Genomic DNA, 288,358 nt, shown 5'->3' with positions numbered 1-288,358 from the left:
CCAGGCCCATCCCCCCCACCTGTTACACTTTTGGTGGTAAATGTGAGCCCTTCAAAACCCACCAGAAATCCACTGTACCCACATGTTGGTGCCCCCTTCACCCCTTAGGGCTATGGTAGTGGTGTACAGTTGTGGGGGGGGGGGGTGAGTTTTGTGGGGCTCAGCACACAAGGTAAGGGAGCTATGCACCTGGGAGCAATTTCTGAAGTCCACTGCAGTGCCCCCTAGGGTGCCCGGTTGGTGTCTTGGCATGTCAGGGGGACCAGTGCACTACAAATGCTGGCTCCTCCCATGACCAAATGGCTTGGATTTGGTCATTTCTGAGATGAGCATTCTCAGTTTACATTATCGCCGAAAATCGGGGATGACCATCTCTAAGGATGGCCAACTCTAAGGTCGACCTAAATTTCGTGATTTGGGCGGCCCTGACCGCATTATCGAAACGAAAGATGGACGCCCATCTTGTTTCGATAATACGAGTTTCCCCGCCCCTTTGCCGGGACGTCCTGCGAGGACGTCCTCAGGAAAACTTGGGCGCCCCTTTCGGTTATGGCCCTCCACGCCCTACTTTGTATTGTTATTTGAATATTTTTACTGCTGTAATTGCCTATTGCTCATGTTTGATCTATTCTTACTGTACAGCACCTTGAGTGAATTCCTTCAAAAAGGCGGTAAATAAATCCTAATACAATAAATAAACCAGGTGAAAATTGAATTTTGGGAAGGAAGTTAGAACTGTTATTTTTGCATATACCACATTCACTAAAATTTGATGCAAACCAATAATAAAGGGTTTTTTTTTTGGGGGGGGGGGGGAGCTAGCAGCTCCAGCTCCTTTGAAACCAGCTTCTCTTAGGCTACCGTGCCCTCAGTTATCCAGGGAATTTCTCCCTATTTTATAACTCATTTAAGCCCAGCTGTCACAGGGAGAGTCCGTGACTGAAAGTCACACACCTGGGACTCTTACCGCTATCATGAGCCCTCATTTCAGCACAAAATAATATTTTAATGTAAACTAAATGTCACTCTCCTAAGTGATCTCCTATCTCCATCTTTTTAAGTGAGTCACTGATGACAGCTAGCAAGCAATTAAGTAATTAAGATGATGTGAGAGAGAAAGATGCAACAGTAGGATTCAGACATCCAGGGACTGTTTCAACCAGCCAGCCAGCAGAGACATCCCAAAACAACAGCTGAGACTGGGTTTGCCAACAGATATGAAGGCCGTGTTCACAGTCGAAATGCAGAGAGACTGGATAATACAGAGAAGGGTGATGAAAATGATAAAGGGGATGGGACGACTTCCCTATGAGGAAAGGCTAAAGCGGCTAGGGCTCTTCAGCTTGGAGAAAAGGAGGCTGAGGGGAGATATGATAAAGGTCTATAAAATAATGAGTGGAGTTGAACGGGTAGATGTGAAGCGTCTGTTTACGCTTTCCAAAAATACTAGGACTAGGGGGCATGTGATGAAGCTACAATGTAGTAAATTTAAAACGAATCTGAGAAACATTTTCTTCACTCAACATGTAATTAAACTCTGGAATTTGTTGCCAGAGAATGTGGTAAAGGTGGTTAGCTTAGCGGAGTTTAAAAAAAAGGTTTGGCCGGCTTCCTAAAGGAAAAGTCCATAGACCGTTATTAAATGGACTTGGGGAAAATCTACTATTTCTGGGATAAGCAGTATAAAATGTTTTGTACTTTTTTGGGATCTTGCCAGGTATTTGTGATCTGGATTGGCCACTGTTGGAAACAGGACACTGGGCTTGATGGACCTTTGGTCTTTCCCAGTCTGGCAATACTTATGTACTTATGACTGCATGTAGATAGCAGTGAGTGGTGAATTAACTCCATGTGGTAGTACTGCAAAAGCAAAAGAAAACAACCCCCCCTCCCCCCAAAAAGACTATCAGTACAATTCATCCTCATCAAACTCTTTTTTTTTTTTTTTTGCTATCATGTTATTATACCTTGGTACTAGTTGGGCTGCCACATAAGTTTATTTTGCCTCCTTGATTCTACAAGGTCATTCCGATCTCTAGATTCTCATCGTCTTGTTCTGCCTAGACCTAGACTGGCTTATTACGAATGAAATGGTTAATGGTAAGGTATAGGAAAAAAATTTTTACATAACACTTTTTTCATTGAATAAATTTAAAGTATACATTGATAATCAATTAAATATAAAAATATATATAATTTTGAAAAGTGCTTAGTTCACACGTCATTATTATGAATGAACCCAACAATCCACTTTCTTTTTCCTGGCCCAATGGCTCTGGAAAGATCTCTCCCAGGACATCCGTGGGGATCAATCATTCACAAAGTTTAACACAGCCTTAAAACTGTATTTTTTCCACAAGGCGTCTGGGGTTGTGCCAGTGCTCCTAACTAGATAGTTTGTCTGCCTGTACATGCACTCAACTGATTTGTTATTCTTTGTAGTGAAGTCTTTCTTATCATTTTATGGATTTCCTTTCAAATTTTATGCATTGTGATTTTATTGCAAACCTGCTCGTCAGACTTTGCAGTATATCAAATCATAAATAAACTGTAAACTGCAAATTATAATGCTTCCATTTAGCCTCTGTAAAGAAGGTGCTAACATTTCAGAACAAATACCCACATAAATGCCTAGAATACTAGCATTTACGTAAGCATATGTACACAGATGTTTATAAATGCCAAAACCCCAGCTACGCACTGTTCTGTAACCACAGATATATCTTTGAGAGCTGGTATCTATGCTCATATTAGCCCTCTCCTCAAGCCACTTCATTGGCTCCCTATCTGCTTCCGCATACAGTTCAAACTCCTCTTATTGACTTACAAGTGCATTCACTCTGCAGCTCCTCAGTACCTCTCCACTCTTATCTCTCCCTACACTCCTCCCCAGGAACTCTGTTCATTGGGTAAATCTCTCTTACCTGCACCCTTCTCCTCCACCACTAACTCCAGACTCCGCTCCTTTTATCTTGCTGCATCATATGCCTGGAATAGACTTCCTGAGCCGGTACATCAAGCACTATCTCTGGCCGTCTTCAAATCTAGGCTAAGAGCCCACTTTTTGATGCTGCTTTCAACTCCTAACCCTTATTCACTTGTTCAGTACTCATGTTTTATCATTCCCACCTTAGTAATTCACTTATCCCTTATTTGTCCTGTTTGTCCTAAATAGATTGTAAGCTCTGTTGAGCAGGGACTGTCTCTTCATGTCCAGTGTCCAGTGCTGTATATGTCTTGTAGCGCTATAGAAATGATAAGTAGTAGTAGTAATAGAGGTCTTTGGGATTCTGGAATCTTGCTACTCTTTGGGATTCCGGAATTTTGCTACTTTAGGATTCTGCACAGAATTTTGCTACTCTTTGTCCTTATCCCTTATTTGTCCTGTTTGTCTGTACTGATTAGACTGTAAGCTCTGTTGAGCAGGAACTGTCTCTTCATGTCCAGTGTACTGCACCGTGTAAGGTCTAGTAGCACTATAGACATGATAAGTAGTAGTAGTAGTAGCTGGGCATAGGCATGGGCCAAGTCTGAGCAGGGGTCACACTCACACAATAGTCAATAAAGATGGCTGACATCCTCACTTGTCTTATCAGGCAGTTTCGTTGTGGAATTCTCCAAACCATCCAACTTCTCTGTCACACTCCCTAACTGCCCAAGATTCATTTCTTGTCCATCTTACTTGCTCATCAATATGGGACACTTTTAGCTTCTGTTCCCCAAATTTCTAAAGTACTTCCTAGTATGCACCTCACAACCTGTTCCCTAGACCCCATTCTAGATCAATGGTTCACCTACCCTACCCACGGTCTACTTCCACTCTGTTTTCAAATGATTATACAAAGCCTTTCCACCTTTATTGAGATCTGAGGTTTTTTTCCCCAAAATGTAAACAATTACTGAAGACTCATTTTTTTCAATTGGCCTTTGGGTTCTTAGCCTCCTCTAGTTGAGCGGTTTAACCTGTCTGTTGCAGACTTAGGCATACTGAATCCTACATTTTACCATTATGATCCTCCTTTTGGATGAATGTTTACTATCTTATTATAATGTTTACTATCTTATCTTCCCTTCATTTTCTTTCTGTGGGTTTACATATTATTTTAAGTTACTTTGGGGCTCACTTTCAAAAGAGAAAAATGTCCAAACATTGGCACAAATCTGCATTTGGACGCTTTTCTCACAAACATGCCCAAATTAGTATGTTTAATTCTCTTTATTAAATTTTTCATTTTACATTCATATAATCAATAAATCAGAGAGATCCCAGAAGCTATGCAGACACTGAACATCAGCCATATTCACATAACTTCTGGGTATCGCTACTGACCTGAATATTCAATGCCAATGCCTTGACAAGGCCGGAATTGATTATTTGGCTCACTGCTGCTGGCTGAATTATCGACCGGTCTAAGGACTGGGGGAAAGAGGGCTTGTAAGGGGATCAGCTTATACAATTTCAAGAATAGTAACTTAAAGTAATTTTCTGGCTAGTTAGTACATAAGTACATAAGTATTGCCATACTGGGACAGACCAAAGAGTAGCAAGATTTCATTCAGAATACCAAGTACATAAGTACATAAGTGTTGCCATACTGGGAAAGACCAAAGGTCCATCAAGCCCAGTGTCCTGTTTCCAACAGTGGCCAATCCAGGTCACAAATACCTGGCAGAAAAACAAAGAGTAGCAACATTCCATGTAGAACCCCAAAGAGTAGCAAGATTCCATTCAGAATCCCAAGTACATAAGTACATAAGTATTGCCATACTGGGACAGACTGAAGGTCCATCAAGCCCAGTGTCCTGTTTCCAACAGTGGCCAATCCAGGTCACAAATACCTGGCAGAAACCCAAAGAGTGGCAACATTCCATGTAGAACCCCAAAGAGTAGCAAGATTCTAGAATTCTAAAGAATAACAAGATTCCATGCAGAATTTCAAAGTGTAGCAACATTCCATGTAGAACCCCAAAGAGTAGTAAGATTCCATTCACAATCCCAAGTACATAAGTATTGCCATACTGGGAAAGACCAAAGGTCCATCAAGCCCAGCATCCTGTCTCCAACAGTGGCCAGTCCAGGTCACAAATACCTGGCAAGATCCCAAAAAAGTACAAAACATTTTATGCTGCTTATCCCAGTGCAATAGTGGATTTATGCAGCACCTGGCATGTGTGACTTTCTTTTGATTCTATGTTTTGAAAGGTGGTCTACCAAGCACAAACTAAACTAAATGTATCCAGATGTAGGTAGCCTACATCTGGATACATTGAAACATTTGAGTCAAGATAGAAAGGCACAATAATGGCATTCTCCTAGGACCAGCACAGAACTGGATGATGTGATGTCTAGCAGTGTTGACATGGCTAACTCTTAAGGTAAGAAAAATCCAGTGTCTCCTTGCTAATCTTCCATCATTTTTTCTCCACGCTCACGAATGAAAGTGGATCAAGCTTTCAAAAATAACTCTTGTTGCCATGTTTACCAGTTTAGATGACTCCCACATCCTGTTAAAAGGACCAAAATATGTATTTACTCGTACTTCACGTGAATATATTAGGACTAGGGGGCATGCGAGGAAGCTATAAAGTAGTAAATTTAATACGATTCTGAGAAAATCTTTCTTCACTCAACGTGTAATTAAACTATGGAATTCATTGCCAGAGAATGTGGTAAAGGCGGTTAGCTTAGCGGGGTTTAAGGATGGCTTCATAAAGGAAAAGTCCATAGACCATTATTAAAATGACTTGGGGGAAAATCCACTGTTTATTTCTGGGATAAGCAGCATAAAATGTATTGAACTTTTTTGGGGGGATCTTGCCAGGTATTTGTGACCTGGATTGGCCACTGTTGGAAATAGGATGCTGGGCTTGATGGACCTTTGGGCTGTCCCAGTGTGGCAATACTTATGTACGTATGTAAACTAAGGGGGTCTTTTACTAAGCCACGGTAGCATTTTTAGCTCGCAGCAAAAATCAGCTGGCGGTAAACGCTGAGATGCCCATTATATTCCTATGGGCGTCTCAGCGTTTACCGCCAGTTGATTTCCACTGCGAGCTACAAACGCTACCATGGCTTAGTAAAAGACCCCCCCTAAACTTTTAAAGATGATGGAAACTTTGCAGCTTTCACAAGCCATGTGAACACAACCTTGCTTATCCTGGTTGAATTCCTTCTGCGCTGTCTCCCTTTCCTTGGAGAGCTGAGCTCTGGTCTGCTTTTCTGTCCTGCTTGGATTTCATCTCTCCATTAACATCAAAAAGGCTCCATGTGATCCATCAGCCAGTGAGCTTTCCTGCCCCCTTGAGAGTACTCTGTGCACAGAAATAGTATCATTGCTACCACTTGGTACAAGGGCACAAATGGGAAATACATTTTTTATGCAACACACTGCTAGAAATAAATACACATATAAAGACTGCATTACTTGATGGCTCATAAGTTGCAGCTGCTCTGAGCCTGCAATGAATTATGTTCTCATCTGCTCACTGGAAATCTTCAGCTCTTTGTTCCCCCCTGTAACTCACATATGCGCTACAGATTTTTAAAAGCACTGGTCTATATTTGCTCCAGAGCCAACCCCACCCCCAACCATACAGCTGACCAGAAGGTTTTGGAGAAGGCACAGTGTGCTCTTCACTCTATAACACAAACATCAGCACCTTTTTTTTTTCTTTTTTTGTGACAGAGGAGTTCTAGGATAAAAGACATCTGTGTGTCCTGTCACCACTCCACGAGTCTTCGTGACTTTCAAAAGAAGCCGAATCTCGAAAGAAGCACACAAGATATTTTTCTATTCATTAAAGTCCAAAAGTAGTTTCTGCTTTGTATTCAACGGAAAAAGAAGGAAAAAAGAGACACAAGGGATAGAGGGAAAATTCTCAGAAAAAAAGAAAGCGAGACAGGGAAAGAATCTGGGCAAGTCACTTAACCCTCCATTGCCCCATGTAAGCCGCATTGAGCCTGCCATGAGTGGGAAAGCGCAGGGTACAAATGTAACAAAAATAAAATAGATACTAATGGAGATTCTACATGGAATGTTGCTACTATTGGAGATTCTACATGGAATGTTGCTATTCCACTAGCAACATTCCATGTAGAAGGCTGCGCAGGCTTCTGTTTCTGCGAGTCTGACGTTCTGCATGTACGTGCAGGACGTCAGACTCACAGAAGCAGAAGCCTGCGCAGCCACATTGGTGATCTGCAAGGGCTGACTTCTACATGGAATGTTGCTAGTGGAATGTCAACATTCCATGTAGAACCTCAAATAGCAGCAACAGTGGAGGAGTAGCCTAGTGGTTAGGGTGGTGGACTTTGGTCCTCAGGAACTGAGTTCAATTCCCACTTCAGGCACAGGCAGCTCCTTGTGACTCTGGGCAAGTCACTTAACCCTCCATTGCCCCATGTAAACTGCATTGAGCCTGCAATGAGTGGGAAAGCACAGGGTACAAATGTAACAAAAAAAAAAAAGAAATCTGTGAGACCTAGAGGGAGACCCTTATACCAGGTATCCAAATATTTTGTGACATATCTTATTGTAACCCATCTTAAGCACTCAGCTGTTCAGTAGGAAATTAATGGGAAAAAACCCTTATGATATCTAATCCTGCATTTATACAGAATTAGGATTTACCTCACACCTTTACTACTACTACTTATCATTCCTATAGCGCTTCAAGACGTGCGCAGCGCTGTACACTTGAACAGAAAGAGACAGTCCCTGCTTGCCAGAGCTTACAAGCTAATTATTTTATTTATTTATTTATTTATTTATTTATTGCATTGGTATCCCACCTATTTGTAGGCTCAAAGTGGCTTACAGAGCTTGGTTATGACATAATCAATTCTAGGTGAGTTACTTTCAGGTACACTGGGTATTTCCCTGTCCCTTTATGTGTAGGAATGAGAGAAATGCAGATGAATTTCTAAAAGGTTTAGTTCTGAGGTTGCTGAATCGTGTGTCCCCTGAAGTATTCAGTATTTTTGACATCAGACAATGGAAACATGGCTTTGGTGGCAGGACATGGTGCTTGAATACTTCTCTCTGGCAGAACACATGCCCTCGCTGAATAACAATGTTTGTTTCCCAGGAGCATTCAGCTGTCTCCCTTGCTTGATAGAGCAGAGTAGAGACTTTCCTAGATCATGATCCTAATCTCCAATAAGGGGTAATTCCACACAGGATTCCACATGGTGTCCAGAAAAAATGGAATCCCGTACACAGTTTCAAAACACTGCAATTGTTTAAACATTTACCCCCCCCCCCCCATTTACAAAGCCACACTAGGGGCTGCCATGTTAATGCCACACAGCCCATTCACTTTGAATAAAAGGATTTTCAAGCAACACCTCCCGAGTTGGCTCATCATTTGGTCAACCTCTACTTCACCCTGTTTTGGCTTTCTTCTCTGCAGAGGTTCCCTTCCTGTTTGCTGGTCTACCTTCCATTAAGGCCCGTTTTCAGCCATTTGTACTTATATGGACACCTACTTTTCTGTATAAAATGGGTTTAAAATAGGTACCTTAAACAGCACGTTAATAGACACCCTGTTATGAAATTACCTTCCTAAGGTCTGTATAGCTTTTCCTAGTGGAGGAGTAGCCTAGTGGTTAGTGTGTTGGGCTGTGATCCTGGGGAACTGCGTTCAATTCCCACTGCAACTCCTTGTGACTTTGGGCAAGTGACTTAACCCTCCATTGTGCCTGGTACAAAATAAGTACCTGAATATATGTAAACCGCTTTGAATGTAGTGGCAAAAAAACTTCAGAAAAGCAGTATATCAAGTCCCATTTCCTTTTCCCTATTTGAGATTCTACATGGAATGTTGCTGTTGCTACTATTTGAGATTCTGTTGCTACTATTTGAGATTCTACATGGACTGTTGCTATTCCACTAGCAACATTCCATGTAGAAGCCTGCCCTTGCAGATCAGCAATACAATCGCGCAGGCTTCTGCTTCTGTGAGTCTGACGTCCTGCACGTATAAATAATTTTAATTTTTACCACGGAGGGGGCATGTCCAGGAAGGGTGTGTGTGTGAAGAATAGGTGTGTCTGCAGTAATGTGTTAGCACAGCTACATTGCCGCAAGATTACTACTACTACTTATCATTTCAATAGGGCTACTAGACGTACGCAGCGCTGTACACTTGAACCTGAAGAGACAGTCCCTGCTCGACAGAGCTTACAATCTAATCAGAACAGACAAACAGGACAAATAAGAGATAAAGACAAAGAGTAGCAAGATTCCGGAATCCCAAAGAGTAGCAAGATTCTGTGCGGAATCCCAAAGAGTAGCAAGATTCCAGAATCTCAAAGACTACTACTACTACTACTTATCATTTCTATAGTGCTGCTAGATGTACGCAGCGCTGTACACTTGAACCTGAAGAGACAGTCCCTGCTTGACAGAGCTTACAATCTAATTAGAACAGACAAACAGGACAAATAAGAGAGAACTGATTAGCACATGAATTAATGGCCACACGCTAATGGCAACCTTAGGCTAAGGTTGCCATTAGCGCATGGCCATTAATACAAAAATTCAAAAATCGACCATTTTACCACTGTGTTAAAAATGGCTTTAGTGCACGGGAAAGACCCATTGTGCTAAGGTCACTTTTTAGTGTTGCTTTGTAAAAGGGTCCCTTAGTCAGCTACATTTTCAGGATTACTGCAATGAATACTGTGACAAGGCAAGCCCCAGAGATTCCCCAGTGAAGCAGTTGAGCCCAGAACTACGGGTCCCAGAAGTCCTTGCAAGAATGAGTGAGGAGAGTAGTCCTAAAAAGATGGAATGGATTTCCAGTCCCAGCAGGGGGAGCAATGGCTCAAGGCAGGGTGAGCCTGTTACTCCCTTCCCCACTAGAGGGTGAGGGAAGGATGAAGCTCAGTTTCCCTGGCTTCGCCATCAGTATATAATTCCCCCCAGCTGTGAGAAGGGGAGAGCAGATTTCCTGGAGGCTCTCAGTAACCAGGGGAGAGGAGAGATGAATGGAGAGAGAGATTCCATGAAGTATGTGGAGGAAGGCCCTGCCCAGCACTTGAAGGCAGTGGAAGAGGCCACACCGGGTGTGGTGCTGAGATGTGGGAGAAACTGCCAACCCTGCTCCTTACAGGGTTCCCTCTGTGCTGTGAAAAGGCAGGTGATTTGTGATATTGGTTTGATGTGCAAAGACTGTCCATGAAGATTTGTTCTGAACTGTTGTGTTATATTGGAAGTGTGCTGAACTATTACTAAACCCTTCTGAAGGAGGGGGAGGGGAAATCTAATGCCCTAATAGAAGACCTGAGCGTTTGCTGAGGGATTTTGGGACCTGGACTGTACCTTTTTTTCTTTTGAAGACTATATTAAGAGGGCTGTATCTTTTGTTTTGAAGAATATATTATGATTTTTGGTATGAAATTGCCTTGATAATAAAATACTTTGGCCCTGAGTCCCAGTATCAGCAGCATTCTGTCCTGGAACCCTGGGAGCCCACAGGCTTGCTGGCTCCACCCAAGAGGAGGAAGCAGACCCCCCCCTTTACAATACACATGAGATCAATTTGCATAAAATACATCACTAATATTTGAAAATGTATCTCATGCATATTCATTGTAGTAATCCAAACAATCTGACTGGCTAGGTGTGCGTGCAGGATAGCTTTATACATTGTTAATGTTTGTTGTGCATTTCGGAAAGACTAGTCACAATTCTGAAGATACAGACTGTAACCAGACTACAGAATGATATATGCATTGACTTCGTGATACCGTGAAGAATGCTAACATGCATATATTAATTATTCATGCTGTAATTGTATCATTCTGATCTGGTATCAATTATTTAACCAAGATGTTTACTGCAATAAGAGCTGTAATGGGCACCATTATAAAACTGAACCCACCATTGAATCTGTGAGAATCTGCTGAACCGGGGAATGGGTCTACGAAACCAACTTGATGCCTTCCTACTCAAAGTCTACAATCTCAAGGTGCTTCAAAAGTCCAACAAGATTTGCACACAGACCCTTTTAGTTTTTCTACAACATATGTCTTGGTCTCTCTGTAGATACGATCCAAGGTATCATATGGTGGGGAGGGATTAATGAAGACCCAAAACTGTTTGAACAACTGCCAAACTGGGAGTAAAACAACAACAACAACAAAACCCTACTCTTTCTGAGATAGAAGTGTGTTTTCACTGTAACGTTTTGTGCATCATGATGGTCTATGAACTAGATAAAATTAATGTGTTGTTGTGTTAGGCCACTTTAAAGGCAACAAATAGAAATAAAACAAAAAAGAAATAAGAAAATTACTAGTTATCATGTCTATAGCGCTACTAGACGTACACAGCACTGTACACATTATAGGCAGGTACATTCTCTGCTCTTAGAGGGCTCACAATCTAAGTTTTTGTACCTGGGGCAATGGAGGGTTAAGTGACTTGACCAAGGTCACAAGTAGCTGCAGTGGGAATTGAACCCAGGGTGCCAGACGCAAAGCCCACTGTACCACCCATTAGACTAGACTTTGAAGACTGGGGAAATGTGTAGTTGTGTGTATGTGTAGGGGGGGGATACAAGGAGAGAAGGACGGGTGATCGGATAATGACAAAGAGCACAATTTTATGGTTTAAATTGTGATAGGAAACTCAGATTTCTGTTGACTTGTCTTGTTGGTGTCAAAATATTTCATCATCTTAGCTCCAAAGGTCTCGCCCCCCCCCCTGTTTACAAAGCCATGCTAGCGGCTGCCACGTGGCAATGCTGACACAGCCCGTTCAAAGTGAATGGGCTGTGTCGGCATTACCGCACCGCAGGGGCGTAGCCAGACATCAGATTTTGGGTGGGCCTAAGGAAGAACTGGGTGGGCACCAATTGTTCTCCCCCCCCCCCCAACCACCATCCAAAAAATATCTCAGCTGGTGGGAAAACGCTTCTTTCCACCTTGGCAGTCTGCAGCAGGTATGCGCTGAAAACTGAACATACGCAGGTGCAGGTATCGTGGAGAGTAGCGTTTTCGTTACCATCAGGAGAAAGTCTTCAGCTGGCTGAGCTTGGGATCCCACCAGCTACCACTAAACGTGTGCTACTGCTGGGTGGGCCTGAGCCCTAAGTGGGTGGGCCCCGGCCCACCCAGGCCCACCTGTGGCTAAGCCACTGCCGCACCGGCAGCCACTAGAGCGGCTTTATAAACATGAGCCTTGGATTGTTGCAGCTTTGTGTACTGCAGGGATGTGTACTATTATCTGCTTTTTGAGCTTCTTTGGGGAAATTGCTTTTTACTTTTTTTTTTTTTTTTTACTTTAGGTTTGGTAGTTGCTGGAAGGCCAGCCTTGGTGGCGTTGGCTGTAGGTCTTTTATGATTTTTCTACATTTTTCCCAGCTCTGAATTATGTTTAAATGATTTTTATTAACTTTTCACTTAGCACAACATACTTATAATGCATAATGTCCAGGCATTATATTCCGCTAATACAGTCACTTCTATATTTTTATCAGTGTCTGGACTTTCTTTACAACTTGATTTCATAACACCCACTCCCTCAGTTAAACATCCCTCCCCCCCCAGGGTCTACTACCCATCCCCCCTCCCTTATCCCCCCCCCCCCCCTAGAGGCAGGTCCCATTGTCCTTTTATAGACGTCCATTTTTGTTTGGTTTATTTACATATTCAATAAATGTCCTCTGGCCGCAGGTGACACCAGCTCTGAATTATAAATCACGACAAGGGGGACTCTCTCTCTCTCTGAGGTTTTCTTTTCTTTGCACAGCACTAGGTTTCTTCTGGATGTTTTATGGGAAGAGAAAATCTTCTGGAGATTATTGTGGGGTTGCAGCCTTTCGGTTTGTAGGATTCAGTCAGGATTTTGAGGTGTGCATTTCTGTCTCTTGGGAGGTATATGAAATCAACTGGCAGATTCTTGGCAACGTTGCCATCATTGAATTTTCCTTTTCCACCAAGCCATTTATGTATTCTTCAAAGGAATTTGTGCTTGTCAAAAGATAGAAAACCTGTACAGAACATACTGTAGGACTCTATACTGTAGAATTTCCCAACTGCTGTGCCCCAATTTTTACTCTGAGTAGAACCACTGGGCGGGAGAAATGTTGGGGCAGGTTCTGGGTCACAGACGTACCAGGCATAAGTACATAAGCACCGCCATACTGGGAAAAGACCAAGGGTCCATCAAGCCCAGTATCCTGTCTCCGACAGCGGCCAATCCAGGCTTCAAGAACCCGGCAACCTCCCTCCCAAATTAATAATGTTCAATGGACTTTTCCCTCAGGAATCTGTCCAAACCCCCTTTAAATTCCGTAAGGCCAGCTGCTGTCACTACATTCTCCAGCAATGAGTTCCACAGTCTAACTACACGCTGAGTAAAGAAAAACTTTCTCCGATTTGTTTTAAATCTACCATACTCTAGCTTCATCTTGTGTCTCCTGGTTTTGTTGTTGTTGTTTGAAAGTGTAAACAAACGCTTCACATCTGTCCGCTCTACTCCGCTCATTATCTTGTAGACTTCTATCATATCACCCCTCAGCCGCCTTTTCTCCAAGCTGAAGAGCCCTAACCGTCTTAGCCTTTCCTCATAGGGAAGTCGTTCCATTCCCTTTATCATTTTTGTCGCCCTTCTCTGCACCTTTTCTAATTCCTTTATATCTTTTTTTGAGATGCGGCGACCAGAATTGGACACAATACTCAAGGTGCGGTCGCATCATGGAGCGATACAACGGCATTGCAAAATTTCACTTCTCCCCGTCTCCTGTCCCCTGCACTCCATTTGGCAGAGAGAAACAGCAAACAACTCGTATCTGCAGCTGCTACTTGCACCTCTGCCAGCTTTCTCCTCCACTCAGAGCAGTTTGGAATCTCATACCCCTGCAAGCAAAGAGGAGATGCTGGACAAGTGGAGGGAGGGTAGAGTTGGAGCCATCCCTGGGGCAAGGGAGAAGGATCCCAGGGGGGGGGCGGGGGGACAGGACCTTGAACCTCCGGGGAGGGTACATACATGACTGAAGGTTCGCCTCGACCCTACTTTCAACATTATTATATATTTTTCCTCTTTTACATTGTAATACCTAGATGATTAGAAAATCATTTTGAACTATTTATTTTTCTGAAATTTGGCCTACAAACCCAATTTCGTTGCTTAATTTTGCATTGTACTAGCTAATTAACCATCATTACCTTCTGAAGCTTGGAGGGCTGGGGCATGGGTTTGCATATTGAGCCCTCTTAATGGAAACCAGTGTTCTACTGTCCCTGCACTGGATTACATTACAAGTGCCACTGCTACCCTTGGGGGGGGGGGGGGGGGCTGTGGATGATGGAGCATGCACTAATAATGAGCAAAGTTCTGGACTCTACCCATGGAGGGATGAGCTGAGACCACTTTAGCACCCCCAATCCTGTTGCAAAGTGGGCTCCGATGGATTCACTATACAAATAAATGCCCCTAGGAGATGGCAGCTGCCGGCCGCCCTTCGATCTGAGCGGCGACCGGTCCTCCGGTGCAACAGGAGACAGCGGCGGCCGCATCAGCAGCAGCGTGCGGGCACGGGAGAGGCAGCGGACAGGTGCACGTCCGATCGAGCACGAGCGCGCCCCCCACCCCCCTCCTCCTCCTGCTCGAGCCGCAGCGTTCCAGACAAGGTTTGAGAGGTGGGCGCGTGCGCGGGGCCAAGGGAGGCGAGCGGCGGCGGCGGCGCACTCCAGTTCCAGTTCTGCGGGCGCTAATCGTGCCAGGGCGCGGGCTCTGGGCATCATGGACCCCCGCTGCGCTCCCTGCCTGCCGGCGCTCTGCCTCCTCCTTGTCCTTCTTCTGCAGCTCCGGGCGGCAGGTAAGGCGCTGGGCGAGGGCCTGGGCTCGGTGGCGTTTGCAGAAAGCCGAGGGAGGGGACGGGGGGGGGGGGGGGTCCCTCTCCTGCTGCCCCCGGTTGCGCTTCGTGCAAGTAAATCTCTCCCGCAGCAGGAGGCGGGGTGCGTGTGAGCGGCCCAACGGGGTGAGGAAGGTCCTTCTGGCTTTCAGCACCACGGACAGCTCCAGCGCTGATCAGCCTGGGAGCCAACAAGCACAGCCTGCCGGTGTATATTGACAGCACCGTCTCTAGACACTGCTCTTGAGAGCTACCGAGATATCCTTTTCTTTCTTGTGATCATTTGTAAAGAATATCTTTTGTGAACTTTGCAAATCTCCTTGTGAGCATTTGTGTATTTGCTGTTTATTTGGGGAGAACTCTTGTGAGCCTTGACGCTTCAGTTTCTTCTCCCTCTTTCCAAAGAGCTGTACATTTTCCATTATTTATGTCTCAGTTTGCCCATTAAAGTGACCATGCTTTGTAAAGGTTATTTGTTCAGCTGGCCAGATTTATTTATTTATTTGTTGTATTTGTACCCCCACATTTCCCCACCTCTTTGCAGGCTCAATGTGGGCTTAGCCACCTCCGGCGATGGAACAAATACAGAGTGATGTTGTTACAGAACAGAGAATCAAGAGAAAAAGAGTGATATATTGTTCATTGCAGGTTATGGTTTCGTTGTGTTGCTGAGTTCAGTTACTTAAGTTGGATCAGTAGTGTATGCCTTTTCGAACAGATCGGTCTTTATGATTCATATGCTAGGTCAGCCCAGGGGGAAAAAAAATGAAAACTTTCTTAGATTATTGTTTAAATTTTAATATTGTATTAGACTGTAGTTTTTAATTTGCATTGTTGGAAGGTTTGTTTCCATTCTCTTGTCTCTGTAAACCGCAGTGGACTTCTTATGAGGAATTTCGTGGTATACAAATATTGAATGTTATATTCTGTTCTGTCCAGAACTGGGGAAATTATGCTCAAGACCCAGCCCTCTCCCCAACTACTATCCTTCAGAGGTGGAAAGGCTTTCCAGCTTCAGCTATCAGGTCCAGAAATCACTGAGTTTCTGTGCAAGTGGCAGAGGTCCTACATCCTTTTGGAACCTGCTTTTGCCATGATTGTCTTCCATATCTGTCTTCTAGCAGTACTACTACTACTACTTAACATTTCTAGAGCGCTACTAGGGTTACGCAGCGCTGTACAATTTAACAAAGAGAGACAGTCCCTGCTCAAAGAGCTTACAATCTAATAGACAAGTGAACGGTCAGTCCGATAGGGGCAGTCAAATTGGGGCAGTCTGGATTCACCGAACGGTAAGGGTTAGGTGCCGAACGCAGCATTGAAGAGGTGGGCTTTAAGCAAAGACTTGAAGACGGGCAGGGAGGGGGTTTGGCGTAAGGGTTCAGGAAGGTTGTTCCAAGCATAGGGTGAGGCAGTAGAAAATCAACTAATTCTGGTTGTTACTTCTACTTCTGGGCAAGGTTAACTGTGAGGCAGACTAAAGGACAGAGAGGGGGTTGTCGGCAAACAGCACTTGCATTCAAGTTAAAACAATAGATCCCGGCAGCCATTAGCATTTCCATTCACCTGGGTAAATGCTTTCTGAAATTGCCCTGTTTTATAAAGGCTGCGTCCCCCTAATTCTATATATGGCACTCAAAATTGCACATGCAAATTTGGGCATGTGACCAATTTGCTTTACCAAATGAGCCAATTAGCACTAATAATTGTTCACTGATAAACGATTTACATTAATTTAAATTTGCCTGCACATCTTTAGGTGCTAGAATCCACTCGTAAAGAGGCTGCAGCCATGGGAGGGGTTGATCAGAAGCATTCCTGGAATTTGCGTGCAGTGTTACAGAATAAAGGAGATTTGTGTGCAATTTAGGTACGAGAATTTACACCAGGTTTCAGTTGGTGTATACCCTCACACCCAAAATAGGGTGCAAATCCTGGTGCCAAGTGCTATTCTGTAAATGGCGCCCAACGCTGAGTGCCATTTATAGAAGAGTACTTAGCACTCATGTTTATTTAATGTATTTAATGTATTTATTTATTTATTAACTGACATAGTTTCAATGTATCTTACAAATAAGATGAAGTGGTTACATTTGAAGACTGATCTGTGTTAGTGGCCAGAAAGAAGGCGTTTAGGAGTAAAAGGAGTAAAGAATGTAGGAGTACATATTAGTAGCAATAGTCGAACTGACAAGTATTTATCTAATTGATGTTTCTAGTTTGTTGTCCCTCTGTTTCTTCATAGAAAAACTTCTTGAAGAAGAATGTTTTAAGCTGTTTTTGTTTAAGGATTTCGGTAGTGCATTCCAATTTTTAGTGCATAGGTACGTGAAACTCAATGAGTAAACTGACATGTATCACAGTCCCTTACTGTTGGGGAAGTGGAGTGTGAGACAGTTTCTCGATTCTGTGCTTATGTTGCTTATTGGTAGGGTTATTGGGTCTGCCATGTAGCTTGGGACTAGACCAAATATGATTTTGTATGCTAGTGTGCATAGTTTGAAGGCTATTCTTGCCTTGACGGGGAGCCAGTGTAGGGCCTTATTGGTGTGGCTCTGTCAAAGCATGATTTTCCATGAATCAACCTTGCTGTGGTGTTTTGTGTCATTTGTAATTGTTTTAGGACTTTACCTTTGCACCATGTATATATCCCATTACAGTAGTCTATGAGGCTTATTTTCAAAGCACTTAGCCTTCCAAAGTTCCATAGAAACCTATGAAACTTTGGAAGGCTAAGTGCTTTGAAAATATGCCTATATGTGTGCTAAGGTTAGTGTTTGCACTAGTATGCGGAAGACTTTTCTTGGAAAGTATCCTCTTATTCACCTTAGTTTCCACATTGTTTGGAACATTTTTGTTGCAACTTTTGTTGCTCAAGTGACAGGTTTCTGTCTAATGTAATCCCCAGAACATTTAGGTATAACTTGTCTGGAATGTTTTTACGTTTGGGGAGCGTGCCAGGTGCCCTTGACCTGGATTGGCCACTGTCGGTGACAGGATGCTGGGCTAGATGGACCTTTGGTCTTTCCCAGTATGGCACTACTTATGTACTTATGTACTGTCTGTTGTTGGGTAGGTGTGTCTAATTAGAGTGATGCTGGGGAATGTGTTTTTGCAGTAGGTGGCTGTGAGTATTAAGAAGTGTGTTTTCTCTTGGTTGAGCTTTAATTTGAATGCATTTGCCCAAGATTCTAGGATATTTATTCCTTGGGTTATCTTAGTTGCAATTTCTGTCATGTCTTTGTTGAATGGTATGTAAATTGATACATCATCCGCGTAGATGAATGGGTTGAATCCATATTTTGCTAGTAAGTTGGCCAGTGGGACCATAATTATGTTGAAAAGTATTGGTAATCCTTGTGGGACTCCACATTTTGCCGTCCACTTGGGTGATAGTATGTTACCCATCTTCACTTGGTAGGATCTGGATGTTTGAAATCCCTTGAATTAATCTCGTACTTGTCCACCGATGTCGATTTTGTCCATTATTCTTATCAGGATCTGGTGATTAACCATGTCAAAAGTGCTTGATGTCAAAGTGTAAGAGTAGAATTTTCTTGCCTTTGCTGATTTCCCTTTTGAAGTTGGCCAATAGTGTTACTTGTACTGTTTCTATGCTGTATTGTGGCCTGAATCCCGATTGTGAGTCATGTAGTATGGAGAAGTTGTTAAGGTATTCCATGAGCTGTGGCTACCAGGTCTTCCATGACCTTGGTCATGAGAGGTGTGGCGGCCACTGGTTTGTAGTTGGAGATTTTGCTTATGCTCTTTTGTATGTTCTTTGGGATAATTGTTAGGACTATTCTGCCCCAGTGCCATATACAGAATTTAGTCCCATATATACCTCTGCATCTTTATAAAATAGTTCACCAGGAGCATCCTGCACCGAGTTATAGCTGTGCTGTGATAGGTGTAATTTTGTGCATGTATGTGAGTTTTAGATTTATTACTCACCTTTTATAAATCCAAGCTCAAGGTGGATAGAAAACAGAGGGTAAGGTTAAATGGAAAATTCTCTCAGTGGAGGAGAATGAATAGTGGAGTGCCCTAGGGATGTGTACAGGGACCAGTGCTATTTAACATTTTATTAATGATCTGGAAATGGTAATGACGAGTGAGGTGATTAAACTTGCAGATGACACAAAGTTATTCAAAGTTGTAAAGACGCATGTGAATTGTGGAAAAAATCCAGCAAGACCCTAGGAAGTTGGAAGATTGGGCATCCAAATGGCAGATGAGATTAATGTGGACAAGTGCAAGTGATGCACATTGGAAAGAATAATCCAAATCATAGTTATTTGATGCTAGGTTCCATCCTTGGAGTCAGCACCCAAGGCAAATATCTAGGTGTCATCATGGACAATATGCTGAAATCTTCTGCCCAGTATGTGGTGGCAGCCAAAAAAGCAAACAGAATGCTAGGAATTATTAGGAAAGGGATAGAAAATAAGACAAAGAACATTATAATGCCTGATTATAATGTGCCTAATTCATAATTCACGCACATTCTTGAACCTCCATTACCCCAACTGCAAAGGACTCAAATATAAATCAATATAGGCATCCAGCTTCCCCTACATCTGCACGCAACTATGGAATGCATTACCAAGTACCATAAAAGCAACACACGATTTGGCAGCCTTCTGGAAACTATTAAACCTGTTCAAAGAGACTTATCATTCGGACCCGTCTTAAATGAACTGTTATCACAACTTTACCAGAACAAGTCAACATTGTACTTTTTTTATTTGTTTACTTTAATCTCATTGACATTATTGAATGTTATACATTATCCTTGTTCTCAAATACCTAAAATGAATTGTATATCTATTCATATCTAATTTCTGCTATATTTTCTGTACCTTAAATGCAATATTACTCTGTATTTCTCATTCCGATAATGGCGATCGCCATTGTGGCATAATGTAAGCCACATTGAGCCTGCAAAGAGGTGGGAAAATGTGGGATACAAATAAATAAATAATTATAGTACCTAATTATGCTACTATTCTAGAAAGGAAAGTAGGCTCCTATTCTCTTTTACAGAATAGGCTCCGAATAGGCAATAACCCTTTATGGAATTGCCCTCTATCTGAATAGTGCTGGGGTAGTCTGTAAGAATTTTCAGCTGCACAGTCTGTATAATGTCACTGAAAATAGATAGATAGGGGGGTTTATACATTTATGGGGGAATTCTCTAATATAGATACTAAGACTTGCATATATGTTACACATGTAAATATTTAGAATGTTAGCATATTAATGTGTAGATGCCAACATGCTGCCTAAGCACTATTCTGCAAACACCCACCTAACATACATAGTGCATGTTTGCCTGGGGGATGTACACAGGGGTGGGACCCATACTTACGTACATAACTTATAGAATACTGTAAGTCATGCATGCATCTACAGCATTTAGGAGCTAATGTAGACCATTTAAGTGCGCTCACCTAAATGTTAGGCCATTAATACTTGGTGAGTCTAGTATTCTGTAAAGGAAAGCAGGTGTCTACATTATTTTATAAAATAGGCTTCTATGAGGTGCCCAGTTATAGTACTGCCCTGTAGTTGCCACTGCAAGACATATAGACCCTTCTGGATATCTGGCCTTTGATGTTCAGTTCTCTGTTTTTTAGGAATTTTCCAAGAAAGTTAGTGTTATAATGATTGAGGGGCCCTTTTACTAAGCTGCATAAGCCCGACATGCGTGCCTGGTTTTTTTTTTCAGATGCGCATATCGGACACACGTCAGTTGCCTTGTGAGTCTTTACCGCTAGGTCATTGGCTGGCGGTAAGGTCTCAGACCCAAAATGGACACGTGGCAATTTTCATTTTGCCGCATGTCCATTTTCGGCAAACATAAAAAAGGCATTTTTTTTTACAGGCGTGCTGAAAAACGGATTGGCGCACGCCCGAAACCCACGCCTACACTACCGCAAGCAATTTGTCAGCACACCTTTGTAAAAGGACCCCTGAACTCGTTAAGTTTACTGCTGCTGCTGCTACTAACTACAGTTATAAACCGTCTAGAACAGGGATAGACAACCTGTGTCCCACCATTGAATTTTATGTGACCCTCCCCTCCCCCCCCCACCAGGGGAAGTATACACAGAAAACAATATTAACGAGAGCTCTGGCAATTTTAAATACTGTATTTCACAAATATTTTTAGAATACCCACTCTAGCAGTTTGTAGCCATCACTTTTAGATCATTTTTTAGCTCATGCCTAAAGTCAGGTGCAAAACTGTGGACTTACGCTAATATTTCTATAATGGGAATTGTGCCATTATAGAATTCTCACTTCCTGCACATCATCCTGGTACCTAAATTTAGACAGCCTGTAGAGGACCACCCCTCTGTGACATGCCATTCCCTGTTGTGCTGGTTGGATAGCCCATTCATCTCTAGGTCACTGGTAAGCCTCAACCCCTTGAAAGCTTCAGGATCCTTCAGGCTGTGTGACCACTTCCTTCTTTAATTATGTGTTAATAGATTTAACACAATTATTTAATTATGTTAATAGAGGTATCATCTACACAGCTAATGTGTTGTTTTGATCTAATTTATGGCAAGTAACTGCTTTTGGGTTTCTGGGGATCAAAAGTGTTATGCTGCCTTGAGATCTAATTGTGTCGTAACCATCATCTGCCTGGGTCTGCTGAGCTATTTCTTGAACCTCTAACCTACAGCACAATACTATTTTTTACAGCAATTCAAATCATAAATCACATTATATATAGATATTCATTTCATTGATTTACAGTTTGAGGAAGGGAATATAGATTTGCATCATTAATCAGTGACTACAATGAAGACTCTTCTGTGTCTTTCAATAGAACTTTACATGTTCTGGAGATAGTTACATTGTTCCCTCTAAGCTGAGCGGGACTCCTCCAACTGCATTCCTGCCAGTGGGTGGCGGTGCTTCAATAGTGTGTTTTCAGTTGCTAGGGACAGGCAGGTTCCCTGGAGTTCTGCAGAGCTTGTCTGTCCTTCACTATAGAAACGGTGATAGTGAAACAGCACACCCCTACTGGCAGGACTGTAGGTGGAGGACTCCCACTCAGCTTAGAGGGAACAGTGATGATAGATGGTTAACCTTCTGCAAAGTTAGGAAAGTATAAGTAAATAGTATTATTTAGGGAGTTTGGATTTTAGCTTCTGCCTTCTTCTGTAGTAGCTCAAGGTGAGTTGCTTTCATATAGAGTAGATATCTCTGTCATAGAATAGTAATGTAAATCCACTTTGGTGCACTGAAACTTAGGCATAACAGCTTACGGAAGGTCAACGGCAGGCATATGCTGGCACGCTTAAGTTTGCCTTGCAATGCATACATCTGACACTATTTTGTAAGGTGTACATGTTGCTAGGCAGAACGCCTATGACACATCCATGCTCTGCTCACTGGTACAGCCCATTTGTTGTTATGTGCCATGCAACGAGCTTGGCAATTGTGTAGAATAGCACCTCACAAAACAAAAGAGGGCAAACCAACCTTACATAAACAAGGGATGGATGAATAGTCTTCCAGTAAAATTCAGAGGACACACTTGAAAGTAGATGAAATAATATCTTTATTGGTGGTATTAGCTCATCTACTTTCAAGTGTGTCCTTTCGATTTTACTGGAAGATCTTTTGTCCATCCTTACTTTTTGGATAGAATAACACCGAGCACATACATTTGTAATTTCTACTACTACTAGTAATCATTTATATAGTGTTACTAGATGTATGCAGCACTGTATGTATTATATGCAGGTACTTTTTCTGTCCCTAGAGGTGAGCCCTCTAGGGACAGAGAAAGTACCTGGGGCAATGGAGGGCTAAGTGACTTGCCCAGGGTCACAAGGAGCTGCAGTGGGAATTGAGCCCAGGTTGCCAGGATCAAAGCCCGCTGCACTAACCATTAGGTTACTCCTCCACTCCAGTTAAGGGCACCAATGCCATGCATATCTGCTTGTATTTCTATAGACATTAGCAAGTAATTAGTACCTACCTAACTGTAGGTGCTAAGTCTAGAATTGCCTTTTAAATTAGTATCTGAGGCAATAGAGGGTTAAGGGCCCCTTTTACTAAGCCTCGTGAGCATCTACGCGTGTCCAATGCACGCCAAAATGGACTTCCTGCCCGACTACCATGTGGCTCTTGCGGTAATTTAATTTTTGTGCGTGTCCGATACGCTCATTTGAAAAATATTATTTTAACTTTTAGACGCGCGTAACGGACGCACGCCAAGTGGCATTTGATGCATGTAGGTCATTACCGCCCGGATTCTTTACCGCTAGGTCAATTGGTGGCAGTAAGGTCTCAGACCCAAAATGGACACGCGGCAATTTTGATTTTGCCGCACGTCCATTTTTGGCAAAGAAAAAAAAAAGAGGCCCTTTTTACAGGCACGCTGAAAAATAGATTGGTGCGTGCCCAAACCCCGCGCCTACACTACTGCAAACCATTTTTCAGCTCACCTTAGTAAAAGGACCACCTAGTGATTTGCCCAAGATCACAAGGGTTATCTGTGGGATTTGACCCTGGGTTCCCTGGCTCTCAGCCCGCTGCTTTAAACATTAGGTTACTCCTATTTTGTTTGCATTTTACTGTTATTTATGTGAAGGGGTTTGGGGGAGAGAGCATATAAATCTAATTGTTTATTCATGTATGTGTATTTATGATACCGCATTAGTTTATCATTGGGGTTGTAGTCGGTCTTCAGTGTGCATAAGAGGTGGGTCATCCTGTATTTGGACTTGTTTTAAAATTATGCTGTAATTTTAATAAATGTTGCAAAGCATCTAGAGTCTCATTATGATAAAAAGACAGTATAGAATTTGGAAATGTAATTACTTATGAGTCTACATGTACAATAACATTTATTCATTATCCCTAACAGGATGCTTTTCGGGAGAAAATGACCAAAATTCGGCAATTCATCAGGAAAAAAGCGGGAATCCTTTTTTTATCTATCGTCATGTGCAGAGTATTGAAAAAAGCTTGGATACAGGGGGTCAACAGAAACATGAACATTCCCCCCATCACCTAAGAAGGAACAAATTCCACCCCGCCATTATCCTCAAATCAACGTTTCCAAGACCTGCATATGACCCCTCTGCAAATCTGATGGCTGTGAGCAACCAGGATTTAGAAATAGAAAATCTTCCCATTTCCGGAGCTAATACAATTGCTGTGGTAAGTCCCTTCTGTATTTTCCTGGTGCAGTATTCCAACGACTCCGTGTGCTGCACTACAGTGTTCCTAGTCTTCCGAAAGGATAATAATAATACCGCTTTCAGGGTATTAGTATGTGACTCTGGGCAAGTCACTTAACCCTCCTTTGCCCACCGCATAGAGCCTGCCATGAGTGGGAAAGTGCGGGGTACAAATGTAACAAAAAATAAAAATAATACCCTGAAAGCGGATGAGCTTACGTGGCTGGAAAAGCTGATTGATCTTTATTGATTTCTTTTTTCCCTTCCTCCTCTGCTGTGTTACTTCAGGCATTCCAGCTGCATTGTAATTCCTTATTCTTTTCATGACATTTTTCTCTATCCTATTCGTTTATTGGAATTCCTTTCTCACTATTTTGATCTTCTGTTTTGTTTGCAAACCGCTTTGATGCGCATGCTAATTGCGGTATATCTAAGGATAATAAACCAAAAGCATATTGTACAGCGGCGTTGCCCAGTTCCATCACATGCTCTCAAGAAATGTGGGGTCTTTTGCCAAAATTTTAATAAAAAAAAGCGCTCCATTAGACTGCCAGCAGAAAAACTACTTAATGAAAAAAAAAAAATGACGTCTTAAAACATTTATCAGCTTAATGAAAAGATTTTTGGCCCAAGGATTTGTTGGCTTTCTTTTAAGCACAGAACTGCTATTTCTAGCTGTTTCAAACTCGCTGTGTACTGAATTATCAGATGTAATTACTATGATTTAAAGCTTGACTCTTGATTAGTTGGCTGTTATGTCTTGTCCGTTTTCAATCACACTATACGTGATAATTAACGTGCCAATTTTTCCATTTTATGCTCTTGGCATCGGCTTATTATTTAGACAAAGCCTTTTTTGTCACATCAACGCGTTGCTGTTCTTATATACTAGCACTTGCCAACACTATGGGACCCTTGTACTAAGCCGCGTAAGCGTTTATGCGTGCCCTACGTGTGCCAAAATGGAGTTACTGCCCGGCTACCACGTGGCTCTTGCGGTAATTTCATTTTTGGCATGCGTCCGATACGCGCATCTGAAAAATAATTTTTATTTTTGGACACGTGCGTGTCGGAGGCGTGCCAAGTGGCATTTAACGTGCGTAGGTCATTACCTCCCGGTTACCGCGTGAGACTTTACTGCTAGGTCATTTTTGTCGCACGTCCATTTTCAGCAATAATTTTAAAAAGAAATTTTTTACAAGTGTGCTGAAAAATAATTCTGTGCGCACCCAAAACAGGCGTCTACACTACCGCAGGCTATTTTTCAGTGTGCCTTTGTAAAAGGGCCCCGTGGCGATAAAATAGATTTCTAAAAGAATACAGTAACCTTCTAATTCTATAAAGTCGCCTGTGTAATTTGACATAGGGTAATCTGGTGTTTTTTTAGACTGACAGTGTTGTTCTATGCTGATTACGTTCTCGGAGCAATTGAGACTCTATTCCATATCAAAGGTGCTACACTGTGACAGTACCACCTACAATTTTTGATCAGGATTAGCTGACCCCTGAGGCAGGCGCCAGTGCGCCGAAACACAGCCCGTGTCGGGTCTATCCGTCAATTAATAAACAAGAGACTTTGATCATCTCAATCCTGAAGGCCCAGTGCTGCTTTTTGGTTTCTCTAATTTGACATAGGGTCAGATTCTGTAAATGGCGTCTAAATAAATAGGTGCGTCCAAAAATAGCATGTAGCGCTGTTCTGTAAACTACGCCAAAAGTTATGCATGCTTTATAGAATAGCGCATAGGGCTGGGGAATGCACCTACATTTAGGTTTGGCCATGTACACCACTGAAAACCTGCACCTAAATTAAGCACGGTTCCCCTGAATCTATAATCATGCACGTAAATTTGAGGAACGCCCCTGACCTGCCCACACTCCTCCCATGGTCATGCCCCCTTTTTAGTTACACATGTTAAAATTTGCGCTTGCCTAAAAAGATGTCATGAAACTGCAATTATTGCTAATTAGTGCTGATAATTGGTTGTTATTGGCCAATTATCAGTGCTGATTGGCTCGTTACTCAATTAAGTTTGGCACGTAAATTGAGGATGTGCCCAATTTAACACACACAACTCACTATGCTTTATATAGAAATTCTTGGTTATTTTACTATTGTTATGCTGATAGCAAAATTGTAAGCCTTATGTTAAACTCTACCTGCTGTGCACTGTCTTCGGTGAATCTCTTCATAAAGGCGTTTAATATTGCTCACAAAGGATAGATAAAGACTGATCCCTTTGGCACACCACTGGTAACATCCTTTTTTATTTATTTATTTGTTGCATTTGTATCCCACATTTTCCCACCTATTTGCAGGCTCAATTTGGCTTACAATGTTCCGTTATGGCATTCGCCATTCCAGAGTAAAAGATATAGTTGGTGTTTCATAGAGAATAGGATGGCATAATAGAATTAAGCAAACAGGCATAGAAAGAACCAGTCAGAATGTAAGGTGAGTGGTGATGTGTTACAATTACAATTATTGATCGTTGTGGTATGTCTTGTTGAAGAGAGAGGTCTTCAGGGATTTACGAAAGTTAATTAGTTCGTAAATTGTTTTTAAGTTACGTGGCCATGCATTCCACAACTGCGTGCTCATGTAGGAAAAGCTGGACGCATGTGTTAGTCTGTATTTTAGTCCTTTGCCGCTGGGGAAGTGTAGATTAAGGAATGTGTGGGTTGATCTTTTAGCATTCCTGGTTGGCAAGTCAATAAGGTCTAACATGTAGGCTGGATAGTGGTCATTTTCTCCGCATTGACCACTATCACTTGTCATCTTCCAGTCAACCAGTTTCTAAACCTGCCCATACAGAGGGCACTCAATTTAGTTATAATTCTCCTATGCAAAGGCTTTGCTAACATCTAAGTATATCGCATCCACAGCTGTCCCTCAAATCCAACTATCTGGCCACCAAGTCAAAGAAGTTAATCAGATTTGTCAGACATGAAGTATCTGTAGTAAAACTAGTCAGTCTTAGGTCTTGAAATCCATTGTATTGCAGGAACCTCTGCTTTAGAAGTGTTACGAATTTACTTACCACAGAGGTAAGACTAAAAGGCCTGTAGTTACCAACCTTTTGTGGAGAAGGACCACATCCACCCTTCATCTGTCCTCTGGGACCACTCCTGACTCAGTTATTATTTTATTATTTGTTACATTTGTATCCCACATTTCCCCACCTTTTGCAGGCTCAATGTGGCTTACATATAACCGTTAACGGCGTTTGCCGATTACGGTCTGAACAAATACATGGTATGAATGAATACAAAGTGATGTTACTACTACTACTACTATTTAGCATTTCTATAGCGCTACAAGGCATACGCAGCGCTGCACAAACATAGAAGAAAGACAGTCCCTGCTCAAAGAGCTTACAATCTAATAGACAAAAAATAAATAAAGTAAGCAAATCAAATCAATTCATGTGAACGGGAAGGAAGAGAGGAGGGTAGGTGGAGGCGAGTGGTTACAAGTGGTTACGAGTCAAAAGCAATGTTAAAGAGGTGGGCTTTCAGTCTAGATTTAAAGGAGGCCAAGGATGGGGCAAGACGTAGGTGCTCAGGAAGTTTATTCCAGGCGTAGGGTGCAGCGAGACAGAAGGCGCGAAGTCTGGAGTTGGCAGTAGTGGAGAAGGGAACAGATAAGAAGGATTTATCCATGGAGCGGAGTGCACGGGAAGGGGTGTAGGGAAGGACGAGTGTGGAGAGATACTGGGGAGCAGCAGAGTGAATACATTTATAGGTTAGTAGAAGAAGTTTGAACAGGATGCGAAAACGGATAGGGAGCCAGTGAAGGGTCTTGAGGAGAGGGGTAGTATGAGTAAAGCGACCCTGGCGGAAGATGAGACGGGCAGCAGAGTTTTGAACCGACTGGAGAGGGGAGAGGTGACTAAGTGGGAGGCCAGCAAGAAGCAGATTGCAGTAGTCTAAACGAGAGGTGACAAGGGTGTGGACGAGAGTTTTGGTAGAGTGCTCGGAAAGAAAGGGGCGGATTTTACGGATGTTGTAAAGAAAGAAACGACAGGTCTTTGCGGTCTGCTGGATATGAGCAGAGAAGGAGAGAGAATGAGGTACATGTAAGGTAGGTACAGTTGGGGGGAACTTAGAGAGGAAAAGGGGGAAGAAGAGACAGGTAATATTCGTTACGGTCTTTGGTTACATTGTGTCGCAAGTGTCTAGGTATTTTTATGTTGGGTCGGTGGGGTATGCTCTTCTAAGCAGGTCTGTCTTTGGTGCTTTCTGAAAATTTAGGTGGTCGGGACCTGGCCTGGTTGCAGGTGGTACTGATTGGCTGAGTCCCTACACGACCTTTTTGTGCTGTTTATCAGTTGAGTCCATCAATCCAAGATAGAATAATAGAGGGCGATTGGCTGATGGGAAGTTGTCCTCAAGAACTGAGCTCCGCATCAGCAACAGCTAGCTCAGAATACAGAAATCCCATTGCAGCTCCTTGTAAGTCTGGACAAGTCACTTAACCCTCCAGTGTCCCAGGTACAAAATAAGGCCCTGTATAGAATATGCAAACTGCTTTCATTGTAACCACAGAAAGGCGGTATATCAAGTCCCATCCCTTTTCCTTTTCCCTTTCTAATAAGCATTGAAAAGGTCAGACAGCACAGCTGCTAGAACTTCTCTAAGGGGCCCTTTTACTAAGGTACGCCGAAAACTGGCCTGCGCTGGTATAGATGCGTGTATTGGACCCTCGCAGGTCCATGTTTCAGTGCACCTGCAAAAAAGGCCTTTTTTTTTTGTTTGGCCGAAAATGGACGTGCGGCAAAATGATAACGAGCGCACGTCCGTTTTGGGCCTGAGACGTTACTGCTGCCCATTGACTTAGCGGTAAGGTCTCACCCGTTAAGTGGGCGGTAATCGCCAGCGCACGTACACTGCCAATTAACGCCCGGTTAGCGCCACGCGGTAGAAAATAAAAAATTATTTCCTGCTGCGCGTTTTGGACGTGCGTCAAAATTAGAATTAACGCCCGGGGCATGTGGTATCCTGGCGGTAGTTCTAATTTGATGTGCGTTGTACGCACGTAGGCGCCTACACGACTTAGTAAAAGGGCTCCTTAAGTTCCTTTATTTCCCTTGAATGTATCCCATCTGGCCCTGTTGCGTTGTCTACCATTAAGTTTAGAAAGCTCCTCATCAACAGTCTTCAAGGTCTATCTCTTTTCCATTCCTATTTGTGTTTGTCTTTTGCAGTCCCAGCCCTTCATGATTTAGCGTGATTGGGCAGGATTGAGTTTTAATTATACCAACAAAACACCCTGGACCCTGTTTACTAAGCTGTGCTGATGGCGCGCTAGCTTTTTTATTGCGAGCTAAATGCTAAAGACACCTATATAAGTGTCTTTAGCGTTTGGCGCCAGGGCTGCCGAGAGGTGGGGGAGCAAAATTTCCCAGGCCTGACCTCCAAGGGGGGCCTGGTGCCGAGGTCTCTCTCTCCTGCTCCTGACGGGACCCAGATGATTGTGTCCTGACAGGAGCAGGAGGGAGAAAATTCTGGCGTTGGGCCCGCCTTGGAGGCTGGGGAGGAGACACAGCAGGGCTTTGGGCCAGGGTCTCTGGTTTGGCTGGTGGGGGTCCCCTTCCAGAAGAAGTCTTCCTCCAGCGCTGCAATGCTCTTCGCTCTCTGCCACATTGTCTGCCAACGATGTGAGAGAAAAAGCAGCCGCAGGGTCAGGAAAGGCAATGAGGTGGCAGAGTGAAGACCACTGCAGCGCGGGATCCTTGTCAGCCAAGGTATTTGGAGTTGCGGCGGTGATCCTGGGGGGCGGCAGCAGCAGCAGCAGCCACGATCCTGGGGGAGCAACTGTCTCAGGCCCGGCTCGGTCTCTCAGTGGCCCTGTTTAACGTGCTAAAGTATAAAGTATCACATACCGTGTAAATGAGTTTATCTTGTTGGGCAGACTGGATGGACCATTCAGGTCTTTATCTGCCATCATTTACTATGTTACTCTTTGGGGTTCTACATGGAATGTTGCTACTAATTGGGATTCCGGAATCTTGTAACTCTTTAGGATTCCAGAATCTTCAGAACTTTTAGTACGAGAACAGTGCTGGACAGACTCCTACGGTCTGTGCCCTGAGAATGGCAGGGAAAAATCAAACTCGGGTATACATATCAAGTATCACATACCATGTAATTTAGATTATCTTGTTGGGCAGACTGGATTTATATGCCATCATTTATTATGTTACTATATGTTACCATCAGGCTTATTTTCGAAAGAGAAGGGCACCCATCTTTCGACACAAATCGGAAGATGCGTGTCCTTCTCACAGGGTCACCCAAATCGGCATAATCGAAAGCTGATTTTGGGCGTCCTCAACTGCTTTCCGTCGCGGGGACGACCAAAGTTCACGGGGGTGTTTCGGAAGCATAGCAAAGGCGGGACTGGGGCATGCCTAACACATGGGCGCCCTCGACCAATAATGGAAAAAAGAAGGGCGTCCCTCATGAGCACTTGGGCGACTTTACTTGGTCCATTTTTTATATGACCACGCCTCAAAAAGGTGCCCGAACTGACCAGATGATCACCGGAGGGAATCGGGGATGACCTCCCCTTACTCCCCCAGTGGTCACTAACCCCCTCCCACCCTAAAAAAACCTTTTAAAATATTTTTTGCCAGCCTCAAATGTCATACCGAGCTCCTTGACAGCAGTATGCAAGTCCCTGGAGCAGTTTTAGTGGGTGCAGTGCACTTCAGGCAGGCGGACCTAGGCCCATCCCCCCCTACCTGTTATACTTGTGGTGGTAAATGTGAGCCCTTCAAAACCCACCAGAAACCCACTATACCCACATGTAGGTGCCCCCCCTTCACCCCATTAGGGCTATGGTAGTGGTGTACAGTTGTGGGGAGTGGGTTTGGGGGGCACAGCACCCAAGGTAAGGAAGCTATGCACCTGGGAGCAATTTGTGAAGTCCACTGCAGTGCCCCCTAGGGTGCCCGGTTGGTGTCCTGGCATGTGAGGGGGACCAGTGCACTATGAATGCTGGCTCCTCCCATGACCAAGTGGCTTGGATTTGGTCATTTCTGAGATGGGCGTCCTCGGTTTCCATTATCGCTGAAAACCGGAGACGACCATCTCTAAGGACGACCATCTCTAAGGTCGACCTAAATGTTGAGATTTGGGCGTCCTTGACCATATTATCGAAACAAAAGATGGACGCCCATCTTGTTTTGATATAATACAGGTTTCCCCGCCCCTTCGTGGGGACGTCCTGCAAGGACGTCCTCAGGAAAACTTGGGCACCCCATTCGATTATGCCCCTCCATGTTACTCTTTGGGGTTCTACATGGAATGTTGCTACTAATTGGGATTCCGGAATCTTGTAACTCTTTAGGATTCCAGAATCTTCAGAACTTTTAGTACGAGAACAGTGCTGGGCAGGTCTACGGTCTGTGCCCTGAGAAAGGCAAGGAGAGTCCCAGAGTATTGTATCTATCTTGTCCTTATGGTATTCCTCCCCTTGCGTTGGTTTGCTTTGAAATCCATTTGTTATTGGTGACACAACCTGACATTTTTGACAGGAAGATAATGTATGCGCTGTAACTTCGTCATGCTAATTCCTTTAAGATACATCAGATCAATATTTAAACCTTGTGGTCAGCATTTAAATCGTTCACATATATGCAGTGCTGCAATAAAGGCCCATTTTAGATAGCATAAGTACATAAGTAATGCCATACTAGGAAAAGACCAAAGGTCCATCGAGCCCAGAATCCTGTCCCCGACAGCGGCCAATCCAGGTCAAGGGCACCTGGCAGCTTCCCAAACGTACAAACATTCTATACATGTTATTCCCAAAATTGGAACTGATACCTACAGGTCAGAATGTGTACTGTTCTGGTAGTATGTTAGATAAAGTTATTTGCCAGTGTTGTGGCTTTTCAAAAACACATTCAGGCATGTGCAGTGGGGGCATCCATTTAAAAATGATAAATGTGGATAACATTAGCAGAGGAAACACAGCAAATCGTATGGGGCCCTTTTATTAAGCTGCGTAGGTACCTATGTGCAACCAGCGCGTGCCAATTTGGAATTACCACCCAGCTACCACGTGGCCCGGGCGGTAATTTCATTTTTTACACGTGTCCACTACGTGTGCCAAAAAATAATTTTTATTTTCTGGAGTGCGATGCTATCGGGCGGTCAAAGACATCTGACGCGCATTGACCATCACCACCCGGTTAGCGCGTGAGACCTTTCCGCTAAGTCAGTGGCGAGTGAGACCTTTCCGCTAAGTCAGTGGGTGGCGGTAAAGTCTCAGACCCAAAATGGACACACGCTGATTTTCATTTTGCCGCACTTCCATTTTCGGTCAAAATTTTTTAAAAAGGCGTTTTTACAGCTGCGCTGAAAAATGGATCTGCACACATCCAAAACATGTACCTACACTTCCGCAGGCCATTTGTGTTACATGATATTCTAGAACTTGCACACGTATGTCTGCCATCTTGGTAACCTACACATATGTGATTAACTAACATAAGAACTAAACATTAAAATACTGGGACAGACCAAAGATCCACCAAGCTCAGTACCCTGTTTCCAACAGTGGCCAAGCCAAGTATTTTATTTATTTATTTATTTACTTATTTGATAACTCAAAATTCCATTGTTGGCTTGCCACAAAACATTCATAATAAAACTCATAACATATCATTACAAAAACAATGTTTAAAAACACATATCAAAAATATTTTCGATCAGTCAGCCATTGTTCAATAACATAGTTTCATTGGGGCAGATATTCAGACCACAGGAGAGAGCCTGGCTATCTCCCACAGTCAGCCTGGATATTTAATGCCAGCCCATTTCTCCGGTTTATTTTTGACTGGTTTAAACTTAACTAGCTAAGTTGATATTTGGAGATAGACGGTTAAGTTTAAACTGGCCAAAGGTATTCCAGCTATTTAAATGGCCTGATGTGGCCGCTTACAAGAGCTGGCTTTGCGGTGAATATTCGTGGATAGCCAGTTATATCGACTGATATAGCTGGTTATCTCTTAGCCCCTAACCAGCAATATTCAGTGGGTGATAGCCGTCTTATCTTCTGCTCAATATCGCTGGATAGCCGGTTAAGTGCCATTTAACCAACTAGATGCTGTTACTGGCTGGTTGAATGGTTTTTGAATATCAGGGAGATTGTCCTTAATGCCCAGATTCTATATAGTGTGCCTAGAGATCTGTGCTGAAATTGGCGTGGATTCTTTAACAATGCTCGTAATTTAACAAGCTAATGAGCGCGGAGAACAGCAGTTAACAAGCAATAGTGAACATTAATTGGCACTGATTAGAATTTAGGGGCACAACTTGCTAAGCATATTCTGTAATGATGTGCGCCAGGGGTGTAGGCAGATTTTGGCGGGAGGAGGGTCCAGAGCCCGAGGTGAGGGAGGCACATTTTAGCCCCCCCCAGCGCCGCTGACCCCCCCACCATTACTGACCCCCCCCCTCTGCCACCACCACCAACAACAACTTTGACCCCCCCTGCCAATGACCCTCTCGATCCCCCCCTCCCGCCACCAACCCTCCCCCGCCGTCGCCTACCTTTGCTGGCGGGGTACCCCAACCCCCGCCAGCCGAGGTCCTCTTCTTCCTTCGATCTGTTTCTGAGTCTGACATCCTGCACGTTGTATGTGCAGGACGTCAGACTCAGAAACAGAACGAAGAAAGAAGAGGAACTCGGCTGGTGGGGGTTGGGGTCCCCCACCAGCAAAGGTATGCGACGGCGGGTTGGCGGCGGGAGGGGGGTCGAGAAAGTCATCGGCAGGGGGGGGGTTCAGGGCCAAATCTATGGAGGCCCAGGCCCCCGTGGCCCCACATAGCTATGCCCCTGATGTGCGCTGAGCTTCTAACGCACCCAGGCAAAAAGGGGGGTAGTTATGGGCGGGGAAATGGGCATTTCATGAACGTTCCAAAATTTACACACCTAGTTATAGACTATGGCCTAGTGTGCCTAAATCTACTTGCAGGGATTTACACTACGTTTTCGTTGGTGTAAATGGACGCGCATAGATTTAGACGCTGAAATATCAACTAAGCTTATTCTATAATTAGCGCTTAAATCTAGGAGAACCTAAAGTTAAGCTTCAGTTGTTGACCTTAAAGCTCTCGATGGTTGATAAATTCTAAAAGAAGTCACAATCATTGGAGAAACGGATTTATTCAAAACCTTAAATACTAACAGCAAAATCTCAAGTTTAATTCTTTGCTCTAAGGGGAGCCAACGAAGCTGTTTCAACACTGGAAAAACGTGGGTATAACGAGATTACTCTACCAGCTCTCTAGCTGCAGCGTATTGTGCTAGTTGTAAAGCTTGAAGAGCATTCCTAGATGATCCAGTTAAAAGACCATTGCAGTAATCAAAACATGGAGTAATTATACTCTGTATCACAGTTCTAAAATTAGCAGGGGTAGGTCTCTCAGTCTTCTAGGGGATATTTCAGTGGCGTCGCGAGGGCAGCTGACACCCGGGGCGGGTCGCTGCTGCGCACCTCCCCCCCGGGTGCAGCGCGATGCACCCTCCCCCCCCTCCGTAGCGCAACACCCCCTCACCCCGCCCGCGAGAACATACCTGGAAGGCGGTGAGGGGCGGGTGGGAGGTCCAATCCGCCGAGAGCACGCCGCTGGGGGGGTGTCGGCGCCTCGCTGGTTCCTTGCTCTCTCTGCCCCGGAACAGGAAGTAACCTGTTCTGGGGCAGAGAGAGCAAGGAACCAGCGAGGCGCCGACACCCCCCAGCGGCGTGCACCCGGGGCGGACCGCCCCACCGCCCCCCCTTCCTACGCCACTGGGATATTTTATATAGATGTGGTGGCATTTTTAGAGCTCGTTAAAAATACACACTCTAAACACTAAAGGCGCCAATAAATTCCTTTGGGCATCTTTACCGTTGAGCAGGTGCCTGTTTTTAACACATACTAAAAACGCCAGCGTGCCTATGCAAATGACCCCCTTAATTTTTTTTCACTTTACCAAAAACCATTTGAATAATCTTCTATACCTGAAATTTCATACTCGACAAAGAGTCTAAGAAAACTCTTAAATTTCTGATTTTATTCACTATGGGGTCCTTTTACTAAGCCACGGTAAAAAGTGGCTTGTGGTAGTGCAAGCGTGTCTAGGAAAAAGGGCCTTTTTTTTTTTAAAGGGGCTGGAAAATGGATGTGCACGCAAAATGAAACCGGCACGCATCCATTTTTGGCCTGAGACCTTACCGCCACCCATTGACCTAGCGATAAAGTCTCACATGCTACACACGCAGTGACCGGTCGGCGTGCACCAACTGCTGATTAACGCCAGAAACGCCGCAAGCGGTAGGAAATAAAACAAATAATTTGTCCTGGCATTATGGGCACGCGCCAAATCCAAAATGACCACCAGGGGGTGCCCTGCGGTAGTTTCAAAGTCGGCGCATGTTGTTTCCCATGGTAGAAAATAATTTTCTATTTTTTTACCACAGGGGGTGTTCCCGGCGGTAATCGGCAGCGAGGTCACATTGGTATGTGCTGCCTGATTCCCGCACAAGTACAGTGTGAGCCCTTACTGCTAAGTCAGTGGGTAAGGGCTCAGGCAGTATATAGCCGCGTGGTACTTTTACCGCACGGTCATTTACTACCCCCATTTAAAAAGCCCGTTATCCCAGCTGTGGTAAAAAATGGCCCAGCGCATGCTAATTTCACGTGTCCACACCAGGGGCGTAGCCAGACCTCGGCGAGAGGGGGGGCTAGAGCCCGAGGTGGCGGGTACTGTTTAGCTGCCGACCCCCCCCCTGCTGCCGCAACTGCAACCTCCCCCCACCGCCGCCCGCCCCCTGCCCCACTGCCACATCAGGTACCTTGTTTGCTGGCGGGGGGTCCCCAATCCCCGCCAGCCGAAGAGTCTTCTTCAGCGCCAGTCGACTCCGGCGCCTTCGTTTTGTGATTATCTGTTTCAGACGCCTTACATCCTGCATGGGGCTACATGCAAGGCGCAGGACGTAAGGCGTCTGAAACAGATGATCACAAAACGAAGGCGCCGGAGTCAACTGGCGCTGAAGAAGACTCTTCGGCTGGCGGGGATTGGGGACCCCCGCCAGCAAACAAGGTACCTGATGATGCGGTGGCAGGGGGGGGTCAAATGTAGAGGGGGCCAGGGCGTAATCTGTGGGGGCCCATGCCCCTGTGGCCTCGCGTAGCTACGCCCCTGGTCCACACTACCACAGGCCACTTTTTATCACAGCTAAGTAAAAGGAACCCTTAATTAGCTAACGAGCTGTTAACCATTGGCAGCATATATGAGTTGCTACTGCTGCCGGCAACCTGTGGAGGAAAAAAAAAGCAAGGTAGACACAAGGGAGGAGGAGGGGTTTCAGAGCCCTGTACAGCAGAGAGGAGTGGAGGGAGAGATTGTGCACAACGGGAAGGCGAGAAGCAGGATGGATGGAAGAGAGGCAGACGTTTGGGACTATGGGGGACAGAGGAAGAGTAAAGGGAGATGGGACCATTGGTGGTTGGCAGTAGAGAAGGAGAGAAAGGGAAGAAATGCTGAGCTACAAGCGTGGAGGGAGGGAGAGGAAAGGGAAGAGGAGTTAAACTGAAAGGGGAGAAAGGGAGCAGAGCAGAAACTGGATGGAACTCAGAAGGAAAGGGAGGAGAATAAACTGGATGGCACTCGGGGTGAAGGGAAGCAGAAGCTGGATGGAACTCGAGGGGGGGGGGGAAGGGGTGCAGAAACAGGATGGGACTTAGAGGGGAAGGAAGCCTGAATTAAAATGCTTAGATCACCGGTTATCTGTACAGTTGGGTGGAATGCCATCTCTCTGCCCTGGCACTGTCTGGCTACTACCTAGGAAGTCTGAAAGAATTTTCAGTAGTTTCTCTATATTCAGCGGCCACAGTTAAATGCTTTTCAATATTGCCCCGATGGTGTTTCTCTGTACTGTACTTCTGTTTGCAGATGTCTGGCAACGCGTGGTGAATACAGCTGGCTCATGCCTCGAAATTCATATATAAGAAGGAGTTTTATAAACATATGTCATGAGTCTATTTTTTTAGGGGAGGAATTGATGATTGTGGGAGCAGTTTTGCAATCTTTATAACTCTCTCTTGCTTATTTGAACATGATAATCTGGCACAATCATTTGCACTCCTGCCCTGCCTGAATTGTTGTTTTGTTGAAGTCCACAGCCCCGATGCTGGTATATAACATTTAAAGGGCCAGTGATCGCATTAATGCCTCCCAGAACCCAATTACAGGACAAGTGCAGGCTGTCATTTAGTCTGAAGGTCTGAAAAGAGATGCTTATCTTTTAGCCAAATCAATCATGCCACAGCTTACTGCAAAGGAGAAGGTAATAAATTCAGTCTCATTCAGCTATATTTAGATACATTTTCTGTGCAGCAGAGAGAGAGAGAGAGAGAGAACATTAAATCAAATAAAAACAATCTAATAGGATTATTACATAAAAGAAAAACCTTTGCAGCACAGCAGTGTTTGCTTAAGCAAAGACTGGCGCCAAGAACTTTTTTTTTTGTTGCATATTTCCCCGGATTCTATATATGGTGCTTTGAGTCACATGCGCAAATTTGGACACGTGTTCAATTTGCGCACACATCTTAATTGAATAACGAGCCAATCAGTGCCAAGAATTGGGCAATAATTAGAATTTATATGCACATCTTTGTAGGCATATGCTACAAAGAGGTGCGTATAAATGTTAGTGCGCAGACCTGGAAAGGGGTGTGGTCATGGGAGGAGCATGTGCGGGCTGGGGGATATTTGAAATTTATGTGCATTGTTATAGAACTAGGAAGATCAGTGCTTAACTGATATGTGGGGATTTACACCAGATTTTCATTAGTGTAAATGGTCGTGCCTAAATTTAGCTGCGGTTCCCGGTGCTAAGCGTTATTCTATAAACCATGCCTAACGGTAAGCTGGTTTATAGAATAACACTGCTATTTTTCGGCAATAATTTTTTTAGGTGCCAGTTATAGAATCTAGTCCATTGGTTCCCAAACCCGATCCTGGAGGCACCCCGCCAGTCAGTTTTTCAGGATATGCACACCGAATATTCATAACGTAAGTGCATAATAAGTACATAAGTATTGCCATACTGGGACAGACTGAAGGTCCATTAAGCCCAGCATCCTGTTTCCAACAGTGGCCAATCCAGGTCACAAGTACCTGGCAGAAACCCAAATAGTAGCAACGTTCCATGTAGAACCCCAAAGAGTAGCAAGATTCTAGAATTCTAAAGAATAACGAGATTCCATGCAAAATTTCAAAATGTAGCAACGTTCCATGAAGAACCCCAAAGAGTAGCAAGATTCCATTTAGAATCTCAAGTACATAAGTGTTGCCATACTGGGACAGACCAAAGGTCCATCAAGCCCAGCATCCTGTTTCCAACAGTGGCCAATCCAGGTCACAAGTACCTGGCAAGATCCCAAAATAGTACAATACATTTTATGTTGTTTATCCTAGAAACAAGCAGTGGATTTTCCCCAAGTCCATTTTAATAATGGCTTATGGAATTTTCTTTTAGGAAGCTGTTCAAACCTTTTTTTAAACCCTGCTAAGCTAACTGCTTTTACCACAACCAACATTCCAGAATATTTGGCAGACACCCCCCCCCCAATGACATCATTGTGTTGCCGTTAAGAAGCATACGGTTTCTCTTCCTGTTTTCCGGCTTCACATGCTATGTTTGAGCTGAGAACGTGCTGTTCTGCTGTTCACATTGGCTGCTATACAGTTGCTGTGCTGGGTTGCCTTCTGTACTTTCTTTTTTGGGTTCTGATTAGTGTTAATAAACAATATTTTAATTAAAGATACCATTTGCCTGTTCTTCATGCATAAAGTACGCTTTCCATGCATTGTTTGAGGGATTACCATTGGTTTTCGTATTATCTGATTTTTCACTTATCTGACAACTGGCCAGCCCTGTTTATGTCGTATAATCGAGACTCTACTGTATTATCAGCAAAAGTTTTGTAATGCCATCTTTCTCCACCAGATGTCTCTCTGCTCAAGCCTCCTAATGTCTGTGGTATGAAAATGCAGGCATTTGTTAACTTGCTAAAGAGGTTTTCCAGCAGCTGAGGACAAAGGATGGGTTTGGGCTCTGGTTAAGTAAAAACTTGGAGGCAGACTCTAACTGGTGCGCAGCGCGCTGAACGCTAATTCTACAATTGCACCTGGGCACCAAGATTGCATTCTAGAAAACCGGTGTAAATCAGCCTTTACGAGTCTACAATTACGCATGCCCCCCCCCCCACTTACGCCATGTCAATAGCAGGCATAAATACATATACGTAAATGTGGCACTTAATTATCTAACTTACACTATTCTGTAAGTTGCATGTGTAAGTAGGAGCCCTGCCCATGCCTCTCTGAATGAGAATGAGCAGAGTCTGAAACATAATACTACTCCCTCTAATATTTAATTATTTAGATTTTGCTCACCCCTTTTCCAGTAGTAGCTCAAGGTGAGTTACATTCAGGTACTCTGGATATTTCTCTGTCCCAGGAGGGCTCACAATCTAAGTTTGTACCTGAGCAATGGAGGGTTAAGTGACTTGCCCAAGATCACAAGGAGCAGCAGTGGGATTTGAACCGGCCACCTCTGGATTACATAACTGGTGCTCTAACCAGTAGGCCACCACTCCTCTCCTCCACCCCAAAGAATCTTGTTACTCTTTGGCGTTCCACAAGGAATGTTGCTACACTTTGAAATTCTGCATGGAATCTTGTTATTCTTTAGAATTCTAGAATCTTGATTTATTTATTTGGATTTTGCTCCACCTTTTTGAGTAGTAGCTCAAGGTGAGTTCCATTCAGGTACTCTGAATATTTCTCTGTCCCAGGAGGGCTCACAATCTAAGTTTGTACCTGAGGCAATGGAGGGTTAAGTGACTTGCCCAAGATCACAAGGAGCAGCAGTGGGATTTGAACTGGCCACTTCTGGATTGCAAGACCAGTGCTCTAACCACTAGGCCACTCCTCCACTTCATTATAATCTAATGTCTATGGAGACATTGAAGAAAATAGTAGGGGGTATTTTGTGGGAAACCTTTATATACTTCTCAGATTTGTGACTCACCTTTTCAGTAGCTCAAAGCAAGATATACAATAAGCAAAAACAACAGTATAAATTATTTCCAGACTGGTTAAGACATCAATAGCCAACCTTACTAAGACAGGGCATGCTTAACATCTAGTCAAAAATATAAAATATATTTAGAACTCTAAAAAAGCAGAAAATTACACAACACAACATCTGTAACCATGTAAAGCACCCAATAATATGTAAAATTGTTCTAGGTCACAGCGGACAAGAACTGATTAAACAGTCACTTGTCAAAATGAGCCCAGTACCAGACAGTCAATATTTATTGATTTATCTGCACAAGAGGAAGGTCTTGAGGTCTAAAAATAGGAAGAAAGCTATTAGTTCTTTGCCGGAGTTGATGGGGAAGAAGCCGAAGTGAAAATAAACCCTGCAAAGATTTCTTTCACCGAGATGCCGAGTTACCAAGTTCCAGGCTGGAGATTCTGGGACACTCCTGAAATTCTGAGCACTCCATCTTGGTGCATTATGGGACATGCAGCACTGATTTCAAGGGCAGGAGCAGGCACTACAAATCCCACACTGCTCTGGGATGTTAGTTCCAAACCAGGACTGTCCTAAAATCTCCAGCCTAGAACTGAGTAACTTGGCACCTCTGCTTTCAGTCAGCTGTGACACTTTCTTATTGGCCCAAATCATCGCAGACACCACTGTGTCAAGTGCCCCCTCTTCTGGTGAGGAGGATCAGTGCTGGTAGCTTGACTGATTTAGAGACTCATTTCTGAAGCACATAGGGGCCCTTTTACTAAGCCGCGCAAGCGTCTACGTGCGACCAACGCATGCCAAAATGGAGTTACCGCCCGACTATCGCATGACTCTTGCGGTAATTTCATTTTTGGCGCGGGTCCGATATGCGGGTCTGAAAAATATTTTTGATTTTTGGGCACGTGTAACGGACGCACACCAAGTGGCGTTTGACGTGCATAGGTCATTACCGGCCGGATTCTTTATGTCAATGGCTGGCGGTAAGGTCTCAGACCCAAAATGGACATGTGGCAATTTGGATTTTGCCGTGCATCCATTATCAGCAAAAAAGAAAGGCCTTTTTTACAGGCGCACTAAAAAAAATGGCTCGGCGTAAGCCCAAAACCCGCACCTACACTACCGCAAGCCATTTTTCAGCGCAGTTTAGTAAAAGGACCCCATAAGTACATAAGTACATAAGTAGTGCCATACTGGGAAAGACCAAAGGTCCATCTAGCCCAGCATCCTGTCACCGACAGTGGCCAATCCAGGTCAAGGGCACCTGGCACGCTCCCCAAACGTAAAAACATTCCAGACAAGTTATACCTAAAAATGCGGAATTTTTTCAAGTCCATTTAATAGCGATCTATGGACTTGTCCTTTAGGAATCTATCTAACCCCTTTTTAAACTCCGTCAAGCTAACCGCCCGTACCACGTTCTCCGGCAACGAATTCCAGAGTCTAATTACACGTTGGGTGAAGAAACATTTTCTCCGATTCGTTTTAAATTTACCACACTGTAGCTTCAACTCATGCCCTCTAGTCCTAGTATTTTTGGATAGCGTGAACAGTCGCTTCACATCCACCCGATCCATTCCACTCATTATTTTATACACTTCTATCATATCTCCCCTCAGCCGTCTCTTCTCCAAGCTAAAAAGCCCTAGCCTTCTCAGCCTCTCTTCATAGGAAAGTCGTCCCATCCCCACTATCATTTTCGTCGCCCTTCGCTGTACCTTTTCCAATTCTACTATAGACTTGCATAGACTTACAAATAGAAAATAAATTTCTACCGCGGATTTTCAGCATGTGCGCACACAGTAACCGGGCAGGAATGCCAATTTGACGTACACTGTACACGCATAGGAGCTTACGTGCCTTTGTGAAAGGGCCCCTCAATTGTGTGAACAAATCAGCTACATGTATAGATTTGTGTGTGCAATTTTCGCTGCCGTTTCTAGAATCTGGGGGAATGTGTCTGGTAACGTGTCATGCAGTGTTCACCTTCCAGTCAGTCTCTAGAGGTATTCAGCCTTAGCAGGAACAGTGGGGAATAGACCATGTACTCCAGGGACAAACGAAGCAAACTTTGGAAGCTTACGCCATTTTCCCAAGAAGCACGAACAAGATTCAGCGGAGTTTTCACTTAAAGGTCTTTTTCAAAACCAACAACTTGTTGTCTCAATCTTTTGGGGGATATCTTTTATGATTGCATATTTTTAGATGCAGGATTGCTTATGAAGACTCCTGAAGCAGGCCTGTGGTCAAAACACAGTACTGTGTCGAGTCTCCTAGCAATAAACTCTATTTAAGCTTCCTAAGTTTGCTCCGTTTGTCCATGGAGTGCATGACCTATTTCCTACTGTTTGTTTGTTCCTGTGTATCTGTCCTGGGATTTGTTCCTCCACCTAGGCGGACTTTCACTGTCTTCTATTCAGCCTTAGCAGACCATAAGTGCTTTTTGAGTTCTAGACCAAGCAGACAGTAAATGTCACTATCAATGAATTATTCAGGCAAAAACTAGGAGGCTGGAAACAGAAAATGAGCATTAACTGGAGAAGGAGATGTGTTAGGAAGGAGTCAACGTATTGTAATGTATTTGCATTACTCTTGCATTTCATTTATATTAAAACAAGGATGTTCAAACTTTTCAGGAGAAGAGCCACACACAACATTTCAAACCAGAAGGAGAGCCAGATGTGTTTGAAGTGTGTGTGTGTGGGGGAGTGACCTCCTTCTGAGGATGCTGAGTGAGGGAGGGGTCCTGTTTTAAAAGTCATTTACTTAAGGGACTAGTGATTTACGTGTGCAAATGGGATGTTTGAAAATCGCCTCCCCCTCCCCAAACAAAGGCCTTGTTCCACACCACTCATAGTTTCAGCTGCATTTGGAGGAGGCCTGCCTAGGGGTAGGGAGGATAAGTCTGCTTGTAGATCCCATTTTCAATCCTACGCAAATTATTTTCTATGAAAATAATGCCTGGACATAAAAGCAGGTGCATAATGTCTGAGGGTATTTTGTACCTAACGATATAATACCAGAGAATGTGCTAACTAGGAGGTACTCAAGTGAGAGGATTGACCTAGAATGGTTCTGGGTGACTAATGACAATGTAACAATATGGTAATTATAATATTTATAGGAGAAATTCTCAGAGTGGTAAACTCACCCAAAAACGAGGCGATACACACAAGGTGCTGCCTCTAAGGGTGGATAAATTTCTCTATCATAGAACTTCTCTCAACTTTTTTTGTTTTTGTATGTAAAACTTTTTCAAACAACACCACCTGTGTTAAATACAAAGTATAACTTGATAATAATATACTTAATTGTCCTCTCACTTGAGTACCCCCTAGTTAGCACATTCTCTGGTATTATATCGTTAGGTTCACCTTAACCAGAGTATATATTTTTGGGAAGTTTTTTTAATATGAGGGTATTTTGTATGCGTTGCAATTTTCAAATGTGTGCATTTGCTTTGAAAATGACTGTAAAGTCTAAAGCATTTGTGAATGTTGTCCCAGTGAGGAGAATTAGAAAATTATCTCCAGAAAGCGTAGTAATAATTTGTTTGAGAGTCATGTGAGGAACTAAAACATATTTTAAGCCAGTGAGCTGATTATATGGTTGGATCCCACTTCGTGACATATCTCCAGCCCTTTAGAAGGCATCACTCCACAGACAATTTCAGAAGGAGAATATTACTATGCCGATGACCTTCTCTGATGCAGGAACAAAACATGGTCCATGTCAGTCGGTCTGCACAATTTAAGATAAGTGTCCACTTTTGTGACATTATAAGAATTTAAGAAAAAACGATTAAAGTTAGTTAATAATATTGATTGAGAGCCGATGAAGATTAAGGCAAATCACGAGCAGATAGCGCAAGTGAAACAAGTTGTCACTGATGGCTCATTGAGAACGGTTACACTATACTCTTTTTTTCTGACAGTTATGAAAGATATATAACAGCGATGGGATTTACAGTATTTCAATTTTATCTCATGCATATTCATTCAAGATATTCTGAAATGCTAACTGGCTGCAGGTCTCCCAGGACAGTTTTGAGAGTCGCTGGTCTATTATATTTTCCCTTCCTAGAAAAACACTGCAGTCTTTCAGTGCCTTCTAACAAGCAACACACTTGAGAAACCTAAATCAATGTTGATGCTTTATAAAAAAAGGATGTCTCATGCACAGAAAAGGTTTGTTTTGGCTCTTTCTATGTTGCTTGTTCCATTTGATGGATAATGTAAGCCATCAATGCTAATGTTTCCTGCATTAGTACATTAATTCTCTTTTCTGTTATTTGAAAAGTCGCTTCTACGGCGAGACCCAGAATCTCATGGGTAAAGTCTGCCCCTGTCTTCAGTGTCATAGGATAATAGAATTGAGATGTCCTTTAGTGGAAATGTAATACTCTGGAGCTTAAACTATGAGCGTACAAAGGGACAGTGATTATAGCTCCCAAGAAACACACAGGCAGTCGATCCATAAGAGCCAGACCGGCACGAAATCAAGAGCAGATCATAGTAACATAGTAGATGACGGCAGAAAAAGACCTGCACGGTCCATCCAGTCTGCCCAACATGATAAACTCACATGTGCTACTTTTTGTGTATACCTTACCTTGATTTGTACCTGTGCTCTTCAGGGCACAGACCGTATAAGTCTGCCTAGCACTATCCCCGCCTCCCAACCACCAGCCCCGCCTCCCACCACCAGCTCTGGTACAGACCGTATAAGTCTGCCCAGCACTATCCCCGCCTCCCAATGGCCAGCCCCGCCTCCCACCACCGATCAAATAAAAAAAAAAAAAACAGACAGTTCAGAAGACAAGATCCAGTCAAATTCTAATGGTACTATTGGACTGTCTGGTTTTTTTATTCAATGAGAAAAGCTTGCATGGAGGATGTAGCATGTCAGGTGCAAATTCTGCAGGTATCCTCACTTTTTTTTATTTCAGTTCCAGCAGATTGTCATGTTTATTGTCTTGTTGGTTCAGGACTGTGGAAGCTGGAGTAAATAAAAATGTACCAACTCCGACTTCAGCTTCAAAATAAAAAAAAACATTATAATGTATGGTAAATCTATCATGGTGACCAGGACCACCTATATTCTATACAGGTATCTGGACCAGCTCCAGAGGCTGAAGAACCACTTATAGATACTGGTGCCCTGGGGACCATCACAATCCAACTAGGACCAAGCTATCTAAAGCACTAGGGCTGTTGACACCCTAGGGAAACCTTCATATATATGCCCCTCCCACCCCAGGGTAGCTCAAGATCCTACTACCACCATCCTCACATCTAGCATCTCCCCTCCCTTACCCACACCCATAGTGTCCAGCATCTCTCTCCTTCATTTACCCCTATTGTGTCCAACATCTCTCTTCTTCCCTATCCCCCTATTCCCCCTTTATGGTGGAAGTTCAGAGGGGGTTCAAGGTCCTGCATCAGGTGCAGTGAGTGTTGTTGGTAAGCTAATGTTGGCGTGATGATTGGGGCCAGCCCTGGTATCCCTGCTCTCGGCACCTTTAACAACTAGCCTTCCCCCCTTTTATAAATCTGTGCTAGTGGCTGCCGATGCAGTAATGCCGACAGCCCATTCAAAGTGAATGGACTGTGTCAGCATTGCTGTGTGGCTTTGTAAAAGGAGTAGGGGTGGGGGGGAGAGAAGATTGTAAGTGATAACATTCATTGAAACATATTTGAACTATTTGCTACACTGTTACTAAGGAGAGCTAAGGAGACAATATACACAATATTCTCCTGAGGACAAGAACTGGAAAGGAGATAAAGAAATAATTGTAAATATTATTTGCTTACTGCCTGTGCCAAAGTTACTGCCTCTGTCATTGTTATTGTCCTGTTTGCTTGCCAAAGCAGACTTTAAGTAAACGTGTTGCTTCAGAACACCGATACAGGAGTGATCTGACCTATTGACTGTAAGAGTCCAGTACAAGTGAATTAACTGCCTACAGCCTCTCAGTTTATGCCGGTCCCGACCCTGGTCCTAAATCAAATAAATTATTTATGTGAGTGATTCCACCATCTAGTCTCTGGTCATGCACCAGAATTCCTTGTACAGTTAATTAGATAAATCAGATCATATCTTTTACAGAAGGATTTGAAGATGATAATTCAAGCGTTGGTGAGTTTTCATCTAGATTATTGTAATCGATGCTATACAGGAGTGAACAATAAATCTCTAGCTAGTTTACAACATATTCAAAAAACAGCAGGAAAATGAGGGGCCCTTTTACAAAGCAGTGGTAGGGCTACTGTAGGTGTAGCACATGCCAAATTAACACAACCGCCTGGGTTAGCACGCTCACACCTGGCGGTAATATCAAAGTTGGTGTGCGCTGTTTCCTGCACTAGAAAATATTTTTTTGATTCTGTAATCAGCAGTGTGGCCACATTGGTGTGTGCTGCATAAGTACCGCATATGTAGCGCCTGAGCCCTTACCGCTAGGTCAGTGGGTGGCAATAAGGGCTACCATTAGTTCTAGCACACAGCCATTTACTGCCTCCAGCTGTGCTAAAAAAATGGCCCAGCACACAGCAAGAACACTGGCCCACAGTACTGCAGGCCAGTTTTTACCGCAGCTTAGTAAAAGGACCCTTTCATCTAGACCGCTAGAAGATGTGAAAGACCGGCAATCAAGCTAAGGCGGAGGCGAATGTTCACTGCCGATTCTGCGAAGCTGTGTGCTCTGATCTTTGAGAAGGCAACTTTTGATTTGCTGGTCTTTCAAGATGCTGTTGTTCGAGCATTGAATTTCATTTTGGTAGTATATCGACAGACACTTGATTTTTCCACAGACAAGACTGCAAAGACTCCTGAGGCAGGCCAGTTGGCCGAAACACGGCCGATTCGAGTCTTTTGAGCTACACAATAAATTTGGACCATCGTCTCAAGACCATATTCTTGTGTCATCTTCACCTAATTTACTAAAATTACTAAAATCTGGTCATTAACTTTTACCGTTTATTATTTTTTAGTTTCACAAGGTTTATTCTCCCTGAGGGCCCTGTTTACTAAGCCGTGCTTGTAGGCGTGCTAACTTTTTAGCGTGAACTAAAAATTAGCACGCGCTAATGCTTAAGACATCCATAGGAATATATGGGTGTCTCTAGCATTAGCGCTCGCTAAAACGTTAGCGCGCCTACAGCGTGGCTTAGTAAAGAGGGCCCTGAGTTTCTTCCTTGAAATGCAAAGAAAGTTGTATGTTATTGGGTTTGAATTATACGGAAGATCCTCAAAACTGCTTTGGCGTTTACTGCATATATTTTTTTACTTATATGAAGTTGACAGATGTCTCTTGAAATATTGACTAAACATGGACTTTTGCAGGTAATTTAAATAAGTGAATCTGAATGATCAGTTGCTTTGAAAAGGTGACCAAAGCTGGATTCAAATTTTTTATTTATTTATTTATAACCATTTAAATTTTTACAAGCGATAAAACAACTTGCTGGAAATACAGAGAAAGTAATATGTAGGAATTATTTCAGTCAGGTAATTCTATTCTCTTCCTTAAAACACTAAATAGAGAGAGTGAAACAAGACAAGGAGATCAATTAAACAGTAATCAGAAAAAAAACACGTGGTATTAACCTGATTATCCTCAGATATTAGTCGTCTAATTCATTATTCCACATTGATCATCTGGTTGGCTTCTTCAAGGCCAATGCGGTGTATAGTCAAGTCATTTCATTGAAAACATACGTATTGTCCAATATTAGTTAGAAATAATAGATCTGATTACATTCTCTCTCTTTTAAAAACCAGAAGTTATTTAACAATACATATACTTAAGTCTCTAACTCAGATCCCATTGATTAAAGTAATCCCAGTTTTCACAGGCTTCACTCCTTTTAAAGTAATAATTGAGTAAATATTTCTGAGGAAAACTGAATTAAAAAAAAAAATACATTTTTTTTTACAAAAAAAAATAATTTTGGTTCCGGACAACTTTCAGATTTACCAGGATCACCGGTGAAAGCGCTCTCCTGAATGCAAAGTAATGTATGATGCCAGATGGAAACATAGTCGCTTTAATCAGATTTTCCTTTAATGGGGAGATGAGTCTGACTTGCAGCTCTGGAGTGGTGACACTGTGATTAAATTAGGTTATATTTCCTTCCCTAAAAGGCCGTGGAAATTGGTGCACGATACTCTTGTAGTTCTGTTATATGAGAAGATATCATTATACCACATGCGAGAATGAGAGGATAAGCAAGTAAATGGGATTTCTACATTCATTAAAAGCACAGCTAAGAGGACCAGCCCCGTGGCTTTGTGGCAAGTACTTCTGGGGGGGGCAGGGGGAGGGGGGCCCGAGTCAGGGATTGGGATACTGCAATATTCTGTTTTTATCCTCTTGTTTGGACAGAGAAACTAAAACCCTTATTTGATCTTTTCAATTATTATGTTTTTTATTTATTTATTTTTTTTTAGTAAACTGTTGCTTTGGTAACAGCACACCTTATATAATAAGACTGTTTGAGTGACTGGGGTCTTACAGCTCAGGTTGCCAACTGTTCCCATTACAGGACCCTAAATGATTTTACAGGCAGGTTTTCCCTTACTCTGTAGCATGTGAAGGTGACCCTCTTCCCTCCTTCAGAACCATGCACTGGGAAAGGGGGATTAGAAAGAATTGAGAGTTTCCATTTTGGGTTCTGGTTTCCACAGGAAATGGCTTTTCAATAAATTTAGTGCCAGCAGTGCAACACTCTGGTAGCTGAATGGATTGTAATGAAAAGTGGAGTCGCTCTACGCTGTTGGCTTCTATTATTCTCCTTGGCGTCTGCATCAAAGTTGAGAGCACTGTTCTGTTCTAGGACATTTTGGGGAGTCACGTGAGGGCAGTTCTATAACTGGGTGTCTGAGTTTACGTGTTCCTTGTGTGTGTAAATTTACAGATTGCCAGTACTTTCGTGGGAGAATGTATCTTTAAGCACGTAAATATTCTATAAGGGAATGCTTAAGTGGCATAGCGCAAGTGGGGTGTACACAGGAGCGGAGCATGGGCTGTAACTTATCTGTGTAACTTACCGAATGCTGTAAGTTACTCATGTCCCTGCTGCATTTGTCTAATGTTAACCTTATTGTTAATTTATGATTGTTGAATGATTTTTTTTTTTTGCATTTGCATATTGTAAACCACTATGCTTGGCCCCAAACCTGAAGAGTGGTATATGAAATGATCTCGAATATTATGTTTCAATTCTGGTCACAGCATCTCAAAAAAAGATAATAGTGGAATTACTAAATGTTTCCTATCAATGGAATGTCCCAAAAGGTGGGTCAGTGCTGGTGTCCTCAAAGGACAATAATTCTTCAAGCTTTGCTGGGGGTTGTTTCTTATTTTTGTTGCTGACGATGTGACCCAAAAGCCTTGAAAATATGTTGCTGTCTTAACCCTCATTTTTGGAGCATTTCTCAAGCTAGTCCTCGGGACACACCAAGCCAGTCTGATTTTCAGGATATTCACAGAGAATATGCATGAGAAAGGTTTGCATACAGTGGAAGCTGAGCATGCAAATCTCTCTCATGCATATTCATTGTGGATTATTTATTTATTTAGATTTTGCTCACACCTTTTTCAGTAGTAGCTCAAGGTGAGTTATATTCAGTTACTCTGGATATTTCTCTGTCTCAGGAGGGCTTGGGTAAGTCACTTAACCCTCCATTGCCTCAGGTACAAACTTAAGATTGAGGTACACTGTATATTTTTCTGTCCCAGGAGGGCTAACAAATGTAAGTTTGCACCTGATGCAATGGAAGGTTAAGTGACTTGCCCAAGATCACAAGGAGCAGCAGTGGGATTTGAACTAGCCACCTCTGGATTGCAGGACCAGTGGTCTAACCACTTGGCCACTCCTCCACTCTTGAAAACCTGACTGGCTGGGTATATCCTGAGGATTGGGTTCCTACAAATAGTTTGTTAAGTTCATTGTTTACTGTGAGTTGTTTTATCTTTCAGTAGACCAATAATTTCCTAGTTCACAAACTTTCAAGCACAGAGACCCCTTTCTTCAGCTGGGTAAAGAAGGGATTCATGTGTTGTACAGCTCCAGCAATGGAAGTTGCAGCCTACAAGGGTCTATTATTTGTGACAGACAATATTTATTTCTCTGTCCTGAAAACTGAGCTGCAAATTTCAGAATATTTCAGAATACAAGTCCGTTATTTTTTCATAACCAAAGTTTGTTCTTTGTACCTCTTCCTGGCCGGCTTATCTGCTTTTCTTTCCACCTTGGATGTGTCTATTGTACTTGCTTCTGTGGTTGCTGAGATATGGTTATTGTTTATCTGGGCTGAAGTCTGTCTTCCTTCCCTGACATGTTTGTACCAGAGTTGATGGTTACCCGCCCTCGCTGTTTACTGCCTATTTACTTACCGCTGGTGGAAATTAATCATTTACAATTTGTGTCAACCAATAGGAAGGTCAGAGATGCTCAGCTCAGCATGCAAAATCGTAGCAGATGGTGAGGGGGCGTAACAGAGTAAGTCATACTCTCCAAATGGGAATAAAAGAGGCTATATGCATATTTGTATGGCAGGCAGCGGTAATAAGCAACTTGTCTCCATATTTCATGATTTTTTTTTTTAATTGCTTAAGGAAAATGAGATTAACAATTTGGTGTCCAGAGTTAGGAATTTTTTTCTTTGAACGTGTGGAGGTGTTTTTCTGTAGCAAATTTCATAATAGATCCACAGAACCTGCCAGATGCAAGTGTTGCCAGCTGGCCCTGTTTCCGCAGGCCAGGTTGATCTATTCCTGGTTTTGCCCCATCGCACCAGTGGACTCCTAGCTCTGCTTTTCTTAAGGAAATCAGTGAGACAAATCCACCAAGGGATGGGGCAAAGCCAGGGCTGGATAACTCTTCCCAGCAGGCAGCCCGACTGCAAAGAGTTAAACACTGCGTACTAAAGCTGTCTTCTCTTGCATTGTAATAGCCATATTGGAGTATGAGATACTATACTGAAGGTTTTCTTTTCCCATACAGCTTAAAATAGAAGAGAGCTCCTTAAGGCACAGTGAACACAGGTCCACTTAAGAGATATTAGCCCTTCATGAAGCCTTTGTGGAATACAGTGAGGCACTACAGTTTACTAGGTGTTTGTAGCCCTCAAATTTTCATGTCATTTTGTTTCCCATGTCATTTATAGGATTTTTTTTTTTACCTGATATAATGCTCTTAAGTCTTATAAGAGTAATATCATTCATAGCTTGCACTCTTCTGAAAAAGTGTGCACTCTTCCAAAAATGTGCAGTGTTTGCAAAGAGTACACTTTCCTTCAGGAGAGTGCACATTCTTTCTTGATAGTGCATGCATTATTTACACTGCACTATGATGTTTACACTTATGCATTCACTATGAGCACAATGCACTATCATGGTCACACGTATGCATTCACTATGAGCACAATGCACTATCATGGTCACATGTATGCATTCACTATGAGCACAATGCACTATCATGGTCATACGTATGTGTTCACTATCAGCACAATGCACTAACATGCTCGCACATATGCATTCACTATCAGCACAATGCACTATGATGCTCACACGTATGCACACTCTCCTGAAAGAGAATGCACTTTTCACAAACAGTGAGCTTTTTTTCCTGATAGTGTATACATGCATGCATGCTTTATTCACACATGCACGATGGTTATAGCACAGAAATGAGGTACATCAAATGCGTGCCCCATAGCCTCATAACCCATATAAATGTATTTTTCTGAAAATTGCACTAGGGGATACCAGATACTTGATCACATCGCATTTAAATTCTTTTCAGATGACACAAATAAAATTGGTTTTGGTACCTGAAATCTTCCTGGCTTGAATATACAGTGGGATGAAAAGGGATTTTTTATTTTTTGTTCTTTGGAAAAATGTCATTTCTGTCTGGGTCTTTGGGAAAGGGGTTTCTCAACTTCGCTTAGTCTTAATAAGTATAAGCATTCCCAAAATTGTACACTGTATTCCCAAAGAAACTATGCAAAGCTCAGTTTCTGCATAACTCTGTGAAAACTTGACCAGTTTCAATAAAATTTGGATATATCGTCCTGAATAAATTTGCAATAAGCCTACACTCACGCTGGCCACCTCAGCTAAAGGACTTCACTTCACTGCCTGGTTCTTCAACTGCCACGATGTTTCCTTCTGTGTGACATGATCGGCACCTGCTGCTTCCTGACTTGCGATCAGTTGATCCTGTTTCTCGCAATTTCTTTCAAAACACATTCTACGCTAACCCTCTTCCACCTCTTTTCTGGAGACTTTTGCACCAGTCTATGAGAACAATAACCTTTCTCCAGACAAAAAATGTTAATGAGGATCAGATCCTCCTGACTGAAAACCATGGTGACTGTTTATGTTTAAAGCAAGAACGGCGTTTTCACGTCATGACGATAATTGCTAGGTGGTAGCCACGCTGTTTAGCTGAGGTGGGCGGTGTGAATGTAGGTTTATTGCAAATTTATTCGGGATGATATATCTCAAATTTCATTGACATTGGTCAAGTTTTGACAGAGTTATGTAGAAAACAAGCTTTGCATAGGTTGTTTTTTTTGAAACACAGTACTGGGGCTCTATTATTACTAGTACTCATTTCTGTAGCACTACTAGATGAACACAGCACTGTACACATTATATGCAGGTACTTTCTCTGTCCCTAGAGGGCTCACAATCGTAAGTTTTTGTACATTGAGCAATGGAGAGTTAAGTGACTTGCCTAAGGTCACAAGGAGCTGCAGAGGGACTTGAACCCAGGTTGCCAGGATCAAAGCCTGGTACACTAAGTACATAAGTATTGCCACACTGGGACAGACCAAAGGGCCATCAAGCCCAGTATCCTGTTTCCAACAGTGGCCAATCCAGGTCACAAATACCTGGCAAGATCCCCCAAAAAGTTCAATACATTTTATGCAGCGTCTCCCAGAAATAAGAAGTGGATTTTCCCCAAGTCAATTTAATAATGGTCTCTGGACTTTTCCTTTAGGAAGCCATCCAGACCTTTTTTTAAACCCCGCTAAGCTAACTGCCGCCACTCCTCCACCATTTTCAAAGCACTTAGTAAAGTTGTACGTCTAAGTGCTTAGAAAATACACCTCCACATATATTGTAAATACACTGGAACTTTTCTGTGTCTGCCTGTCACATAGAATTAAACACAAATTAGGCTTTGGAAAAGGGTTTTTATCAGAGAAGACCGAGCTTAGATAACATTAATGGCCTGTTTTTTCCTGTGTTCATATGCGATTGACTAAAGCACTGTTTGTAATTAATATTGCACAAAGAGTGCCTGAGCTCATGGTGAAGTGCTGATTGCATCTGCCTCCCCCAGAGGGACTGCCTTGTAAGTTCCAGCTCATTAAGACCTGTAAAGCCAATACATGTTTACCAACCCTAGAAGCAGCTGGAAATGTAAAATCATTAAATGAAACTGGCAGGGGTGTAGGTGAGAGAGAGAGAGAGAGAAAGAGAGAGAGAGAGAGAGAGAGAGAGAGAGAGAGAGAGAGAGAGTAACATCATAACAGGCAGCAGATAAAGACCAGCATCATTCATCTCTGCCCAGTAAGGTGACTTGAGTTCTACCTTCTGCTCTGTGCTGGGTACATCCCTCCATACCCTTGTTTATTATAATAATAAAACTTTTTATTTATAACCCACTATATCTGTAAAAGTCTAAGCGGGGAACAAATCACATACAAAGTATAAAAAGAAAAAACATAACAATAAAAACTATTTCATCACTCAAAAAAACTATACAAAAATTTGCTATATAACTCTTAAAATAAAACATACTACAAGGTAAATATACATGTTATTAAAATAAAACAGTATCGTACAACAAAGGAACCAAAAGCCTGAGAAAATAAATACGTTTTTAAAGCTTTTTTAAAACTTATCTAAATTATGTATCAAACGAAGTTCAATGGGCATTGCATTACATAACTTCGTACCTTTGATGTAAAAAATAGATCTACGTTCTTCCAAATAGACCTGTACCCATGCAGAATGTGTGTGTTACCTCCCCTTTGCCCTTGTTTAAGGTTGAACCCCGCTGCTCTGTATAGAATGAACAGGTTACCTCCTTTATGCTTTTGTTTAGGGTTGTGCATCCCTCTGTGTCTTTTTGGAAGTGCAAAAGTCATTTGTTTTGCTTTGATCCCTCCTCTTGCTGCATAGCAATCTTCCCACCACCCTTCTTAAGTTGATGCTTTGAAGTTTACCTTCTTGCAGCTTGATTTCATATCCTCTAGTTCAATAGTCTCCCCATTTTCGTCAAAGATGTGTTTGTTCATTGACCTCTGTCTTTACCCTGTGCATGTGTACCAAGCCATGAGCCTGCTTATGGGGGCCACACAACTATGACAGTTTCCATGACAGACCCTAAGTAGGGTGAAGTTGCCAAAGCCAGATATTTGTGACCTGGATTGGCCACTTGGAAGCAGGATACTGGGCTAGATGGACCATTGGTCTGACCCAGTTTAGCTATTCTTATGATCTTATAAGGGAAAGGTGATTAATACAAGTACCTGGCAGAAACCCAAATAGTAGCAAGATTCCATTCTACCAATCCCTGGGCAAGCAATGGTTTCCCCCATGTCCACCTCAATAACAGTCTATGGACTTTTCCTCCAGGAACTTGTCCAAACCTTTTCCCATTTTTTTAAGATCAGTTCTTCTGTTTGAAGCAGATGTCCGTAGACTATACCTGCTAGGATAAAACGTGCCATCTCCTCTGTCAAAGATGATTCTCAGTGCCTCCTTTTATTCCTGCATCCCCTGCATTTCAGCTGCTTTAATATTATGGTTTTGACATATAGAGCCACTCCGTCTCCCTTTTCTGCCTTCTCCATCCCTCCTAAACAGATTATAGCCAGGTGTGGTGTTATCTCCCATTCATGAGACGTGCGTGCATGTGTGTGTGTTTTTCCCAGCTGCTCAGTTCACCTTGCTTGCTTGAATCATTTATATTTCAGAAGGAATTGGAACATATTTGCTAGAAAGACACAAATTAATTTTTTAAAACATTTTTCTGCCATTAAAACAAGTTTCAAGTTTATTTAAGGTTTGATATACTGCCCTACAAAATTAATTTATTAGAATAAAATAATAGCATGAGAGGAGGAGAAAAGTGGAGTGGAGGAGTGGCCTAGTGGTTAGGGTGGTGGACTTTGGTCCTGGGGAACTGAGGAACTGAGTTCGATTCACATTTCAGGCACAGGCAGCTCCTTGTGACTCTGGGCAAGTCACTTAACCCTCCATTGCCCCATGTAAGCCGCATTGAGCCTGCCATGAGTGGGAAAGCGCGGGGTACAAATGTAACAAAAATAAAACAGATACTATTGGAGATTCCACATGGAATGTTGCTATTCCACTAGCTACATTCCATGTAGAAGGCTGCGCAGGCTTCTGTTTCTGTGAGTCTGACGTCCTGCACGTCAGACTCACAGAAGCAGAAGCCTGCGCGGCCACATTGGTGATCTGCAAGGGCCACCTTCTACATGGAATGTTGCTAGTGGAATAGCAACATTCCATGTAGAATCTCAAATAGTAGCAACAGTGGAGGAGTGGCCTAGTGGTTAGGGTGGTGGACTTTGGTCCTGGGGAACTGAGGAACTGAGTTTGATTCCCACTTCAGGCACAGGCAGCTCCTTGTGACTCTGGGCAAGTCACTTAACCCTCCATTGCCTCATGCAAGCTGCATTGAGCCTGCCATGAGTGGGAAAGCGCGGGGTACAAATGTAACAACAAAAAAAAGTAGTTTGTAGGCTATCCAACTTATAATTGAAAGAGAAAAACGCCTAGATTTCGACCCAAATCGGGAGATAGACGTTTATCTCACAAAAACGAATAAATTGGTATAATGGAAAGCCGATTTTGGACGTTTTCAACTGCACTCCATCGTGGAAGCGTACAAAGTTGACGGGGGCGTGTCTGAGGCGTGGCGAAGGTGGAACTGGGGCGTGGTTATCGGCCGAGGAAAGATGGGCGCCTTTCGCCGATAATGGAAAAAAAGTATGCGTTTGTAGCTAGAATTTAGGGCACTTTTCCTGGACCCTGATTTTCACGAATAAGGCCCCAAAAAGTGCCCTAAATGACCAGATTACCACCAGAGGGAATCGGGGATGACCTCCCCTGACTCCCCCAGTGGTCACCAACCCCCTCCCACCACAAAAAATGATGTTTCACAACTTTTTATTTTCACCCTCAAATGTCATACCCACCTCCCTGGCAGCAGTATGCAGGTCCCTGGAGCTGTTGTTAGGGGGTGCAGTGGACTTTAGGCAGGTGGACCCAGGCCCATCCCCCCCTACCTGTTACAATTGTGCTGCTTAATGCTAGTGGAATAGCAACATTCCATGTAGAATCTCCAATAGTGGCAACATTCCATGTAGAATCTTTAATAGTAGCAACATTCCATGTAGAATCTCCAATAGTATCTATTTTATTTTTGTTACATTTGTACCCTGCGCTTCCCCACTCATAGCAGGCTCAATGCGGCTTACATGGGGCAGTGGGAATCAAACTCAGTTCCTCAGTTCCCCAGGACCAAAGTCCACCACCCTAACCACTAACACACAGCTACCACAGCTCACCTCTAACTTACCCAACACTTTCCATCTATCCTCCCTTACCTAATCTTTAAACAGTAATAATTGTACTTATTATCATGAAACGACTATTCCTATCTTCTCTTACCAGCATTCAAACTATAAGAATTGTACTTGTTATCACGAAATGATTATGTCATAACCACACCCTGTAAGCCACTTTGAGCCTACAAGTAGGTGGGAAAAGGTGGGATACAAATGCAATAAATAAATAAAAATAATTAGTACAGGGGTGATGCTGGGTAGGGCAGATAGGGATACAGCCAGAATATGGATGGCGGGCATGAGGAGAAAGGAAGAGCCATACAGACACGGAGACCCTGACAGTTACGAGAAGACAGAGGAAAGCAGAGACTGGGACCAACACAAGTAAAATTACCAGACAACAAAGGTAGAAAAAGTTTTTTTTTTTTATTTTCTTTTCATTCATTAGAATATGTCAGTTTTTGGAATGTATATATGCTAGAGCTGGTTTAAGACATGGCAGGGGCCAGTGAAAGAAATCTCACTCACTGGTCTTAAATCATCGGCATTGCGGTGGTAAATCTCCAGCTTTGGGATGGGCCACCCTTAGCGTCTCTGCATCAAGCAGGTAAGCCCTGGGAAAAGAGGTATCAATTTGCTACTTTATTTTTCAATTAGCTAGTTTTATGCCTATTTCTTACACGATCTGTTTCTGCAGGTGCCCTGATTAAAACACCTCTCCGCCGGGGCTATTTATAGATATTTAGGAAATTCTTCTGCCTTTCTGGACTCTGGGTGGCGAAATGATTTCCTCATATGGCAATACCTTATCCTGAGCTTACAAACTTTCATTCTGCAGAGTGGCTAATTACTGTGAACAGCCTCCACGTGCCTTCCCCTTACAGTAAAAGCAGCAGGAACAGGCAGCCCCTGGGGTGCATCCCAGGGGTGCCCATTTCAACAGAGCTGGGACCGTTCTTGTCTCTAGAAACAATGCCATCCATTGCCAGTCGCTAAACAGCATTTACCTTCCTTTCTGGATCTCTTAGAAACCTAATCTGACCTACTGCTGTTGCATTGCCAGAGTCAGAATGAGACCGGGATGCGCCTGTAAAGGGAAGGGGAGGCACCTCAGCAGCTCATGGAGAAGTAAGAATATCCCACAGGTTGGACAAAGTGTGTTCTGACTGTCTGTAGTGCATTGGGTGCGGTGGAAAGAAAGTATTAAGTGCAGGAAAACGAAAGGCTGCGTCTAGAGCAGCACCGAAAAGTATTGTGTTTGTGTATTTCTGTTCCGCCTTTAACCCAAGCTACAGAGCAGATTGCGATAACAAACTCCTGCGTTCAGAAAGACGTTGCTTACAGATGAAAAATAATCGACACGATACAAAACTAACGATTCTGCTCTGAAAACAACTAGGTTTTTAACCATAAGGAGATACGAGCTAAGTCATTTTACTCATCCTGTTTTCTGGTTGTTAGGGGGAAGTTCTGCTCACTGATTCTCGGAGTCGGCCAACGCTGGTGTTCAGTATGTTTTATTCAAGGTACTGAACTGATGCAAAAGATAGCTAGGAAATTGTGCGCTTCGTTCATTCGACTGGTAAGATGAAAGATGTTCTCAGCTTTGCCAGGCGTTGCAGTATAATAATAATAATTATTATTATTATTAGAATTTGTATAGCGCTACCACACGCACGCAGCGCTGAACACCTGGTACAAAGAGACAGTCCCTGCTCGAAAGAGCTTACAATCTAAATATCACGGTAAATGGACAGTGCCCAATGATAACTGTTCCTTTCTTCAACTGTGATGCAGGTCACTGCAAACAGTGTATTGTTGGGGGGTGCCGACTCATCACAAGATGAAAATGGGTGGGGGGAGGGGTGCTTTCAGTTGACCGTAGCAGCAAGGTATTAGGGGGGTCCTTTGACGAAGCAGCGGTAAGCCCAACGTGGGCTTACTGCTCGCTAAAACAGAAGTGCCGCCGCGCTACCGCAGCAGCCCGGCGGTAGTTCTCACCCCCCAGCGTGCGCCATTTGATTTTTGGAGCGCCGGTGTGTACCCGGCGGTAATTGGGCGGTGCTGCATGCTGCCTGGTTACCGCCGGTTTGGCGTGAGTGGCGGTAAGTGCTCCCCTCCAAAATGGCCACGCCCCAAGCGCTTCACTTGCCGCACAGCCATTTCTTTAAAACAAGAAAGATCTCCCTTTGAGCCGCTGTGGTAAAGGGGGAGGGGGGGCTCAGGCGCATGAAAAACATGTCCCAACGCCAGCGCAGGATCCCGTTTGCTACAGCTTTATAAAAGGACCCCCTGGATTATTAAGATCGGAGTGCTCTTGTAAGAATCAATGAAAACCTGACCCCTGAGTTAATATTTGTCTCTCACTTTAACCTTGTAAATGTAATTGAATCAATCTGATCTCTAACAACTGTTAAATGTAAGCCACAATGAACCGAAACTCATTTTTGGATAGTTGTGGGATACAAGTGTGTATCAAACATATAAACGGCAAGCGACCGACTCACCTGCAAATGCGCAGTAGAGACTTCCCTCTCTGTCCCGCCCTCGCGTCAAGAAGTGATGACGTCAGAGGGCGGAACAGAGAGGGAAGCGGAGTCGGAGTCACTGTCGGACACTGCCGCCTGGAAACGAACATCGCGCGCAGCAACCTCCACCCTCCCCCCCATCCCCGCTGCCACTCCCGCCCTCCTCCGCATCGGGCCCTCTGCACTGACCTGACAGCGCCTCTCACCAGCGATCTGCTGCTGCCTGCAGTGCTTTCACACGGAGGTGAGAGGCGCTGTCAGGTCAGTGCAGGGGGCCCGGCACGGAGGGGGTAGGGAGCGGCGGCGAGGAGGGTAGCTGGATATCTCGCCCGTTTTATGGGTTTAACAGCTAGTAAATAAGTAAATAAACAGTGATATTGTCAAGGACAGCCTAACCAACAATAGCACTGATTTAGAAAAAAGGTTTTCTCCTTGGCATTAAAGAGCCCCCCCCCCCCCCCCTTGATAAATAAGGCTTGGTGTGACTGTTCTGCTCAGGATTTCACTTCCTCATCACAAAGTTATGTTTTCGTAGCTCACCCTTTACAGTTATATAATATTAAATATATTATTTATTTATTTGTTGCATTTGTATCCCACATTTTCCCGCCTATTTGCAGGCTCAATGTGGCTTACAATTTTCCATCATGGCATTCGCCATTCCAGAGTAAAATTAAGCAGTCAGGTATAGAGAGAAAACATTCAGAGAGTCAGGTAAGTGGTGGTGCATTGCAGTTCCTATTATAGATATTAATGTTATGGAATATTAATTGCTTATTACTGCTGAGTGTTACAAAACCAGTAACCTGGCTGCATATTAGAGGGTAAACAGAAAAGGACACCAAAAGACGGAGGAGTGCGGCAGTCCCTAAAGCAAACACAGCCCCCCAAAAAAGTCAAAACAAGTAGGGAAGCGGGGACGGTCTTTCAGAAAAGAAGCCAGGGAACAGCAACTGTACGGACGAAATATTTATTGACTGTTGATACACTCAGAGTCACTTTAAAGGCTCGGCACGGTACCTATAAATCCCGCGGTGCCTGTTCTATAAAGGAAAATAGGTGCCTACGTTCCTTTGATGAAAATAAGTCTGAATCTATATATAATTTCAGCAGCAGCGCTTAAGCCAGCCATAAAGCTGTGTAACTGCTCGTGTCTGTGTGTCAGAGATAAATTGCATAATTTAGGGGTCCTTTTTACTAAGGTGCGCTGAAAAATGGCTTGTGGTAGTGTAGGCGCAGGTTTTGGGCGCGTGCCAATCCATTTTCAGCGTGCCTGCAAACAAGCCCTTTTAAAAAATATTTAATGAAAATGGACGTGCGGCAAAATCAAAATTGCCTTGCGTCCATTTTGGGTTTGAGACCTTACCGCCAGCCATTGACCTAGCGGTAAAGCCTCACTTGGTAACCAGGCGGTGATGACCTACACACACCAAACGCTGCTAGAAAATAAAAAAAATTTCAGGCGCGCGTAGCGGATGCGCGCCAAAAATGAAATTACTTCAAGGGCCATGCAGTAGCTGTTCAGTAGCTCCATTTTGGCGCACGTTGGGTGTGCGTAGACGTTTACAAGGCTTAGCAAAAGGGCCCCTTACTTTTATGGAGAAATGTTCTAGTTCTGCTCTGCGCCTATTATTAGGGGAAGAGTGGGGGGAGGGGTCAGTCTGTAGATGCAAAATTTGTTTTGCTTTAATACCATATGGGGGAAGGATATTTATGTTGGGCAACTGTTGCTTAATGGGGGCTGAAGAGTTTAATCTCTCGTACTCCCCCCACCCCCTCAGCTGTCAATGTGGCCTGCAGGCGCTGAAGCCTGCAACTTCTGTCCTCACAGTGGTTATCTTTTGGGTGTGGGGCAAGGCCAGTGGCATAGGAAGGGGGGGCGGTGGGGTGGTCCGTCCCGGATGCACGCCGCTGGGGGGGGTGTCGGCTCCACTGGTTCCCTGCTCCCTCTGCCCCGGAACAGGTTACTTCCTGTTCCGGGGCAGAGAGAGCAGGGAACCAGCGGAGCCGACGCAGCTCCCAGCGACGTGCACTCGGGGGCGGATCGGCCCTCTCGCCCGCCCCTTGCTTCCTAATTCAAGTAAGAATGCGCTCCGGGGGGGGGGAGGGTGCGCACCGAAGGGGGGAGGGTGCGCGCCGAAGGGCGGGGTGCCGTGCTGCACCTGGGGGAGGGGGTGCGCAGCGGCGATCCGCCCCGGGTGTCAGCCGCCTTCGCTACGGCACTGGGCAAGGCAGATGGTGAACTTTTTAACTTTCAAAAAGTTGGCAACCCTAATTAGCACATGAGCAACAGAAAGAGAGAGAGAGAGAGAGTATGCTGTATGTGTTTTTTGTTTTCATTGAGTCGCTTGTTTCTCCAGTGCAAAATTAGAGAGCTAAACCAATCCAACATTCATAGAGGATATTCAAACTCAGTAGTATTCCTTGGTCGGCTGCCACCCGGGGCGGATCGCCACTGCGCACCCCAGTCCGGGTGCAGCATCCTCCCATGGCGTATCACCTCCAACCCCCCACTCCCTCAATCGGGTGCGTTTCTCTTACCTCCTGGGGGTTCTGGGAGCAGCCGCGCAGCTGTCGTCTCTGCCGATTCCCTGCCCCGGAACAGGAAGTAACATCAGAGGGAGCAGGGGTTCCTTGCACCCCCCCCCCTTGAAACGTGCACTCGTGTGTAGACCGTCCCCACCGCCCCGCCCTCGGTACACCACTGCTCAAACTCTTGGCTTCCAGAAGTTTAACACAGAAGTAAAAAAAAAGAAGAAACTTACTGCACGAAGATTGTTGTGGCAGGGTTTGTCTGAATTAATTCTCCCAGTTCAGCAGCCACTAATAGGACAGGCTGCTAATTGGATGAATGACCTCCGTGGGAAATGCATGGAGGTGAATGCCGCGGTTCAACCAGTAAAAAGAGCTGAAGGGATTTGCGAGGTTGAAAGAGGAAAGAAGAGGCCTGTGAGACTCGCCTTGCCGCGCTAAAGCCGAGCTGGAGATTTTGTCCGTTGGGAGAAGAAGATAGAGAGACTGCCCAGGGGGCTCTGTAACTGACCAATGGAGCCAGAGGCAGGGGCGGCCTGACCATTAGGCCACCTGAGGCAGGGGTCTCAGGTGGCACTCTTCAGGGAGCAGGCATCTCCTCAGCGTTACCCGGTAGCGGCGGCAACTGCAATGCGCTTCCCTGCCGCCAGCACCCGCCTCTTCCCTTTACTGCGGCCACCTCTCTGATGTAACGTCCTGTTTTGTCAGAGGCTCAGGCAGCTGCGGTAAAGGGAAGAAGCGGGTGCCGGCGTCAGGGCAGCGAACAGGAATCGCTGCCGTTGCTGGGTAACACCACGAAGGGGAGATGCCAGGTGCCAGCAGCAGGTAGGAAGGAGGGGCAGCATCTTGTCCGAGGGGGGGGGGACCTTGGCCAGAGGTTACACCTGGCTGAGGTATGAGCAAAGCAGGTCTCAAGAAGACTGGAGAAAAGAGGTGATATGCAACATTTAACCTATAAGCATAATGCTTACAACACCAAGCAGGAAGTATCTTACATTAGCTATAGGCTAATACAAACTGAATGTACTGGCATAGCTAGGGGGGGCACCAGGGGAGCGAGCGCTCCCCCAAACAGAGTTCTGCCGGTGCCTATTTTCTTTTGTCCTGTTGCAGTGAAAATGTGCGGCGGCGGCGGAGGTCCGCTCTCGTTCCCCCCATGCCGTCAACTTGCTTCATCCTGGCTCTGCTTCTGGTAAACGTGTACACATGGCAGTAAGTACATAAGTATTGCCACACTGGGAAAGACCAAAGGTCCATCGAGCCCAACATCCTGTTTCCAACAGTGGCCAATCCAGGTCACAAATACCTGGCAGAAACCCAAATAGTAGCAACGTTCCATGTAGAACCCCAAAGAGCAGCAAGGTTCTAGAATTCTAAAGAATAACAAGGTTCCATGCAGAATTTCAAAGTGTAGCAACATTCCATGTAGAACCCCAAAGAGTGTCAAGATTCCATTCAGAATCCCAAGTAAGTACATAAGTATTCCATACTGGGACAGACCAAAGGTCCATCAAGCCCAGCATCCTGTTTCCAACAGTGGCCAATCCAGGTCACAAATACCTGGCAAGATCCCAAAAATGTACAAAACATTTTATACTGCTTATCCCAGAAATAGTGGATTTTCTCCAAGTCCATTTAATAACGGTCTATGGGCTTTTCCTTTAGGAAGCCATCCAAACCTTTTTTTAAACTCCGCTAAGCTAATCACCTTTACCACATTCTCTGGCAATGAATTCCAGAGTTTAATTACACATTGAGTGGAGAAAAAGTTTCTCAGATTCATTTTAAATTTACTACATTGTAGCTTCATCGCATACCCCCTAGTCCTAGTATTTTTGGAAAGCAGAACAATTTGTAGATCTGTCTAAAAAGTGACAGAGTGAGTTGCATATGTGTGCGTGAAGAGTGAAAGTCCAAGCATGTGCAAGTGCTTATATCTAAAGAAGGAGACCTGCAACATATGTGTGTCTGAAGAGAGAAAGTGCAAGCATTTGCGGCATGAGAGTGCATGCGTGTTCATATGTTTCTGTGTCTCTGTCACACAAACTGAGCTTTCCTTTCAAAATATGGGCTGGAGTGAAAAGGTCCAGTGGTACAAATATATCTGTGCAATACTAAGCAAAGGAACATTTTCAGCCCCTTGAAATGTACCCTGTTGAGGGGGTCTTTTAGCATTTTTAGCTCATGGTAGAAATCAGTAGGCGGTAAACCAGAGGCAGTAGAGGGTGGAAATAACTTGCCCAATTTCTCTGGTTCTCAACCCACTGCTCCAGAGCTGTCAATTTATTTATCTGGATTTTGCTCACAGCTTTTTCAGTAGTAGCTCAAGGTGAGTTACATTCAGGTACTCTGGATATTTCTCTGCCCCAGGAGGGCTCACAATCTAAGTTTGTACCTGAGGCAATGGAGGGTTAAGTGACTTGCCCAAGATCACAAGGAGCAGCAGTGGGATTTCAACTGGCCACCTCTGGATTGCAAGACTGGTGTTCTAACCACTCCTCCACCCCAAAGGATCCTGTTACTCTTTGGGGTTCTACATGGAATGTTGATACACTTTGAAATTCTGCATGGAACCTTGTTATTCTTTAGAATTCTAGAATCTTTATTTATTTATTTAGATTTTGCTCACACCTTTTCCAGTAGTAGCTCAAGGTGAGTTACATTCAGGTACTCTGGATATTTCTCTGTCCCAGGAGGGCTTACAATCTAAGTTTGTACCTGAGGCAATGGAGGGTTAAGTGACTTGCCCGAGATCACAAGGAGCAGCAGTGGGATTTCAACTGGCCACCTGTGGTTTGCATGACCGGTGCTCTAACCACTAGGCCACTCCTCAAGTTACCCACTTCTAGGAGGGAGACGTTTTGGCCTGTCCTGGTTTTGAACTTACATACCAATTCAATGGGCTGTTGATTTTGTTCATTAAAATCAGATCTACAGCTTCAAATATCGCACCAGGAGAGGGTTATCAGACATCCAGAACTGGTCTAAAATCTCTCTCCAGAATCTACCTGGAACTTGCAACTCTGTGGCAATAACTGTTAAGTCACTACATTTGAAGCATATGCTTCCCGATTACCTACACATGCTCATTCACAAATGATTATTTATTTATTGGCATTTATTAATCGCCTTTCTGAAGAGATTCACCCAAGGCGGTGTACAACAGGTACAGTTTAACATCAAACTTACAATTGTGTTAACAGCATAACAATAGTAAAACAACCAAGAATAAACATGAATACATTAAGGGGCCCTTTTACTAAGTTGCGCAGGTGCCGACACGCGTCCAATGTGTGTCAATTTGGAACTAATGCCCGGCTACCACGTGGTCCGGGTGTTAATTCCGTTTTTTACACGTGACAGAAAATATCTTTTATTTTCTTCCACATGGCGCGAACCGGGCAGTAATCGGCAGTGTACGTGCGCTGACGATTACCGCCCGGTTAACGCCTAAGACCTTACCACTAAGTCAATAGGTGGTGATAAGATCTCAGGCCCTAAATGGATAGGCACCAATTTTAATTTTGCCACACGTCCATTTTCGGCCAAAAAAAAGGCCTTTTTTGCAAGCGTGCTAAAGAATGGACCTGCGCGCGTCCAATACGCGTGCCTACAACAGTGCAGGCCATTTATCGGCACAACTCAGTAAAAGGACCCATAAATGAGGTAAACTTGAAAACAGTAAATTGAAACTCAATAATAGAACTACCATGAAACAGTATCAAAAATAGACACATTTACTTCAGCTGTGCAATTTCCCTGCTGCTTTTGGAGAGATGAAATATGGGAGAGATCTGGGTGGGTGGTTGGGGGGAAGGGGGGGTGCGGAGAGAAGATCAGGGAAAATGAGCATGACTCAGCAGGGTGAGAAAAGAAATATAAGAGGCTCCAGGGTAGCGGGGGAGAGGGGCTGCAAATGTATGTTTGCCTAAAGCCCCAGTATAATGTTAAACTGGCCCTTTCCAAAATATACAGTCATAGGGTCGGTCAGTGATTCACAGATATTCAGTTTCTGTAATTATACTCATCGACCTCAATGACTATTAAAATATTGTGCTTTCACCATAAACATTGATGCTCGACAGTTGAACAATGATGTTTGCGTTGACTGTATCATACCGAATGGACACAGTATTTTAATAGTCATTGGGGTAAACGATTGCAATTAGAGAAGCTGGTCTGGACGTACACTATTCCATCCTTATCCTCCTCGACCTATCTGCCGCCTATGACACCGTCAATCATAATCTACTTCTTGACACTCTGTCCTCATTTGGGTTCCAGGGCTCCGTCCTCTCCTGGTTCTCCTCGTATCTTTCTCAACGCACCTTCAGAGTAATTTCTAATGGCTCTTCTTCCACCCCCGTCCCGCTCTCTGTTGGGGTTCCTCAAGGATCTGTCCTTGGACCGCTTCTTTTCTCGATATACACCTCTTCCCTGGGCTCGCTGATCTCATCACATGGTTTCCAGTACCATCTCTATGCCGATGACACCCAGCTCTGCCTCTCCACTCCCGACATCACAGTCGAAACCCAGGCCAAAGTTTCGGCCTGCCTTTCAGACATCGCCGCCTGGATGTCCAACCGGCATCTGAAACTGAACATGGCAAAGACCGAGCTCCTTGTCTTTCCACCCAAACCCTCCTCTCCTCTTCCCCCACTCTCCGTCTCTGTTGACAACGCCCTCATCCTCCCCGTCTCTTCAGCCCGCAATCTCAGAGTCATTTTCGACTCCTCCCTCTCCTTCTCTGCCCATATCCAGCAGACAGCTGTCGCTTCTTCCTCTATAATATTAGCAAAATTCGCCCATTCCTCTCTGAACAGACCACCCGAACCCTCGTCCACTCGCTCGTTACCTCTCGTCTTGACTATTGCAACCTTCTCCTCGCTGGCCTCCCACTTAGCCACCTATCCCCCCTTCAATCTGTCCAAAATTCCGCCGCACGTCTTATCTACCACGTGAACCGATACTCTCATATCACCCCTCTCCTCAAGTCGCTTCACTGGCTCCCGATCTGCTACCGTATACAGTTCAAGCTTCTCCTATTGACCTTCAAGTGCACTCAATCTGCAGCCCCCCATTACCTCTCTTCCCTCCTCTCCCCGTATGTTCCCACCCGTAACCTCCGCTCTCAGAACAAATCACTCCTATCTGTACCCTTCTCCACCACCGCTAACTCCAGACTTCACCCCTTCTGCCTCGCATCACCTTATGCCTGGAACCGACTTCCCGAGCCCATACGCCATGCGCCCTCCCTGCCCATTTTCAAGTCCTTACTCAAAGCCCATCTCTTCTCCCTTGCTTTTGGTGCCTAACCACCTTCCCCATTCATGATACCTACACTGACTACATAGTTGTTACCTTTAGATTGTAAGCTCTCTTGAGCAGGGACTGTCCTTCCCCATGTTTAAACTTGTACAGCGCTGCGTAACCCTAGTAGCGCTTTAGAAATGCTAAGTAGTAGTAGTAGTAGTATGTTTGCAGATTGCTGACCAGTCCTATGAGCGTATGTATGCTTTGGAAAAATTTGGATTGGACACTTTGGAAAAGATTACGGGGCCTTTTACTAAAGTGCATTAGACAATTAGCACGTGAATTAGCACACGGTAATTGTTACCTCACCAACATGGTAACTTTCCACATTGAAGGGGTCCTTTTACAAATTGGCGGTAAGCCCAACACGGGCTTACCATTGGCTAGACAGGAAGTACCGCCAGGCTACCACAGCAGCCCAGTGGTACTTCCCACCCCTAGTGCATCGTCATATCCGGCACTACAAAAATATGTTTATTTTTGTAGCGCTGGAGTGTACCTGGAGGTAATTGGGCAGTGTCATGCGCTGCCCAATTACCGCCAGGTTAGTGCGGGAGTCTTTACCGCCACCTCAGTGGGTGACGGTAAGGGTCTCCCCCCCTGAAATGGCTGCGCAGAAATGCTTTACTTGCTGCATGGCCACATCCTGCAGGAAAGAGACTTTCCTTTTACCCACTGCGGTAAAAGGGGGCCTTGGCGCACGTGAAAAACACCTTGCCGACGGCAGCCAGGTCCCCTTTTGCCGCAGTTTAGTAAAAGGGGCCCTTAGATTCCAGTTTTTTTGCATGTGTTTTGAATGCCCAGCACCACGCTGCCACCCTTTAGTGTATTGGTTTTATTTCAGATTTTTTTTCTGCGCTGAAAAGTCTTACGCCATCAGGAGTGAGATCAGCACCAGAAAATCAGGAGTAAAGCGATGCATTAAAGTGTAGCACAGCTTATTATAAAGACCCACCAGATATGCAGGTGGGTCTTCAGGAGGACATCAAACTTTTCTGCTTTTCACAGCTTGTGAGTGGTTCAAGTAGACATGGGAGGTGGAGGAAGGGCAAACGTGGCATCTTTCCACAAGAAACGCAATGGGAGATTGACTTGATTCTGTCTACAATGACTCTCTTTCTGCTTGTTCTAGACACTGCAGATGGATGTGAACAAATTCAATGCCACATTGCTTCGGATCTTCCGTCAAGGGGTGGCTGCAGCTCTGGGGTTACCACCACAGCAAGTCCACATCAATCATCTTAATGTAAGCAAAAGTCTGGCAGATGCATAATTAAGATTACTGCATGGAAAAGACTGTGCTTCGGCATCGTACACTGCACTGTACCTTAATATTACCATTTAAACTCCAAATCATACAACCAGGGGCGTAGCTTCGTGAGGCCACGGGGGCATGAGCCCCCGTAGATTTGGCCCTGGCCAACCCTCCCCCTCCAGCACCCTCAGGTACCTTTGCTGGTGGGGGTTCCCAACCCCCACCAGCCGAAGTCCTCTTCTCCGGCGCGGCCGCATTGCTGATCTGCAAGGCTTCTCTTTCTGTGAGTTTGACGTCCTGTACGTACAGAAGCCTGTCCTTGCAGATCAGCAACGTGGCCAAACAGGCTTCTGTTTCTGTGAGTCTGACGTGCAGGACGTCAGACTCACAGAAACAGAAGCCTTGCAGATCAGCAACACGGCTGTGCCGGAGAAGAGGACTTTGGAAGCAAAGGTACCCAACGGCGATGGGAGGGTTGGCGGTGGTAGGAAGTGGGGGTCGAAAGGGTTGGCGCTAGGGAGGTCAAAGTTGGTGGTGGCGGCAGTGGGGGGGGGAGGTCAAAAATGGCAGGGGGGGGTCGGTGGCACCAGGGGGGGCTAAAATGTGCCCCTTCACCTCGAGCTCTGGACCCCCCTCCCGCCAAGGTCTGGCTACGCCCCTGCTCACAACATGCATACCATATCGCCTTTGTTTCTTCATATCCATCACCGTATAGTGCAGTCTACCTAGAGGTTTTAGATTTGGGTTGAGAGAGGTTTTGACACTTTTTTTTTATTATAGCAAGGTAAAAATAATAAGCAGATATAGTAATGCAAGTTTTTAAGACCACACAGAACCCTTCCTCAGATTCCTAAAGTTTATCCCTGGATATCATTTTACCAGGTTGCATTCCTTCCTGTTTTATTTTTATTAAATATTATAGTTCAGGGACTATGAATTTTTATTCCTGGTTTCCCCAGTTAGTCGGTCATCTTCAACCTGCTTCGGTCATAGCTATTTCCTCAATATTTTTTCTTTTTCTGTAGGTTAGGATTTTGGAAGAGGGAGGGGGGGGGGGGAACAATTGAACAGTTGACATGATTTGTGCTTGATATTTATTATGGGGGACTTTTACTAAGGCGCACTGGCATTTTTAGCGCATTCTAAAATAGGCGCACGGTAAACACTAGAGATGCCCACAGGAATATATTGGCATCTCTAGCGTTTAGTGCTCGCCTGTCTTTAGCGTGCACTAAAAACACTAGTTTGCCTTAGTAAAAGACCCCCTATGACTGTTATGGTCTTCGGCTGAAAAGTGTGTGTTATAAAACACTGTGTAAAATTAAATTAAGCTAATTCAGTTCTGACTGAAATATTTTTCCAAATAATCTGGACTTGGGCAGGGTTGAAGTGTCATTTCATTTCGGCATTTGCAGTTGTAAAATATTGCAAGATAATGTGTTTCTCTGAATACCCCCCAAATTTATGTGTAAATCTGGGAGAACAGCCCAGCCCTGAGTTGTTTGGGATTTTTTAGGATGGGACCATCAAAGGTTTAGATAATTCAAAGAAATTCAGAGTTTTGCCTGCTCCTGCTGAGTCTCATGAACCTCCAATTACTTCAATTTCATGTACTTTTAGTCTGCCATGGTGGTGGTGGTGGTGGTGGTGGTGGTTGGGGGGGGGGGGGGGGGGTATGGAAAGAAATGAGTGTTTCCTTTTCTCAAAAGCAGCCTAAAAAAAGAATCACAGCATGTCTTAACTGTTCCAAAATATTTTGTATACATTTATAACATTTTCATTTTACCAGGGGAAGAAAAATTGTGTGGAATTATTTGTGTCTCCAGTAAATGGGAAACCGGGTTCCGCTGAGGCTCTGTCTTCTGAAGAGGTGTTGAACGTGCTTAATATCAATATTTTGCACCAACGGTTGTCCCAGTTTGGGATTATTGAAGTCTCCCCCGAGGTAAGTTTTTGTTAAGCGTAAGAGTATGATGGGTGTATTTTGGAGTGGAGACGAAGCCTAATGGTTAGAGGAACTGAGTTCAGTTCCCATTATGGTCCTTGTGACTCTGCAGTAAGAATTGGGCTTAGTGCCCCGTTACGTGGGTTTTATGCACGCTCAAAGGCCATTTTTATGGCCATGTGCGCAGTAATGTAGATGCACAAACTGCTTATCAGAGGAGGAATATGCACTCTCCACCCCAGACATGTCTCCTGCAAAAAAAACCCCAAACAAAACAATGCATGGTTACGGCATACAAATGGCAAACTTAACACAGAACGTTTTAGCGAGTCCAGTTTAGGCCATGTTGTCGTGTTAGACACATGTTACCACCTAACCTAGCTTAGGGCCCCTTTTATGAAGCTGTGGCAAAAGGGGGGGCCTGTGCTGGTATCAACGTGTGTTTTTGACGCACACCGAGGCCCCCTTTTACCGCAGCGGGTAAAAGGCAGGTGCTAAAAAATGATTCTGCGCGCACCCAAAACACGCGTCTACACTACCGCAGGCCATTTTTCAGTGCACTTTAGTAAAAGGACCCCGAGCTTGTTCTAATATATTCAAGGAGGCTTTAGACCATGATTGAGTCCCATCCCCTTGAAAAAAGAACAGACCTTTAACTCCTACAGCAGAACAGCACTACCTAGTGGCCATGCAACACAATGCACTCTCTTTAGTATAACTATATCAATTTTCAGTAAAATATCTGGGGGAAAATTTGAGATGTTTCCTTTAGATTTTCCAAATATTCCTGTATTTAGCGGGTAATATATACTGTATATATTGCTATATTTGGGCAGCCCCATTTTAACAGGTGGTAAAAATCAGAATTGAGGTGCGCAGGTCAGAACATCTCAAGTTTTATGAGTAAGAGCAGAATCCGCTGATGTAGCGCATGTTCTAAAATACAGGAGAAATGGATATGTAGCATAGACATTAATTTTAGCAAAATAAATGTAGGAAACAGTGACGACTTCAAAGCCAGGCACAATGTATGCCGGCTCATGTCCATTTATCTTTGTGACTTTAGAAACATAACTGTGCATTATCCTGACTCTGTCTCAGAGTCTACTTTCCCTTGCCAGTTTTGGCATTTGGAGAGAGCAAACAGACCTGGTCGCCGCATCTCAAAAAAGATATAGTGGAATTAGAAAAGGTGCAGAGAAGGGCGACGAAAATGATAAAGGGGATGAGACGACTTACTACTACTTAACATTTCTAGAGCGCTACTAGGGTTACGCAGCGCTGTACAAAATAAACAAAGAAGGACGGTCCCTGCTCAAAGGAGCTTACAATCTTCCCTATGAGGAAAGGCTAAGCGGCTAGGGCTCTTCAGCTTGGAGAAAAGACGGCTGAGGGGAGATATGATAGAGGTCTATAAAATAATGAGTGGCTAGGGGGCATTCGATGAAGCTACAAAGGAAGTAAATTTAAAATGAATCAGAGAAAATGTTTCTTCACTCAACGTGTAATTAAACTCTGGGATTCGTTGCCAGAGAATGTGGTAAAGGTGGTTAGCTTAGCGGGGTTTTAAAAAAGGTTTGGACGGCTTCCTAAAGGAAAAGTCCATAGACCATTATTAAATTGGACTTGGGGAAAATCCACTATTTCTAGGATAAGCAGCATGAAATGTATTGTACTGTTTTGGGATCTTGCCAGGTACTTGCAGCCTGGTTTGGCCACTGTTGGAAACAGGATGCTGGGCTTGATGGACCTTTGGTCTTTGCCAGTATGGCAATACTTATGACCTCCTCTAATCCCTCCAGTGGAGTTCAGCTCAGTAAGGGCTCTTTTTACTAAGCTGTGGGAAAAAAAGACCCTGTAGTAGCAGCGGGGACTGTTTTTCCCATGCGCCAGGGCCCTTTTTATCACAGCGGGTAAAAAGCCCCTGAAAAAATATGGCCATAAGGTAAAATTAGTCTTACCATGTGGCCATGCAGGGAACACTTATAGCCACCCATTGAAGTGGCAGTAAGGACTCCCGCAGTAACCCAGCGGTAACCGGGCAACGAATAGAGTTATGGATTAGATTTTGAAATTTTTTTTTTTTTACATTTGTAAAGTATTTTCACTTCACATTAGCATTCAGAGCCGGTGATAATTTAGGTGAGGCACAGGGCTTTGTACCCTGTGTGAAACGAGTTACCTCCGAGGCTCCGCTAATGTGTTTGCATTATCATACTGTATCGTTGTTATTTAAATAATGTTTGCACTGGGTTTCTTGATTTATTACATTATTTAATTGAAGCATTCCCTGCTTATGTGAATGTCTCTATTTTTTTTTGCTATTCTGTGAATATCAACCCTGACGGTGGGGAGGATCCATAAAAATATGAATGGATGGTTTCCTTACATTTGCACCTGTCAGCTGTGCTGAATAGTGGAAAGATCAGGAAACGGCATGTAGAAAGGAGATCACATTGAGCTGATGAATAGAAAAGCAGGAGAGTGCCAGGGGGTAAGGGAACACAGAGGGCCAGGTATTTCTTGCTTTGTTGATGCAGCAAAGCAAGGATGTGAGCTGTAGACCTGTAAGTCTTGAAATCAGCGACAAAGTAGTGAGACAAAGACAACGAGGGTTTCCAAAGTTTAGGGACCTTTAATGTAGTCACAAACTCAACACACATTGTACTTCACTGGTTTTCCCTGGAGCTGTTTACCCCAGCAGGGCACTGCAATTTTTTTAGCATTGGACTTACTCTATCAACATATGTTATCTATATTTCCATCGACACATGCTCACAGGTTTGTTGACCCCTGAGGCAGGCTCACACACCGAAACATGGCCGTGTCGGGTCCCAGATGTGTTGAATTTGTCATTACATTAAAGGTCCTCAATAGAAATCAAACAAAATAAAACATGGAAAAGAAAATAAGATGATACCTTTTTTATTGGACATAACTTAATACATTTCTTGATTAGCTTTCGAAGGTTGCCCTTCTTCGTCAGATCGGAAATAAGCAAATGTGGTAGATGACAGTATATATAAGTGAAACATCCAAGCATTTCATTGGATGTTTTGCTTATACTTACTTATATATATTGTCATCTACCACATTTGCTTATTTCCGATCTGACGAAGAAGGGCAACCTTCGAAAGCTAATCAAGAAATGTATTAAGTTATGTCCAATAAAAAAGGTATCACCTTATTTTCTTTTCCATGTTTTATTTTGTTTGATTTCTATTGATAACTTTTAAGAGTGGACTAACACGGCTACCAAACCTCTCTACTCTATTAAAGGTCCTTAAACTTTGGAAATCCCCATTGTCTTTTGCCTCACTACTTTGTCGTCATCTACACGACCGTGAGGTCCTGGATTTACTCCTCCTTTTATGTTTTCCTTGTTAGTCTTGAAGCAAAACTGGGAAAGCGGTTGGGAGCGACGGCCACACGCTGTCACAGATCTTGGTTTCTCGTGGAATGATACAGTACAGCTGGACCTTGCTCTACATGGAGCGTAGAAGCCCTGGAAATAGTTCAGAACAAGTTACAAGTAGCACAATAGGGGAAAGTTGTTATTATTCTGGAGTCTCTTGCTCATTAATCTCCCAGTTTTCCTTTCTACCTGTTTGCACCGCATTCTAAAGGGAGGGGGGAGGTCTCTGGACGGGCAAGTGTGTAGGTGTTGGGGGAGGAGATGGAAGAAGTAATGAAAGAGGCCAGGATAAGCAATTTCCTAAGTACTGGGATGAGCTTTACCCTGGCATCTGAAGGGCCTGCTAGTTTCCCAGAAAGAACACGACTGTTTGCTTAGCTGAAAACACTCCAGCCTGCGTGGGATGATTGTTCCGGCATTAGCAGTGGAGATCTTTGACCGGTTCGCTCTCAGTCTTAGGCCCGGGGCAATGCACCTGTGGCTTCGTTTAGGACTGGAGGTACAGGAGAGAAGTTGTCCTTGTGACAGAGGAGAGTTTTCTGATCCACCCTAGTCACTGAATAACTACTTTTTATTCTTTATTTTTAGAAAAATGTTCTACAGGGGCAGCGCGAAGCTGATAAATTGTGGAGCAAGGAAGGATTTTATGCAGTCGTCATATTTCTTAGTATCTTTCTCATTATTATAACTTGTTTAATGGTAAGTCTGGCATTTACATTTTTATGGTCTCTTTCTCACATAAGTTCCCATTTTATGACTGGGGGGTTTGAGGAGTCTGACACAACGTGTGTGTTTTCTGTGTACTTATATAAAATGAAGTATAGATTTAGGGATACATTTTCCAACCTTATTTGTGATTTATGTGTGTAAAATATGGAGTTCATCGGGCAGAGGCTCACTACGCATTTAGCTGCATTTTCACTTGCCAAAAGTATATATATATATTTATTTATTATTGCATTTGTACCCCGCGCTTTCCCACTCAAAGCAGGTTCAATGCGGCTTACATAATAATAATATGGATTACAGAGTATTGATAGAGAAAATATAAGTTAATTATAGCAGAATAATGAAAGAGATAGGTAGGTAGAGATGGACAAGGGTGAAGGGAGTAGGAGAGGTATGAGCAAGGGGTAGGTAAGCATTGGAGGAGGGGTAGAGTAGGCGGGAGGGGGGAATGGGACATGGGATAAGCATAGGGAAATTTGGTGGGAGATGTAGTCTGGGTCTTTATCTTTGTCTTTTGGATATGTGCTGGGTAGACGGGTTCATAGGATTAATTTGGGTCATTTGGGTAGGCTTGTTTGAACAGATGGGTTTTTAGTGATTTCCGGAAGGGTAGATAGTTACTGATTGATCGGATGGGTCTGGGGAGGGCATTCCAGAGTTGGCTGCCTAAGAAGGAGAAGTTGGATCCATATATATATATATATATATATATACAGTGAAACCTCGGTTTTCATCGATAATCAGTCCGAAAACAATTGGCGAAATCCAAAACCGATGAAAACCGAGGCAATTAACGAGGATGCCCAAAATTGGGAGAAGGACGTCCATCTTCCGATACAAATTGGGAGATGGACGTCCTTCTTGTTCGACGAAATCTGAGGCAACCGATGAAATCCGAGACAAATTTCTAGTAGAAAAAATCAACGAAATCCAAAACCGACCAAAACCGACGTCAACGAAAACCGAGGTTTCACTGTATATGCCTAATATTCAGAAAATGCTGAGCTCCTAAATTTAAGGATCCTAAATCTGTGCCATATTTTCAGTCAAACTTAGGGGTCCTTTTACAAAGATGCGCTGAAAAATGGCTCACGGTAGTGTAGGCGCAGGTTTTGGGCACGCGCCAATCCATTTTTTTAGCGGGCCTGTAAAAAAAGGCCTTTTTTTTCCAAAAATGGACGTGTGGCAAAATCAAAATTGCCCCATGTCCATTTTGTGTCTGAGACCTTACCGCCAGCCATTGACCTAGCGTTAAAGAATCCAGGCGGTAATGACCTACGTGCGTCAAATGCCACGTTGTGTCAGAAAATAAAAAATCATTTTCAGACACGTGTAGCGGACGCAAGCCAAAAATGAAATTACCGCAAGGGCCATGTGGTAACCAGGCGGTAACTCCGATTTGGCACACATTTGGCCTACGCGGCTTAGTAAAAGGGCCCCTTAGAAGCATAACTTTTCAGCTGAAAATCCATCCTGAATTTGGGAGCTTAAAAGTTATGCTCATAAATTTATTTGTCTAGATTTATGAACCTAGAGTCTATATATCACACCTAAAAAAGTCCGCCCCTTTTTCCACCCACTTTTTATACTCCTAAATTTAAGAGTTTAGTAAAATTTTGAATAAAAATGTGCTCAGCCCTAGTAAATATTCAAAGAGGCAGAGACTGGGCATTCGGTAATGTAGCTCTGCTAACTGATTAGTACAGACATGCCCCCACTCCCTGACCCACAGACCCAGGGGCGTGGTCATGGATGGGGAAATGGGCATTTCCTGGGCATTCCCAAATTTACACACATTGTTATAGAATATGGCCCAGTCTGCGTAAATCTACAAGCAGGGATTTACGTCACGTTTTCATCGGTATAAATGGACACGTGTAGTTTTAGTCGCTGGAATATCAGCCAAGCACCTAAATCTATACTGCACCTAAATCTTATAAAATACGCTTTGGCAAAAATGATTTCCGGGCGGATTTTCCAGGCGCCATGTATCCCCTCCCCCCTTTCTGGCTAAGTTCCATTGAATATTCCCTCGGGTCTCGCTCAGTGCCAGTTAAGCGGGTAAGAGGTTCTCTTACCCGCTTCACTGGCTTTGGATTTCAACCCCATGGGAGTCGGTATTCAGAATGATTTAACCGAATCGGAAAGGCTTCTGCCACTGGCTGAAACTTGACCCAAAAGAAGGTGATTTAGCATTTCCAGGTGGCGATACAACTTTCTACTTACTTTCTATTAATTTCGTTATTTAGCCTGTCCTCTCGTTCAGGGTGGGTTATACAAAAGCATTCATAAAATACAGAGAGTAACATGACAATCAAAACCAATCAAAGCTGAGCAGTCTCTTTGCCTTAATAATTCATTGTACAGATACCCCTTCTGTTTCTCTAAAAATCCATCATTATTCTGCAGTGATGGCAATCTTTAGCCAGCTGAGAACCAAACCTACAACATCGATTGTCGTCACTTTTTTTTTTTTTTTTTCAAAGAATAAAACCTTTTGTGAGAACACCCACCGCAAACTGTGATTGTCTCAACCAACCAGAGTTTTTATTGTTTGGTTTGCTTTATTTATACGGTAGGTCGGAATAACACTCATGTTCCTTAATTTTCTCTCTCTCTGAAAGGTTCTTTACAGGTTAAAAGAAAAGATTCAGTTTTCACAGAGGGAAGATAAAGAAAAAAATCAACAGATTCACCTTTCACCTCTCCCGGTGCAGACAGCACGGTGCGGTGTGAAGTGTGAAGACAGCATGGTCCACCCTGACCCAACTTCCAAATCCGTAAATGTCACCGTGAGCCCCCAGTGCCAGGGAGCTGCCGACATTAAACCTCCTGCCTCTGCTGGTCCTTCTCCGTTCAAAATGAAACCCGTGGGCCTTCAGGAAAGGTAAGATACCCACACTTTCGTGGATTTAGGGACCTTTGTTTATTGGTGGGATACAGCTTTAAAGCACCAGCAGGATTGATCTCTGGGGCTGGGTCTCCCTTGCATGTATTTGCATGTCTACAATTGTGCTTGAATTCCAAACAGCAGCTGCTTATTGCGATGCAACGTTAAAACTTCCATACGTCCGTCAAGAAAGAGTTTGTTTTATTTCAGTTAAGCAAGTAGTGGAGCAGCAAAGTTAATTGACCATAGGGGTCTTTTTACTAAGTTGCGCTGAAAAATGGCCTGCGCTAGTGTAGGTGCATGTTTTGGACGCACGCAGATCCAGCATGCCTGTAAAAAAATACTGTTTTATTTTTGGCCGAAAATGGGTCCATTTTGGGTCTGAGACCTTACCGCCACCCGTTCGCTTAGTGGTAAGGTCTCGCGCATTAACCGGGTGGTAGTCGTCTACGAGTGTACAATGCCGATTATCGCCCGGTTGGCGCCACAAGCCAGAAAATGAAATATATTTTCCAGCGCACGTAGTGGGCGCGTGTAAAAAACAAAATGAAATTACCGCCCGGGCCATGCGGTAGCCGGGCGATAGTTCCAAATTGATATGCGTTATGCGCGCATAGGTGCCAACGCAGCTTAGTAAAAGGGGCCCTGAGTTTAATTTGGTGGACTTTTGGATTTGAACTCTTCTTTGGTTCTTCGCCATGCTTGAGTTCTAGAAAAAAAAAATTAACCGAACCATGCAAGAGGAGTCGATTATAGGGAGATTTCGAAAGGGATCTTGCTGTGTAACTAAGGATTAGTTGATCAGAACCTTCATGGTGAAAACTGCCCCTCCCCTCCCCCCAGAAGCTAAATATAACTATCTCGTTTTATTAGGTATCCATATTTAGTCATTCAAATTGTGGGTATTTTTAGGAATTAAGTTCTGCTGGGGGAAGAAATTTGGGGATTAGTTATTAAGGTGCTTTACGGCCATAACATCTATTATTTGCCCCTTAATGTGCATTAAATTGTAATAACGTGTGTTATGTTACCGTAATGCACATTACTTTAAAGTATGTTTAAATTTATTGACATTTTCCTAAAATCACCTTTTTTACAACAGAAATCAAAGTGAGAGGAAGAGGTAGACTATCCCAGCGGAAAGGGGCCATCAAATAGAAAGCACTCTTTCTAGTAGATTCCCAGTAGGCCTGGAACGGGTTTGGAAGAACAAGTTGGTGATCATTTATTGAACAGAAAAGACAGATTGGGTTATGAGGAATTGTTAATTTAGCAAGAGAATCGGGAAGATCAGTGGGCAAAGCCTTGTGAGTTAAAGGTAGAATTTTGAACTGGATTCTGTAATCTGCTGGAAGCCAGTGTATCTTCGGGAGAAGATGAGTAATGTGATCTCTCCTTTTTGCACCACATAGTACTTGGGCTGCCATGTTTTGAAGAGTTTGAAGTGTTTTTAATTTAATTTAAGAATGCCTGCAAACGCTACATTACAATAATCCAGGCAGGAGCTAATAAATGCATGGAACAGAGTGCAAAGAGGCAAAATCTAGATAAATAAGAACCAGTAGCGTAGCGGGGGGGGGGGGGGGCTGCCACCCGGGGCGGGGCGGTTCGCCGTTGCACCCCCCCCCCCCGTGTGCAGCGCGATGACATCCCCCCCTCGGCGCATCGATACCCCCCTCCCCCCCGACCAGCTCCCGCACCCTACCTTTAAAAAGAATATCGGAATCCCAGGCGAGGCGCAGCACCTGCCCTGCATGTAAAAGAAATGTGGACTGTCGGGCCTTCTCTCGCTCTGTCTGTCCCGCCCTTGCGGAAATAGGAAGTTGCGTCAGTGGAGGGCGGGACAGATAGAGCGAGGGAAGGCCCGACGGTCCACATTTCTTTTACGTGCAGGGCAGGCGCTGCGCCTCGCCTGGGATTCCGATATTCTTTTTAAAGATAGGGTGCGGGAGCTGGTCGGGGGGGGGGGGGGGGGGGTGTCGATGCGCCGAGAGGGGGGAGCTGACACCCGGGGCGGACCGCCCCCCCCTGCCAACCTTGCTACGCCGCTACTAAGAACTGTCCTAACGCTTTGAAGTGTCAAAACACCTGATCTCAGGATAGAGGAAATTCGAGATGGAAAATCTCAATTTAGAATCAATAATGACATCTAGATACTTACATTACTCAATCGGTTGAACAGGTTAACCAAATAATGTGAGAGGAATAGAAGGAAGGTAGAATGACTGTTGGATACCCAATAATGAGATGCAAAGCACGCAGATGTGTGCAAAACATCTTATTAGCATGTAAATTGAATAACACAGCCTGCAGTGAACACCACAACCTGTGTTATTTCTGGAAATCTAACGGTAGCAAAAAGCTGACATAATTTTTCCTGGCTTTTGCCCTTGTAAGGCAGCTTGACTCCTGGCCATCTTCTTGAACCCGGTGCCGACAGGGACGGGAGTGACTGGGAATCATTTCTGCCCTGTATCCACTAGACCCCCAAGGATTTTTTCAAGGTAGAGCAGGGGGAGGGGAGGGCGACTTTGTGGAAAGGTGAGAGTTTTTAGGGGGGAGCATTGGGAAGGGTGGATGTGATGAGGGGGAGCATAGTGGAGGAGTGGCCTAGTGGTTAGGGTGGTGGACTCTGGTCCTGGGGAACTGAGGAACTGAGTTCGATTCCCACTTCAGGCACAGGCAGCTCCTTGTGACTCTGGGCAAGTCACTTAACCCTCCATTGCCCCATGTAAGCCGCATTGAGCCTGCCATGAGTGGGAAAGAGCGGGGTACAAATGTAACAAAAATAAAATAGATACTATTGGAGATTCTACATGGAATGTTGCTACTATTGGAGATTCTACATGGAATGTTGCTATTCCACTAGCAACATTCCATGTAGAAGCCTGCGCGGCCACATTGGTGATCTGCAAGGGCCGACTTCTACATGGAATGTTGCTAGTGGAATAGCAACATTCCATGTAGAATCTCAAATAGTAGCAACAGTGGAGGAGTGGCCTAGTGGTTAGGGTGGTGGACTTTGGTCCTGAGGAACTGAGTTTGATTCCCACTTCAGGCACAGGCAGCTCCTTGTGACTCTGGGCAAGTCACTTAACCCTCCATTGCCCAGGTACAAATAAGTACCTGTATACAATATGTAAGCCGCATTGAGCCTGCCATGAGTGGGAAAGCGCGGGGTACAAATGTAATAAAAAATAAACAAAAAATTGAGAGGAAAAGGGATCTTTGGCTGTCCCCTTTCAGATGTGGCCTGGGAGCATCGGACATCAGCCTAGGGTCCCATACTCTCAAGAAATATGAATAAGGCTGCTTGTGAGGTTGATCAGAAGCAAAGTCATTCATGTTCTGCAGGAGTGACTAACCTGAGGTACTGAGATATCACAGATTAGTCACTCCTGTGGTAAGTTAAGTACCTTAAGAACTATCCTTCTTAGCCTGCAAGCACTAATTTGTAGTACTAACAATGTAAAAGATCAGCAGATGTTTCTTTACTAATTGTCTTTCGTTAACTGCCCTTATGAAAGGATTCACCCAAGGTGGTGTACAGCAGATATAGCTATGATCATAGGAGCCGACTCTGTGGGTGCTTGAGCACCCCCAATATTGAGAAAAGTCCTTGTATGTGTCCAGGGAGGGGTTATTTCCACTGGGTTTAGCACCCCCAATAATTTTGAAAAGTTGGCTCCTATGGCTATGATAGCGGCCATTTCCCATCCCCACCCAGGGTTCCCAGTTGCCCCATCTAGCTCAAGCTGTAGTCCTCAGCCATCTTTACTCTTCCCATCACCCTTCGTGCTAAGGAGGTTTCCCAGCTCTCAGCCAGACAAACTTAACCACTTGTAGGAATTTGTCTCGGGGGGTATCTTGTAGTTCCACCACCCTTCCACCATATTTGCTTTGACTTCGTCAGGACACAAATCTTCAGTGTGACGGCCCTTTCCTTTGGGATTCCCTCTCCCCACATCTTCGTTTGGAAAGTTCTTATGAAAAATTCAAAACTTGACCAGAGGCTTTTCTTTTTACTGACGCTTTTGGGAATTAGCTCTCCCCGGTCCACTGGTCTTGCTGGTGGATATGCCGGAGGGATCTGCTTCACAGAACTTCTGTTCTTTTTTCCTTTCCTATCTATTGATATAGTTCTTTTTTCATACTCGCCTTCCTTATAATATTTGAATTGTAAACAGCACTAAAAGAATTATCAATGGGCTTTATCCCCCGAATTCTGTATAGCACGTCTAATGTTCCACGCCAAAATCCAAGCGTATTCTTTAACAACGTGCGTAACTTAATTGGCTTAACGTGCCAATCAGCGTTGTCAGCAGCACTTAAGAAGCAATAATGAGCACTAATTGGCAATGATTAGAATTTACAGGCACAACTCGCTAAGCGTATTCTATAATGCACTGCGCCCAAATTTTAATATGCGCAGGCCAAAAGAACTGTGGTTATGGGAAGGGAAATGGGTGTTTTGTGGGCATTCCAAAATTTACGCACATTGTTATAGAATATGGCCCTCTGCGCCTAAATCTATGCATCAGGATTTACGCCACATTTTTCATTGGTGTAAATGGATGTGCGTAGTTTTAGGCACTTAGGATACCGACTAAGCGTATTCTATATACCACGCCTAAATCTAGGTGCCGCTTATAGAATACGTTTAGGCGGAAATATTTTCCGTGTGGATTTTTTTAAGCACCATATATAGAATCTGTCCTTATATCAAGACTATAATGAACTCGGAAACTTGTACAGCCAAACTACTTTGCCATCCGCATTGGGCATCCTGCCACCTCCATTCAGTTGTACATGAGAGGCTGCCAACTACCCGATCTGTTCTGGCCCTACCTTGCTAACTCTCTTCTGGATCTTAAGAACTGCTCTTCGCAAGTTCATTTTCTCTTCTCCTTCTTTCTGTTCTCCATTAATCCCAAATAACAGGGAAGTGAATTTCTATACCTAAAATTAAAACCTAGATCCCAGCCTTCTCCTTCATATCTTTACCCTCTTCTGCCACTCCCCTTTTTCGGTTCAGATTTATTGCAGAATATTACAATTGGATCATGGAGGCTTACTCTGGTTCGAAATTTTAATTTGAATTTCATTGGGGAAGGGGGAGGAAATGTTTCCACTGGTCCCTAATACTGTTCTTATGAAGAGATCATCAGATTTCTCCATTCTTATTCCAAAACTAGATTACACACATGCATAGGTTAGAGAAAATCCTTTTTATATTGTAGGAGGTCCAATATGCCTCTTCTGTATAAAGTTGGCAATTGTTCGAGCTGACTGTTCCATCTGTAGGCCAAAGAGCTGAACTGCATGCTTAAATCGCATAACTGTAATTCCCAAATCCAGTGTAAACATCCTTAAATTGAAGCAAGATGGCTACATAAGCAATGCTTAGTGTATATCTTATGCAGCCTTCCCATTAATCATGTTTGTGGATATGATGTCTTCACCATTCAACTGGTCAAAGGCTATCACAGAAGCAAAATACAAAATTTCAGCTCCACAGTAAATCCAGCTCATGAGTTTGGACAACAGATTTCAGACGTGTTAAGACCTATGAACAGCTCAGTGTAGAAGAGAAACATGCCCCAAACGGGGCCAGCAATTTTTTCTGCCCTGCAGCCCTTCAAATCCTTTAAACTTAACTAGAAAGAAAACTGAGAAAAAAATTAGAAAAGATAGTGAACAGAGTAGTTTGAATTGTCACCTGATGGCTGAGTAAGAACTGCAACTTAGGATAGAACCTTGGTCATTTTGATTGACAGCTATTTCGTCCAATAGGACTTTTTCATTACGGAGAATGTAATGGGTGGGAGATGTATAGGGCCTGTGTTTTGCAGTCAACCTGGGGATTATTATCATGCATTGATTGCTAATACAGCGGATATCATGGACTCACTCGGCTGTGTTGGGTCCTTACCACAATAAAGCCTTTGATAATCACCAGCTTGCTTTTCCATCGCTTCCCTTGACCATCGCTGGCTGTTCTGCCCTGCTGGTAGTGTAAATACCATTATAGAATACCATTGCAGACCTAGTACGTATTTTGTTCCATGCAGAACCTTTATAATGTTGGTACAGAGAATTAGCGTAACTCACTAGCTTCTGTTCTCCTTTTACTTGCAACTATCTAACTTCTACCCTCTTTAGAACGGGCATGGTGTTGCAAGAAGAAAGCGAACCCAATGACCATCTCTTGAAAAACAAAATATGCTGAAGCAGTCTTAAATGGAACAATTACATTCTGTAGCTTTCCTTTTTAATTTACAAGCAGAGTTAAATTGGCCTCTGTTGGAACGTGAACCAAGATTGGCACCGGCCATGATACAGGTCCCAATTAATCCATCAACAGAATGCAAGGCTGGCAAACTCTAAGCAGTGATACAATCATGGAAATATCACAGAGAACAGCAGAGGAAGGAACAGGGCATGTCTGCAAAAGGGCACAGCACGCCAAAAGCTTTGGAAGTGAGGGAGCAGCTCATTATGAGATGAACAAAATAAAGAAAGGGAGCCAGACAGGAAGGTTCAGCTCTGCGGAACGGATTCAGATGTGATTGAAAGGCCAGAGACCTTTCGGCCCTATAAAATCACAAAAAAGAGTCGTCAGACCCTTCATGTACTCTAGGGAGAAAATGGAGCAGGCCACAGTTATTCTGTATCACGCTTTCACACATTTTGACATTGCATGATCTGAGGGTGACAATGAGAGGGGCATTTTCGAAAGGGACGTCCAAGTTTTGACGAGGACGTCCTCGCAAAACGTCCCCATCCAGGGGCAGGGAAACCTGTATTTTTGAAACAAGATGGACGTCCATCTTTCATTTTGAAAATACCGTCAGGGACGCCCAAATCCTTAAATTTGGACATCCCTAGATTTGGATGTCCCAAGACGTGGATGTTACTGACTTTCGGCGATTTTCAAAACCAAAGACGTCCACGTGAAAAATGCCCTAATGCAAGCCATTTGGGTGTGGGAGGAGCCAGCATTTGTAGTGCACTGGTCCCCCTGACATGCCAGGACACCAACCAGGCACCCTGGGGGGCACTGCAGTGGACTTCATAAAATGCTACCAGGAACATAGCTCCATTACCTTGTGTGTGGAGCCCCCCAAATCCCTCCAAACCCCACTACCCCCAACTGTACACCACTACCATAGCCCTTACAGGTGAAGGGGGGCACCTAGATGTGGGTACAGGGGGTTTTGTGATGGGTTTTGGAGGGCTCGCTGTTTCCTCCACAGATGTAACAGGGGGGTATGAGCCTGGGTCCACCTGTCTGAAGTGCACTGCAGTACCCACTAAAACTGCTCCTGGGACCTGCATGCGCAGTCATGGACCTGAGTATGACATTTGAGGCTGGAATAGAGGCTGGCACGAAATGTTTTTAAAGATATTTTTTGAGGGTAGGAGGGGGGTTAGTGACCACTGGGGAAGTAATGGGAGATTATCCTTGATTCTCTCCGGTGGTCATGTGGTCATTTTGGGCACCGTTTTGTGCCTTAGTCGTAATAAAAACACGTCCGGGTGAAAATGTCCAAGTGTTCGTCAGGGACGTCCTTGTTTTTTTTCGATTATGGGTCAAGGACGTCCAAGTGTTAGGCACGCCCAAGTCCCGCCTTTGCTGTGCCTCCGACACGCCCCCTTGAACTTTGGCCATCCTTGCGACGGAGTGCAGTTGGAGATGTCCTAAATCGGGTTTCGATTATACCGATTTGGACGTCCTTCTCTTTCGAAAATTTAGTAAAATGCATTTAGTAAAAATCCTTTTAGTAAAATGCATTAAGAAATGGACTTAACGCGCTTTAACACAGGACTTTCCCGTGTGCTTAGCCCATTTCTAATGTGGCAGTGCTTATGGCAGTCTTCGGGTCGTTTTATTTTATGTGCGCTCTCAAACGTCATGTGAAAAAATCTACTTAACGGAGGGATTTTTAAGCCAAATTCAGATCTTAGGTAGCCCAATGCCATTAATATTGTTTCAGGTATGGTATATTTATTCTGTACAAGCACCTGAAACAGTCAGGTACATATGCTGTAAAGGTTGACAACAAATCTTACTTACGGGTACGAATGTATTCTTAAATTTTACTCTTGTGTTCTGCTGTTTTGCAAGCCAGTCAGACATGGTCCCGCTCAGCCAGATGTCAGGCACTGATTAATATGTCTTAACTTCAGCCAAAAAGGAAGAACATGTGATGGTGGAGCATTAAAGACAGCACAATCGACTTCCGACCAACCAGGGTTTCCTGTCACCTTGGGAACGACACTGATTGGCGGCACGGTTTCCTGTACACCCAGTAAAAACCAGTTGTAACTGGAGAAACAAGAACAAATCCATGATAAGAAACCAGGAAGGATGATAAAAAAAAAAATTCAGACTAGAAAGCACACTCGGCCTCCTTCAATAATAGGAAGAGAACCCCCCCACCCCCCGGATTAAAATGAACTTTCCCTTTTTCTCTTTTGTCTTACATACTTTTAAACTTGGCACACACAATCAGAAGCACAGTGAGGGATACCAGCAACATACCGGGGGGTAGTTCTGTAAAGGTTGCGTAAAACTAGATGCTGGGATGATACGCGCTTACCACAAATTTTAAGGGACCTGTTTACTAAGCTGCGTAAGTGTCTATGCGTGCCCAACGCATGCCAAAATGGAGTTACCACCCTGCTACCGCGTGCCTCTTGTGGTAATTTCATTTTTGGTGTACGCCAAATACGCCAGGGGCGTAGCTAGGTGGGGCCATGGGGGCATGGGCCCCCGCAGATTTAGCCCTGGACCCCTCTACCTTCAACCCCCCCCCACAGCCGACCCTCCCCCGCCTCTTTTGACCCTCCCTGCTGCCGCCGACCCTCCCCCACTTCTGCTGCTGCCAGGTACCTTTGCTGGTGGGGGGTCCCTAAACCCTGCCAGCCGAAGTCTTCTTCAGCGCCGGACTCCAGCACGTTTGCTGATCTGTTTCTGTGAGCCCTGACGTCCTGCGTGCACATGTGCAGGACATCAGGAGTCAGGTATCTGGTGGCGGCGGCGGCGGCAGGGGAGCGTCGGCGGCGGGAGGGGAGCGTCGGCTGCGGGAGGGGGGTCGAAAGTGGCGGGGGAGGGTCGGTGGCGGAGGGGGGTCGGCGGCGGGAGGGGGGTCGAAAGTGGCGGGGGAGGGTCGGTGGCGGAGGGGGGTCGGCGGCGGGATAAACTATGCCACCTCACCTCGGACTCTGGACCCCCCCCCCTCTCGCCAAGGTCTGGCTATGCCCCTGGGATAATTTTTATTTTCGGACACACGCATTGGATGCACGCAGGTCATTACCGCCCGGTTACCACATGAGTCTTTACTGCTAAGCCAATGGCTGGTGGTAAGGTCTCAGACCCAAAATGGACGTGTGCCAATTTTGATTTTGCCACATGTCCATTTTCGGCAAAAATTTTAAAAAGGCATTTTTTGCAGGTGCGCTGAAAAATGGATCTGTGCGTGCCCGAAACACGTGTCTACACTACCGCAGGCCATTTTCATAGCACCTTAGTAAAAGGACCCCTAAATTGGCAATTTCACACACAACTGCTATTATACAACACTAGCAGAAGTCAGTGGTCAGTGCAGTGGACTGTAGAGAAAGGGACCCAGGTCCATATCCCACTCCTGCTAGTACATTTCAAAAGCCCACAAAATACCAGGGCTTTTTTTGAGGGGTACTTAGGGGTACTGAGTACCGGCACCTTTCTCATTGTCTGCTAAAATTGACCTATGGATAGGGTTACTATGTGTCCGGTTTTACCCGGACATATCCTCTTTTTGAGGACATGGCCGGGCAACCGGGCGGGTTTTGCCATCCTGCCCGTTTGTCCGGATTTCCGAACAAATGGGCAGGCGGGCGGGCCTAGTGGTGTCCTATCCTCCACTCCCCTTACCTTACCATACTGCCTTGGTGGTCTAGAGCCCTCTCTTTCCTGCCCCCAGCACCTGCTTACTGTTCCTTGCTGCTCCGGTCCTAGCGCCGATTCAAAATGACCGCCAAGAGTTGAAGTCTTGCAAGGTTGCTTCAACTCTTGGCGGCCATTTTGAATCAGTGCCAGGACCAGAGCAGCAAGGAACAGTATGCAGGCGCTCTGGGCAGGAAAGAGGGGGCTCTTTCCTGCCCTGAAGAGGTCACTAGACCACCAGGGCAGTATTGTAAGGTAAGGGGAGGAGAGGATAGGACACCTTTAGGGGTGTGTGATGGGGGGGTGGGGGGTGTGAAAGGGGTGGGGTGGGGTGTGTGAAAAGGGTGGGATGGGGTGTATGAAAGGGGTGGGGTGGTATGTGACAGGGGGTGGGGTGTGTAAAAGGGGTGGGATGGGGGCATGGCGTGGGCGGGTGGGGATGTGGCATGGGCGGAGTATGTGTCCTCTTTGGGAGGAGCAAATATGATGACCCTACCTATGGACCCCAAGTTTTAATGAAAGAGCTCAGGCTCTACACACCAATTCTGCCTTGTCATAGATTCTGTGACTGGTTGCAGGGGGCCTGGCTATTGTGGGGTGGGTCCCTCAGTGATCACCCCACCCCTGAAGGGTGGCCTGGCATTTGAGTATCGGCCCCTTTTTTGCTAGAAAAAACACACTGATTGTACCTATAGATAGGAGACACCTGAAGCCTTGAGGGCTTTTGTAATGGTGCACAGTCAGGTACAGTAAGTTTTTAGTTGTTCCTGGAGGGTTCAATACAAAATAAGGGTGTTAAGGTGGGATTTGTACCTGGCTTCATTAATGTGAAGTCTACTGAACTGACCAATAGGTTGCCCCTCTGCTCGGTTGGGATGTCTCGGTGGCTGGTTTACTAGGAAGGATCCACACAGCCATCCCTATGGCTTCATTTAGTGCGTTGTTCTCTAGGACTTGCTGAGCACAAAAACATCTGGAAGACAGCAATTTTCAAAACAAAAAGAATAGACGTTTTCTGGTTCGAAAATTGCTATGGTTTCAGCAAAACATCTGCAATTGGACTTGGACATCATGCTGAAAATGCTCCTCCATGTATTCAGCTGAAAAGTCATGATAATATTGGAGCTTGAAAGGTATTAGAGCTGCGATTTATTTGCTTAATTCATAAACCTAGTGCTGAAAATCAGTGCTAAGCGCCTAACTCTTTCCCCCCACCCTAAATCTGACATTGTTGCTACTCATTATGCTCCTAAATCTAGGTGTTTAGTCAGATTTTGAGTAAAAATGTAGGCAGTCCCTCTTACAGCTCCTTTCTGCGTTATCCACAGCCACTTCTGAGCAGCATTTTCTCTCCCAGACAATAGGCAGTAAGTGTGCCTAGCCTAGGATGCTTCAACCCAATCATCAGATGTAGACAGCCAACAGGAGGAGCAAAGCCTGGGCGACAGAAACCTTCCCTTCTTGCCTTCCCCTGCAGCTTACGGGCATGGAACTCTCATCTGTCGATCTATATCGTTTATCGTTTATTCATTTACTAGACCATCGCTCATCACAAAGGTAAATCAGAACGGGTTACAATATAAAATAACATTTAAAAAAACATTAAAACAGTATAGAAGTAGAGGACAGAATATTGGGGGGGGGGGCTCAAGCCCCCCACAGCACCCACAGAGTCGGCACCTATGAACGCAGGTAGAGCCTGACCGAACCCAGGATTTTTGGTTTCTGCCAAAACTGAATCTGCGACCGAAATTGACCACTTGGTTTTGTGTGTGTGTGTGGGGGGGGGGGGGGGGGGGGTCACGGCAGCCATTTTGCGGCTAGAACCAGCACGGGCAGGAGGCGAGTCCTGCCTGTGCTGGATGCAATCGGTGAGTCTCCTGCCCATGCTGGATCCAGTCTCAAAATGGCTTCCAGGACCTCCCAAGGCAGACGCGCAAGGCAGCCACGGGAAGTCTCAGCAGCAGTGACGTAGCCAAGGATGGGCCCGGGTGGGCCCAGGCCCACACACTTTGGGCTCAGGCCCACCCAGTAGCAGCACACCTGTGATGTGACTGGCAGGGATCCCCAAGCCCCACCAGCCGAAAACTCTCAACAACTGTACCTCCTTCATACCTTGTAAATAGCAGATCTTCACCTACAGCGAGCAGCAACTGATATATACTGCTCACACCGGCCCCACAGCCTTCCCTCTGACGTATTTCCGCCTATGCGGAAACAGGAAGTTGCATCAGAGGGAAGGCTGTGGGGCCAACATGAGTTGTGTGTATTAGTTGCTGCTTGCTGCCAGTGAAAATCGGCTATTTAAAAGGTATGCGGGGGAGGGAGTTGTTAGAGAGTCCATATGGCACGCAGGCAAGAGCGGGAGAGACCAAATCACTTGTGGGACAGGGTAGAATTCTTCTGCCCACCCATCTTGGGCCCAGGCCCACCCAAAATTGGGTGTCTGGCTACGCCCCTGCTCAGCAGCCATTGTGACGGAGCAACGGCACAGAGCAGAAACAAGTGGGATTTCTTCCTGCCCCCAAAGAGGCCGCTAGACCACCAGGGCTTCATTAGGTAGGCCTGGGTAGGGCCTACATATGGTCGGGTGGGATGGGGGAGGGGGTGACAGAGTGATTTGGTAGTGGTTGGGTGGGGGGGGAGGGAACGTTTCAATTTCAGCCGAAAATGCACAGGCACTTCGGCCGAATCCTAAATCCTGATTTTGGCCTGGTTTCAGTGCCAAATCTGAAGCCTAAACTGAAATACGGTCATGAACAGAAGAATCCACATTACTGCAAAACAGCTACTCACCTTTATCACACTTTACTAGGCATTTCCTATATGTTCCTGATTTAACACAGTTTAGTATAACATAGTAACATAGTAGATGACGGCAGAAAAAGACCTGCACGGTCCATCCAGTCTGCCCAAGAAGATAAATTCATATGTGCTACTTTTTTATTTGTACTGTCCTCTTCAGGGCACAGACCGTATAAGTCTGGCCAGTCCTATCCGTGCCTCCCAACCACCAGCTCTGGCACAGACCCTATAAGTCTGCCCAGCACTATCCCCACCTCCCAACCACCAACCCCGCCTCCCAACCACCGGCTCTGGCACAGACCGTATAAGTCTGCCAGCCCTATCCCCGCCTCCCAACCACCAACCCTGCCTCCCAACCACCAGCTCTGGCACAGACCGTATAAGTCTGCCCAGCACTATCCCCACCTCTCAACCACCAACCCCGCCGCCCAACCACTGGCTCTGGCACAGACCGTATAAGTCTGGCCAGCCCTATCCCCGTCTCCCAACCACCAACCCCGCCTCCCAACCACCAGCTCTGGCACAGACCGTATAAGTCTGCCCAGCATTATCCCTGCCTCCCACCACCGGCTCTGGCACAGACTATAAGTCTGCCCAGCACTATCCCTGCCTCCCACCACCGGCTCTGGCACAGACTATAAGTCTGCCCAGCATTATCCCTGCCTCCCACCACCGGCTCTGGCACAGACTATAAGTCTGCCCAGCACTATCCCTGCCTCCCACCACCGGCTCTGGCACAGACTATAAGTCTGCCCAGCACTATCTCCGCCGCCCAACCACCAGCCCCGGCACAGACCGTATAAGTCTGCCCAGCACTAGTCCCGCCTCCCAACCACCAGCTCCAGCACAGACCGTATATGTCTGCCCAGCACTAGCCCCGCCTCCCAACCACCAGCTCTGCCACCCATTCTAGTATAAAAACCTCCTAAATGTACTATATCCTATATAGCTCTAAACCCCTTAGCCACAGCACCGGGATTTCATTATAGTCGAAGGCTTGCGTGTTAGGATGTAATTTGCTTGTATGCTTAATCTTCAGGAAAACAGGGGAAGTTAAATAAGCTTTGTAATCATGAAAAGTCAGTTTCCCATAGCCATACAGCAAATTCTTTCTGAGGGTAGATAGAAAAGGACTGAACTGGCAGTGCTTTAGTGAATATGATTAAAAGAGGGAAAACTGAACCGTGCTTTTTCCTCTACAGGATACATCATGATTCCTGTCCCCGGTCTGATACTGATTGCTTCAAGCTTAGCGCAGAAGTGCTTGTCAGAACAGTTTCCTTAGCTCAGCTTGACATGCCGAGATTTAAATACCTTTGAAAATTATTTAGCGCTACCAGTTATGACTGGGGAATGACACACCTACCAGCTTATTTTCGAAAGAGAAAGACGCCCATGTTTCGACCCAAATCGGGAGATGGGTGCCTTTCTCTCATGGGCGCCCAAATCGGTATAATCGAAAGCCGACTTTGGGCGCCTCCAACTGCAGTCTGTCGCGGGCTCGGACAAAGTTGACGGGGGCATGTCGGAGGCGTGGTGAAGGCGGGACTAGGGCGTGTTTATCGGCCGAGGAGAGATGGGCGCGCTCGGCCGATAATGGGAAAAAAGGGCGCCAGAAGCGAGAATTTGGGTCACTTTTTTTTGGACCCTTTTTTGTCACGAACAAGTCCCCAAAAAGTGCCCCAACTGCCCAGATGACCACTGGAGGGAATCGGGGATGACCTCCCCTGACTCCCCCAGTGGTCACTAACCCCCTCCCACAAAAAAAAAAGAACTTTAAAAACTTTTTTTGCCAGCCTGTATGCCAGCCTCAAATGTCATAACCAGCTCCATCACAGCAGTATGCAGGTCCCTGGAGCAGTTGTTAGTGGGGTGCAGTGGACTTCAGGCAGATGGACCCAGGCCCATCCTCCCCTACCTGTTACACTTGTGCTGCTAAATGGGAGCCCTCCAAACCGCCCCCAAAACCCACTGTACCCACATCTAGGTGCCCCCCTTCAGCCATAAGTGCTATGGTAATGGTGTAGAGTTGTGGGCAGTGGGTTTTGGGGGGGATTTGGAGGGCTCAGCACCCAAGGGAAGGGAGCTATGCACCTGGGAGGTATTTTAATTTTTTTTTTTTTTTACTTTTTACAAGTGCCCCCTAGGGTGCCCGGTTGGTGTCCTGGCATGTCAGGGGGACCAGTGCACTATGAAATCCTACCCCTCCCATGACCAAATGCCTTGGATCTGTTAGTTTTTGAGCTGGGCGGCTTCGGTTTCACTGAAATCCGATACCGCCCAGCTCAAATCCGCCCAAATGCAATGCATTTGCCTGGCACAAACCGTATTATCGAAAAAAAAGATGGACGCCCATCTTTTTCGAAAATACGGTCTGGCCCGCCCCTTCACGTACCCATCCTCGGAGATAGACGCCCATGGAGTTGGGTGTTCGTGTTCGATTATGCCCCTCCTAGTGTGCAAAAGAATGACTTTAAATGGTGGCTTCTGAAATCTATCAAGAAACAGAATATGTAGAAGCCTGGCCAGTCACAGGCGGTGAGGTTTTATGGATGATCCGTCAAAATATTTAAAGGATCCTTTTACTAAGCTGTGTAAGCGCCTACGCGCGCCAAAATGGAGTTATCACCCAACTACCGCGTGGCTCTTGTGGTAATTTCATTTTTGGTGTACATCCGCTACGCGCGTCCGAAAAATATTTTTTATTTTCTGGCGTGCGTAACGAACGTGCGCAAAGTGGCATTTGGCGCGCGTAGGTCATTACCGCCCAGTTACCACATGAGTCTGTACTGCTAGGTCAATGGCCGGCGGTAAGGTCTGAGACGCAAAATGGATGCGTGGCAATTTTCATTTTGCAGCACATCCATTTTCGACAAAAATTTTTTAAAAAGTCTTTTATACAGGGGCGCTAGAAAATGGATCGGCACGCGCCCAAAACCCGCAAGCCATTTTTAGCGCGCCTTTGTATGATAAAAATTAGCACGCACTAACACTAGAGACACCCATAGGAATAGGGTGTCTCTAGCATTAGCGAGCGCTAAAAACGCTAGCGCGTCTTAGTAAACAAGGGCCCCCAGTCAGTTATGGGATGGCCAGTTCAGCAGCACTAATCGGTTAAGTGCAATTGAATATCCCCAGATAGCCCGGGGCAAACCATATAAACAGCCAGGAGCCCACTCCCATAAATGTAATCTGAGTTGTGTATTTCTTCTTTTTCTTTTTAATTGGAAAATTCAAAATTTGCGTAGCCATAATGGGCCTTAGTCTAATAAAGGCTATGCTCCTCAATTTACGCTCCTAATTTAGGGCCCTATTATGCTCATAGATTTAGGAGCATAAAGTTAGGAGCGTAAATTTAGAAGCATAGCCTTTATTAGACTAAGGCCCATTATGGCTATGTAAATGTTGAATTTTCCAAAGCATGCAAAGAAAATACACCATTACATCAAATTTAAATGACACAAATATCTCTACAATAAGCATTGGTGCAGTAGCCCACATTATGGGAACCTGTTTGCCCAAAAATTCAAAGGAAATTAAATAAAAAGAAAACATACACCCCACAGTAGGACCATTCTAAACTATTCTAGAAGTACGAATTACCAGAGAACCTAACCTCACACAATGAAAAGAACAAAATCCTAGGAACTTTTACTGTTGTTCAGAAAAGTTTCAAATTGTGTAGGATCAAAGAAGACATAATTCTGCCAACTAACTAAGAACTTGCATAGTTCTTAGCTCCCAAAGCGAGCACACGAACCTTTAATTCCAGGTATTGTTTCTTTCTCAGCTGAGTTGATCTACCCACATCAGGAGAAATCTGGGGGGGGGGGGGGGCTTTTACAGAGCGACGGTAAGCCCAATGCGGACTTACCGCTCGCTATTCCGGGACTGCCAGCATCCTAACGCAGTCAGCGGATTGAGCAAGCACCATTTCCAGGGGAAAAGACCCTGGAAATGGTTAGTGTGGCCAATCGGGCATCATCACATGCCTTCTGCCTGATTACCACTGGGTTACCGCGGGAGCCCTTACCACTACCCCCAGTAGGGGGCAGTAAGGGCTCCCAACCACATAGCCACATGGTAAGAGTTTTATTACCACATAGCCACTTTGTTTTGGGGGCTTTTTACCTGCTGCGGCAAAAGGGGCTCTGGCACGCAGAAAAAACAACTCCTGCTGCTACCGCAGGGCCCTTTTCCCCCCAAAGCTTAGTAAAAGGACCCCTGAATTCTTTGCCCACAAAACAAGAAATATTTACTTTTTAAGTAAGCTTTAAGAACCATCACTTTATGCTTCTTTGTGAAGAAAGTAACAAAGAGGGTAGCCTAGTTGTAATATCATCGTTAGTACCTTCAAGGAACCTTAGTCAAATCTAAACTAGAAGGTCACTCTCAAAAGGGTTTTCCACACGGAAGCATTGAGAAATATAACAACATTGAGCTATGAATATTTCTTGAGAAGTTGAAATTTTTAACTCCCCCTTAAAATATTTATGATAAAGAATCTCAGATGAAAGCAATCTTGTTTGAGGAAACTTTTTAAAAAAATTCTCAGGTTTTTGGAATGCAGCAAATCTTCTAGGCTCCTGTATCACTGAAACGCCCAAAGCCTGAAGAGTGGAAATCTGAGGCTCCAATCCTTGGAGTCCCTTATTGATGCAAATTTAATGTCCATATCCTTTAGCTTTTGAACAACCAGTGTGTCATCCAGAGGAGCTGCTGGTATGAAGGAGAGTGAGGATGCCTTCCCGGAGGTTCCTGAACTTTTTTGTGTGCTTGAAGGACTTCTGCACACAAGAATGATGCCAGTTGTAGGCGCCACCGGAACAGCTTAAAACCGAGAGGCCCCTGTGCCACACAGCTGCAGGCACACAGCTGTAGGGTATGGCTGAAGGGGCACGCCAAAGGGGCCACCCTGCCCCTTGGGAGCCCCTTGGAACTCCGAGGAGCAAGTTTGACATCATGGGGAAAAAAACAAAAGGCTCAGCCTAAGGCAGCAGTAATAATGAGTATTTCTCTTCAAAGTTCTATGGATAAACATATTCTCCTTAATTCTATAAAAGTCACCAAAAATTGCAAGTGCAAATCTGGGCATGTGACCAATTTGTGCACAAAATTTAATTGAATAATGAGATAATTAGTGACAATAATTGTCATTTTAACGAGTTTATTGGCACTAACTAGATTTAATTGGAACACACGCATAAATTTATGCACGAGTAAAACAAAAAAAAAGGGTATAGAACGGGAGGGTTATGGGTGGAACGGGGCCATGCCTAGCGTTTATGGGCATTGTTATAGAATAGGTGCATTAATTTTCACCACACTTCAGCTGGTGCAAATGGTTGCAACTAAAGTTAAGTCCTTTATAGTAAAGGAGGAGGCAGAATAGTCCACATTACCAACAAGCCCAGCTCCAATGAATATTTCTCTCCAATATTTCTCTTCAATAAAGAATCATTGTTGGATCCATCAGATACGCATGCGTCAACCCCTGGGCTAAATTATTTGAGCCAAGAAAGAATAAGGATGAGCATGTAATTGTCATTGATCCTTTATCTATCTATCTATATATATATATATTCATTTTCTTCTCAATATGTAGTATGTAATATATATCAAGTACTTAGCTTTACTTCTTCTTAAATCCTTCATTATGGGATGCAAATAAAATCATAGGAGACACATCAAACCGACATGAATTTACGTTTCGCCAATGGCTGGCTCAAGGTCAGTCTCATGGTTGCTCTCCGGCCCTTATTAATCTGGACGAAGTCCCGGAATGTTTCTATTATTTGAGATTCTAGATGGAATGTTGCTAGTAGAGGAGTAGCCTAGTGGTTAGTGCAGCTGAATTTGATACTGGGGAGCTGGATTCAATTCCCACTGCAGCTCCTTGTGACTCTGGGCAAGTCACTTAACCCTCCATTACCCCAGCCACAAATAAGTACCTCTATATGCTATGTAAACCGCTTTGAATGTAGTTGCAAAAAAACAAACCAACCCCACAGAAAGGCAGTATATCAAGTCCTATTCCCTTTCCCTAAAGGGGAAAACAGTGTTTGAAATAAATCATGATCAGATAATTTATTGATTTCCAGCTCCTTCCCTATACTGCCTTTCGTAGGCAGCAGAATGGGGTGGGCCACAAGGGCCATAGCTGTATCAAATGTTTGCCCTGTACAGCATCAACAGCCATAAGGATGACGGAGTAGGGACAGAGCTTGGTTTACTTTGCAACTCCCAAGTAAAATGATGTTCCTCTGTCACTTAATGCCTTTCACAAAATACATCAAAATGGTTTACACAGGGCTTTTTTTGAGGGGGTACTTGGGGGTACTGAGTACCGGCACCTTTTCTATCATCTGCTAAAATTGACCCATGGTCCCCAAGTTTTAATGAAAGAGCTCAGGCTCTACACACCAATTTTGCCTTGTCATAGGTTCTGTGACTGGTTGCAGGGGGGCTGGCTATTGTGGGGTGGGTCCCTCAGTGATCGCCCCACCCCTGAAGGGTGGCCTTGCATTTGAGTACCGGCACCTTTTCCATTGTCTGCTAAAATTGACCCATGGTCCCTAAGTTTTAATGAAAGAGCTCAGGCTCTACACACCAATTCTGCCTTGTCATAGGTTCTGTGACTGGTTGCAGGGGGGCTGGCTAGTGTGGGTTGAGTCCCTCAATGATCACCCCTCCTCTGAAGGGTGGCCTGGAATTTGAGTACCGGCACCTTTTTCGCTAGAAAAAAACGCACTGGGTTTACATAACATTTAAAGCAGAGCTTCCCAGACTGTGGGCTGGGACCCCCAAATGAGGACACAAAGGGGGGAATTCGGTAAACGACACTCAAAGAGTAAGGCAGTGGGAAGATCCATGCTAAACTAGTATTCCGCAAAGAGCTGGTGTGGAAAAGGATGAGAGACTGAGTAAAGTTTCTTAAGGAGAAAAGTCTGTCTTAGTAAACATTTTTGCAAAACTTTTGGACACTTAGCAATTTGCACAGTATTACAAGGAGCCGACAACGTGCAAAAATGTTCATGCAGTATCCGTCCATCTTTGTGAAACCCTTTGAGACGTTATACGTTGGCCTTGTCAAAGATTGAGGTCAAAAGTCGGATCAGCTTCAATAGTGCAACACTTCAGGGGAGGTGGGGGGGTGGGATCACCTGACAAATGCCAGCTCTATCATTCCTTCCATATGTCTTTGGCACCCTGATGCCTTCACCCAAGGGGAAAGATTATTAAAGGGTAGATTCTCATCCCTTTCCCTCAGGACCTACTACAAAACCTCAGTGAATTCAGCTTTCTTAAATTTCTCACCGCGCTCTCTCTATCTCATCGTTAAGCTCTGTCAACTCCCACAAAGCCTTTCACACCTTTGTCATCTGTTCACAGCGACAGAGATGGCATAACACACTCTAAAAAATCCTTCACCCCTCTGTCCTCTGTGATCTGCTCACTCTGACAGGCACCACAGAACTCCCACCCACCCCCCAGCCAAGTAAACACTCACTGATATTATTTCTCTCCTCAAACTCCTCCCCCTTTCCCTCCACAGAAACGCCTGTCCATTCTTCACAGCCCTATTGCCATGCAGAAGACAAAATCAATACATTTACTCACAGCCTGCTCTGTCTCACAACATGACGTCAAGTACTGACAGGAAAGTCACACAGATCAAAATGCATCAAACTCATTTTATATATGGGTTACATTAGACTTGAGACTCCCATTGACTGGATTGGGATTTATCAACAAGCCACAGCGACCGTATTTGCTTTGTCTAAATTTTGGAGTTTATTCCCTCCTGTGGGGAGCTGTATTTTTCCTTTTTGACCTTGCTCTAGAAGTTCTGGAATGACATTCCGTTCTTCGCAGCGTGGCACGTGTGAAGCCTTAGAAGATGAAAAACCAAGCTCTCTGCTCTGTGTTTGCTGCCAACAGCCTTGCTTTAGCTAATTAATGTCTTCCTTCCACCTGCATGGTTATTGAGCCTTTGCAATTCCACAGATAGCCGGCAGCAGCAAGAGATGAAGCTTAAGGGGCTGTGCACTGAGGTCGGGGAAAGGAAGCAACTCCCTGGAATGAAATTCCAGGGTGAAAGGCCAATGACCTCTGGAGGGCAGCATGCAAACGCGCGCCGTTGATTCCCAAACCATTACAATGAAAAAGGATCAGCACTCAGGGCTTTTCCTCATTAATGTGCTGAATAAACACTGGGGAAAGTATTTCAAGAGAGTGCTGAGCTTAAATAAACTTCTGGATTTATCTGAACTGTGCAATCAAAGTTGAGGTAAAGGTATTCCTGAATGCGACCTAGCTTCTAATGAACTCTGTTTCAGGTGATCTCTTGTACAGTACAATCACCGCTGAAATACGCTCCAAGAGCATATATCTTGGTGAAGTGAATTTAGCCACCTACTTTCCCCGTACTCAAAACGCTTGAAATTCACACCATTACCAGCACCTTTTAGTAGATTCCCTGTCACAAAATTACATTATAAAAGACTGAGGGGCCATAATTGTGACCTTGGGCAAGTCACGTAGCCCACCATTGCCCCGGTACAAAAACTAGATTGCGAGCCCTCTAAGGACAGAGAAACTACCTGCGTATACACACAGATTCTATATAGCGTGACCGAAGTTGCGTGCGCAAATCCGACCGTATTCTGATCTGTATATGCAATTTAATGACCTTAAGCCAATCGGCACTGATAATTGCCAATTAAGCAATTTTTGACACTAATTGGCATTAATTAGAATTTATGCGCACAACTGTCTAAGCATAGTCTATAACGTGATGCATGCAAATTCTAAGTCGCATAGTTGAAAAGGGGGCATGGCCATAGTTGTGGGGTGGGCGGGTCATGGGCGTTCCAATACACCTGCTCCACGCCTAACTTAGCCACAGGTATTTACGCCACATAAATGGACGCACCTAGAGTTAGGTGCAGGTATGGCCACTAGTCATATTCTATAAACCCACTAGGCTTCTTCTATAAACCGCACCAAGATTTAGGTGCGGTTTATAGAATACGCCTAGGCAGACGTTTTTCAGTGACGATTCTTCAGGCACCATATATAGAATCTATCCATTACAGGTACAGCGCTGTGTACATCTAGTAGTGCTGTAGAAATGATTATTATTAGCAGTGGCGTACCAAGGGTGGGGCGGTGGGAGCGGTTTGCCCCGGGTGCACGCTGCTGGGGGGGGGTGCAGAGAGCAGCCGTGCGCCTGTCGGCTCCGCTGGTTCCCTGCTCCCTCTGCCCCGGAACAGGTTACTTCCTTTTCCGGGGCAGAGGGAGCAGGGAGCCAGCGGAGCCGAGAGCCGCGCGGCCGCTCCCAGCAGCTAAAAATACACCCGGGGGGGGGGGGGGGTGCTCATCGGCGATCTGCCCCGGGTGGCAGCCGACCTAGGATCGCCACTGATTATTAGTAGTTCTGTTTATTGAATTGTCAGGAATTTATTTATGTGTTTCAGAGGTGTGTTGGATTTCTTTGGTCTTGCTAATATATTTCTATCGATTGTTATTTAAGGATTCCTATCATTGTCCTCGGAAGTGTGTAGGTTTGCATTGCTTGTATATAGATATTCTGTGTTTGCATAATATGTAGCGTGTACTTTCAAGAGGATTGTACCACATTTATTTTTCTTATTATCCCTGAAACATTGTTCTTTCTATAATTCCCTGAACTGGGCAGAGCTATAAATTCAAAGTTAAAATTAGAGCAGGCGTTAACTGTGTTCTTTTGTCAGAAGGGAAGCAGACCGTTCGCCAAGACTTTGACAAATCTGCTAGCCCGGGCCAAAAACAATATTTAAACTTTGGGTTTGCTTTATTATAGAGCAGTGAGGTTCCCGCACACCAATACAATTATGGGCCTTTCAGGTTTCAATATTTTTTTTTTGCTGCTTTCTTTGAATTCTTGCAAAACGTATTCTGGGGGTTTGAACAGGCTGCGTTGGATCAAGGCTGTTTGGCTGAAATGTGACTTTGTGGTCCCCGCGGACCTCTTTGAATTTTCCTGTTTCCTCGGCAACACCTGCTGATTAGTTTGAGGTTTCCTCAGTGCTGGACACACCTAACAACCATCACCAGAAACTGGAGCCCGGGGAGCAATTTCTCACTGCCGCTCACTTTTATTTTTTGGTTTTCTCCACTGGGATCTAGCCTGTCGTATTTAGAAAGCAGGATAAACCGTTTCCACGAAGTGTGAAACTTTAACAGTTATTTCATCCCCGTCGGCCAAAAATCCTTTGTGTAAAGGAGTCACTCCAAGCTTGAAATACAGCAGACTCCTGAAAAACAGAATCCTCTTCTGCTTTCTATTGCTGGCAGTGCTTTCCAGATCCATCCTGAGGATGCCATAGCCAGTCAGGTTTTCAAGATGAGACAGTGGCATACCTAGCTTGTTCACCACCCAGGGCGGGTCGCCACTGCAGCTCCCCGGCGCGTCATCTCCCCATGGTGTGCCACACCCCCCGAAGTGCATCACCCCACCACCTTTCCTCCTAGCAAGGGGGTGGTGGGGCGATCCACCCCTGGTGCAGGCAGCAAGGGGGTGAGTGGAGCAGGTGCGCGGCTGTCGGCTGAGCCGGCCCCCTGCCCCGGAACAGGAAGTAACGTCAGAGGAGGCAGGGGACTGGCATAGCCGACAGCCGCGCACCTGCTCCATGCACCCCCTCGCTGCCTGCACCAGGGGCGGATCACCCCACCACCCTGTCCTTGGTATGCTACTGGCATGAGATGCATACTCTCTCCACTGGGGGGGGGGGGGGGTAAATTCAGTAAAGGCACTGGGATAATGCGCACTAAACACGTATAATGGCAAGTCCATTATAGATTTATATATTTATAGAATACTAGCATAAGGCTGCATTCTTGCGCCTAACATATAGGCACGGTAATGATAAGATTCTATAACCCTGTGCCTAATTTCCAGACATGTCCCTGATCCACCAATGCCCTTCCCATGGCCTTGAACATGATGGAAATTAGGCATGGAGATTATGGGATAGGGCGCAAGGCATTTCTGCATGTACTACTAATTGACTCCAATTAACGCTTGTTAAGGTCAATTGATTGATCCGCAGTGCCAATTAAGAGCCAATTAACCTATTAAGTTACACGTGGAAATAGAAACCAGATGTGAAATTCTATGCCTAACTTTGGGCGCCATAAATGGAATCTGGGTGGGGGGGGGGTGTGCACATTTAACTCCTGCATATTCATTGTGGATATCCTGAAAGCCCTATTGGGTGTGGGGTCCTGAGAAGTGTCAAAAATCATGTGTTACAGCCAAGTTGTGACTCTCTTTACTGCCCGTGGAGGGTTATTTTATAACAGGATTCCTGGTTTAAAAGGGTAAGTAGGTGCCTGGTTGTCTTTATAGAATACTTGCAGGTGTGGACACTTGCATCTGTCCCGGAGTGGCTGGACGTGCAAACTCCACCCCTGTAAATGTCTGCAAACATTGATACTGATGAGACTTGACTACTGTAATGCATTGGATTTGGGTATCACTATAAGATGCTCAAAGCTCTACCGGTAAGTAAGAATGCAGTAGTGAGACAGATTTTTTTTTTTTAATTAAAGGAGGTTTTATTGACAAAAACAACCAGTCATGAAAGTATAAAACATTCCAATGTAACTAGTATACACAAAAACGACAGAGTAAAGCTATCAAAACTCAAAATCAAACATCAATGCTAACATCAACCTCACTATTTTTGTGTTTTAACCCCATCTAACAGACTCCCCAAATTTTCCCCTCTACCTTCCGCCCCATCAGCAACACCTCAAACTCACCCACCCCCTCAACATCTCCAAAGTACTTTCAAACAACCTCAGGATAATTGAGGACAGAGTTTCCTCCATCTGGTCATGTGTCTCTTACCTATGAGCTTCGCCATTCTATAAATATAGATCAGTTTAGCTGACCAAATATGTATAGAGTACTGTAGTAAATTTAAAACAAATTGGAGAAAATATTTCTTCACCCAACGTGTAAATAAACTCTGGAATTCATTGCCGGAAAATGTGGTGAAGGCGGTTAGCTTAGCAGAGTTTAAAAAGGGGTTGGACGGTTTCCTAAAGGACAAGTCCATAAACCGCTACTAAACGGACTTGGAAAAATCCAAAATCCCAGGAATAACATGTATAGAATGTTTGTATGTTTGGGAAGCTTGCCAGGTGCCCTTGGCCTGGATTGGCCGCAGTCGTGGACAAGATGCTGGGCTCGATGGACCCTTGGTCTTTTCCCAGTATGGCATTACTTATGTACTTATGTTCCACCCTTTTCCAAGTCACCAGGGTCAATTTCACAGCATTGAGCAAATGATGTACTGATGGTACCTGGGCTCGCTTCAAACCCAGTATAGCTCTATTGAATAGAAACATCCTTGGGTCCCACGGTACCCAATGACCCGTACAGTGACAAATCTGGTACTGTACACTCTTCCAGAAAGCCTTGGCCTTGGGACAGGACCACCAAGTATGACCAGGGGTACCTCTGCTGGCACAAAGCCTCCAACAGTCCGATGACACCAGTGTTGGATTCTGTCTGGAATCAAGTTCCACCTGTACCGTTAATATGCTTTAAATGCAACAACCTAACGCTCTGTAGTAGAGAAGTACCTAAATCAGTTGTTTGAAACTTGATTTAACTGAATCCTGCTAAAAGTGCTTGCGATGTTCTGTAGCACAATTACTTTTGCTGAATTAAGGGGAGCTGTTCTCAGGTACAAAGTGTCAGCGGACTTGGCACCTGTTTTCAGGGTCTTTCTCATAAAGCACATAGAAACAGACTGAAAGATCTAAACATGGAAGAAATGTGGAAGGGAGCAGATATGAGAGAGACATTGTAATATTTCCACCAGCCAAATCAGTAGAATTTGGGTCAGTGGCATAGCCACAGGTGGACCTGAGTGGGCCGGGGCCCACCCACTTAGGGCTCAGGCCCACCCAACAGTAGCAGACATTTAGCAGTAGCTGGTGGGGATCCCAAGCTCTGCCAGCTGAAGACTTCCCCCTAATGGTAACAAAAACGTTACTCTCCACAATACTGGCACCTGCACATGCTCAGTTTTCAGCGTATGCCTGCTGCAGACTGCCAAGGTGGAAAGAAGCATTTTTCCGCCAGCTGTTTTGGGGGGGGGGGGGAGAACACTTGGTGCCCACCCAATTCTTGCCTAGGCCCACCCAAAATCTGTTGTCTGGCTACACCCCTGCTTTGGGGGCCGAGCCTGACTTGGGGGGCCCAAGCACCATTTACTGCAACCATGCATTAATTTTCTGTGTTAAGCCATGGTAGCTGCAAAATCTGATGCACTTTAGTAAAAAGAGCCCTTGCTGCTTATGAGTTGTGAAAGGTTGAACTCAATAGACCTCAGGTCCAGGGGCGTAGCCAGAAAACGGATTTTGGGTGGGCCTAGGCAAGAAGTGGGTGGGCACCAAGTGTTCTTCCCCCCCCCCCCCCACCCAACCACCACCAAAAAAAAATCTCAACTGGCAGGAAAACGCTTCTTTCCACCTTGGCAGTCTGCAGCACGCATGCGCTGAAAACTGAGCATGCACAGGTGCTGGTATTGAGGAAAGCAGCGTTTTAATTTCCATCAGGTGGAAGCCTTCAGTTGGTGGAGCTTGGGATCCCCACCAGCTACCACTAAATGTGTGCTACTGTTGGGTGGGCCTGAGCCCTAATTAGGTAGGCCCTGGCCCATCCAGGCCCACCTGTGGCTACGCCAGTAGCGTACCAAGGGGGGGGCGGTCCGCCCTGGGTGCACTCCGCTGGGGGGGGTGCCGCGCGCCTGTCTGCTCCGCTCGTTCCGTGCTCCCTCTGCCCCGGAACAGGTTACTTCCTGTTCCGGGGCAGAGGGAGCATGGAACGAGCGAAGTCGACAGGCGCGCGGCACCCCCCCCCCCCCCAGCGGGTAAAATGCCCCCGGGGGGGGGGGGGTGTCCTTTCACCGGGGGGAGGTGTGTCCTTTCGTCGGGGGTGGGGGGGTCACGCTGCACCTGGGGGGGTGCATCGGCGATCCGCCCCGGGTGTCAGCCATCCTAGGAACGCCACTGGGCTATGCCACTGCTCAGGTCTTCTTTCAACTTGACTTACTATTTAGAGTAATGATGTAGTATAATCAATATTAACTAATTCATGTTATTGTCTGCTCATTTGTTATCTTTAATTATTTCTAGGCGAGGGTCCAATGTGTCTCTTACTTTGGACATGAGTGGTTTGGGAACTGTTGAACCTTTTAACGCAGTGCCTACGCCACGTGAAAAAGTCGCAGTGGAGTATCTGCAGTCCGCAAGCCGAGTACTGACCAGACAGCAGTTGCGAGAGACAGTTGCAAATTCCCACCTGCTCCATGCAGAATTCATGGTAGGTCAGGTTCTTGCACGTACGTGTCCCCAATGCATTCTTTCCCAGTGCACCTTGGGTAACGCATTTTTCATTGTCATGTGAGTTGATTTCTGATTGGTTGGATTTATATATGTATTTCTCTGATTTATTTTATGAATCCATGTTGAATGGTTAAAATGATTTCCCAACTGCTTCTTGCCCAGTTCGTTGAAAAGAAATCCCAAGATTTCATGTTAGAAACTCTGGAAAAAATATTTTGCCAACAAAGTTTCTGTCCCTCTTCCTCTGCTTCCATTAATGTCGTAAATCCCCACTGGAGTGTTTCTGAGGAAATCTCATGATCACTAGTGGAATACGTGATAGAGCAGATGGATGCAAAGAAACACCGATAGACTAATTAAAACAGATCTAAAGACGAGGGAACAAGTAGACGCACAAAAAGGTTTGTCCTAGTTTCATTCTGTGATATAAATAAGACTGAAGAGTCAGTTTTGCCCAGCAAACACAGTTAAATCCAGTACCTCTCCTAGATATCTGACTACTTCATCTTGTATTCTATACAGGAAAATACGCCTCTACTTTTGTTTATAGCAGAGGCAGACTGATCATTTGAGCAACTGGGCAGGGGCGTAGCCAGACTTCGGTGGGAGAGGGGTCCAGAGCCCAAGGTGAGGGGGCATATTTTAGCCCCCCCCCCCCGGTGCTGCCACCCCCCCCCCACCATTGCCGACCCCGCCACCACCAACTTTGCCCCCCCCTGCCGACGACCCTCTCGACCCCCTCCCTCTGCCAACCTGCCGTCGCCTGCCTTTGCTGGCGGGGTACCCCAACCCCCGCCAGTCGAGGTCCTCTTCTTCTCACAAAAGGCTTCCTTCTGTTTCTGACATCCTGCTCTGCCTAGTAGCCTGCTGCCACCGCACACCGCACATTACAGCCCCTCCCCCCGCCTCATTGGGCCCTCCCCAGTCCTCCCTACAGGGGCCTGGTGGTCTAGTTGCCTCTGCTGGGGCAGGAACGAATCCCACTCTTTCCTGCTCGTTACCGCTACTCTGCCTGACGGCGGCGCCATGTTTTAAAAATGACTGTCAAGACTTCCTGCTTTGAAAACACAGCAGTGCCGAGCAGAGTAGCGATAGCGGGCAGGAAAGAATGGGGTTCTTTCTTGCCCTCGAAGAAGCCACTAGACTACCAGGACCCTTCAAGGTAGGACCGGGGAGGGCCCACTTTTGCTCAGGGGTCTGTAGTGTGTGGGAGGGAGGCGGCAAGTGCGGCGGTAGGGGGGCTGTAGTGTGCGGGAGGGGGTGGCGGTGCAGCAGTGGGGTGGTGGGCAGTGGCCGGGGGGCCCCAGTGACCCTTACTGTCCGATGACCCCTAACATTGTCACTCCACCCCTGGTTCATAAAGTAGGCAACACACAGGCCACTATGATACCCCCCCCCCCCCCCCCCCCCCAATTCAGAAAGTATAATGAAAGCTTTTTATCTTTTCTTTGGCAAAAGTAAGATAATTAAGGATAACAATGTTAAGCTGTAGATCGGGCATATTCAATACTAAGTACGTTAAGTTTTGGGCTTAACGCAGGTTCATCATGATGGTAACATGAGGCAAGGCCAAAACTAACGCTGTCCCAAGAAGGGTCATTCCTAGTATTTTTTATTGCAGGTGGTGTGTTAATGTTCCCATTTGCGTACAGAACATGTTGAGAGTTAATGAGGGACCACTTACTGCCTCTTCTCTCGTTAACTCTGCGTTATCTGGTTAATGCAAGCTAATCCTAACGCATTAGCTGGATAATGCGGGAATGCACATTCCCCGCCCATGACACCTCCCTCCCAAAAATATTTTTAAAAAACCATTAACGCGTGGGTTACTGCGTGCAAACAGGTAAAATACCGCAAAGCGCTTCAACACGATCTGCAGTAGCCTGTTGCCACACGCTAACCACGGATTAATGCCTTGTAGTTAAAGGACCCCTTAGTGAGTCGTATTTACGGTTACGTGAAGAGTGAAGGACCAGGTTACTTAGGAGCAGGGCCGCCGAGAGGGGGGGGCAGGGGGCACAAAATTCCCTGGGCCCAAGCCTCCAAGGGGGGCTCGGCTCTGTCTGCCACCAGGCCCCCTGCATTAAAATCGGCAGCGCCTCAGCTCTGTTTGGAAAGGCAGATCGTCTCCCTTCGGGCCCTTCCTGCGTCCTGCACTCGTGGAAACCAGAAGTTACATCAGACGAGGGCGGGACACAGCGAGGGAAGGCCCGAAGGAAGGCGATCTGCCTTTCCAAACGGAGCTGAGGCGCTCCCGATTTTACTGCAGGGGTCCCGGTGACGGACGGAGCTGAGGGCAGGCAGGTGAGACCGGGGACTGCAGCATCAGCGAGAGGGGTTGGCCTTGGCCCAGACCTGACTTAGTCTCTCGGCGGCCCTGGTTAGGAGGGTTAGGATTTCACCACTAGGATTGTAAATCCACCAACAGTCAGTGATGTCAGCTTCACCAGGCAATTCTGCTTCAACCACGTTCCATTTTATCATGACTTCTTCAACACTCCCAAGTTATTTTCATTTATCTGTACAGGAAATACCAATGAACTTTGTGGATCCTAAAGAAATCGACATTTCAAATCATGGAACTAAAAACCGATATAAAACAATTTTGCCAAGTAAGTTCTTCTTTTTTTTTTTTTATTATTAATTCAGTATCTTTATTAAACATTTTCAGCGGTAGCAAATAACAACTCTGATCGCAGAGGGGTAGATTTTCAGCTAGCAGCGGCATGGTTATTGTTAGCCACCAGTGGCATTATTCAATGTTGAGCCGTGTCCAGTCAGCAGCAGGGGCGTAGCTACATGGGGCCAAGGGGGCATGGGCCCCCGTAGATTTGGCCCTTGTCACCCCGCTGCCAACCCCTTCGACCCCCCCTCCCGCCACCAACCCTCCCCTGCCACCGCCGCCGTCGGGTATCTTTGCTGGCGGGGGTCCCCAACCCCGCCAGCCGAAGTCCTCTTCTTTGGCGCAGCCGCGTTGCTGATCTGCAAGGGCAGGCTTCTGTTTTCGTGAGTCTGACATCCTGCACGTACTCACAGAAACAGAAGCCTGCCCTTGCAGATCAGCAACACGGCCGCACCAGAGAAGAGGACTGCGGCTGGCGGGGGTTGGGGACCCCCGCCAGCAAAGGTACCCGACGGCGGCGGCGGGAGAGGGTTGGTGGCAACAGGAAGAGGAGGTTGAAAGGGTTGGCGCCGGGGGGCGGGAGGGGTCAAAAATGGCGGGGGAGGGGGGTTGGCGGCACCGGTGGGGGCTAAAATGTGCCCCCTCACCTCAGGCTCTGGACCCCCCCTCCCGCCGAAATCTGGCTACGCCCCTGGTCAGCAGTGTTGGATATCTGGGTTTATGTGGCCAGCTGTCTGCTAAGCAGTTAAGTGTGATATTCAGCAGTTAAGCGACACCGCATAAAGATAAGACTAACTTTTACATGGTGCGATTTGGCCACTTAAGGCGGTTAACTGTTCAATATCGGCACTTAACAGCTTAAGGGGGGGGGGGGATTCTATATATGGCGCCTAAAAAATCTGCATGGAACACATTTACGCCTAAGTGTATTCTATAAGCTGCGCCTAGAATACGCTTAGTTGATATCCCAGTGCCCAAAACTACGTGCGTCCATTTACACCAATTAAAACATGGCATAAATCCTGGCATGTAGATTTAGGCGCAATGGACACTACTACAATCCTGCACTTTTCCCCTATAATCAGAGCTAATAGCTTGCCTATATTTCCATGCTATTAGCGCTGAACGTAGGGGTGGTATACCTCGTGTTATTCCGACATTATTTTCAGAGCACTGTTTGGAACAGCGCGGAGCTTCTGATCATCTGCCTATTACAGCTGCATGAGCACATAGTTAGAGACAGAATTGACATGGAAGCTGTTATGGACTTGGTCTTTGCCAAGTAAGTTGTAAAAGTGGATAATCTCCAGCACAAATTGCGTATTTTAAGATAGAATGGTGAATTCTTTGCTTACATGGTATAAGCAAGCCAATATTCCTGATGCCTTTTCATAATTGTTGCTTGGTTTGTTAAGAGTCATTAATCACTCTCAAATTCTCCAGTATATCTCTTGGAGGTTGGTTCTTACACTGTCCGCCTTGTTGGAAAGTCTAGAGATACTTCTTACCTGTGGACTTTGCATCAGTTTTCAGGTGAAAGGATACCTTTGGGGGGGAAAAAAATACCTTCGGATACTTGCACCCCATTTTCTGTGGGTGCTTTTTCCTGCTGAAACAACTCTCCCAAAGACCAGTTCTACATAAAATGTTGAGGTAGAAATTAGAATTGGAAAGTCAGGAGGTTGACCAGAAAGCAGGAGCGGCAACAACAGCAGCCAGTGGCCGTGAATAAAGTCAACTTTTATTTAGAAAGCAACCTTTGTATAATGATGTGAATCAAAGCGTCCAAGCACTCCGATCCTAAAACACATGCTCAGAATGTTCAAGGATACGTTGACAATATTCGTAGAAGAGGGATCATTCCTACAAAAAGAAAAAGAGGGAAAGAAAAAGCAGTAAAGAGAAAGATAAAGGAAAAAGGTTTAAGTGGGATTAGTGGTTTCCGCCAAGTGCAGTCTCCTGTTTTCTATAATACTTTTCTGCTCTCATGTCAGCATTTCCATTCTTAAAGGTGGGTGTGTCTGGTAAAAACCAGAATATCTCTGCTTTTTGAGAATTTGTTCAGGAAGAGTAAGTACCCTGACCTCTACAACACCGAGCATTTGTTTATTCTACTTCTCTCCCTGCATTTTTGAAACTCTTCCCTACAACCCCCCCCCCCCCCCATCCCCTACCTTTAAAGGAAAGAAACATTTTGCGAAACTCCAAAACCATTCAGAAGATTTTCCAGGTAATCGAAATAAATCAAAAACATAGAAGAGAAAATAAGATGATACCATTTTTATTGGACTAACTTAATACATTTTTTTGGTTTTAGCTTTTGAAGGTAACCCTCCTTCTTCAGATCGGAAATAAGCAAATGTTGACAAATATATTTAAGTCTTAACATTTTTAAAAGAGTCCTGCATCCCTTATTCAGGAGTGCGTAATGCTAGAAAATGATTTCCACCTAAAAAAAAATGAAAATTATGTGAGCTGATGACTTCAACTTCAAGAACATGTCAGAGGTCACAGTCTATAAGGGTCACACAGTGCGCAGTTCAGTTGCTGAAGGAAGTGGGTGTATTTTGCAGAACCGCGTAACCTCGTGTGTTTGTGGAAACACCTTAAGCATGCTGTACCGAAGAGAAATGGGAGGCTTCCTGTCCTCACACTGTTAAGAAAAAGGAAATTATCACAGTCTAGCAAGGTCTGGAAAGGCAGGAAAAAAAGAAGCTTTAACTCAGATACCCCAGTAATTTCCACTCCAATATTAACATATTAGATAAGACGGTCTTTCTAGCAGTGCTGCAAACGGAAGGCTCGAATGAAATTAATGATTTTGTACGTGACTCTAAGCACGCTTACTCCGCTTTCCATTAGGGTTGATAGGTCGGCCTTACGACCTTGCTAGATCAATTTATTATGATGCCAAATCAGAAGCTATAAGTGGTGTGCAGGCAGAAAAGCTTCATTTGTTTTATTGTGTTTCATTCGTTTTTTTTATCATTTCTGTTTCACTTTGGTTTGGTTTGTTCCGGTGTTTTTAGTTTCATTTCATGTTGTATGATTGTGTGTTAGTACACGCTATTTCAGTTACTCATGTCAACACCTAGTTGACATGAGTAACTGAAATGTTGAGCTCCTAAATGTATGCATCTACGTTAGTCTCCTAAATTAAGGCCCTATTTTCAGTCAAGCTTAGGAGCATAAATTTTCAGCTGAAAATTCATCTTAATTTAGGAGCTTAAAAGTTATGCTTACAAATTTAAGTCTGCCATTCAGTTGCCTAGATTTGAGAGACTAATTTGTGAGCCAAGTACTTTTCCCACTCTAAATCCACCCTTGTGACCACCCACTTTTTATGCTCCTAAATTTAAGAGTTTAGTGAAATTTTGAGTAGAAATTTATATACTCAGCCCTAGTAAATTTTCAAAGAGCAGTGGCATAGGAAGGGGGGGACGGTGGGGCGGTCCGCCCCGGGTGCACGCCGCTGGGGGGGTGTCGGCTCCGCTGGTTCCCTGCTTTCTGTGCCCCAGAACAGGTTACTTCCTGTTCCGGGGCAGAGATAGCAGGGAACCAGCGGAGCTGACGCAGCTCCCAGCGAAGTGCTTTCGGGGCGAAGCGGCCCTCCCGCCCATCCCCTTTGGTAAGAATGCGCTCGGGGGGGGGGGTGCGTGCTCTGGGGGGGGGGTGCGTGCATGTGCCGAGGGAGAGTGCACAGCGGCGAACCGCCCCGGGTGTCAGCCGCCCTCGCTACAGCACTGTCAAAGAGACCAATTTATGAGCATAACTCTCAAAGTTAGGAGCATAAATCCTTGGAGTATCGGGCCCCTATCTTTATTCTAGATGCAAGGCCTCCTCATGAATTGCACTTTGTCCAATGGAACTCCAGTACGCCGCCTGCCTTTGCAACATGATTTGGGATACACATTTTCATTTCATTTGGGTCATTTCGTTTTAGTGCAAACCAGGCAGATGAGAAGGAAAACAGCAGCACAGTAAATTTTGGAGCAACGAAAGTGTGTGAGGCCACAGACAGAACAATGAGGTGGAGCCAAATTCCAGAGGAAGTAGATTTATTCAAAGACCCGACACTGCCTGTGTTTCGCAAGTGCCTGCATCAGGGGTCTGTTAGCAATGTCACAGCGAAGGAGACAGAAAAGATGATGCCTAAGAACTTCTACTGGACTAAAAAAAGTTCACAGCAAAAGTTTATTAAAACAATGTGGACTCGACACGACCCGTGTTTCGGCCACTCCGGCCTGCCTCAGGAGTCCCTGAATACAGTTGCTGCAAAAAATGCAGGAACATGGCAAAGTCTTCTGAAAACTTGTCAAACTCAACAGTGATTTTCCCAAAACTACTTTCCTCGTGTGTACGCCGTCAGAACAAGACGTGTATCGCCTCAGAGTCATCAATTCTGAGTCATTAGCAGTGGCTGTTAAATAATTGATGACTCTGAGGTGATACACGTCTTGTTCTGACGGCGTACACATGAGGAAAGTAGTTTTGGAAAATCTCAGCGGCCATTTTGAATCAGCGCCGGGACCGTCAGCACTCAGCATTGCAAGGGGAACAGAATGCAGGGCAGCGCTCCGGGCAGGAAAGAAGAGGGGGCTCTTTTCTGCCCCGAAGAGGTCACTAGACCACCAGGGCAGTAGAGTGAGGTAAGGGGAGGGGAGGCTAGGATAGGACACCATTAGGATAGGACAGGCTGGCAAAACCCGCCCAGTTGCCCGGCCATGTCCTCAAAAAGAGGACATGTCCGGGTAAAACCGGACATATGGTAACCCTTGTCAGGGTAAATAAAGTGACAATTAAAGCTGTTATTGAAGCCTCTTCCTTCTGCAGTTGACTGCTGGATTTTTCGTCCTGTTTCTTTTTTGTTGTTGTTTCTTTTCTCATTTCTCCGGAGCTCTTACATTTTTATCTTGCCTTTACCAAACAATATTATAGACTAGTGTTTTTTTTTTTTTTTAAAGTTAAGTTTGTGTGTGTGAGGGGGGAGCAACTCAAGGGGGCAGGGCAGGGCAAGAAGTGGGTAGAGAGCAGGGCCGGTCCTAGGGTCTCTGGCGCCCCCCTGCAGACTATCAGTTTGCGCCCCAGCCCCCATCTCCTTTCTCACTTCTCCCACTCTGCCCCTGTCCAGCGATTCTCCATCGTCCCCATCCCCCTCCCATTTATGGCCACGTGCCCGCCCTCTTCTCCCCCCCCAACATCCCCCTTTTTCTTCTTGCCACCCTGCGTGGTTTAAGTCTTTTTTTTAATTTACCTCCGTCCCAGCGTCCGCGTCATTTCAAAGCCCTGCCCGTCTCTAGCCTTCCCTCCCTTCATGAGTTCGTTCCCGCAGAGTCCCGCCCTCGAGGAAATGACGTCAGAAGGCGGGACTCTGCAGGAACGAACTCACGAAGGGAGGGAAGGCTAGAGACGGGCAGGGCTTTGAAATGACGTGGATGCTGGGACGGAGGTAAATAAAAGATTTAAACCCCCAAGGGCGGCGTGGTATGGCGGTGCAGCGGCGCCCTTGAAGGCAGGCGCCCCCCTGCAGTGCTTACCCCGCTTACTGGGTTTGACTGGCCCTGGTGGAGAGGACATATATCCTTAAAAAAACTCATGGTGTGCCTTGACAATTTTAGTGCCTTGTCAGTGGGCCGTGATATGAAAAAGGTTGAAAATCTCTGGTATAGATCAGTGAAACAAACTTTTCTTTAAATGCATTTCGAACTACAATTTTTAGACAGCAGAATGTGAAAAATATACAAGGATGTGAGGACTTTTGCAAGGTACTGTAGCGTGTCTAGTTTTGTTGGATGAAACTCAAAGTGACTATTTCAGTTCCTTGTTTAATTTTTCGTTCTCATGTCCCTTCTCTTTCTTAGATCCTCTAAGCCGCGTCTGCTTGAAACCAAAGAACTTAAATGATTCATTAAGCACCTACATAAATGCTAACTATATTAAGGTAAGAGCACTATCTAAATCATGGAATGGATTAGGCCCTACCCTGCAGGAAGACAGAACGGAAGCTGATTTCGAAATTACTGGGGTGTTCTTGTCAAGTAGTATTAGTTTGGATTGCATTACCAATGCCAGTAATAAAACATTGAAATACATTGCTTCTTCTGGAAGTGAGTTAAGTATTATCGTCCTTTGGCCAGATGTGTGCATTTCATCGCATCTTAGCGGTCCTTACAGCAACCTCCTTGGAAAGAAAGCCAGTTACAACGTAGCAGCAGCATACCTTCATGCCCCCGACAGAGTTCAAGCATGCTAGGGACAGATATCAAGGACAGGGTTGGAACGATGTCCAGAGTAGGGAAGTTCAGGAAATCCCTCAAGAGCAGGAGTCAGGGGAGAGGACACGATCACATCAGAGAGGTTAAAAGGAACATGACTTAGCAGTAGGATAGCTGGGTCAGAAACATTAGGCTGCGGCTCCCCAAAAACCAGCTAGGTCAATGTTGGCAGTTTGTTGATGGCCAGAAAGGTGATGATGACAAAACATGAGAGCAGGGCCGGTCCTAGGGTCTCTGGCGCCCCCTGCAGACTATGAGTTGGCGCCCGCACATGCCCCCCCCCTCCGGCACCCGCGCCCCCCCCCCCTCAGCATCTCCTTTCCCTCTTCTCCCACCCTGCCCCTGTCCAGCGATTCTCCTTCGCCCCCATCCCCCGCCGCCCTTGGTGCTTTAAATCTTTAATTTACTTCCGTTCCAGCAGCCGTGTCATTTGAAAGCCTTGCCCCGTCTCTAGCCTTCCCTCCCTTTGTGAGTTCCTTCTGCAGTCCCGCCCTCGAGGAAATGATGTCAGAAGGCGGGACTGTGGAACGAACTCACGAAGGGAGGGAAGGCTAGAGACGGGGCAGGGCTTTCAAATGATGCGGCTGCTGGAACCGGAGGTAAATTAAAGATTTAAAGCACCAAGGGTGGCGCGGTATGGCGCCGCAGCGGTGCCCTTGAAGGCAGGTGCCCCCCTGCGGCGCTTACCCCGCTTACTGGGTTTGACTGGACCTGCATGAGAGGGGATAAAAAAAACACATTGACACAGTGGTCCTCTTGGACTAGCTGGGTTGGGACTAAAACATTACAGGTTCGGAAAAAACCCACTCAAGTCACTGCTGGCAGGTTGCTGGTGGTACGGTACTGTCTGCCAGTTTGCCTGAGTAGAATGACATGATTGAAAATGACCTTCCCCTGACATTCAGGCTTCTTTAGCAAGTGTACTCCAAGCCGGGTTAACACCTGTACATTTGTGTCTTTAACGGATTCAATGGCGTAGCTATGTGGGGCCACGGGGGCCTGGGCCCCTGTAGATTTGGCCCTGGACCCCCCTGCCAATGACCCTCTCGACCCCCCCTCCCGCCGCCAACCCGCCGTCGCCTACCTTTGCTGGCGGGGGACCCCAACCCCCGCCAGCCGAGGTCCTCTTCTTCCTTCGTTCTGTTTCTGAGACTGACGTCCTGCACGTGCAGGACGGCAGACTCAGAAACAGAATGAAGGAAGAAGAGGACCTTGGCTAGAGCGGGTTGAGGTCCTCCGCCAGCAAAGGTAGGCAACGGCGGTGGTGGGGGAGGGCTGGCGGCAGGAGGGGGGTTGAGAGGGTCGTCGGTGGGGGGGATCAAAGTTGGTGGTGGCGGCGGGGGGGTCGGTAATGGCAGAGGGGGTGTCGGCAATGGCGGCGGGTGGGTCGGCGGCACCGGGGGGGGGGGGGGGAAATGTGCCCCCTCACCTTGGGCTCTGGACCCTCCTCCCGCCGAAGTCTGGCTACGCCCCTGGTTCAGCCACTTCCTCGGTGAGGAGACTTTAAGTATATACATGATTTTAGCAATGCGTATTTTGTGACCGCCAATTTTCAAAAGGGAACAATGCCCAGTATTTACATTTGAAGAGTAGGTTTATCATGTACGGGATAAAAGTGCCCACATACATGGTATTGTTATGACGTTGCGACAGTCTTGCTCTTTCATTTCACACTCTCCTATACTCTTGTCTGTTCTCTTGCACCTGACCTGAGTGTTATCAGGACTATAGAGGCCATCTTGGAAAAATGTACTACAGTTAAGATTTGTGCAGTGTACAAGACAAAAACTAAAAACAACGTTTTATCTGTATTTCTTCATTCAGGGATATGGTGGTGAGGCAAAAACCTTCATTGCTACCCAAGGTCCCATGATTAACACCGTGAACGACTTCTGGCAGATGGTTTGGCAAGAGGATGCCCCGGTCATTGTCATGATCACCAAACTGAAAGAAAAAAATGAGGTATGCCTGAGGAACGTTTCTTTAACTCACTTTCATCTCGATCTGCTTCCAGATGCCATCTTGGCCGCTTCATTTCTGTACAGAGCCTTTTGTAAAATACTGCCAGAATTGAGTGCATCCTGACATAGACATTTGCATTCCGAGCTCATGTGCTATGCCAAATGTACCTTTGTATATATCTTCTATAACAAAACGCACCTCCAACGTTCTGAAGCTGACTCTGTGGCTTCAGTGAAGGGTTCATAACATTCGTAACTTCGTAACATTCGTAAGTTTGTCACATCTCTCTCTGCCCCGCTGTCGCGTCAAAACGTGATGATGTCGTGGGCGGAACATTGAGAGTGAAGGCAACGGTACACAGTTGCAACGTCGAGGGACCTATCAGAGGGAGGTATATGGGAAGAAGGGAGGAGTGTCAGGAGAAGGGGTCATTTTCTGTGAGTGAAGGCAACGGTACACAGACGCGACGTCGAGGGACCTATCAGAGGGAACTGTGTGGGAAGAAGGGAGGAGCGTCAGGCAACGGTACGTGACGTCCAGGGAACTATCAGAAGGAAGTGTATGAGAAGAAGGGAGGAGCGTCAGGAGAAGGGGTCATTTTCTGTGAGTGAAGGCTATGGTGCACAGTTGCCAGGCAACGGTACGCGACGTCGGGGGACCTATCAGACGGAAGTGTATGGGAAGAAGGGAGGAGCGTCCGGTAACGGTACGCGACATCGAGGGAACTATCAGTGGGAAGTGTATGGGAAGTCAGGAGAAGGGGTCATTTTCCATTTAAAACATTAATCGCGGAAAGTCATCACCTTGCTAGCGCCCGTTTCATTTCTTTGAGAAACGGGCCTTTTTTTACTAGTTTTTTATTATTCCCAGCAAAGGCAGAACTTTTTGGATGACAGAAACGTTCTTTGAAATTATGTTTTGAGTTTTTAGGTTGTGATAAGGTCTGAGTAGCTTTTCAGGGGGTATGTGCCCTGCTTTCTCCCCTTTAGCTCCTGGTGGGGGTGGGGGGGGGGGGGGTTGCTCCTGCTTTCCTACTTAGGGGGAGAAACGTTCTGATTATGTTTTCCCTTAGCTCCCACTTTCCTTTTTGGAATTCATTTTTTTCTTTTCATTTTTCTGCCATCTATTTCCTTTCTTACTTCTCCTTACGTAGTGATCTTTCTGAGATGTGTAATGATAGAGGGACACTGTGTTTACTGTATGTACTGATTTTTTTTTTCTATTTGTATCTATGTACACTTGGTATTACTTTTGCAAGATGCTCTTCATGTAATTAATTTCAGTCTATTATAAATAAACTAGTAAAAAAAGGCCCGTTTCTGACACAAATGAAACGGGCGCTAGCAAGGTTTTCCTCGGAGTGTGTATGTTTGAGAGACTGTATGTGAGAGTGACTGTGTGTGTGAGAGAGAGTGAATGTGCGAGTGTGTGTGTGTGAGAGAGCGAGAGAGTGAGTCTGGGTGCGAGTGTGTCTGTGAGAGAGAGAGTGTGTGTGTGTGAGAATGAGAGTGCGTGCAAGTGCGTATGTGAGACACAGTGTGAGACAGAGAGAGTGTGTGTTTCACACAGATACAGTGTGTGCGAGAGAGAGAGAGAGAGTGTGTGTGAGACACAGACTCTCTGTGAGACTGAGTGTATGAGACCAAGAGAGTGTGTGAGTGACTGTTTGACACATAGAGAGTGAATGTGATACAGTGTGAGACATAGAGTGTGTGAGAGACAGTGTGTGAGAGAGAGAATGTACATGTGACAGAGATACCTCCCCCCCCCCCCCCCCCCCGGTGTCAGGCCCCCTTTCCCTCCCTCTCTCTGGTGTCAGGCCCCCCCCTCTCTTTCTGGTGTCTGAGCGTTACTGTGCAGGACGCTGAGCTCTGGCTGTGCTTCAAGGAACTGACCAATCCTATTTAATAGAATACACCTCCAACATTCTGAAGCCGAGAAACCTCGTGTGGTTGGTCACTTCTGCTTGTGACGAACCCGGAAGTACGTGATGTCAATTCAGGAGATGGATACAGAGAGCAGGAATGCCTCAGCCGTGCAGTCAGCTTCAGAATGTTGGAGGTGCCTTTTATTATATAGGATAGCCATTTATTATAATCACATTGTAAAGAGCTAAAGAGTCATGTTGGAGAAAACAGATTTTTGGGCATTCATTCGGTTTCTTTTATTCAAATGACGACGAGTTATTTATATCATCGCCAATGGGTAGATCTTTGCTGCTTATTAAAAATGGCAAAAGGGTAAAATACCAAGGACATCAACGCCTTGAAAAGAAAAGCATTTATGCTCTGTGAGATAACAAATATGTAATTATCTTTAATTACAAGAACTGCTATTTTTATCTCTTAAATAGTAAACTGACAGACTCATAGGTGTTTGCTTGCATCGGATAATTGTTTTACTAGGATGGGTTATTCAATACTCTTTAAATGTACACAAAGGTTTGCAAAGAATGTGCCACAAATGGGGTAATTGTAATATTTGTAATATTTATGTGCCGATTGTGTATGTAAATTTTTACATTGTGGTCTGCAGATAGGAAATGTCTAGGACTAGGGGGCATGCAATGAAACTACAGTGTAGTAAATTTAAAACAAATCGGAGAAAATTTTTCTTCACCCAACATGTAATTAAACTCTGGAATTCGTTGCCGGAGAAAGTGGTGAAGGCGGTTAGCTTAGCAGAGTTTAAAAAGGGGTTGGACGGTTTCCTAAAGGACAAGTCCATAAACCGCTACTAAACGGACTTGGAAAACTCCAAAATCCCAGGAATAACATGTATAGAATGTTTGTACGTTTGGGAAGCTTGCCAGGTGCCCTTGGCCTGGATTGGATGCTGGGCTCGATGGACCTTTGGTCTTTTCCCAGTGTGGCATTACTTATGTACTTATGTCCTCTACTTGGCTCACTTTTATTACATAGAGCAGTGATTTAACCTATTGTGATGTCATAGTGGCTCATTCCACCAATAAGAGCCAACCTCATTAGTGATGTCACAATGGCTTGATTGTATAGAATGTTTGTACGTTTGGGAAGCTTGCCAGGTGCCCTTGGCCTGGATTGGCCACTGCAGTGGACAGGATGCTGGGCTCGATGGACCCTTGGTCTTTTCCCAGTGTGGCATTACTTATGTACTTATGTCCTCTACTTGGCTCACTTTTATTACATAGAGCAGTGATTTAACCTATTGTGATGTCATAGTGGCTCATTCCACCAATAAGAGCCAACCTCATTAGTGATGTCACAATGGCTTGATTGTATAGAATGTTTGTACGTTTGGGAAGCTTGCCAGGTGCCCTTGGCCTGGATTGGCCACTGCAGTGGACAGGATGCTGGGCTCGATGGACCCTTGGTCTTTTCCCAGTATGGCATTACTTATGTACTTATGTACTTATGATACGATACGCGGACACCAGGGCATCTGCCTTTTTAATTACAGGGCTGCGCCTATTTATGTATTTATTGCATTTGTATCCCACATTATCCCACCTTTTTGCAGGCTCAATGTGGCTTACAATTCATCGTGGAAACTGGAAATAGAAAAGAATATACATTTGGTTTTACAGCAAGTATTAGGTGCATGATGGTGAAATACATAGTACTGGAAATAGAAAAGAGTATACATTTGAGTTAGCAGAAGTTTTGGGTGCATGATGGTGAGATACATGATAGTATTAAAGTCATAGACATTAGGTACATGATAGTGTGAAAGCAAAAGACATTAGAGAACGTTCCTGGATATCTTAAAGACTGTAGAGTTACGCGTGATATTCTTTATGATATATTTTGTCGAAGAGATGAGTTTTCAGGAGTTTGCGGAAACTGGTCATTTCGTAGACCGATTTCAGGTTACGTGGCATTGAGTTCCAGAGCTGTGTGCTTGTATAGGAAAAGGTTGATGCATGCATTGATTTATATTTCAAGCCTTTACATTTGGGAGGATGAAGGTTGAGGAATGTGCGGGAGGATTTTTTTGCATTTCTGGGTGGTAGTTCTATTAGGTCCGACATGTAGGCTGGGGCGTCGCCATGGATGATTTTATGGACCAAGGTACAGAGGTTGAACGTGATGCGTTCTTTGAGTGGGAGCCAGTGTAGTTTTTCGCGAAGGGGTGTTGCGCTTTCGTATTTTGGTTTGCCGAATATAAGTCTGGCTGCCGTGTTCTGGGCTGTCTGGAGTTTTTTGAGTATTTGCTCTTTGCAGCCGGCGTAGAGTGAGTTGCAATAGTCCAGATGACTAAGTACCAGTGATTGTACCAGGTAGCGGAAGACATTCCTTGGGAAAAATGGTCTGACTCTTTTTAGTTTCCACATTGAGTGGAACATCTTTTTAGTTATGTTTTTTGCTTGATTCTCAAGTGTTAGGTGTCGATCAATGGTGACTCCAAGGATTTTTAGGGTGTCTGAGACTGGTAGACTTAGATTAGGTGTGTTGATGGTGGAACCATTTGCCTGGATATCTTCACCTTTGCAAGGATTTAGGACAGTTTAGAGGCCTCGGCTGTTCTCTGACCTCATCCTTGCATCTAACCATGTAGAGTTCCTCCATAGTTATTCCAGATTTTTTGAATACTATTCAGTCTTTTTGTCACTGCCACCACCACCACCTCTCCTGAGAGGTTATTCTATACATCCATCACACTTTGGGTGAAATGTTTTGTGTTACTCTTGAGTCTGTCTCTTTTAGAGTTTCATATACTGATTTCTTCTTCAAGGACTTCCTCTCCACTGAACAAGGTTCCTGTCTTGTACATCATACTTTTGAAACATTTGAATGTCTTCTATTATATTTCCCCACCCTGACTCCCCATCTCTTCTATCTTTTCCCGTTTTCCAGTGTACACACATTAAGTCTTTAGGTCTCATCCTACAAAAGCTTTTGATGCACATCCTGCACCTTTTTGGTCATCTTCTGTGGACCATCTCCAACCTGTTTATATCCTAAGAACATAAAAATTTGCCATATTTGGTCGGACTAAAGGTCCATAAAGCTTGCAGGATCCCAAAAAGTAGCAATTTTCCAAGCTACTGACACTCAGGTGTAAGCAATGGCTTTCCCCAGATCTACCTTACACAGCACAACAACAAAAAACATTTTTCGTGTGCTACTGGGCAAAAACCATTTGTCCTATACTAAATTCAGTGCGCGTATTCCAAATCCAAAGTCAGAATTGTTGTAACACGTCAGGAAATTTTGTTATGCATAAGTTTGTCCAAATGAATTAAGCACTCGGAAAGCATTGAATAATTTTTTACAGAACGAGTTTTACTCCAACAATTACCTGATCTACATCAAAGTTTTCGCAGTAAACAGCATATGAAAATGTAATGGAATAACAAAATTTCAAAAAAGTCTCGCATTCCAGTTTAAAAGTCTGTCTTCAGCAAGGCCCAGTATTGTTAAAAGTGCTTCAGGCATCTGCTTTTGCGTTTGTGACCGGTCATATAGTCCCCCATCATGTTGGGGTTCCAGCGGACTTGATATCTGTTCTTCATTGTAGAAATGTCTTTATGGAACCTCTCTCCATGTTCGTCACTTACGTGTCCCAAATTGGGTGGGAAAAAGTCAAGATGGGAATGTAAGAAATGCATTTTCAATGACATTCGCAGCCAAGTTGCTCATATGCATTAAGCATGTTGTCTACTAGTTCAGTGTAGTTTTCAGTTCGTCTGTTCCCAAGGAAGTTCTGCACTACTAGCACAAATGCATCCCAACCATTAATATTATAAGTGAATAGGCTTTGCATGTATAACTTAAAATCTAGACGCGTCAGGCAAATTTGGAGTTCATATTTGGAATCGGCAGGTTCAATTTAGTATAAATCACATGTTTTTCTCTCAGTAGCAAAATCATTGTTGCGTTGTGTAATAAGCCATATGGGAACAGATTAATGGGAACATTGGGCACTAAATTAATCCAGTGAAGAAGTACCTTAATATTTAGAGCAGCAAGCAAACCAGGTTCAAATCTCACTGCTGTTCTTTGTGACCTTGAGCAAGTAACTTTTAACCTGCCATTACCTCAGTTACAAATATTAAGTTGTGAGCCTTTCGGGGACAGGGAAATACCTGCTGTTCCCGAATGTAACCTGCTTTGAGCTGAAATAAGTGTGAGCCAAATCCTAATAAATAAATCCAGTCACTGCAGCAACAATCCTTTCAGTCCTCCTTGTGGAACCCTGCAATCATGAGCCTCAAATCTAACCACTAGGTGTCAGCGTTGCACAACAACTATGACTCCCTCCACCCGCCTAGCCCCGCAAAAGGCTACAGCCGGGAATCAAACCCGAGTTCCACTTCAGGGCAGTTCGGAGCACCGCCTGTGTCCCAGGAGATTTCTAGAGACAAAGTTCTGCCCAGAAAAGCAAATTTCAAGCATGAATTCTTTTACAAAGAGTTGGCAGAGATACAAACAGCAGGGAATGTGCATTTAAAATAAACTATTATATCTTGGCTAAATGTAGCTGGAACACTAATTACAAGCCGTTTGCATGAACAATGCCTTGTCAATGTCAACCCAGTGCTGACCTCCAATGAAACAGCTGGTTGAGTCAAGAAAACAACTCCAGGGGTTCCTGAACTCCCCAGAGAGTCAACACCATTGACAGGCTAACTGGAGCAGAGTGCTTCAGGAGCTCGACCTTCAGGTCCAGGGGTGTGCTGGTAAATTTTTAACAACAGGCTCTTTCTCTGGACGTAGACAGCTCTGCAGTTGGAAGGGCCAGGGGTGGCCGGGGGGAGCAACACTTGCCTCTCTCTCCTCCCTCCCTTCGTGCGGGCACGCTAGGCATACCTTTGCTGGCAGCCAATAAATGGACTGCCACCACTCCCAACATCTTGCTCTGAACAGCAGGCTGAAACTTCTCTCACATGCTCGAGAAGTCCCAGCCTGCTGCTCAGAGCTGGAAACAAGGAGCGGGGAGCAGCAGTAGTCTATTTACTTGGCTGGCAGGGCTCAGCTTCCCCACCAGCAAAGTAAAAGAGAATTCAGCAGGGGGCCCAAGCCCACATTTTGGGAGCCAGTTGTTAAAGTAGCCATGGAGGGCCCTACTTTAACAACCGGCTCCCAAAATTCTTAAAAACTTAACAACCGGCTCTTGCGAGCCTGTGAGAGCCTGCTCCAGCACACCACTGTTCAGGTCTTACAGTTGATGATGTGACTGAAGGTCCATTTTTCCCTTCTTGAAATGTGTTGCCATTGTAGATTCAGAGCTGAAGCCGTAGCTTGTGCGAGTCTCACTGTTCAACCAATATCTCATCCAAGAAGAATGGCAAGCAGGTTGGTCAGCATCATCGTAACTAACAGAAAGTGGCAATTTGGGACTTTATGTTTATGCAATGATTATTTTTGTGTTTCCAGTCAAATTAGCTCTTGAAGGGGTTTCTCCTCTATTTATTTATTTATTACATTTGTACCCCGCGCTTTCCCACATCTAGCAGGTTCAATGCGGCTTACAGAGTAAATAAAATTACAGAGTCTTGTGAAAATTACAAACTGTAATAAACATAATAATAGTGTGTTTTTAAGAATAAATGAACTGGATAAGGTAAACAAAGATAGGATAGGCAAAAGGAATAGGGACTGAGTGGGGTATGGTAGGAAAGAATGGGGAAGAAAAGGCTGGGGGATGAGTATAAGGAGGTAGGGAGAAGGGGTCTAGGGTACAATCAATGTCGGAGTCATTATCAGTGTCAGACCAAAGTTAGGTGGGTGGGTTGATAACATTAAGTTGGGTTGTTAGTGTAAGCTTGTTTGAAAAGATGTGTCTTCAACATTTTTCTGAAGGGTAAATAGACGTTAATTGTTCGGATAGATCTTGGCAAAGCATTCCACAAAGCTGGCTGCCCAAAAAGGAGAAACTGGATGCATAGTAGGTTTTGTATTTAATTCCTCTGCAGTTGGGAAGGTGTAAGTTAAGTTAAGTTCGTGAGGACACTGATCAGTAACTAATACCCAGTGTACCTGAACGTAACTCACCTTGATCTACTACTTCAAAAGGTGTGAGCAAAATTCAAATAAATAATAATATTTTGACTAGTAGAGCCGCCTTACACTGCCTCGTGGTAGGTAATGCACTGCGAAAGTGCAGAGAGTGGGAGAGCGACCAAGGATGCCAGAAACTGGAGGATGTTCGTTAATGAAGAATTTTATTAAAAGTTTCATTAACGAACATCCTCCAGTTTCTGGCATCCTTGGTCGCTCTCCCACTCTCAGCACTTTCCTGTTTTTACCGTGGGGTGTTTGATTTCTCTGCTTGCCGGCGGATCTCCTCCCAGGTAATGCACTGCACCATTTTTAACAACCTTTTTAAGATTATTTTCCAGAAGTGCAATATTTCTCTTTCCTTTGTTGTAAAAAGTACCTACAAGGTGTCTTGGGGACAAGAGAAATTAAGAAATGTTTAACAGAAATATTTAATAGACTGAGTTCTGTAGTCCTGTGTTAAAGAATGTATTCGATGTGTCTTACTCTATATTTGACATTGATATTTGTTCAGTAACAGAGTGTCATTCAGAAAGATGTTTTACAAAGCTGCTATCGTTGATTTATGCAGAGAATTGCGGACAGAATATTTGATTCAGAGCCAGGTTCCATCAGAGGAATGAATGTGTGAAACAGAGGCTCTAGACTTGTACTTTTAGAATATCAGAGCTTTAAATCTGCACTTGGGCCAGATGTACTACAAGGCTTTTGCCACTGTGTGCCTGTGAGATATGCTTCTTGATGTGAATTCATTTAAAACAACCTTGGAAATGTCAATGATATTGTCCCATGTTGTTTCATGTTATTTTTTCCCAAAATGACAAGGATAAAGCTGAAATGTTTTCATGTGCTTAATAGTGTGCATGCTTCCAAAAGAGCGTGCACTTTTCACAGTGTGCACTTTTCATAGTGTGCACTTGTCACAAAGTGTATACTTTTCACAAAGAGTGTGCACTTTTCACAGTGTGCACTTGTCACAAAGCATGTACTTTTCACAAAGTGTGCACTTTTCATAGTGTGCCCTTCTCACAAAGCATGTACTTTTCACAAAGAGTGTGCACTTTTCACAGAAAGTGCATGCACTATTTGCAAAGGGAGCACACTTTCAGAAAGCGTGCATACGCTTTTCTAATAGTGCTCTGATGTGTGAATTGTGTGTGCACAAATGCACTATCAAAAAAGTGTGCACTCACTTTGCAAATAGTGCACACTTAACAAAACAGCAAAATGAAAATTCCCTTACACAACACAGGAAACTAAACAAAACTCACCATTACATAATAGTGCTTAATTGCCCTGTTGTCACACATGTTTGTGTACACGTAAGCTGTGAAAAGGCTGGTATTCGGTATATTTACACACTCAAGTAGTACATGAATGCAGGTGCTCAGTTATAAAATGTTTTTTCCTATGCCTAATCCAAATATTTTATTTAAACACTATTATCCTGAATATAACAGAATGTATAGGACTGAAATATTTCTGTGATGCAGATTTGACGCTAACTCATGCAATGCTGTGATTTTTGTTTTCATCCCAGACAAAACGAATTAGTTCAGGGCCCCTTTTACTAAGCCACGTAGGCGCCTCCGCATGCCCAACACGTGCCAAAATGAACTTACCTTGTGGCTCTTGCGGTAATTATATTTTTGGCGCGCGTCTGCAAACTGTATTTTTTATTTTCGGACATGCATAGCAGATGTGCACCAAGTGGCATCTGATGCGCATAGGTCTTTACTGCCCAAATTCTTTACCGCTAGGTCTGTGGCTGGCAGTAAGGTCAGAGAGCTAAAATGGGCACGTGGCAATTTTGATTTTGCCACACGTCCATTTTCAGGGGGGAAAAAAAGAGGCCTTTTTTTTACAGTCGCGCTGAAAAATGATTCCGCGCGCACCCAAAACCCACGCCTACACTACCGCAAGTCACTATTCATCTCGCCTTTGTAAAAGGACCCCTCAATTTGTTACCTATGAGTTTTTAGGACCCTCATCATTGCGTATGAAAAAAAGACCTCTATGTGGTCTGCAAACCTCACAGTGTTTTTGGATGCTTTTTCTTGGGTTAGCAGACGAATTGTGACAGTCCGCACAGGATGGGGGGAAATTCCATAAACGGTGCTGGGAAGATCTGCTCTAAACGGTGCACTGCGTGGAGCGCCCTTCATAGAATACTAGCTTAGCGCGGATCTCACACCTAACTTTGGGCACGGCACTTCCTCCTGAAACTTGTTGTAAATGCTGGCTTACAACTAATGACCGTATTCTAAAATGTCGTGCCTAAATTCTGGGGATGCCCTTGACCCGCCCATGCCCCTCCCAGGGCCACGCCCCCTTTTCAGTTGCACGCTATAAAATTTAGGTGCTCATTTTATAGAATAGAGCGCAAGGCAGATCTATGTGTAAACCCAAATGAGTTGCGAAGTAACACCAGTTATTGAATCTTAGGTGCCCTCGTTATAGAATTATCCTGAAGATGCACAAACCCGTATAGGTTGTTTGCGATCAACTGTTTTTGTATATAAGTGACATAAATTGCTAAAAACGGAGTACGGAGCAAACGTTTTTCAGTTTTATTCGTTCTGTTTCAGAAATGTGTGCTGTATTGGCCAGAAAAAAGGGGAATATATGGAAAAGTTGAGGTTCTTGTCAACAGTGTGAAGGATTGGGACTACTACACTGTCCGCAACCTTACGTTAAAGGTAAATATTGGTGTCATAGAGGTGAGATATAGACTGGAGTGGGTGGGCCTGTTACAAGAAATGATTTATTTTGGGGGAAAGAGCTCTAGAGCACTCGCTACTGTTTATAATTTAAGAGCAGGCGCTGTATTTATAAGTTTTAGGATATTAATTTCTCCACCAATCACCAAAGGTGATAATTGCAATAGATTAAATAAATTAAGTTTATATAAAAGATACCATATACTCAGAACACAAAGAGACCGTATTTTTAGCTTCAAAAAGGTTTATTTTAAAATACAATTTCACACGAGAGGTAGGTTTTTAAAAGGATCTTAAAACAGAGAATTTGTGCATAAAATAGAACAAAGTAACAGGTAGGTTAACTCACAGTCCTTGTTACAAGCATGCTGTGGTCCAGCTGATTGATGAGCACATGGTCAGGACAGGAGCAGGGCTTCTGCAGTGAGTGGATCTGAGTTGCTTGCAGCTGGAGAGAGAGAATCTGTGTTGCAGTTGAAGGGAAGCATCTGCTTGACTGGAACAGCTTCTATCTTTTATACTCTTGCAAGCTGCAGGAAGACATGCCATGTGTATCTCTGTCCTGGTTTCCTGGTTTGCACACGACCCTTGGGCATTTGCAAAGCATTGTGGTATCTTGGTCTCATGTCTTATGACATCACAAGACTTGCTGTCTGGATTTTGCTGACAAATGGTTTATTGTAGTGCAGGGTTTTTCCTGCTTGAATTTCTGTGATAAGATTTGTCTGGGGCAGCCAGCAGGTGTCCTTTGTTTTTAGTAGCTGTATTTCACACCTTTCCCACCTGCCTGTCTCCTTGCCTCTACTGGATACCTTTGATATTTGTTGTGTTGATCAGCCAGGCTTTTTTGATCAGAGGAAGAGAGTCAATTTAACCTTGAGGCAGTCTCTTACTTGAGAAGTCTTTTGTTAAAGGGGGAGGTGAGGTCAGCAGTACCTTTGTCTTTTAAATGTTCCCCAAAGGGAGAGGGAAGAGGGCTTTGGAATGAAAGCCAGTTCTGCTGCAGTGTCAAATATACATTTTTAAAAGCTGCACAAATATATTGGTGTATATATATGTATCTGATCCAACACAACATCATGCTACACATTTAATTCTAATGATTGGCTTATACCATAACAGGCCCAAAATTTCACCTCTGCCCCCTCCCCAACTAAAGAAAATATTCAAATTTAATTTTCTCCTTCCTCTAAAGTAAAAGAAATACCTGTGTTGGCAGCGATCCCCAAGCACTGCCAGCCAAAGACCTCCTCCCCACCAAATGAACTTGTGTCTTGGACAACTGGTGGCAGTGTCCCCAAGCTGCCACTGCTCAGTTTCGCGCATCTGTGAAAACTGAGCATGCGTTAGTGGGGGGATGGATGGACCTGGAGGCTGGCAGTAGTGGCTCGGGGACATTGCCGCTGGTCACCAATGATGTAAGTTTGTTCAGCGATGAGGAGATCTTCAGCTGGCAGGGCTTGGGGGGGATCCCTGCCATCCATACTACGAGAGGACAAAGTTTGGGTGGGCCTGAGCCTAAAGTGGGCGAGCCCCAGCCCACCCAGGCCTACCCATGGCTACGCAACTGGCTCACTCCATCTGTAGGTCTCCAGATGTCCATAAATGGAAGGAGTCATCTCCAGTTGCTTCTGCTATTTTTCAAAATGGTGCCGACCTTGAATCGGACATCTTGCAGAGTGGCACCTACCGTTCTAAGGCAGGTACCATTTTGAAAAATAACAGTAGTGGGGTAGAAACAACTGGGGCAAGCTACTTTGTAGAAGATGGCAGGGAGGAAGTAAGAGGAAGGAATAGAGACTTCAGTTTTTAAATTTTGCCACAACTATTTTTTGAACAGGTGGGGAGGGAGCCTTTTATTTCATTTTGCTTTCCTCATGGTCTTATTTTTCTACACTGCCTCATTCATATTACTATTTCATTAAAAAAAAAAAAAAAACCTAAAAAACACACACACAAAAAACTAATGAATTAATATGCTCATCCCTAGTTTATCTAATTGTAAAAAACTGTAGGCCTAATTCACTAAGGGTATCTTTTACTAAGGTGTGCTCACATTTTTAGTGCATGCTAAAGTTGTGGGCATGCTAAACGTTAGAGACGCCCATAGGAATGCATTGGCGTCTCTAATGTTTAGCACGCCCACAATTTTAGCATGTGCCAAAAACATGAGCATGTTTAAAGAAAAGGCGGCTGAGGGGAGATATGATAGAGGTCTATAAAATAATGAGTGGAGTTGAACGGGTAGATGTGAAGCGTCTGTTCACTCTTTCCAAAAATACTAGGACTAGGGGGCATGCGATGAAGCTACAGTGTAGTAAACTTAAAACGAATCGGAGAAAATCTTTCTTCACTCAACGTGTAATTAAACTCTGGAATTCGTTGCCAGAGAATGTGGTAAATGCGGTTAGCTTAGCGGAGTTTAAAAAAAGGTTTGGACGGCTTCCTAAGGAAAAAGTCTATAGACCATTATTAAATGGACTTGGGGAAAATCCACTATTTCTGGGATAAGCAGTATAAAATGTTTTGTACGTTTTGGGGATCTTGCCGGGTATTTGTGACCTGGATTGGCCACTGTTGGAAACAGGATGCTGGGCTCGAAGGACCTTTGGTCTTTCCCAGTATGGCAATACTTATGTACCCTATAAGGCTTGTCTGTGGGAAAGAAAACCTAATGAAGTATCGTCAATTTTGCTCTCAAAATACAGTTCGTAAAGTTGTTGTTCTATTTGTTTTGTCATATAGAATATAAAAGAAAAAGAAAATAGAATAGAATTGCAGTAACATTAACCCTGTGCTTAACGTGACTAGGTTTTTAAAAAAATAATTATTTTTATTGACCTTTTTCAAATATAAAACAAACCTTTTCAAGACAGAAAAACAATTACATGAGTACATTGTACAATTGGCAAAGTTGAGTTTTACAAATAACAGATTACGACTGAGTAATAGGAGAAAGAAAAAGATGTAAAGTTTTCCATTTCTTAAATCCGTCTGGAGGACCCAATGAAGAATAAGCAATAGACCGTTCATATTTCTTGTATGACAAAATCAAGTTCCACCAGATATAGACGTTCACTTGAGAGTTGTCCTTCCAATGTGAAATAATTAATTTTTAATGCAACGGATATTAGAAAGTCAAACAAAAATAATTTATCTTCATCTGATAGGAAAAAATGGAATACAAATGGACTTCCAGATTATAAATTTTGGTAAAAATGATGCCTGGACACCAACTAACACTTTCAGCTTATTCCAGACATCAGACCAAAAAAGAACAAGATTAGGGCATGCCAATAAAAGATGCGTATTTTTGTCTCTTTTACTGATATTCAGCAGGGAAGCCAGTCACGCACCGTGAAACATTATTGGTACACATCTTGGCCTGACCATAAGACTCCCGACAGTGCTCAACCTCTTCTACAGCTCATGTTGGATGTGGAAGAGGACATGAAGGCAGCATCTTCCAGAGGACCTGTGGTAGTGCACTGCAGGTAACTTCCATGTCCTGAATAGGGTGGCCAAGGCTGAGTGGAGGTGTAGCCTAATGGTTATTGCAGTGGCTCTTGACCCTGCCAACTTGGGTTCAATTCCCACTGCAGCTCCTTTGTGACCTTGGGCAAGTCACTTAACCCTCCATTGCTCCAGGTACAAAAAAAAAAATCTAGATTGTGAGACCTCTAGGGATGGAGAAAGCATCTGCATATAATTTATTTAATTGGATTTTGCTCACACCTTTCTCAGTAGTAGCTCAAGGTGAGTTACATTCAGGTACTCTGGATACTTCTCTGTCCCAGGAGGGCTCACAATCTAAGTTTGTATCTGAGGCAATGGAGGGTTAAGTGACTTGCCCAAGATCACAAGGAGCAGCAGTGGGATTTGAAGTGGCCACCTCTGGATTACAAGACCGGTGCTTTAACCACTAGGCCACTACTCCACTTGATATTCAGTGCCGGTGCCTGGACATGACCTGGCACTGAATATCGGGGGATAATTTAGCCAGCGACGATCATCGTTTCAAAAACCGCTGTCCGCCGCTGGCTGAGTATTGGGGGATAGGTCTCGATGCATAAAACAGGAGCTGTAGTAAAATAGCATGAGTTAGTGGTAAAATAGCACGTCTTAATGGCAGCCTTTGTACAATCACTACCTCTGTTGACCATTAAAATATAGTAAAACATTCCATTTGTAAAGGTATCCATTTGTGAATGTTGGGATGGCTCACTTCTCTTTTATGTCTTCAAATTTCCAGTGCTGGGATAGGACGAACAGGCTGTTTTATTGCTACCACTATTGGCTGCCATCAATTGAAGACTGAAGGTGTTGTCGATGTTTTAAGCATTGTCTGCCAGCTGCGAGTTGATAGGTGGGTTTGTATTCTGGAATTTTCCTGGTCTTTCACTGCAAGGTTCTAAAATCAGATGAGATGACTTCTTGTTCTGAAATACTTTTCCTATGTAATAATTCTCACCTCCAACGTTCTAAAACCTGGCTGCCTGTGTCCGTAACTTGGGTCTCCGAAGCCTCAGCTGAAGTCACTGCAGGGGGAGGAGTAGGAGAAGTCTACTCCTCCCCCTGCCTACGAACCAGCTCTCACTGCCGCCCCCCCCCCCCTCGGCGCATCACCCAAGCCCTACCCCTCCCCCAACGCGCATCACCCAACCCCTACCCCTCCCCCTCCAGCTCAAACCGCATACCGCTCAGCTCACCTTCCCACGGATGACAAGAAAACAAAACAAAAGCGGAAAAAAGAAGCAGTGAGTGAAGCGCTGAAAACAACCCCCCCCCCCTCGGAACACCGGTGCCGCCAGTGAAGCGCTGAAAAGCCTCCCTGCCGTCAGAGAAGCGCTGAACACACTCCCTTCTCAATTCAGCTGGCGTTCGTGACAAAAATACAAGAAAAAACCCGCACGCGATGAACGCCCTCCCTCCACAGTTAACGCTGTGCTGGCTAACGCACACAAACACCGAAGAAAGGTAAGCAGGGAGGGCACCATCGCTAAATACAATAATCCCTGTCTTCAAGTAGGACCCAAGAGGGGCGGGGCCTGCAACACAGACATAAGGAAAGCAAGGGAAGGAGGGGGTCATGGAAACCACTTCCACACACACACACTCTCTGTACCTCTCTGTCTCACAAACACAGACACACTCTGTATGGTTAAAAACAAAACACAAAAAACCTTGCTAGCGCCCATTTCCTTTAAAACAGAAACGGGCCTTTTTTTTTTACTAGTAATCAATATATTACATCCACTGCAAGTAATTTATTTTCTGTCCTGTAGGATTTTAGAGATGTGCCGTCTTTTGAAATGTAATTCAGCCCCACCAATTAAACCCATGCCCTAAACTTCATGAAGAAAGTGCCTGGGTTTGACCCCATCTCCCTCATGCAAAGTCCTGGAGTTTAAGGGGAGCAGGTTTTCGGATAGGTGCGTGACAGCCAGTAAAGTTAAAAGGATGAAGAGAAAGCCAGAGGATGGCTTCTTTTTTTTTTTAAGTTTTGGTAGCGGGGCTGTCTGCCAGGGTTTATTGTGTGTTTTTTGCCAGTACTGTGCACTAAAACATTTTAATGCATGCTATTGGTAAGGCCAACATGGGTCCCTTTTTGGGACCTTGTCAGGTATTTGTGACCTGGATTGGCTACTGTTGGAAACAGGATGCTGGGCTTGATGGACCTTTGGTCTGTCCCAGTATGGCAACACTTATGTACTTGGGATTCTGAATGGAATCTTGCTACTCTTTGGGGTTCTACATGGAATGTTGCTACACTTTGAAATTCTGCATGGAATCTTGTTATTCTTTAGAATTCTAGAATCTTGCTACTCTTTGGGGTTCTACATGGAATGTTGCCACTCTTTGGGTTTCTGCCAGGTATTTGTGACCTGGATTGGCCACTGTTGGAAACAGGACACTGGCCTTGATGGACCTTCGGTCTGTCCCGGTATGGCAATACTTATTTACTTATGTAAATCAGGACCACCAGTGGCCCAACGTGGCCGCCGGCGGTAGTTCTGTCCGAGTGCATGCCATTTCTGGGGGAAAAAGAAAACTCCTTGAAATGGCTTGTGTGTGCTGGTAACCCGGTGGTAACTGGGCATCGCCACGCACTACCTGGTTACTGTGGGTGGCGGTAAGGGCTCCCTACCACATGGCCACGCAGTAAGAGTTCTCTTATCGCGTGGCCATGTTTGTCTGGAGGCTCTTTACCCGCTGCGGTAAAAAGGGCGCTGGTGTGCAGGAAAAACAACTCGTGCAGCTAACCCAGGACTCTTTTTCCTGCAGCAAGGTAAAAGGACCCCTGAATGCAAAAAAAAAAGAAAAAAAAGAAAATAACAACCAAAAAGAAATACGAAATAAAAAAACACAATCACAATTGTAGCAAAGCAGTTTACATAAAAAATTGCAAAATAAAATATATGAAAAAAATACAGAACAATGTAAAAAGTTACCCACCCAGAAAACTAATAAAGCAATTCCTTATTCTCCAAAAATTCAAACAAAGTCAGCACTTTAAAGAGTCTTCCAAAGCATAGATAATTTGTCTCTGCATCAGTGGCGTTCCTAGGGGGGGTTGACACCCGGGGCGGATCGCCGATGAGCCCCGCCCCCCCGGGTGCAGCGCCCCCCGGTGCAGCGCGACCCCCCCGGCGAAAAGACACCCCTCCACCCCGGCAAAAGAACCCCCACCCCGGGGTGCACACCGCTGGGGGGGGTGCCGCGCGCCGGTCAGCTTCGTTCGTTTCCATGCTCCCTCTGCCCCGGAACAGGTTACTTCCTGTTCCGGGGCAGAGGGAGCATGGAAACGAACAAAGCTGATCGGCGCGCAGCACCCTCCCAGCGGCGTGCACCCGGGGCAGACCGCCCCCACTGCCCCCCCCCCCCCTTGGTACGTCTCTGCTCTGCATGCATTTCAGAACACTTTTTTTTTCCATAATTTTGGACCTGCTTGTTTTCCAGTGGATACTAAATGTATCCAACATTGGAAGCAGAAGAAGATGGTGTTGTAAAGAATGAAACACTCTAGCCGGACAGTAGGACCTCACCAGACCAGCCAAATAATGAGGAAGACCTCTGTAATAACATTTATAAATGAGGCCTAAATCTAAATCTAGACTGAAAGCCCACCTCTTTAACATTGCTTTTGACTCGTAACCACTTGTAACCACTCGCCTCCACCTACCCTCCTCTCCTCCTTCCTGTACACATTAATTGATTTGATTTGCTTACTTTATTTTTTTGTCTATTAGATTGTAAGCTCTTTGAGCAGGGACTGTCTTTCTTCTATGTTTGTGCAGCGCTGCGTACGCCTTGTGGCGCTATAGAAATGCTAAATAGTAGTAGTAGTAGTAGGCCTAGTACCTTTGAATGGATCCGTGCCTCAACTATTAGCCAATGCAACTCCTGACACGGAGGTGTCACATGACGTATTTCTCTTTTCTTATGATTAACATGATGGCCACATTCTGTAAAGTCTTTAAGCGCTTTAAAGTAAGCGCAGGCAACCCTAAATACTGAATTACTGTAATCAATTTTTAACGAATGCATCAACAGCGTGAACTTGTCCCTCTCTAAAAAAAAAAAAAAAAAAGGCAAGGCCTACACAGAAGATGGAGAAGCCAAAAACAAGATTTCACTCCAGGCAAAGTCAGTAGGCAGGCAGCAGACAGAAGAGTAATCCAGGTACAGGCAAAAGTCAGTAAGGAGGGACAAGTAGATAAGAAGCAGACTACAGAGTTAGTAACACCTACCAAGGTAGAAGCCGAAACACAGAGGCAAAGGAAAATAGTGCTGGCGTCTGACCTCAGCAGAAACCAGCAGAGAAGGGAAGCTGCCATAGGACAGGAGATAACAAGGAGACAGACAAGGGCCAATGAGAGAGAGAGAGAAGGGAATCCAAGACAGCCAATAGGCTGGGGATCAACAGAGGGAGGAGACCAGTAGCCCGAATGTCAGGGTTGGCCAATCCTCAGCAATGCAGAGGGTGGACCGCAGGGCGAAGCACCGGGAAGATGGATGGCAGAGCCGAGGACATGGGCGGATCAAAATGGAGGGGAGTCTTGCGCTTCTGGAGGAAACCGCCGCTGCTGCCGAGGCGGGAGGACTCGTGTTGCCGGGGGAAGTCGCGCAGCAGGCAGGGGCCGCCGAGGACGCGGTGAGGAGCATGACAGGCACACTGAAAAATGGATCTGCGCGTGTTCAAAACAGGCGCCTACGCTAGTGCAGGCCATTTTTCCACACACCTTAGTAAAAGGACCCCTCAGTGTCTTATGCCGTCTGCATTTTTGGCAATGCAAAGTGCCCAACATCACAGTGTCTTCAAAAAAAAAAAAACAGAAAAGTTGATTTTTAATAAGTCAAAGTACCATTCTTTGTTCTGTAATGAATCATTGTGGTATATTATTTTCCTGTGCTCATGGGTTAGACAGGATGCATTGCAAGCAGTTAGAGTAATAGGCAGGAAAAGCTGCTCTCTGTTCTGTGATCTAATAGTCACACAGGGTGTGAACCTTTTCAACATTAGGAGAACAAAAAGCATGAAATATGTTGCACTTAATACCCTGCTGGCAGCATTCTTCACAGCCAGCCTGTTGCAGGTATTTGAGTTCGAATGCCATATACACGCTAATATATAAAGTCTCCATTTAGTAGGGCTGATAAGGAGTCTATGGCAAACAGAGTTAGTACCAGCTGACGGAAGCCTTTTTTAATGTACCTTTTCCATTGATTAATTAAAAAAAAACTTAAATAAGATACTCTAAGAAATATACATGACAAATTCACAAACCTGTGGAAGGAAAGAGGAAAGGGAAATGGGACTTGATATACCGCCTTTCTGAGGTTTTTGCAACTACATTCAAAGCGGTTTACATATATTCAGGTACTTATTTTGTACCAGGGGCAATGGAGGGTTAAGTGACTTGCCCAGAGTCACAAGGAGCTGCAGTGGGAATTGAACCCAGTTCTCCAGAATCAGAGTTCGCTGCACTAACCACTAGGCTACTCCTCCATTCATTCCACCAATAAGAGCCAACCTCATCAGTGATGTCACAATGGCTTGATTGCCCGATACTTGGCTCACTTCTGATATTGTGATGTCATAAGGGAAAGTAGGAAAGGGAAATGGGACTTGATATACCGTTTTTCTGTGGTTTTTGCAACTACATTCAAAGCGGTTTACATATATTCAGGTACTTATTTTGTACCAGGGGCAATGGAGGGTTAAGTGACTTGCCCAGAGTCACAAGGAGCTGCAGTGGGAATCAAACTCAGTTCCCCAGGATCAAAGTCCACTGCAGTAACCACTAGGCTACTCCTCTACTCAAAAGACAGGACAAAAAGATTTTTCATCGTCTAAATTATTTAATCATTTATTTATAATTTTTCATTTTACAAGGGTCACTTGCAAACAGTAATAGAGAGATGACTGTACATTAATACAATATTAGAAGAAAACAAATCTCAACTAGATAAATGGATTATATACAATCTTTCTCTTTCTTAGACCACAAAATAAATAGGGAGAGTGAAATCGTCTAAATTATTTTATTTATTTATTTGTGACATTTATATCCCAGATTATCCCAAACAAGTTTGAGTTCAATGTGGCTTACAATAAACAGTATAGGATACATAACAAAGAATAATGCATAAGAAAGTAATTTGTTATAAGAATCCAATTTTACAATACAGTATCATAAACACACTGGGATAACTATGGAAGTTTAACATTTAGAAAATCTATTATGAATGAGAAATTGTACATGAAGCAAAGAGAAAGTTAATGGTAAACAGAGTAATGATCAATTCAGGTAATAATTAATTGTTTGAGATATGGTTGTTCTTTGTGAGGGTTTGTTTGAATAGGAATGATTTGAGGATTTTGCGGAATCTAGTATATTCCTGGATACTTCTTATTTTGGGTGGGAAGGAGTTCCACCATTTGGTTCCTAAGTAAGTGAAGTCTGCAGAGTGGACAGTTTTGTAGATCACTTTTTTGCAGTTTGGGAGGTGTAGTCTGAGATAGTTTCTTGCCTCATATTTAGTGTTTCTTTGAGGTACGTTTATTAATGGTCCCATATAGTCTGCCATTTAAGATTTGAAAGATAAAGGTGCAAAATTTCAAGGTGATTCTCGCTTTGATGGGAAGCCACTGTAGCTTATTCACCAACCTTATTCAACCTAATGATGACACCTCTAGCTAAATCGCTATCCAACCAAGGTCTTAATCCGTATATTTATGCAGATGATATCATGATATACATCCCGTTCAAGCATGACCTAACAGAAATTGCAAAAGAAATCCAACATAGCCTCCAAATAATGAATTCATGGGCGGAAAAGACACAGTGTCTCATCCTATCCTCACAATACAACTCAAACAAAAAACAACACTATATACACCCCAGACTACACTCTTACGGTCTCCGATAGTTTGAAAATCCGGGGAGTAACGATTGATCGAAACCTTACACTAGAAGACCATGTGAAAAATACAACAAAGAAAATGTTCTACGCCATGTGGAAACTTAAACGAATCAAACCCTACTTCCCAAGAGACACATTCTGCAGCCTAGTACAGTCAATGGTGTTAAGCCACCTAGACTACTGCAACGTAATATACGCGGGTTGTAAAGAACAAGTCATTAAGAAGCTTCAGACAGCCCAAATACGGCAGCCAGACTTATATTCGGGAAAGCAAAATACGAAAGCGCCAAATCGCTAAGAGAGAAAGTACACTGGCTTCCACTAAAGGAACGAATTGCGTTCAAAGTATGCACCATGGTCCATAAAATTATACATGGAGAAGCTCCGGCCTACATGTCAAACCTCATAGACCTACCTGCTAGGAATGCTAAAAGATCAGCCCATACATTCCTCAACCTCCATTACCCCAACTGCAAAGGATTAAAATATAAGTCCACCTACGCAACCAGCTTCTACATTTGCACACAGCTATGGAACGCACTCCTGAAGACCATAAAGACAACGCAAGATCTAACCATCTTTCGTAAACTACTGAAAACGGACCTATTCAAAAAAGCATACAACAAACAATCATCCTAACTTCTAAACAACAACAACAACGAAGAATAAGACCGAAACGACATAACCACTGCCCAACACTATTACTCTCACCATAATACCATCATCTGAGCAACTACATAAAGCCGACACCTACACAAGACCACAATGTATTCTTCTACCACATACATACGCACTTGATTGCAAAACCACGTGTTAACAAGTACGCAAGCACACAATGCATTCTTCTACCATGTATGTACGCACTTGATTGCAAAATCATGTGCATATCTCAAGTCCGGAAATGGCAATCGCCATAACGGCAAATGTAAGCCACATTGAGCCTGCAAATGGGTGGGAAAATGTGGGATACAAATGCTACAAATAAATAAATAAAATAAAATAAAGGGGAGGCACTTTCAAAATGAGAGATTTTATATATGAACCTGGCTGCAGTGTTTTGAGCTGGTTGGAGTTTTTTCAACAGGTTCTCCTTACAGCCAGAATATATAGCATCACAGTAGTCCAAATAGGATAATGTTAATGATTGTACCAATAATCTGAATGTTTCTGATGAGAAATAGGATCTGATCCTTTTCAGTTTCCAAAGAGACCTGAAAGATTTTGTGATTACTGAGGAAACTTGAGAATCATAAATGTTAAATGTTTGTCTATAATTATTCCTAGGATTTTCAGGTTATTGTCAATGGGGAATGAAGTGCTGTCAGTTGTGAAACTGTTGTAGTCGATTTGATGACCACGAATTTAGTTTTTTTTCTTTATTTAGTTTTAGTTTGGATTCTGAGGCCCAGGTTTCCATCAGATTTAAGCTTTGCTGCCAAATCTATGGCTCTTGGTAGCAAATGAAAGTTCAGTGTCAAATGTCTATCTCTATTGCAAAGCTTTCTCGCTAATGTGCAACAGATCAAGTGTAAAATGGTAACTGCGGTCAAACTGGCATCGCACTGCTTGTTCACACCTTAAAAATATGAGGAGTCACCTTAGATATCCAGCAATCCTTTGAGTCACTTTAATATCCCATAAGTGCTTTGGGGCATTACATCTGATCAGAACTTTTAGATCTATGTTGGATAGGTTTTCAAGGCACAAACTTGTGTATGCATTAATAATGAATAGACTACACTACGTTAATGCTCTCTTTAATGGCCTACCACAATGCATGATTTAATAGATGGCAGTCCATCCAAAATGTAGCTATTAGGGTTGCCATGGGTGCTAAGCGTTCTGATAGGATCTCATCACTTCCAAAAGAAGCACATTGGTTACCGTGTAAATTTCAAATGCAATTTAAGTTGTTAACTTTAACCCACAAAGTTCTTTATGCAGGACATCTGCAATATTTAACAAACTCATTCATCCCTTACTGCCCTTTATGGTCACTTAGGGCCCTGTTTACTAAGCCGCACTATAGGCGTGCTAGCGATTTTAGCACATGCTAAAAATTAGCATGCGCTACCGCTAGAGACACCATCCTATATAATAAAATGCACCTTCAACATTCTGAAGCCGACTGCATGGCTGAGGCATTCCTGCTCTCTGTATCCATCTCCTGAATTGACATCACCTACTTCCGGGTTCGTCACAAGCAGAAGTGACCAACCACACGAGGTTTCTCGGCTTCAGAATGTTGGAGGTGCATTCTGTTAAATAGGATTGGTCAGTTCCTTTCCTATATAATAAAAGGCACCTCCAACATTCTGAAGCTGACTGCATGGCCGAGGCATTCCTGCTCTCTGTATCCATCTCCTGAATTGACATCACCTACTTCCGGGTTTGTCACAAGCAGAAGTGACCAACCACACGAGGTTTCTCGGCTTCAGAATGTTGGAGGTGCATTCTATTAAATAGGATTGGTCAGTTCCTTTCCTATATAATAAAAGGCACCTCCAACATTCTGAAGCTGACTGCATGGCCGAGGCATTCCTGCTCTCTGTATCCATCTCCTGAATTGACATCACCTACTTCCGGGTTTGTCACAAGCAGAAGTGACCAACCACACGAGGTTTCTCGGCTTCAGAATGTTGGAGGTGCATTCTGTTAAATAGGATTGGTCAGTTCCTTTCCTATATAATAAAAGGCACCTCCTACATTCTGAAGCTGACTGCATGGCCGAGGCATTCCTGCTCTCTGTATCCATCTCCTGAATTGACATCACCTACTTCCGGGTTTGTCACAAGCAGAAGTGACCAACCACACGAGGTTTCTCGGCTTCAGAATGTTGGAGGTGCATTCTATTAAATAGGATTGGTCAGTTCCTTTCCTATATAATAAAAGGCACCTCCAACATTCTGAAGCTGACTGCATGGCCGAGGCATTCCTGCTCTCTGTATCCATCTCCTGAATTGACATCACCTACTTCCGGGTTCGTCACAAGCAGAAGTGACCAACCACACGAGGTTTCTCGGCTTCAGAATGTTGGAGGTGCATTCTATTAAATAGGATTGGTCAGTTCCTTTCCTATATAATAAAAGGCACCTCCAACATTCTGAAGCTGACTGCATGGCCGAGGCATTCCTGCTCTCTGTATCCATCTCCTGAATTGACATCACGTACTTCCGGGTTCGTCACAAGCAGAAGTGACCAACCACACGAGGTTTCTCGGCTTCAGAATGTTGGAGGTGCATTCTATTAATAGGATTGGTCAGTTCCTTTCCTATATAATAAAAGGCACCTCCAACATTCTGAAGCTGACTGCATGGCTGAGGCATTCCTGCTCTCTGTATCCATCTCCTGAATTGACATCACCTACTTCCGGGTTCGTCACAAGCAGAAGTGACCAACCACACGAGGTTTCTCGGCTTCAGAATGTTGGAGGTGCATTCTATTAAATAGGATTGGTCAATTCCTTGAAGCACAGCCAGAGCTCAGCGTCCTGCACAGTAACGCACCAGAGAGAGGGGGGGGGGGGGCCTGACACCAGAGAGAGGGAGGGAGGGAGGTATCTCTGTCACACACACTCTCTCTCACAGTCAATGTCTTTCTCTTTCTCACTCTCGCACACGGTCTCTCACACACTCTGTCTCACACTGTATCACATTCACTCTCTATGTGTCACACAGTCACTCACTCACTCTCTTGGTCTCATACACTCAGTCTCACAGAGAGTCAGTGTCTCACACACACTCTCTCTCTCGCACACACTGTATCTGTGTGAAACACACTCTCTCTCTCACACTGTGTCTCACATACGCACTTGCACACACTCTCATTCTCACACACACACACACTTGCACATTCACTCTCTCTCTCTCTCTCACACACAGTCACTCTTACATACACTCTCTCAAAGATACACACTCCGAGGAAAACCTTGCTAGCGCCCGTTTCATTTGTGTCAGAAACGGGCCTTTTTTAATAGTATATAAATAAACGTGGATCCCTGCTGGCTGAATACTGCTTCCTAAAAGCCTTGTTTTGTGCTATGTTTATGGAGAAAATGCTTAGTAAATAGGACCCTTATATCGGAAACCTGTTGGGCAGGAAAATAATCTGTACGCTTGCTTGTAACATATCTCTACGGCAATAATATAAGCTGGTGCCTAGAGATAGGCACCGCCCATGTGTGTCAAAGGTGCCATTAATTGAGAATTAGTTACTCATGTGCACTAGGAGTTATTCTATAAGGTAGGACCTAACTGCAAGAGGGGTATACACGTAGGCAGAGCATGGGCGGGCCATGGGCATATTTCCTAGTTACACACATCACTTGGCGTGCCAACTAGTGCCTGCCATTGATATGGCATAAGAGGATGTGGCTGAACATGGGGGGGGGGGGCAATGCCAACTTATGCTAGTATTCTATAACGAAACTGTGACGCCAAGATGCCATTGTAGAATCGGTGCTACGGATGTGACATTGGGCACCTAGACTGAGGCACCAATTTCTAGAATTGCCCCTCTTGAGACTGAATTTGGAAAAGGACTCGTAAATCTAAATCTAGATCCAAGGCATTTGAGCCTTGAAACGGCCTGTTGTAACTTGAAGCAAGCAAGATTGAACTGGAAGGCACAAGTAGGGCACTTAGATTGCCAGCACCTGCTAATGTAATTTTTTTTGTCCTAAGGTTGATGTGGGCAAGGCAGACAGGTAGACAGTGATGACTAAAGAAGGTCATAGAAGGAGTCTAGAGATATGTAATGGCATAAAGAGAACGTAGGTTGATGATGAAGTGATGCAGACAGAGGGTTGACAACTCAGTTCTTAATAATGACTGTTACACATCGTAGTCGAGGGGAACCTTCTCCAAAGAAAGAGTATAAATGGCAATGCTGAATTTACCTTTTAAATGACATTTTTATGTCCTTTTCAAGTAACTGCATTATTCGTGCTCTATTCAATCATGGCAGGTGTCATGTCACCCAACAGATCTCAACATAGAATGATAACATTAGATTAAAACAAAAGAAAAAATTGGACATTAGCTATTCCAATCATTAGGACCTGCTGAAAAGCAATTAACAAAAACAAAGACAGGTAACTAGATATTTATTTATTTGTGACATTTATATCCCACATTATCCCAAACAAGTTTGAGTTCAATGTGGATTACAATAAACGGTATAAGATACATAACAAAGAATAATGCATAAGAAAGTAATTTGTTGTAAGAATCCAATTTTACAATAACAGTATCATAAACATACTGGGATAGCTATGGATATTAACATTTAGAAAATCTATTATGAGTGAGAAATTGTACATGAAGCAAAGAGAAAGTTAATGGTAAATAGAGTTATAACCAATTCAGGTAATAATTAATTGTTTGAGATATGGTTGTTCTTTGTGAGGGTTTGTTTGAATAGGAATGATTTGAGGATTTTGCGGAATCTAGATATGCAGATAACAGGAACAAAACATAAATACGACAGCAAATAAAGACTTTACGGCCTTTCCAATCTGCCCATGTGACCTACTGAGCTCTACAGTCCCTTCTTTTCCCTCAGAGATCCCAAGTAGATTGAACATAAACGTTTTGAGTGGTAGAATGATCATGTTTTTTCCTTCTCCCACTCAAATTTTTATTTCTTTTCTACCCAGGAATTCAGATACTGTCCTTGTTTCCACCACCTGCACTGGGAAGCGTATTCCATAACAATGCGCGTAACTTAATTAGTTAAGAAGCTAATCAGCACTAATAATTGGATGTTAACAGCCAATTATCAACAGCAATTGGCATTAATTAGAATTTACGCGCACTACTTGCAAGGCGTATTCTGTAATGTGGTGCACGTAAATTATAAGTCACGTGGTTGAAATGTGGGCATGGTTATGGGCGGGTCATGTTCGTTTCTAAAATCTACGCGTGTTCTTATAGAATACACCTGCTCCATACCTAATTTATGTGTCAGGATTTACACCAGGATTTACTTGGCGTAATTGACCACGACTAAATATAGTCATGCAGACCGGCACTTGGCATAATCCATAAACTGTGTGGAAATGCAGGCTTATTCTATTTTGGTGCCAAATTTATGGGTATGATATATAGAATCTGGTCCTATGTGGAACTGACATTTCAGCCATTGTCCTGTGGCTTTCTTCAGGGGGTGCTGTGAGGTCTTTAGTTTGGGTTCTCAAAGCTGATTGGTGGGATATCCTCAGAAAAGAAGATTTTGGCAAGAACTTGAGACAAGAAATTTTGGGGCCATTTTACTAAGCCAGTTAACTTCCGAGTTTCCGCGTGGCTACTGCGTGGTCCGGGTGGTAATTTTATTTTTGGCACGTATCCACTATGTGCGCCAGAAAATAACTTTTATTTTCTGTTGCGCAGCAGTACCAGGCGGTAAAAGGCATTTGACACATGTAGACCATTACCGCCCGGTTAACGCGTGAGACCTTACTGCTAAGTCAACGGCTGCCGGTAAGGTCTCAGACCCAAGATGGATGCGCGTCAATTTTCATTTTGCACGTCCATTTTCAGTCAACTGTGCGCTTGAAAAATGGATCTGCGCACATCTAAAACACACGCCTACGCTACCACCGGCCATTTTTCAGCGCACATTAATAAAAGGACCCCTTGGTTGGTTACAAATTTGGATTTTGACGGGAAAGTTCATTGGTCACAAAATCCAAATTTGGAACCAACCGACTTCCCCACAAAACATTTTCTGCCTTCCTGAGGAAACTGCCCACCCGCAACCCCAACCAATCAGCTTTGAGAACTCACTATATAAAGACAAAATTCAGACGACTTCACAGATCTCCCTGAAGAAAGCCACAGCACGGTGGCTGAAACATCGGTTCCACTTACTCCGACAAAGGAAAACCCAAGCAACCGCAACCACCTCGATGCCAGCCGTAAAAAGCCAAAGAGGATATTTTTTGTGTAGTTTTATGAATAGAATCTGTTATGATGTCCAAATAAAAAAAATAATTTAAAAATACCTTTTCACCGGTATCATTTTGTGGTTGCCTTTACCGTTTATGACGGCAAGACATGTGCAAGAAACGAAATTGAACATTCTTTTGCAAGCCTTCCAAAGAATGTCGATGTGCTTTCTTTATACAGGGGTGGAATGGTTCAAACGAGCGAGCAATATGAGTTTGTGCACCATGCACTGAGTCTCTACGAAAACAGACTTTCTGCAGAAGCTGTCCAGTGAAACACCGAGGTACAGATCAGAATAAGAATCAGCCTTTTAAGGTACTTTGTTCCTTCACCTACCAGCAGTATGTTCACAGAGCACGGTATGCTGTGGTGGAAAACAATTCAAGGTTAACCTGGGATAGAATCGCAGATAGTTCGACAACGAAGGGTCTGAACAATGGACAGTTGCTGTAAAAGAACATTACAATTTCCAAAATAAGTTATACCACGAGGGTACTGTGACGATAACTAATGTACACGGATTAGATTTGTTCCTGTTTTATGCCATACAGAACGTACGTACTGCAACTACAGTGAAATGAGCTATGGGATTTCTTCTGGAGAAACGTGTATGAATGCTCCAGCGTTTGCAAAATCCTCTGTCTTGTGACTGGACTGTCCGCTGTTAAAACTGTACCTGTTAAGTGATTTTATTATTTTACTGTGCGGTGAGCTTGTTTTCTCGCCCACTTAACGATTCTTGCGGCTAACGCTGCAAGCGCTTAATCATAATTTTTAACAACAATATTCCTTGTTTTCAAAATCAGTTACCGTTTTTTTTAATGAAAGTGTGTTCTTTGTACTTCGGTCTGTTCAATGTGTGTTTATAGTAGGTTTAACAAAGCTGTGACAAAGCACAATAGCCCTTCGGTCCTGTGTGTTTGCATTTAATTCATGCTGTGGATTGGTTTAGAAACTGCCTTCTACTTTAGACCTAAAATATACCGTGTGTTTGTAAAATTGTGTGTGTTATTTTACTTTGACAAAAAAAAAAAAAAAGAATCTTTGTAGCAAACACAGACCGATAAGGATTTTGACTATGTTTTTGTCTTTTGTGAGTTAAAATTATGGAAAATGTAATGTCACTTCCTACAAGATCTGTCTGACTGTGGAAATGTGTCAACCCTGGAGCAAATTGCTGCCTTACACTTCTCTGTCAGGATTTGATCTCTCTTGGCTGATTACGAAGTTGTCCGGTCTGCTCACAGCGAATACCTGAAGGTTTGCGCAAGTTTTTAATTCAATAATGTTAACCACAGGAGCCGACTCTGTGGGTGCTGTGGGTGTTGAGCACCCCCAATAATTTTGAAAAGTTGGCTCCTATGATGTTAACCTTCATTCATACCGCCAATCAGGGCTTTTTTTTTTGAGGGGGTACTTGGGGGCAGTGGTGTGCTGGAGCCGGCTCGCACCGCTCACAAGAGCCGGTTGTTAAATTTTTTAACATCTTGCGAGCCGGTCGTTCTGCAGGGCGAGCCTGCTCCAGTAAACCAGGTAAGCAAGGCAGGAGGGCGCCACAAGCTATACTTACCAGGTTTCCCTCACCTCCCACCACTGGATCTCTCACTGGCTTTTGAGGCGATGCTGCAAGAAAGGAGCGTTGTCAGGATAAGAGTCTTCTCTTCTCGCACACCCTCCCCTTCTCTTCTCTGAACCCAACACCTTCTTCCTCTTAGCTCTTGAGATGGAGCCCAGGGCGGGCTGTATGGGGAGGGGCTGCTTGCTCTGATTGAAGTCTTTATCATACTGGTGGCCTTTGCTAAACTGAGTACCGGCACCTTTTCCATTATCTGCTAAAATTGACCCATGGACCCCAAGTTTTAATGAAAGAGCTCAGGCTCTTCACACCAATTCTACCTTGTGACAGGTTGCAGGAGGCCTGGCTATTGTGGGGTGGGTCCCTCAGTGATCACCCCGTCCCTGAAGGGTGGCCTGGCGTTTGAGTACAGGCACCCTTTTTGGTTAGAAAAAACTCACTGCTGCCAATACTTTACACTTGATTTTAAAGACATGGATACTTTTCTTGGGTCCAGTCTAAGATGCTATGATGTTGTAAATTTTCCTTTTCCAATTTGTCAAAGCAAAGAGTAGCCGCAGAGATTTGCGCTTCCTTTTCCCGTAGATACTTTTTTCCCCCCATCAAGTAAGAAAGAAAAGAAACAAGAAAAATACTTTTTGAAAATATAAAAATGTGCATAGTTTAACCCACATATGCGATGGACAATTTTCAGAGCGTTGTTTTACCTATATAAGAGCCATATATATCAGTAAATTGCTTGTGAAACCTGGCTTCCTGTACATCCTATAGCAGACATGTTTATCCACTCCTACGATCACCTTTCTGTCCCCATGTGCAACTTTCTTTCAATTAGACCCTTTATTCTTTAACTCCTGTTACTCTGTCTTATCTATCTTTGTTTACACCCTATGCTGTCTATTAAAAAGGTTTATCGCATATTGTGTTGACATTGTAAGTAGTATACTATCCACCTTATAATTGAAAGAGAAAAACGCCTAGATTTCGACCCAAATCGGGAGATAGACGTTTATCTCACAAAAATGAATAAATCGGTATAATGGAAAGCCGATTTTGGACGTTTTCAACTGCACTCCATCGCGGAAGCGTACAAAGTTGACGGGGGCGTGTCGGAGGCGTGGCGAAGGTGGAACTGGGGCGTGGTTATCGGCCGAGGAGAGATAGGCGCCTTTCGCCTATAATGGAAAAAAAGTATGCGTTTGTAGCTAGAATTTAGGGCACTTTTTCTGGACCCTGTTTTTTCACGAATAAGGCCCCAAAAAGTGCCCTAAATGACCAGATTACCCCCAGAGGGAATCGGGGATGACCTCCCCTGACTCCCCCAGTGGTCACTAATCACCTCCCACCACAAAACATGATGTTTCACAACTTTTTATTTTCACCCTCAAATGTCATACCCACCTCCCTGGCAGCAGTATGCAGGTCCCTGGAGCAGTTGTTAGGGGGTGCAGTGGACTTCAGGCAGGTGGACCCAGGCCCATTCCCCCCCTACCTGTTACAATTGTGCTGCTTAATGCTTAGTCGTCCAACCCCCCCAAACCCACTGTACCCACATGTAGGTGCCCCCCTTCACCCCTTAGGGCTATAGTAATGGTGTAGACTTGTGGGCAGTGGGTTTTGAGGGGGATTTGGGGGGCTCAACACACAAGGGAAGGGTGCTATGCACCTGGGAGCTCTTTTACCTTTTTTTTTGTTTTTGTAAAAGTGCCCCCTAGGGTGCCCGGTTGGTGTCCTGGCATGTGAGGGGGACCAGTGCACTACGAATCCTGGCCCCTCCCACGAACAAATGCCTTGGATTTATTCGTTTTTGAGCTGGGCGCTTTCATTTTCCATTATCACTGAAAAACAAAAACGCCCAGCTCACAAATTGTCGAATAAAACATGGACGTCTATTTTTTTCGAAAATACGGTTCGGTCCGCCCCTTCACGGACCCGTTCTCGGAGATAAACGCCCATGGAGATAGACGTTTTCATTCAGTTATGCCCCTCCACGCCAATGGTTCTCAAACCTGGTCCTGGAGGCACCCCGGCCAGTCAGGTTTTCAGTATATCCACAATGAATATTCATGAGATAGATTTGCATGCAGTGGAGGCAGTGCACTCAAATCTCTCTCATGAACATTTCCTTAAGGTCTGACTGGTTGGGTGCCTCCAGGACCAGGTATGGGAACCACTGTTTTATGCCATACTTTGAGGCTCATTTTCAAAAGAGACAAACGTCCAAAAAAGTGGCATAAATCTGCATTTGGATGTTTCTCTCACAAAAGCGTCCAACGTGGTATTTTTGAAACCAATTTTTAGACGTTTTCCTATGAGGTCAGTCAGAAGTGCATTTCAAATCACAAAGGGGGCATGTCAGGGGCGTGTTAAGGGCGGGGCTAGGCATTCCTAACACTTGAACGTTTTTTAAGGTATAATGGAACAAAACAAAACTGACCAGAACTAATGCTAAGAAGTTTTAAACTAGACCTGTTTTTATCAGGGGCCTAGCCAGACTTCGGCGGGAGGGGGGGTCCAGAGCCCGAGGTGAGGGGCACATTTTAGCCCCCCCTGGTGCCGCTGACCCCCCCCCCGCCGCCATTGCCGACCCCCCCCCACTGCCATTGCCAACACCCCCCTGCCATTGCCAACACCCCCCCGCCGCCACCACCACCACAAACAACCGTCTCGCCCCCCTGCCCACCCGCTGTCTGCTACCTCTGCTGGCAGGGGACCCCAACCCCCGCCAGCCGAAGTCGTCTTCCTTTGTTTGGTTTCTGAGTCTGACGTCCTGCACGTACAACATGCAGGATGTCAGACTCAGAAACCGAACGAAGGAAGAAGACTTTGACTGGCGGGGTTGGGGTCCCCCACCAGCAAAGGCAGCAGACGGCGATGGCGGGTTGACAGCGGGTTGGTGGCGGGAGGCGGGGTTGAAAGGGTCATCGGCAGGGGGGTCCAGGGCCAAATCTATGGGGGCCCAGGACCCCATGGCCCCACAGTAGCTATGCCCCTGGTTTTTATAATGAATAAGTCATTAAAAGGTGGCCTAAACGACTAGATGACCAATGGAGGGAACCAGAGATGACCTCCCCTTACCCCTCCAGTGGCCACTGACCCCCCTCCCACCCCCCAAAAATGTGATTAAAACCTAAGTATTATACCTACCAGCTTCAGGTATAATACTTAGGTCCATTAGAGCAGCATGCAGGTCCCTGGAGTACTACAGACAGGTGAACCCAGGCCCATATCTCCCTCTACTTGTTACACTTGTTGTGGAAACAGTGAACCCTCCAGAACTCACCAGAAACCCACTGTACCCACATAGTGGCCTAGTGGTTAGGGTGGTGGACTTTGGTCCTGGGGAACTGAGGAACTGAGTTCAATTCCCACTTCAGGCACAGGCAGCTCCTTGTGACTCTGGGCAAGTCACTTAACCCTCCATTGCTCCAGGTACAAATAAGTACCTGTATATGTAAGCCACATTGAGCCTGTCATGAGTGGGAAAGCGCAGGGTACAAATATAACAAAAATAAAAAATAAATAATAAGGTCTATTGTAGTGGTGTACAGTTAGGGGTAGTGGGTTTGGGAGGGGGGGTTCAGCAGACAAAATAAGGGTGCTATGGTGAGATTTGTATTTGGGAGCATTTATTTGAAGTCCACTGCAGTGCCCCCTAGGGTGTCCCGTTGCTCTCCTGGGATGTCTGTGTGGCCAGTCTACTACGAATGCTGGCTCTGCCTACATCCCAATGTCTTGATTTTGTGCGTTTTTCATTTGGACGTGTTTTCTTTTTTCAAAAATGGATGAAAAAGATAAATGCACAGCGCACAGAAGCATCTAGCAAATAGCCATTTTTGAAACAAAAAGATAGACGTTTTTGTGTTTTGAAAATGGCTATATTTCCCACTTGAATTTTGGACATTTTGAGCAAAACGACCAAAGTTGGACTTAGACATCATATCGAAAATATCCCCTCCACGTATTGTTATTTTCATATTTTTACTGCTGTAATTGTCTATTGCTTATGTTTGACTTATCCTTGCTGTGCACAAGCCTTGAGGGAAGTCCTTCAAAAAGGCAGTAAATAAATCCTAATACATAAATCAGGGCGTCGATATTCAAAAGGCTTTAACCAAGCAACAGAGGATCCCGTTGAGTTAAACCCCACTGAGTTAGCCAGCCGCTGATATTCAATGGCCCTTAACCAGATAGTGTCGCTGAATATCCCCACTAACCAGCCATCTTCTAACTGGTTAGGTTAGGGGTGGGGCAAACCAGGGGCAGAGTTAGAACGAAGCAGCAACCTACCCAGTTAATGGTGATATTCAGTCCGCTAACCGGCAAAATAATGCATAAAGTTAGGAGAGCAAAACATGAATATCGGGCCAGTGTCTGGTTAACTTCTGTGTTGGCGGACATACCAAGATATTCAATGTCGGAGATGCACAAGTCATGCCATTGAATATCTAGGCTTAAGTCAGCCTGTAGCTAGAAGCGACTAATAAGCCGTTTACCTCCTTGCACTGAATATTATTTTATTTTTAGCATTTGTATCCCACATTTTCCCACCAATTTGCAGGCTCAATGTGGCTTACATTTGCCATAATGGCGGTTGCCATTTTCAGGTAGCAGAATTACAAATGGTGTTGCGTTCAGGTGCATACATAGATGGTAACATACATGGAACATAACATACATGGAACAAATCATGGTATATATATATACCATGTGCATACATACATGGTAAAGAAGAATACATTATGGTATTGCATGAAGGTTCCTGAGTAATAATTGGATTATAACATACATTAGGTTGTCGACTATGGAGAGATCATATTCGACATTACCTCTCAGTAGCTTAATGAAGCTGATTAACTATAAGCTAGATTCGCTAAAGTGCTGTACCGTATTAATGCACACTAACAAGCATTATTTACTGAAAGTCCCATTTTTATGTAATGGAATCTATTTACTAATAACATTAAAACAAATCTGAGAAAATTTTTCTTCACCCAACGCAGAATTAAACTCTGGAATTCGTTGCCGGAGAACGTGGTGAAGGCGGTTGGCTTGGCAGAGTTTACAAAAGGGGGTTAGACGGTTTCCTAAAGGACAAGTCCATAAACCACTACTGAATGGACTTGGGAAAAATCTACAATTCCAGGAATAACATGTATAGAATGTTTGTACGTTTGGGAAGCTTGTCAGGTGCCCTTGGCCTGGATTGGCCGCTGTCTTGGACAGGATGCTGGGCTCGATGGACCCTTGGTCGTTTCCCAGTGTGGCATTACTTATGTACTTATGCACTAACACAATAGCCTACTTCAGCAAATCTAGCCCTATGTGTTATATAAATATGTTCCGTTATTTCACAGGAGATGCTTCACAAGTTAAATCTGATCACACTTTAGAAAGTGTTGTCACTTGTGTCTATTTTCATCTGTTAGACACTCATAACATATCATTACAGAAATTGACATGTTTACAGCATAACATGGGCTGTGTTTATTGAGCACAAACCGAAAATCACCTGCACCAGTAGGCTGTGTAGCGCTGTTTAATAAGTGTTCAGTTGCAGGCAATTGCAGTGCCTTTTCTTATCATGCTCGGAAAAGGTGCTCATTAAGGTACCTGGAAGCAGCTTTTACTTTAGAAGCTTGTGTTCACACATCATGCTTAACCTCACAGCATTTACAAAAGTTAAAAAAAAAAAATTAAAAACTAGATAGTAAGTCAATATGGAAGACTTGTGACGATCTGGTGTAAAACTCTCAAAACAATTGAATAGAAGGAAGTGCTCGTCATTGACTCTTTCCCCTCTGAAGGCGCGTTTCCTTCCTAGCCTTCGCTTCACTTATCTGGCTTTTCGAGAGAAGCATGGAGTGTTGTTAGAAGGAAAATGGATACTTTCTTTCAGGTCCTGGTTTTTACCTGCCTGTCTTTAAGGATCTCAGGTAAGTGAAGCTGCTACCTTGAAAGCTTGTCACAGCCTGTCCCTCCAACCCCCCACCCCCTTCCGTCTGACTGCCAGGAGCTTGCCTGCAGACATTGGGAAGTGTTCAGAATGGGACAGAAATGTATCCTGTCTCCAGGCTTAAGTACTGTTTAGAATTTCTCTATGAAAAAAAAGTGCCTCCCCTCATATTGGATCAGTTTTACAGTAGGTCTTTCAGAAGGGCAGTACTAAATGTCAAAGGTCTGCTTGATGATATGAGTACAAAGTCAATTTCCTTTTCAATATTTCATTCTTTTTTCTTCCTGAAGTCCCTGGGCTATGGAATCTGTACTGTGATCCTTATCCTAAGAACTAGATGTTGGAATGTGTAATACTGGAGTTTTCATGTCTTTAAAGAAGGAAATTAGTAGGCATGATACTCAAGAGTAGCACAAGGGAACCAGTGTAAAGTGTGCTGCTTAATGTGTTTGGTATAAAATTTCACAAGTACAGCTGGAACCTGCTATGAATTGGTTTATGCATGGCGCTCTGTCTTCAATTAGTTAATTAGGGGAGGAGTGCAGAGGGGGAGGGGAAGAAGGCAAGATTCTCCCACATGGTTGGAGAAGAAGGTGTCAGGGGGGGTGGGGGGGGGGGGAAACCAGTGTCTTAATGTAGAAGAGAAGGGAATGAAATTGTACAAGTAAAGCTGAAGAACACAGATAATCTGCTTCTAGGAAGATTTAGCGTTACGCATGTCCAGGAACGCTGGCCTTGCTTTGGAAAATCCCACTTGGCACATCATCTTAGTAATAGGAAAAGGAGGGGAGGGAAGGGATTTTGGAGTTTGCTTAACACCTTTTTCAGTAGTAGCTGGAGGTTACATTCAGGTACAGTAAATATTTCCCTAACTCCAGAGGATTTAAATCTAAGGGGGGCAGGTCTTCAGCCGGCAGTGGCCAGCATTTCTTTAAAGACTAAATTAGACCTGGATATTATTAGGTTCAGACCCCTCTCCGTGTGCTAACGGCGAATATACCCAGTCCTCAGCCTGGGTACAGCCGATATTCAACAGTCTGAATATTCTGCGGCACTATCTGGGTTTGGCCTGGTCAGCTTGATTAACTGGACAGGATCTTCTCCTGCCTGATTAAATCCTCTAGAACATTGACCCCTAAGTTTGCACCTCAGGCAATGGAGGCTTAAGTGACCTGCTGCAGTGGACTTGGAACCGGGCTTCCCTAGTTCCCAGCTCTAACCACTAGGCTACTCCTAGACACCATTACCCTGGTTTTGGGCAAAGAGGGGAAGTATCAAGTGGTCTCTGTAGGGTGTCAGACGCAGATCCACCATTAACGGGGCTTTTCTTTTTGTCAGTTTCTTTGAACAATAATATCTTCCCATTTCTTCTTCTGACACAGCGTATTGTAAATCATCAAAATTCATTTGGCATACAAAATTACCCAAAACAGTCATGTGTGTTTCTGTAAGTGGACACCTCCATTTAGATGACCCAATGCCACATGGTAGGAGCCTACTCTATACTGGAACCTAGGTGCCTAGGTTGATTGATTAATGAATGAATGAATGAATTAATTTAAAAATTGATATCCCATATTATCTTACAATCCTAGGCGGGTTCCATTATAGAATAAAAGTATCGGCCTATCAATTAGCTGCTCACAGTTACACCAATCATAGAGCTGCCATAACTTCAGGCACCTAAATGCGGCAGAGACACATGTAACTTACTTTATTCTGAAGTTATGATTGAAGTGGGAGCCCCACCCAAGTACCTCCCATGCTCCGCCCCCCTTGCAAATACAAGCTACGTAAGTTAAGTGGGTATAGCGCCAACTTACTCCGCTAGCACTTACATAATATGGTCCAGGTTCTTTATATGGCGCCTAAAAAGTCAGCGCGGTAAACCTTTCCGCCTAAGAGTATTCTATAAGCGGTGTCTAGATTTTGGCGCGGTATATAGAATACGCTTAGTTGATATCCTAGCGCCTAAAACTACACGCCTCCATTTACATCAACAAAAACATGGTGTAAATCCCGGCGTGTAGATTTAGGCGCAGAGGGCCATATTCTATAACAGTGCGCATAACTCTTGGAATGCACGTTTCCCCGCCCGTAACAACTCCACATTTTGCCTGTGCGCAATTAAAATTTAGATGCAGTGTGTTACAGAACACACTTAGCAAGTCGTGCATGTAAATTCTAATTATTGCCAATTAGTGCTCATTATTGCTTGTTAAGTGCTGTTAACAACGCTGATTGGCTTCTTAAGTCAATTAAGTTACAGGCATTGTTACAGAATACACTTTTATAGAATCCAGGGGTATGTGTGCAAGGGCTAGTATTCTGAACGTTTACCCCTGACCTGCCCATGCCCCTCCCATGGCCACATCTCCTTTGGAGTTGCATGCTATGAAAATTAGACACCCATGTTATAGAATAGGGTATAGGATAGATACGTGCCTAATGAGTGCCAATTAAGTATTATTGATTATCACCAATTAAGCCAATTATGTTACATGCAGATCTTGGTTCCATATTTAAAATTGACTGTCCTGCTGTGGGAAACCTATACAGAATTTTCCTGACAATACACGTGTAAATGCAGGCACCCAGCTTATAGAATTGCCCCTTGTGAGGCCCCGTCATATATGTCAGGCCTAATAGACTTACCAGCCAGGAACACAAAAAGATCATCACGTACATTCTTGAACCTCCATTACCCCAGTTGCAAAGGACTTAAATATAAATCGATATATGCATCTAGCTTCTCCTACATCGGCACGCAACTATGGAATGCACTTCCAAATGCCATAAAAACAATGCACGACTTGATAGCCTTCCGGAAATTACTGAAGACCAACCTGTTCCAAAAGACTTATCATAATGATCCTTCATAAATGACCTGACTTCAAAACTCTACCAGAACAAGATAACATTGAACTCCTTATACTTGTTTACTTCAATTACTTTGTCACTAAGTGAACGTTATGCATTACTCCCTTACTCCCTTATACACCTGTTATGAACTGTTTATACACTTACTTTAATTTATTTTACTACTGTTTGTGCCCTAAACATTATAATACCTTGTATTTCTCATTCCGTAAGTGGCGATAGCCACTACGGCTTTATGTAAGCCACATTGAGCCTGCAAAAAGTGGGAAAATGTGGGATACAAATGCAATAAATAAATAAATCAAACAGGATGCCATCTTTTGTGGTGGGGGTGGGGGGTGGGAAGGTACAGAATTCTACTGTTCGGTCCAATCACGCATCTCAACCCTGATCACAAAGATGATACATGCTGTGTAGTGCTTGCAACTGTTTTTCTCAATGTGGCACATAGACTTTTCTTTTGGATTTTTATGGATTTTTCATTTTCCAGAGAGTTTTCTGATCGTCCATGTCCAAAAGGATCAGTGCCTACTTCAGACCAAGGTGGTAAGCGTGAGCAATTGTAGTATGGCCAACAGCAACCAGCAGTGGATGTGGACAAAGGATGAGAAGCTGCTCCATGTTAGATCGGGCCAGTGTCTAGGCATCTCCAACTTCTCAGCTGCACACTCCCGTCCTGCCATCTTTACTGACTGCCCTAAGGCACCCAGGTGGACCTGCCATGACAGTGAGGGGCTCCTTGAGGTAGCCGAGACCTATCTCTTTCTCAAGAAACAGGGCCACAGAGCAGTGGTTAAGATGGGCAGGAAATACCCTCATAACTGGAAGAAAATAGAAGTCAACGAGAAGGGAGATGCTGTTTATCAAAGTCTGTGCCTCAAGAAAGGTGAGCTGTCTCTTTAAGGAAAGGTCTCAGGTGTTCTTCTGATGACATTAGTGTCTTTTTACACATATTCAAATGTTTCCATGCTAAGGTAAAATTAAGGTCAAGGAAGAGAAAAGCCTCCACAACAGTGAAACCAGCAAGGAAAACAACGGTGATGACCATGGTCAGGAGAGAAAAAAGCCAGGGGGGTCCAAATGTATATGATTCCAGGTTTACTGTAAATCATCAAACTCCATCCGCCATTTCCTTTCAAAGAAAGTGGCAGGATTTCTTGGTTGGATAAAACTCCAAGAGTTATAAGACTTACTCCTGATTTTATATATACATTTGGGAGACAGCAGACAAACATGGCCGTCGGGTCATTTGTATGCCAGATGATTTACAATTAACCTTGAATCGTATGCATTTGGAATCCTTGGCTTTTTTCTCTTCTCACTTGGTCGTCACCACTATTTTCCTACCTTGGAGCTAAGGTGTCCATGGGAAATTCATGTATGGAGATCTAAAGGTGCATTTTCTAGCACATAAAGGCATTACAGATTCAATATAAGGATAGTTACTTTATTTCAAACCAAAAAAGAATCTTTCTTCCAAATGAGTTTGCATCTTCCAAATTGTACTTGATTAGGACAATGTTGGCTCAGTTTGAGTAATGTATAACACCCTTCCCTCCAGTGCAAAATTCTCTACCTTGGACCCAAAAAGAAAGCACCTCGCTACCTTCCTTTCTTCTCTTCCATCGCATCATCTTTTTACCGGTCAGTTCATTCAGCGTCCATTACTTCAGTCACAATCAACAACCATCCCTTCAACAATTGTTCAACTAAAGCGCTACAGAAAGACTCATCATGCTTGCAATAAGCTAAAATCAGTGCGGCACGCTTAAGTTTCAACTATCTACAGTAATTTCCTTGTTTGTTTATTTGTAATAAATAGTTGGAAATTAAGAAAGCAAGTCTTCTCATGTTGATGTTGATCTGGTTTAGCTTGCTGTTTATCAGCACATGGGGATAGTGAGAATAGTAGAGAAGGGATAGTGAAGCATCATTAGTGGTATGTTCATGTCAAGGCTGACTGTAACCAATCTCTTAATGTGTAGGAGAAATGCATTTCCAGGACTGCACCACAGGCCAGAAGAACTCAATGCATGAAAGTTCAAATGTCCCCCACCACTGAATCTCTTCATGACCTTTGGCATTTCCCTTTTTCTCCTTATACCTTGGATGAGGGGGAACTTACAGTTGGAGCAGCAGGTTCAAGGTTTTACCCACTGATATGAATATTAGTTATGTTCATCCCTATGAAGAAAGACTAAGGAGGCTAGGGCTTTTCAGCTTGGAGAAGAGACGGCTGAGGGGAGACATGATAGAGGTATATAAAATAATGAGTGGAGTGGAACAGGTGGACGTGAAGCGTCTGTTCACGCTTTCTAAAAATACTAGGACTAGGGGGCATGCGATGAAACTACAGTGTAGTAAATTTAAAACAAATCGGAGAAAGGTTTTCTTCACCCAACGCGTAATTAAACTCTGGAATTCGTTGCCGGAGAACGTGGTGAAGGCGGTTAGCTTGGCAGAGTTTAAAAAGGGGTTAGACGGTTTCCTAAAGGACAAGTCCATAAACCGCTACTAAATGGACTTGGGAAAAATCCACAATTCCGGGAATAACATGTATAGAATGTTTGTACATTTGGGAAGCTTGCCAGGTGCCCATGGCCTGGATTGGCCGCTGTCGTGGACAGGATGCTGGGCTCGATGGACACTTGGTCTTTTCCCAGTGTGGCATTACTTATGTACTTATGTACTCTTAGCTCACTGCTGTAAGGAGGTAATTTTCATTCACCCACCTAGGTGCAGAGGTTTTGGGTAGTTTCGAACACCCTGACCCAGTAGACAATTTTCAAAGAAAACTATGAATGTTGTATTAATTTTGAAAATCCACCTATGCAGGTGCCTAGAAACAAATGCACTTTTTAATGCTTAGGAAAAACTTTACTCTACTAACCTTCTTAATGCAAATAAAAGTGTGAGCTGTGAAACCCACATGTATTCGCTAGTTGTTTTTAAGATGAAGAAGATTAACCAAGGTAAATGGTTTTGCAAATTATCCTGTGAAAGTGTTTGTACGGTGTAGGTGCCAAAACAAAAACACGGACAACCTCTATGTTAGGAAGACCAAACAGGAAAAGTAGAGGCTGTCCAAAGGACGAATTCAACACTGGAGATGTTATGGAGAAATACTTTATTGATGCTGACACTGAGGGACCCGACACGATCTGTGCTTCGGCGTATCACAACGCCTACATCAGGGGTCAAGCGAATAATTAATTGGAAAGAACCTATATTCAAAACCAGCAAATATCAAACCGAAGAACTGCGATTCAGTCAGACTGACTAAAAGACATCTATCTATCTACTTATCATTTCTATAGCGCTACAAGGCATACGCAGCGCTGTACACCATACACAAGACAGTCCCTGCTCAAAGAGCTTACAATCTAAGTAAGACAGGTAAACAGACAGAACAATTAAGGGTAAGGGAATAAAGAGGTGAGGATAAAGGACAGGGTAAATGAGTTAGGAGTCAAAAGCAAAAGACATACACAAATAGACTGACACTCCAGTGGTAGATCCAAATTTCCACGTGCCAAGCCAGTGTTACCAATACTGCTCTTTTGTAAAAGGGACACTTAATGTGGGAGCACTTAGCGGTGCCCCTGTGTTAACCTTTTGGCTGGTCGTGCACACTAATTAAAATATTAGTGCATGACCAGCAATTAAAAATAAACAAAAAAGCCTTAAAATATGCTGCTTTGCATCTGGGCTTAGGGCACAGGAAAGTCCTGCATTAAGATGCACTAAGCCCAGATTTAAGTACATAAGTACTTAAGTACATAAGTTTTGCTATACTGGGACAGACCGAAGGTCCATCAAGCCCAGTATCCTGTTTCCAACAGTCGTAAATCCAGTTCACAAGTACCTGGCAAGATCCCAAAACAGTATAATACATTTTATGCTGCTTATCCCAGAAATAATCAGTGGATTTCTCCGAGTCCATTTTAATAATGACTTACGGACTTTTCTTTTAGGAAGCCATGCAAACCTTTTTTTAAATCCCGCTAAGCTAACTGCTTTTACCACATTCTCTGGCAACAAATTCCAGAGTTTAATTAAATGTTGAGTGAAGAAATAATTTCTCCAATTCATTTTAAATTTACTTCTTTGCAGCTTCATTGCATGCCCCCTAGTCCTAGTATTTTTGGAAAGCGTAAACAGACACTTCACATCTACCTGTTCCACTCCACTCAGTATTTTATATACCTCTATCATATCTCCCCTCAGCCGCCTTTTCTCCAAGCTGAAGAGCCCTAGCCGCTTTAGCCTTTCCTCATAGGGAAGTCATCCCATCCCCTTTATCATTTTCGTCGCCCTTCTCTGCACCTTTTCTAATTCCACTATATCTTTTTTGAGATGCGGTGACCAGAATTGCGCACAGTATTCAAGGTCCAGTCGCGCCATGGAGTGATACAAAGGCATTATAAAATCCTCATTTTTATTTTCCATTCCTTTCCTAATAATACCTAACATTATATTAGCTTTCTTTGCTGCTGCAGCACACTAAACAGAAGGTTTCAAAGTATCGTCAACGATGACTCTTAGATCATTTTCCTGGTCGATGACTCCTAACGTGGAACCTTGCATCACATAGCTATAGTAAAAGTACTACTACTACTACTACTATTTAGCATTTCTATAGCGCTACAAGGCGTACGCAGCGCTGCACAAACATAGAAGAAAGACAGTCCCTGCTCAGAGAGCTTACAATCTAATAGACAAAAATAAATAAATAAAGTAAGCAAATCAAATCAATTAATGTGAACGGGAAGGAAGAGAGGAGGGTAGGTGGAGGCGAGTGGTTACAAGTGGTTACGAGTCAAAAGCAATGTTAAAGAGGTGGGCTTTCAGTCTAGATTTAAAGGTGGCCAAGGATGGGGCAAGACGTAGGGGCTCAGGAAGTTTATTCCAGGCGTAGGGTGCAGCGAGACAGAAGGCGCGAAGTCTGGAGCTGGCAGTAGTGGAGAAGGGCCATTTACTACTACTACTATTTAGCATTTCTATAGCGCTACAAGGCATACGCAGCGCTGCACAAACATAGAAGAAAGACAGTCCCTGCTCAAAGAGCTTACAATCTAATAGACAAAAAATAAATAAAGTAAGCAAATCAAATCAATTTATGTGTACAGGAAGGAGGAGAGGAGGGTAGGTGGAGGCGAGTGGTTACAAGTGGTTACGAGTCAAAAGCAATGTTAAAGAGGTGGGCTTTCAGTCTAGATTTAAAGGTGGCCAAGGATGGGGCAAGACGTAGGGGCTCAGGAAGTTTATTCCAGGCATAGGGTGCAGCGAGACAGAAGGCGCAAAGTCTTGCATTAATGCAAGCAGCATTACAATTAAAGATCTTACTGTGCTGGGTGTTTGAAACATGAGTGTTGGTTATGGTCTACTGAAATTATAATCTTACTCCTATGTGCCACACACCTTATAATTATAACAATGAAATAACTGTGGTTAAAAACTGCTAAGGAATTATTAAACCAGCGATGAGCTAAAAGGACTAAGGTGATGGTCATCTGCAGAGCAGCGCATCTTGCAAGGACATTCATAAGCCCCTCAGGCCTGGTGCCAGTAGCGTAAGGTGCCTGGTATGGCTCTGCAGCTCTTAGACACAGGAAGGTAATTGTGTTATCCAACAGCAACTCTTAGAGTAGAGTTTAAAGATTGTAGTAGTGGATGCCAAGGCCACCATATTCCCTGCCTTTCCCTTTGACAAGAAAAGGTTGATCGAACTGTAAAATAAAGAAAAGAGAGACAGCAGGAAGAAAGAAAATTAGGGAACCAAATATTTATTATTTATTTATTTACAGCACTTACAACCCACAATTTCCCACCCAAGGGTAGGCCCAATGTGGCTTACAACAATCTACATAAACATACAGCAGGCAAGGTCAAACAGTAAATGTTCTAGAAGTATAATGGGAAGGACAGAAGCGAGATGAAGAAAAAGAGAAGAAGCAGAGGTGGTAATATGACAGCAGGGAAGACAGTTCAGAAAGTAGAGGTGCCAGACGGTAGTGGTGTGATATATGCTTCTTCCTCTTCAACATCAGCAAAATTCGCCCTTTCCTCTCTGAACACACCACCCGAACTCTTGTCCACGCTCTCATTACCTCCCGACTTGACTACTGCAACTTACTCCTCACCGGACTCCCACTTAGCCATCTATCCCTCCTTCAATCTGTTCAGAACTCTGCTGCACGTCTTATATTCCGCCAGAACCGATATACTCATATCACCCCTCTTCTCAGGTCACTTCACTGGCTTCCAATCCGATACCGCATTCAGTTCAAGCTCCTCCTTCTTACCTACAAATGTACTCAATCTGCTGCCCCTCACTACCTCTCTACCCTCATCTCCCCTTATGTTCCCACCCGAAACCTCCGTTCACAGGACAAATCCCTCCTCTCAGTACCCTTCTCCACCACTGCCAACTCCAGGCTCCGCCCATTCTGCCTCGCCTCACCCTATGCCTGGAACAACCTTCCTGAGCCCCTATGTCAAGCTCCTTCCCTGCCCATCTTCAAGTCTCTGCTTAAAGCCCACCTCTTCAATGCTGCCTTCGGCACCTAACTCTTACCTTCAGGATATCCGGACTGCCCCAAATTGACTGCCCCCATCGTTTCGTCTACTCACTTGTCCTTTAGATTGTAAGCTCTTTGAGCAGGGCCTGTCCTTTTATGTTAAATTGTACAGCGCTGCGTAACCCTAGTAGCGCTTTAGAAATGTTAAGTAGTAGTAGTAGTAATATGTTGCTCCAAAACACACTTTAGTATCTAGAAAATGGGATTTATTTACAAAGGGTATACAGTATACAATTTAAGTAACGAAAAATTGAATTGCATACAATTTAAGACAATCACAGATGTAGGGGTCCTTTGACCAAGCTACAGCAAAAAGGGCCCTGCGCAGGGGCTGTTTTTCCTGTACTCCAGGGCCCTTTTTCTTGCAGCAGGTAAAAAGCCCTCCCAAAAAATGGCCATGCGGCAAGATTACTCTTATTGCATGGCCATGTGGCAAGATTACTCTTATTGCATGGCCGTTCGTCAAGATTACTCTTATTGCGTGGCCATGCGGCAGGGAGCACTTACTGCCACCCATTGAGGTAGCGGTAAGGGCTCCCACGATAACCTGGTAGTAACCGAGCAGCGCACGGAGCTGCCTGATTACCACCGAATTAGCACCACCATAAAAATTCCAAAAATATTTTTGTTGTGCGTTCGAGGTGCAACTACCATCGGAGGCCACGTTGGGCCAGCGATAGCTTCGGGTTTCCATGCAGCCACCCTTTAGTTAAAGGGCTCCTGTGTTTTAAGGTTTGTTTCAAAATTGATATACTGCCAATTCCAAATTAGGTCTGGGCAGTTTACAAAACCAAAAAAACAAGAAAAATGGAAATCAGCACAAACCTCCAAAGATATCATATAAAAACAATCATAAAAGCAAGTAATCAAACATGCATCAGTTGCCCGCTTCATTAATCCACTGAACCCTAACCCACAAACAAGAAAAATCCTAAAATAGATGGGACTTTGAAAAAGCCCTGTAATTCTTATAAGATAGTTCTGCCCAAATGTGAGGGGCAACTTGTTCCAAAGAGTGGACACCAGTGATCAAAAATTACCATTTCAGGTGGATGCCAGTTGAGCACATTTAACCGACAGAACTTCCAGTTGACAGTCAAGTGACCTAAGCATCCTCCCAGGAACATAGGGAATCACTAAGTCAGACAAACAGCCATCCCAGAGAGCCTTATATGCTAAAGCAAGCAGGTTATTATTTTTCAATAAAAAATGAACACATATAATAACGGAAGCTGCTAAATAAGAGAATATGGAAGGAATACAGGAGCAACAAAGGAAAGCAGACAGAAGGGAAAAATGGGTGATCAAACAAAACGGGAAAAAAGGTTTAAAGAGTGTTGTGGTCTTTTGGGATAGGCTTTACTAAACAAATAAGTTTTACAAATATAGTGCACTTATGTGCATAAGTTACAGTTTTCTCGGCACTTACATGCACAAGATGTCTGTCACTTCAGACACCCTTAAAGCGTTAGTATTCAATTCAATTATGCATGCAAGGGGTGTCTGAATGTGGGCACCTAGATTATACAATTACCCTTTATAATATGGGACTAAGGCTAGAGGTACTTAGGTTCTGCTAACTCTCTCGTATTTATTTCAGATTTTCTAGATGCAGAAGCTTTAATGCAAAGCTCTGGCTACACCACTCCAAGCAAGTTCTCCGCTTCCTTCAGTGTGACCAACCCTAGTCCTGAGACTCCCAGCCGGGGTATCACCGAGGCCATCCTCCTGGCAAACCATACGGAAAAGGGCAATGGAAGCAACCCTGGAGATTGGCCTTCTCTCCTGAGGTTGCCCGAGGGCACAGAGCTGGCCTGGACACCACCCACCAGTCCTCAGCTTGACTCCAACTCTCTCCTAGAGGTAAGCTTCACAATAGGTTAGCAGGAAATGCCAGTTCCGCACTATTGTCACTATACTAAATATAACAGTCTGGGAAGGGAATGCTGAGTGCGTTCAGACTTGCTTGGGGGTAGGAGGGAAGTGTTCTGTTTTTCTTTATAAACAGGTATGAGGAAACTGACGGCAGCAGGGTGCACAAGAAACAAAAAAATAAGGAAAGGAGGCCTGTTTACTAAGCTACATTATTATTATTATTATTTGTTGCATTTGTATCCCACATTTTTCCACCTTTTTGCAGGCTCAATGTGGCTTACATTATGCCGTAATGGCGATCGCCGTTTCCGGAATGAGAAACACAAAGTGGCATTGCATTAAAGTTTATAAATGATAGAGTAACTTAGACAATCAGTTCATTTCCGGCGTGAGAAATAAAGTGGTAGTGCGTTAACGTTCATTAGTGACAGAGTGAATGAAGCAGTCAAGTGTAGAGAGTTCGGTTTTGTCTAGTTCTGGTAGAGTTTCGTTGTCTAGTATTTAGGATGGATCATTGTGGTATGTCTTTTTGAACAGGTTGGTTTTTAGTGATTTTTGGAAGTTAGTTAGGCCGTGCGTTGTTTTTATTTATTTTATTTTTGTTACATTTGTACCCCGTGCTTTCCCACTCATGACAGGCTCTATGCGGCAGGCAATGGAGGGTTAAGTGACTTGCCCAGAGTCACAAGGAGCTGCCTGTGCTGGGAATCGAACTCAGTTCCTCAGTTCCCCAGGACCAAAGTCCACCACCCTAACCACTAGGCCACTCCTCCGCTCATGGCATTTTTTATGGCATTTGGTAATGCATTCCATAGTTGCGTGCTAAAGTAGGAAAAGCTGGATGCATATGTTGATTTGTATTTAAGTCCTTTGCAACTGGGGTAGTGGAGATTCAAGGATGTGGGTGCTGACCTTTTTGTGTTCCTGGTTGGTAAGTCTATGGCAATTAATACATGCTAACGGTTATTTCAATATGCTACCTGCCGTAGGAAGGAGTTTGGGATGGGTGGGGGGCTCCAGCTATGAGGAGTGGCCTAATGGTTAGTGCAGCAGGCGTTGATCCTGGCAATCAGGGTTTGATTCCCACTGCAGCACCTTGTGACCTTGGGCAAGTCACTTAACCCTCCGTTGCCCCAGGTACAAAACCTAAGATTGCAAGCCCTCTAGGGACAGAGAAGGTATCTGCATATAATGTGTACAGTGCTGTGTAAGTCTCGTAGTGCTATATGAATGATTAGTAGCAGGTGGTTACTCTTAACTCAGGGAGTAAGACAAAACACTTAGAACCAGAGGGCATGAATTGAGGTTAAAGGGGGGCAGACTCAGGACTAATGTCAGGAAGTATTTTTCCACGGAGAGGGTGGTGGATATGTGGAATGCCATCCCGCAGGAGGTGGTGATGAAAATGGTAATGGAATTCAAACATGCGTGGGATCAACACAAAGGAATCCTGTTTAGAAGGAATGGTTCCGTGGAATCTTAGCAGAGATTGAGTGGCAACGACGGTAATTGGGAAGCAAAACCAGTGCTGGGCAGATTTCTATGGTCTACGCCCTGATTGGGACTGAATAGATATGGATGGGCTGGAGTATAAATTTTAAGGGGCTTCGATGTTAGCTTTTAGAACAAGAACAGTGCCGGGCAGACTCTACAGGCTGTGCCCTGAGAATGGCAAGGACAAATCAAACTCGGTTATACATATAAAGTATCATATTCCATGTAATTCCATTGCTTGTTGGGCAGACTGGATGGAACATACAGGTCTTTATCTGCCGTCATTTACTATGTTACTATCCCCAGAGGCGTAACTAACTTCATTGCATTATCTGCCGTGCGGTAAAGACTTTTTCTCTGCCTTAACTGAATGATGCATTGCAGGGAATGCCCCCAACAGTTAACAGAGGGGTTTTGCAGTGACCACGAGTTCATTTTGGCAATGACATCACCATGGGACCAATATCATCATCATCATCATTTCTTTATTTACTATACCGTTACTTATTGCTATAGCAAAACAGAACGGTTTACATAAAAGAAATAAAACATATAGAACACATATAATAACATCTAGGAAATCCAGTACTTGATAGGAAAGCACAGCAAACCAACCCAACCATAAAAGAGCATAACTAATCAATAATAACAATATAATAAAAATGCACCAGGCTTTGCACAGGCTTAGCTTTTGAACAAAATTTTGTGCTCTGTTGTGGGCACATGAGCTGACTGTGTGCAAAGGCTGACCAGTGGCGTAGCTACAGGTGGGCCTGGGTGGGCAGAGGCCCACCCATTCTTGGCTCGGGCCCACCCTGTCTGGCCTCCAAAACAGTTCAGCAGCAGCTGCCTCACTCCCTTCTGTCCCTCTCCTCCACCCGTGGACTTGGCAATTGCCCCCCGCCCACAGCTTGGCAACACTCCCCTTTCTTGTTCTAACTCGGCACCTTTCCCAGCAGCAACAGCGATGCAGTCTGTTGCTTGCGGCAAACTCAGTCTTCCCTTTGTCACTTCCTGCTCTCGAAGTCACTTCCTGTTTCCTCTCTGGCACAATGCGGCAGAGGGAACTCTACAGGGCTGGTGCAGGCAGTGGATGCCTCACTACTGTTGCTGCTGTCGAATGTACTAAGGTATGGGGGTTGTTTCAGAGAAAGGGGTATTGCTAGGCTGCAGGGGTGGGGATTAGAGAAGTGCTGGATCTGGGGGCAGAGAAGAGGGAGATAGATACAGGACAAAAGGGGGACTTTAGAAGGCCCTCCCATCCAAACTCTGGGCCCACCCCCAAAATGACAGGTCTGGCTACGCCCCTGAGGCTGACATCAGTGCACAGCTTATTTAAATCCCGTGGCAATGAATGTATTAGCTATTCAATGCAGGTTAGCTCGTTCTGTGGTCAGTGTTATTGAGGACCATATGCCTCTTTCGCCTCTATACTGCAAGTGAAGAGAGGATCTGCAACCTTTTTCTGGTTTTACTGTATAGGCCAGCACAGTTTTGGGGGACAGAGAGAAAAGTGAGTGTGAGAGAGGAACAAGGGAGAGCAGGAATGCCGGGGTGAATGAGCCTCATGAGGAGAGTAAAGATGGAAACAGCAGAGCAATGAAGGGGAGGGAGCAGGACTTGGAAGAAAGATGAGAACAAGATAGGGGGATTGAGAGCAAAGGCAGGAGCTAGGGAGGAGGAGGTAGGAGAGAAAAAAAAAGAAAGGGATATTGAGAAAGAGATAAGCAAGGATAACATAATATGGAAACGAGAACTGGGGTTTGGGGGAGGGAAGAATTCAGGGTGATAATGTAGGAGAAAGAGGGGAAGAAGAAAAGGAAGGTGAGCAGGGAAAAATAGAAAGAAGAGAAAGAAGTTATAAAACAGAAGGGACTAAAAAAAGAAGAAAGAAGGCAAAGACATAACTGAAATAGAGAAGAAAACATTATTTTGCTCACCCCTTTTTCAGTAGTAGCTCAAGGTGAGTTACATTCTAGTACACTGGATATTTCTCTGTCCCAGGAGGGCTCACAATCTAAGTTTGTACCTGAGGCAATGGAGGGTTAAGTGACTTGCCCAAGATCACAAGGGGCAGCAGTGGGATTTGAACCGGCCACCTCTGGATTGCAAGACCGGTGCTCTAACCACTAGGCCACTCCTCCACTTGTTATTCGTTAGGGTTCTACATGGAATGTTGCTACTCTTTGAGATTCTGCATGGAATCTTGTCACTCTTTAGGATTCCAGAATCTTGATATTCTTTGGGGTTCTACATGGAATGTTGCTATTCTTTGAGATTCTGAATAATCTTTATTTATTTATTTAGATTTTGCTCACACCTTTCAGTAGTAGCTCAAGGTGAGTTACATTCAGGTACTCTGGATATTTCTCTGTCCCAGGAGGGCTCACAATCTAAGTTTGTACCTGAGGCAATGGAGGGTTAAGTGACTTGCCCAAGATCACAAGGAGTAGCAGTGGGATTTGAACCGGCCACCTCTGGATTGCAAGACCGGTGCTCTAACCACTAGGCCACTCCTCCATGAACAAAGAAATAGAGACAAGGGTGGTGAGTGAGGCAAAGACTGAGCTAGAAAATCAAGCCATAGACACCAAGGGTTGGAAATTATTTTATTTTCTGTTAGAGAATATCAATTAAGTAGAAAGAGTTGTGGCTGAGGGAAGAAAGAAATCTGTGCAAACCAAGGCTCCCCCCCCCCCTCTCCCCACTGTTCTTGCAAAACCAAGTCAGTCATTGGCCTCCTGTGCTGATCCCTTGCCTTCCATGCCAAACTTCCTAGTAACCTCAACTTTCTCAGAATACTTCTTTCTTTCCAGAATATTTTAATGGAACCCAACTTTTGTATAATACGACTTCCTCAAGTGGAAAAATTGCTTTGGTTAAATGATTTGGCTGTTTTTGCAGTTGAAGCTCACTTGGCAAAGAAGCATAAATCAGAATCACATTGTCTACAACTGAGAATTCTTTATACCTGTTTTATGTACCTAGTAGGGTTCCTTATAACTTTAAAACTCAACTAAAAACTCAATTAAAACTCAACGCAGAAAAAACACATTAATAGTCTCATCCTCTCATCACAAAACAACACGAAGAAATTCACCACTATTAACACCCCAAAATACACTCTTCCTGTCTCAGACAGCTTGAAAATTCTCAGTTACAATTGACCGAAACCTCACGCTAGAAAGCCAAGTGAAAATTACAACAAAGAAAATGCTCCACTCAATGTGGAAACTCAAACGAATAAAACCTTTCTTCCCGAGGGAAATATTCTGAAGTCTGGTACAATCATTGGTGATAAGTCACCTAGACTACTGCAATGCAATATACGCCGGATGCAAAGAACAAATCATGAAGAAACTCCAAACTGCCCAAAACACTGCAGCCAGACTCGTATTCGGAAAAACGAGATATGAGAGCGCCAAACCCCTACATGAAGAGCTACATTGGCTTCCCATCAAGGAACAAATTGAATTCAAAATCTACACCCTAGTTCACAAAATCATTCACTGCAAGGCCCCAATCTACATGGCAGACCTTATAGATTTACCTTCCAGAAATGCAAAAAGGTCACCACGCACATACCTGAATCTCCACTACCCAAGCTGCAAAGGATTAAAATATAAATCAACTTATGCATCCAGCTTCTCCTACATAAGCACTCAACTATGGAACGCACTATCAAACATCTTGAAAACAAACCATGACCTAACAATCTTTCAGAAATTATTAAAAACATAGTTGTTCAAAAAGGCGTACCATAATGACCCAACCTAAACACCGGAAACCCAACAATACAACGAAACTCATACAAGAACTGGACTAAACCTAACCCTTCCTCCCTGACTACCCAACGTACCCTTTCAAATATTAATCCTTACTGCAAGTATCACTCTGTATTTCATACCCAATGTACTCTATTACCTATTGATCCTTAATGCAACTACCACTCTGTATTTCTCATACCAGAATTGGCGATCGCCATCACGGTATTACATAAGCCACATTAAGCCTACAAATAGGTGGGAAAATGTGAGATACAAATGCAACAAATAAATAAGTCATTATTATAGCAGCTGATGGTGAATCACCTGCTCCACTATTGGTGCTGCTATGATGGAAACTGTAAATGTCTCAAGCTGCTCCCCATCCACCTTTACTGACAATTTTCTGAGTCAAATTGTCTTGAAACATGCATAAAACCCAAATGCACCACAGCTAGTCATTCTTTCACAGTTAGGGATGGATTTAAATGCTAGGCCAAAGCTGGGCACAGAAGGTGAAATCAACCTGCCAATGAGTCCACCTGCAGAATTTTAAACACCGGGCAAATTCCGGAAAAGGAAAAGAAATCTCCGAGAAAAGAAAAGGCGTGCAAGGAAAATGTTTTCCGAAAAGCCCAGAAGAGCTAAGCGCCGGAAGCCGGGACAGGGTCTGTACCTGTTTGCACTTATCAATGTATCTGAGGACTTTTCTGTCTTTATTTATTTATTTATTGCATTTGTATCCCACATTTTCCCACCTATTTGCGGGCTCAGTGTGGCTTACAATACATTGTGAATGATGGAAATACAATTTGTTCCAGTACGATTATGGGTTACATTGTGAAGAGTTATGGTAAGACAAAAGTCAAGTCAAAACATCCTTAGGGGCATAGAAACTATGGAATGTAACATTGGGGAAATGAATAATAGCAAGAGGGCGTTAGGGTATAACAATTTTATCTGTGGGTAGATTTTTAAGTGTGGAGAAAATACGGGGGAAGAGAATTCAGAAGAAAGTGTATTGATGCATTTCTATTAGTGTGTATGGAGTTCATGTGTTTTGGTCCTTGCAGTAAGTTTTTTCAAAGAGATAAGTCTTCAATCGTTTGCGGAAGTCGGTTAATTTGTAGATCGTTTTCAGGTTGCGTGGTAGTGTATTCCAGAATTGTGTGCTCATATAAGAGAAGGTTGATGCATGTAGTACTTTGTACTTTATGCCTTTGCACTTAGGGAAGTGGAGATTGAGGAAAGTTCGGGATGATCTTTTGGCGTTTCTGGGTGGCAGGTCTATTAAATCAGACATGTATGCAGGGGCTTCACCGTGAATGATTTTGTGAACTAAGGTGCATACTTTAAAGGTGATACGTTCCTTGAGTGGGAGCCAGTGTAGTTTCTCGCGTAAGGGTTTTGCACTTCCTGAAACTGCAAGAAATATTATGCCATTTCAGAACTGTGCAGAGCAAACTGGTTTCTGGGTTTGCTGCACTTTTTCTGGCACTAATTTTATGGGTGATCTGGAGGCATCACAGTCTGCGCATAACGCCAACTGAGATAAATCCAACCTTGGAGTATATCAGTGATTGTAGCACTTTGAGCGAGTAGCTTGAAGTGTGAATGCGGGAAGGAAGGAAGGAAGGGCGTGTACTATGATGTTTGGCGACTGTGTACCCTATCCAGATTATTTGGTTTAATGGGCACGACAGAGTTACTGAGCACAGCATATTAAAAATTAATAAAAATTGGACTTGAGTAAGATGTAATACTGTATTCTGGCGCTACAGAGAATTGGATAATTTCCTACGCCAGTTTTATGTTTGGTTCCCTCACTTGATTAGTGACAAGTGGAGAAATACCTGATTTCAAAATAGCTTTTGGGAAGTATAAACTCCCCCTAAAATCACAGGTCAGGAATCTTGGGATACGGTTAGACTCATCACTCACTCTGATCCTACAAAATTAAAAGCTGGCAGGGGGGGAGGGGGGTTCTATACCAAAATATTGATGATAATGTTATATGTTGGGTTTCTTGAGCTGTGAATGTGTTAATTATCAGAGTCTACATTGAGGCATATTTTCAAAGCACTTTGGGAGGCTAAGTTCCATAGGTTTCTATGGAACTTTGGGAGGCTAAGTGCTTTGAAAATATGTCTCAATATGTTTTTCTTGGTACTGTTATCCGTGTAATATCATCAATAAAAATTGTTGAACCATTAAAAAAAACAACTTTAAAAATTGTCTCTATCACCTGTGGCAGCTACAAAATCACACAGTGATCCATGTCATGATAACATCATGACTAGACTACTGTAATGCCCTGTATACTGGTTATAAGAACATAACATAAGAACATAAGAGTAGCCATACTGGGTCAGACCAATGGTCCATCTAGCCCAGTATCCTGTTTTCCAAACAGTGGTCAAGCCAGGTCACAAGTACCTGGCAGAAACCCAAATCGTGGCAAGATTCAATGTAGAATCTCAAATAGCAGCAACATTCCATATAGAACCCCAAAGAGAACCAAGATTCCACATACAATCTCAAAGAGTAGCAACATTCCACTCATAAGAACGTAAGAGTAGCCATACTGGGTCAGACCAATGGTCCATCTAGCCCAGTATCCTGTTTTCCAAACAGTGGTCAAGCCAGGTCACAAGTACCTGGCAGAAACCCAAATCGTGGCAAGATTCAATGTAGAATCTCAAATAGCAGCAACATTCCATATAGAACCCCAAAGAGAACCAAGATTCCACATACAATCTCAAAGAGTAGCAACATTCCATGTAGAACCCCAAAGAGAACCAAGATTCCACATACAATCTCAAAGAGTAGCAACATTCCACTGATAAGAACGTAAGAGTAGCCATACTGGGTCAGACCAATGGTCCATCTAGCCCAGTATCCTGTTTTCCAAACAGTGGTCAAGTCAGGTCACAAGTACCTGGCAGAAACCCAAATCGTGGCAAGATTCAATGTAGAATCTCAAATAGCAGCAACATTCCATATAGAACCCCAAAGAGAACCAAGATTCCACATACAATCTCAAAGAGTAGCAACATTCCACTCATAAGAACGTAAGAGTAGCCATACTGGGTCAGACCAATGGTCCATCTAGACCAGTATCCTGTTTTCCAAACAGTGGTCAAAAGCCAGGTCACAAGTACCTGGCAGAAACTCAAATCATGGCAACACTCCATACTACACATCCCAGGGCAAGCAGTTGTGGCCCATGTCTGTCTCAATAGCAGACTATGGACTTTTCCTCCAGGAATTTGTCCAAACCTTTTTAACACAGATAACGCTAACCGCTGTTACCACATCCTCCGGTCAAGAGTTCCAGAGGTTAACTATTCGTTGAGTGAAAAAATATTTCTTCCTATTTGTTTTAAAAGTATTTCCATGTAACTTTCTCGAGCATCCCTTAGTCTTTGAACTAACGAGTAAAAAAATCCCAGTCAAAGCAAAAAGAGTTTGCATCGGCTCCAACTAATTAAGAATGCTGTAGCGCGACTGATAGAAGGCTGTAAGCGGCGTGACCACATCACACCCTTCCTGCAAAAACTGCACTGGCTAGCAGTACCTCACAGGGTTAAATTTAAAAGTCTTATGTTTGATTTTTGAAGGTCCTCTGACAAAAAAGCGCCAAAGTCCTTAAAGAATAAGTTAGCCCCCTACACACTTTTGAGACCTCCTTTCAAGGAGTATCACTATCTGTACCCTCATCAAAAGAAATTGTACATTATGATACCTGCCAGCCAGCCTTCTCAGGAGTAGCCCCCATGATCTGGAATTTAGTCCCAGAGGGGCTACTTCAGGAAGCAGGTAAAAGCCTGGGCTCCCAAGCCTTTAATACATAGGGTGACTGCACATAGACTAGCCTATACTGTAACTTAGATCAGTTCCTTATAACATAGTAACATAGTAGATGACGGCAGAAAAAGACCTGCACGGTCCATCCAGTCTGCCCAACAAGATATTTTTTTTTTTTTATTTTAGCACATTTATATCCCACATTTTTCCCACGTTAGCAGGCTCAAAGTGGCTTACAATGTACTGATTAGGCTAGCGCCAGACCAGTGATGAAACGGTTACAATTAAAATTGAGAGGATAGAAGGAACAGGGTGAGAAGAAGAAGAAAAAAAAAGGGGGGGGGGAGGGAAGAGAGTCTAAAATGGCCCCAGGAAATGTTGTTAGGAAGGACTGCAGATGATATGTAGAAACTTTGGAGTAGGTTGAACCGTTGGGCTGGAGGAGATGTAAACCGTCCGGAAAGATCAAGTTGGCCTTCCATGGTGAAAATGGCAGTCGAAGTCCGCTCCATATGTGCTACTTTTTGTGTATCCAACACCAGATTTCTACTGCTAATAACAATAGATTGTCTCACTTCCCAACTTAGCAGCACTTATGCATGTGCGAGGGAAAAGTCTCAAATACTACGGCAATAAATCATGTTTGTTTGATTGCACGTAGAAAACATCATCATAGACTGAAAAACCCTCAAAACCAAAATATATTTTTTTAAAAATTTTTTTTAATTGTTCTCAATGTGAGTACTATTCCCTAAATCATCTTATGAAGTTTTTTTTGTGTTTTCACATCAAAACAATCCATATTTTCACCCAGTCCCGTTTCGATTGTCTTCATCAGGGAACCCAGCGACATAGAGGTCTCAACAACATTGCTCCTTAATCTTGCAACTAAGATTAAGGAGCAATGTTGTTGAGACCTCTATGTCGCTGGGTTCCCTGATGAAGACAATCGAAACGGGACCGTAGGAATCAGCATATTATCGGAGGACAACATGGCAAGATAAGTGCAGTCGATTGATTCGTGTTTTTTTGAAAATATGGATTGTTTTGATGTGAAAACACAAAAAAAACTTCATAAGATGATTTAGGGAATAGTACTCACATTGAGAACAATTAAAAAAAAATTTTTTTTTAAATATATTTTGGTTTTGAGGGGTTTTCAGTCTATGATGACTTTTTCTACGTGCAATCAAACAAACATGATTTATTGCCGTAGTATTTGAGACTTTTCCCTCGCACATGCATAAGTGCTACTTTTTGTGTATACCTTACCTTGATTTCTATCTGTCTTTTTCAGGGCACAGACCGTATAAGTCTGCCCAGCACTAACCCCGCCTCCCAACCACCAGCCCCGCCTCTGCCATCCAATCTCCGCTAAGCTCCTGAGGATTCCTTCCTTCCGAACAGGATTCCTTTATGTTTATCCCACGCATGTTTGAATTCCGTTACCGTTTTCCTCTCCACCACCTCCCGCGGGAGGGCATTCCAAGTATCCACCACTCTCTCCGTGAAGAAATACTTCCTGACATTTTTCTTGAGTCTGCCCCCCTTTCAATCTCATTTCATGTCCTCTAGTTCTACTGCCTTCCCCTCTCCCATACCTTGTTTAACTGTACAAAGAACTTACCTTGAGTTTAGCTACCCATTTATTTACCCCAACTGACTGTGTACCACCCATCTTGTCCCCATCTATATATCTGCATTTGGCCCTTCAGCTATAACGTAAGCTGTATTGTAGAAAAGCATTAGCATCATATCGATGTTATTTGACTGTTCTAATCTGTGCTTATTATTATTATTTTAATTTATTTTATTGATTTTTTTAGTACAGAAATAAACAAGAGCTCACAACACAGCAACAAGAAATAATTTGAAATATATGGCAAAACCAGAGCTCGCCATAAGAAGTAACTATTCATTCTAGGTTATTGTTAAATTATGAAAAGAGAGAAAAACAAGGGAAAAGGGGGAGGGAGGCTGGGGGATACAAGACAAAGTATGTACATGAGTAACACCAATTTTTGTACATATCACAGTATAGTGTTAAAATGAGATACAAATGGTAGCCATTTCTCTCTATATGAAGCAAAATGGGGCAGTGCCGTAGCGAGGGCTAATGGCACCCGGGGTGGGTCGCCGCTGCGCACCCCCCCCGGTTGCAGCACGGCGCCCCCCCCCCTCTGCGGTGCACCCCCCCCCGGACCGCATTCTTACCTGCAGGAGGGCCGATCCGCCCCGAGTGCACGTCACTCGGAGCTGCGTCGGCCCCGCTGGTTCCCTGCTCTCTCTGCCCCGGAACAGGAAGTAACCTGTTCCGGGGCAGAGGGAGCAGGGAACCAGCAGGGCCGGCACCCCCCGAGCGTGTGCATCCGGGGCGGACCACCCCTCCCGCCCCCCCTTCCTATGCCACTGAAATGGGGAGATTTCTTAGCAAGATGTGGTTCATATTTATATATTTGAAGTAATAGGTTCCACCATTCCTTGGTAGGTGACTTGATGTAAGGACTTCCAATGTGTGAAGATTACCTTCAACGCTAAGGATTCCATGGTGTTAACCAGAGTCCCTTCACTATGAGTCAGCAAACTTTGGTAGCATTAATCTCTGAGTATCACGAATTTATAGGTAATGGAGCCTGGAAGGTGAAAAATGTCTACCAGTTGTGCCCATATTTCTAAGCAGTATTGCCGAATACACACACAACCAAATATAAGGTGTTTAAAATTATCCCCTTGAGTCTGACAAGGCCAGCATAAATTAGGGTCGGAGGGGGTGATAACATGCATCTTATATGGCGACCATAAAGACATCATCCGCAAATAGGCAAACTTTACCTTCTAACCCTTCGGCAATGTCACTCACAAATATATTGAACAGAATTGGCCCCAGCACCGATCCCTGAGGCACTCCACTACTCACCTTTCCCTCCTCCGTGCGAACTCCATTCACCACCACCCTCTGGCGCCTGTCCGTCAACCAGTTCCTAATCCAGTTCACCACTTTGGGTCCTATCTTCAGCCCATCCAGTTTATTTAAGAGCCTCCTGTGGGGAACCGTGTCAAAAGCCTTGCTGAAATCTAGTGCTGGGCAGACTTATACGGTCTGTGCCGGGGCTGGTGGTTGGGCGGCGGGGATAGTGCTGGGCAGACTTATACGGTTTGTGCCAGAGCCGGTGGTGGGAGGCAGGGATAGTGCTGGGCAGACTTATACAGTCTGTGCCAGAGCTGGTGGTGGGAGGCGGGGTTGGTGGTTGGGAGGCAGGGATAGGGCTGGCCAGACCAGACTTATACGGTCTGTGCACTGAAGAGGACAGTACAAATAAAAAAGTAGCACATATGAATTTATCATCTTGGGCAGACTGGATGGACCGTGCAGGTCTTTTTCTGCCGTCGTTTACTATGTTTACCTAGGCATAAAGAAATACACAGACTGTATAGTAGTAGAAGAGTTAGAGCATCTGAAGAGGGATTTCCAGAGCTGTTCCCACAATTTATCGGAGATAGATTGTTGAATGTCTTCTTCCCAACATCTGTGCTTATTAGATGTTTCATTAGTATTACGTCGACGTCGTATTATATCTCTGTTATTTGAATTTCAGTGCTGTTAAATGCGTATATTTTTGATACTTTTTCATGGTCGTCCTGCTATTAGGTTTTAATTTGCTCTTCTCAAGTTTACCTCATTTACTGTATTAATGTTTATATTTGGTCATTTCTATTATGGGAAATGGGACTTGATATACTGCCTTTCTGAGGTTTTTGCAACTACATTCAAAGCGGTTTACATATATTCAGGTACTTATTTTGTACCTGGGGCAATGGAGGGTTAAGTGACTTGCCCAGAGTCACAAGGAGCTGCAGTGGGAATTGAACTCAGTTCCCCAGGATCAAAGTCCACTGCACTAACCACTAGGCTACTCCTCCACTCATTCCACCAATAAGAGCCAACCTCAGTGATGTCACAATGGCTTGATTGCCCAATACTTGGCTCTCTCCTGATATTGTGATGTCATAAGGGAAAGGGAAATGGGACTTGATATACCGCCTTTCTGAGGTTTTTGCAATTACATTCAAAGCGGTTTACATATATTCAGGTTCTTCTTTGTACCTGGGGCAATGGAGGGTTAAGTGACTTGCCCAGAGTCACAAGGAGCTGCAGTGGGAATTGAACTCAGTTCCCCAGGATCAAAGTCCACTGCACTAACCACTAGGCTACTCCTCCACTCATTATTATATTGTTAACATAATTGTAAGTTTGAAGCTAAACTGTACCAGCCTTGGGTGAATCTCTTCCTAAAGGCAGTTAATAAATCCCAATAAATAAATAACTTCCCTACCAGTAGAGCCATTTCATTGCCACATCTGTCACATCTGGTTTTGCAACAATAAAATTTCCAAGGTTAATAATAATAGTAATTCCAGTTTATCTGGTGGCTTTCAACCTTGACAGGATGCTAATGGTCTGAGAAAAAGAATTTTCCAGACATGTGCGGTCAGTGTGCTTTGCGGTGGGTGGGCTGCGTTCGTGCTCCTGCAGGATTTGAATGTTTTATGGTTGACTTCTTCTTTTTGTCCAGATATTTTTCTCCTGTCCCTTTGGGCTTGCAACTCAATAGGAGCCAGGGCTGGGATCTTGTGCTGTGAATTTCTCTGGGATTTTTTGTTTCCCCCTCTGATTTACATGTCTTTGCAGTTTCCTTATTTCAGTCACTTCATCCAGGGGTCATTCATGAAGCCCTAAATCCAGCCACTAGATGTCATCCTCGAGCAGTCCCTACCAGTGACTCTGAAAGCTTCACTTCTCCGTCACGGCCTTGCTCTTTTCATTCAAAGCTTCCTATTTGTTTTGTGTTATGGATTTAATTACTTTTCTGAGGTCAAGATGTGTTACATTCAAGTACAGTAAGCATTTCCTGGCCCAAAAGGTTGACATTCTAAGTTAATCCTTAAGGCCACTGACAGTTAACTGACTTGCCCAAGATCAGAAAGAGTGACAGTGGGATTTGACCCCTAATTCTCATCTCGGTACTGTAATCATTAGTAGGGATGGACAGCCAGAAAATGTTCATTTTGTGTTGCTTTCCGTGTTCTTTCCCAGAATGTTAATTTTATTTGTTTTTGTTTGTCTATTTCTCATCATGGGACCAAAGCTATTGAGTGTGCACTCTTTTCCTGATAGTGCACACATGCATCCACTATTAGTGCATGTGCGGCGGTTTGCATATGTGCAATATATTCAAGCATGTACAATGGTCCTAATGGGCATACAAAGAAAGTGTGCACTCTTTTGAAAGAATGCGCCCTCTTTGTATACAGTTACACTCTTGAAAGATTGCGACCTCTTTGTATATAGTTGCACTCTTTTGAAAGAATGCGCCCCCTTTGCATATATTTGTACTTTGAAAGAATGCGCCATCTTCGTATATAGTTACACTTGAAAGAATGCGACCTCTTTGTATATAGTTACACCGTTGAAAGAATGTGACTTCTTTGTATATAGTTGCACTCTTGAAAGAATGCGACCTCTTTGTATATAGTTACTCTTGAAAGAATGCGACCTCTTTGTATATAGTTACACTTTTGAAAGAATGCGACCTCTTTGTATATAGTTACACTCTTGAAAGAATGCAACCTCTTTGCATATAGTTGCAGTCTTTTGAAATTATCAATAGAAATCAAACAAAATAAAACATGGAAAAGAAAATAAGATGATACCTTTTTTATTGGACATAACTTAATACATTTCTTGATTAGCTTTCGAAGGTTGCCCTTCTTCGTCAGATTTGTTCATTTGCTTTTTCATGCGGCTGTATGCGGTATCTTCCATCTTAAGTAGAGGAGTGTGGTAGCCGTGTTAGTCCACTATTAAGGTTATCAATAGAAATCAAACAAAATAAAACATGGAAAAGAAAATAGGATGATACCTTTTTTATTGGACATAACTTAATACATTTCTTGATTAGCTTTCGAAGGTTAACCTTAAGAGTGGACTAACACGGCTACCACACTCCTCTACTTAAGATGGAAGATCTGACGAAGAAGGGCAACCTTCGAAAGCTAATCAAGAAATGTATTAAGTTATGTCCAATAAAAAAGGTATCATCTTATTTTCTTTTCCATGTTTTATTTTGTTTGATTTCTATTGATAACCTTAAGAGTGGACTAACAATTAGTCTTTTGAAAGAATGCAACCTCTTTCTATATATATACACTCTTGAAAGAATGTAACCTCTTTGTATATGGTTGCAGTCTTTTGAAAGAATGCACCCTATTTATCTGCAAACAAAATAAACACAAACTTTATTTTTTTTTCCTGCTCATTTTCATTCATTCATGACATACAACAATTTTTTTTTCTCTTTTGAAAATGAGCCCCTGAGTGTGTTTCTGGAAATAAATAAATAAATAAATAGTAGAAAATGCCGTCTGTATAAAATTGATATGTTGGGATATATTATACCAATCACGATAATAACAATGACAGTAACGCAGCCTTGCTCTCGCTTTACTTCAGACAGATTATAATTTAGATGCTACAACAGTAGGCTTCCCTGAACTTCAGCCAGTGCAGGCTTTTGTGATTTTCAAGATTAAAACCTTGGCATTGGCAGATTGTGAAGCAAATGTACCCCCTCCCCCTTCATTTCATAATATAAACACTTGAGGCTCAAACCACTGTTTAGTTTGCTCAAGCCTTGCATTGCAAGCAAAGCTGTGGCCTGGGGCTTTGAAAAGAGAATGGACAAAAGCTTTGGTACAACCCAGGAGGCTCATTTCCTCCTGATAAAAAAGCCAAAGAAGTCAGGATTCCAAAAATGTCAGGAAAGCTTGGGAAAAGTGTCTGGGTGAGACGCTGGAGCCTGTCTATTAGACACACATATCCGGACACTCCCTAAGCTCATTTCCGGTGCTTTTTATTTGGGGAGGGGGGTAGAATAAATTCTTGGCTCAAGAAACAAGTTCATTAACTGGTGAAGTTCTTGGAATTTTTTTTTAGCACACCGTGTCTTTTCTATTAAATAACCGGGATCAGGGCTGTCTTTCTGCACTGGGGAAGAAAATTATTACTATTTGTTTTTGGTGAATCTCAGACTGTAAGAAAAACCGTAGTAATGTTTCTTCAGAGAGTCTTTCAGATGAATTTAGTGACACCCAGGCTGCAGATTTGGGATCTCTGACTGCATTTTCAGTGACAGCCCTTTCATTTTTAGATAGTTGAATTCTTTTGTAATTAAAAGGAAGTTATGTTAATTGTACAGTTAAATCATGAAAAAACCCCCAAATGAACAAATATTTGTTAATCTAGGTTGGGTGAGCCCACCAGCTCTCTGTGGTCAGTCGGCTGCTCTGCCCTCTCTACTCCTTCCTTCCTAACTGAGGGGCCTTTTTACTAAGCTATGCACGCCCAATGCGCACCAAATTGGAGTTTCTGCCCGGTTACTGTGTGGCCCTTACAGTAATTTCAATTTTGGCGCGCATTCACTATGCGCATCTGAAAAATATTATTTATTTTCTGACGCGTGGCAGCTACGCATGTCAAGTGGAATTTATCATGCGTAGACCATTACTGCCTGGTTACCGCGTGAGACTTTACCGCTAGGTCAATGGCTTATGGTAACGTCTCAGACCCAAAATGGACGTGCGGCAATTTTCATTTTCGGCAACAATTTTAAAAAGGCATTGTTTTGTAGGTGTGCTACAAACTAATTCTGTGTGTGCCCAAAACACGTGTCTACACTACCGCAGGCCATTTTTCAGCACATCTTAGTAAAAGGACCTCTGATTTCCTTAATAACCATTTTGTTATACATCCCTACCAAAACATATATGGTGGGACCAGTTTGGTTACAACTACCTTGCTGAAAGGAAGCTCTGGAATGAGAGGGCATAAGATGAAGTTGGATAGACTCAAAAGTAATCTCAGGAAATATTTCTTTACGGAAAGGGTGATGGATGTGTGTATCGACTTCCCCATGGATGTGGTGGAGACAAGGACTGTATCTGAATTTAAGAAAGCATGGGACAGGAGTGGCCTAGTGGTTAGGGTGGTGGACTTTGGTCCTGAGGAACTGAGTTCGATTCCCACTTCAGGCACAGGCAGCTCCTTGTGACTCTGGGCAAGTCACTTAACCCTCCATTGCCCCAGGTACAAATAAGTACCTGTATATAATATGTAAGCCGCATTGAACCTGCTATGAGTGGGAAAGCGCGGGGTACAAATGTAAGAAAAAAACATTTGAATTGCTCATTCTAGCTCATAAAGTCCTAAAGTGGATTGGACCTACCTTCCTGTTGTCTCATCTTTATTATCATATCCTCCAGGTTTTTGAGATCCTCAGATGCAGCTTCTTAAAATGGTCTTCTGCTGCCTCAGGCTACATCTGGGCTTTCCAAGCCTATCCTGAGAACCATATGGCCAGTCAGGTGTTCAGGATATCCACAATAAATATGCTGAAAAACTCAACTGGTTATGTAGTTCCCGGGGCAGGTATAGGAAGTCCTGGCATAAGTTCCCTAGAACCAGGAAGCTTAACTTTTCTACTGCAGTACTTGAGTTGTGGAAGATTCTTGCTAGCAACATTAAGGCCTCTTTTATTAAACCGTGCTAACGATTCCCAGTGCGGCACATGCACCGTAGCCCGTTCAATTTCAACGGGCTGCGTCACATTTGCCGCATGGTAATCACTAGCGTGGTTTATTAAAAGGGGCCCTTAGACTGGTAGAGAATTATTTCGGTTTGAAAATAGTCAGTGAAAGCCTGGCTTTTCTTTCGCAAGCTTTCCCCTCTTAAATCAAAATTTGTGGTTACTTGAAGTTTTTTATGGCAATTTTAAACTTTGCTCTTGACTTTAATATTGGTGTTCTTTGTTTGTGTTTATCATATGTTTATTTATTGATTACATGTTTTATACAGCTATGTTTATAATGTATTATTTCTGACTTTTGTTTGAATATTCTTTATAGGATTATATTCATTTTATATCATGTATTATAGCCTTATCATGGTTTTATTTTAAGTTTATCTTATTGCTTGTATATTGTTTTCAGTTTACTATCAGTCACTTTGGGGTCCTTTTAGTAAGGTGCGCTGAAAAATGGCTTACGGTAGTGTAAATATATAATACACAGATCACCCTTACTGCTCATTAATAATGATAACTCAAAAACCAAAACTAGCAGTACTGTGGTGTCTATATTGAAAAGAGGGGAAAAGTCTCAAGTGTTGCGGCAACTATTCACAAACATTAGTTGCACGCAAAAAAAGTCATCATCGACTACAAAACCCCCCATAACTTTTTATGTTTTAAATTTTTGGATCTTTTTGGTTTTATATATATATATATATATATATATATACTTAAATCTCACAGACTCTGTTTATGCATCATTTCCTCTTAAATCGCAATCTATATATATAAAACTCACCCTCAACGTTCTGAAGACAGTGACGTCAGTGAAGCCAAACCCTGACTTCCCTCAAAAAGGTTCGAAGGTTCGTGGTGGTGAAGCCACCAAAATCGCTCCGGGCCCCGCCCTCGAGGGCGGAGCAATGGCAGAACAACGAAGGGGTTGGCAGGGAAGGAGGCAGGGAGGCGGGGTGGGTGGGAAATCACTACGGGCCCCGCCCTCGAGGGCGGAGCAATGGCAGAACAACGAAGGGGTTGGCAGGGAGGGAGGCAGGGAGGCGGGGTGGGTGGGAAATTGCTACGGGCCCCGCCCTCTAGGGCGGAGCAAGGGCAGAACAACGAAGGGGTTTGCAGAGAGGGAGGGCGGAGCAATGCCACAACAATGAAGGGGTTGGCGGGGGGGGGGGGGTGTTGCCGACGAAAACCTTGCTAGCGCCCGTTTCATTTGCTCAGAAACGGGCCTCTTTTACTAGTTTTTCATAAAGTGCATGAATACACTTATCTTTTGAATTATGTGCTCCAGCTTGCGTGTTGATTCCAACAGTCCCGTTTCGGTATTCTTCCTCAGGGAACCATACCGCAAGACATTTGAAGGTTACTGATGCTTCACGCTGGAGATTTCATCAACTAACATTAAAAACGTAAAAAAGTTACGGGGGTTTTTGTAGTCGATGATGACTTTTTTTGCGTGCAACTAATGTTTGTGAATAGTTGCCGCAACAGTAGAGACTTTTCCCCCTTTTCAATATAGATACCACAGTACTGCTAGTTTTGGTTTTTGAGTTATCATTACGGTAGTGTAGGCATGGGTTTTGGGCGTGCGCCAATCCATATTTCAGCATGCCTGTGAAAAAGGCCTCTTTTTTTGCCGAAAATGGTAGTGCAGCAAAATCAAAATTGCCGTGCGCCCATTCTGGTTCTGCAACCTTACCATCAGCCATAGACCTAGCAGTAAAGAATCCTGGTGGTAAAGACCTAAGCACGTCAAATGCCACTTGGCGCATGTCAGTTCCGCGCATCCAAAAATAAAAAATATTTTTCAGATGCGCATATCAGATTTATTTATTTATTTATTTATTGCATTTGTATCCCACATTTTCCCACCTTTTTGCGGGTTCAGTGTGGCTTACAATATGAGTTGAATATTGGAAATACAATTGTTAAAGATAGTTGTGGATAATATTATGCAGGGTTATGCGAAACAATTGGGGTGTCGTTAAGGGATGTAATAATGGAACATAGGCATTGCAATTTTGGAAGGAAACAATGGGAGCTTAGAGGCGATAGAAGTCATATGGTATATAACTTTCTGTGAGAAAAGGTATGAGTGATGTGATGAGCGCCAAAAATGAAATTACCGCAAGGGCCACGCAGTAGTCGGGTAGTAACTCCATTTTGGCGTGCGCTGGGCACGGGTAGATGCTTACATGGCTTAGTAAAAGGGACCCCTTTAAGCTTTGAAGGGAAGGTGACATACAAAGATACAATGGATTGATTCTAGTTATTCATTACTTGTAAATAAGAAAATCTTGCATTAATATATATATTTTTTAAATGGTGTTGATTTTAGATATCTTTTCTATTTATTGGATGTAACAGAATCTGTTTCATTAAAGGTCTATTACCGTAATAGTAGTTTGCTCAGTTCTTTAATCATGAGAATATCATTGCATATCGTGAAATACTGAGATTTTAAGTTACCTTTGTGACTCCGTTGCTTTAAGAGACTGTGGGGTCCTTTTACTAAGCTACGGGGGAAAGGGCCCTGCATTAGCGATGGGGGCAATTTTTCCTGCGCACCAGGGCCCTTTCTGAGTGGAGGAGTAGCCTAGTGGTTAGTGCAGCGGACTTTGATCCTGGGGAACTGAGTTCGATTCCCACTGCAGCTCCTTGTGACTGTGGGCAAGTCACTTAACCCTCCATTGCCCCTGGTACAAAATAAGTCCCTGAATATATGTAAACCGCTTTGAATGTAGTTGCAAAAACCTCAGAAAGGCAGTATATCAATTCCCATTTCCCTATTTGAGATTCTACATGGAATGTTGAAACTATTTGAGATTCTAGATGGAATGTTGCTATTCCACCAGCAACATTCCATGTAGAAGCCTGCCCTTGCAGATGAGCAACGCGGCCGCGCAGGCTTCTGTTTCTGTGAGTCTGACGTCCTGCTTTTTGAATTCTGCCCTCTTTTTGTCCCCACCAATTTCACCAGGAGAGTCTTTTGGGCATCCACCACCCATGTTGCTGTAACGTTTACCCCCATTGCAGCTTCATTTCATGTCCTTTAGTTCTACAGCACTTCACCAGAGAAACCAGACCGCAGAAAACACAGTCCTATATTTATGCGGTGTCACTCAGGGTCATAGATTTTTTTTATATGCCGCCTTTCTGTAGGGTCAACCAAAGTGGCTTATATATATATATATATATATATATATATATATATATATATATATATATATATATATATATAGGCAATTATGTGCTGAATTTCACATTTAACTGGATAAGGGATAGCCAGCTGCGTAAACCCAGATATTCAATGCTGGTGACTGGACATGGCCCTGGCATTAAAAATCCTTGGACAACTCCAGCAGCGGCTTAAAGAAAGTTCACTACCACCAGTTGAATATGTTGGATTATTTGTAGTAAATAATTAGCAGATTTTATACACACAGCTTCAGCTTTAGAAATGTTAATTTCTTTCTTCATCTCTCTCATACACCCCTGAATAATTCACTGCTGAGTCACTTTAAAGTTGAAGTAACAAAACATCTGTTTACTCACAGTTTGTTGTTAGATTATATTCAGACAGGCTTATATATACATAATACTATACATTTGGATTATCAGCTCTTTCCATGTGCTTAGATGGTAATGGATGCTCACACCACCATAGATTCTCTCAGGTTAGGAGAGAACATGAGCTCCATGTGCTGTGCCTAACCCCCACAGGAAGTTGCATGGGTGTGACCTCTCTAAGCAATTTACATCAGAGGTCACAGAGTAATCACAGAGAAAAAATTGGTGACAGGCAATGCATGTAAAATACAATACATTATTCCAACAAACCCCTTCTCATGCATAACTGTCATGCAATTATTAATTCACACAAAGTCCAAGCTTTATACGCAGATTCTCAAAACGTTCTCTGGGTAACGGTTTGGTCATGATGTCAGCTGTCATTTCACTGGTGTGACAATAGTGTAGACTGATGACCCCTTCTTTCGCCAGCTCTCGCACGTTGTGGTATTTCGTTGCGATGTGCTTGGTGCGTGACTGAACCTTGTCATTCTGTGACAGTCTGATGCAGCTCTGATTATCTTCCATTATCTGGATTGGTCTCTTTTCAGCTATTCCAAAATCCAGCAAAAGTTTTTCAATCCACATCAGTTCTCTGCATGCTTCCGATACGGCCACATATTCAGCTTCTGTAGAAGACAGACTCACAATACTTTGTTTATGACTGGCCCAAGAAATTTGTACATTTCCATACATAAACACATATCCACTTGTGGATTTATAATCAGAATGATCCCCTGCCCAATCTGAATCACAGTAACATATTAGTTTTGGATTACTATTGGCTGAAATCTTTAATTTACAATCAATGGTACCTTTTAAATACCTTACCATCCTTTTAACTGCAGTCCAATCTGATTTGGTAGGTGAGCTGACCCTTCTGCTCAAAATTCCTACTGCATTTGCTATATCAGCCCTGTATGTGGTAGTTAGATATAAAAGCTTACCTATGGCTGATCTATATTGGATGTTATCTGGTAAAGGTTCTCTTACTGTTTCATCCTTCAGAAAATCAGTGATCATGGGAGTGCTTACAACTTGGGCATCTTGCATACCTAAACTTTCAATAAGCTCATTTATTTTCTGCTTCTGGCTTAGAAGATAAGAACCATCATTTTGTTTCTCAATTTCTATACCAAGATAGTATGACACATTACCAAGTTCTTTTATCTCAACATTCTGGTTTAAATATTTTACAATGTCCTTGTACTCTTGCTCACTTTCGCTTGCAATGAGCAGATCATCAACAAAAGCTAAAATGTATGCATATTGTCCATTTCTGCACCTAGTGTACAAGCATTTATCTGCTTCACCTTGCTTAAATCCTAAATTTGTCAATATTTCATGCAATTTGTCATTCCAACATTTTGCACTTTGCTTTAATCCATAAAGACCTTTGTTTAATTTACACACTAGCTGTCTTTGTTTTGTATTTATGAAACCTGTTGGCTGTTCCATGTACAAGTCTTCAGTTATATCCCCATGAAGAAATGCTGTTTTCACATCAATGTGGTTGACTTGCATGCCTTTTGAGACTGCAATGCTCAGAAGTGTTCTTATTGTCGTGTGTTTCACTACAGGTGCAAACACTTCATCAAAATCTTCTCCATATTTTTGAAGATATCCCTTTGCGACTAATCTGGCTTTATACCTTTCCACTTTTCCTTGTGCATTCCTTTTTAACTTGAATACCCATTTGCATCCTATAGCTTTCTTGCCAGGAGGTAATTTTGTAAGAATCCAAGTATTATTTTTATCCAATGCATCAATTTCTTCTTGTGCAGCTTTACGCCATTCAGCAGCTTCTTCTGCTGGCATTTTCTCAATCTCATCCCATGTTAAGGGCTCTTGAGCTTCTGCTGACTTTGTTAGGTAAGACAGTCTTGGGGGTGGAACACCTTTGTTTTCCCTGGATGAGCGTCTGACAACAGGTTGGTCTGACCTTTCCGCATCCTCTAAATCTGAGAGTCCTTCTCCAATTGATTCCCCTTCTCCAACTGTACTGTCTCCTGCGATGATCCTTTCTGTGTCTGCTTCCTCTGCCTGTTCCTCGTTAGATACAGATGAGTTGCTTTCAGACATCTGCCTTGGTATGGCATTTATATGCACTGGCATGTCTATTATGGTTCTAGTTTCATATTCTGGATGATAAGGCTCATCTGAGATAATCCAGCCTTTATCAACCCTTTTGTTTTCATCAAAATATGTAACATGTCTTATGCCAACAATGCCAGTTTTCAGATTCAAAATTCTATATCCTTTGTGTCCTGGAGCATAGCCAACTAAAATGCCCCTTTCTGTTGTGGAATCCAGCTTATGCCTTCTTTGCTTTGGTACATGAGCATATGCTGTACTTCCAAATGTTCTTATGTGTGACAGGTTTGGCTTCCTACCATGCCATGTCTCATGTGGTGTGCGCTCAGCGCCTTTAGTTGGCATTCTGTTTTGTAGGTACACTGCTGTGAGAATGGCTTCCCCCCATAGTCTTTTAGGGAGATTGCTATCTGACAGCATACATCTGGTCATTTCCACAAGTGACCTAAATTTTCTCTCTGCAACAGAATTTTGCTCTGGTGTATAAGCTACTGTTGTGATATGCTGAATGCCTTCTTGTTCTAGAAATGTGCGCATGCTTTGTGAAGTGAACTCACCACCATTGTCGGTCTGAAGAACCTTTGGTTTTCTTTCAAATTTATTGCTCACCATGGCTACGTATTTCTTCAGCATGTCTGTGACTTGACTTTTTTCTTTCAGCAAATAGGCCACACAGTATCTAGAGAAATCATCCAAGAATATTAGCACAAATCTGTTATTTCCCAATGATGGGATATTAAACGGTCCACATAAGTCACTGTGTATTAAGTCCAGCACTTTATTACTCCTATTTCCTGTGTATGCAGGAAATGAGGGTCTCACACCTTTTTGAGTAACACAGTCTATGCATTTCTCCATTTTACCAGCATCTGCACTTATCTGAATGCCGGTGGCTAGTTGCCCACTGTGAAGATCCTGGATCACCTTAAAATCACGATGTCCCAGGCGGCGGTGCCAGATTTCCAGACTACATTTACCATCATTCTTCCTTACTTGCGCCAGATGTGAGGCTTCACCTGAAATGCTCAGTTTATAAACATCATTATGCATAAAAGCTTCAGCATACACTTCATCATTTTAGAGATTGTGCACTTACTGTTTTCAAAATGAATCACAAATCCCTTCTTATCTAATGTAGATACACTAAGCATATTGCAAACTGCTTGGGGAATATACAAGACATCACTTACAGGAATTTCTTTAACTTCATTAGACACTTTGCATTTTAAGAATCCAATGCCTTTTGCTTGGATCTTAGCAGTCCCTGCATTTGCAGTATTAAGAATACCTTCTTCTGGACACATTTCCTGAAAGAAATCCTTAGAATTGGTTAAATGGCATGTGCTCCCCGAATCCAAAATCCAAGTACTTTCATTTGAATTATTATTTACCATAGTCAAAGATTTTTCTGCCATTAGAAAGCCCTTATGTTTATCATTGTCTTTCATACATTTTCTGCTTGGAAAATTCTTTAGTTCCATTGGCTTAGGTGAGCTAGAGGGAGTGTTTTGTGTTTCCTTACACCATTTAGATACATGTCCCTCCTTTCCACATGAATAGCAAATCAGCTTGCCCTTGGGTGGAGTTTTCCCATAGCTCCGCCTTCCTCTGTTCTTTGCCAAGAAATTTGTTTCATTTCTCTCTGACTTGCTTTGAGAACACATCTCCTCAGAATCATTTATTATGCATTCCTGCCTTAGTTTTGATGCTGCCTGTTCAAAAGATTGCCCTTCAATGGCTTCATTTACAGACCTAAAAACATCAAACTTCTTTGATAGTGAGGTAAAAAGAAATGCTCTTTTCAATGCATCACACATGGGAATTCCAGAAAGTTCTAGCTTTTGAAATGAAGACATAAGATGCATAATGTGATCATTACATTTACCTTTATCCCTTAATTTGGTTTCATTCAACTCTGCTAACCAAATTGGTTGCTGTTTTGCATATGTAGTTGCATACATAGTTCTCAGTTTATATAAAATGTCCTTTGGTGTATCTTTTCCCTCCACTAATATGGCTTGTTTCTCTGAGAGAGCTTCCAAAAACATGCACTTCACATAATAGTTTGCATTGTCCCATTCAGCCATATTTTCAGCTGTTCTGTTTTGGTCTAAGCATATATTTAGTTTCTTTGCTTGAAGGAGACATATGAATCTTAGTTCCCACTGCTGATAATTAAATTCAGTTAATTTAGGCACCTTGAGAGAGTAGAAAAATGGTGAATTTCCTCCCTCAGCCATTTTCTTAGCCTTGCCTGCTGTTTGGTGTGTGGGGGGAGAGAGAGACAGACTGAATCTTTCTTTTAAAACTTAAGAGAAAAATGTGGCTTTTTTACTGCCTGGTAATATTTCTCTTCTTTTTCAATTCCTGGCCCTGGGCCCATAACCCTTTTGTTGGATTATTTGTAGTAAATAATTAGCAGATTTTATACACACAGCTTCAGCTTTAGAAATGTTAATTTCTTTCTTCATCTCTCTCATACACCCCTGAATAATTCACTGCTGAGTCACTTTAAAGTTGAAGTAACAAAACATCTGTTTACTCACAGTTTGTTGTTAGATTATATTCAGACAGGCTTATATATACATAATACTATACATTTGGATTATCAGCTCTTTCCATGTGCTTAGATGGTAATGGATGCTCACACCACCATAGATTCTCTCAGGTTAGGAGAGAACATGAGCTCCATGTGCTGTGCCTAACCCCCACAGGAAGTTGCATGGGTGTGACCTCTCTAAGCAATTTACATCAGAGGTCACAGAGTAATCACAGAGAAAAAATTGGTGACAGGCAATGCATGTAAAATACAATACATTATTCCAACAGAATATCCACCTCATTGACCTCCCAACCAGAAATAGACCATCGTCGTCTCGTACCCACCTCAATTTACACCTCCCCAATTGCAAAGGCATAAAATATAAGACCTTTTATGCATCCAGTTTCTCCTTCTTAGGTAGCCAGCTTTGGAACGCTCTGCCAAGATCCATCAGAACAATCAGCGACCATCTACCCTTCAGGAAAATGCTGAAGACCCATCTCTTCAAGAAAGCATACCCGAATGGCCCTACTTAACTTTTGAATCCTTCCTCTTGATCCTGGTCCTGATGATTATTATACCTTAGACCACATCTCCCAATCTCCTTATGCCCATCCCTCTATCTTTTCCTCTCCTTACCCCTCCCAATCTCTTTTCCTTTTGCTTATCCTATCTTTGTTCACCTTTACATGTTCAACTCACCTATCCTCAAAACCTCACAATTACTACGTTTACTATAACTTGTAATATTCTCCTCAAGTCTTTGTAATTGTAATTGTATTTACTATGTAAGCCGCATTGAGCCTACAATGTGTGGGAAAGCGCGGGGTACAAATGTAATAAATAAATATTTGCTTCATTGGTTCTACTCTGCTGGGTACTTTTACTCATGCCTTCGTTAAAGGTATTGGGGATTCTGTTGGACCCTCATTTAACTATGAAGACTCAAATTACACAGTTAACAAGGAATGGGGGGGGTTTTAAAGTTAAGACAACTCCAACGTATTAAATGTTTGATGAGTAAAATCTAATTTCAGGCGTGAGTGCTGTCTCAGCTTGATTATTGCAATGCACTCTATACTGGATGTTCTCAGACGTCTTTGAGACATCTGCAAATTTTGTAGAACACGGCCACAAAACTAATTTGTGGAAGACATAAATTCGATCATGTCACTCCTTTGGCTTCCTATTGAAGCACAATGTAAATTTAAGCTCTGTATTTTTATCCACAAATGATTTTATAGTTTTCTTCCAGATTATTTGATGCCGTTATTCACTATAGAAACAACAGTTCGTTCACTTAAATTGGGAGATCGTTGCTTACTGCAGTTTCCTTCTGTAAAGGTTGTGAAGTATAAGTCTTTTCATAGTTCTAGTTTTGTTTATCGCTTGGTACAATGTTGGAACTCTCTTCCTTTAGAGCTGAGATTGGTAAAATTCTATTTACGATTTCGTAAATTATTAAATGCTTACTTATTTTCTATTTATTTAATGTAATTTAGTTTATTTTATGTACTTATTTAGTTAGATTAGGTTGATTTAGATATATTTGTGTACATAAGTACATAAGTAGTGCCATACTGGGAAAGACCAAAGGTCCATCTAGCCCAGCATCCTGTCACCGACAGTGGCCAATCCAGGTCAAGGGCACCTGGCACGCTCCCCAAACGTAAAAACATTCCAGACAAGTTATACCTAAAAATGCGGAATTTTTCCAAGTCCATTTAATAGTGGTCTATGGACTTGTCCTTTAGGAATCTATCTACCCCCTTTTTAAACTCCGTCAAGCTAACCGCCCGTACCACGTTCTCCGGCAACAAATTCCAGAGTCTAATTACACGTTGGGTGAAGAAAAATTTTCTCCGATTCGTTTTAAATTTGCCACACTGTAGCTTCAACTCATGCCCTCTAGTCCTAGTATTTTTGGATAGCGTGAACAGTCGCTTCACATCCACCCGATCCATTCCACTCATTATTTTATACACTTCTATCATATCTCCCCTCAGCCGTCTCTTCTCCAAGCTGAAAAGCCCTAGCCTTCTCAGCCTGTCTTCATAGGAAAGTCGTCCCATCCCCACTATCATTTTCGTCGCCCTTCGCTGTACCTTTTCCAATTCTACTATATCTTTTTTGAGATACGGAGACCAGTACTGAACACAATACTCCAGGTGCGGTCGCACCATGGAGCGATACAACGGCATTATAACATCCGCACACCTGGACTCCATACCCTTCCTAATAACACCCAACATTCTATTCGCTTTCCTAGCCGCAGCAGCACACTGAGCAGAAGGTTTCAGCGTATCATCGACGACGACACCCAGATCCCTTTCTTGATCCGTAACTCCTAACGCGGAACCTTGCAAGACGTAGCTATAATTCGGGTTCCTCTTACCCACATGCATCACTTTGCACTTGTCAACATTGAACTTCATCTGCCACTTGCACGCCCATTCTCCCAGTCTCGCAAGGTCCTCCTGTAATCGTTCACATTCCTCCTGCGACTTGACGACCCTGAATAATTTTGTGTCATCGGCGAATTTAATTACCTCACTAGTTATTCCCATCTCTAGGTCATTTATAAATACATTAAAAAGCAACGGACCCAGCACAGACCCCTGCGGGACCCCACTAACTACCCTCCTCCACTGAGAATACTGGCCACGCAATCCTACTCTCTGCTTCCTATCTTTCAACCAGTTCTTAATCCATAATAATACCCTACCTCCGATTCCATGACTCTGCAATTTCTTCAGGAGTCTTTCGTGCGGCACTTTGTCAAACGCCTTCTGAAAATCCAGATATACAATATCAACCGGCTCCCCATTGTCCACATGTTTGCTTACCCCCTCAAAAAAATGCATTAGATTGGTGAGGCAAGACTTCCCTTCACTAAATCCGTGCTGACTTTGTCTCATCAGTCCATGTTTTTGTATATGCTCTGCAATTTTATTCTTAATAATAGCCTCCACCATCTTGCCCGGCACCGACGTCAGACTCACCGGTCTATAATTTCCCGGATCTCCTCTGGAACCCTTCTTAAAAATCGGAGTAACATTGGCTACCCTCCAGTCTTCCGGTACTACACTCGATTTTAGGGACAGATTGCATATTTCTAACAGTAGCTCCGCAAGTGTATTTTTTGTATTTCCTAGTGATGGCCTAGTTTTTATTTAAATTGTAATCGCATTGATTCTTAGTTGGTATTTAGCGGAATATAAATTCTGTTGTATTTTATTGCATAGCACCACTGGACAGAGTAAAATTATATGAGTAGTTGCTACCCCCTCCCTCACCACCACCGCCCCAGGAATGCCCCCACTGTACACTTCCCCCAGATTCTATATAGCCTGACCAAAATTGTGCGTGCAAATCCGGTCATATTCTGGATTTGTGTGCACAATTTAATAATACTTAACAATCTAATCAGCGCCGATAATTGCCCCTTAAGAAAAATTATTGATACTAATTGACATTAATTAGAATTTACGCACACAACTTGCTAGGCATATTCTGGAAAGTGATGCACTTAAATTCTAATTAATGGTGGCGTGGCGTGTCCATGGGTGTGGAATGGGCGGGCCATCGGCATTCCGAAAATCTATGCACAGGGTTATAGAATGCACCTGCCCCACGTCTAACTTAGGTGCTGGTGTTTACCCCAAGTTTTACTTGGCATGAATGGATGCACCTAGAGTTAGGCACAGGCTTGGGTACTAGGCGTATTCTATAAACTGTGCCTAAATCTAGTCGCAGTTTACAGAATACGCCTAGGCGGAAATATTTTCCATGCCAATGTTTCAGGAGCCATATATAGAATCTAGTCCTTTGTGACTGCAGAGAAGGTGAAGATTTTTCAAAACCCCATTTCAAGCAAACAGGAACCCTGAAATAGTTCTCATCGGAGGTGGCGAAGGCCAGTACTGGAACAGGATTTGGGTATATATAGGAGAAAGTGTTAGGAACAAGGTTGAGTGGATGAGTGAAAACATTGGGGGAGAGTTGGTGTTGGTTTAATTATGTAAATCTATGTGTTCATCTACTCAAAGTGGTAGAAAATGAGAACATATCTCAACTGGGTGGACTGGATTTTTTTGTTACAGTTGTACCCCGCGCTTTCCCACTCATGGCAGGCTCAATGCGGCTTACATGGGGCAATGGAGGGTTAAGTGACTTGCCCAGAGTCACAAGGAGCTGCCTGTGCCTGAATCGAACTCAGTTCCTCAGTTCCCTAGGACCAAAGTCCACCACCCTAACCACTAGGCCACTCCTCCACTAGTGGCCTAGTGGTTAGCCGTTGGCTGTTGGCCAGTTATCTGCTATTATTTACTGCGTTATCATGTAACACAAATATACCATTTCAACAGATGAGAAGATAGAGATGCTGTACAGATAAGAACTAAACAGGCATTTTGAGAAGTTAAAAATATAATGTGTAATGAAAAGATTTAAAGCATAAACTGTTAGGAGATTAAAGAAAGGAAAAGATTACTAGCATCTCTCAGGTTAGCAAAAAAAAAAAAACATCAAAAAAAGCTGGGAAAAGGAGCTTGTTGAGAAAGATTAAGATCTTTTGGGTGAGGCCAGTTATATGGAATTTAAAAAAAACCCAGCTACATAAAACATTGCACTGCAAAGAAAACATAAAAGTGCCATGAATAGTATCAGGAAATGAGCCCTGAGAGAAAGGGAAGATAGGAGGAAGGAAGACAAGGGAGGGGAGAGAAAAGTGAGAGGGTGCAAAAGAACAAAAGTCAGAGGAGGCAAGGAACAGAGCTGAAAAGTGAAAGTCCCAACACGGGGACAGTGGTGTCCGGAGAGACACCATAGCCAAGACGAAGAACTGAGAGGCTGCGAAAGCCTTTTTACATAAGATTGGACTGATTTGAACCAGCAGACAGGAGTGCTCTCAAGAGGGTTCCCTTCTTGCTATTGCTGGGTGACTGTGGTGGGAGGTGGGAAGAGGGGGGGTAACTGCGAGCTGGAGCCTGACATGGGACAGGGCTAGATTCCCTCTCCTCCCCCTTAGAGCAGGCGAAGGAGGAGGGGGTTTTGGCTTATTCTCGGAGTTGGATCCTTCATGCATCCCAAGTCTGCATTGTTCACTTGGAAAAAGACAAGGAAATTGACTCTTGATTGCGGAAGTGGATGGAAAAGGCTCTCCAGACTCAGCCCGGGTCAGAATGGCAGCGTGGGAACTGCAAGTAGCTGCCTCCTGCACCCTGTCTCTGACTATCACCCCGGATAAAACCAACCCAAGTCCCTTCTCACCCTGTTCTCCCCCTTTCAGAAGGAAACACCCGAGAGTCCGTTTTGTCTTGTGACTTTTCCTGGATGTAAGAGTTTGCTGAGAATTGCTGAAGAGCCAGGCTTGTTGCATTTGAGCTGAATGATATTCTACTCTCTCTGGAACTGCCTGAAGGGAATTTGCTTTCAGATGACTGATATTTTGTTGAATTCTTGGACCTGAGATGTAACTTATTATTGCAGAAGAATTATTTAAATAAAGTGGATCGAAATGCTGAGGCATGTTCCTGGCTTCCCATTGTGGATTATACTGAACTTTTTCAAGGTGAGAAGGTCTGGCTTGACTGAGCCCAAATTATAATTGCATAATCAACCAGATCTTGTGATATTAGTGAAAAGCTGATTTTATGGTGTTTAAATAAATCATTATAATGTCTCATAATGCTGTTATTTCTTGTCCTTTAAGTGTTCAATGGCATGAAAGCAGTGGTGTCTGTCCTTCCTTTCCTAATACCCTTGATTAGGGTGATGCTGGCCAGGTGTATTAACTAATTCATTTCTGTTATGTGACTTTTCCAGCATGTGGAGCCCATGAAATGCACCATCAGCCTGTCTGAGTGGAGTGTTTCCAGTCAATCTATTTATATCAAATGGAGTAGCATGGGGAATCCCTGTAATTTCAGCCTGAGCTGTAGCTCTGAGAACTCCTGGGACAGCACATGCCAACCTATCCTGAAGACGAATCATTCCTACGAATGCAGATTTGATGGTTTAGAAGCGGGCACTTCGTACGAACTAAAACTCCTCTCTCTCCTCGATGGGGAAACGAAAAACCTCTCGGTGCGAACAGGTAAGAGTGACAGGGGCATCTGTGGCCAACTTCATGGCACTTCTGCAGCTATTTGGTTTTTTTCAAGTTATCAATAGAAATCAAACAAAATAAAACATGGAAAAGAAAATAAGATGATACCTTTTTTATTGGACATAACTTAATACATTTCTTGATTAGCTTTCAAAGGTTGCCCTTCTTCGTCAGATCGGGTTCTACATGGAACGTTGCTACTCTTTGAGATTCTGCTGTGGAATCTTGTCACTCTTTAGCATTCCGGAATCTTGCTGTTCTTTGGGGTTCTACATGTAGAGAGGTGTGGTAGCCGTGTTAGTCCACTCTTAAGGTTATCAATAGAAATCAAACAAAATAAAACATGGAAAAGAAAATAAGATGATACCTTTTTTATTGGACATAACTTAATACATTTCTTGATTAGCTTTCAAAGGTTGCCCTTCTTCCTCTGATCGGGTTCTACATGGAACGTTGCTACTCTTTGAGATTCTGCTGTGGAATCTTGTCACAAGAGTGACTTTAGCATTCCGGAATCTTGCTATTCTTTGGGGTTCTACATGTAGAGAGGTGTGGTAGCCGTGTTAGTCCACTCTTAAGGTTATCAATAGAAATCAAACAAAATAAAACATGGAAAAGAAAATAAGATGATACCTTTTTTATTGGACATAACTTAATACATTTCTTGATTAGCTTTCGAAGGTTGCCCTTCTTCGTCAGATCGGAAATAAGCAAATGTGCTAGCTGACAGTGTATATAAGTGAAAACATTCAAGCATTACTATGACTGTCTGACAGGGTGGGAGGATGGGGGTGGGTAGGAGGTATGCATGGGGACATCAAAGCAAATAAATTTGTCTCTTAGAACAGGAATCCTACATCAGGAGGGGTTTGTAAGAAACCTTCTCTAACAGACTTGAGTACTGACAATACATTGGTACAATCCACGAAATAGCATAAGTCATATTCTTCAGTCATCACTTAATGGTCCTTTTCCTAAGCCTTGGTAAAAAGTGACCTGCGATAGCATAGGCACGGGTTTTGGGTGCGCAAAGAATTATTTTTCAGCGCACCTGTGCCTTTTTGAAAATTTCTGCCGAAAATGGATGTGCGGCAAAATTTGAATTGCCGCCCGTCTGTTTTGGGTCTCGGACCTTACCGCCAGCCATATTTATTTATTTATTACATTTGTACCCCGCTCTTTCCCACATACAGCAGGTCCAGTGCGGCTTACATAGTAAAAGAAAGCATCTTACGTGGTAAAGAATACAGTAAAAACAAGGAAATGTGGGAACAGTATTATAAATTGTGATGATCATAACTACTTACATTATGAAAGGCAATTCAAAGGACATGTGAAAAAGAACGTAATGAACTAGAATAGGGAAGGTAAACAAGGATATGATAGGTGAAAGGGAAGGAGAATGGGAGGGAAATGGTAAAGGATGGAGGGAAGAAGATGAGGGATTGAGTGTAACATTGAGGTCAGAGTAAGCGTCGACGTCTTAGCAGGAGTATCATAGGTGATCTGGTGGAATTAAGCTGGTCCATAGACCTAGCGGTACAGAATTTCAGCAGTCATGACCTACGCGCATCAGATGCCACTTGGCGTGCTTCTGCTACACGCATCCGAAAATAAAGAATACCTTTCAGACGTGCGTAGTGGACCCACGCCAAAAATGAAATTACCGCAAGAGCTCTGTGGTAGTTGGGTGCTAAGTCCATTTTGGCGTGCATTGGGCGCATGTAGACTCTTACACAGCTTAGTTAAAGGGTTCCTCAGATTCATCATTGATAGGACATGTGAGCAAAGAAATACATTCTTCAAGAAGTCTACATCTAACCATTATAAACAAGATACAGAAATCATTTCTAAAGAGGCTTAAAACGTCTGCTTCATAAAACCTGTTCCCTTTTATAAGTAAATATTAAAATAGCGATTTTCTCCATATTAGGTGAAAGATTATTCAGTTTTAGACAACAATAAAACACACTGTACTATCAATCAATGGATTTTCCTTACGGAAATAATTATTTATTTATTTATTTATTTATTTGTTGCATTTGTATCCCACATTTTCCCACCTATTTGCAGGCTCAATGTGGCTTACATAGTACCGTAAAGGCGTTCGCCAATTCCGGTATAAACAGTTACACAGTGATGTTATGGTAGAATAAGGTTCATGTGGAACAAACATATTAGGGAATCGTATAGATGAAGAGTTACGTTATGTCCATTACGTTCTTTGGTTTCGTAGTGTTGCCCCTCAGCCAAAGAATGTGTTGCTTCCCTCATTTTTTTTGTTTCCCGCCTTCACAAAAGTAGGCAAGAAGGGTCACCACCTCGGATTCCAAACCAGAAGGTGCACAAAGCCACACCTTTAAATCAGTCTACCGGTCTGTGAGCATGCAAGCCTGAAAGGGAAAGGATGATAAAAGAGCTGAACCACTGTTACTCGGTCAGTTTTACCCAGAGTGCTTTGCAGACAAATACAATCTGGGAAATGAAAAACACGAAGATAGCTTCAATAGTTGTAACGGCCGGGCCTGATTATTTGTTTTTAATGTGATTGTAATATGTTATTGGCAAGACAATGACAGAAGGCAATGATCACACGTGGAGTGGCATTTTCAGTAAGACATTTAAGTCCGACTTTGGACATTTTGCTCCGAATGTCCCAAATTCAAACAGCAAATATAGCCATTTTCGAAACAGCAAAACATCTCTCTCTCTCTCTCTCTCTCTCTCTCTCTCTCTCTCTCTCTCTATATATATATATATATATATATATATATATATATATAATTTTTTTTTTTTTAGAAAATGACTGTTTTGTGCTTTGTGCATTTATCTTTATAGTCCATTTTGAAAAAATAACCATACAAGGAAAAAATGTAAAAATTCAAGCCATTGGGATGTAGGAGGACCTGGCCACACAGACATCCCAACAGAGCAGTGGGGTACTCTAGGGACTTGATATAAAATTTCCAGATACACATCTCACTGTTACCCCCTTATATTGAATGGTGAACCCTCCAAAACCCTACTATTCCCAACTGTACACCACTACAATAGCCCTCATCTTTGAAGGGGTCATCTATATGTGGGTACAGTAGGTGTTTGGTGTAACAGTTAGAATGGGATATGAGCCTGAGTCCCCCTCTCTATAGTGCGCTGCACCGACCACTGCACTACTCCAGGAACCTGCTTTTTGCTCAAATACAACTAGCTATAACATCCGAAGCTGTCATGGAGGCTGGTATGTACTGTTTTTTTTCCACATCTTTGAAGGATGGGAGGAGGGTCACTGATCACTGGGGGAGTAAGGGGGCATCATTCCTTAATCCCTCCTGTGGTCATCTGGTCATTTAGGGCACCTTTTAATGCCATATTCGTTCTAAAACCAGGTCTAGACTTAAACGTCTAAATTGTAGCCCTGGGCGTTTTTTGTTTTGTTCCATTATGGCTGCAAAAAATCCAAGTGTTAGGAATGCCCTAATCCCACCCCCCATCGTGTCCCTTTGTGATTTAGCTGCACTGCAGGCAAACTGCATAGATAAACGTCTCCAAAATAGGTTTAGAAAATACCAGTTTAGACATTTTGAGAAGAAATACGTCCAAATCGTTCTTTATGACACTTTTTCGACATTTTTCTGTTTTGAAAATTCACCCCTTAGTAGCCTAGTAAATGATGGAACATAAAGTCCTATATGGTTCATCTAACATGCCCAGTGAGGAGGTTAGATTTGTATCTCTCAATTAGTGCAGGTTACACCTCTCGTCCCCTCCCGCCCCCATGCCTTGGTAGTAGGTTACAACCCCCGTGATATTGCCAGTCAACAGCGGTAGATCAAATATTGCAAAATAAATACATGAATAGCCACTGGTGAAATGTTTAGGTGAATGGTTGGTGGAAGTAATTACAGCACAGTGTATGAAGCACATGCTGATACCTGGAGTTTACGTAGATTTCGCTTCTCCCTTCAGTTCAAAAAGCTCCAAGTTGTGACAGAGTTAGACATTTACTTGGAATCTCACACCCATTTGGTCTTTTCTCATTGGACTTCAATTTCTGGCACCTGAGTTGGAGAGATTTACTGTGCAAAGGCAGCTGTTACCCTCAAGCACGGGCTGCTTCTGCAGTGAGGGTACGTTTCAGAGGTACCACATTAGGTTTCTTAACATTACATGTTGTTATTTTTTTGCAGTTGAAGCCTACTTCCGTCATAAGCTAGCAAGCTACTGAGTCAATATATCTTATACAGTAGTAGCGTCATGACATTTGGCATGCTTTAAAAGTTACTGCAATACACGTTGATTCCTGGAGAGGATCAATGAGGCAGAGGTTGACGTGTATCATCTCCTATTAGATTGTAAGCTGTCTTTCTTCTATGTTTGTGCAGCGCTGCGTATGCCTTGTAGCGCTATAGAAATGCTAAATAGTAGTAGTAGTAGTAGTCTCTTGTAACCAGAGCTAATAGTGTGATGTCATAATGCCTCAGTCCACCAATAAGAGCCAATCTCATCAGTGATGTCACAATGGCTTGATTGTCCTATACTTGGCTCACTTTTATTACATAGCTCTTTGAGCAGGGACTGTCTTTCTTCTATGTTTGTGCAGCGCTGCGTATGCCTTGTAGCGCTATAGAAATGCTAAATAGTAGTAGTAGTAGTAACGCAGAGTTCCAAGTTCCGCCTTGGTGATACAGTGTATATAGGTGAATGATTGACAGTACAAGTACATTTTCTTTGGCTGGACATGAAGACCCAGAAGCTTTACTGTATCTCCTCTGTGCAGGGGTTTCTTATGGGGGTGGGTTGGATTTATTACGTTTTAAAATTATATTGTAATTCGCCTTGAGTAATTTTCTGTCAAGGCACACAACCAAGCTGAAATAAAGACATACATGCATGATTATTTGGGGGGGGGGGGGCCTGATATTAAGGTCACAGTGGTCAGCATTTGGTAAAACACTGGCCTCTGTGGGTACAAATCCACTGCACATTCAGTGCTGGAATCCAGATACCTTCCGGAGTCAGCATCGAGCAGTTGGTGCTGTCCAGTTAACAGCAATATTCTCCAGACACCTAACCAGATAAACTTGGGGAAGCCTTTTAGCCGTCCTAATTTTATCCGCTTATCCGCTGGTTTTCATTCGTTGACTGTTTCTTTATTTGAATTTTTTTTCAGTTTTGCATTGTTGCTATGTTTGTAGAATTCGCTGTGATTGTTTTTATTTATGTGATTTTACGTATCTTCTTTTGTTCACTGTCCTGGATAACGGTGGTTTCAAGTAATAAATCCAATCTAATAAATCCGAATCCAATCCAGTTAATGGTCTGAATATCGGCGCTAACCAGATAACCTCTGACTCTGCCTAAGGACCACCCTGATACTGTACAGATAGTGCTGAGGTGATCAGAGGGAATAATCTGATCAATGAATATCCCGCTTTCTGGCACCGCTCTGGTTAGCAGGTTACGTAATGGGAGGTGCACTGGTTCTCGTAATCCTGGGGAATGTTATCATGGAACACACCAGGTGTCACAAAAGAAGCAGCCAAAGGAACCAACTAGTGAGAAATAAATAGAACATTTATTTATTTATTTGTTGCATTTGTATCCCACATTTTTCTACCAATTTGCAGGCTCAGTGTGGCTTACATTATGGCGTAATGGCGATCGCCATTTCCGGATAGAGAAATACAAGTGGTATTGCATTAAGGCGCATAAATGGTAAAGTAAAATACACAGTCATACTGCATTGACGAAGTTCCTCAATGATAAAGTGAATAATAGAATAAGTTAGACAATCAACTATAGAAAGTTCATTTCCGGTATGTGAAATAAAGTGGTAGTGTGTATTGCGTAACTTTCATTAGTAGCGACGAAGGTTATCAGTTCGGTTTTGTCTAGTTCATGTAAAGTCTAGTTGTCTGGTCTTTAGGATGGATCATTATGGTACGCCTTTTTGAACAGGTTGGTTTTCGGTAGTTTTCGGAAGATTGCTAGGTCGTGCGTTGTTTTTATGGCTTTTGGTAGTGCGCTCCACAGTTGCGCGCTTATGTAGGAGAAGCTGGATGCATATGTGGATTTATATTTAAGTCCTTTGCAGCTGTATTACATAAAGCAATCTGTGGTGGTGAGGTGTGATTAGATACTCTCCTACCACAGGGGTGTTTCAATCATCGCCCAACATGTTTCTACAGGGGCACATTTAGTCTGTATAACATGAGCAAAACACCTTGAAACAAGATATTCGATGTATGAAGACTGCCTGTCGTTGACTTCTTGAGTTGCTTAGAAACAGCTACTTTGGCCTACTTCTTTTGTGACATTTGGTCTTGTTTTGCAGCCTCTTTGTGCTACTTGGTTTATCCGGATGGAAAAGCAGCAAAAAAAAAAAGTAGAGAAGGACAACAGAAGTGACAGCTCTTGGAGTATTTGTAAGGAGATCCTACACAGGTAATTGCCCTGGAAAAAACCTTTACTGCAAGCATATGATCCTGGAGCGGAAGACACATGTGAAAGTGGACAAACGTACCTCACAAAACGCTGCAGAGAATGGCAAAGCTTGAAAAAGCCGTAGTAAACAAGGAAGGCATCGCAGTTATGTCCTATACCTGCAACTGTTTCTACGACCCCTGAGGCAGGCAGGTTGTCCCAGCGAAACATGGTCCCATGTCGGTTCCATATTGGTGCCAATAAAGAGTTTTTCCTGCGTGGGATCTCCTTACAAATGCTCCCAGATCTTTTACTTGTCTTCTCTATTTTTTTTTTTGTTGCTGGTTTTGGATTTTCGTAGAGGTGTTCTCTCCCATTGTTGTTCGCGCTGACTTATCCGGATGGAAGACACCAATTCACAACGTTGCAACCGGTGTTGAAAAAATTATGAATTACATCATAGGCAGCAATTTTTTAAAAACTTAGGGCACCATTTATATGACAGATTTATATGTGTAAATCATCACATATGTATAAGTAGCTGTTTTTAGAAAAGACCTTACTTATCTGTATTATGGCAGCATGCGTGTTTTGGGTGGCCTTCACATACATGTGTATTGCCATGTTTTATAACAGCGATATACCTATTCAAGAGGGCTTGTAGCCACTGGCATTTCTACCTGCCTTCACTCGCATAACAACATAAGAATAGCCATACTGGATAAGACTGATGGTCCATCTAGCCCAGTACTCTGCTTCCAGCAGTAGCCAATTCAGGCCAGAAGTACCTGACGGAATACTAAATATTAGCAACACTCTGGGATCCCAAAGAGTAGCAAGATCCGTGCTACTGATCCCAGTGGCTTCCCCATGTCTATCTTAATAGCAGACTATGGACTTTTCCTCCAGGAACTTGTCCAAACTTTTATTTTAAAACCCTGATATGCTAACAGCTGATACTACATCCTCTGGCAACGAGCTTCAGGGCTTAACTATTCATTGAGTGAAAAACTGTTTCCTCCTGTTCATTTAAAAAGTAGTACCATATAACTCCGTTGAGTGTTCCTTAGTCTTTGTACTTTTTGAAAGAGTAAAATCTTGATTTACGTTTACCTGTTCTACACCATTAAGTATTTTGTGGACCTTTATCATATCCCACCTCAGCTGTCTCGTTTCCAAGCTGAAGAGCCCTAACCTCTTTAGCCTTTCCTCATACGAGAGAAGTTCCATCTCCTTTATCATTTGGGTCGCCTTTCTTTGAACTTTTTCTAATTCTGCAAAATTCTTCTTTGTTGCTGGCAGGGTGGAGGAGTGCGCGCTTGAAGAGGGGATTGAGTTCACCTCTCTGCCATTCGGGGAACCAGTTAGGCTGAATGTTTGTAGTTAACTGGTTACCTTTGACCAGATTTAATCAGATAAAGATAACCAGTTCGGGTGAATATTGACATTATCTGGTTATATTTAAGCCAGACCCTTGGAATATCACTGGCCCCTCTCTTACATAACCAGCTCACGGGTCAAGTTTTCTAGCTAAACTGGATTTGCAGGCGGGAATTGTAGAAGAGCATCTTTTAGTTGGTTAACTGCTAAGGATGTTATAATGCCGTTGTATCGCTCCATGGTGCGACCGCACCTCGAATATTGTGTCCAATTCTGGTCACCGCATCTCAAAAAAGATATAAAGGAATTGGAGAAGGTGCAGAGAAGGGCGACGAAAATGATAAAAGGGATGGAACGACTTCCCTATGAGGAAAGGCTGGGAAGGTTAGGGCTCCTCAGCTTGGAGAAAAGGCGGCTGAGGGGGTGATATGATAGAAGTCTACAAGATAATGAGCGGAGTAGAGCGGACAGATGTGAAGCGTTTGTTTACACTTTCAAACAATAATAGAACCAGGGGACACAAGATGAACCTAGAATATGGTAGATTTGAAACAAATAGGAGAAAGTTTTTCTTTACCTCAGTGTGTAGTTGGACTCTGGAACTCGTTGCCGGAGAATGTAGTGACAGCAGCTGGCCTTACAGAGTTTAAAGGGGGTTTGGACAGATTCCTGAGGGAAAAGTCCATTGAACATTATTTTTTTTTTGGGGGGGGGGGGGGTGCAGGGTTCTTGAAGCCTGGATTGGCTGCTGTCGGAGACAGGATGCTGGGCTTGATGGACCATTGGTCTTTTCCCAGTATGGCAGTGCTTATGTTCTTATGTTTCTAAAAGTTCTGTGTTAGACAATAAAGGGTAAAAGGTCATGGATTTGATATACTACCTTTCTGTGGTACAACCAAAAATGTCCACATTCATTATCTGCAGGGCTTTTAACATCATAAGCCCTCAGCTTCTAACACAACAGTCCTAGCGCCAGTAACGCTGAGACCCGAAGGAGCGCTCAAATCCCATTACGTCCCAGATGCCCAACCCTTAGGCTCTGTCAGACATTTCCTCCAGCAGGGTGGATCTTTTCCTGTAATTGCAAAAATAAGAAACTAGGACTGCAGGTTTGATTTAGAGCACCTTCTGCTGACTTTTAAAATAAAGGCTAATAAAAATAAAACTGAAACGTCGACACCCTTGTATTGGATGAAGTAAAGCAGGACAAAATTAGCGAAAGCTGACACCACACTGCAATATGAGTGAATCATAAAAAGAATTTCAACAGTAGTGTGAAGGGGAGGAGGTCAGGAGAGGGGGGGGGGTGGATGGATCTATGATCAGAAGGTGAACAAATACTGTAGTATTACATCAATGACCTTATAAGGACACAAAAAGGGACCGTCAAAAGAATCCAAGAACACAAGATTTATGAAGTTAAGATGATCAAGAAAGTACCTGACAAAGATCGATCACCTTGCGATCATCCATCCAGCTCTCACACCCTATCCGTTCCCCCTTCCCCGTTTCACAATTCACTTGTATTTTCTATTTTTCTGCTATCTTTTGCTCATTCTGTTGTTGTGACCTGAGAACGGAGGTTTTTACCTTGCAGTCAAAAATATATCAAATTAGTCCAATAAAAAGAGATTGCTTTATATTCATTTTCTTCTAAGGAAAATATGCTCTAGTCTCTGTCTCCCTCTGCTGTCTATTTCTGTCCTACCTTAAAACTGAGCTAGGTCTTTTCCGCATTCTCTCCACCCTTCTCTTAATGGAATTAAATTGTTTTCATTGTGCAAGCTTTTAGGATAGAGGAAAAAAGAAAACAAAGGAGGAAACAATGTTAATTCTTGAATGTCAATCTGTTCAAAATTCTGCTGCATGACTAATATTCCGCCAGGGTCGTTATGCTCATATTAGCCCTCTCCTCAAGTCACTTCACTGGCTTCCTATCCGTTTCCGCATACAGTTCAAACTCCTCTTATTGACCTATAAGTGCATTCACTCTGCAGCTCCTCAGTACCTCTCCACTCTCATCTGTCCCTACTCTCCTCCCCGGGAACTCCGTTCACTGGGTAAATCTCTCTTATCTGCACCCTTCTCCTCTACCGCTAACTCCAGACTCCGTTCCTTTTATCTGGCTGCACCATATGCCTGGAATAGACTTCCTGAGCCGGTACGTCAAGCTCCATCTCTGGCCGTCTTCAAATCTAAGCAGGGATTGTCTCTTCATGTTCAAGTGTACAGCACTACGTATGTCTAGTGGCGCTATAGAAATGATAAGTAGTAATAGTAGTAATATACAAAATTGTCACCTAATTAAATACACAACAGCATATAGAGAATCACTAGGAGGAAAAAGCCTCAATGAGCTGCTTATACCGCTAAAATCTCTGTGGCCTAATCAGCAGCTACGGTGTCATCATAGGCAGAAAAAAACCTCCTGTGTAATTATTTTTACGTCTTAACATGTATAGCAATTTTCACTTTAATATAATCAGAATTGTTGAAAAAAATAAGCTGAATAGTACTTAGCTTTCATCTCAGGCCCTTCAATATAAAACCACCGCTACTGTCCAATAATGGCCAGCGTTTCGAAGTCGGCATCATGGATATGCGGGATTGGTATATTCTGCTCAGTCCATTTTAGTTCATGCTGCTGCTACTAATTTCAAGCCTGAATGTCCACAAAAATATGCATAAAATATAATTGATGTCAGTTTTTAAAAGAGGCCACACTTACGCATTTAGTTTTTCCTACATAAGCACACAGCTGTGGAGCGCATTACCAAAAGCCTTGAAAACAACGTACGACCACCTAATCTTCCGGAAATCACTAAAAACCAACCTGTTCAAAAAGGCATACCCTACCGATCCAACTTAAATGCCTAATCTCTGCAACACAACCAAACTAAAGAACGTAATGGACATAACACAACTCTTCCGTTCTCTGCAACGCAACCAAACTAAAGCACGTAATGGACATAACATAACTCTTCCGTTCTCCGATTCCCTAATGTAGCCGTGCCATGTGAACTTGATCTTACCACAACATCACCCTGTATTTGTTCACACCGGAGCCTGCAAAGGCTTCTCCGGTACTATGTAAGCCACATTGAGCCTTCAAATAGGTGGGAAGATGTGGGATACAAATGTAACAAATTAATTAATTAATTTAAAAAAAAAAAGAATTCATCAGCACTACCCCTCCCCCCCCCGGATTCTACATATCACGCCTTAATTTCCGTGCAGAAATCAAAGCATATTCTAGAACAATGCATGTAACTTAATTGGTTAACTAGCTATCAGCGCTGTTAATTGGTTGTTAACAAGTAATTACCAGCACTAATTGGCATTAATTAAGATTTACCCAAAGAACTTGCTAAGTGTGTTCTGTAACATGGTACACGTACATTCCAAGGTGCATAGTTGAAAAGGAGGTGTGGTTATGGGTGTGGAATGGGCGGGTTGTGGGTGTTTCTAAAATCTATGGGGCCCTTTTACTAAGCTGTGGTAGGCTCTAAGCACGTGCAGCGTGTGCCCCCCTGGCAGTAATTTCAGATTTGGCATGCACCTATAACACCTGGATGAATTATTTATTAATTTCCTCCCACACCTGCCATTTTGGGCAGTAATCGTCAGTTGGCGCGCACTGAGCGGTCACCGTGTGTGTAGCACGTGAGCTCTTCTAGAGCAATCGGTGGCATTAAAGGCTCAGGCCGGTTTTAGATGCACACTGGCTTCAGTTTTATCGCATGCCCTTTCCCCATCTGTCACGCTGGTCAGGAATAGTGAGCCCTTGGGCCACTGCCGAGGAGCGGCAGGTGAATCACCCAAACAGGAGGCAAGGCAGAACAGACTGGTACCACCAGAACTGGAACAGCCGGACTGAAGCCGCTGGACTGGAACAGCAGCAATAAGCAGTAAGCAGGAGAATAGTCCACGAGCCAAGCAGAGTCTTACTGGCAGGCAGCAAAGCAGAAGGGAAACCAGGAACCAAACAGTCTATAGGCTGGCGGCAATCAGTAGTAAACCAGGAATCAAGCAGGGACTTGGGCAGGCAGCAGACAGTAGAATAAACCAGGAAACCAGCAGGGTCAAAGGCAGGCAGCAATCAGTAGAATAATCCAGGAAAACAAGCAGGGTCAAGCTGACAAAGAAAGCTTTCAGGGCAACCGCAACAGACCAACAGGGACAGGAACACAACTCAAGACCTCTGTTGCCAAGGTAAAGTAGAAAGTTTCCAGGTGGTTAATAAAGGCAACATACAAGGGAGGTCACCAGGTAAGGGTGCTGCTTAGTTCCAAAAATCCCAAGACAGTCTGGAAGGCTGGAAAATCCGGACCGGACGGGCATGACTTCTGGAACATGGGAAACAGCAAACAGACAATCCATCACAGCCACCAGGTCTAACCACCAGGTGGCGAGATGCATGACAGCATGAAACATGGGCACAATTGTGACACCATCATATTTTAAAAAAAAACCTTTTTTGCAGACACAGTAAAAATTGGCCCAGCGCATGCCTAATAAACACGCCTACACTGCCACAGGCCACTTTTACCGTGGCTTAGTAAAAGGGCCCCTATGTGCATTATTATAGAATTACACCCGCTCTGTGACTAATTTAGGTATTAGGATTTAAGCCAAGTAAAACATGGCCTAAATGGATGCGACCAAATTTGGTCACATCAACAGGCGCTTGGCGTATTCTGTATACCGTACTGAAATTTAAGCTGATTTTATAAAATTTAGCTGTAATTTAGAGAATATGCCTGGGCATAGTTCTTTACTGTACAGGAAGCATGTATAGAATCTAGAATGTGTTCTGGGTACTCCAGGGGTGGCACCCACTACACATTTTTGGTCACATGTCCAATTTGCACACACGATTTAAAATGGAGTAGCAAGCCAATTAGTGCCATGGAAATGGTGCGTGCTTGGGAGGGGGGGGACTCCCACCGGAGGCCATGTTGGGCTGGTGGCAGTCCCGGAAGAGCAAGCGGTAAGCCCAAGTTGGGCCCCAGTGTACGCTAATCTCACGTTATTTATGTTTTAAAATATTTTGGGGGGGAGGAGGCATGGGAGTGGACAAGGAGTTAGGAAGCGTTATCTGGCTCCAGCGCTCTGATTATCACGCACTAAACTGCATAACGTGGACTTTAATGGGAGAGCATTTAGCATCTCCTAACTAGGAGGCAGTTAAGTACTCTCACATTATTTTTTTTTTTGCAAGTCCCACGTGGTAATCCAAATATGAATGCACAACCTGCAATAAATAAATAAATTTATATATATATATATATATATATATATATATATATATATATATATATATATACACACACACACAACTTTTATACCATGATAAATCTGGGTTTAACGCATAGGAAAGTCCTGCATTAGCTCATGCTAAGCCCAGATTTTGCCCCTAAGAACATAAGACTAGCCATACTGGGTCAGACCAATGGTCCATCTAGCCCAATATCCTGTTTCCAACAGTAGCCAAACCAGGTCACAAGTACCTGGCAGAAACCCAAATCGTGGCAACATTCCATGTGGAACCCCAAGAAATAGCAAGATTTTGGAATCCTAAAGAGTGACAAGATTCCATTTAAAATCTCAAATAGTAGCAACATTCCATGTAGAACCCCAAAGAAAAGCAAGATTCTGGAATCCTAAAGAGTGACAAGATTCCATGCAGAACCTCAAAGTGTAGCAACATTCCACGTAGAACCCCAAAGAATAGTAAGATTCTGGAATCCTAAAGAGTAACAAGATTCCATGCAGAATCTCAAAGTGTAACAACATTCCACGTAGAACCCCAAAGAATAGGAAGATTCTGGAACCCTAAAGAGTAGCAGCATTCCATGCTACAAATCCCAGGGCAAGCAGTTGCTTCCCCAAGTCTGTCTCAATAGCAGACCTTGGACTTTTCCTCCAGGAATTTGTCCAAACCTTTATAAAACCCAAATATGCTAACCGCTGTTACCACATCCTCCGACAGCAAGTTCCAGACAGCTAAAGCGATAGAGGAACCTGCAGTAGTTGAATTTGAGCCCCCCCCCCCCCCCCCTTCCCTGGTTGTCAGCTTGCAGATCTAACTATTAGGCTATTCCTTCGCTCCAGTTTTTCAGATGACTTTAATACCAGTCCTTCCTTCAAAGCCGCGTGGCCCAGCTGGGAGTTCACCATTAAACTATGAAGTGATAGAGCATTTGGTGGCAGGCAGTAATTCTTTTTGCAAAAGGCTTTCTCTGGGTGGCTGTTCATATCAATGCTGGCGAGCGGCCAGTACAGAATTTTACAACAATGGAAATGGATTTTTAAGTGTTTGTTTCCAGCCAGGGCTTTTGCAGGCCAGTCACTTCCCAGTCTGCATTGTTCCTTTGTTCTAACGGATGTTAAAAAGGACCAAGTGTTTTGTTTTCTGGGCCAGAGAGATTAGATAAAGTCTGAATTTCTGAACTTTGCCTTCTAAGCACGCAACCCATTAATTAAATAAATAGATAAATGTGTGTATATGTTTGCCTTTTAAACCGAATATTAAAGTTAACGTTAAATGTTTGAAAAATAATCATAATTTATGATGAGTGACTTTAACAGTTCTGGGTTTCAATTTCTTTTGATATGTGTGGAGGGACATTTTCAAAAAAACATCTAAGTCCCCCAAAAAATGTCCTGCTCATAACATCCCCCCAAAAAATGCCCATTTCACAGCCACAATCAAACAGAAAGAACATCTTGATTTCTTGTCCGATTTTTGCACTGAAAAAGTCCGAAATGAATAGCTATTTTCCAAAGCGAAACGTCCAACTTTTGAACAACACAAAAACCAGGGTTTATGAACATCTGTCTGGAATCATTTTCAAAAATAGTGTGACACAGATGTCCCTACAGTAGCCTAGTGATTAGTGCAGTGGACTGTAAACCCCTTTTGTGCCTGAATGTTCACCACTTCAACAGCTTTCGGGTTTGCTGGTGTCCTATATATTTAGGTATAATAGGCATTTTTCTGTTTCTGGAAGGCTCAGAATTCTTTTAACTAAAAAAATAAGTAGAGTTAGTTATTAGGAAGGGTATGGAGTCCAGGTGTGCGGATGTTATAATGCCGTTGTATCGCTCCATGGTGCGACCGCACCTGGAGTATTGTGTTCAGTACTGGTCTCCGTATCTCAAAAAAGATATAGTAGAATTGGAAAAGGTACAGCGAAGGGCGACGAAAATGATAGTGGGGATGGGACGACTTTCCTATGAAGAGAGGCTGAGAAGGCTAGGGCTTTTCAGCTTGGAGAAGAGACGGCTGAGGGGAGATATGATAGAAGTGTATAAAATAATGAGTGGAATGGATCGGGTGGATGTGAAGCGACTGTTCACGCTATCCAAAAATACTAGGACTAGAGGGCATGAGTTGAAGCTACAGTGTGGTAAATTTAAAACGAATCGGAGAAAATTTTTCTTCACCCAACGTGTAATTAGACTCTGGAATTCATTGCCGGAGAACGTGGTACGGGCGGTTAGCTTGACGGAGTTTAAAAAGGGGTTAGATAGATTCCTAAAGGACAAGTCCATAGACCGCTATTAAATGGACTTGGAAAAATTCCGCATTTTTAGGTATAACTTGTCTGGAATGTTTTTACGTTTGGGGAGCGTGCCAGGTGCCCTTGACCTGGATTGGCCACTGTCGGTGACAGGATGCTGGGCTAGATGGACCTTTGGTCTTTCCCAGTATGGCACTACTTATGTACTTATGTACTTATGAACCTGGGTGTCTTGGTTCACAGTGGTATTAACCACTAGGCAATGGCGTTCCTAGGGGGCTGACACCCGGGGTGGATCGCTGATTCACCTCGCCCCCCCCCCCCCGGGTGCAGCGCCCCCCTCGGATGCAGCGTGACCCCCCTCCGGCGAAGCGACACCTCCCCCCGCGAAAGAACCCCCCACCCCCCGGGTGCACGCCGCTGGGGGGGTGCCGTGCGCGCCTGTCCGTTCGTTCCATGTTCCCTCTGCCCCGGAACAGGAAGTAACCAGTTCCGGGGCAGAGGGAGCATGGAACGAACGGACAGGCGCGCACGGCACCCCCCTCAGCGGTGTGTACCCGGGTCGGACCGCCCCCACCGCCCCCCCTTAGTACGCCATTGCCACTAGGCTATTCCTTTGACCTGTTTGCTGCTTTGTTCAGAACAATCGTAACCTGACAGAACCTGGTTTTCCTTACTAGGGAAGGGGGGGGGGGGGGGACAGCTACCACTTGGGGATTAAGGAGAGTCATGCCTTAATCCCTCCAGTGGTCAGCTGCTCAAGAGCAATTTTTTATAACTTGGACGTGAGTGAAACAGGTCTAGATAAAAAAAAAATGTCCTTTTTTTTTTTTTTTTTTAAGACATGGATGTTTCTTCCCATTTGAAAATCCCTGTTGGACATCCAACTTTTGGGCCTAGTCCCACCCAAAACATGCCCCCTTACTATCTGGTCGAACTGGAGTGTGAAACGTCCAAAGTCTGACTTTCCAAACAGACGGCCCTTTTTTAAAGGCATTTTAAGACATCCGTCTGCTTTGAAAATGAGCACCTAACTATTACAGTAACTAAAAAATGAACCCTGTCCTATCTCTGCTCTATCAGCAAGATTTCTAAAGCTTTTATTTATCAGAACAGGAAATCCTGTGCCCTTATGATTTAATATAGAGTTATCAGCTGTACGCATTTTTCCAAGCACCTAGGATAATTAAGCTTGTCTTAGTTTTTATTTGTAAATTATAATGCTTTTGATGCCAGAAATTCACAGGCAATAATTTAAGGGAGCAAAGAATAAACTCTTTGTGCTCGGCTGCATGATTGAGGAGGGCAGAGCGACAGGTTGGAACACATTGCCTTGTGGGTAGGTCTGGTCAGTCCTAAGCTCTCCATTTCACACAGACTCCCCTGTGACGACTTACTCATGCTGTCCGATGCTCTTCTCCAAGTCTGTGCCTGAAACCTTTCATTACAGTATATAAATAGAGCTGTCTACCCTTTTTATAGCCCTTCTATAAAACAATAACCTCAGACTGAAAAAGAAGACAATGAAAGCAAAGCCCGTCCTCTCTAATTACTCAAACTCATCAAAGTAACAGCGGAATTTTCAACAGGGATATTATTAGTTAATCCATATTTTCACCTAGATAAAGACTAATTGAGATTTCTTTTTTCCCTGCAGGTGCAAAATAGAGAATTAGTTTGTTATTGCACCCATCATTATCTAACATTACTGAATTATTTTAATTGACTAAGGCAGTCATTTTAGAAGCCCTGTTCACAAGTTGAACAATGCATAAACTGGCATTAAGATACGAATATCGTACACACGTCCAAATCCCAATTTGACAAAGCTGGGATAAACGTGTTCGAATCATGTCTTTTGCAAGGGGGTGTGGATGGGTATGTTTCCGAAGGGGAATGCCCATTTATATCCCACGAGATCAATGTCACAATTTACACCTGCTCCTCGGGACATCTGGGTTATGGAAAAAGTGCTTGTGTTGTGCAAGAATGTACTGAAGGGATTAGGGGAGGCTGGTCTTTAATGTTTTACCCTCTTCCCCACACCACCTCGGATATCCCCAAGCCCAGCTAGTAGAAGTCTTCCTCCAGCGCTGTTCGCTGCCTCACGCCGCCTGCCCTGCTTCCCCCCGCAGTGTGCATGCTCGGTTTTAATGAAATTGAGCACGCACGGTCTTGTGCATGTTTAAAGTCACCAAAACCGAGCATGCGCTTGGGAGGGTGGGGAAGCGGGGCAGGCAGCGCGGCAGCGAACAGCACTGGAGGAGGCTTCTGCTGGTGCCAAACCAGCAGACCTTGGGGGCCAGAATCCAATTTGAGGGGTTCAGGCCTCAAGGCCCCCCACCCCCCTAACAGAATAGTGCCTAAGTACCATTAAACCCCGGGTGCTGAACTTCAATTCCAGTGCCTAATTTATAGAATTAGGATTCTTCTAAATACTATACATTCGGTAAAGAGTTGAGTCTGATTTATTAACAGTTTTCCCTCTCATTTTGTACCTGTTGGAAGATTTCTTTAAAAAAAATCCATTCCTATTGTGTATATCCACTGTCAAAGTACCATTCCAGTAATGCCCAGCCTGCTAATCTCTCAGCTTCTGCTGGAAAGTTAGGCTATACCCTCTGCAAATGGGCAACTGGGAGTTTCGCAGCAAAAACTATTCAAGTGAAAAGCAAATTTCTAGAGCTCAAATTTGGGAAATGTGGGTAATTAAATCTAAATCCCCCAAAATCTCAGATCCAAATATATTTCCAAATCTAGAATAACAACGTTGAACTCTACAGAACTAACAAATCAAGCCATTCACCTTTTTTTTTGTTTGTTTGTATGTTTTTCTTTTACATATAGATCCTTTACCGCCTGCTAGATTTGAAGTTAGTAAAGTGAAAGCATCAACAAGTTTACAAGTCTGGTGGACTCCCTCTTTGGGGAAGGTGGACACGTATGAGCTGTACTTAATCGACAGCAACAAGAAAAAACTCCAGAAGGTCCAGATTTCTGGAAACGTTTCTCAGAAAGAAGCCACATTTTCCAATCTTATTCCTGGTAGCAAATATAACCTTGGTATTACTGCTGTTGCAGGGGACAAGAGCTCCCCTGCTGTGGAAATTTATGGATCTACAGGTAAGATTTATTTTGTGAAGCCTAAATATAGTCAATTTCCATTGTAAAATGTTTTCAGGGATTCATTTTTTTTCTTTTGTTTTGTTTTTTTCTAATACCCTCTGTTTGTTCTGTGATAGACTAGAAAACCTGGTGGAAATGCTGGTGTTCATGTGGCACACTGTGGGGTACTTTTACTAAGGCGTACTAATGGATTTATGTGCTAAATGATAAGATGCCCATTATATTCCTAATGGGTGTCTTATCATGTGCTAATCATTAGCATTATTACTACTACTTATCATTTCTACTAGACGTAAGCAGCGCTGTACATTTGAACATGAAGAGACAGTCCAGCTTACAATCTAATTAGGACAGACAAACAGGACAAACAAGAGCTAAGGGAATATTAAAGGGAGGATGATAAAATAAGGGTTCTGAACAAGTGAATAAGGGTTAGGAGTTAAAAGCAGCATCAAAAAGGTGGGCTTTTAGCTTAGATTTGAAGACGGCCAGAGATGGAGCTTGACGTACCGGCTCAGGAAGTCTATTCCAGGCATATGGTGCAGCAATATAAAAGGAACGGAGTCTGGAGTTAGCAGTGGAGGAGAAGGGTGCAGATAAGAGAGATTTACTCAGTGAACAGAGTTCCCGGGGAGGAATGTAGGGAGAGATGAGGTACTGAGGAGCTGCAGAGTGAATGCACTTATAGGTCAATAAGAGGAGTTTGAACTGTATGCGGAAATGGATAGGAAGCCAGTGAAGTGACTTGAGGAGAGGGCTAATATGAGCATAACTACACTGGTGGAATATTAGTCGTGCAGCAGAATTTTGAACAGATTGAAGAGGAGAGAGATGGCTAAGTGGGAGACCTGTGAGAAGCAAGTTGTAATAGTCTAAGCGAGAAGTGATAAGAGTGTGGATGAGGGTTCTGGTAGTGTGCATACAGATTTAGTGTGCATACACGTACGTGCAGGACATCAGACTCACAGAAACAGAAGCCTAGCAGAAGAGGACTTCGGCTGGCAGGGGTTTGGGGACCCCTGCCAGCAAAGGTACCTGATGGCGGCAGCGGGGGAGGGTTGGCGGTGGCGGGAAGGGGGGTCAAAAGGGTTAGTGTCGGGGGGGGTCAAAGGTGGTGGTGGTGGTGGCGGCAGTGGGGGGGGAGTCAAAAATGGCGGGGGGTCGGCAGCACCGGGGGGGGGGGGGGCTAAAATGTGCCCACTCACCTCGGGCTCTGGACCCCCCTCCCGCCGAAGTCTGGCTACGCCCATGGAATAAAGCAGGGGTGGACTGGCAAGGATCTGGGCCCCTGGGCAATAAGGCTGATGGGCCTCTCACCACCTACTGGTGTGGCCCCTCGGGCACTGCCCTGTTATCCCAAAGGTCAGTCCACCCCTGGAATAAAGCAACTGTATTTTTATAACAGGGCAACTAGTTAAGATGCCACGAAGGCACCTGCTTGGGTGTTATTGTATAAAGGATTGGAAGTACCTATGGGGTCCTTTTACTAAGGTGAGCTGAAAAATGGCTTGCGGTAGTGTAGGCGAAGGGTTTTTCAGTGCGCCTGTAAAAAAAAGGCCGTTTAAAAAGTTTTGCCGAAAATGGACGTGCAGCAAAATCAAAATTGCTGCGTGCCCATTTTGGGTCTGAGACTTTACCACCAGCCATTGATCTAGTGGTAAAGTCTCACATGGTAACTGGACGGTAATGACCTACACGCATCAAATGCCACTTGGCGCGCGTTCGATACACTCACCTGAAAATAAAATTATTTTTCATCCGCACGTATCAGACGCGCGCCAAAAATGAAATTACCACGAGAGCCGTGCGCTAACTCCATTTTGGTGTGCATTGGGCGCGCATAGATGCTTACAAGGCTTAGTAAAAGGAGCCCTATATGTCTTGATTAAACTCCTGCTCAAGAGTCATTGTAAATGTTCATGCGTAAGGTTTGCATGTAAGTGAATTGATTAGTATTTTATAATCAATGCTCATACTTGTGAACTTTATCCACACTCTGCCCGGACCACACACCCAGCTAGCCACATAGCCACAACAAAAAAGACTTCCAAAAATTCCACCCAGCCTGTATAACAGACAAAAACAGGAGGAAGAATATTCCAGAACCTGCTTTATAAGACTGGTGACATGAAGCAGGGAATATCATTCCAGCCATGATATACTATACACTTCAGTCATTTATTATTTGCCTGGATTGTCTTTTCTTTCACCAGTTCCATCACCAGTGAAAGCTGTTCAAGCATTCAGCACGACTAACGTAGCCCATGTCAGTTGGTTGCCTGGTGCTGGCATTGTTGACCAATACAGGCTGGTACTGCTGGACAAAGAGAACCCACTGCATGAGGTTATCCTTGGGAAGCTCTCTACCTCCTACACTTTTCACGGACTTGCACCCGGACACCTGTATAACTTCACTATCATGACTGAGGCCGCTGGACTTTACAACCAATATGTTAAATTAATTAGAACAGGTAAGTTGCAGCGACATGCCGTCAATCTACGTAAAGTAAATTGTGGACCAAATATGTGTAGGCCTAAGGACCAAGGAAGGCCTTTTCACTGGGTTGTCAATTTCAACTGTAGATTCGCACATTTCAAGTTATGAATGTTTGTTATAAGGATGCAGGAATCATATTTATTTATTTATTTATTATATCTGTACCCACATTATCCCCGAGTAAGTTTGGGCTCAATATGGCTCATATAAAACATTAATTGACAACAAGTTCAGATTACATTACATTAAATATACATCCAAAGCTCATGATAGTACAATGCATTAAATGATAATAATATAGTAGAATTAACAAGAATGACAAATCTTAAAGATCATCCAGTGAAGTATTTTTTCACGAAGAGAGTAGTGGATGCTTGGAATGACCTCCCGCGGGAGGTGGTGGAAATGAAAACGGTAACGGAATTCAAACATGCGTGGGATAAGCATAAAGGAATCCTATGCCGAAGGAATGGATCCTCAGGAGCTTAGTCAAGATCGGGAGGCAGGGGCTGGTGGTTGGGAGGCGGGGATAGGGCTGGGCAGACTTTAAGACTTTAAGACTTTTAAGATAGCAAAGCACCAAAATGTGGACGTGGTCATTTTTGTTTCAGTGGATTATCAAAGTTGAGGCTTAGTCAATTGACTTTCCATATGACACAGTGTGGCTGATGTGTTGAAGCCTGCCGGTGTTTTATTGTCATGCGACTTTATAAATCACCTGAACCAACCTTTAAAATACTTGGCCAGTAAAGTTTTGCGGCTATTCTGTATTTTTCCAGGACTCAGAGTGATCTCTTATCTGAAGAGAAAGAGATATTGGCAAGGTGAAATGAAAACACAACGTGGAAACCGTGCAGTGTGCTCAGTTTCCTTTTTATTATTTTTATAATATTCTTGTATTTTCTTACTTTTATTAAGCTCCTGCAGAAGTCTCCGATCTGAAAGTGATTAACGACGGCAGTTTGGATTCGTTGAAAGTCACCTGGCAGAGGCCTCCAGGCAGCATCGATTTCTACAACGTCACACTGTCCCACAATGGGGCCGTCAAAGAAAGGAAAACCTTACAGGCAGGAGTCACCGAGGTCACCTTTCGAGGTTTAGCTTCAGGCCGACTGTATCATATTAATGCCAGTACTGTCAGCGGTGGATTATTCACTGACAAAACCACAGCTGGAAGGACAGGTAATTGTTTACCCACTTATATTTAATTATTTATTTATTTGTTGCATTTGTATCCCACATTTTCCCACCTATTTGCAGGCTCAATGTGGCTTGCATTATGCTGTGATGGCGATCGCCATTTCTGGATTGAGAAATACAAAGTGATAGTGCATTAAGGTTCATAAATGATAAAATAGATTACAGAGTGGTATTGCATTAGAGTTCATAAATGGTAGAGTAAATTATAGAGTAAGTTAGACATTTAGATATAGAAAGTTCATTCCGGCATAAGAAATCTAGTGGTAGTGCTTAGGATGGATCATTGTGGTATGCCTTTTCGAACAGGTTAGTTTTCAGTGATTTTTGGAAGACTGTTAGGTCGTGCACTGTTTTTATGACATTTTGGTAGTGCGTTCCATAGTTGCGCACTTATGTAGGAGAATCTGGATGTATAGGTTGATTTATATTTAACTCCTTTGCAAGTGGGGTAGTGAAGGTTCAAGAATGTGCGTGTTGACCTTTTTGTGTTCCTGGTTGGCAAGTCTATGAGGTCTGACATATAGACCGGGGCTTCACCGTAAACGATTTTATGGACCAGGGTGCAAACTTGGAACGCAATTTGTTCTTTTATTGGGAGCCAATATCATTTCATAAATTTAATCCCTTCTATCCGAGAAGTTTAAGGTCTTCACGGTGGCCTTGCTAAAGGGACAGATGTTGGGGGTGGGGATATCAGGTCCTCTTCCTAGTCTCTGTGGGCCCCTTTTACAGAACAGCGGTAAGCCCAACGCAGGCTTAGCGCTCGCTAAACAGGAAGTACCGCAGGGCTACCGCAGCAGTCCAGCAGTTCTCCCCACCCCTTGCGCGCCGTCATAGCCAACACTATAACATTTTTTTGTAGCACCAGATGTACCCGGTGGTAATTGAGCAGTGCCGCATGCTGCCCGGTTAGTGCCACGGCGGTAAGGGATTCCTCCCGCTCCCCTCCTCCCGAAATGGCCATGCAGCAAGTGCTTTTACTAAGGTGCACTAAATGATAAGATGCCTACTATATTCCTATGAGTATCTTATCATTAGCGCACACTAAATCTGTTAGTTCATCTTTTTATTTTATATTTATTTTATTTGTTGCATTTGCATCCCACATTTTCCCACCTATTTGCAGGCTCAATGTGGCTTACAATGATCCATCATGGCATTCGCCATTCCAGAGTAAAAGACACAATTGGTGTTACATAGAGAACATGGATGACATAATTGAATTAAGCAAACAGATATAGTAAGAAAACATTCAGACTATAAGGTAGAGTGGTGATGTGTTACAATTTCAGTTATTGATCATTGTGGTATGCCTTGTTGAAGAGATAGGTCTTCAGAGATTTACTAAAAATTCGTTCGTAAATTGTCAAAGTTGTGACCCAAAAATGCTTGATTTGACTCTTTTTTTTTTTTTTTTTCAAGTTTATTCAGTTCTGTGGATTTTGAGTATTTTAAGTCATTGCCTTTATTGATTTATTTGTTGGGATTTATTAACCACCTATAAAAAGAGATTCACCCAAGGCGGTGTACAGCAGGTACAGTTTAACATAAAACTTACAATTATGTTAACAGCATAAAAATAGTAAAATGATCAGATAGAACCATAAATACAATCAATGAGGTAAACTTGAGAAAAGCAAATTAAAACCTAATAAAAAGACTAACAAGATACAGTATCAGAAATATACACATCTGACAGCACTGAAATTCAAATAACAGATATAATACAATGTCAGCATAATACTAATGAAACACCTAATAAGCAGGCTTTAGAACATTCAAATAACATAGATATGATGCCAATGCTTTCCTACAACACAATGGAACATCTTAATAGGTAGATGAGGGGCAAGATGGGTAATACACAGTCATTGGGATATATAGATGGGTGGCTAAACTGAAGGCAATTTATATGTGCAGTTGAATAAGATATGAAGAACTGGTCTAAGTTACAGGGTTTGCAGAGTGAGTGGATAGTCAGTCACCACATGTTTTATCTGAGGGAGTAATTATATGATGAAAAACTCCTCACGAATAAATCTGAGAAGACTATCAGGCTTATCTAACACGGCTACCACATCTGTCTACTCAGGCTTATTTTCGAAAGAGAAGGATGCCCATCTTTCGACACAAATCAGAAGATGGGCGTCCTTCTCACAGGGTCGCCCAAATCGGCATAATCGAAAGCCGATTTTGGGCGTCCCCAACTGCTTTCCATCGTGGGCACGACCAAAGTTCATGGGGGCGTGTTGGAGGCGTAATGAAGGCGGGACTTGGGCGTGGCTAACACATGGGCGTCCTCGACCCATAATGGGAAAAAAAAGGGCGTCCCTGACGAGCACTTGGACGACTTTACCTGGTCCTGTTTTTCATATGACCAAGCCACAAAACGTTGCCCGAACTGACCATATGACCACTGGAGGGAATCGGGGATGACTCCCTGTACTCCCCCAGTGGTCACTAACCTCCTCCCACCCTCAAAAATATCTTTAAAAATCTTTTGTGCCAGCCTCTATGCCAGCCTCAAATGTCATACTCAGTCAGGTCTATCGCAGCAGTATGGAGGTCCCTGGAGCAGTTTTAGTGGGTGCAGTGTACTTCAGGCAGGCGGGCCCAGGCCCATCCCCCCCCTACCTGTTACACTTGTGGTGGTAAATGTGAGCCCTTCAAAACCCACCAGAAACCCACTGTACCCACATCTAGGTGCCCCCTTCACCCCTAAGGGCTATGGTAGTGGTGTACAGTAGTGGGTAGTGGGTTTGGTGGGGGGGGGGGGGTTGGGGGGCTCAGCACACAAGGTAAGGGAGCTATGTACCTGGGAGCAATTTCTGAAGTCCACTGCAGTGCCCCCTAGGGTGCCTGGTTGGTGTCCTGGCATGTGAGGGGGACCAGTGCACTACGAATGCTGGCTCCTCCCATGACCAAAAGGCTTGCATTTGCTCGTTTCTGAGATGGGCGTCCTTGGTTTCCATTATTGCCGAAAATCAGAAACGACCAAGTCTAGGGATGACCATATCTAAGGACGACCTAAATTTCAGGATTTGGGCGTCCCCGACCGTATTATCGAAATGAAAGATGGACATCCATCTTATTTCGATAATATGGGTTTCCCTGCCCCTTTACCGGGACGTTTTGCGAGGACGTCCTCAGCAAAACTTGGGCGTCCCTTTCGATTATGCCCCTCCACGGGTTCCAGCCCTCAGAACGACAGCACCTTGATCTGACCAAGTGGGTGAGGATACAACTCATATTGCAGAATACAGAAGCTTGCTAAAATGGAGGTTGAACACTTCTTATCTATTTCCGGCCCATGCTTTTACTCCTTTTGATATTGACCAGTTTGACCATACATTTCACTGTCTCATTCTTCTCTGTTTCAGTTCCCCAAAAAGTCTCAGATTTGAAGGCAATCAATAATGGCTGGTTGAGATCTCTCAGAATAAGCTGGCTGCCCCCTTTTGGAGACTGGGACAAGTATCGCATCCTTCTGCTTAATCACTCCACTGTACTCCTGAACACCACCGTCGAGAGACAGAGAAGAGAATTCATCACCCCAGACCTGGGGCTCATCTCAGGGAGACAGTACGAGGCAGCGGTCATCGTAGAGAGTGGAAACTTACAAAATGCTGCTTACTGCAAGGGCAGGACAGGTGAGTGGCCAGGCACTTGTAGCATCATGTTTAGGCTTTTTAACAAGAGAAAGAGGCAGATGACCTGATAGGAAATTTTTCGAGGTTGCAGGAGAGAGTGAAATGGTTGATCTGAACAGCAGATGATTGTGTCTGAAGAGTTACACCAGAAAAATAAGAAGGGAAGGTGGTAGAACTAGAGGACTTGACTTGAGGTTGAAGGGGGGCAGACTCAGGAGTAATGTCAGGAAGTATTTGTTCACAGAAAGGGTGGTAGATACATGGAATGCCTTCCCACGGGAGGTGATGGAGATGAAAATAGTAATGGAATTCAAACATGCATGGGATAAACACAAAGGAATCATGTTTAGAAGGAATGAATCTACGAAATCTTAGCAGAGAATGGGTGGCAACAGCAGTTATTGGGAAGCAAAACCGGTGTTGGACAGACTTCTACGGTCTACGCCCTGATCGTAACTGAATAGATATGGAAAGTTGAAGAACAGTGCTGGGCAGACTTTTACGGTCTTTGCCCTTAGAAAGGCAAGGAAAAATCAAACTCGGGTATACATATAAAGTATCACATACCATGTAAAATGAGTTTATCTTGTTGGGCAGACTGGATGGACCGTACAGGTCTTTATCTGCCATCACTTACTATATTACTATGTAAAAATGTGTTATCTTCCTAAAAAAAGACACATGAAGCCAGATTGTGTAGAAAGGGGCTTGTTTCCCAAGTATATTGAAACATTTTATGCTACCATGAAGGGCAGTTAATAGTTGTAATTGTTTGATGTATCAGTGATGATCCTTGGTGTTTCAGTACGTCTGGATCTAACCCTAGAAATTTCATGATATCGAGATGCTGCAGAGGCCACTTTCACAGCCCCCAAGGGTGTGAAAGAGCGGCTACTACTGGCTAGACCTAGGATGCAGGGACATTGGGTTCTTAAGGGAGCCACAGTGTGTAAACCCTGCCTTAACACTGTCACCGCAATGACTGGACTACATGCAAGAGAAGGTAAAGAAATGGAGCAAAGCCACAGAGTCGTTGACAAGAAAGGCTCGTATTGTTATGGTTCTGATTAAGCCCAAAGGAGCAGGAAAAAAGTTTCAAATAAATCTCAGGGCCTGGTACTTAAAAACAAGTATCCAGATAAGATAACCTGCTATTCTGTGGAGGAGTGGCCTAGTGGTTAGGGTGGTGGACTTTGGTCCTGGGGAACTGAGGAACTGAGTTCGATTCCCACTTCAGGCACAGGCAGCTCCTTGTGACTCTGGGCAAGTCACTTAACCCTCCATTGCCCCATGTAAGCCGCATTGAGCCTGCCATGAGTGGGAAAGTGTGGGGTACAAATGTAACAAAAATAAAATAGATACTATTGGAGATTCTACATGGAATGTTGCTACTATTGGAGATTCTACATGAAATGTTGCTATTCCAATAGCAACATTCCATGTAGAAGGCTGCGCAGGCTTCTGTTTCTGTGAATCTGACAGAAGCAGAAGCCTGCGAGGCCACATTGGTGATCTGCAAGGGCCGACTTCTACATGGAATGTTGCTAGTGGAATAGCAACATTCCATGTAGAATCTCAAATAGTAGCAACAGTGGAGGAGTGGCCTAGTGGTTGGGGTGGTGGACTTTGTTCCTGAGGAACTGAGTTCCATTCCCACTTCAGGCACAGGCAGCTCCTTGAGACTCTGGGCAAGTCACTTAACCCTCCATTGCCCCATGTAAGCCGCATTGAGCCTGCCATGAGTGGGAAAGCGCAGGGTACAAATGTAACAAAAATAAAATAGATACTATTGGAGATTCTACATGGAATGTTGCTACTATTGGAGATTCTACATGGAATGTTGCTATTCCAATAGCAACATTCCATGTAGAAGGCTGCGCAGGCTTCTGTTTCTGTGAATCTGACAGAAGCAGAAGCCTGCGCGGCCACATTGGTGATCTGCAAGGGCCGACTTCTACATGGAATGTTGCTAGTGGAATAGCAACATTCCATGTAGAATCTCAAATAGTAGCAACAGTGGAGGAGTGGCCTAGTGGTTGGGGTGGTGGACTTTGTTCCTGAGGAACTGAGTTCCATTCCCACTTCAGGCACAGGCAGCTCCTTGAGACTCTGGGCAAGTCACTTAACCCTCCATTGCCCCATGTAAGCCGCATTGAGCCTGCCATGAGTGGGAAAGCGCAGGGTACAAATGTAACAAAAATAAAATAGATACTATTGGATATTCTACATGGAATGTTGCTACTATTGGAGATTCTACATGGAATGTTGCTATTCCAATAGCAACATTCCATGTAGAAGGCTGCGCAGGCTTCTGTTTCTGTGAATCTGACAGAAGCAGAAGCCTGCGCGGCCACATTGGTGATCTGCAAGGGCCGACTTCTACATGGAATGTTGCTAGTGGAATAGCAACATTCCATGTAGAATCTCAAATAGTAGCAACAGTGGAGGAGTGGCCTAGTGGTTAGGGTGGTGGACTTTGTTCCTGAGGAACTGAGTTCCATTCCCACTTCAGGCACAGGCAGCTCCTTGAGACTCTGGGCAAGTCACTTAACCCTCCATTGCCCCATGTAAGCCGCATTGAGCCTGCCATGAGTGGGAAAGCGCAGGGTACAAATGTAAGAAAAATAAATAAAATAAAAATTCTGGATAAGTGCCACTAGCTGTGTCTTCTAGCAATTTTCAACAGTGTTAACCAAATAATATCATGAAAAATCATTACTGACCGCTCCAGCATTATCTGAATATTGCCAGGAAAGAGTTGGGTAGTCCCTGAAATTATCTGGCGAGTAGTAACTTATTCAGATAACATAGGACAGGATGAAGTCTGTCTTAGTTACCGGGATAATACCAGTAGTCGCCGTTCTATCCGCTTTAACAGATTTTGTAATTAGCAGTATATCAAGTAAATAAATCAAATCAAATATTTCGTGCCACTGACTGCTCAGATTGTTTTTCACCATCACAGACAACATTTTAAAAATATGCTGGCCATGGCGGATGAATATTGATCTGTATAAGGCCTTCTTCTAGTTACCTCTAATGCAAGACTGTCGGTGTTTCCTCCAAATAACGGAGCACTTGACTTCATACAGTGTTCAAAGCATAGCCTGAAATCAAGTTTTGGGTGGGCTAATCGGTAGTTTTGGTGGGCCATGTGTTTCCTCTCCCCTCCTTGCCCCTCCCCAATGCTCCCTCATCAAACTTTAAAATTAAATACCTTAGTTGGTGAGGATCCTCAAACCCCTCCAGCTGAAGACATCAACAGACCACCTGTTTGAAAGCCATGACAGTTGATGCCAACTCTCATACATGCTAAATTCTCATGCATAAACTGAGTATATGTGAGAACTGAGCATGAATATGGTGCCAGCTTTGCCAACTTGGACAGCCAACTGCCACGGTTTAAGAGAAGGGTTAATAACTTTTCTGATGTTTTCAGCAGGTGAGGCTCAGGGATCCCCACCAGTACACCAATGGTGCACCACTGCTCGGTGACCCTGAGGTGAAAGTGGACAGGCCCGGGCTCGTCAGTACCTACACTCTCGTTTCCAAGGTCAGAGGCATCTGTCAATGGCATTCTCCTTTTTCCCCACTGCTGAGACCTTGTTCTCCTCTCAGCCCCACAGCCTGTCCTGCAGCTCCGTGTGAAGCATGTGAATGAGACCTCAATGAGCATTATGTGGATGAACCCGGTGGCGGAGTGGGACAGTTGCGTTGTCTCGCTGGGAGACAGGGACCTCACGATCATAAACAAAGCTCTGGCCAAGGATGCCAAAGAGTTCACGTTCACTGACTTGGTTCCTGGAAGAAAGTACACAGCCACCATCACAAGCATCAGCGGAGACTTAAGCAACTGGACTTCAGTGGAAGGACGAACAGGTACCACCAGCAGTATCCTCTGTTTTCTTCTTCTAACCAAGAGTGACCTGCTCAGTGACGTAGCAAGGGAAGGGGGCGGGAGGGGCGGTCCGCCCCGGGTGTCAGCTCAGGGGGGGTGCTCCCCACCAGCTCCCCCCCCTCGGCGAATCGACACCCCCCCCCCCCGACCAGCTCCCTCACCCTACCTTTAAAAAGAATATCGGGAGGCGAGGCGCAATGCCTCGCACCTGCCCGTAAAAGAAATGTGGACCGTCGGGTCTTCCCTTGCTCTATCTGTCCCGCCCTCCGCTGACGCAACATCCTATTTCCGCAAGGGCGGGACAGACAGAGCGACAGAAGGCCCGATGGTCCACATTTCTTTTACGTGCAGGGCAGGCGCGAGGCGCTGCGCCTCGCCTCTCGATATTCTTTTTAAAGGTAGGGTGCGGGAGCTGGGAGGGGGGAGGGGGTGTCATCGTGCTGCACCCAGGGGGGGGTGCAACGGCGAACCACCCCGCCCCGGGTGGCAGCCCCCCCCCCCCCGCTACGCCACTGGACCTGCTTGAGTCTAATGTGATTACGTATAACACTGGCAAGGAAAACCAAATAGCAGAGATGACCAAAATCAGAACTGAGGCACAAGTCCAAGTATGAAGACTTTATTAATAACTGACCTAACACGGCCGTGTTTCAGCACAATGCCTGCATCAAAGGTCTTTGCCTATATATAAAGCAGATATCTAGACCACACTCACGGTGCTAAAACATCAATTGAAATGTCGGAAATGTCTCAGTAGTCTGAACACATACAATTCAAGCTTCTCCTCCTTACCTACAAATGCACCCGGTCTGCGGCTCCTCACTACCTCTCTACCCTCATCTCCCCCTATGTTCCCGCCCGTAACCTCCGCTCAGAGGACAAATCCCTCCTTTCAGTTCCCTTCTCCACCACTGCCAACTCCAGGCTCCGCTCATTCTGCCTTGCCTCACCCTATGCCTGGAACAATCTTCCTCAACCCCTACACCAAGCCCCCTCCCTACCCATCTTCAAATCTCTGCTTAAAACTCACCTATTCAATGCTGCTTTCGGTACCTAACCTTTCGTGAAATATAGTATGCCCTATCAGACTGACTCTACACTTGTCTTTTGACTGTACACTTGTCTTTAGATTGTAAGCTCCTTGAGCAAGGACTGACCTTCCATGTTAAATTGTACAGCGCTGCGTAACCCTAGTACCACTTTAGAAATGTTAAGTAGTAGTAGTAGTAACACTCCAAATATGGCTGCTCTAATAGACAAAATTAATATTGATATTTTAGCACCGTGAGTGTGGTCTAGATATCTGCTTAATATCTTAATATCTTTCTTCTTTATTTTTTTACATATAACACCTGCCAGTAAACTTCCCAAATTATTCAGGGACCCTTTTACTAAGCCGCGTAGATGTGTACGCACGTTCTATTTTGAACTACCACCTGACTACCACATGGTCTTGGTGGTAATTTCATTTTTCACGAGCATCCACCACGTGCACCAGAAAATATTTTTTTATTTTCTGGCACAAGGCGCTAACCGTGCAGTAATCGGCATTGTACGCACGCTGACAATTACCACCTGGTTAACGCATGGGTGGCGGTAAGGTCTTAGGTCCAAAATGGACACGCACCGATTTTCTTTTTGCCGCACATCCATTTTCAGCCAAAAAAAAAAGAGAGACCTTTTCTGCAGATGTGGTGAAAAATGGACCTGCGTGCGTCCAATACATGCGTGTACACCAGCGCAGGCCATTTTTCGGCACACCTTAGTAAAAGGACCCCTCAGTGAGCCACTGTCACGATCCTTACGAAAGTTCAGCTGCTCCTTTTACATGTATGAAGCAAACAAGTTCTAGCCTATAATTGCAATAATCAGTTACAAATCAAGGGCAGACTTATACGGTCTGTGATGGAGAAGGGAGGTGGGACTGGTGGTTGGGAGGCGGGGAATACTGCTGGGCAGACTTATACGATCTGTGATGGAGAAGGGAGGTGGGGCTGGTGGTTGGGAGGCGGGAAATACTGCTGGGCAGACTTGTACGGTCTGTGCCAGAGCTGGTGATGGGAGGCGGGACTGGTGGTTGGGAGGCGGGAAATACTGCTGGGCAGATTTATACGGTCTGTGCCCTGAAAAAGACAGGTACAAATCAAGGTAAGGTATACACATACGAGTTTATCTTGTTGGGCAGACTGGATGGACCGTGCGGGTCTTTTTCTGCCGTCATCATCTACTATGTTAGACAGGGCATTTAATTACCAGTTTATTCACTATGTGGATCCAAAGCCTTGAGCTCCAGATAGGGCCTTAAGAGGGTAATTCCATAGGGAGATGTCTAGTTTTTAGGTGGCAGGTAGGCACGGGCTGGAGTGTAAATTTTAAGGGGCTTCGACGTTAGCTTCAGAACTTAGCACAAGAACAATGCTGGGCAGACTTCTACGGTCTGTGCCTTGAGAAAGGCAGGGACAAATCAAACTCAGGTATACATATAAAGTAACACATACAGACTGGATGGACAGTACAGGTCTTTATCTGCTGTCATTTACTATATTACTCTTTGGGGTTCTTCATGGAATGTTGCTACTAATTGGGATTCCGGAATCTTGTAACTCTTTAGGATTCCAGAATCTTCAGAACTTAGTACAAGAACAGTGCTGGGCAGACTTCTACGGTCTGTGCCCTGAGAAAGGCAGGGACAAATCAAACTCAGGTATACATATAAAGTATCACATACAGACTGGATGGACAGTACAGGTCTTTATCTGCTGTCATTTACTATATTACTCTTTGGGGTTCTTCATGGAATGTTGCTACTAATTGGGATTCCGGAATCTTGTAACTCTTTAGGATTCCAGAATCTTCAGAACTTAGTACAAGAACAGTGCTGGGCAGACTTCTACGGTCTGTGCCCTGAGAAAGGCAGGGACAAATCAAACTCAGGTATACATATAAAGTATCACATACAGACTGGATGGACAGTACAGGTCTTTATCTGCTGTCATTTACTATATTACTCTTTGGGGTTCTTCATGGAATGTTGCTACTAATTGGGATTCCGGAATCTTGTAACTCTTTAGGATTCCAGAAGCTTCAGAACTTTTAGTACAAGAACAGTGCTGGGCAGACTTCTACGGTCTGTGCCCTGAGAAAGGCAGGGACAAATCAAACTCGGGTATACATATAAAGTATCACATACAGACTGGATGGACAGTACAGGTCTTTATCTGCTGTCATTTACTATGTTACTCTTTGGGGTTCTTCATGGAATGTTGCTACTAATTGGGATTCCGGAATCTTGTAACTCTTTAGGATTCCAGAATCTTCAGAACTTTTAGTACAAGAACAGTGCTGGGCAGACTTCTATGGTCTGTGCCCTGAGAATGGCAAGGACAAATCAAACTCTGACATACATATAAAGTATTACACACCATGTAAAATGAGTGACCATAGAGTGACACAGGCTGATGCAGCTGGACAGGGAGACCGTTGCATGAGGTTAACCTCGAGAAGCCCTACACCACCTACATTTCATGGATTTGCACCTGGGCACTGTTATGCACTTCTCTACTGCCTGCACTCTACCTGAAACCTGACCCAGAATGTGCCTACTATCCCTGGATCATGTAAACGTATGCTTGTTCTCAGTGCATTTTATCTAACGAAAAAGGTGCCCGGTACTCAAATGCCAGGCCACCCTTCAGGGGTGACGTGATCACTGAGGGACCCTCCCCACAATAGCCAGGCCCCCTGCAACCAGTCACAGAATCTATGACAAAGCAGAATTGGTGTGTAGAGCCTGAGGTTTTTCATTAAAACTCGGGGACCTGGGGTCAATTTTAGCAGACAATGGAAAAGGTGCTGGTACTCAGTACCCCCAAGTACCCTCTCAAAAAAAGCCCTGCTTGTTCTAGTCAGTGCACATACGTCTACTTTTGAGATCATTTTATAAGAGGCAGTTCACACATGTACATGTGAAAATACTGTTATGAAATCACCCTCTGAGTGTGTTCATTCATCACGGTTTCTTCTAGTGCCTGAATCACTCTAAACCTGACCTAGAAACATAGCAATGACCCTGAGGAACTATTCTGTGCTTCCTCATTGCTCTGCATCTTCTTAGGTAGGACGCGGAGGTGTGAATCTAACAATGACAACTCATTTTCACTTTTTTTTTTTATTCCCTTTGCAGCTTCCATTGATTTTTCATCAAGTTCTGACCCAGGAGCATTTTTGGGCAGTTGTGCTTTCACTGTGATATTTTTCCCCTGCAGTTCCAGCTCAGGTAACCAACCTGAATGTAGCAAACCAGGGGACGACCAGCAGCCTGTTTACCAGCTGGACGGGAGCCGTGGGGGACATGGATTCCTACCAGGTCCTGCTAATTTATGAGAACATCGTCATTAAAAATGAGACCGTGTCCAGCAAGACTAACAGCTACCACTTCCAGTCCCTGAAGAGCGGGGGTCTCTATTCCGTGGTGGTCACAACGTTCAGTGGAGGAATGGCATCCCGGCAGGTGCTGGCAGAGGGAAGGACAGGTAGGGTTGATGTAGGATGTAACAAGTGCTCATGTCTAGACTTTTCTGAAGGCGAAAGAGTCATGGCATCAGCCTTAGAGTATTCAGCACGTCATCTGCTGCACTGAATGCAAAAAATGGCAGCAATCACATAGGAGATGTTTATAAGAAGTCGTCTACTGGAACTATAAATAGCGCAGCCTCAGAAGTGTGAGAGGATGTGCCAGGAAAAGCCCCTGTCTGCTTCACAGAGCTCCTGGCCGCTGTGACTAATTCTTTCTCATCTAAGCATTTAATAGGAATCTCTAATGTTTCCTTCCTTTGACTGTATTTACATTCCTTCTCTCAAGACTGTTGAGTAGCTGAGGGGTAAAGTCACAGGGGCCGATGTAGAACGCTATCGCAGAAGGAAGTGCGCAATTAGCCTGACGTCTGCACTCAACCTTCATGGATCACAAGGCAGAAAAAGGTTTTGCACGGAAGCAAAATCCTTGAGTTAGACACCGGCACACTCCAGAGCCGGTGGTGGGAGGCAGAGCTGGTGGTTGGGAGGCGGGGAAAATGCTGGGCAGACTTATACGGTCTGTGCCAGAGCTGTTGGTGAAAGGCGGGGCTGGTGGTTGGGAGGCGGGGATAGTGCTGGGCAGACTTGTACGGTCTGTGCCCTGAAGAGGACAGGTACAAATCAAGGTAGGGTATACACAAAAAGTTGCACATATGAGTTTATCTTGTTGGGCAGACTGGATGGACCGTGCAGGTCTTTTTCTGCCATCATCTACTATGGTACTATGTTACTATGTTAAAATGGAGGCTATTAGGGGTTGCACTCCGATGCAGAGAACCACTGCAGATAACTTTATGGTGAGCACAAGTCAGGAACCTGAATGCCAGGTCTAAGAGGAGGTGTTGGATGCAGCACTTTCCATCGGACAAAACAGCTAATAACCCCCCTCAGGGCCCCCAGACTCTGATCTCCCAATCCCCCACCTCAGAAAGACCCCCTATGACCTGATCTCCCACCCCTGACCTCTCGATCCCCTCACCCCAGCACCCCAAAAGTAGATCCCTGGTACTCTAGTGGACCTCCCACCCCCTGCGACTCCCCAGGCCCTCCAGACTTCTCTTCCCACCTGAGTACCTTCCAAAATAGCAGTGCCTGACCCCAGGCAGTGCATCCTGATATCGGTGTTGTCTATGCCCGTCTGTCTGAATCCAAACATAGAGCAGAGTGAATCACAGCTGTATTTCCTAGTCATGCTTAAATGGTGAAAAATGTGAAAATGAAAGTGTGGAATACGGAACAACCTAAAAGGATGCATTCGAAACCAAGAAACAGAATGGGCCACTGCTGGAAACAGAATACTGGGCTAGATGGACCACTGATCTGACCCAGCATGGCTATTCTTATGTTCTAATGGGGTCCTTTTACTAAGCCATGGTAAAAAGTGGCCTGCGGTAGTGTGGGCACATGTTTTTGGCGTGTGCTGGGCCATCGTTTTTACCGTGGTTGGGAAAAAAGCTTTTTTTAATGGGGGCAGTAAATGGCTGTATGCTAGAATTAAAAGTAGCATGTGGCTATCTACTGCCTGAGCCCTTTCCGCTGCCCACTGACCTAGCGGTAAGGGCTCACACGCTACACACACGGTAGTCATCCAGCTCGTGCCAATGTGGTTGCACTGCCAATTACCACTGGGAACGCCCCCGTGGTAGAAAATAGAAAAATATTTTCTACTGCAGGAAACAGCTCACATCAACTTCGAAATTACCACCAGGTGGACGCGCTAACCGGGCAGAAGTGTCGATTTGGCACGCTACCAGCGCTTTGTAAAAGGGCCCCTTCGTTCTTACGACAAAATTCAAAACAATAATATCCAAATGGACATAAACAGAGTTTAGACCACATTTGCAGAATTTCAGAGATATTTTGAAACACCTGCTCAATCCAGAAATACGACATCTTGTATTTTAGATGGGTAACATAGTAGATGACGGCAGAAAAAGACCTGCACGGTCCATCCAGTCTGCCCAACAAGATAAACTCACATGTGCACTGGTTCCCAAAGCTGGTCCTGGAGGCACCCCAGCCAGTGATGTTTTTGGGATATCCGCAATGAATATTCATGAGAGAGATTTGTATGCAGTGGAGGCAGTACATGCAAATCTCTCTCATGAATATTCATTGTGGGTATCCTTTAAACCTGACTGGCTGGGATGCCTCCAGGACCAGATTTGGGAACCACTGGTGTAATGTTATGCTAGAAACTATATTAAAAACAATAAAACACTCAAAGCGCTTGAAAACACGGCACATAGATTAAAAATGGTATTTCATGTCGTTGTGTTGGATGAAGGAGTTCAGTTACCATTTTAGTCTAATTCAAAGAATAGGAGTTGATATTCACTTGACACAGTCACTGGATTAAGTTAAGCATCGGTGACGCCATTTACCTTAAACCATATATTCAACGTCACTCTCAAAATGAACATGTGATAGGTACATAAGTATTGCCATACTGGGAAAGACCAAAGGTCCATCAAGCCCAGCATCCTGTTTCCAACAGTGGCCAATCCAGGTCACAAATACCTGGCAAGACCCCGAAAAAGCTCAATACATTTTATGCTGCTTATCCCAGAAATAGTGGATTTTCCCCGTCCATTTAATAACAGTCTATGGACTTTTCCTTTAGGAAGCCGGCCAAACCTTTTTAAAACTCCGCTAAGCTAATCGCCTTTACCACATTCTCTGGAAGCGAATTCCAGAGTTTAATTACACGTTGAGTGTATTTTCTGATCAATATTCAAAACAATTTAACTAGCAAAAATGACTGCTGGCCAGTTAAATTGTTTGTTCAGGACTATCCGCTAATTTTCAATGACTCTTATTTGGTTATCTCCGCTGAAAATTAGCAGATAGCCCCAAACAGTTTCCTATTATGGGGGCATTCCGGGGGTGGAGTCAGCAATTGGCTAGTTAAGAGCCGATATTAAGCACTTACCCTGCCAGGATAACTGTTTTAATGGTATCATATAAAGCACAGCCCTTTCTTTATACGGCAACCCATAACTGGTTAAATTTTGAATATCGACCTAACCAGCCTTGTGTTAGCCCATTCTGCATAAACCAGATTTTCAATGCCAAAGCCCAGACATGGCCAAGCATTTAATATCTGGGAATAACACCGGCTGCGGTCAGCAAAACACTCATCTCCACTGGCTAAATATTTACCCCTTTGTGTTTTGGGAGGAAAACGCCCTTTATGCAGTTCTATAAATGTATCCGTTCTTTATTTTTTGACCTTGCATTAGAGAATGGCATGGGGACAAATTTTGTCCCCATCCCCTCCCTGTCCCCACAAGGTTTGTCCCCGCCCCATCTCCATGGGCTCTGTCCCCGTCCCCATGTCATTCTCTACCTTGCATTCCCTTGTCCACAATGACTTTTGCACTTACAAAGAGCAGTTTTCAAGGCTATTTCCAGGAGTAAAATACTGCTTCATGGAGTTCCCTCTCCTATAAGAAGGTAAACCTGGACCATTTTGTACATACTTTTACCCCTGTAAGCATAGGAGCCGTCTCTGTGGGTGCTGTGGGTGCTTGACCACCCCCAATATTGAGAAAATTCCTTTTATGTGTCCAAGGAAGGGTTATTTCCACTGGGCTTAGCACCCCCAATAATTTTGAAAAGTTGGCTCCTATGCCTGTAAGGGGCTATCTTCTAATTTTCATTCCAAACCCCACTGAACGATTTGGTCTTCCATTCCAATCCTGTTTGAAAAGCAGTAGCGGAGACCATTTCAAGCTCTGATTCTTCCTCTCCTGTTGTTTAATAGTTCCCTCCAGTGTGAGCGGAGTCATGGTGAATAACTTTGGTCGAATCGACTACCTCACTGTGTCCTGGCTGCTGGCTCCTGGAGATGTGGATAGCTACCTGGTCACCTTGACTCACAAGGACAAGACAGTTCAGTCTCTGTCCCTTTCCAAATCTGTCACTGAATGTTCCTTCAGTTCCCTGATCCCTGGGCGACTCTACAACGTAACAATAACCACAAAGAGTGGCAAGTTTGAAAATCATTCCTTCACCCAAGAGCGGACAGGTAAACAAGAGATTCTTCAGGACATTTTCAGCCAAGCTGGGCCAGAACATTTTTTAGTTTAAGAAATCAAAAGAGGAAAGAATGGTTGATAGATTATTTCTACACATGTTCTACTATTTTGAACTTTTAAAAGTGAAAATGGGCCTTAACGTTAGGTCTAAATAAGTGGGCATAAAGCCCATACGCAAGCGGCTGGCCTAATGTGAGGTAATCGGTTTCCAAAATAAATATGCCTGGACAGACAATGTCACTAAATTTAAATGTCAACTATCCAGAACAAAGATTAATTGTGATGAAAATGCTCAGAAATAATACAGTGTCCCAAAGTGTATGTGTCAAACACATATAGATACCCTTATCTCGATCATTGCACCATCATGAATGTACATATGAAACAAATTGTTGCACTAATAATTTCATAGATTAAATTGTTCATAGCATATAGCATAGAATCTTCATAAAATTACTTAGCTTGTTGGTGAAATATCAAACAGCTGTAAGGCACGATGAAAGGCTGTCCAAATATAGTGTAAGAGTAATCCAAAGCACCCCAACCAAGAACCAATGGCTTCTTCAGGGGTTCTTCAAAACAAAACAGGCCGGAGAACAGCACCCGGAAAATAGATCTCATGCATATTCATTGGGGAAATCCTAAAAACCTGACTGGATTGAAGCCCTCAAAGACCGAAGTTGCCTACCCCTGCACTAGCCAGTTACACATGCTATGTGAAAGAAGGTAGGGTGCTCAATGTCGATCCTCAAGGGCCGCAACCCAGTCGGGTTTTCAGGATTTCCACAATGAATATGCATGAAATCTATTTACCCACAATGGAGGCAGTGCATGCAAATAGAACTCATACATATTCATTAGGGAAACCATGAAACTTGACTGGGTTGTGAACCTCAAGGACCAACATCGAGCACCCATGACATATATAAATGGTGTAACCGACATGCCATTCTGTGTTTTAACTCTTAAATAGTGCATGTTTCAGATTTATTGTTTTGGCATCTATAACACTCCTTCCTTCCTCTCTTCAGTACCCTCAAGTGTTCAGGGGCTGACAGTAAGCAACTCAGCCCGAAGTGACTACCTGAAAGTGTCTTGGCTTGACGCTACTGGAGACTTTGATGACTACCAAGTGATCATCAAGAATAACAATGACTTTATCCAGACAAAAACCATTCCCAAGACTGAAAACGGATGTGTCTTCACCAAGCTTGTCCCTGGGAGGCTGTATAGTGTCACAGTGACCACAAGAAGTGGAGCGTATGAGACCAGTGCCATGGGCAACGGTAGAACCTGTAAGTGTGCAATAGAGTGAAACATGGAATGAACGATGTCAGGAGCCAGTCACTGTGTGCTAAGAGTAAACATGGTGAGATTTGAAAACCAAGGGGGAGGGGGCTAATTGTAAAGCCTATTTTCTCTGTGGAAGAAGGCTTTAATAAAATTGCGCAGCCATAGGCGAACTCATAAGTACTCACGCCAGCAAGCTGGTGTGTATTTAGCGCAGTGTGCACAGATGTTACCAGGAGCAGAGTTTGGGCAGAGCTGTGACATATGCTTGTAAATCCACTATTCATGATATATTGTAAGCCACATTGAGCCTGCAAAGAGGTGGGAAAATGTGGGATACAAATGCAATAAATAAATTATATAAAGTGTGCCAGTACCTGCTTAGATTATATGCTCACACTTACTGCAACTGCGTGTGTTGGCGGTTGCATGTTATTGGGCTGATTCTAAGACTCCATGCTATAAAGGCACATAGGCGCCTAGATTGCATTAAGAAAATAAGCATCCTTTTTTACATTCTGCATAGGTCCCCTGTTAATGAAATTACCCCCTGGATATTCAAACGAGATAATGGGGAACAATTACCTGAGATGGAATAATGGCTGGTATTTATATGGTACTTTTTTGCAAAACATCTAATACACCCTCATTATGATAACATTGGCTCTTAGTTTTATTTATTTATTTATTGCATTTGTATCCCACATTTTCCCACCTTTTTGCAGGCTCAATGTGGCTTACAATACATCATGAATGGTGGAAATATATTAGGAAATAGAAATTTAGTGTTACAGAAGAATCTTGGGTAACATGATAATGATAAAACATGATAGTAATATAACAAGCAGATATTATAAAACAGTTCTGAATATATGTGGAGGAGTGGTGTGTGTTCACATTTGTTGATCTTTGTGGTATACCTTGTTAAAGAGATGGGTCTTCAGTAGTTTGCGGAAGTTAGTTAGTTCATAAATCGTTTTTAAGTTGCGCAGCTGCGCGTTCCAGAATTGTTAAACCCTTTCCAGATTCAAAACATGCAAATCTGCTCTCTGGGATGAAACGTGTCGGACCACAAATTGTGGCTCAGCCCAGCTACATCTGCAATATTTGTGAATCTGCTAATTACCTTGCGTTTACTACTTAACAGATGTTAAATATAAAAATACCAAGCAATTTGAATTCAGCTGCCGACTGAGTCACTTTACGCTACATAAAACAGATCGCGTCCCTTCAGGCCCTCCCTGTGTCCTGCCCTCGAAACAGGAAGTTATATCAGACAAGGGCGGGACACAGTGAGGGAAGGCCCGAAGGGAGGTGATCTGCCACTTTCACACGGAGGTGAGGCGCTGCCGATTTGAATGCAGGGGGCCCGGTCACAGTGGCAGACGGAAGGGGGCTATTGACGGAGCCGAGGGCAGGCAGGTGAGACCAAGGACTGCAGCGCCGGTGGCCTGGAAGCAGGAGAAGGAGAGAGACCCTGGCGCTGGGCCCTCCTTGGAGGTTCGGGCCCGGGGAATTTTGTCCCCCCGCCCCCCCTCTCGGTGGCATTTGGCGCACGTAGGTCATTCTGGTGGTAAGGTCGCAGTCCCAAAATGGACACGTGGCAATTTTGGTTTTGCCGCACGTCCATTTTCGGCAAAAGTTTTTTAAAAAGGCCTTTTTTACAGGTGTGCTGAAAAATGGATTGGCGCATGCCCAAAATCCGCACCTACAGTACCACAAGCCATTTTTCATTGCACCTTAGTAAAAGGACCCCTCAGAAATATTGCCGGGTGCCTGAGAATACAGTAGTGCTGCTTTGCCGCACGCTATCTGCGCAGAAGCCCTACTGCTGCTTGCTAAAAGGATCCTTTAGTTGCTGGTGTTGCCCTTGGGAAATAGATTTTAAATAGGCATTTTTTTAACCTTCTCATATACCTGTCCTGTTATACCCCCCCCCCCCCCCCAATGGCTTTGAAATTATTTTGATAATAAAACTGTTTCTCTGCTATTCTTCTCTATAACCAGTCCCCGAGTCGGTAAAGGAGTTGACTCTTGCCAGCAGAAGCACCGAAGACCTGCGGGTGACATGGTCTAAGGCTGATGGTGACTTGGATCATTATGAGATTCAACTGCTCTTCAATGATATGAAGGTCTTTCCACCCATCACACTTAGCAACACCGCTGTGGAGTATCAGTTTACTTCTCTGACCCCGGGGCGCCTGTACAAAATCGTCGTCTTAACTTTCAGTGGAGAAGCCCAGCGAGCGACCTTTGTGGAAGGTCTAACAGGTAAACGGTACCCTGAAAAGCAATGGCAGCAAACGTTTCCAGCCTCCAACCGCTCTCTGGGCGCAAGGGAAGCAAACGTGGAAAGTTAAAGGAGGAGAATAAGCTCCGCCTTAAATAAGTAAAATAAAAATTCAGCGGTTTTATTTAGAGAAAGCAAAGACAAAATGGCACAAAATCCACTTCTTTTCACAGCACGCTTCTGTTTTCAAATGAGGGAATATGCCTATTCAGTACATTATATATATATATATATATATATATATATATATATATATATATATACATACACACACACACACACACAATATAAAATAAAACCAACATGATCCAGTTTTTAGGGGTTTTTTTTAAATTAATATTTATTAAATTATCTATGTCATTGATATATTTATTTGGTCTTACTTTTTCATTATTCTGGTCTGTTGTTAGAGTAGACCTGCCTCTTTGGGTTTGTTTTTGGGGTATTTTTTTTTTTAATGTATATATGAAAATTTCTGTATTTCAGATATTTCTGTTCAGGGTGCTCACAGTTGTATCTGCTCTAGTAAAGGTACATGGAACCATCTGGACCCAGAGTTAGTTTTCAAGATGTCGTTTTTCCCAGAAACACAAAACAACAGAAACCGCTTAATACATTAGACCTATAGGACAAGGAGTGGGCCAGTAGGGTGCTTGTTTTATAAAGTCTGATTTGTTCTGTGCTTTTCCACCATCCAGCTTCCCACAATTCCATGGCCACAGGAAGGTCCACAAAATCCAGCCCTACCTGTGGAATTTCCCATTCACCCTAGACAGAGGGCTAAACAGTGGTAATGACTTGGGGAGGGCGGGGGGGGGAGTGGGCAACATGGTACAATCCGTGTCGAGTCTTGAGAGCTATTTATTGCACAGAAGAAAAAGGACCTTTATTGAGAACTAGGTCTCCTTAGGCTGTGTTTTTGTCCCCAGTATCCTGTGGGGAATTGGTTCTTCTTTGCAATCCTGGCAGCTGCCGTTATGATACGGTGCAATCCCGGAGGCAGCAGGCCATACAAAGTTGAATCCTCTCCCTCTGCTTCTGATGTGATTGTTACGAATACGACAGTTCAACCTGGAAACGGAAGGGGAGAACCCAGTGGCCAGGAGGACGAGGGTGGGATAAGGAAGAAATGGATGCAGGGGCATAACCAGACACCCAATTTTAGGTGGGCCTGGGCCCAAGATGGGTGGGCAGAAGAACCGTGCCCCATCCCACAGGTGATTTGGTCTCCCCTTCTCTCACCTGCATGCCATATGCCATGGTCTCTCAAACACACACACCCCTCCCCTGTATACCTTTTAAATAGCAGATTTTCACGGGCAGCTTTCAGAAACTAATATACACTGCTCATGTTGGCCCCAGCCTTCCTTCTGATGCAACTTCCTGTTTCCGCATAGGCGGGAATATGTCAGAGGAAAGGCTGTGGTGCTGGTGTGGTATTTACAAGGTATACAGGAGGGACAGTTGTTGGCAGTTTTCAGATAGTGGGACTTTGGGATCCCTGCCAGCCACATCATAGATGTGCTGCTACTGACTGGGCCTGAGCCTAAAGTGGGTGGGCCCGGGCCCACCCTTGGCTACGCCACTGAATGGATGGCATGGGGTAAGGGAGAGGGATTAGAGAGACCTTATCTATTTCCCTCTTTCCACAGTTTCTCTACCCCTCTTGTCTGCAGTCTCTTCTTTGGTTCAACTGATTTGGACTCTCCTTTTGCTGAGCTTCCCCCAGACCCTTTCCTTCCCTTATTCTCTATCCCCCTCTTTCCTCCATCCACCCCCCCCCCCCCCATCAACAAAAAGGGCCAAATAAAGTAACTGGACCCAGAAGAAATTCCAGAAAATAACTTATAATAAAGGCTTTTTTTTAACTATTTAATATCGTAATTGTGTTGGTAGGACTTTGAGTGATCGATTGGTTTTCACTCTTTTTCCTTTCGGTTTCCGTTCTTTCCTTTATACCCAGTTCAAAGCTTTACTTCCTTGGTTCTCCCCCTCATTTGAGGTCTGTATTTGATTGTCTTTGTTAGAAATATTTCATTATCCTTTTGCTTTCTGCTATAGTGCTTTTTTGTGTCAGGTACTTGCGTCTGTTTACTCTTTCCAAAAATACTAGGACTGTAGGGCATTCAATGAAGCTGTAAAAATAGTAAATTTAAAACAAATCAGAGAAAATGTTTCTTCACTCAATGTGTAATTAAAATCTGGAATTCGTTGCCAGAGAATGTGGTAAAGGTGGTTAGCTTAATGGGGTTTTAAAAAAGTTTGGACAGCTTCCTAAAGGAAAAGTCCATAGACCATTATTAAAATGGACTTGGGGAAAAAGCCACTGCTTAATTCTGGGATAAGCAGCATAAAATCTGTTTTACTTTTTAGGGATCTTGCCAGGTATTTGTGACCTGAATTGGCCACTGTTGGAAACAGGACACTGGGCTTGATGGACCTTTGGTCTGTCCCAGTATGGCAATACTTATGTACATATCTGTGTAATTATTGAAAACATTTGCATCAATATTACATTTTTTAATATGCGAATATGCCAGTTTATGAAAATGTGCTGGATAATCTTGAAAAATCTGTCACAGGGAACCAAGGGCTATGCTTATAAATAAAGCTATTACAGTATCTTGTATAACAAAATATATATGTCCCCCGATTCTGTCTTCTGAGTTGTACTTGTGCTTTTCCAGTTCCCAGTGCAGTGAAAAACATTCACGTTTCACCCAATGGCATGACAAACAGCCTGAAGGTGAACTGGACCCCTGGAGGAGGAGACGTTGATTCCTACACGGTGATAATTTTCTGGCAAAACCAGCAGATCGATATCCAGACCATTTCCAAACATACTTATGAGCACACATTTCATCAGCTGGAGGCCGGGGAACAGTATCAGGTGGAGGTGAAGTCGAACAGTGGCCCTTTACACAACAGTCTGACGGCCTATGGACGTACAGGTAGGATCCCATGAGAAATACGTTCTTTATAACGTCCACCTAGGCCAAAAGTAATATGACTTGATGTTATGGCATTCAAAATGTAAATTTATTTCCTTTACTTTTTTAGGGCCCCTTTTACAAAGCGGCGGTAAGGCCAACGCGGGCTTACAGCTCGCTAAACAGGAAATATCGCCGGGCTATCACAGCAGCCAGGCGGTACTTCCCACCAGTAGCCAGAAAACAGATTTTGGGTGGGCCTAGGCAAGAACTAGGTGGGCACCAAGTGTTCTCCCCCACCACCAAAAAACAATCTCAGCTGGCGGGAAAATGCTTCTTTCCACCATGTGCAGGTATTGGTATCGTGGAGAGTAGCGTTTTTGTTACCATCAGGGGGAAGCCTTCAGCTGATGGAGCTTGGGATCCCCAACTACCACTAAATATGTGCTACTGTTGGGTGGGCCTGAGCCCTAAGTGGGTGGGCCCTGGCCCACCCAGGCCCACCTGTGGCTACACCACTGCTTCCCACCCCCAGCGTGCCGTCATTTTTGTAGCGCTGGTGTTTACCCAGTGTTAATTGGGCAGTTCTGTGCGCTACCCAGTTACCACTGGGTTAGCGCAGGAGCCCATTCTGCCACCTCAATGGGTGATGGTAAGGGCTCCCTCCTGAAAAGGCCGCATAGCAAGTGCTTTACTTGCTGCACGGCCATATCCTGCAGAAAAAGATACTACCCTTTTACCAGCTGACGGTGTTCAACTATTGAGCGAATTTATTGCATTTCTCTCAGATGTTTCACTGTTTTAAACATTGTAGGAAAATATCTTTCAGACAAGTGGAGAAGAGTCAAAATTTCACCTGTTTCCTGAAGTAGAGATAGTCTTGTGTTGAGCAAAGCCTTTCAGGGAGTGCATTCCAAAGTGTGGGAGCTACTAGCGTCATCTGGGTTTAAAAAAGGTTTGGACAAATTCCTGGAGGAAAAGTCCATAGTCTGCTATTGAGACAGTTATGGGGAAGCCACTGCTTGCCTTGGGATTTGTAGCGTGGAATGTTGCTACTTTTTGAGATTCTGCATGGAATCTTTAGGATTCCAGAATCTTGCTATTCTTTGGGGTTCTACATGGAATGCTGCTACTCTTTGAGATTCTGCATGGAATCTTGTCGCTCTTTAGGATTCCAGAATCTTTCTATTCTTTGGGGTTCTACATGGAATGTTGCTACTCTTTGAGATTCTGCATGGAATCTTGTCACTCTTTAGGATTCCAGAATCTTGCTTTTCTTTGGGGTTCTACATGGAATGTTGCTACTTTTGAGATTCTGTATGGAATATTGTCGCTCTTTAGGATTCCAGAATCTTTCTATTCTTTGGGGTTCTACATGGAATGTTGCTACTCTTTGAGATTCTGCATGGAATCTTGTCGCTCTTTAGGATTCCAGAATCTTTCTATTCTTTGGGGTTCTACATGGAATGTTGCTACTCTTTGAGATTCTGCATGGAATCTTGTCACTCTTTAGGATTCCAGAATCTTTCTACTCTTTGGGGTTCTACATGGAATGTTGCTACTCTTTGAGATTCTGCATGGAATCTTGTCGCTCTTTAGGATTCCAGAATCTTGCTTTTCTTTGGGCTTCTACATGGAATGCTGCCACGATTTGGGTTTCTGCCAGATACTTGAGACCTGGCTTGGCCACTGTTTGGAAAACAGGATACTGGGCTAGATGGACCTTTGGTCTGACCCAGTATGGCTACTCGTATGTTCTTATGTTCTTCAAAGAAGGCTCCTTGGTGGGTGTCCTTTGGAGAGGGTGTGGTTAGGGAGATTCCTTGGGAGGACCTTAGATGTGTAGAGGAAGATCCCATTCTTCAAGTACTCTGGCCCGTGTCATTTGAGAGCTTTGAAGATCAGACATATTAAAGTTAGCCCTGTACTGGTAGCCAGTGGAGCTTTTGCAGAAATGGTGATCATGTGACTTACAGCCTTCTGTGCTTTTTCTAAAAGTATCTTCATGGTTTGAGTTGCATTATTTTAGAAGTAATAATGCATTTGATGCAGAACTCAGAAATGAGATTCCATTGGTTACTAAGTACAGATCTGTATGTATGGGGGGTGGGGGGGTTCTTATGATTCTTTTACATTTGAAAATTTTATTAAGAAAATTGAAAGCTAAAATTTCAGAAAGCAAAGAGAGCATGTTCCCATAAAAATGTAATGATAATAGGAAAATTCTAAGTGGGTAATTTTATAACTCAGTGAACATATAACAGCATACATGTACATATTTTTGCTCTGATACCAGAGAATATTTGGCCACAACTAAATATAGTCGCAGAGAATGGACCCCTTTTATCCCCACCTCTTTAATTCCCCTTACCTCTTAGTTGTTCTGTTTGTTTGCCTGTCCTATCTAGATTGTGAGCTCTTCGAGCAGGGATTGTCTTTTCGTGTATGATGTACAGCGCTGTGTATGCCTTGTAGCACTATAGAAGTGATAAGTAGTAGTAGTAATGTAGAAGCCCGCCTTGCAGATCAGCAACGCGGCCGCGCAGGCTTCTGTTTCTGTGTCTGATGTCCTGCACGTACATGCAGGACGTCAGACTCACAGAAACAGAAGCCTGCGCGGCCGCGTTGCTGATCTGCAAGGGCAGGCTTCTAGATGGAATGTTGCTAGTGGAGGAGTAGCCTAGTGGTTTGTGCAGTGGAACGTGGGATGTTGTTACTATTTGAGATTCTGAAATGTTGCTACTATTTGAGATTCTGCATGGAATGTTGCTACTACTGGAGATTCTGTTGCTACTATTTGAGATTCTACATGGAATGTTGCTACTATTGGAGATTCTGTTGCTACTATTTGAGATTCTACATGGAATGTTGCTATTCCACTAGCAACAATCCATTTTTAGATTGTGAGCTCTTTGAGCAGGGACTGTCTTTTCATGTATGGTGTACAGCGCTGCGTATGCCTTGTAGCGCTATAGAAGTGATAAGTAGTAGTAGTAGAATGGGTGTTGGGCGTATTCTATAAACCAGACATAATTTCCTAACAGTTTACTAAATAAGCCGCACAATGTAACAGATGTAGGGCCACATTTTCAAAGGGAAACTACAGGAAGTTTTCCTTCTAAAATGAGATAGCAATTTTTATATGCAGGGCTGTCAGCTTTGTGGGCAGTTTGAAAATTGCCCCCTGATTTATGCCACTTAGGATTCTATGTCGGGAAGTAAAAGAAATTAACCCTGTTTCCCTTCTCCCCACAGTGCCAGCCTCTATCCAGGGATTATTTGCCAATAATGCACACAGCAGCCATTCTCTTTTTGTAAGTTGGCTCAGTGCTGCGGGGGTGACTGACAGATACGACCTGCTGCTCTTAACTGAACAAGGCGACCTTCTGATCAATAGGTCAGAACCGGCTACCAGCAAGCAGTACAAATTTGAAAAGCTAACACCAGGCAAAAATTACAAAATCCGTGTGTTCACTGTCAGCGGAGGCCTCTTTAGTGCCGGGGAAGAAACCAGCTGCCGAACAGGTAACGTGAGCCTCTGGCTCTGGGTTTGTTTGGTCAGACTGCTGAACTATACAGTAGAGCATCATTGGTCCAGATGTGATCATAAGGTTTTACATCACCTGAAGGTCAGATTTTTGAACTCAAGGAGTAATAATTGCTGTTATATCCTGATAAAATGCCACCGCTGTCCATTTTATTGAACCACAAATGCGTCAAGAATTTAGTAGGCGGGGTGGACCAGTGGTCTTCTGGTGCAATCAAAAAATGAGGGCTCTGGAGGATAAAAGATGAAATCAATTTATTAATGTGCAACTGACAACAATAGTTGAAAGACATTCCTGCACTCAGGGTTCCTTTTACAAAGCGGCTGCAAAGCGCTCGCTAAAAGGGAAGGTACCACCGGGCTACAGCAGGAGCCCGGCGGTTGTTCCCACCCCCAGCATGCGTCATATCCGGCATTTTTAAAATCTTTTATTTTTGTAGCACCACTGTGTACCTGGCGGTAATTGGGCAGTGCTGCGTGCTGCCCGGTCACCGCTAGGTTAGCATGGGTGGCAGTAAGGGCTCCCCTCGAAATGGAGGCATGGCAAGTGCTTCACTTGCTACACAGCCATTTCCTCAAAAAAAGAAAGACCTGCCTTTTACCCGCTGTGGTGCATGTCAAAAACACATGCCAATGCCTGCACAGGCCCCTTTTGCTACAGCTTGGTAAAAGGCATCCTGCAACAGAATCTATGCAGGATGCAAAGAGCAACTATTAAAGAAACTTCAGACCGCTCAAAATAGCGCAGCCAGACTCATATTTGGAAAAACGCGATTCGAAAGCGCCAAACCTCTCCGAGAAAAACTACACTGGCTCCCAGTCAAAGTACGCATAGCTTTCAAAATCTGTACCTTGGTCCATAAAATTATCAATGGCGAAGCCCCCGGGATACATGACAGAGCTCATAGACCTCCCAACCAGAAACGCAGTCAGATCTACACGAACATGCTTCAATCTCCACTACCCAAATTGCAAAGATCTCAAATATAAATCAAGCTATGCATCCAGCTTCTCCTACATAAGTACACAATTGTGGAATGCACTACCAAAAGCTGTGAAAGCAACATATGACCATCTTAATTTCAGGAAATCACTAAAGACCCACCTGTTCGAAAAGGCGTACCCCTCTGGCCCAACTTAAGTGCCTGAACCCCTGCAACACAACGCAACCAAACCTCATAACGAACACTATATTTCTCTCTTTCTCTACTGTTCCTAATTGCGTCTGTAACTATGAACCTATTAGACTATAACATCACTATCCTGCTTATAATCGAACGAGAAAAACGCCCAAGTTCCGACCTAAATCGGGAGATGGACGTTTATCTCACAAAACCGAATAAAGCGGTATAATCGAAAGCCGATTTTTGGACGTTTTCAACTGCACTCCGTCGCGGATGCGGACAAAGTTGATGGGGGCGTGTCAGAGGTGTGGCGAAGGCGGAACTGGGGCGTGGTTATCTGCCGAACAAAGATGGGCGCATTTCACTGATAATGGGAAAAAAGTATGCGTTTTTAGCTAGAATTTAGGACACTTTTCCTGGACCCTGTTTTTTCACGAATAAGGCCCCAAAAAGTGCCCTAAATGACCAGATGACCACTGGAGGGAATCGGGGATGACCTCCCCTGACTCCCCCAGTGGTCACTAACCCCCTCCCACCACAAAAAAATGATGTTTCACAACTTTTTATTTTCACCCTCAAATGTCATACCCAGCTCCCTGGCAGCAGTATGCAGGTCACTGGAGGAGTTGTTAGGGGGTGCAGTGGACTTCAGGCAGGTGGACCCAGGCCCATCCCCCCTACCTGTTACAATTGTGCTGCTTAATGCTTATTAGTCGTCCAACCCCCCCAAACCCACTGTACCCACATGTAGGTGCCCCCCTTCACCCCTTAGGGCTATAGTAATGGTGTAGACTTGTGGGCAGTGGGTTTTGAGGGGGATTTGGGGGGCTCAACACACAAGGGAAGGGTGCTATGCACCTGGGAGCTCTTTTACCTGTTTTGTTGGTTTTGTAAAAGTGCCCCCTAGGGTGCCCGGTTGATGTCCTGGCATGTGAGGGGGACCAGTACACTACGAATCCTGGCCCCTCCCACGAATGAATGTCTTGGATTTATTCGTTTTTGAGCTGGGCGCTTTCATTTTCCATTATCGCTGAAAAACAAAAACGCCCAGCTCACACATTGTTGAATAAAACATGGGCGTCTATTTTTTTCGAAAATATGGTTCGGTCCGCCCCTTCACGTACCCGTTCTCGGAGATAAACGCCCATGGAGATAGGCGTTTTCGTTCAATTATGCCCCTCTATGTATTTGTTTCTCAACCGGAGTTGGCGAATGCCTTCACGGTACTATGTAAGCCACATTGAGCCTGCAAATAGGTGGGAAAATGTGGGACACAAATGTAATAAATAAATAAATAATGCGATTTGCATTGAATCTTGAATCGTTGTTGTGGCTTCTCCATCGATTTCTTGTTATGTGTTAAATTTCTCAGATGCTTTGACTCCTGATGCAGGTGGCCATCGCTGAAACACGGCTCTGTGTCGAGTCTACGAGTTCATCTGTTTCTTGATGAATTTTTATTTGGACTCTTATTTTTATCGTTTTCAATTGGTCTATTGTTGTCGGTGACCTGTGCACATCAGTACATTGCTTTCATCCATTATCCTCCAGAGCCCTTGTTTTTTGGTTGCACCAGAAGACCACTGGTCCACCCCCTACTCTTTTTGTATAGCTTTGCCTCATCACGTTGGGAGAATTTTATCGAACATAAACAATCATTGTGGCTTGAGTCTATGTGTGTTTATGTTTCCGCCAGTGCCCGCTGCTGTCACCAATCTAAAGATGACAGGAAACAGAACAGACAGCCTGTCATTCAGCTGGGACGCCTCCGAGGGAGAAATGAACACCTACAACATTTTCCTCTACAATCCAGACAACACGCTGCAGGACAGAAGATCAGGGAGCCAACTTCTCCAGCAGTGTACTTTCTATGGATTGCTACCAGGAAGGCTGTACAGAATGGTGATTATTACAAACAGTGGGGAACTTGCAAATGAGTCCGTCATCTCTGGGCGAACAGGTAATATAACCCTTTATCAACAGGGTCCTTTGACAGGTACAGGAATTCCACAGCCAACTCCTGGTGATCCCACAGACAGTATCTTCTATGAAAATGCATGAGATATATTAAGTGGCTAATGCATGTACATTTTTCTCATGCAAATTCATTATGGATATTCTAAAAGCCTACCTGGCTTTGACATGACCAGCACAGGTTTGAGAAGCAACGACCAAAGAATGCTAAGTTCTTATTTCCATGAGCTGCTTCTCTAAGAAGAATAAGCAAATGGAAAAATAACAAATGAGTGATTTTCTTTTCCTCCTGCTCCTTTGTACTTTCAGCTCCATTAGGAGGAGCGCTAAGATCTGGCACCCTGAGCTTTCACTCACAGCTTTCTGGGGATGTTTTGCCCTCAGCAGGAAGCCAGGCACAGGGATTCTTCCTTCTAGAATCCTGCAATCATGGACCCTAAATGTGGCCACGAATTGCTGAAATTACAATGATCCACAGAGTCCCTCCTTCCACCAGGGACTGTGAGCATTGCCCCCTGCCAAACTAAATGAGAAAGGGGAAGACCCAAGCTAGAGCCCCAAGCCAGGTTGCTCCACATGGCAGTGCACAATGGTCCACCTGAATCAGTAAATTGTAGATTTAATTAATTAGTGTCCAATGTTCCCGTAATAAGCCATATGGGAATGAGAACATTGGACACTAAAGGTTTAAAATAACATTAGCTCCCTTGCCATATTGGGTTTAATTCTATAACAGGACATCTAGGTTAAGTGAGCAGGAAGGTACCTAGGGACTCTTTTACTAAGCCGCGTAAGCGCCTATGCGTGCCCAAAGCATGCCAATTCCGAGTTACCACCCAGCTACTATGTGACCTTTGCGGTAATCTCATTTTTGGCACGCATTCACTATGCGTGTCTGAAAAATATTTTTTCTTTTCTGGCGTGCATCAGCTACGCACGTCAAGTGGCATTTGATGCGCGTAGGTCATTACCGCCCGGTTACCATGTGAGATTTTACTGCTAGGTCAATGGACGGCGGTAAGGTCTCAGACCCAAAATGGATATGCGGCAATTTTTCTTTTTGACGCACGTCCGTTTTCGGCAAAAATTTTAAAAAGGCATTTTCGCAGGTGCACTAAAAAATGATTCTTTGCGCGCCTAAAACACGCTGGGCGGTAACTCAAAATTGACGTGCATTGGGTGTGCGTAGGCGCTTATGCGACTTAGTAAAAGGGCCCCTTAATTAGGCTAAATCTGCATCTAAAAATAAAAGTCTTTATCTGTTTCCTAAATAAAAAAAATAAGATGAAATAGATTTTATCTGATATGGGTGTGTACAGTGACGTTCCTAGGTCAGCTGCCACCAGGGGCGGATCGCCGATGCGCACCCCCCTCACCGGGTGCAGCATGACACCCCCCTCCCGAGTGAATTCTTGGCTGCTGGGAGCAGCTGTGTGGCTCTCGGCTCCGCTGGCTCCCTGCTCCTTCTGCCTCGGAACAGGAAGTAACCTGTTCCGGGGCAGAGGGAGCAGGGAAACAGCGGAGCCGAGAGCCACGCAGCTGCTCTCTGCACCCCTCCAGCGGCGTGCACCTGGGGCGGACCGCCCCACCCTTGCTACGCCGCTGGGTGTGTATTCCAATCTTTTACAGCTAAATATTGACACAAATTACTCAGATAACTTTTAAATCTAACACTGCCTGAAAGTTTGGAAACAATAAACTGCTAGAGCATTTTCAGCAAGAATACCGTTCCATAGGCAACAAAGTTAAAAATTTAGACAGACAAACTGGATTTTGACCTATTAAAGATTCAAAAACCATACAAAATTTAAATTTGATAAGTGAATGGACCGGCAACCAGTGCAACTTTGTAAAAAGGAGACACTCTCTCAAATCTGTTAACTGTAAAAATCAGTCTAGCAGCCGAGTTGTAATCTACAAAAATCTTCAATGTAATCCCCCCCCCCCCCCCCCCCATATAGGGAGTTACAATAATCTAAATAAGGTAAGAGAATTGCTTGAGCTAAACTCCTGAAACGTTCCATGCTCAAGCTAGACCCAATTGTTCACAATTGGCGCAAATGAAAATTAAATTTCTCTACAAGAGCTGTAATATGACCGTCAAAAGATAATCCTGGATCCAGTAACTCTTCCTCTGAGCATTGTAAAAGTTTAATGCTGGTTTGTGCCACACACGTGTTTTAGGCATGACCTTATTTTATAAGAGTCCATTTACATGCCTAAGGGGCCCTTTTGCTAAGCCGTGTAGGCGCCTATACGTGACAATTTTGAGTTACCGCCCGGCTACCGCATGGCCTTTGCGGTAATTTCATTTTTGATGCGTGTCCGCTAGGCGTGCCGGAAAATATTTTTATTTTCCGGCACGCGGGCAGTAATCATCATTCTATGCGCGTAGACCATTACCGCGTGAGACCTTACCACTAGGTCAATGATTGGCAGTAAGGTCTCAGAGCCAAAATAGATGCACGGCAAATTTTCATTTTGCCAAATGTCCATTTTCAGCAAAAATTTAAAGAAGGCATTTTTTTTTTTACAGGTGCGCTGAGAAATGATTCTGCGCGCGCCCAAAACACGCGTCTACACTACCGCAGGCCATTTTTCAGAGCGCCTTTGTAAAAGGGCCCCTAACACATCACTTTAGGTGCAAAACATTATATATAAAAATTATCCTCGAAACCTGAATTATGACAAAAGTTTGTCTTCTTGTTTCAGTGCTGAATAAAGTACAAATCTTTGTTTTCATGTCTCTTTTTAAGTGCCGGCCCCTGTTAAAGACCTACAGGTGTCAAACAGAAACATGACAGACAGCCTGTGGTTCACCTGGAGCCCTGCCGTGGGCGATCTGGACTTGTATGAACTGATTCTTAACAATCCAAATGGTGTGCAGAAAGAAAGGAGACAAGGCAAAGACTTGAGAGAGAGTCACTTCCAGGGCTTGGTCCCCGGCAGGAAGTACACCCTGGTCATTGTGACGCACAGCGGTGACCTCATGAATAAAGCTCTTACTGATGGAAGGACAGGTGAGGATGATTTCCACGTAATCACATCAGTAAATGGTCATAATGATGACAGGACAAGCGCTAATATTTTATTTATAAAACTATGCACACTCTCTCCTTGGTCAGAGATCAATCAAGATGATCTACAAAAACAAACAATATATAATACTAGTAAAAAAAAGGCCCGTTTCTGACACAAATGAAACGGGCGCTAGCAAGGTTTTCCTAGGATTGTGTATGTTTGAGAGAGTGTATGTGAGAGTGACTGTGTGTGAGAGAGAGAGTGAATGTGCGTGTGTGTGAGAGAGAGAGAGTGAGTCTCGGTGCGAGTGTGTCTGTGTGTGAGAGAGTGTGTGTGTGTGAGAATGAGAGTGTGTGCAAGTGCATATGTGAGACACAGTGTGAGAGAGAGTGTGTGTTTCACACAGATACAGTGTGTGTGAGAGAGAGAGTGTATGTGAGAGTGACTGTGTGAGAGAGAGAGTGAATGTGCGAGTGTGTGTGTGTGAGAGAGAGAGTGAGTCTGGGTGCGAGTGTGTGTGTGTGAGAGAGAGAGAGAGAGTGTGTGTGTGTGTGTGTGAGAATGAGAGTGTGTGCAAGTGCGTATGTGAGACAGTGTGAGAGAGAGAGAGTGTGTGTTTCACACAGATACAGTGTGTGTGAGACACAGACTCTCTGTGAGACTGAGTGTATGAGACCAAGAGAGTGTGTGAGTGACTGTGTGACACATAGAGAGTGAATGTGATAGAGTGTGTGAGAGAGAGTGTGTGAGTGACTGTGTGACACATAGAGAGTGAATGGGATACAGTGTGAGACAGAGTGTGTGAGAGACAGTGTGCGAGAGTGAGAGAGAGAAAGACATTGACTGTGAGAGAGAGAGAGAGTGTGTGTGTGACAGAGATACCTCCCTCCCTCTCTCTGGTGTCAGGCCCCCCCCCCCTCCCCTCTGGTATCTGAGCGTTACTGTGCAGGACGCTGAGCTCTGGCTGTGCTTCAAGGAACTGACCAATCCTATTTAATAGAATGCACCTCCAACATTCTGAAGCCCAGAAACCTCGTGTGGTTGGTCACTTCTGCTTGTGACGAACCCGGAAGTACGTGATGTCAATTCAGGAGATGGATACAGAGAGCAGGAATGCCTCAGCCATGCAGTCAGCTTCAGAATGCTGGAGGTGCATTTTATTATAAAGGATAATGGAATGAAATATACATATATAAATTAAGAAATGGATGAGCCAGTTTTTGTAGCACAGAAATGTGGTATTTCAAATCCCAGTTCCATTTCTGCCTTTCCCTTTTTCAAACTGCAGAAGTCATGACTCTATTTTAATCACATCTGGCAGGCTATTCTGTCCCTCAACTGCTCTAATCCTAAAAGCTTTCCTTCTACTTAACTCTTTTCTTCTCATGTCTTTGTCAGGGAATGACTAGGAGTGTATTGTTTCATCAAAACTTTAAAAGTTAAGACCATCAATTTGAAGAAAAAATAAAAAATCTTTTCCTTATGGGAACCAGAGTAAGGCTACAGAGCAGGGTAGAAGCTCTGATCCTAGACCTTCTCGTTAAAAACCGAGCAACTGTATTTCTGAAACCCAATATGTAGACGTCACAATAATGTGATATTAGCAGTTTAAGAATATGGGTCTTATTTATTTCTTTTTATTTGTTTGTAGCATTTGTATCCCACATTTTCCCACCTATTTGTAGGCTCAATGTGGCTTACATATTACCGTTAACGGCGAAAGCCGATTCTGGTATGAACAATTACATGGTGTGAATAACACAAAGTGATATTGTGGTGGGGTGAAGTACACGTATGGTAGTTTGGATTGGGGGTCTTAGAGAGGGAGAGGGGAGGAAGAGTTGGGTATCAGAGTGTTCCATGCACTCAGTGCATACAGGGCATTCCTCCTTAGGGGGTCCCTTTTACTAAGTCACGTAGGTGCCTATGCGGGCCCAACGTTCGCCAGTTCGGAACTACTACCCAACTAGCATGTGGCCCAGGCGAAAATTTCATTTTTTACGCATGCCAGAAAATTTCCAGCATGCAGTACAATCCGGGCCATAATCGGTATTGTACGTGCATTGACAATTACCACCTGGTTAATGCGTGAGACCAAGTCAATGGGTGGCGGTAAAGTCTCAGGCCCAAAATGGACGCGGTCCAATTTTCATTTTGCCAAATGTCCATTTTCGGACCCCCAAAAAAGGCCTTTTTGGCAGGTGCACTGAAAAACGAACCTGTGCGCATCCGATACAGGCATCTGCACCAGCGCAGGCCGCTTTTCGGCGCACCTTAGTAAAAGGATCCCTAGATCTACTGGCTAGATCCCTCACACAGCAACTATGTTTCACCAGGAGCTTGGTACTGAAAGGTTTTGTTCGGCTAACTTCGGGAGTTAGCCAGATGAACCTTAAAATCTCAGTTCCCTTGTCCCCCTCCCCCCCCCCCCCCCCCCCCCCCCAAGGTGACAAGATAAATTTTGTCCAGCAAAAATTTAGCTACACTGCAACAACAGCTGTTGGATCTTTTTCATGCTGCAATTAGACCTTGGTCAGTCAGGGTTGACCAGGTGAAGTTACCAAGGTAATACGGATCAACCAAATAGAAGACCTAAAGTTAACCAAACAACCTTGGCTAACTTTACACTGCATAGTCAGCCTGATGTTATTTGGCCTGAGTATCCAAAGAAAGTTAATAGGTCAAAGATTTCCAGTTAACCTTGCACACAGCTGGCTCAGTGTCATGACCTGGGTGGCTAGAGTTAGCCACTTTTAAAGAATGGATTCCTGGGGATGTAGCTTGGCTGAGTGGGGGGGAGGGATGGGAAACTGTGTGCATAAAATTGGATTTTCATGCATTTTGCTTCCCATATCTACCTGCCCTGCAGAAATGCCATGAGTAAGGGACACAGAAAAGTTTGTCTCCAAGTTAAATGTAATCAAAATGTCAAAGCTAGCTGAAAATTCCCTGAAACAAACATAGGCACAAAAGTACCTGCACACCTTGCCACTGCTCTCCTACCAACACATTGTTGCTTTTAAAACACTCAAGGTGAAATGGCAAAGGTCCCATGCAGTATGACATTTTAAATACACAGTTATATTTAAGTTTGATGCAACTGTCTTGACCTGATGTTCTTCCCATATTTTTCAGCTCCAAAGCCTCCAAGTTCTCTCTCTTTTGCTGATGTCACCAACACGTCCCTGTCCATCACATGGCTGGGTCCTCCAGACGGGACAGACTATGACGATTTTGAGTTGCAATGGACTCCAAAGGATCCTCTTACAGTCTTCAATCCCTATGGAATTGGCAAGTCAAAGGGACGCATCGTAAACGGACTTTACCCAGGACGATTCTACACGTTCAACATTAGGAGCATCAGCGGAACTGTCTGGAAAACCCTTAGCCAGCCTTTGTCTGGAGCTGTGAGAACAAGTAGGTTATTTTGATGAAGTCAGTTGAACTCTTAAGTTCAAGGAAAGGATGGCAGAAGGTTTTCTTCATGAAAAAAAATAATAAAATGTTAATTTGCAGAGGTGACTCAACTCCATGGTTCCATATTTGCTGATTTAAAAGTCTCTTTGTTGTTCTGCTTGTACCACATGGCTAATGTAACTTGCCCATCAGAAAGTAATCATAGAAATGGATTTATGTAACCAAGCTCATATGCTGATATCATAAAAGCTAATAGGAAACCTATTTAATTTTTAGACCAAGTTCATAAATGCTGTTGAGTCTTGTATTTAGGTAGAGACAGGACCATTCTGCCCTGTGAGACGCCCCACATCCTGCCCACTACGCCATTGCCACTAAGAGGAGATGGTGGGCTTGGAATGACTTTTATGTCTCTCCATATGTGTGCCCTATGCAGCCACACCTCTCGCACTGCCCTTAGTACAACATTGCATAAAGATATTATCACTGGAGAGACTTATCACCATGGAGCTGGAGTGTCTATTCAGAGTTGAATATGAATTTCTTGTTCTCAACCCTCTAGAACCAGAGAAGATACAGCATCTCCACTGCCGGCCACAGAACTCGACTGCCATCTCTTGTTCTTGGACTGCACCGTATTCAGATTTTGACGGGTATAGCATCGAGTGCAGAAAAATGGACACCGAAGAGGTTGAATTTTCCAAAAGAATCGAGAAAGAGAGATCAGTGCTCACCATTATGACTCTAGTGCCTCACAAGAGATACTTGGTGTCTATCAGAGTGCACTCTGCAGATATGACCAGTGGAGTGGTTGAAGACAGCACCATCACCATGATAGACCGTAAGTGACAACAGAGATGGAAGAACTAGATTTGCTAACATATGCAAATTCATTAAGATGCATTATTGGCCTTCAGCATGCGTTCTTGCTGTTTGATGTACGCTATCAGTAAATAGGCCCCATTGACGATAATGGAACCTGCGTCAAACTACGGGGTCCTTTTACTAAGGTGCGCTGAAAAATAATTCTGTGCGCGCCCAAAACATGTGTCTGCACTACCAGAGGCCATTTTTCAGCGCAGCTACAAAAAATGCCTTTTTAAAAATTTTGGCCAAAAATAGACGTGCGGCCAAATGAAAATTGCGGTAGAGTCTCACACGGTAATGGTCTACGCATGTAAATGCCACTTTACGCACTTAGCTGCCGTGCATCAGAAAATAAAAAGTATTTTTCAGATGCGTGTAGCGGACATGTGCCAAAATTGAAATTACTGAAAGGGACACGCGGTAACCGGGCGGTAACTCCAATTGGCGCATGTTGGGTGCACATAGGCGTCTATGCGGCTTAGTAAAAGGGCCCCTTACGTGAATTAAAGTGCAACAGTATTCATTAACACAAGTTGGCAAATCTAACCCTTAGTGCCATTTGTCAGGAGCCAGGATCAGTAACTGAGCTTTTATGTTATTGTTCATTTTGGCTTCCCTTTCACCATTATACTTCCCTGTTCATTTACAATATTGCAAAATGGTAAATCTCACTAGAATTATTCACGGCCTCGGTCTCTCATTGAGTCTTCCTCTCATTGTATTACTGTAGTGCGGCTTCTTTGTTAGTCCATTTGACCATTCTGACCTGAGGAAAAGGGCGAGTTAGCTTCCAAAAGCAGGTCTTGAAGTCAAATAAGTTAGGCCATTGTAAAGGTTATCTCCTTACATTTTGTACATTTTAACTTATTAACCAATATTTATGTTCTTTCTTTTGTCGTCTGGACAAACTGTTGCACTGAACACCAGGAACATTAGGATGTACTTTCTGTGCAACTTTGAAGCGAATGACTCATTTGCACCTTACTGGATCTATGGCCTTAGAAGATACAATTTAAGGGTCCCATAAGGAAACTTCCCCTAAGAAATCGTAATAAAGAAAAGACTCATTCCTTCTCTCAATATATTTTAAGACACTGGCAGTGGATGGACCACTGGGGCCAACCAATAGTTTGCCAAAAATACCATCAACAATTATTTATTTATTTATTTATGGTTCATTTATATCCCACATTTTCCCACACATGCAGGCACAATGTGGCTTACAGAAAATTAGGAGGAATTACAAATTATGAAGATACAGAAAAAGTGAAAAAAGGTGAAACAAGGGGAGCATTGACTAACAGTGGAAAACTAAGCAGGGTGGGGAACGTAAAGGGGAATATTAATCAGCAGGGGAACAAGGGGAGCAGGTTGCAAGAAAGAAGTAAGTCTTCAGTAATTTCTTGAAGAGGGTGTGGTCCATTTGCATTTTGAGGTGTCTCGGCAGAGCATTCCACATCTTTGGGCAGCAATAGCGGAAAGACGAGGAAAAAATCTTCTTGTATTTGACGCCCTTTCAGTTTGGGAAATGGAGTTGAAGATATGACCGGGCAGCAGGCACAGAATTCCTGAGTGGAAGATCAATCAAGTTAAGCATGTAGTCCGGGGCAAGCCCATAGATAATTTTATGGGTCAAAGCACAGACTTTAAAGGTGATACGTTCCTGTACAGGTAGCCAGTGAAGGTTGTAGCGCAGAGGCTGCGCATGTGCGAATCGATTCTCACCCAAAATCAGATCTTAGGGATGTGGCTAAAGATTGGTTGGTTTGGCCCCTCCTACCGAAAAGGTATCCGGCTACCCCAGTTAGACACTCCCTGTCTCCTGCTATCAATGTCAGTACTGCTGTTGTAGAGAGAGGGTTTTTTTTTATTATTATTTGACATGCAGGAAAATGCAACTCACTTTTTATTGAATTATGTATCAGATAAAAATGGCATATTAAAATTATTCCTTTTTCTTGTTCAGGTCCTCCTCCGCCTTTGCCTCATATCAGAGTGAACAAAAAAGACACATCGATCAGCAAATCTTCCATCAATTTCAGCTTTAACTGCAGTTGGTTTAGTGACACCAACGGAGCTGTGAAATACTTCACGGTGATTGTGTCTGAAACCGATGGTGAGCTTTCAGGGATTAACAGACTGGAGCATTTTGAAATGGAAAATTATATTTTCTCAGCCCCCAGAGGACTTAGGGGTTCTTTTACAAAGACGCACTGAAAAATGACTTGCCGTATTGTAGGCGCAGGTTTTGGGCGTGCACCGATCCATTTTTTTTCATGACTGTAAAAAAAGCCTTTTTTTTTTGGCAAAAATGGACGTGTGGCAAAATCAAAATTGTCGTGCGTCAGTTCTGGATCTGAGACCTTACCGCCAGCCATTGACCTAGCGGTAAAGACTCACACGGTAACGACCTATGTGCGCCAAATGCCACTTGGCACGCGTCCATTACGCGCGCCCAAAAATAAAAAATATGTTTCAGATGTGCATAGCGGACACGCGCCAAAAATGAAATTACCACAATAGCCACATAGTAGCCGTGCGGTAACTCCATTTCGGCACGTGTTAGGTGCGCATCGACGCTTGCGCGGCTTAGTAAAAGGACCCCTTAGGGAAGCTCGAGTTAATAGTCACACCCAAAAGGAGCAAATGCCTTGTTTCATTGAGTTAAGAGCAAACCAATTCTAAGCAAAACTGGCACATTTATTACCTAAATCCAGCATATAAATGACGACCCAGAAGGGCACCTCTGGACCCATGGTGGTGGGCATTTCTTTAAATGACAGCTGCCTTGGGTGAAAAAAATCCAGATGTTGATAGCAATATCTGGACACTGGCTGCTACTGAACATCTGGAGATGGTGCTCAGTGTTGCGACTATCCAGATAACCAATCTATACACCCTGAAGATGGCTTGTTTTTTGTCCTAAATTATGCAGATACTTATCTGGGTAGCACGCTGAAAATCACCGCTATCTTGATAGATGCTGACTCTTCCCTTGTTCCACCCACAGCCCACCAAGGAAAAGGAAATATTCAGCGGTGCCGTCCGGTTACTGCTGCTCAATATTGGGACCACCGGGACAGGATCTGTCCGGTTAGCATCTCCTACTAACTGGATAAGCTCTTTTGAATATCAGCCCCGCAGCTTTCACTGTTGGTTTTCCCAAAGTGTGTGTAAGGAGCCCAACTTCATGGCATACTTAGAACTGCAAAGATTTCCCCATGAGCTACATAAGTGCATAAGCATCACCATGCTGGGACAGACCAAGGGTCCATCGAGCCCAGCACCCTGTCACCGACAGCGGCCAAAAGAACAAGCAATTTGTCCTGCCCATCCTAGAAATACTGTATTATTCCCTCGTCCATTCAATAACATTCTATGGCTTTTTCCTTCAGGAAGCCATCCAACCCTTTTTTGAAGTCCGTCAAGTTAACTGCCTTAACCACCTTTTCCGGCAGCGAATTCCAGCTAGATCTGCTATTTGTGTGTGTATTTATTTAATGGAATTTTATATAGCCATTCATGCAAGAAATGTACCTATATGTAACCACTTTGGTTGTCAGAGCCAAGAAGTAGGGGTGGACCAAGAAATCTCGACAGCCAAGGTTGATTGAAGTGATTTTATTAGCACCAAATGTGACCCGACACAGGACTGCGTTTCAACGGTCTTACTGTCTGCCTCAGGGGTCAACACTTCTAAGAAGGATCACAATGAATGGGTGCTTAAATGAAACAGATTTGGAAATAATATCGTTATAGTACAATGTAATCGCACCGGACGTTGTAGAAAGCCCGCCAAAAGTTAGGCTTTTTAAATAAAGTCACTTCAATCAACCTTCACTGTCGAGATTTCTTGGTCCACCTCTACTTCTTGGCTTTGACTGCTGATATACACGTAGGGATTTCTTTACCCTGACCTGTTGGTTGCTGTGTTGGACCATTTACACACGGAAATTTAGTCGCCATTTATAGGATCTGGGGGTTAACCCTCTGTTGTTCCAGATACAAAATAAGTACCTGTGTAGAATACATAAACTGCTTTGATTGCAAGCACAGAAAGGTGGTATATCAAATCCCACTCCCTTTGCCCCGTCATGGATATGATATATCACCTTTCTGTGGCGATATATCATATCCATGACGGGGCAAAGGGAGTGGGATTTGATATACCACCTAAGGTGTCCACAGAAAGGCGATATATCGTATCCATGACGGGGCAAAGGGAGTGGGATTTGATATACCACCTTTCTGTGCTTGCAATCAAAGCGGTTTATGTATTCTACACAGGTACTTATTTTGTATCTGGAACAACAGAGGGTTAACTCCCAGAGCTAAATTTCTGTGTGTAAATGGTCCATCAAGTCCAGTGCCCTGCTTCCAACAATGGCTGGTTCAGGTCACAAGTACTTGGCAAAAACCCAAATAGTAGCAACATTTCAAGCTGCCAAACCCAGGGGCAGCAGTGGCTTCCCCCATGCCCATCTCAATAACAAGACTATGGACTTTTCCTCCAGGAACTTGTCCAAACCTTTTTTTTTTTAACCCAGATACGTTAACTGCTGTAACCACATCCACTGGCAACGAGTTTCAGAGCTTAACTCTTTGTTGAGTGAAAAAATATTTCCTCCTATTCATTTTTAAAGTATTCCCATGTGCTGTCCATGCCCGTTCTCCACCCCGCCCAGTTATATCCCATAACACAAAATTAGTGCACCCTACTTGTAAAAATAACAAAAAAAACACAGAGTTTGTGCATTAGCAGTTAACATGTGCATTTTGAATATTAAGGGCCAAACACACTTCAGTAAAAGGGTCCCAAAATGACTTCCCACATGTCTAATTCCTTTATCAGGTTGCTGAACGCTTCATTGCAATCTTTAGCTGACCCTAAATGCCTTCTGAGCAGCAATGGCCAAACACATTGTATTAAGCACAATGCTTTTCAGTGGTTTCTGATAAAGACCCTAAGAATGTTAGCTATTTTTATTCTTTTAAGGAGGAAACAGATGGTACTGAGGAGTGGTTTGATAAACGCAGTACGAAATCTCTGAACTGGAAGACAGCAGTAGGATCTAACAACTCCGAGGTCCTTATTTACTAAGCTTTGGAAAGAGCCTTACGCAGCGATTCTATAAAGTGGCACCTCATAAGTTTATCCACAAAAAAATGTTAAGAAAAAAAATTAACACGTCTGGGACGTAGACAGCAAAGAATAAAAGACCATTCTTCTAGAGGAAAAATTTGAATCTAGCAGGATGGTCTTCTATTCATTGCTCTCTATATTACACAAGTGTATTTTTTTTTCTCACAATTTTTGTGGGCTTTTTTTTGTGAGAAATTCTTCTTTTGTTGATTTGCATTTCATCTCGTTTTAAGTGCCATAAAGGTTGCATGTGGCGTCAATTCTGTACTGGTTAAGGATGTGCCTAAGCTGTTATAGAATATACCAGGGGCGTATCCAGACTTCAGCGGGAGGGGGGTCCAGAGCCCGAGGTGAGGGGGCACATTTTAGCCCCCCCCCCCCAGCGCCGCTGACCCCCCCCCCCCCCGCAGCCACCAACTTTGACGAACCCTGCTGACAACCCTCTCGACCCCCATCCCCACCGCCATCACGGTGGGCTACCCCAATCCCCGCCAGCCGAGGTCCTCTTCTTCCCGCGAAGGCTTTGTTCTGTTTCTGACGTCCTGCACGTTGTACATGCAGGATGTCAGACTCACGTCAGACTCACAGTTCTGTTTCTGTGAGTCTGACGTCCTGCACGTACAATGTGCAAGACGTCAGAAATAGAACGAAGCCTTCGCGGGAAGAAGAGGACCTCGGCTGGCGGGGATTGGGGTCCCACGCCAGCAAAGGTAGCCCACGGCGACGGCGGTGGTAGGGGAGGGTCGGCGGCAGGAGGGGGAGTCAAGAGGTTCAGCGGCAGGGGGGTCCAGGGCCAAATCTACGGGGGCCCAGGCCCCCGTGGCCCCACGTAGCTACGCCACTGGAATATACTTGCACAAGACAAGATCGGCATGGCAAAAGGTAGGTGCAGCCCCTTGTGACAGGTCGATGGCTGGCTGGCATCAGTCAGCACGCCTAAGTGTGCCATGCAATGCGTGCAAATGAATATTCTATAAATTGTATGTGTTGTTTGGCAACATAAGAATATAAAGCATTGCTATACTGGGACAGATCAAAGGCCCATCAAGTCCAATATCCTGTTTCCAGCAGTGGCCAGTCCAGGTCACAAGTACCTGGCAAGATCCCAAAAGAGTAAAACAGATCTTATGCTGCTTATCCAGCCCCCCCCCCCCCCCTTGAAAGCAAAGACAGAAAGATAAGGGGGTGGGCAGCGTGAGTGGGGGGGGGGAGCGGTGCACGGTGGTCCGGTTCTGCCCCTGGCCCAGCTGTGTCTCTCAGCAGCCCTGCCTGAGGACATCTAAACGGAAGTGCCCAGGTGTAGAATTGCCCCAAAATGACAAACATACATAGTAACATAGTAGATGACGACAGAAAAAGACCTGCACGGTCCATCCAGTCTGCCCAACAAGATAACTCATATGTGCTACGTTTTGTGTATACCCTACTTTGATTTGTACCTGTGCTCTTCAGAGCACAGACCGTATAAGTCTATTCTTCCCACCTCTTCTCCTAACGCCCCCCCCCCCCCCCCCGGTACAAATGGGGCAGGTGCAATCCCCAGTTATTCCTGCCCTCTCAGCGCTGTATTCTAAAACCACCCTGGGAGATCAGGTAAGATGCAGAGGGTAGTCGAGAGGATGAGAGGGATGGAGGTCAATTCCAAAAGGACGTTTTTTAAAATCTTTCTGATGTACCTTTCACTGGCTCTGCATATTGTCTTGCTATATCATACATTTAAGCATCGTAGAACTTGCTATTGGTAAACAATGCATACAAAAAAATAACTTACAAAAATGTAGAAAAAGAAAAAAACCCACTCTTTTGCCTTTAAATAATTGGCATATCATTCAAGCCTCTGCTCTAGGGGAAATTTAATCTAGCTTCATTCATGGTCTCAACATACTGTAATTTCGAAGGTACCATTTCTGTATTGTAAGAACGTTACTGTAAATGGGTCGGGTTTCCGTTTAGAATAGATTCAGAGCACGTTTAATAACTTTCTTTGCCCGTGCCCGGTTCATAGAAGGGTCCTGTTCATCGGATTAATGTTTTTTTTCTGTTTCTCATTTCTTGTTTTAGGCAGTGACATGCTGAAGCCAGACCAGCGCCACCCTTTCCCTTCCTACACAGACTATAAGCACAACGACTCCATAAAAATGTACCAGACCAACTACTTTGCCAGCAAGTGCACCGAAACACGGGAGAGCAGTGCTCAGAGCTTTAAAATTCAACTCGGAGCAGAGACAGAGAGCCTCGGGGGCAAGTGTGACCTGCAGCAGCAGAAATTCTGCGATGGGCCCTTGAAGCCCAGAACTGGCTACAGGTGAGATTGGATGCATCCACTCTGCAGCCCCCCAATTACCTCTCCGCTCTCATCTCTCCCTACATTCCTCCCCGTGAACTCCGCTCGCTGGACAAATCTCTCGTCGTCCCCTTCTTCTCCGCTGCTAACTCCAGGCTTCGTTCCTTTTCTCTCGCGGCACCTTATGCCTGGAATCGTCTTCCTATACGTCTAGCTCCATCTCTACCTGTTTTCAAATCCATGCTGAAAACCCACCTACCTTTTCACTGCTGTTTTTGGCTCCTAGTCTCTACTCATTTGCCCTCCCCTTGCTTCTTCTTTCCTTCTCACCCAGTACTTCCCTACTACTACTACTATTTAGCATTTCTATAGCGCTACAAGGCATACGCAGCGCTGCACAAACATAGAAGAAAGTCCCTGCTCAAAGAGCTTACAATCTAATAGACAAAAAATAAAGTAATCAAATCAATTAATGTGTACAGGAAGGCGGAGAGGAGGGTAGGTGGAGGCGAGTGGTTACAAGTGGTTACGAGTCAAAAGCAATGTTAAAGAGGTGGGCTTTCAGTCTAGATTTAAAGGTGGCCAAGGATGGGGCAAGACGTAGGGGCTCAGGAAGTTTATTCCAGGCATAGGGTGCAGCGAGACAGAAGGCGCGAAGTCTAGAGTTGGCAGTAGTGGAGAAGGGAACAGATAAGAAGGATTTATCCATGGAGCGGAGTGCACGGGAAGGGGTGTAGGGAAGGACGAGTGTGGAGAGATACTGGGGATCAGCAGAGAGAGTACATTTATAGGTTAGTAGAAGAAGTTTGAACAGGATGCAAAAACGGATAGGGAGCCGTAACTGTCTTGTCTATCTGTATTATTTAGATTGTAAGCTCTTTTGAGCAGGGACTGTCTCTTTGTGTCAGGTGTTCAGCGCTGCGTGCGTCTGGTAGCGCTATACAAATGCTAATATTAATAATAATGGCAGAGGGCTGTGCTGTTGTTTCATACACCTCAGATTTGTATAGATTAAATCTTGGGTGACTCAAGTCTCTGGTATTTTATGATGAAATTTATAAAAGATGACACCTAATAGGCAGTATGGAAACAGTTAATGTTGCCACAGTACAAATTGGTTATGAATTTATACGTCTCTCCGTATTGTTTAGCACTTTGGATTGTTGTTGGAAGTGCGGACAATCTACAGCTACTCTAGGACACTTATTTTGGAAGTGTCAGCACAGGATTAGCGTTCATGTGTTTCGTCTTTGGAATGCCAAAACCATCTTCCTTGTTTACGACTCTGGATTAAGTGCAGCCCACCCCCAAATGATTTACTGGCTTTGTTCGACAATGAGGAAGAAGTGTATTCTGCAACATTGGCTGTTGACTGATCCTCCGATGCTCTCACATTGGCGGATTTTTAATAATATCAAAAATAAATGGGGTGAAACTGTTCCAATATAGCTGTAGAATTTCTCAAAATCTAGCCACTATACATAGCTATGTATCATTGCAAAAATATGTATTAATCTTCTTGTCATAACATACATACAAATGTATCCTACCAATTAAATATCACTACTCAAACATACTCACTCTCACCACTCGCACATAAGTAATCAACCTTGCATAAAAATATATCAGCAAACAATCAATAAATCTTATAACATCATTTAGGCTTCATCATCTCATTAACGACATTCCTGGTCAAAAAACCAATATGATAATCGCAGCAATCCAACAGACATTGCTTCCATAAAAAGTCCATAAAGCTGTAAAGCTCTATTTTCAAAGCGTTACTGCTTCCTGTATATGTCGATATCTTTGTAAACAGCAGGATAATCCCAATATCGATGATGTTAGCACATGTCTCTCTTTAAAAAGTTGCACCAATTTTCTTCCTTGCTGGAGGATATTTCTAGTCGCCAGTGTCGTATTTAAATTTATTTATTTATTTGTTACATTTGCACCCCACATTTTCCCACCTATTTGCAGGCCCATTGTGGCTTACATAGTACCGTAAAGGCGTTTGTCAATTCGGTTGATAACAAATACAAGGTTATATTGTGGTCAATGAGGTAGGTACGAGTCAAGCGTCATGAGGGTCGAAGGGAATGAGGATTGTACTTGTCCAGTACAATCATTGGATATGCTGTGTTCCTGGGTGTGGAGATTTACGTTGGGTCAGTGGGATAGGCCTTTTTGAAGAGGTGGCTCGTTCTGACCCAGAGCGTGAGTGACGAGAGTGAGTATGTTTGAGTAGTGATATTTAATTGGTAGGATACATTCGTATGTATGTTATGATAAGAAGATTAATAAATATTTTTGCACTGATACATAGCTTTGTATAGTGGCTGGATTTTTAATAACAACACAGGCTGTGTTTGAGTGTCGTGAGGTGCTCGACTTAGACTCCCCTGTTGGATGTTGTTTTACCAACCCTATGGGCCCTGTTTTGGTCCTCTCTTTCTCCAGTTGCTCGTAGCTGGATACTTAGGGGTCTTTTTAGTAAGCTGCAGTGAAAAGGGGCCTGCCTTGGTGTCAGCACATGTTTGTGACACGTGATGAGGCCCCCTCTTACCACAGTGGGTAAAAGGCTGGGTTTTGTTTTAAAGAAATGGCCATGCAGCAAGTGAAGCACTTGCCACGCAGCCATTTCGGGGGGGGGGGGGGGGGAGGACTTAACACCACCCACTGAGGTGGCAGTAAGGGCCCCACACTAACCCGGTCGTAACCAGGCAGTGCCTTACCACTGGGCAAATACCGGTGCTATAAAAATTAAAATATTTTTGTAGCGACAGAAATAACATGACCTGGGGGTGGGAACTAGCGCTGGGCCACTGCGGTAGCCCGGTGCTACTTCCGGTTTAGCGAGCAGTAAGCCCGCTTTGGGCTTACTGCCACTTAGTAGAAGACACCCATAATTCTTAATCCGCTTGGCTTCCTCTTACTGGTGACTTCTGTTGGTACTTCAGACTAGACTCTACACTCACTCACTGTTGACTTAACAAGATTGGGGGTAGGGGATGGGAGGGTTCAATGGGGGGTGGGGGAACTGTTCTGGTTTACTTGTTTTTTGAACTTGTAATTTTGCTGCCACCTTAGTTAAGAAGGTTCAGGTATTTTGTCACCATTAACCTAGGCGACCTTATATGTATTTGACTTTCTTGTTCTATTTTTGAATTAATAAAAATATTGATACCAAATAAAAAAAAGCCAATGAATTGCCCAACTGTATCACATTGCCAGAGTTTTTGAACTTGTCATGTCAGTCGTTTGAATGACACGGTAAACCTGCACAGGAGGGAACATAAACAGCATTAAGGGTCCTTCAAACCTTATATAATCCCTTCAACATGCAAGGAGAGATTCCAAATGTATGAAAAACCCGAATTCATACAGCATAGCCCTCCCTTCTACACACAAGGAGTAATTCAAAAGGTACAAAAAACCTGAATTCATCTGTTTAACTCTCCTTTAGGGATAAAAAGGTAAACCAGTAAACGTTTAACCAAAGAAAAATGTACAAGTGAAATGTATGAAATACCGAGTATTACTAAGTACCAATCTGAACCTCCAAGCAGAGTCTCTTCTGCCTAACAATGTGTCATTGTCTTTGCAGGATCAGTATCCGAGCTTTTACCCAGCTTTTCGGCGATGACCTGAAGGAATTTCAGGAGCCTCTCTTCTCCGACACCTTCTTCTCCATGCCTATCACCACTGAGTCAGGTTAGTGCTTTCTTACGCCACCCACGCTGACTTTACAGTGAGGACGCATTGTCAACGCTAGAACAACATAAAAACATCCTGGTTTTACTGTTTAGGTCAACCATTGGTTCCAAAGATATTGCCTTTATATATAACTTTCTCAAATGTTCCCCTTATGCCTTCACACATTCTCTCTCTCAAATGTGCCACCCCCAGTGCCTTCACCCATGCTGTCTCTCTAAAATGTGTCCCCCTGTGCCTTCATCCATTCCCTCTTTCTTTCTCTCTTTCTTTCTCTCTCTGTTTCTCTCTCTCTCTCTCTCAAATGTGCCCCCCTATGCCATCACCCTTTCTCTCTCTCTCTGTCATTCTCTCAAATGTACCGTGCCTCCCCTCCTTTCCCCTCACCTCGTGCTGTTACACTCTCGATGCCCACCCAGTTGGTCCATCATCCCTCCCTGGCTGCCAACAGCTCTCTCTCCTCTCCCTTCCCCTCCCTTACCTTTTTTCCCCAGTAAATCTTTGCCCTGCAGCAGCAGAGGTATTGAAACGCTGGCTCAGTCCTTCCTTGCTTCTGACCCGTCCCATCCCCTTCTGAAAACAGGAAGTTGTGTCAGAAGGGGGTAGGACAGGTCTGAAGGAAAACCCTGAAGCAGATCACTGCAGGGTGAAGATTTACTGGGAAAAAAAAGTAAGCCAGGAGGGGAGGGGAGCTGCTGGTGGTCCTGGAGGGTAGAGAGAGATGCCAAATAATTATTGATCGCAATTAATTTTTTTAATTGCGGTTGATAGTTGACGCATTACTCACAATTAATGTGCAGCCCTAAAAAAAAAAAAGATAGTGAAATTAGAAAGGGTTCAAAGAGCAACCAAAATGATAAAGGGGATGGAACTCCTCTCATATGAGGAAAAGCTAAAGAGATTAGGACTCTTCAGCTTGGATGAACTTAGATGGAAATACTTTTAAAACAAATAGGAGGAAATATTTTTTTCATTCAATGAATAGTTAAGCTCTGGAACTCTTTGCCGGAAGATTTGGTAACACCGGTTAGCGTATCTGTGTATTAAAAAATTTGGACAAGTTCCTGGAGGAAAAGTCCATAGTCTGCTATTGAGATAGACATGGGGAAGCCACTGCTTGCCCCGGGATTGGTAGCATGGAATTGTACTACTATTTGGGTTTCTGCCAGGTACTTGTGACCTGGATTGGCCACTGTTGGAAGCAGGATACTGGGCTAGATGGACCATTGGTCTGACCCAGTATGACTATTCTTATGTTCAGGGCCATGCCTAGGGTCTCCGGCGCCCCCCCCCCCCATTGGCACCGCGCCGCTCCCCCCGAAAACGATCGCTACACTGCCCACCCTCTTCTCCTCAGATCCTTTTCCTTTTTTTTTTTGTTTAAATTTACCTCTGTCCGGCGGCATAGCGTCAGTGAGAAGGAGGAGGCGCTCCCCCGCCCCGACCTGTCTACTAGTCTTCTTCCCTTCGCTAAGTGTCCCGCCTTCTTCTGACATCATTTCTGACGTCAGAAGAAAGCGGAACACAGCGAAGGGAAGACAAGTAGGCAGGTCGGGGCGGGGGAGCGCCTCCTCCTTCTCACTGACGCTATGCCGCCGGACAGAGGTAAATTTAAACAAAAAAAAAAGGAAAAGGATCTGGGGAGAAGAGGGCGAGGTAAGCATGGTGTGGCGGGGCGTCCCCCAGAGGTTGGCGCCCTCCTGCCATGCTTACCTCGCTTACCGTGTTGGCACGGCCCTGCTTATGTTCATATGGAGTGATGTTTCACAATGAGCTGCGGATTACTGCCATGATATTAATGCAGCAGTAATTTGCATGTTCGATGCTTATAACCTGCTACTGTAATAGTTCTGCAGTAGAGCTGTACCCTAAGTGGGCTCTATCATGAAGCTTTCTGCATCAACCCTAAGTTTGTATCTGAGGCAATGATGGGTTAAGTGACTCGGCCATGATCACAAGAAGCAGCTTTAGGATTTGAACCAGGCTTCCCTGCCCAGCTCTCCACTTTCATCTCTTCCTACAACCCTTCCTGAGAACTCTGTTCTTCAGGTAAGTTACTCTTATCTGTGCCCTTCTCCTCCACCGCCAACTCCAGACTCCATTCCTTTTATCTTGCTACACCAAGCTCTGTCTCTGGCCATCTTCAAATCTAGGCTAAATGCCCACCTTTCAGAGGCTGCTTTTAACTCTTTACCCCTTACTCACCTGTTGAGTACCCACCACTGTTTTAATCATTCCCACAATTATTAACTCCCTAATCTCTTGTTTGACCTTTTTGTATATCTCACATAGATTGTAAGCTCTGTGCAGCAGGGACTGTCTCTTAAGTGTTTTGAGTACAGTGCTGCATATGACTAGTAGCACTATAGAAAAGATACATAGTGCTCTAAGCACTAGGCTTACTCCTCCACAAGAAAAGTACTACTACTACTATTTAACATTTCTAAAGCGCTACTAGGGTTACGCAGCGCTGTACAATTTAACATAGAAAGACAGTCCCTGCTCAAAGAGCTTACAATCTAAAGGACAAATGTACAGTCACACAAGTAAGGGTCGTCAAAATGGGGCAGTCTAGATTTCCTGAAAGGTATAAAGGTTAGGTGCCGAAAGCAGCATTGAAGAGGTGGGCTTTAAGCAAAGACTTGAAGATGGGCAGGGAGGGGGCTTGGCGTAAGGGCTCAGGAAGGTTATTCCAAGCATAGAGTGAGGCGAGGCAGAATGGGCGGAGCCTGGAGTTGGCGGTGGTGGAGAGGGGTACTGAGAGGAGGGATTTGTCCTGTGAGCGGAGGTTACGGGTGGGAACGTAAGGGGAAATGAGGGTAGAGAGGTAGTGTGGGGCAGCAGACTGAGTGCATTTGTAGGTAAGAAGGAGAAGCTTGAACTATAGGCGGTATCTGATCGGAAGCCAGTGAAGTGACCTGAGGAGAGGGGTGATATGATTATATCGGTTCAGGCAGAAATTATGCAAAGCTAAAAATGTAGGTATATTTCTTTCAAAATAATTATTCAGTGTTTTCATGCCATTTTCAAACCACTGCACAGCCTAAGAAAAACCTACTTACTGTGGTAGTTAAGAGTTGAAGGTCTTAACTGTGAAATTAAGAAGCAATTAATTTTCTTTTAACTTATACGTTTGCCAACATTCCCACCTTTACTCTTCAAACTCAAGTGCTCTTTTCCCTGCCACAATGAACTTGATTTCTTTGTTTTCGTTTTTTCTTCCAGAGCCTTTGGTTGGTGTTGTAGAAGGTGTCATTGCTGGGTTATTCCTCCTCTTGATGGTGGCTGCGGTCACGGTTTTATTTATCTGCAGGCAAAAAGTGAGACGAGTGTGAGTGTCATTTCTCGTACAGTATGAGTCACAGACACACAGCTCAGAAACGTCCCGCGCTATTCCCCCATTTGTTTCCTACTAATGCGCAGATGCTCAAACTTCTGACGCTCTTCTGAACAGCACCTGAGAAATACCGCCCAGTCAGCGCTGCAAAAAGCTCCCTAAATGTTCAGCGCTAATAACGTGCAAACATAGGCATGATGTCCAGGCACAATCCTCCCACAGAAGAGGTTTGACAGGTCCGGAGTTTTCTCCCCCAGGAGAAGAGCCTGGATCTGTCAAACCCTGGTGATCTGGCGGATCTCCAGATCCCTTAACCCTCCCCTCAAACACAAGGGCCTGGAGATCCAGTGGACCCCAACCCCCCCCCCCCCCCCAAGCACAAGGGCCTGAAGGTCCAGCGGACCCCCCAGACCCCTCACCCCCCCAAACACAGAGAAACTCCCTTATATGGTAGTTAAGCCCCACCCAATGCATCCCAGGATGCACTGGGCAGGGCAGAGTGCTGCCATTTTTAGGCGGTGCCTGCAGGAGGAGGAAGGGAGTGCTAGTCCCTCTTCCTACTTTAAGGTACAAGGGGGGTTGGGGGGAACCACCGCTAGACCACCAGGGCTGGTCTTTGAGGGGGGAGGTCAGGTCAGCCTGGCAAGGATCCCATTGGTCCACTACCACTATATGTATTGTGGTGGGGGTAGGGTTACCATATTTTGCCCCCCAAAAAGGAGGACACATGCCCCGCCCCCACCACACACCCTACCTCGCCCCCTTTCACACCCTCACTCCGCCCCCTGTCACATTTTCCCCTCCCCCCTGTCACACACCCCATCACCCCCCCCCCCTCACCCCGTCACCCCCTCCCCTTACCTTACTACTGCCCTGGTGGTCTAGAGCCCCCTCTTTCCTGCCCGGAGCGCTGCCCTGCATGCATCCTTCCTGTTGGTGATGTCGGCACTGATTCAAAATGGCCACCGAGAGTTGAAGTCTCGCGAGGTCACTTCAACTCTCGGTGGCCGTTTTGAATCGGCGCCGAGATCACCAACAGGAAGGATGCATGCAGGGCAGCACTCCAGGCAGGAAAGAGGGGGCTCTTTCCTGCCCCGAAGGCGGAAGAGGTCACTAGACCACCAGGGCAGTAGTAACTAAGGGGAGGGGAGGCTAGCAATCTGCCCGCCCGGTTGCCCAGACATGTCCTCAAAAAGAGGACATGTCCAGGTAAATCCGGACATATGGTAACCCTAGGTGGGGGGTTATGTGTTTGGGGGATGAGGGGTCTAGGGGTCCACCGGACCGCCAGGCTCTTGTGTTTGTGGGGGTTTGGGGGACTTGGGATCCCGCAAAGCATACAAATGCATGCTAACCAGGTTCTCCCCATTCCTCCTTAATGTCTTTGCAAACCTTAACGCCAGCTCTGAGTTAGCCTTTGGTTTGCTGTAGGAGCAGTGCCCTTGTTTGGCACACTGCCCACTGCACATTGAGAAGGAATTCTAATGACCCTGTTTAGCATGCATTTGCATGCAATTAGCATTCAGAGCCGGTGAGCTCATTTCACGCGGTCGCCAGCTATGAACATTGGAGCAAATACGGGTACTACTCCAGCGCTAATGCCCGCATTTGCTTCTGAGCATCAGGGAATAATTCTTTTGTTGTAGCAAAATACATGCTAGTGATATCTTAGCCCAGTTACTTTTCTCTGACTCTGTGGTGAAATGTGGGAATGTCCTTGGTAGAAGGAAGGTAAAATCATGGGCTGGGGGCTTTGTTGAACTGGTGTTGTGTGGTCCCAGATTTTCAGGTCCGAACTTTACACTGGTTCCGTCTTGACTACTTGGCCTCTTAAGCTTTTGAAGAATAATCATAGTTGCCATGTTCGTCCTCCTTGGTGACCTTTTTTGACAGAATATTAAAAGACAATAGAGATACATCCACAGATAGAAGTTAACAAAACAGCCCCCCCTTAATGGCTGTTGTCAGTTCAGACGGCATTTAAAGCAGCAACGTTATGCAAACGATGTGTGTTTTGCATTGTATTGTAGCTACGGGCAGGACAGACCTTTGGCCAGACTCAGCATTCGAAGGGAGAGATCATCCTCAGTGCATCTCAACCTGGGACACAAAAGGTATTAAAGTTCTAAGTTTCAAACTCCTCTGCTCTAGGAGCCACCATCACCACCACCATCATTCATTTATTTCACCTTTCTCCAGTTAATCTAAGGCTTCCCACACCTTTCCCTGGGACCCAACAGCCAGGTGGGTTTTCGGGAGATCCACAGTAAAAATGCACGAGATAATTGTCGTACACTGGAGACTCACTATATGCAAATTATCTCGTGCATGTTCACAGTGGAGATCGTGACTAGCCGACTGGCTATGGGGTCCTTAGGACAGATTTGAAAAGCTGGATGTCAGAATAAGATAGGACGACATTTAAAGCCCCACAATGAATCAGGCTCCTGCTGCCATTGGGAAGAGTTGTTGACAAAATCGTTTCCTATGTTCTAGATTTCTAACACATTTTTTTATTTCTATTTTTCAGCAACCGGAAAATATCTAGGTAAGAGATTGCTTGTTCAACTAGGGGTCCTTTTACTAAGGTGCTCTAACAGATTTAAGGCGCTAACAATTAGAATGATAAGAAGCCCATATAAGTACATAAGTATTGCCATACTGGGAAAGACCAAAGGTCCATCGAGCCCAGCATCCTGTTTCCAGCAGTGGCCAATCCAGGTCACAAATACCTGGCAAGATCCCAAAAAAGTACAAAACATTTTATACTGCTTATCCCAGAAATAGTGGATTTTCCCCAAGTCCATTTAATAATGGTCTATGGACTTTTCCTTTAGGAAGCCGTCCAAACCTTTTTGAAACTCCGCTAAGCTAACCACCTTTACCACATTCTCTGGGAACGAATTCCAGAGTTTGATTACACGTTGAGTGAAGAAAGATTTTCTCCGATTTGTTTTAAATTTACTACATTGTAACTTCATCGCATGCCACCTAGTCCTAGTATTTTTGGAAAGCGTGAACAGACGCTTCAATCTACCCGTTCAACTCCACTCATTATTTTATAGACCTCTATCATGTCTTCCCCTCAGCCACCTTTTCTCCAAGCTGGAGCCCTAGCAGCTTTAACCTTTCCTCATAGGGAAGACGTCCCAACCCCTTTATCATTTTCGTCGCCCTTCTCTGCATCTTTTCTAATTCCACTATATCTTTTTTGAGATGCGGCGACCAAAATTGAACACAATTTTCAAGGAGTCATGGAGCCATAGAAAATGCCCCCCAAAAAGATAAGTGCTAACAGTTGCATATAAAAGTAAAGAAAATGTATGCGATTTAGCAAGATAGGATGATTTTTGACTGATGAGGATGCCCGCCTGTAACCGCACTGGTAAACTAACGAACCAGCGGCAGAGCGGAGCGGTGCTGTTCAAAACAGAGCAAATTTGCACCGGGTATCTGAAGTCCTTTACCTCTTCATAACAGACTGTGTGGAATTTCATAGTTTGCAATAGAGATATTAGATTTTGAATTCAAACTGCAAACACTGGGTTGATTGAATTATTATCATCAGTGTTAATGTAGTGTAATTTTTACTTTCTTTTTTTTACTATTTTAGTCCAATTAAAATAAGCCAGTTTGATGTGCACTTCACCAAACTTCAAGCAGACTCCAACTACCTCCTGTCTGAAGAGTACGAGGTAGGGCGCCAGAAGACTGTTTCATTTCCATGATGTGGATCCGCTTTGGGCTGTTTTAGATTTTTTTTTTATATATATATATTTCATGTGTTGTCAGTATGGTCTTTGTTAGAATTTTGTGATTATTGGTGTCTTAGCTGCAGTGCAATTTTTCTAGCAAAAAAGGTGCCAGTACTCAAATGCCAGGCCACCCTTCAGGGGTGGGGTGATCACTGAGGGACCCACCCCCATAATAGCCAGACCCCCTGCAACCAGTCACAGAATCTATGACAAGGCAGAATTGGTGTGTAGAGCCTGACTGCTTTCATTAAAACTTGAGGACCATGGGTCAAATTTAGCACACGATGGAAAAGATGCCGGTACTCAAATGCCAGGCCACCCTTCATGGGTGGGTGAGCACTGAGGGACCCACCCCACAATAGCCAGGCCCCCTGCAACCAGCCACAGAACCTATGACAAGGCAGAATGGGTGTCTTGAGCCTGAGCTCTTTCGTTAACACTTGTGGTCCGTGGGTCAATTTTAGCAGACACTGGAAAAGGTGCCGATACCCCCGAGTACCCCCTCAAAAAAAGCCCTGCTTAGCTGTGTTAAGCGGTATATACAGTGAATAAATCAAATCAATGCTCAGTTTGGCGGCACCTTTTCCGGAGATGTTCCCCTCATAGGGTGCTCTTTCGTTTTTCAGGATCTTAAGGACGTGGGCCGAAACCAGTCTTACGACACAGCGCTTTTACCAGAGAACAGAGGGAAAAATCGATACAACAACATATTGCCATGTGAGTTCAAGACTTCATAATGTGATATCTCGGGGTGCAAACTAGTCATTTTTTTCCCTTCATTGTTTGTTGCGTTGTTGTTAATGTGTTTTTTTTTTGTTTTCAAAAGAAATGAGACAGAAGATGAGGTAAAATAATGCCCTGTTCCTGCCCCTCCCCCTACACCCATCATACCCCATCCATAAGTCAATAAGGTGAAGGAGTGACGTCCAGTCGCTTCTGTCCCACCAATGCTGTAATTAAAAATACTATTGGCCAACATGAGCTCCGCCCTTATGGAATATCGCTGTACTTCAAAATGGCGTCTACTGGGCAGGTGCAACTGGGGATTGTTCCAGCCTTGTGAAAGCCCCAGATGGAGTAAGAAACAATGAAGCCCAGAGGAAGGGGGATGGGAAGACGGCCTTGGGGGGAGGGAGACTAGTTTAAGGTGCAGGCTAGTTGGTTCTTTGTTGTGTTGTACAGGACAGGGGTGCATTATTTTAAAATTTAAATAAAACCCACAGACATTTCCATTCATTTTTCCTTTGTTTTAAATTAAAACATAGCCCGAGTAATACCTTAGCACTGTTACCTCTAAGCTGAGCTACCAGTAGGGGGTGGTGCTTCAATATTGTGTTTTCAATCTCTTTGGACAGTTAGGGTTCCCTGGAGTCCTTCAAAACTTGCCTGTCCCTCACTATTCAAACAGCACCACCCACTGGCAGGACTGTAGGTGGAGGACTCCCGCTCAGCTTAGAGGGGCCAGTGCCTCAGCCCAGTTACTTTTCTCTCTCTCTCTGGAGTCCTTTTACTATAAATTACTGCACCCAAATTTCCAACTCGCGCCAAATGTGGGTGTGCAAATCATAGAACAGAGCCAGTCATGCACCTCATGTAATTGTTAAATTAGGCACCGATTGGCCTTAAGTAGCGTTAATTAATTGGTGTTAATTGGCACTAATTTGTAGTTATGCGTGCAAATGTGCTTAGGCGCTATTCTATAAATATAACAAAGGGGCGGACACAAGGGCAGGTTAGGGGCGGGTCTTGCAGTTGTGCATGTAACTTACAGATTAGTATCACGTATGCGCACAACTGCGAACTGTAGGTGCAAAAATTTATACCAGGCCTTTGACACGGCGAAAGTGCTCATGCTTAAAGTTAGATGCATGCCTGCCAAATTGTGCTCTATTCTTTTCTCGGCTTGATATACTGCTTTCATGCATGTTAATTGTGGATATCCTGAAAAACCTGACTGGCAAGGGGTACTTCCAGGACTGACTTGGGAAACACACAGTTAAGTGACTTGCCCAAGGTCACAAGGAGCTGCAGTGGGACTTGAACCCCGGTTGCCAGGATTATCACCCACTGCTCTAAGCATTAGGCTACTCCACCACCAATGAAAACCTGGTGTAAATCCCCACACTTAAATTAGGCGCAGACCCCCCCCCCCCCCTAATTCTATAACAGCATGCATAAATTTTGGGAACACCCTGACCAACCCATGCTCCTCCCACGGCCACACTCCCTTTTCAGATCCACACACTAGAATTTACAAGCAGCTCTTTATAGAATACGCATAAATTCTAATTAGTGCCAATTAGTGCTGATAATTGCTTGCTATTGCCCAGTGATTGGCACTGATTGGCTCATGAGAACTGTGTTTCTCATGCCGGACATGAACTTTCTATATTTGATTATATAACTTATTTTATAACTCATTCAGGAACTTCAATGCAATACCTCTCTGTTTTCTATTGTACCATTTATCTGCTTTAATGTAACACAACCTGTAATTCTCCATCCGGAAATGGCAATCGCCATTACGGTGTAATGTAAGCCACTTTGAGCCTGCAAATTGGTGGGAAAACGTGGGATACAAATGCAATAAATAAATAAAATTAATTATTCAATTACGTTGCATATGCCAATTGGATGCACCTTATATAGAATCCGGGGGAGAGTGCACTAACTGGATAACACAGTTATCACAGGAGCACTCAGGTGTCGATGATCGGAAGCCCTGCGCTGTTCCAAACAGTACTCTAAAAATAGTGCGGGGCTATAACACCCCTATGATCAGAGCTAATAGCATGCAAATTTAGGCTGTGAAAAGCACGGACCACCGGACCTCTGCCATCCCTTCAGCCTTGGTGGCCTACTGCCACCCCAAGCCCCCCCCCCCCAACAGCGACATGGGGACTGGGGGCTCTTGGGTTCAGGCTGTCTGTTGGAGGGGATGGGGTCCTGCTAGCATGCTCCCCCATTCCTCCCCAATACACTGTAAACCATAATTCCAGTTCCGAGCTGGCGTAGGGTTTACACAGCGCGTGTTTTCTAGTAAAAAAGGTGCCGGTACAAAAATGCCAGGCCACCCTTCAGGGGTGGGCTGATCACTGAGGGACCCACCCCACAATAGCCAGGCCCCTTGCAACCAGTCACAGAATCTACGGCAAGGCAGAATTGGTGTGTAGAGCCTGAGCTCTTTCATTAAAACTTGGGGTCCATGGGTCAATTTTTGCAGACAATGGAAAAGGTGCCGGTACTCAGTACCCCCAAGTACCCCCTCAAAAAAAGCCCTGGGTTTACAACAGTAGCAGTACACTAGTTTGCTGTGCTACTCACTGAGCATTGGGGAAGGAATACTAATATTACTAATGTCCCTGTTCAGCATGCTATTAGTATTCAGAGCCGGCAAGCATGCACTCACCGCAAGCAAATGCGGGCGTTACTCTGGCGCTAATGGCTTCTAGTGCCTGTGTTTGCTTTTGAACATCCAGGCATCAATGCCTCCTAAATTAAAGGATTAATATTGAAATGCCATGCAGTTAATTTCAGCAATTAATCTGATAAATGCTTCAATTTTAAAACCTTCCCATTCTGCATTCTGTAGAAATTGGGCTGGACAACACGGTGTCTGTACAAAATGTATCTGGTTAACTGTGAGAGGGCAAATGTGAGTGCCACGGTACCCTAAAGATTTAGGGAGGAGTGGCCTAGTGGTTAGGGTGGTGGACTTTGGTCCTGGGGAACTGAGTTTGATTCCCGGCACAGGCAGCTCCTTGTGACTCTGGGCAAGTCACTTAACCCTCCCATTGCCCCATGTAAGCCGCATTGAGCCTGCCATGAGTGGGAAAGCGCGGGGTACAAATGTAACAAAAAAAAAAAATCCATATAAGCTTGTGTAGTTTACTGTATTACAGCAGGCCTAAAATAACCAAATAAAGATATCCAAACATCTTTAATCTGTTCTAGTCAGTGGCACAGACTTCTCAGTTCACTGAATATTTGGTTACAGTTAACAGGATGGGGCACTGCTGAAAATCTTCCCCTAAATGTAAAAGCCGTCCCTGAAAGTTATTAACAAGCAATGCAGATTGTTTAAATGTGAAATTTCTTGTGAGAGGGATCACACGGGGCCGGTGGATAATTCTCAATCCATTTCTTCCCAGATGATTCGACAAGAGTAAAGCTTTCCAATGTGGACGATGACCCCTGTTCAGACTACATTAATGCTAGTTATATACCTGTAAGTTTATTTATATTTGACCATATTTAGATATTAAGGGCCCAAGATTCGGCCGGAGGCGATCAGTGTTTTGCTGATCGCTGCCGGCATTAATAATGCTGGGCCATATCCAGGCACTGGCATTGAGTTTCAGGGTTTGAGAAGCCAGCAAACCCATTGCCGGTTAACTACCCTGTTTACAAAGCCACACTAGTGGTTGGCAGTCAGGGCCACCGAGAGGGAGGGCAGGGGGGCAAAATTCCCCGGGCCCGGCGCCAGGGTCAGGTTGCTGGCGCTGCAGTCCTCAGTCTCACCTGCCTGCCTCCTCGGCTCCAGGCCCCCTGCATTCAAAGCGGCAGTCACAGATCGCCTCTCTTCTGGCTTTCCCTCTCTGTGTCCCACCCTCGCAGAAACAGGAAATTACATCAGAGGAGGGCGGGACACAGGGAGGGAAGGCCAGAAGAGACGCGATCTGCGTCTGCCGCTTTGAATGAAGGGGGCTCGGAGCTGTGGAGGCAGGCAGGCAGGTGAGACCGCGGACTGCCGTGGCGGGGGGAGCGATGGGGGGCAGCGGAGGGGGGGGCGGCCTTGCCCCGGGCCCGGCCTAGTCTCTCGGCGGCCCTGCTAGCAGTTTAGTAATGCCAACAGAGCCCATTCACATTGAATGGGCTGTGTTGGCATTACCGCGCAGAAGCCGGTAGTGCGACATTGAAAATGGGGGGGGAGGGGTAAATGTAATATTTAGCACTTAAGCAGCTATGGGTTACCACATAAAAACAGAACTGACTTTTATGGGGTTAACCTGGCTGGTTTAGTGCTGAATATCAGAACTTAACCAGCCAAATTCTGCACCCCCCCCCCCCAAGAACACCCTCAAGATAGCCAGGCTTGAGTTCGGTGCTCACCAAGTTATTTTCAACAGCACATTTCTGGCCACTTAAATTGCTTTGAATATCGATCGCCGACACTTTTCACCGAAACTTGGGATGGTTGACAATATTAAAAACGCAATAACAGCATCACTTTAAAATGTCAGCACAATGTATGTCCATTAGATCCCTCTACCTTAAAATTTGTTATATTAATATAACTATGATACGTCGACATTCTTGTTTCACAGAGTGCAGAAGCTACACGATCTTCCTATAAGCTAAAGGTAGCTAAGTTTTTCTAGGATTCACTGGTCGAGTAGCACAAGCCACACAGCTAGAATAAGTAAATAAATTCAGGGAAGAAAAGCATATTGAACGCGATCTCTCTTATTCTATCCAGTTTTCACACTGGAAAAAAAAATACATTTTTAATGTAGGGTTTACTATGGTGGCCGATGTTGCGCTAACCCACTAGGCTATTCCTCCACTCCTAAAATACATACTCTACTTTAACTTTGGAGGGTTGGGTACACTTCTTTGTAAAGCAATGGGAGCAGATGCAGATCACTATGGATTAATGAGTTCGTTAGCTATTTCTATCATTGATCATTCCGAACAAGTGCTGCATTCTTTATTCCAGTTTCAAATCCCTAGCCTTCAGACTCAGAGTGAGAAACTGAGCAGCATTCAATATTTTATTTGCCCACGCCATTTCAAGATATAACAATATAACCTTGTATATGTTATCAACCGAATTGGCAAACGCCTTTACGGTACTCTGTAAGCCACATTGAGCCTGCAAATAGGTGGGAAAATGTGGGGTACAAATGTAATAAATAAATAGCACAAAGACCACATCCCACAGAATCTGAGTAGCGATGTAGCTACAGACACAATCATTGCTTTGTTATATTTGTGAGTAGAGGAGTGTGGTAGCCGTGTTAGTCCACTCTTAAGGTTATCAATACAAACAAAATAAAACATGGAAAAGAAAATAAGATGATACCTTTTTTATTGGACATAACTTAATACATTTCTTGATTAGCTTTCGAAGGTTGCCCTTCTTCCTCAGATCGGAAATAAGCAAATGTGCTAGCTGACAGTGTATATAAGTGAAAACATTCAAGCATTACTATGACAGTAAAATAGATACTATTGGAGATTCTACATGGAATGTTGCTATTCCACTAGCAACATTCCATGTAGAAGGCTGCGCAGGCTTCTGTTTCTGTGAGTCTGACGTCCTGCACGTACGTGCAGGACGTCAGACTCACAGAAGCAGAAGCCTGCGCGGCCACATTGGTGATCTACAAGGGCCGACTTCTACATGGAATGTTGCTAGTGGAATAGCAACATTCCATGTAGAATCTATAGAAATCAAACAAAATAAAACATGGAAAAGAAAATAAGATGATACCTTTTTTTATTGGACATAACTTAATACATTTCTTGATTAGCTTTCGAAGGTTGCCCTTCTTCCTCAGATCGGAAATAAGCAAATGTGCTAGCTGACAGTGTATATAAGTGAAAACATTCAAGCATTACTATGACAGTCTGACAGGGTGTGAGGATGGGGGTGGGTTGGAGGTATGCATGGGGACATCAAAGCATATCATTGATATTCTAACAGGATGGGTGTGGATAGGTGAGGGGAGGGTGATCAACAGAGACATACAGCTTTATGGTTTATAATGGGCTAGGAACCCCAGATCCTTGTTAAGTCCTTTCTGTTGGGTGTTAAAATATTCAATCATTCTGACTTCAGAGGTCTTACGTTCTTGTATGGTTTTAAAGTTACCTTTCAGGATTCTCACTGGTACAGTGTCCTGGTCCTGTAAAATGCTGACCAACAAGGATCTGGGGTTCCTAGCCCATTATAAACCATAAAGCTGTATTTCTCTGTTGATCACCCCACCCCTCACCTATCCACACCCATCCTGTTAGAATATCAATGATATGCTTTGATGTCCCCATGCATACCTCCTACCCACCCCCATCCTCCCACCCTGTCAGACTGTCATAGTAATGTTTGAATGTTTTCACTTATATACACTGTCAGCTAGCACATTTGCTTATTTCCGATCTGAGGAAGAAGGGCAACCTTCGAAAGCTAATCAAGAAATGTATTAAGTTATGTCCAATAAAAAAGGTATCATCTTATTTTCTTTTCCATGTTTTATTTTGTTTGATTATATTTGTGAGGAAAGGTGATTAAGTTAAGTCTTGATAAATCAGAAAGGACTAGTTGCACAGATTTTTTAAAACTGAATAGCACTTCAGATTAGTCCTTGGGTCACAACCAAGTCAATCTGGTTTTCAAGACATCCATAATAAATATGCATGAGATAAATTTGCATGCACTGCCTCCATTGTATGCGAATCTATCTCATGCCTATTCATTGTGGGTATCCGGAAAATCTGACCGACTCGGTGTGTCCCGAGGACTAGGGTTGAGAACCCCTGGATTAGACTGTAGTTCTGAGTAAAATGCATGAAATCATCTAATCAGAAGTGTTACTTCTGTCTCTGACAGGTAATACACAACCACGGTCATTTTAGGCACTCCTCAGATGTCAGGGACCGAGGTGGGAACTAGCCAAGGATGAAACACAAATGAGAGATGTTGGCTAGCTCAAAAGAAAAGATAAAATACTGCTCAGCATCTTGAAACATTTAATTTAATTCAAGGTCCTAGTTGCCTTTTCATCTCTGAGATCTTCCAGTTCTAGTTCTGGTCTTCATATTTCACACACCTGCTACTCTGACCCTCATCATCAACCCCCCCCCCCCCCCCCCCCCAAAGGACTCTACCTGATCCATCTGCTCCCAATGGAGAAATGCATTTCCTGCTTTTCCAAGTTAGATCTAACAACATGATAACATTGGATTTTTCAGGGCAACAGTTTTCGAAGGGAATACATTGCCGCTCAGGGCCCACTTCCTGGCACCAAAGATGACTTCTGGAAGATGGCGTGGGAGCAGAACGTCCATAACATTGTGATGGTGACCCAGTGCGTGGAGAAAGGACGGGTGAGGGAACAGGGGACATCTACTCTTTTTCCACTTGTTTCTGAGCAATGCTTTCTGGAATGCGTGGGAGAATTATACAAATCTAGTCAAGGAGTTAGATTAAAACCAAGGTGGGAAAATGTAGGTACAAACAGAAGTGGTGCTGCCTCCCAAACAGGAAACGAAGATGGACAAAGAAAATTTCATCACACAAGGACCACTTAGTCACCCAGTTTTACCTACCTAATGTAATACCAGGGACCCCAAATAGGCCGTGGTCTTTGTCCATCTCCTACTAGTGTCCTTTGACGCCTGTCCAACGCATGCTTGAATTCTGTCAGCATTTTGACTCCTACCACCTTAGTAGATCATCATTCTAGATGTCCACCACCAACTCAGTGGGGAAGTATTTTCTCACATTTCTTCTGAGCTTTTCCCTCCAGCTTCCTACGGTGACCCCCTATCCTGGTGCTTCTCATTTGTTGGGTAACACATGGAAGTTCATAGGACATAAAAGGTCACTACAAGACACTTCCGTGATGGTTGGCCGTTTTGTGTAAAAATGTCAAAAGCACTCCATTCAGCACATATACACAAAGCAACTTAAGTGCAATTTTAGTTTTGCACTGTACTGTGACCGGTAGCTTGTCACCTAGCATTTATCAAAGAAGTAAGTGTGATGGGCAGACAGATGGCAACATTCTTTGGACAATGGGTAAAGGGTCACGGACGTGATATTCTGCCTTTCTGTGGTACAACCAAAGTGATTCACATATTCTCTGTCCCTACTGGGATCACAATCTGTTTTTGTACCTGGGGCAGTGGAAGGGTAGGTGACTTGCCCAGGGTCATAAAGGAGAATCAAACCCAGTTCCCCAGGTTCTCAGCCCACTGCGCTAATCATTAGACTACTCTTCCACTCCATGGAAACATCAAGTCCTCACTGGGCCTATTAACTGAGACACTTATTTTCGGCATTTAGCAAATTGAAGTATAGCACTGAAGAGCAGCATCAGGGAGAGCCAAGGTCACAAGACACCCTGGGCACCAAGGAGAATTTTTAGGAACTGGCTAAATTTAAGGTTCGACCACCATTCGTAGGGACTTCCATCTGCAGAGTCTGGCACTGGGTAGCTCCAAGACCAATTGTACTGTTAAAGACAAGCAAAGACTCTTGTGTTTCTTTTAACAATCCATCTCTTTTTCCTGTAGGTGAAATGTGACCACTACTGGCCCTTTGACCAGGATTCCTTGTACTATGGCGACCTCATCGTTCAGATGCTGTCAGAGTCTGTACTCCCGGAGTGGACAATACGGGAATTTAAAATCTGCAGTGTAAGATCCCTTCATCTTTCTGTAAGACTGGGGACGGCCAGGGCTGCCGAGAGGGTAGGGGGCAGGGAGGGCTAAATTCCCCAGGCCTCCAAGGGGGGGGGCCCGACGCCGGGGTCTCTCTCTCTCCTGCTCCTGTCGGGACCTGAGTGGAGTGATCGCATCCCGACAGGAGCCGGACAGAGAAAACTCTGGTGCCGCCACAGTCAGGCCCCACTTGGAAACTGGGGAGAACCCAGAGGAGCAGACACTGCAGGTCTTCCTCCAGCGCTGCTCTTCTGCCCAGCTGTGCGGCTGCTTTTCCTCTCAGGCGTGCATGCTCAGTTTTGAAACCGAGTATGCCCTGAGAGAAAAAGCAGGCAATCGGCAGAAGAGAAGCGCTGGAGGAAGACGTCTTCTACTGGCAGGGGCCTCGGGATCCCCGCCAGCCAATATGATATTTCAATTGCAGCAGTGATTTGAGAGGGGGCAGCGGCGATGATTGGGGGGGGGGGGCAGCAGTGGCCCTGCCCCAGGCCCGGTTCAGTCTCTCGGCAGCCCTGGGAATGGCCCAGCCTTTTTGACTGTTCTCCAGCAAAGCACTGTTTTGGCTGTCACAGGCACACACTGTTTTTACTGCTCAGACTTGTCTTTGCCTCACAGGGCAGGTTTAAGACATCCTTGTTACATCAGCTTCTTGTCTCTGGCAGGAGGAGCAGCTGGACTCCACCAGGCTTGTTCGTCACTTCCATTACACCGTGTGGCCAGACCACGGAGTGCCAGAAACCACGCAGTCCCTGATCCAGTTTGTGAGAACCGTAAGAGACTACATAAACCGAACAGCCAACGCTGGACCCACTATCGTACACTGCAGGTAACCATGAATGTGAATATGGTGGCCAGTAAAATCCATCAGGTCAATTTTCAACAGGAACGATCCAGATAACTGCACCAGCTGACCGGAGTACACACAGGCACTAATTTTTTTTAAGATGTGCTAATGAGCCAAGTCCATGCTAACGAATGCAAATGCCAAAGTAAGTAAAAATGGTTCAAAAACTATAAATACAAGTTCTAAGTCACATCTTTTAAACATGATTGTTTTACGATTGTCAATTATTGAAAAAGATATTTCTCCTTATACGTGAAGAGTCACCAATATAAATCACTCTATATTCTCTGGTGGAGAAAAAGGATCTCAGTGACTAGAAGCAATAAATATATGGGCTTCCCCTGAATTTGGGATATCCCTGATTCACAACCTCCACAACTTCAAAATCCCAATGGCCTGAGTCCAGTGTCCAAACTGAAACTTAATGTCTCACAGTTTAACATCTCTCAGTTCATGTCGTTCTATTACCTTCTAAGATAATAATTCGCACCTCCAATGTTCTGAAGCTGACTCCATGGCAGTGTGGCAGTTTTCATAGGGTTCGTAATCGTCCCGCCCTCAAGAGAACTCTATAGTTGCCAGGGAAACAAACGCAAAGTCAGAAGGAGAAGGGACCAACCACAGGCAATCGCAATCGCTGTCAGTGCCCCGCTCTCCGAGGGCAGGGAAGGCTGCATGGTAATGTGACGTCAGAAGGAGAAGGGACCAACTACAGGCAATCGCAGTCGCTCTCACTGCCCCGCCCTCGGAGGGAAGGGAAGACTGCATAGTAACACCACGACCGGAGAACAGAGGACCACAGTGGCGGGAAGCACACAAAACCGCCTGACAGGACTCTCACTTTCAAAAAAGTCGAACTCCCAGGTACGGACAGTGCACTACAAATGTGGCCCCTACCACGACCAAATGCCTTGGATTTGGCCGGGTTTGAGATGGCCAGCATCGGTTTCCATTATCGGCGAAAACCAATGCCAGCCATCTCAAACCCGGCCATCTCTGACATTTGGCCGGCCCCAACCTTATTATCGAAACGAAAGATGGCCGGCCATCTTTTTTGATAATACAGTTCGGGACTGCTCTTTGCGGCACCGGCCATATAGATGGTCGCCCATATAGATGGACGACGCTGTTCGATTATGCCCCTCCACGTGTATCTCTCTCTCTTCCACTCTCTGAAAATGAACTCCAAGGTACAGACATCAAAGGAGGAGGCAAGTGGAGAGCCCTTAAAAACATTAATGGCAACTGCCATTAGCTGGTGGGTGTTGGGGATCCCCACCAGTTAAACCGGGGGCCCCAGAGCCAATTTGGGGGGCCCAGGTCCCCGTGGCCCCCATAGCTATGCCACTGTCATTGAGTAATCACATTTAAAAAGATGTTACTTCTAAGATGAACTGCTATTTATCGTTTTTGGTAATTACCAGTGTGGCAATACTTTTATGTACATACCATGTAAAATGAGTTTATCTTGTTGGGCAGACTGGATGGACCATACAGGTCTTTATCTGCCATCATTTACTATGTTACTCTTTGGGGTTCTACATGGAATGATGCTACTAATTGGGATTCCGGAATTGTGTAACTCTTTAGGATTCCAGAATCTTCAGAACTTTTAGTAAAAGATCAGTACTGGGCAGACTTCTATGGTCTATGCCCTGATCGTGACTGAATAGATATGGATGGGCTAGAGGGTAAATTTTAAGGGGCTTTGTTAGCTTCAGAACTTTTAGTACAAGAACAGTACTGGTCTATGCCCCGAGAATGGCAAGAACAAATCAAACTCGGGTATACACATAAAGTAACACATACCATGTAAAATGAATTTATCTTGTTGGGCAGACTGGATGGACCATACAGGTCTTTATCTGCCGTCATTTACTATGTTACTATGTTCCTCTTGGGAATTATATATATTTTTGGATTGTAAAAACTGGTTCAGCAAATTGAGGATGTTAGTCCCGAAGGTTTTGTTCCAAGGGCATCCATTCCATGCTGCCTTTGCTTTTCAGTGCTGGAGTGGGAAGAACTGGCACATTCATCGCACTGGACCGAATCCTTCAGCAGCTGGATTCCAGAGATTCTGTGGATATTTATGGTGCAGTCCACGACCTGAGACTACACCGAGTTCATATGGTTCAAACCGAGGTGAGTTCAATGAATCTTTCTGTTCTGGTCAAGGAGATGATTGGGGAGACTGTAGAACAGTTTGCTCGGCTTAATTTTGTTTTGCTCAGAATACTTAACTAGTAGACGAAGAGCAGAGATGGCCAGTGGAAGTGAAAAAAACTGAGAGGCCAACACCAAAACGGCATGCGTGGCTAGGGTTACCATATTTTGTCCCCCCAAAAGGAGGCCACATGCCCCGCCCCCCACACACCCCGCCCCCTTTCACACCCTCGCTCTACCCCTGTCACATTTTCCCCTCCCCCCGTCACACACCCCGTCACCTCCCCCCCCTCTCCTTACCTTACTACTGCCCTGGTGGTCTAGTGACCTGTTCGGGGCAGGAAAGAGCCCCCTCTTTCCTGCCCGGAGCGCTGCCCTGCATGCATCCTTCCTGTTGGTGATCTCGGTGCCGATTCAAAATGGCTGCCGAGAGTTGAAGCCTCACGAGGTCACTTCAACTCTCGGCGGCCATTTTGAATCGGCACCGAGATCACCAACAGGAAGGATGCATGCAGCAGGAAAGAGGGGGCTCTTTCCTGGCCCGAAGGCGGAAGAGGTCACTAGACCACCAGGGTAGTAGTAAGTAAGGGGAGTGGAGGCTAGCAATCTGCCCGTTTGTACGGATTTCTGGACAAACGGGCAGGCTGGCAAAACCCGCCCGGTTGCCTGGACATGACCTCAAAAAGAGGACATGTCTGGGTAAATCCGGACATATGATAACGCTATGGGTGGCTGACCTTTTTCCTGCCTGCAGTAACCTTGGTGCTAATTTCTCAAGATGGTGCCTTTCGAGAGATACTTAAGGGTCTTTTTACTAAGCTGTGGTAAAAGGGGGTCTGCACTAGCATCAGTGCATGTTTTTGATGCCCGCCGACGCCACCTTTTACCGCAGTGGGTAAAAGGCTGTCTTTTTTTCTCAAAAAGAAATGGCCATGCAGTAAGTGAACCAACTTGCCGCATGGTCATTTGGGGGGGGGAGCACTTACCGCCACCCATTGAGGTGGCTCAGTGGTACATGAGGCGATGCTGCAAAATCTACGTTCATAGCCCCTTGGGGAGGAAGGTGGGGGAGGGGAATATAAGTTATTACATAATGGTAACAGCTCTGGTCTAATTTAGAGCCCATGGCTTCAACGTTCTAGGAGGGGCTGTGGTGTGCGGCCTCCGCAGCTCAAGACATTTAGAAGGTAATTGTATTAGGGGCCACTAAAAGTTAGGGAACAAGTCAGTGGCTAGGGGGGGGGCGGTGGGGGCGGTCCGCCCCGGGTGCACGCTGCCGGGGGGGGGGTGCCACGCGCACCTGCCCTCCGTTGTTCGATGCTTCTTCTCTGCCCCGGAACAGGTTACTTCCTGTTCCGGGGCAGAGAAGAAGTATCGAACAACAGAGGAAAGGCGCACGCGGCACCCCCCCCCCCGGCGGCGTGCACCTGGCGGGGGGGAGGGGGTTCCTTCGCGGGGGTGTCCTTTCGCCGGGGGGGGGGGTGCTGCACCCGGGGGGGGCGGGGCGCATCGGCGATCCGCCCCGGGTGCCAGCCCCCCTAGGAACGCCACTGGAACAAGTACACATGTGAATGCTGGTCAGTGCAATTTTTCTAGCGAAAAAGGTGCCGGTACTCAAATGCCAGCTCACCCTTCAGGGGTAGGGTGATCACTGAGGGACCCATCCCACAATAGTGGAGGAGTGGCCTAGTGGTTAGAGCACCGGTCTTGCAATCCAGAGGTGGCCGGTTCAAATTCCGCTGCTGCTCCTTGTGATCTTGGGCAAGTCACTTAACCCTCCATTGCCTCAGGTACAAAACTTAGATTGTGAGCCCTCCTGGGACAGAGAAATATCCAGAGTACCTGAATGTAACTCACCTTGAGCTACTACTGAAAAAGGTGTGAGCAAAATCTAAATAAATGTATGGAATGTTGCTACTATTGAAGATTCTACATGGAATGTTGCCACTTTTTGAGATTCTGGAATGTTTCTACTATTTGAGATTCTACATGGAATGTTGCTAGTGGAGGAGTGGCCTAGTGGTTAGAGCACTGGTCTTGCAATCCAGAGGTGGCCGGTTCAAATCCCACTGCTGCTCCTTGTGATCTTGGGCAAGTTACTTAACCCTCCATTGCTCAGGTACAAACTTAGATTGTGAGCCCTCCTGGGACAGAGAAATATCCAGAGCACCTGAATGTAACTCACCTTGAGCTACTACTGAAAAAGGTGTGAGCAAAATCTAAATAAATAAATAAAGATTCCATTCAGAATCTCAAAGAATAGCAACATTCCATGTAGAACCCCAAAGAAATATCAGGATTCTGGAATCCTAAAGAGTGACAAGATTCCATGCAGAATCTCAAACAGTAGAAACTTTCCATGTAAAACCCTAAAGAATAACAAGCAGAGGAGTGGCCTAGTGGTTAGAGCACCGGTCTTGCAATCCAGAGGTGGCCAGTTCAAATCCCACTGCTGCTCCTTGTGATCTTGGGCATGTCACTTAACCCTCCATTGCCTCAGGTACAAACTTAGATTGTGAGTCCTCCTGGGACAGAGAAATATCCAGAGTACCTGAATGTAACTCACCTTGAGCTACTACTGAAAAAGGTGTGAGCAAAATCTAAATAAATAAATAGCCAGGCCCCCTGCAACTAGTCACAGAATCTATGACAAGGCAAAATTGGTGTGTAGAGCCTGATCTCGTTCATTAAAACTTGAGGATGGGTCAAATTTAGCACACGATGGAAAAGATGCCAGTACTCAGTACCCCCAAGGTCCCCCTCAAAAAAAGCCCTGATGCTGGTATTCTTATCATTCACAGGTGCATACAAACACAGACTTGTATTAAAAATAATCTGACTATTCTATAAATTTTGTGCATACCCGATAGTGTGAACTTTGCAGCTGAGCGTAAACATAGGTAGAGCATAGGCAGGGCGTACTTATGCGCCTAACTTATAAAATACCGTAAGTTTTACTTTCACACATATCTCTGGAATCCAGGTCCGAGTACTGAAAGATACAAAGTAGTGGGTCATTTTTACAGTGCGCTGGCGGGCCCAGAACGCTTTTAGAGAGCATTTCAGATGTCGTCTCTCTCTTGTAGTGTCAGTACGTGTACCTACACCAGTGCGTCCGGGACGTGTTGAGAGCCAGGAAACTGCGCAACGAGCAAGAGAACCCTTTGTTTCCAATCTATGAAAATGTGAATCCGGAGTATCACAGAGGTAAGAATCGTCACCATTGCCGGGCACTCTCTGGCCAAAGAAAAGCTTCAACCCCCCTCCTCTCTTCCTCTTGCAGATGTGGCGTACTCAAGGCATTAGGAAAGGAACCGAGGCCTTCTCATGGGACCGGGATATGCTGTGTATCGTTGATTCCCTGTATGTATCTCACGCACTGAAGAGGTGCCAGAGATTTCTGTTTTATGCTGTGTATAATTTATTATGTCTGCTGAATTTGAAAGAATTCATGTAATTTAGGTGTAATAGATATCAATATCTATTATTTTATTTGGGTGTCATTGTTATGTAAATATGTATTTTTTACTTCGCTGTGATGAATCGGAAGGTTCAGATATCTTATTTTTCCATACGTGCATAAGCTATTTTGAATCTGTAGTGACCAGCTAGTGGCCGGAGAGTTTTGTTACATAGCACTTAAAGAGGAATTTTACAACTCAATGCACATAGGGGCCCCTTTTACGAAGCTGCAGGAAAAAAGGCCCTGCGCTGGCCGTGGGGGGGGGGGGCGTTTTTTCCCGTGCACCAGGGGCCTTTTTACCGCAGCAGGTGAAAAAAAAAGCCCCCAGCACACACGGCCATGCAGTAACAGAACTCTTACCGCATGGCCATGCAGGAGGGAACCCTTACTGCCACCCACTGAGGTGGCGATAAAGGTTCCTGCACTAACCTGGCGGTAACCGGACAGCATGCGGCGATGCCCAATTACCGCCGTGCAAGTCATTTTTCCCCCCTGGAAATGGCGCATGCTTCAGAGCAGGACTACCGCCGCAGGCCACCCTGAAAGAGCGAGCGATAAGCCCGTTTACTAAGCTGCGGTAAAAAAGGGCCTTGCACTAGGGGCAGGAGCTGTTTTTGCCACGTGCCAAAAAAAAAAAAGACATGACCACGCGATAAGATTGCTCTAGCCATTTGGCCATGCGGGGGGAAGCACTTACTGCCACCCATTGAGGTAGCAGTAAGGGATCACATGTTAACCTGGCGGTAACTGCATTGCCCGATTACCGCCGGATAACCCCCTGCACAAATTTGTTTTTTAATATTTCCGCCAGAAGCAGAAATGCCACTCGCTGGGGGTGGAAGTACTGCCGGCGGCCGCAATGGGCTACGGGTAACACCAGATTGGCGCATGCTGGGCTTATCGCCGCTTAGGAAAAGGGCCGCTCAGGCAGGCACAACTGTGGGTGTTTAAATGTAAAGGCACACCGATATGCAGCTTACGCTAGTATTGTAGAAGAGAACCTGGGTTTCCCTAGGCTCTCACCACGCCACTTATAGAATTGTCACCTATATGT

General features: G+C 44.2%; 2 protein-coding genes across 3 annotated transcripts; both read left to right on the top strand.

Moving 5' to 3' along the window:
* Positions 1–14,715: 14,715 nt before the first annotated feature.
* Positions 14,716–144,470, top strand: PTPRR (protein tyrosine phosphatase receptor type R). Its single transcript, XM_030214430.1, has 14 exons — positions 14,716–14,829; positions 23,759–24,054; positions 68,312–68,425; positions 70,224–70,379; positions 74,383–74,493; positions 77,148–77,410; positions 104,346–104,532; positions 107,083–107,167; positions 113,040–113,119; positions 115,278–115,415; positions 125,986–126,096; positions 129,454–129,611; positions 130,370–130,483; positions 143,673–144,470. The coding sequence occupies exons 1-14, from the start codon at positions 14,754–14,756 to the stop codon at positions 143,764–143,766; spliced, it is 1,983 nt and encodes a 660-aa protein (XP_030070290.1). The 5' UTR covers positions 14,716–14,753; the 3' UTR covers positions 143,767–144,470.
* A 6,453-nt stretch (positions 144,471–150,923) lies between these two features.
* Positions 150,924–287,557, top strand: PTPRB (protein tyrosine phosphatase receptor type B). Of its 2 annotated transcripts, XM_030214108.1 has the most exons (34): positions 150,924–151,004; positions 154,395–154,790; positions 162,086–162,348; positions 194,094–194,364; positions 212,553–212,828; positions 215,045–215,302; positions 216,247–216,510; positions 219,909–220,178; positions 223,797–224,057; positions 228,342–228,608; positions 232,418–232,681; positions 233,723–233,986; positions 235,989–236,252; positions 238,959–239,222; positions 242,457–242,726; positions 245,569–245,832; positions 248,603–248,866; positions 252,003–252,284; positions 252,847–253,125; positions 255,118–255,267; positions 260,356–260,599; positions 264,186–264,292; positions 267,518–267,623; positions 269,660–269,743; positions 270,160–270,177; positions 271,243–271,324; positions 272,011–272,101; positions 275,536–275,612; positions 279,359–279,493; positions 280,685–280,807; positions 281,494–281,657; positions 283,685–283,820; positions 286,928–287,048; positions 287,125–287,557. In XM_030214108.1, the coding sequence occupies exons 1-34, from the start codon at positions 150,950–150,952 to the stop codon at positions 287,145–287,147; spliced, it is 6,657 nt and encodes a 2,218-aa protein (XP_030069968.1). In that variant the 5' UTR covers positions 150,924–150,949; the 3' UTR covers positions 287,148–287,557. The 2 variants fall into 2 exon arrangements, with proteins under 2 accessions (XP_030069968.1, XP_030069969.1); XM_030214109.1 differs by lacking the exons at positions 150,924–151,004; positions 154,395–154,790; positions 162,086–162,348 and adding an exon at positions 193,078–193,839.
* The last annotated feature ends 801 nt before the right edge of the window (positions 287,558–288,358 follow it).

This window comes from Microcaecilia unicolor, chromosome 9, assembly GCF_901765095.1.
Source record: "Microcaecilia unicolor chromosome 9, aMicUni1.1, whole genome shotgun sequence".
NCBI lineage: Eukaryota > Metazoa > Chordata > Amphibia > Gymnophiona > Siphonopidae > Microcaecilia > Microcaecilia unicolor.
The sequence above is the reverse complement of the archived record's forward strand: the minus strand, read 5'-3'. Positions and strand labels throughout refer to the sequence as shown.

What these genes read in the sequence shown, in the direction of transcription:
- PTPRR (XM_030214430.1), top strand. Translation starts at nt 14,754, where the DNA reads ATGGACCCCCGCTGCGCTCCCTGCCTGCCGGCGCTCTGCCTCCTCCTT. An exon ending in TCTGCAGCTCCGGGCGGCAG is followed by an intron (nt 14,830 to 23,758) that starts GTAAGGCGCTGG and finishes TATCCCTAACAG; the next exon opens with GATGCTTTTCGGGAGAAAAT. An exon ending in TCCACATCAATCATCTTAAT is followed by an intron (nt 68,426 to 70,223) that starts GTAAGCAAAAGT and finishes TCATTTTACCAG; the next exon opens with GGGAAGAAAAATTGTGTGGA.
- PTPRB (XM_030214108.1), top strand. Translation starts at nt 150,950, where the DNA reads ATGGATACTTTCTTTCAGGTCCTGGTTTTTACCTGCCTGTCTTTAAGG. An exon ending in CATGGGCAACGGTAGAACCT is followed by an intron (nt 233,987 to 235,988) that starts GTAAGTGTGCAA and finishes CTCTATAACCAG; the next exon opens with TCCCCGAGTCGGTAAAGGAG. An exon ending in AGTGCGTGGAGAAAGGACGG is followed by an intron (nt 279,494 to 280,684) that starts GTGAGGGAACAG and finishes TTTTTCCTGTAG; the next exon opens with GTGAAATGTGACCACTACTG.